The sequence below is a fragment of the Manduca sexta genome, chromosome 23 (assembly GCF_014839805.1).
Source record: "Manduca sexta isolate Smith_Timp_Sample1 chromosome 23, JHU_Msex_v1.0, whole genome shotgun sequence".
Classification (NCBI taxonomy): Eukaryota; Metazoa; Arthropoda; class Insecta; order Lepidoptera; family Sphingidae; genus Manduca; species Manduca sexta.
Window position 1 is genome coordinate 13,347,269 of NC_051137.1, and position 243,793 is coordinate 13,591,061.

Genomic DNA, 243,793 nt, shown 5'->3' on the forward strand with positions numbered 1-243,793 from the left:
TGATTTTTGGCTAATAATTTATTTTTAAATGTGGCTTAAACTAAAATTATGTCAAATTGACCAATCTGGAAGTGTAAAAGAAAATAAAAGAAAAATTTTACTAATCCGTTTACAAATTACTGAGGCTCAGATTTCCCATATTTTTTAACATTTGGTACGCTGAAGTAAAAACAATAATAATATACGTCGAAATGAGAACCTCCAAATTTGTTTAGTTTGTTAAAAGCAAGGCCGGAGTTTCTTTCTTTCTTTTTCTTCTTTATCTCAAGACGGCTTGTGAGTGGCAAAGGTGCATTGAAGTCATTTGCATAATAAATCCAAGATAGGAGGTGTAACGTCATATAAATCGAATAACTTGCTATTATTTTATATCTGCTCATCACGTACTTTGGGAGTGTGGTCTCTGGCATGAAGAGCGCAACATCATGTTAAATAGTATGCAAATAACATCTGGGGTTGTATACTACATGGACCTTGTTGAGACTAGACGGAATTTCCGTGCTTTCCGGCGTTTTTGCCATGCCTATTGTAATCAAATCTAACAGCTCATGTGATAGGACCCTTTCATTTAATTTTATCCGTGGTGCTTTATAACTAGCTTATCTAGTTGTAAACGTCCCTATCCTTGAGGTTAAATCGCCTCCTTACATCATGATTTTGTCACCCGCATTGTTCTGGAGGGAAGTGGACAATTAATATTTCCAACTCCTCCCTATTTTTCTATTTGATTGATTTCGTTGCGGGATAATGACATATTAGTTTTCCCTGAGACTCGCCGAGCTTCACTGCTCGGTGTCACAAAATGCGTGCCACTGCTGATCCTGGCTTACAGGAGTTGTAGTGGTGGGTGTGAGGGCGGGAAAGTCTCTGTATTATGTTATATTTGTTTGTTTTCTAACATTTCCTGTGCCCCATCTTGTTCTCTACGTCTCATTAGTTATTCAGACTAGTAAGTTATGTTTACGGTGCCAATAAACAGATACTCTGTCTTGTATTTCGCCGCTCCTTGGAAAATCTGAACTAACCCCATGCAATAATTTGCTTACATTAATTGAGTACTTATTTACTGTTTTCAATTATTTTTCGAGCTAATAGTATCATCCTCGTAAGTAATAAAATAATAATATCAGCCCTGTATTATATACTTGCCCACTGCTGAGCACGGGCCTCCTCTACTACTGAGAGGGATTAGGCCTTAGTCCACCACGCTGGCCTAGTGCGGATTGGTAGACTTTACACACCTTCGAAATTCCTATAGAGAACTTCTCAGATGAGCAGGTTTCCTCGTGATGTTTTTCACCGTTAAAGCGAACGATAAATTCACAAAGAATACACACATGATTTTAGAAAAGTCAGAGGTGTGTGCCCTTGGGATTTGAACCTGCGGACATTCGTCTTGCCAGTCCGTTCCACACCCAACTAGGCTATCGCCGCTAATAAAATATTCATCGTTTATTCAAATTTATCAGTACACATGTTACGCTGAGATCTGATCTTGACGCAGATATAAGAACGGATTACAATCATTCCGTCTTGCACTTGTCAAATATTGATAATGTTTGTCATAAGTTATAAACGAAGACGTGTCAACTCAGTGATTATTATGATTTTTTGGCTCCGGTGAATAACTGATTTTGATGAATTTGTATTTACGTACGCGTATATGTTTTATTTCAAGATATAAAACATATGTTAATATCTACAGTGTCACTCGTAAGATAAGGTAAGATGGTATAACTATAAATATTTAAAAAACGAACTTCGCTTTTAACATTATCTTACGAAATTATATTTTGTCCGAATTTGCCTATAAATGAATACCTGGATCAGAATATGCTCCTTTCATAGAATTTAGAATCCCCTTGTAATAAACGATTTTAGAGAGTAGTCCGAACTATACCTGTGACGATCATATCTTTTTAACATCTTTCTAAAAGTATGGTACCCTTTTTAAAGCCTTATAAAACGTTTAATTGTTATATTTAAGGAAATAAAAAATGTACATCATTAACATATGACAAAATTATGATTATTTAAGTACTTACCTACAAAATGCACCGCGACCCTGCGTTCTACAGCTCGTACGTTCGACCGCCGCGCCGGTAATTTACAATGACCACACTACCAACAGTTGAACCTATTTATACTTCTTGATAAATAATTATTGTTTACTCACACGAATTATTTATTCACTACCTTTACCTTAATGGTCCGCTTCTCATTAATTAAAGATTTTGTTAAATGCCTAATAATCGAATCACGCGAAATAATAAAGCTCTTTCACAAACAAACGACCTTGAGCAAATCATTCCATACTTAGCGACGCGCGATTAACGGCCGAAAATATGCAAGGAGATAATATGATTTTATTACTTTAAAAATAAAATTGTTTTTTTTTTTTTTGGAAATTTTAAACTTCCAAAATAGTCCACCTAATATCAAGTGTTGATTCCTAATTAAAATTATGCGTGAGTACTTAAGGAGTCGATTCACAGAATTAACAATTTTAGAGGCATTTTATTGTTTAATTAACGAAATAATATCGACATTAAAAAAGAAATTAACACCATGAATAAATATAACATACCTACTGCAGAAATATGTAACTTAGTATTATTTATTTTCAATAGATCGCTTCTAAAACTATGGTCATCGCGCCGTTTTGCTGGATGTAGGGCGTTAATTGAAAGTAAGATATCTCTTTTATCATACGACACCAGCGCCATCTAATTTAAAAATTCCCATATTTTCCTACAGTAGCAAATTACTGGGATATCTATCGTGATTTATATACTTTTATAGGTGAAAAGGCTTTTCAACCGGAGAAGCTGCGAGCAAAACCTGGTTATTAATAACGAACAATAATAAGATTCACTTTAAGTCTTACTAATATTATAAATGCGAAAGTTTGTGCGGATGGATGTATGGATGTATGTATGTATGTATAAAATTACAACAGTAATATTGTTTATACATCAGAATAATTCATAGGCTACAATTTATAATGATTTTGTGTAATTTGGTCATAATATAACGATACATATCAAGTAAGTGGGAAAAACATTGCTATCTTGGCGTACGCCGCCTAAACCGTTGTAGTTAGACAAAGATGATGTACCGAGGATTGTTTGTCTTAAATAGTTCTCAATAAAAGTCCGCGTCAGCTACTTTTTATGTGGAAGCCACTATGACCAAAATAATGAGCCATAAATATAATTAAATCGGATAATTTTTTAGCGGGACTTTTATCCCGGAAAACTCATTCACGCGGGCCAAGCCGCTAGCAAAAGCTAGTAATATAATAAATTAAAATTATAACAGTGTCTAAGCTGTTGAGATTCTGCCGCACTATCAGAGTGTAGTTTTAGTAATTAGAAATAAAAGTAATTGTTTAGTAGTACTTGTAGATTGCATTACACATAATATTTAGTTTATACAATACTTATTAAATATATTTTTAGAGCCGGCACTTAATGTAAAGAGCCAGACAAGCTATGTAAGACGAATTGAAAAGCAGATTACATTTCTCGTAATTAATTATTTATCAACCTCAAAAGAAAGAGGTTATCTAATCATTTTTATATTTTTGTTCAGAGATAACTGTCTTCCACCGGGAAGAAACATGTTTGAAGAAACAAATTTTTTGTCTAAAGAAAATCCAATATCAAAAACCATTATAATCAACAATTTTTTTTTTATCGGTTTGAAATATTAATAAGAAGTTGCATGTTGATAGAAGAGTACTTTTGAATACTGTTTATTCCGAAGATCATAATATAGAAACGGCAGTAACCAAGCGATTTGCAAGTTCTAGATATAAAATATTTTGAAACATATTAGGATTTCCATGACACTAATTGGGACCGGCATTAGGTATATAGTTAATTATATAAATTGTTATACCTTTAGTATTTTCCTCAATTACTGAGTTTACGAAATATGATTCCTGTTATTTCAGCATGATAACTGATAATGTTATTATTGTTTGTTATTGAAAATGTTTCCTCCTGCTATTTTAGGATGAAGCTCACTGCTTATCTTTAGATTTAGCTTCTATGATTATCATAATGACCATTGGGTACATACAATTTACTTTATTAACAAGAAAATTAATTAAGCAGACCGAAATTATTTTCGTTCGACCTCGAACTAGGGCCCCAAAAAGTGTGATGAGTGCTAAGATCTCGCGGAAATATTAAAGAATTAGGAGAAGACTTAGTCAATGCATCAAAATTATTAGCTCACTCACGTTCTTAGCATAGCTCATTTCATCATCGTTCATTGATCATTATTGTTGTAAGAGGATTCCTATGAAATCTCCCTAAAATTTTATGAGGAAGTCACAAAAAAAATGGCTTTTTCATACAAATATGGAACGAGGGACCCCTAGCTTCCCGTGCTTTTTACTGTAGAAAGTTGTTGTTTTAGCAAGAAATACATTTTCCTGTAAATAGAGTAAATTTTTATCTCCCAAAAGTATCCTTAAACATTTGTCGCCTTGGCGTTTGGGGGCTTCCAAAGAGCAATGCTCATCACTCATAGAGACCGTGTGTAGGTATACTATGCTTTTATATACCAAAATAACAATACATTTGGCATTTAATATTTTTTACAGTTAGGACTACAATGGTGTCCCCCAATTGAGCCTAAAATGGACATTGCTCTTTGGGAAAGAGTCTGGATAATACAGGCCACAACTTGGTAGAGCCGAAACCGACCCGAAAGGGGCCTTAATTAGCACATTAATTAATTATTTTACTAACTTAGATATAAAATTTATTATACATAGAACTATGTTGTTGCTTAAGGAAATAAAGAAGGCATTAAAAATCTTAACCTCTATAAAAGTTCTAAATTACTAAAGCAACCCAAAGGGCCATCTGCATAATGTGAACACCATGTATAAGAAAAATCATTTAAAAATATATCTTAAAATTGTCGCAATATCAACCCGAAGACTAGCATTTGTGCCCGATATGCGATGGGCTTGTCTCTTATGTCTCATATCTGTGCCGCACCACGCTGTGGAATGATTTGCCAGCATGCGCGTCCCTCGTTTCTTTAAAATGAGGCCCTTCAAACGGAGCGTGAACAAGCAATTATGCTGGCGGGCATAGATAACTGTGCTGACCGTCCGAGGATGCTAGTATCTTTTGCCGATCGGCTCTTCCTTTGGGCTTCACTTCGCGTAACATCAGGTGCAGTGAAGTGAAAAAAATCATCAGAGGACGGATCCAACTTGGCGAGAAGTGAGTGTCCTGGAGTCACCTCTGCCTACCCCTTCAAGGATAAAGGCGTTATCTGTGTGTTGTTATCAAGATCCGATTTTATTTCTCAGTGCAGGTTTATTTTATCTATTTTATTTGTCAACAACTGAGACTTTATCATGCATTTAATCCTATGAGTAACTCTTCCTCGATGTGCAAGAAATTGCGATTAAAACTGCATAAAAATAACAATAAAATAACTTATGAGGAGGTAGGTACCATCATATTTATTCTAAAAAATACACAACTTTATAACTAAGCTGTAATTGGTCGCTCCACCCAAACAACCGTATGCAAAGCCTTGTTTACACCGGACAATTTGACCGCACGGTTTTAGACGTGTTCTCGTATAAAAAACCCGCTTAATCACGTAATACCGTGTTCGTTAGCGCGGACTGATTGCGAGCACGCGCTGTAATGGAATTAATAATTTGGCTTAATATGCAAAAATGGCGGACACACGGCGCCGGAATTAACGATGGAAATCTTTGCGGGCAGTGTATTTGTACTAGAAATGTATTTGTGGGATAAAAATGGTCACTCAAAAGTATTTATTTCAGTTTGAATCTCAATACCGTCTGGCTACTAGGTACTGTATCATGCATACGTCACTCTACGTTAGTCACCTCGAGACATTAAATATTAAGAAATCTAGTCATACTGAATACACTGGCAGTCATTTCCTATGAACATTTATTTCTTGCACATTACTACTGGGTGGCGGAAATATCCAGCACGGCCGTACCTATTTAGACGGGGCATCACATAAGAGATATGTCCTACCGATAACCTGGCACCTTAACGGACATAAATTAAGATAAGTTACATAAATATTTTTAATCAAATGTTTTTATCGCGAAATAAATACCCAGTAAAAGACATCGAACATTAGGAGCATGGCACCATAATGCGAAATACCAGAACTGTTCTTCTCATCTACAATACAGGCTCGCTGTTTTTTTTTTTTTAATTCAATTGCTTCGCCGTACAAACGTAATCATTTATTTCCTATATTCCATAACATGTATCTAACAGTGATTCTTTTCTTCGGATCACTACAAAGCGACTAAAGTAGGTACGTTTGCTAGAAATTTGCTTCTCGAGAGCTTGAGTCTTGCTATTTTTGATTCAAGAAATGGAGAAGGCCTTTACGCTCAGTGATTTAACAAAACTAGAAACACATACTTATTAAGTAGTGTGATGTTAAAAAAAAGAAAATAAAAACTATCCCAAACGCTTTTATCGATGACTCCCGAAAATGGACCAGTCAGAACATTTTTTTGTTGTTGATATGTTTACCAATGTCTTATTTTAATTGATTTATCGGGATCGGATCGAGGATTAGGATTGGGATCGCTCATTGTAAACAGCCGTTAGTCGGCGAAATTACGCTGTAACACTTTTAAGATATATTCCATGCATGCAAACATAATGTTAGACAATATTTTTGTGTTGACTTATAATGATAATTTATTATTTTCAGTATATTCGGTATTTTGTGGATACAACCACTAGCCATTCAAAAAACTTCAAAAAATATATAGAACGCATAAACGGGAAGGAATAAATAGGTAAAATCTTATTATTTTACCTATTCATTCCTTCCCCTTAGAAGTCAAGCGAGAATAAAGATAGTTTTCTGGACAGTTAGTGACTGTCAGCAATGAGAATACGGCATAGATCCAGATTAAATATAACACTTAAACGTAATTATTACTGTTAATTCTAATAACTATAAGAATATACGTAGGAGGTATATAAAGTCCCGTCCGACTTTTCAGAACTACCGCGGTAATGGCGGTCGGCACCGTCGAAAAATTTCCCGCCTAAAATAAAAATAAAATAAGCCAGCTCGTTACTCCGACACACGGTAATCCAATCTACCTGATTCGCGGACCTTACACATGAGCCTTCCCGATGTATTTATTTTTCGCTAACATAATAACAACTTGTGGATTTTACAAATTTGCTCAGGATCTTCTGTAGAAATGCATTTCAAGAATCCTTTTCATAAAGTTTCTTTTCCTATTTTTCATTCCTTAGAAAAGCTCCTTTGAAATCTTTCTAATGAGCTCTTATGTGAAACTATAAATAAATACTGTGGATATTTGGATGCTATTGTTAAACATGTACAAAATACTTTACAAAAGTATGTGAAATACAAATTACGAGATACTTTCCAATGTAGCATCTTAGATGAAAGATACTTTTGGAAAAGTTATTTGAAATACTAGATGCAAACTGAGATATATTCCAGATACGTTTTTTAATTCATATATACCTTTTTGAAAAAAAAAAATTAGGTCTCATTATCATCCCCCTAAATAGAACAGTTTTTCCACAGGTTTTTTTTTGGTTACTGACCTCGCAGTCTACACCGAGGGGAAACCTACGAATGGGATACTGGAATCCCTCGGCTTAGTGACTGCTGGACCCTGGAAGAAGTTGGAGGGGATAGCTGGGAAAGGAGTGTGGGGGAAGGATAAGGAACCATCTTAGGAAGGCGGAGGGCCGGGGAATGTTCGCAAGCTCTTATAGGTCCCAATGTGAATTTGGCAACCAAGAGGTATAAATATTCCACTATGTGCCTTGGGCCGCGTCATAATGTCACTTCATGCACGGGCGTGCTTTCGGTATGGAGACCTAGCGCACAAGAATTGCCTCGGAGGGAGGGGGTGTTCCACAAGGTTGGAACTCGGGAAAGAGGTGTTATACATTACAAATATTACAGCCCCAACCCTCCAAAATACAACAAAGGTATGCGAAGGCAACGTCTGACGAGTCGGCCACTTCCCTACAATATGGTTGAGGAGGCCGATGGCTGGCACATGCGTCATACTCGTGAACGGGTGCTGCTTTTGTGGACTGTTTTGCCTATTTCACTTAAGTACTATTTCTAATTGCTCGGAGTACCTACTTACTAGAGGTAAAAATTACCAGCATAATATAATATTTCATGATTACTGAGAGGGTTGTGCACTCGTATGGAAATAATTAATTTATTACCTATTTTGCGACCATATAAATGAACTGCTCTAAACAACAATAAAACAAAACCATTTATTTTTTCTCTGTATCATGTATTGTAGTTTATACCTACCTTAAGCTGATTTTGAAAAGAACAACACCAGAATTTCTTGCCCGTTCTTCTCTGGTGAGAATTGTTTTCCGAACTGGTGGTGGAGTTAATATTGACGGAATCTAAATAATGTATAACATTTTACAGGTTCAAATAGATCATTTCATTTCATTATTTACTTTTGTATGACTTATGTTGAATTATTGGGATTACCTGAAATTGAATGAAATTTTTGCTCTGTTCCTCCCGGGTCCTAATTTGATAATGTGCCCCCCTGCTGAATTGAAACCTGTACACGCACATGATCATTTTACCTTGATAAAATAAAAAATTCAGGGTGTCTATTCTGTTTGTATGACGGGATGCCCTAGTGTAAAATACGTACGTAAATTAGTGAAAGAATTTTAGTTAATGTTGTATTCATACAATACTTAGATATTAAAAGATTGTATTTAAATATAAATGGAAATTAAAAACAAAGGATTTTAGATACCAGATGAAAATATGCTTGTTGTATCTGTATTTCATATACATATTTGTATCTCAAATAAGTCGCATTTCTGAATATTGTGCTACTTACATTTATACTCAGAAAAGAGTCTTTCGATTGCCATTGCCTAGCGTACACACTTCCTTTGGACGCAGATTTGGGGAGTTTCTTAGAGCTCACACTTATAACTCAGTATTAGGATACTGCAATCTTAAAGGCATTTCAACACGAGAAGCTAAGTTAACGATTACAAAGTGGCTATTGTCGTAAAACTACACAGAAACTGAAAATATTTTAAATATCATAAGATAATTTAACTTTAAAAGCAATTTAATGATCTCAAAATAAGTCTGATAGATATATATTAGTTTACACCTAAATTTTAAGTTTACATAAGAATAATGGCAATAATTATAATAAATTTTATGTTTCTTTTTAATATAAGGATCATAAATAATTACAATATACATTTGTTACATAATACTACATAAATTGAATAGCCTAACAGTCATAAATCAGAATAGGAGGTAAATTTTAAATAGATTTAAATTAAGTGAAATATAAAAACAAAAAAGTAAAGAACAACATTATTTAAATTATATTCATATTTTGGTCCCCAAGATACAGGCATTGCCTAGTTTGGGGCCCCCTGTCAATTGTTTTGTTTTAAATTAGTTATAAGCACTAACATTACGTACTAATAATAATTTAATTAAGTATTTATGTGTTCCTATTTGTTATATTTTGTTTGTGCAAATAAAAACATTTATTATTATTATACTAAAAAAGGAAAATAAATATGTATATAATATTGTTTAAACGTAGTAAGTTACGTAATATAAAGCTTAATTTTGTTGAATATTAAAAAATCTAAGTTTATGTATAAAATGGAACGCGCACATATTTTTAGTCTGTATTCTGTGTTAGTGACGTCACAGTTACACAGCTGACATTGACAAGTTTTTGTGATGAAATTTCGCAAACAAAATACGTAAAAACTGCATGTAAAAACAGCAATGGCTTCGAGTTATTTCACAGAAAGTGAGGCACCGAGGGATTTTAAAGTTTCTTCTACGGAGAGTGATGGCCATTATAAGAAATGCTTGCTTTGCTACACGGTCAAGAAAAATTTCTACTGCGCGGATTGCATCAAAGCTGGAAACTTCGTATACTCCTCGATGCCTTACTCAGACAGGTACTTTCTTTTTACAATACTACGCGTTATAAATTGCGTTGTATATTTTCATTGTTCAAAAATGTTCTCTATTTTTATATAACATGTATATGTATACGAACTTTTATGTTACAATACTTGAGCAATGCGGTTATAAAAACATTTCATCGTCTAAGGATTATAAATGATCAATTTAAATGCTTTGATAATAAATACGTAGCCTATTTAGAATTAGATTACGAAAGAGAGAAAATGTAGTAATATTTTCTAATTGAATTATAGATGATATAATATGACTAATATTTGTAATGATAAAGAAATGGTTCTATTCTGTTGCTTCCATACTTAACATTTTTAAAACAAACACTCTAATATAATGGGTATTGAAGAAATCTGACTACAGACATATTGTGTTGTAACAATTTTTTTTTTTTATAAATTTTACATTAGGAACATCTTGGCTAACCTACAGTCATGAAATCACAGAGACATTCAATAGATATATTATAATTTTCTATGCTACCAAAGTATCCTTCTAACCTAAATATACTAAGGCTTTGTTTCATATAAATTGCAATATGTTTATGAATGGTTAAAAATAATGCATGTAATTGATTTTCCAGATTTTCTGAAAAACAAGCTAAACTACTGAGATTAAAAGTTAACAGAAAACATGTATTAGACAGATGTGAAAGGCTACTCGCACCAAAACTAAAGAAGGACAGTTTACTGACTGAAGCCAAGCAATCCAGAGATAAACTGGGCCTACTCCGCCTAGCCATAGAGCAGAGAAAAATGAGCATAGAGGAGAAGAGAAAAGAACTAAACACACTTGTAGAGCATAACAATGAATTAAGCCTAAAGCTACCAAGGTATCAGAAACGAGTAGCAAGCTTAGGCAAGCATGCTCAGATGCAAAGGATAGAGTTACATAACAAGATGATTGAGTATAATGAGCAAGCAGATAATCTGGCCGCGCTACGAAGGGCTAGGATACGACAATTAACAAGTTATATTTTCCCAGTGTATATGAGTTATGATACAAGGTGATTATATTTTATTTATATGATTATTATCTAGAAACTTGGTGGTGTATATATAGATATATGTATGATGTGAGTTACTTTAACCTATTTATTATCCCTCAACTACCAAGCATCTGCGAGCAGTTTTTGATGGTGACTTGATTATGCATAACATAAAGTATATTTTTTGTTAACTCTTCTTTGACCATATTACACATGGGCTGATTCATTGTCCCTCAACTTCTAAATGTGCCGACAATTCATGGAAAGAGACTTTAATGGGTGTGAAATAAAGTGTAATTTTGTTCATTATTTTTGGATAGCCTGAGAATACATGTATATTTATAAATTTCTGTGTTAATTTTCCAGTGATAGTATAGAGGACATGGAATTTATTGGTGATGATGTGGAAGAGCCACCTAAGAAGTTGCATTTACACATAGTGAACCCGTCCATTAGCATAGACGGAGACTGCACACAGCTGCAGACTTGGAGTGAGTTTGTAAATATATTTATACCTAGCGCTTGTTTCACAATGTCTGAATAAACTGCTCATCATAGAATATTTTAGCGGCGTATAGGTTGACGCTGCTGTAAAAAAACAGATGGTTGCGTTCCTCTTTGGAAGGGGAAGATTTCGCGTTGCGAAAATTCTGCTAGCGTAAGTTAGTATCGTCTTGCGCCACCTGGCGTGATTGTTGTGAGTCATTATTACAATAATGTTAATACCATATCGGTTTTCTCGTAGTTCCATTGATTTTGACGAGATGGCGGTGTGTATACTAATTAAGGTGAAGAGTGAGTTATTGTTGTGTGATGTGTGCAGGCGGTGCGGGCGGTACAGGCGGGGCGGGCGAGGCGGGCGGCGCGGGGGGAGCGGCGCTCGGTCTGGCGGCGCAGCTCGTGGCGCTGCTCGCGTGGACGTTAGACGTGCGGCTACCGCTCCCCATCTCGCTCAAGTGAGCACTGCCCTTATACCTTCATATTTTTATTGCACTAAAGCGTTAATTTAAAAAAAAAGATAAATATGTTAATTGTGAGATTAAAATAAGATTTTATACACATAAGAAGATAAATTTATTAGAGGTGATTTTATTTTATAATGAAGAAATATTAGTAAATATGGTATAATATTATTTCATATTGCATTCTGTAAGAACAGGTGATGTACTAAAATAAATATCGCCACTTTCATTAAGAAGATCAAATATGTAATCTATACTATTATATAAAGCTGAAGAGTTTGTTTGTTTGTTTGTTTGTTTGTTTGTTTGTTTGTTTGTTTGTTTGTTTGAACGCGCTAATCTCAGGAACTACCGGTCCAAACTGAAAAATTCTTTTTGCGTTGGATAGCCCTTTGTTCGTGGAGTGCTATAGGCTATATATCATCACGCTATACCCAATAGGAGCGGAGCAGTAATGGCTAATCTCAGGAACTACCGGTCCAAACTGAAAAATTATTTTTGCGTTGGATAGTACTTTGTTCGTGGAGTGCTATAAGCTGTATATCATCACGCTATATCCAATAGGAGCGGAGCAGTAATGGCTAATCTCAGGAACTACCGGGCCAAACTGAAAAATTCTTTTTGCGTTGGATAGCCCTTTGTTTGTGGAGTGCTATAGGCTATATATCATCACGCTATACCCAATAGGAGCGGAGCAGTAATGGCTAATCTCAGAAACTACCGATTCGAACTGAAAATATTTTTTTGTGTTGAATAGCCCTTTGTTTGTGGAGTGCTCTAAGTTATATATCATCACGCTATACCCAATAGGAGCGGAGCAGTAATGGCTAATCTCAGGAACTACCGGTCCAAACTGAAAAATTATTTTTGCGTTGGATAGTACTTTGTTCGTGGAGTGCTATAAGCTATATATCATCACGCTATACCCAATAGGAGCGGAGCAGTAATGGCTAATCTCAGGAACTACCGGGCCAAACTGAAAAATTCTTTTTGCTTTGGATAGCCCTTTGTTTGTGGAGTGATATAGGCTATATATCATCACGCTATACCCAGATAGGAGCGGAGCAGTAATGGCTAATCTCAGGAACTACCGATTCGAACTGAAAAATTCTTTTTGTGTTGAATAGCCCTTTGTTTGTGGAGTGCTCTAAGTTATATATCATCACGCTATGACCAATAGGAGCGGAGCAGTAATGGCTAATCTCAGGAACTACCAGTTTGAACTGAAAAAATTGTTTTGTGTTGGATAGCCCTTTCTTTGTGGAGTGATATAGGCTATATAGCATCACGCTATGACCAAGCGAGGACTAGAAGAAGAACTAGGAGCGGAGCAGTAATGAAACATGTTGCAAAAACGGGGACAATTTATTAGTTTTGAGAGCTTTCGTTGCGTGCGCTGCGTAAACGGTTAAAGTTATGCAACAATGATGTATGACGCGATTGTTCCTCTTAAAAAGTTCTAAAAAATATATTATAAAACAAAGTCCCCCGATGCATCTGTCTGCCTGAACGTGTTAAACTCAAAAACTACCCAATGTATTAAGATGAAATTTGGTATGGAGACAGTTTGGGACCCTGGGAAGAACATAGGCTCCCGGGAAACTACTACTTTTATAACGGAAAACTTTAGCCTGAAAAACTTTATAACGCGAGCGGAGCCGCGGGCAAAAGCTAGTACAGATATAATATGCCGGTAAGGTAATGTGTGTGTGTTGTGTGTCAGTGAGTCGTGCGGCAGCGCGCGGCTGGCGAGCGCGTGCGCGGCGCTGTGGTGCGGCGCGGGCGTGTGGCCGGCGCGCGCGGCGCACGCGCTCGAGGCGCCGCACGCGCTCGCGCTGGCGGCCAGCGCCGACGACCCGCTGCTCGGCAGGTCGGGCGACATCATCGCACTACTTTACTCTCTACACATTAATCCATTGCTGCTCATTACCTTTATAGCGGAAATTTAATCATTTTTTACACTTCAGTTATTCCCAGTAACTCAAACACACTTAGTGACCCTCAGTGTCTCTTTTATTACTGTCAATAACTATTGTATATTCTGTGACTCAGTTACTCTCGGTAGTGTGGACAATTATAGTAACTCAGTAACGCTCGATCACTCTCAGCACAACTCATTCACTATACATCTCCAGGGAGGACGCTTGCCGCGGCGAGGACGGTGCGCGAGTGATGGAGTGGTGCAGCACGTGGGACGCATGCGCGGGGGCCGGGGCCGGCATGGGGGGTGCGGGGGTCGCGGGGGGGCTCGACGACCCACACGAACATGAGGACGCGGAACCAGAGCACTTGCACTGGCCCGAAACTGCTGAGGTATGACTTCATTATGTAGTACTTTGACAATATTCTGACTACAATAATAGAATTATTTTTATATAGTAGTTGTTACACATTCTAAGCATACAATTTGATAGAACATTGCAATAATCACTACATAGTATAAAACAAAGTCGCTTTCTCTGTCCCTATGTGTGCTTAAATCTTTAAAACTACGCAATGGATGTTGATGCGGTTTCTTAATAGATAGAGTGATTCAAGAGGAAGACTTATATGTATAATAACATCCATTAAATAGTGGAGAAATATAGCACCCGTACGAAGCCGGGGCGGGTCGCTATAAAAAATAAAACACATGAATAATTATAGTATAACGACAAAGCTTTAATATTTGAAAATATTGATGATGATTGCAAACTTTTTCCCGACAGTTGGAGGAGGTGAGCAGCAGCCCCCCCGTGCCTGCGCCGGCGCCGTCGCTGGTGACGTCGGCCGCCGCCTCCCTCGCGTCCGTGTGGCGCGGCTGGACCAAGTGACACATCCACACCCTGCTACGTGCGGTGCCAGGCTCACGGCCAATCAATTGTGAACCTTATGCGTATGTGATAGAGCCACGCGTAGTCATGGATGAACTGCGGACAGTCCACGGTGGTGCCACTCATATTTGCCGTGTTACCTTGCTGTAGCGTTTCGCACGGAAATTGCCTCATCCTCGTAGCCTCCCCCCCTCTCCCTACACATACTTCTTTCTAACCCCTGATGAAGGAATATTAATATTACGATAATCCAAAATGAATGGTGTACTTATAAATCTAGAACCATAGTGTATCAAATGTTTATTGAGCATAATGTAGCCTGAAGTTTTTGTAGTCTGTGCATTCCTGTTTACTTATAAATGGCGAAGCAATTATTGCGGGTCTATGAACTTAAGGAACATGGTAGTTATAACTGTTAAAATTTTGGCGCCATCCAGTTCTGGATTTGTAATTAGGTCGTATAGGCCGCGGTCTATGGGCGGCAGATTTCAGAGGACGCTCACTCGATTTAATTAATCATTAGTTTATTTAACTTTAGTGCCTTCGGTAATACAAATGGTAAATTATTAGGTATTTTAGAAACCTACATACATAAACCTACCTACATGGGGCGGCTGAAATAAAATGGCCTACACTCATAAAAAAAAATCTGCCACTGGCGCCATCTATTATAATGTTCGGGGAACTACTTTAAATTTTCCTATCATTCAATTATCTCATAGAGTGACTGGCTACTGTGTTAATGTTGAATTATGAATCGACAAAGCATGCTACAAATACAATGAACCTACTGTGCAGGTCTTTTGGGTAATACATCTTTGTGTCAAACAGAAAAATATCGCAATCTGAATCGCTTCGAACGTCGCCATCGACGCAAACAATATTATTTTTTTATATAGGTCGATTACCTACCACAGGTGCGTACAATTTACATATTCATATATTGCATGTGGATAACACACGTCAGTCGTCATCGCAACACATTGTTTACATTATATTCATCAGAGTAAATAATATAGAATATTGTTTGTCGGATCTATGTATCTGTCCTTTCATTTCTATTATAATATGCCACCTTTTTGTGTTAGTGTAAGCTCTGTGATCGTGCCAGCTTTAGTAAACTGACCTATAACCCCACGCGACATCTCAGTCTACCTTTTAGTCATAACAGCAGCTCAGTTCAGCCTCAACTTTGTGTTGAAAACTGAGCCTAAATTAGATCATTGTTGAATGATCTCTGAGGAACTGTTTCAGACGGCTGTATCTATAAACCAATCTCACATTAGAGAGTAGGATCTCAAGTAGGCATTTAATGTTTTAAATTCTTTTATAAATAAAGCTTAAGTTGTCCTCTAAAAGGTTGTTCTCAGCTGAGTCGGTGTTGTATCATGAATAAAATTCTAATGTGGAAATTTGTCATCTGCTATGAGCCTTAAGTTGTCATTTGAGAGGTTGTTCTCAGCTGAATCGACGTTGTTTAATAAATAAACTTAGCTGTCGAAAGTCGTCATGTGTTGTGACTTAGATGTTGACTAATATGCCATAGTCGTTGATCATCCTCTCCCAATGACGTCCTGAGCCGAGGTTCCTAACGAGTGAGTTCCCCTCAGGTCGCTTATTGTTTAAGGGTTACGACTCAAGTGCTCACCCAAAACCCCGGTGTGTTTGTATAAGCCGGCCCTTGCCAGGCAAAGGATCATGAAAAAAATTATTATTATTATTGCTTTGTATGACGAGACCAGATTGCCGTTCGCTTTATGGTAAGCGATACGACCACCCATAAACAGTAGAAACACCAGCCATTGATTTACAAAGTATTGTTTGTTATTCCACTGCGCTCGCCATCCTGAGACATGAGATGTTAAGTCTTATTATGCCCAGCAGTTATAAAAATGAAGGTAGCTCTCTTGAATGTCTATTTCTGCCGCCAAGCAACAGTGTGCATGCACTGTTGTGTGTCGGTTCGAAGAAAATTGTAAACAGTGTAATTACAGGACATTTTGAGACTTAACTCCTTATGATTTCTCAGAATGACAACCGCAGTGAAGTACCACACAGTATGTTGTAATTTAAAATTTCAGGTAGACTTGGTACTGTTTATGGGTGATGGTAAAGATGATACAAATCGAATCACAACACTGACTACACACAGCTGCTTGGCGGCAGAAATAAGCATTGCGGTGGTACCTACTCAGACAGACCCTCACATATGAGAGACTACCACCAGCATCTCAGCTGATATCGCCCTTCGGGACATAAGATCGTACACAAAGTTGAGATTAGTTCATTAACACAGCTCTAAGTATTTTAACGTTATGAGTCGGCATATTTATCTAAAGGTGGGAGGTCACTGATGTCATGTGACATTTGTTCTTGTCACTCGTCATGGTAAAATTTTCTCAAATTGTATAGATACCGTATCCTATAAGGTCTATATTCTATAAGGCTTATAGAATGTAGATAATAGTCATATTTTGTTAATCTGTGTGAGTCTACAAGCTTTGTGTATATTTTTGTTTTAATTTTTGACATGAATAAAACATTTTTGTATATATTTTTGTGTTATTTGTAGTTATAACCAATCTAATCTAACCACTCAATGCCTTTTTTCCTCGTTTACCTTACCTTAAACAAAATGAGGCTCTGGCGCCCCATATATTTAGTTATCAAACAAAGGAGTCTTCGGTCCAGAAGCCTTAGATAACTTGCAAATGTTCAATCATCTATCAAGGGAGTCTTCTGTCCAGAAGTTTTACATAATTGCAAATGTTTATGGTATGGCCTTTATACAGATTTTTCTTATATATTCATTGAAATTAATCATGTGACTTATATCAAAGATGTTTCACTCTTACTTTTTGTTTTCTTGTTTACTAACAAGAAAACAAAAGTATGAATTCATGATTGTAGAAAGGCATCTTATCAAGATTCCAGCAATAGAAAAAGGGATTGTCCGCAAATAAAACAAGTAGTAGAAACAAAACTATAATAAATTAAAACCACTACAAATAAGACTAGTAAACAATATTAAATGCTTGAAGTCTTTATCATATAAAATATCACACAACCGTCATCTCCGACTCAAGTCTTTTTATTTTTACCATAAATCGGATCAAAAAGATCCCTTAATGTTTAAGTGACAATTCATAGAACATGGTTTTTAATTAGATTTAATATTAATCTATAAAATGAGGTAAAAATCACAATTGAACTTTAACACTAATTGTCACAACCTAATAAAAATCGAGTAAAATGAACCGTATTTAACGTAATACGTATTGAGGTATTCAAATTCAACTGAATTTCAACTAAGATAAGTAAATCCTTTGTTAGTAACTACCGTCAATTTCAACAACCAATCCCAATCATTTTATTCTGTCCATCGCTGAAACGGACCAATAGAAACGTTTCTTGACATGTTTACAAATGAGTTATTTTGATTGGTTTATTCTTGGAATCAGATCGAAAATTAAGATTGGCATCGTTTTATAGACGTTAGAGCAATACCAGATTAATTCAATAATGTTAAACTAGATCAATTGTGTGCAGCGTGATTCTAACATAGTTAACTGAAGTCATCATTATTTGTGTCAGTAATCAACAACTGTCAAGTAACCTCACTGCAAATACTCTGCAATCCATCTGATAGCCCAGCACCCGTCGTTTCCAGTCCAAACTTCGCAAATTATTAATGCTTATTTTTAGGGGAGGGTCATAAAAGACCCTTATAGATGTTCTACGATCAGACAGACTACCTATTAAAGTATTAGTAGGAAACACATTTGGGTTGTATAATGTGCAACCTATTGGCTCTTTGATCCAAAGATTATCTTCAAAAATTTCAAGTCTTCAGGGCAACACTGTCTCCAAAAAGTCCCTAGGGTTCAGCAGTTCCGAACATGCGCTGGTGTGTGGTCACCGGTGCTGGAGTCGCTGCGTCCACCGACGTTGTCCGTCGGCCAGCGCCTCGGTCAGCTGTTCGACGCGGCCGAGCAGGTCGTCTGTGGGCGACAGCTCCCTCTAGAAGATGGAAGAGGTATTTTATTAAGTTATTCTGCAAGTGTTCTCAACATGGAACGCATTTCTGTACGTGAATCTTGGATTTAAGAATCTCTTATAAATGGGGACCATAGAAGAATCTAATTGTATTTGATGGGAACTATATATAAATATTTAAAAAATCGTGACAAATGATTATAAGAAATTAGACACATTACTCACCATTGCTTTTTGGATATGCAATTTTAGGAAAAACCAAGTAAAAGTGAATCAACATACCGGTATCCTATGCATGCGAATTTGTGGAGAGTCACATCTGTTGATCCGCAGTACTTGGCAGCTCGCCGCCGGGGAACTCGCCGTGGAACACGAGCACGAGCATCGCTGTACACACGGACAGGACTGGGAGATCACAGTTTTGTAAATGGGTTACATTAGCTAGATCGAATGAGGTGATACTACCCTTTTCCAGAAAACTACCAAATTCTAAAAGTTGTATAATTGTAAAATGTAATATTGTAACTTTGACTTGGCAGATGAACAACAGTCCCCCTCCGTGACCATGAAGGCTGCAGTCTTCGAAACGTCGGGAGAAAACTAAGATATCAAAACCGCGATAAAATCCGAAAAATAGTTTAATTTTAATACCAAATTCTCGTCATCATCCTATATGATTACCTTTATGATTTAAGCCCCATTTTACTGCTAAATGAAAGTCACTATTTATGACATACAAGACTTAATAAATACCTTATCTGAACAAAGCGGTGTCTTCCTCCTCGACCGTCTCGGTGGCACCGGTGCTGAGGAGCAGCTAGTCCTCTCGCTTTCGCTCGTTCCCACACACTGTTCCCGTCTCCCTCTCGCAGTCGAACTATAGCTCGGAGGGAATTCATAATCTCTCCTATCTATGTACTTGGAACATGATGGTTCCTCGCTTGCACTCATGCGGCTTGGTGTCTTCTGTCTTTCTTCGAGTCTTTTTTCCAATGAACTGATGATTGTCTCTTTCTCTTGAATTTTTTCTTCTAGCTCCCTGTAATTTAAATAGGATAAGGTTTCCGAATAAGTGCAGCAATGCTTTTCACCTGTTAACCTCGCGTATTATTATACCTAATAATTACAGACCGACCATTAAGTCGAAATTATAAAAACAGAAAACCTGATTATAGGCTGCCACAACTGTTCACAGACTAAGTCCCGTAACAAAGGCAAGCTCCCCCCCTGTGCTAGTAGGTACTGACCGCCTCTTGCGCCGGTGCGAGCGCGACCAGCGCGCCACGGCGTCGAGCGCGCCGCGCGCCGTGCCGCACAGCGCCGCGCCGCGACTCTGCGCCTCCTCCAACTGGCTGCGAAGCTCCTCCACTGCAGTTGCCTTTTGTCTACGGGTCATAAAATATACAAGTGAATTTCGATACCCAAAGAAATAGCTTTATTTTGTGATAAGTTCGAGAGATAGAAATGCATTTTCATACTTAAGGAAATAAAGAATAATTTTCAGTAATTTTAAACATTGGGCCATGAAAATTTGTCAAATAAAACTAGATGTAAGCTTGTATTAGTAATTTGTCTTTTTCATCTTCCTCGTATATAACTTGTCTCTGGATTTGTGTATGTATTAACTTTCTTTCTAGACATCCCTGCTGGTCTCATCATCTAATAACGCAGATTAGGAATGTAACAATAAACGGCACAAGTCATGAACACAAATGAGCAGTGATGTGGGTGAGCTAGGGTATGAGCAAAGTATATAATGGCTACACTGCACGCGTAAGCTAATAGGTAACGAGCATCAACTGTGGAAACAATCGCGTTTCTAACCGACCAATGGCAAGTGTGGTGAGGCTCGTGCCTCTACTAGTGCCGCCTACCTGTAGCAGACGTGCAAGTGCTCGAGCTCGGCCTCGAGGCTGCGCGCGCGACACTCGCTGGCGGCGAGGCGCGCGCGGCTCGAGCGCGCGTGTGACGTCAGGCACGACACGGAGCTGCGCATCTCGCTGTTCTGAACACAAACACACATCACACCTTTATCCACGAAGGGGTAGGGAAAGATGCAACCAAAGTACACACCTTTCGCCATGTGTGGTCCGCAATGTCACTTAGGCCGACCCGGGTTTCGAACCCGGCAGCTCAGAACGATATCGCCACTGACGCAGTTGCGTGTTCTGGGCATACAAAAATTATACTATAAGCTGATTTAAACCACTTTCGGATGGTCATTTTTTATTGGAATAACTCTTAACAATTTTACTGTGTATTTACCCATAAATATCACGTCATTTTCATGAGCATCCTTTTAACATTTAAACTTTTTTGTTAATTAATTAATATATTAGTCTGTTGGAGTATGTATTCTATAATAATCCTATATTAAAAGAAGACTACGTCTAGTAGTTCATTTTTAACCGAAACCCTACTCCAATTCTAATGCGGATTCCAAGTCTCTTACTAGGCAACATAAAAGAATGGCCGAACCCAACTCACTTCTTTATTCATCAGGTTTGCCTTCTCCAACTCCTCGTTGAGGAGTTTGATGTTGTTCTCATGCAGCTCGCACTGCTGTTGGACCTGCATCAGCTCCGACGTCTTCTCTTTCAACAACACTGGAAACATTACACATACACACTCCCATATTAACTCGTGGCGTTACGTTCTGTGAGAATAGAGAACTTCGGAATGTTTTGGCAGTATTTAGACATGCACCTAATTTCAGTTCGAGAAATAATCAGTGATGAGTGGTATTTACCATGTAGAAAAGGTAAATATGATGGTCTTATAAAGCCCATGAACATTCCACAGTTTGTATCAAATTAACTATTTTTATTATCATATAATTTCTGTTATGGTTTCTTTAGTACGTGATATAAATAAAAAAACGACATAAAATTATAGTCTAATTATAGTTGACTAGACTAGACTGCCTAGGTGGCGTAATTGTATTAGGATATGATTGCAGCGCCGAGGTTTCGGTTTTAACTCCGGATCGGGCAAAGTGAGAATTTTCTACTCAATATCAGCCCGGAGTCTGGATTGTGTGCCCGATATGGCGGTAGGCTCGCTCCTATCACATCATAGACGGAATAAACACGGCGGAAAGTATGTACACCAGCTGCGTCTATGCCTACCCTTTCGAGAATAAAAGGCCTAAGTGCATGTATCTCCATTTATGGTAACACAAATTTGAAAACTTGATCAGCGTATTCATTAACTGTGAATTAGAATAATATTGTCACAAGACAATATTATTATAATAATAGGCACAAGCCTACCCTCTGTCTGCTGTAGCCGCACTGTGAGAGCGTCACACTTGGTATTCGTCTGACTCTTGGACTCCTCCATCACAGCCAATTGCTTCCTGATGCTGTGCAACTAGAATTAACATAAAATGAAGCTTTGAAGGACATTGTAAACAGTGCAACTATGGGGAATTATGAAACTTAACATCTTGTATCTCAGGATGACGAGCACAGTGCCAACCAGTAGCTGGTATTTCAAAGTTCTACATGTAGTGATACTATGTTTTATGGAAGGTCGACTCGTTTACTATCAGGCAAGAGCCTTGCTTGTCCCGTCATTAAATTATAAAAAAAACATAAGAATGGTCCAAAGATGGCTGCTGATTTGCGGGTAGTACGATATATTTTATATCTGACCGGATACCGACTACCGCACACAAGTTAAAACTCGCCATAGTGGCCCCCAAGTGTGTCGCGTTCCAGTATCAGCCTGTGTATATCAGGCTCCAACAAGCCGGCATAATTGTATCCACTGTCGAGGGTTAATGATCTCTCGTGAGTCGACATTCCATTAGACCCCACTCCACTTATCATCAGGTGCAGTGGAGTCACCTAACCGTACTCGTATTATAAAAATATACCTAAAAATGATTACAAAAATTATATAAATGCACCTCTTTCTCCTTATCATCGATTTGCTCCTGGTAGAACAGTTCCTTATCATCCTTGCTTAGCAGAGAGGATTCCAGCTCACTGATACGTTGTCGGAGTTCACCCACTTGAAGCTGCAAGTAAAAGTAAAACTAATGCTTGAGAACTGACAGTATTGAAGAGACAGCTGTTATACTTCCATAGGTAGGTCTGGAAATCTTTAGGGGAGACTTATATTCAGGACCCATGTTCTGGGACTTCCAAAGATCCAACGATTTAAGATATGATGAAATAAAATTGTTTATTTCAACGAATCGCCTTCAAAGCGGTGGTTCTATAATTCTGGTTTCCAGGTATGCAACACTAGTAAGAATTATAATATTTTAACTTCACTGTAAGTACTTACAGTCACTTTTAAAAAAATCTCGTAAAAGCAGTTAACCTTTCTTGATACGCATTTAATGGTATTTGGAGACTACTAACCTGTAGGGTTTCATTATTCTTCCTTAACCTCGCATTTTCCTCTTCCAGACCACAAATACAATCAGTCTGTGGAACAGAATTAAACATCATAATATTACATCTAATGGTAGTTCAATTACACTTGTAATAATAGAACCTATTATGCAACATGATCAAATTTTTATAAAAACCAAATTTATTTTAGTAAAATACATTTATTTGTTACCACTATTTTTAAAAATAAACCTACTTATCAACACATGCACACTGTTCTAAACTATTAACATCGGTTATTTCATTTCCTAAGATAAACTCTTCATTCATCAATAAGGCATGCAACTTGATGGTCCCTCATGCTTCGGATTCTAGTTAAGCATGCGTCCTTTGATGCCACTTCACATACGTTTAACAATTGTCTAAGCCTTAACAAGTGGTCCATGATGTCGTGGAGGTCCTCGCCCACGCCTGACGTCACGGACATGTCACTTCGCTCCCACATACCCTGGACCAATAGACGCTTTAATAGCTTTAAACATTCTTTATACAGAAAGGTTAAGAAGGTGGGCATTTGATCGTAGCATATTAAAAATATCTTCTCCTACTGCGAAATAAGAATAATTAATCTGATATTATATAGATCTATATCATAGACGAAAAGTCGTTATAAATTATTAATAAATTTATCAGCAATTTTAGGCTCAAAGGTCATTCTTTAATGATAAAACATACCGAGTCGTTGTTAGAGCTGTTTAAGAAGTTTGTGATCTCCATTTTTAAGTTTTCCACTTCCAGTGCGATGTCCTGTAATAAAAAATCTGGCCTAAGTCATCCATATTTATTCATGTCAAGAGGATAGGCTTGTACCCAGTACAGCGTATCTTTTTTATTTATACGAACTCGGCAAGGTTGCGCCACTGCCCCTGATGGTAAGTGGAGTGAGGTCCAATAGAATATCGACTGACAAGAAATGATTACCCCTCGTCAGTCGACACAATTATGACGGCCATTTGGAACCGGATATGCACAGACTGATCCCGGAACGCGATACACTTACGTGGGCTACTGTGGCAGGTTATAACACCTTGTGTACAGCGAAAGCGGATTTTTGCCATAAATTAATTTCGTATTAGCTCTATAATATTAAGTCTTTCATTCAACCGCCATTCCCTTATTTAAATAGAACCTCTTCCTGCTTCGACATTACTAGTTGTCAAAGCCGCATATTAATACTATCTGATGATGCACATCCTGCTTTATTGGTTTTCTCTATAGTAACCCGTTAATTACCCAAGGTTCCTGTTCTATCTCACCTGACATTGATCTAGCGACCACCGCTGGTTGTCGACCACGGTCTGCAGCCGGTCTATCTGCTCATCCTTCTGTTTGTCCACAACTCGCACGTCCAAATACGACTTTCGCAGCATCTCTATCAGACATTCCTGTTTTGCTGTCTGAAAAATTGTTAAATGCTATATTCCTAGGGAATCTAGTGACAAAATTTAATTCTACTTTCAAATATATATTACCTACAGTAATATAAGTTGCGAAATTACTAAGAAAAATCTAAATTGTTGTTCGCGTTTTTAAGTGTTATGGCGGTACAAAAGTAATTAAATCAAAATATTACACAACATTACACAAGGATAACAACATTTCGTTCTAGTAAATTTTGATAATCGCTTCAAAGTTTCATAAATTATCTCTTACAAAGAACCTCAGAGACTTATAAACTTTACTCCTCTACAGCTACAATTATTATAAAATAGCACTCGAATCTTACCTCATAGAAGGACTCGCGATATAGATCTTCGATAACGGTCAAGTTGTCTTGCAAGGTGTTGATCACGTCCCGCTGTTCCTTCTCCTAGAACCACTCATTTTCAAAACTCAAATAGCTCACTTTTACTTACTTAATTTATTTTTAGATCAATATATGTCAAACATTTAGTTAACGTTTACAATTTAATTGAGAACATGAAGAGAAAACCGTGAACATTAAAAAAGATAATATTGATTATTACATCGATAACTAAGGGTTTTAAAAGATTTAACGTTTTTAAAATAAGGTATATTTCGGTACCTTGAAATAGCAATCGAACAAAAGACAGAAACGGAAACGGTTCGCCTTTATACTACGGGAATTTAACTCGTCTTCAATCTTCACGGCGCGAAGCATTACCTACCTGAGTAAGTGCTGTAATGGAGACGTCTGTCTTCTCCACCCCACGCTCCAACACAGTCTTGTGGAGAATTTGTAACTGTAAAAGAGATGTATGAGAAATTTCATGATTCCTGAGAGGGTTGTGCAGTCATATAAAAATTTAAATTAATTTATTCCTTATTTCACGAGCCTATAAATGAACTGCTCTAAACTTTTTTTTTTCTCTTTTCACTTTATCATGTACTGTAGTCTTTACCCTAAACTGATTGAAAAGAGCAACACCAGAGTTTCTTGCCCGTTCTTCTCTGGTGAAAACTGCTTTCCGAACTGGTGGTAGAGTTAATATTGACGGAATCTAAATAATGTAGAACATTTTACAGATTCAAATAAATCATTTCATTTCATTTCATTTAAAAAGGACACGGTGTTTAACTACAATTGTACACCAATTCATCTGGAATCCCCTTTTCCAAATTTACTCTTACTAATAGTATTAACCGAATGTTTGTGAAAATATTCAGATGTTAGAATACTTGGGTATTTGTTGAAAGTGAACTCGAAAGCAGATAAACATATTTGGATGATATTTGACATACGCATAGACGAGGTCCTGAATGAACTCATACTTATTAACCCGGTAATTTGTTCCAGTAGGAAATATAGGAATTTTTAAAAGTGTAGCGCTGGTGTCATTCTTAACCTTTTAAACAGGGAAGAGGTTCCCCGCAGGTGTAGCCGCAGGCAAAACCTATTGCTTCATAGAACACTTACCTCTCGATCCTTCCTCTCCACGTCCCGCCTCAGCTCTGATATCCGCGCAGTGAGCGACGTTATCCGCGCCTCCGCCACGGCTAAGCTCTCATTCTGCACCCGCACTGTCTCTTCTTTGTTTTCCAACTGAAGAAATGTCAAGAGTTAAGACTAAGGTGAGGTTTGGGTATCTTAGGAATATTATACATCTATGTTTATACTTAAAACGTCTTAAGCACAAGCCAACCTCGAAAAACTTGGATAAATAAATCCCTTAAGTACTATTCTTGTTGGTTCTAATTTTTAACTCACAATCTGCATGGTGGCGAGCAGTTTGTTGTGGTAGTACTGAGCTCTGCTGGTCTCGCAGGAGCCGCTCATGCTGTCCGCCACGCTGTCCTGTGTAACACCATCACCAACAAACAATTAAACATACTTAATAAAAGCTACTTTAACACATGACAAGTTTATCACCAGTCGCGGCATTTGGAGGCTAAGGGGGGGCAACCACTCAAGTCCTCACGCTTACACGGAGACCTCGCACGGTGGACTAGTTGCAGAACATTTTTTGCAGCATCACCCTAATAATAGTTCTTTTTCTACAATTTTTTTTATCGGGGACTTTTGTGCTCCAACTTGGACCCTGGCATTGGCTAAGGTCGCCACTGTTTATCATGGCATGGCTTTGTAATTCAAGGTATGGGATGGTGTTTCTACTAAATAGTATCCTATAAACATGGGCGATCGTATCACCTACCATCAGGCGAGCAGCAAGCTCGTCTCGTCATTCAAAGCAATAAAATATTATATATTGGTATATATACTAATATACATAACACCTACGCAATCCAGCATGTCATATCGTAATGATATACACATAAACAATGACTTCGTGACCTATATTGGCTTATTCGCGAGTCACTCGTGAATCATTGAATTTAATTCGTGAAAAATGGACATTGTAAAAATCGTCTCAACACACCGTCGTGCTATTTTAAGCTAAATGTATACAAACGTGCCATAAAATTGTAAACGATTCAAACGACCGACATTTTTGCGATACAATTTCCTGTGTCAGTTTAAAATAACGGTTAAAATAGAGACTTGAGAGTCTGTCAATTAAATAGGTTAATAAATCTCTTTCTTCTGTATTTTAAAGTATATATATGTTTTTGAGTGATTACTTATAATGAGTGTTACGTGACTACTTTTATTTAAAAAAAAAATGTAAATGTTCATCTAAATTTTATTTTATAAATGTATTATATACTTCACTGGTGTTTCGCTCTAGCTACCCGTAGAGTAGTTCCGTGCACAACATAAATTAATATAGTTCCAATTAAAATTATTCCCACTATCTACTTTAGTTAATAATATAATAACAATATCAGCCCTATATTATATTCTGTCCCACTGCTGGGCACGGGCCTCCTCTATTACTGAGAGGGATTAGGCTTTAGTACACCACACTGGCCTTGTGCGAATTGGTTGACTTCACATACCCTCAAACTCTACTTGAGTTAGCATTACATTAATTTTACAAATCAAACGTTCCCTGCTTTAAAAAGCACCATGCCTAAAAATAAAAAAATCCCCACTAATATTGTATATAATACTTGCAACTTACTTATAGCATTTTTGAATAAATAATAATCATACAACATGTATGTTGGTATCTTAGTTATTTGAGTTTACGGATACGGTTTAAAGTAAACACTAATTTATTTTAACTTATTTTAACAAAATTGTAACGCAATTTGCTCGAAACTGCTTTCTATTTAATTTTATATGTATTTTATACGTTATTTACTACCGGCTATTTTTAATAATTTTAAATTAGTGAACTAATTATTTTATCATGTACAATATCTATGTATTTACTTTAGATAAAAATAAAATTGAATACCTAAAAACATTAGAAAAATAATACAGAAAATATTTAAAAAACAAAACTATTTTGTCGTCTTTTTCATAAAACATACACACACAGAAATTTATAATATTAGACAGCTCAATACTCCATTTTCATTAAACAAAAACAAACAAAGCAATAACATTATTACCAAATCTGTTTGAAAAACAAACAAAAACACTTCAACAAACATTACCTTCGTAAAATCACTATCAGAGTCACCACACATTATAATCCCGTTGAACATCATACTTTCAGTACCACTATATCGTTACTATAACTTCACTATATCGCTGGCTAAACGTAGAGTTCGTCCGAAGACGGCGCTTGCACTCCACGCGAGGCGGTCTTGGGCGCTGCATTAGTTATTTTTAACCAAAGGGCGGAAGGATGGTGCCCCACTTGAACTGAAGGGATAGCGTCTGTTATATTTCTGTCTGTACAACTATTATGCTGTCGATACTTGAGTTTAAAGATCAGGTGCGCGTTAACTCTATATGTTCATTACGAGTGTCAAAGAGTTAATATACAGCGTTTAGTAAGGGCGAGATTTAAGGTAATTTTGACCTCAAAGGTCCAATAACTTTTTATCATTATAAGCCTTCGGAAATTCATTATTGAAAATAGGTTTCCAATCCTTCCAGACGAAACTACTAGAAGCGGCCAAAATATGTAGTTAAAATTAATTAGTATCACAGATTTTTTTCAAAATACAAAATTGTCCTAAAGGAAAACTTACATATTTATAGCTTTACCTACTTAGAATGTACAACAACTATCTTGCTCCTCAGATGGTACGAAAGACTCATCATAACAAAAACAAACATTAGAACTATTTGATACTGGTAATCAAAACATACAATTCTAACAGAATACACGCATTTTTGGACGATTTAGAGATAAACCCAAAACATTAAAGCAAACATAAACCTGTATTTATCTAGAAAGATCAAACATAGACAATAGAAAATAAAAGAACTGCAATATTTTGTTCGACTTTTGTTCTCTCAGAAATACGAAAATTGCCAACGCGCCAAGCATAATTCACTCAACAAGACGTGTAAAATGGTAGCCCGTGTTTATCTATTTTGTGCACCATTCATTAGTGAAACTAAAAAGAAGATATAAATGCGACGCGTCGGCTTCCGTCGCTACGTCCGCCTAGTTTCGTCACACCTCGCCTCTTCACTAGCCATAATGACGACGTAACAGTGAATAAAATGAAACAATTTTGTTAAATTGATTAGATTGAGTTCTAAATTCAAAATTCGAATTCAAAACGTATTACGAATTAAGAACAACAAAAAACTAACCGAATTATCATTCACGCAAGGCGCATGTTTCGTAGAGTCTTGAATTTTCCTGCAATAGATAAAAATGTAATCATGCCTTTAATAAAACATGTTAGACCCAAGCTTTCTCCACTACTGAAAAACACTAAATTAATGGTTCGGTTATCGATTCGGTTTGTGTTGTTACCACTGGGCTGTCGCAAGTTTAATACCAAATTAATGAACCGGGATAACTAAATTATTTACTAGATTAATATGCAAATAATACTTACAAAGTTGACTGTTGCCGACTTCCCGCCTGTAAAGTAATGAATTAAAAGCAAATTAATTATGAATGAGTTAAGAAACTTCTGGATTTATAGTTTGTGTTCCTTTGCGCTTTTAGTCATTAATTATAAAACTTTTGGGCAGAAGATTTGGCGTTAATGATATATCTGTCCCTTATTTTTGTTTCAGTTACAAATTGTGTAAAGATAAAATTGCATACAACATACATGCCTTTTTATAGTGGACCATTTACAAAGAAGTACATGGATAACCACGATTATCATCCATCTTCAGCCTATAGAATTCCCCTGCTGAACAAAGGCCTCCCCTAGAGATTCTAGGAAAACCTGTTAGAAGCTGCCTGCATCGAAAACGTTGCTACAATAAAATAAAACTAAATAGCATAGCATATGAATAATATTAGCAACAATGGTATTAGCTGTTCCTGTGACGTTTATCAAGTTGTCTGTCCACCTTGTAGGAGGGCGTCCAACGCTGCGCTTGCCACTACGTGGTCTCCACTAGAGAACTTTTTTGCCCCATCTGTTGTCAGTTCTATGAGGTAAGTAAATGCCAAGTGGACCATCTTGGGAATCGTTTGCCTCTCAGACGTCATTGTCATTACTTACTATATGACCCGCGATAGCAAAACTGCCATTACACGCCAAGTTACGCTAAGATTCCAACCTTAGTTACTTGGTAAAATTGTCCCATTGACTGTCTCTGCTATTTACGAAAATAATAAGTAGGTACTTAATAATTTATATCAACTATTATTCCTTACTGGTAATTGTTCTTCATAATTAAATATAAATATTTATAAATGAGGCATCTACTTACGTTTAAGCAACTCTTGGATTCAGTTTTGAGGCTGCAATCTCTGGTAAGGAAAAGTTAAAATCAGTAATTTAATGACTATTATATTAATATTAAATAATTAATTAAATTCAAAGTTGCGCTTCTACCTACCTTTTCGGAGATAAAAGGCGTGATCGCGTTTGTGTGGTCATTGTTTAATTGAGAACTACAGAATTAGTAACAAATTGGTTACCTCGCTACAGTGGTAGATTATTGAAAATCAATAGCTTGTATCTAATTTATGATCCTATATATTATATGACACTAGTGGTAAAGGGTCCATATAACCTTATTTATGCCAGTTTCCCATTAATGTAGAATTTAATTATCATCAGAGAGATTTGCAGACTGCATTCATGCATATAAGTAACTATGTTGTATTGGGTTCCCTTAGGGATAATTTCACCTTTCACCACTATAGTACATACAATCAGAGGCAATAAGGAACTTTAATTAACAAATAACTATCACCGCTTTTGTCCATTACGTTAATACTTAACTACTGAAGTAACATTGCTTTAAAATGATTATGTATCAGCCTTGTAACACTAGGTTCAACGTCTTATTTAATCGAGACGAATAAAAACCAGGTCACGCTCATCAGTTACAAAGAATCAGTTAAATTCGTTTGATATATGAAACTGCGCGTGCTACATTTTACGAGGCCTTTAACTTTCCGCATCCGTGTCAAATATATTTAGGAACATCGTTCCGAATTTTTACATCGCGATAATCTTGTTTGAATCAACAAAAAATATGTGGAGAAACACAAATACTGAATATAATATAAGCTATGTATTATTTCACCCCATTTCTGCGTTCAGGCGTCATATATGGATAATCCGCATATTAAAATGTATTTTACTTTACAATTAAAATTAACAAACGCATTATAATAAAATGTTATAGCTTGGCTTAGCCACGAGGCAGGCACTGATTCCGTGATATTCATACCCTCCTTATAGTCCTTATCCAAGGATACCTGAGATCAAACTCAGAATGTTAGGCACATATCATAAAAAAATAATTACAAAAAAAATAAACTGTCAATACGCTTGCTCCGCCAATATGGCGTCGATTCATTGACATGACGTCAAACGCCTGTAAACACTAACATGTTTCTTTAGATGGTAGCAGTTGTTAACAAACGTGTAATGTCATCGAAAATTTCACCTATTAAACCCATTTACAATCACGTGGTTCGAGCTAAAAATTAATTTATTTTATTTCACGTTTTTGGATATAAATATTTGACACATCACATTATTATTTTTTCATAAAAAATGGTACATTAATCAATAAAAGATCCCCATCCGTGGTCCATAGGTACAATCTCTAAAGCCTAAGCTATCCTAACAATCTAAATAGTACAATACTCACATCCCCACACCACTCATTCCACTAATGAACAGTTCCTGAACACCTATCTCTTTCTCTGTCTTCTCCGGCTCTTGTATCTGGACTGATCTTCTCGGACTCTTGTAGATGTCTTGGATGCAGCTGCAGTTCTTCAAGAAGATCCGCTCGAAGTCCGCTATCGAGTCGTCAGATATCACAATTGGTGATGAAGCAGGCTGCAAAGACATTGTCCAGTTTTCTAAGATTCCAGTATTTCACTATCAAACACTATGTGATCGTAAGTAATTTGGAATTAATGTGTGGTTTTTCATGAAGATACCGCAAGACTATAACTAAAAGTAACCGGAGCTAATCATACCAAATTTTTTTTCGTCCTTATGTACGGAGGTTTGTCATGTCGGAACGACTGTGTCGATCCATACGTCCGGATTGATCGTGTGCCTATTTCCACTCATACCTATATAATATTTAAAGTGTGTTGAAAGCAAGACAAACTCGAAATGTTTAGGTAATAACGCCCTTCATCCGAAAACAAAATTATACAACTCAATGAGAAGATTATTATAAAGCGATCGCGTACAATATCCTTCCAACCAGAATATTACAGTACCTGCAGATTTATATTTGGCGTAGTTCTTACCTCGACCAAGTCCTACTAATATTATAAATGCGAAAATTTGTGAAGTTGGGTGTATTTACGTTTGTTCCTCTTTCACGAAAAAACTACTGAACGGAGTTGGATGAAACTTTAGAGTAATATTGGTTATACATCAAAACAACACATAGGCTACAATTTAAAATGATTATGTGTAATTTGGTCATAATATAACGATGCATATATGTAAGTCGGAAAATGTATCCCGAAAAACTCCTTCACGTGGGCGAAGCCGCGAGCAAAACCTAGTTCTTTATATAAGAATTCTAAACAAAAATATACAGTATCTAATTAATTTCACATTACACTCACGGGCTCAATGACAGATATATCAGAGTTGCACTCTCGGTACGACTCGGACACTTCGCAACTGACATTAGGAGTTGACGTGACGACTTGACAGGAGTTTGGCGCCTAAAATGAGGAACAGCATAAGGAAAAGACAAAAATTAATCATAACATTGGTCCAAACACATTAAACACAGACTTACCCGAAAAACAACTGTGATTATTATGTGCGGTGAAGACACTATGAAAAATAAAACACCATACCAACTCAAATGCTTTTAATGCACCAAAAAACAATAATGCAATCCGCTGTATATAAACTAAAATTGCAACTACACTCCTATCCTAATCTAAAAGCTCCAAGTCTTAAGGACTTATAAAATAAATTGTAAACGCATTAAAAAGCAGAATAATTATTCGGGTGTGGTGGGTGCGTCCCAGCGGCCCTGCGGGTTAGGGTCGGAGTCCCCCGAGAACGGCGCGTGCGCGGCGAAGCGCGGCTGCACGCTCACGCACAAACCGTTCGGCTCGTTGGTGGGCGCCGTGGTCTTAGACCCCTCGTGGCTGTTCAACGCAGATTCCCTCGCCTGCATAAAGAATTATATCTGAGAAAGTACTTTAGGTATACTCAACTATTGAAAAAAAATACAATTTTATAACCCAAGAGGAAAGATTTGTCGGCTGCCTTGCTAGTTCTTACAGATGTACCTAGAGTCATCAGGTTAGTATGATTTGCGGACTGAGGATCATAACTTGAGTAAGTAGGGCGAACGTTTATGGACCCAACATATTGGAACAGCACTAAAGTGTCAGATCAAGTTTTTTGGACCCAGTGCCTGAATTGTGATGAGACCCACCGGGAAAATGGCCGTAGTGGGTGTAAATGAGAGGCCGCAAAATTAAGGGCGCCAGGCGGTTGCACTAAAAATCTTATAAAACTTACCATGCATAGCGGCCCGACAGTTAAAATACTTTATAAGTTATTTTATTTAACTTTATAACGTATATTATAGTGTTAATTAAATAATAATAAAAAAGAGCGACATGATATAATATTGCCCGAAGAGGCTAAACAGCTAGAACATATCATGCAGTAATACCATAGCCTTGGCCTGCTTGAGCTGACGACGGATGTGCTTGATGATCTCATCTTTGAACTGCCCACGTATCATGTCGTTGCGGGTCTGCTGGTCCAGGATGGAGTTCACGTGCCGCATGATCCGCATCTCCTCGGCTAGGAGGATGTTCACCTTCCGCAGAGCGTGCACGTTCGAGGTGCTGTTCTGGATTGCCAAAGGGAAAAATTGTTATCACTTAAACAGTGGTTACCTGTTACTATGAAAACTGTTACTCAATGCACTGGCGCGCTGTTGTTGGTAAAATAACTAGAGTCTAAGGTAGGTACTCAATCTTAACCCATATAGCATCGAATGTTTGCTATAAGAGCTACATGACATTACGCGTGTCAAAATGTATATAGACGTACGTAATCACATAAATACGCAACTACACTCACCTACGCAGAACGTGTGCATATCACGCACTTTTATAAGCAGTTTGGTTTCACCTATACACCTACCTATAGTCTAGTATGTATAATGTACTTTTCCAAACTCCAGATCACCAGTTATCTTATATTCCTTACTATATATGCATCCATATAGTATGGCATAGCTTTCAATAATTTACCACGGAGTAGATACCTAATATTAAAATGTGCACTAAAAATAATTAATTCATAAAAATCGCATGATTTGTTTATGTAGTTGCTACGTTTAACAAAAATGATCTTAATAAGTCAATGTTAAGGCCAGGTAAAAACGTAATCGATTTGGCCGGCTGCCAAAAATGGCGCCCAACACCCCCTTTCGCCCCTATACCCAAGAAGGGTGGCGATAAACCGGCCGTCTACTTATTTGTGTGGTAAAACGTCCCTAAAGTCTGAGCTGTGCGCATTAGCGATAATTGCTATAAAATTCGCAAATGCAAGGATTTGTACAATTTTGTAGACAACGTAGTTATCATTAAATTCATGTACCTATTGTTTAAATTAGATCACAAGAACAAGCAAGTAATTTTATTTTTATTTCACCAGCTAGCTTTTAAAAAAATTACTTATTACGAGAGCTAATTTTATTTTTGCAGTTCTGCTTCTGAATACACACTAACCAATTGTAGTTTAAGTAATATTATGGCATTACCTTCAGATTCTCCTCCATTTTCTGCAGACGCTCCTGGTACTGGCGCGTCTCTTCCTTCATAAGCTCAGTGACGTCCTTGACGGGTTCCCAGTCGCCGCACTACAACGCACCAGAGGAAATGCAACAATCAATACCTGAGATGGCCGGTGTTGCCAACGCATCTATCTGCATACAGCCTCCAAAACTCAGGGGCAATGAAGTTATTTATTGGGAGTTTATATCGAGATTTGTGACATTTTTAACGTGTTAGTAAGATAATTAATGCAATGTAATGCTTATAGCCATTTAAAAAAGATAATATTAGAACAAGTAACACGACTGGCTATTTGTATGGATAGTTGTAAAATTAAAAAGTTTTTAAGAAAAATAATAATAGTGTACGATATACAGCCTAGGATGGGATGTTTCCGCGTCCTTATTTTATTGCGTGACAGTGGAATAGAGTTTATTCAGATTTCCTCTAAAAACAAATACTAAGAAGTATCAAATCGAACAAAAACTGGTGTTTTCTTTCGCCTACTCAAATTAGTGGAAAATATTAAGTCATAAACGAAAACCGAATTATACTTATTATTCAAGTACGCAAAAACCAATATGTTCCAATAATTAAAAAATATATTGTTTTAATAATATTGGGTATATTATACGTCAAATCTATATCGCTTATTTGAAAATAAGGGATAAAGAATTGACATTTAATAGTCTGGCTTTTCAAGTTGCAATATAAAATATGCGAAGAAGGATCATTGCGCCGATTACCGACCACTTAGTTCAGTCGAGTCAAAATATATATATGTATTTTACATGTAAGATAGATGGCGAGCATATAAATTGATCCTAATTATGGTCTAGTTGTAAAACATCGCACTTCCATTAATAAATTATAAATAAATAGGGGAAACATGCGAAAAAAGCTAGTGTTAGGATCGCTTATTTCACTTGGCCATCACTAGTATGGTAAATTGCGACCACTATTTTTAACAATAAACAAATAAATTAAGTAATAAAACAATTTTTATAGAAACAAAATATTTTTATATCTTAACCGACCTTTGAAATTAAACATAATTAAATATCAAATAACATCTAATATGAATACTATTTAAATTACGTATCTGTTTCTTTTTTTTTTGTTACAAATAAAAATGATAAGTATTCCTTAGGAGTATTGTGATAGAATTCCGGATATACTTATGTAACATACTTAAGCAGCCTATTTTAGCTTGTGGTAATAATTTTTTTCGTAATAATTTTGGTGGTCACAAACTGTGATCTGCCAATGATTATACGTACTTTGTGAACTATACATATAACTTAGTGATAAATTATATTAGTGAATTAAACAAAGTTTTATAAGCATCATTAAGGCTCTTACAACTCCAAATACTAAATTGTATAACAATCAACTAAATATTAAGAAAAATCAATAAAAGAAAATAAGATTTCACGATTTAGATAACGACTAGATCGTCGTTGTAGCATATTAATAAATTAGCATTTCAGTAGCCAAGCAGCACGTTTTAGTTTAATATAAGATTAAATTTACTTAAAATCTATTAAACAATTGAAATCAATACATAATTAAACTAACTTCACTTCATACGTGTGTAAATAACGTATATTAAGTAACAAAACTTACCTTTCAACGCCGCACGCTTCGTTATTTGTTTTTTTTTTTGTTATTTTACCTAATTTCCATACACTTTTCAGTCAGTCGTAATTTGAGGGTAGTTATTTCTTTTAGGTAACACAATTAATATAACACGTAGTCAAATATAATGCTACAACCTCAGAACAAGAACAAGCATAGAAGGAATCTAAATTACCCTCATATACTTGTCCTTTTTTTTCAAATAGGCCAAAACCGTTGAAAAGAACGAGACAAATATTATGTTGCTAAGGTCGGCTTGCGTACACTTTAAAATTATCAAATGGTTACCTTTGGTCCTCTTTATGATGCCGAATTAAAAAGCAAATAAAATGTCAAATGTTCCAACTTGCCAACCTCAAAACAATGTCATAAACGCGCCCACACAATTTAGTTACGTTATACTTCGCGCGTGCTTTTCAAAAGTGGCTGCATGTTTTGTAATATTTTTGTTGTTAATTCTAATAAATACACAGTGCTGTTTAAGTATAATATAGCCCTACGAACAAGCAATGGCCTGCGTTATTATGGGGTAGTAAATCTCATTCTTGTCGTAAAGAAAATGAAACTGAAATCATCAGCTTCCATCGGTGAGTAAACAAAAAACCTAATATATTTGCTTAAACCCTGTACATAAGTGCAAAAAGTATTATTAATTAATCTTTATTATGTTGTAGTCATATTATAATCTGCTGTTGGCCATTCGATACAGTAATTATTAAGTATTTTTCATTTTTATCAATTTACGTAGTCGTGTTCAATAGTGTTGTTCTGCATATTCTGTCGATAACATAGATGTTAGTATATTGTAGTTGACTATTTTGCATAAATTGCGTTTTACTTTCAATATACGGTGGTGAAGTGGTAAAAGCCACTTGGAAACCGTGCGCGAAGGCTGGGGGTTGAGGAAACTATCTGATTTTCATAGTGTGTTTCATTGCAGATTCCCCACAGATGATGCTATGAGGCAAAAATGGATCGTTGCCATAGCTCGTCCCAATTGGCATTGGAAAAATCAGCACCGTGTTTGCTCTATGCATTTCGACAAAGTTTTATTAACTTTGAAATAAGTTATCAAACATATGTGACATGAATGATACCGCTGTGTTTTAATTTTATTGTCCCATTTTAGTAGCTTCTGTTAAATCACACCTCTTGGGTATCTTTTAATCCCTAAGAAAGTCAGAAAAGAACAGAAGGCGTACTGGCTTTCTCCTAAACGAAGTTCCGGCCGATTTCTTGTTTGTTACTTACAGCGGTTTCCATTCCTTCCGAAATTTCTAAGATTTTCTTAATTTAATAATCTAAATGCTAAACCATTTTTGTGTGAATGACGTTTCGGAAGGCATGGAAACTGCTGTAAACAGCAAATGAAAATTGGATAAAATTTAGCTCGAAGAGAGCCGGTAGTTCTATAGTTTATTGTAATTTAACAGCTTCTTAACGAGTGATTTTATATACCCAGACCTCATTTGGTACTTGAATACCAAATTAGGGTTTTGATATCTTTTTTTTTATCTTTATCTAAAATAGCATTTTGCAACGGTTTGTAGTTGACTGACCGAAAAGTGTTTATTTTAGCAGGTCTGTGAATTTACCATAGCCGATAGACAAAGCATCTATCGATATCGATAAGATGTCAGAAGAGATCGCAACACAATTAAATTTCTTGCTGTCAAAGACAGAGTACACTCACATGTCATAATGTTACTTCTATGCTTGTCATTGTTCTGAGGCTACAACTATTCAAATAATATTAAAACTAATACCTATTTCTTTTTATTTTGAAAAGAAAGATTTTCTGTAATTAAAGAGATCTATTGAGGCAAGTGATCACTAGCTCCAGTAGCTAAAAAAATAAAATAAAATACTTTATTTATCACGTAGGCGAACAAAGTTGCACTTATGATACGTCAAAACAAAGTATAAGAATAATAATTATTATTTTTCGACAACTATTAAAACTACTTATATAATTATGGACATTTTAAATTAGGGATAAAATTTATAATACAAACAAGGTACAAACCGAAGTAACCAGCTCGGGCTGGCAAGTAGCTGGTCGCGAAACTGACGCAATGACCCCATTGATTCGGAAACTTCGTGATTTCTTAATCCTACTTTATCCAATTTCTCATGAATAGTCTAGTCATAAAATAGAACTGTCGTGACGAAGTAGGGAGACAGATGGGGCGCGTGGCCCCGAAATTCTCACCCCGCAGTAGGTCACGGCCAAGGTCGCACGATAAGCAACCCTCCGGTTGTTGTTTTTCTAATAAACTTTCACCTTTCGAATTACAATAATGTTGCCAAAAAAAAAACAAAATTTAAGTATCTTGTATCAGGAGTTTGGAGTCATAAATTGCATTGATTGATTGAGTTTTTGTATTCACTTACAACAAAATATTTTTAAGGTTCGAGCATACAGAATTTTCCGAAAATGAGGTAAAATTACATAATTTTTTATATGGCTATATTAATACAAAAATAATATGTACGCGAAAAAGTATGTACTAAACTAGTGTTTGTCAAAATTCTCTTTGCGTCAGTTTTCACTTTTACAAAGGCGAACGTTTTCTATTTTCTACAGCCTAAAAATGCACTTTATGCAAATAAAAATACCGTAGTAAACAAATATCAATGTTATTCACTTCCACGTATTGCCAATTATGTGAATGGCCCCGCCGAGGCAATTCTTGTGCGCTTGATCTCCACACCAAATGCACGCCCATGCATGTACACATTTGCCGCGACCCTAGGCACATAGTTCAGTGTGTATACCTGATTGCTAAATACACATCGAGACCTATAAGGGTTTCGCGAAAATGTCCCCTCCCTCTCCCTTCCAACCATTCTAAGAAAACTCCTCCTTCCTGGATCCACTTTTGACTTCAAAATCATGTTACAAGATTCTAAATTTTAACCCTTCGAAATATTATCATACTTTTTTTAATAGTGTTTTCGCTTAGTTATAACGGGCAGTATTTATTCATGTAGATAGGTTAGTGGGGAATGGAACGGTCCTCAGAGAATAAATAACGGAGAGGATATTCAATGTGAGAGAGCCTGCAACACCTGAGCATTTCGCGGGCATGCGCTGTAGCCTACGGTGGCCTTATATACGGTATTACAAAAGTATAGGAAGCGCGTGTCTAGCTGATACTTACTACATTAAATACATGTGTTTGGACCAACGTTAACTACGTTATGTTGGGAATAAACTTTGGCGTATTTGTCAAAATATTTATGCCTTTGGGCTAAAGCAATATCGACAGCGTTCTTTATGTACGAAGTTGCTGTTTTGGTCAAATAATGCAAATATTTGCTCAAATACGTCAAATATAGTACGTGCGTTATAATAAGTGTACGCACCTCTGTCCCTGTACAGCACATGCCGGCCATCACCTCGGCGTCTTTCTTCGACACGTCTCTGGAAGATCACCAATCTCAAAAACATTGAAATAAAAATAGTTTGCTGAATTTATTATAATTTTTTATAAATATTTTCGAAGGTTTTTTGGAGAGCCTATAGTTACAGGACCGAGGTGTCGGTCGTCCGAAAAGTTAATGTTAAATTATGTAATATTAAAAACTTTGGATTAGACAATTGTTGATGCTGGCTGAATGCCGTGCAAATCAGAGTAAATGCATCTAGCTCGGGCGTTTTGCGCCTTTCTATGTAGTATTCATGACGCTCTTCCTACTGTCTTATGCTCTAGGCTCCTCACAAAGCCACCCTTACCATCATCCGATGGCCCTGTCGCCTTATTTATACATATTTTATTTATATATGTATTTTACACACAAAATAGGTACAATCAATAAATATCAATATTATAAATAAAGTCCCCAAAAGCGAATTATGTCTGTATGTGATCGATTTTCTCTAAATCTACTTAACGGATTTTTGTACGGTTTTTACTAAAAGAGAGTGCAGTTCTTGAGGAAGGTTTAGGTTCATAGTTCGTAATACATACGTAATACGGTTCTGTATAAATTTACTGAAATATAACGATTACTGTTGAAAAGGACGCGTGGTTGTAAAATATCTCCTGGGTCGGGAGTTACGCCAGAAAAAAATTGTGACAAACTGATTTCCACGCGGGCGAAGCCGCGGGCACAACTAGTAAATTCATAAAAAACCTAATAGACTTACGGTGTATGATACTTGGTGAGAGACAGCTCTCCCCTCAAGTTCAGTATCGTCTGCTCGTATTGCTGCACATCCTTGTTCAGCCGCTGTATCTCCCTGTGTAACGGAACAGCTCGTCACTAACTCGTCAGTAGATACGCTTCCACACTATTTCACTTTAATAATACAAGCCCTATACAAATACTGCCGGCTGCTGAGCCCATGCCTCTAGTACTGAGGGTTTTAGATTTATTGATAAACAATAAAGTCATCATCATCATCAGCCCTATATTATATACTGTCCCACTGTTGGGCACGGGCCTCCTCTACTACTGAGAGGGATTAGGCCTTAGTCCACCACGCTGGCCTAGTGCGGATTGATAAACTTCACACACCCTCGAAATTCTTATAAAGAACTTCTCAGGTATACAGGTTTCCTCGCGATGTTTTCACAAAGAATACATACATAATTTTTTAGAAAAGTCAGAGATGTGTGCTCTTAGGATTTGAACCTGCGAACATTCGTCTCAGCAGTCCGTTCCACTACCAACTAGGCTATCGCCGCTTAAATAAAATCATTACTTCGAAAACTAAGAAGTTTGTGGCTCAGGTTTCGAACCTACGGACATCCGTTTGGGCAGACCGTATAATTACCAACTAGTCTATCGCGCAGTATATTTCACTTTACTGCGTATTAAAATACGAAAGTCTTGGTAAAACTACGAATGATTATCAAAACCCACGACATATCAAACCCGGACTCTATAAAAAATATAGCATAGAATATTTATATAGGTCTGTACCTACTAATAGTAACTAGTTTAGAGTAAACTCAATCACCTGTCTTTAGCGATGATTTCCTTTTGCAGCGATTCGTTCATTACAGTCAACTCGTTTAAGTTTCTACAGACAGTTTTCTTCTTGGTTCTCTATACCAATGGAAGACAGGTAATTCAATTAGTCATGCTTGGGTATATAGAGAGGTATTTCAATAATATAAAATACTTACTTTAGACACTGCTGCTAAAAGATTGTATAATGTCACTTACAAATTACAATCGCAAAATATTGCAAACCAAATATGAATAAATCTGGTGCTAAACATGATAGACAGCATTTAAAAAATATATACGACGTAGATATCAATGAGATTACCGAAATACCTACATTTAATTTACTCTGAGCTATTTTAAATATGCAAACATAACAATTGGTGTATCATAAAATGGATTTTTTTTTCCTTTGTTTATTAATTTATAAATAAATGGGTCATATTAAAAAAAAGTAAGTATATTAAAAAAATATAAAGAAATACAAAAAAAAGTTCAAAAATATCTGTGTAAATGTCTGTTGGGTTTCCTCACGGGGTCCAATTTGTAATTTCTGTATTTTGAGTCGCCTTGGTCGAGCTTCCTTTGTCGCCTGTGTCCCGAAAAACATAGCTCTGTCAAGGTAGCAGTAGTAACTTAGCAGAATTAAACCAAATACATTTTAGAATTTGTTGCTAATTTGTTGCTAATTAGTTACCACTATTTCGATTTTGTTGCTCCAGCCGTTTAGAAAAAAAACCGGTCACTGCTATCATGATATCAAGCTAGCATGGACCATAACGAAACTTAAACTTATTTGATCAAACGTAATGCAGGAATTTGTTGCTAATTTGTTGCTAATTAGTTACCACTATTTCGATTTTGTTGCTCCAGCCGTTTAGAAAAAAAACCGGTCACTGCTATCATGATATCAAGCTAGCATGGACCCTAACGAAACTTAAACTTATTTGATCAAACGTAATGCAGGAATTTGTTGCTAATTTGTTGCTAATTAGTTACCACTATTTCGATTTTTTTGCTCCAGCCGTTTAGAAAAAAAACCGGTCACTGCTATCATGATATCAAGCTAGCATGGACCCTAACGAAACTTAAACTTATTTGATCAAACGTAATGCAGGAATTTGTTGCTAATTTGTTGCTAATTAGTTACCACTATTTCGATTTTTTTGCTCCAGCCGTTTAGAAAAAAAACCGGTCACTGCTATCATGATATCAAGCTAGCATGGACCCTAACGAAACTTAAACTTATTTGATCAAACGTAATGCAGGAATTTGTTGCTAATTTGTTGCTAATTAGTTACCACTATTTCGATTTTTTTGCTCCAGCCGTTTAGAAAAAAAACCGGTCACTAAAAAATATTTCACATAACAGGTATATACTGGATACGAATTTTGGAGTCGGCGCCTAATTAAAATTGCTAGTTAAACTAGATAGACCTAGACTATAAAAAATATACTGTCTCGATGGCATAGTTGTGTTTCGCTTACAATACGACTATCGAGCTGTCCGTTATGAAAGTAGTAGTTTCCCGGGACCCTATGTTCTTCCCGGGGTCTCAAACTGTCTCCATACCAAATTTCATCTTAATACGTTGGGTAGTTTTTGAGTTCAACACATTCAGGCAGACAGATGCAGCGGGGGACTTTTGTTTTATAATATATTTTTTAGAACTTTTTAAGAGGAACAATCCCCACAATAAATCATTGTTGCATAACTTTAACCGTTTACGCAGCGCACGCAACGGAAGCTCTCAACACTAATAAATTGTCCTCGTTTTTGCAAAATGTTTCATTACTGCTCCGCTCCTATTGGTCATAGCGTGATGATATATAACTAAGAGCACTCCACGAACAAAGGGCTATCCAACGCAAAAAGAATTTTTCAGTTTGGACCGGTAGTTTCTGAGATCAGCCATTACTGCTCCGCACCTATTGGGTATAGCGTGATGATATATAGCCTATAGCACTCCACGAACAAAGGACTATGCAACGCAAAAAGAATTTTTCAGTTTGGATCGGTAGTTCCTGAGATCAGCCATTACTGCTCCGCTCCTATTGGGTATAGCGTGATGATATATAGCCTATAACACTCCACGAACAAAGGGCTATCCAACGCAAAAAGAATTTTTCAGTTTGGACCGGTAGTTCCTGAGATTAGCGCGTTCAAACAAACAAACAAACAAACTCTTCAGCTTTATATAATAGTATAGATATATATGTATGTAAGAAGTAGATTTAAGCAAACCTAAAGCAAAAACACAACTGATATATTTCGATCACAGTACAGCTATCGCGCTGTGGTGTTACACCTCTGCCTACCTCTAAAAAGCGGAAAAGGTGTGATGCTATATATAAATGAATGTATGTAAGAATTAGAGTCAACTAAACCCAACACAAAAACACAACTTATAAGTTTCACACGCAGTACGACTATCGCGCTGAAATGTTACGCATCTGCCTACCACTGAAAAAGGGAATAAGGTGTTATGCTGTATGTATAAGTATGTAAGAAGTACATACTCAATGCAAAAACATAACTAAAAACGTCACAAGAAAGCAAACTTCGCGATTTCGTTTTCTTGGACGACATAATTAGTGTAGTTTTTTTAGTTTTAAAACCAAACTACTGAAGCGATTTTGAAAAAACTTTTATGAAACCAATCTGGAGGTATATTCTTTCGAATAAGAAAAGATTTTTCCAAATCGGTCCATAAATGAGCGAGTTCTGAGGTAACAAACATTAAGAAAAAAAAAACATTGACGTCGAATTGATAACCTCCTCCTTTAAATGAAGTCGGTTAAAAATGATCTCGCCTTAACAATATTTTATATGAAAATATTTTTGGTAGGATTTCACTTTTATATGTATGTAAGTTGCTCGTTATGTTTTTTGAAACCTAAAATAGAAAGAAGAAAGAAAGAAAGAAAAAGAAACTTACGTATTTTTTTTAGTTTTAATAAACTGTATGTGTACTTGTATAATTTTCAGTTCTATAGCATGAAATTAAGTTTGTGTGGGAAAACCCATACATACTTCCATCCCCTAATTTCGTAAATCGGGGTGTTTTTAGATATCAATGAAATCTAAAGAGCAGCTCTATAAGAGCTTTACCCATATCTTATTGACATCATATCCCGAGAATTTTGTTTATACGGTACCTATATTCCAAACCCAATTTATGAGGGTTCAAAAAAAAGACGTTCAAGAAAATTTTAGTAGGATCCCTGCGGTCCGCATGGCTCGTCTTAGCGAGACACTACCTTGCCCCCAAATAATGTTATAATTTGTAATTTTCAATTTAAACCACTGGAATAATAAGGTGCGAGGAGGAGGAAAAAAACTTACTTCTTAAGGTATATAACATCATAAATAACAATAGGCACATATAAAACAAAAATAAAATACTATATTTATCACGTAAACGAACAATGTTGCACTTATTACACGTTAAAATAATGATTGAGAATATTTATTATTATTCCTAAATAATAATTAAAATGACTTATATAATTATGGACATTTTAAATTAGGGATAAAATTTATAGTAAAAACAAGGTACAAACCGATGTAACCAGCTCGAGCTGGCAAGTAGGGGGAATAAAAGGATAACGCGTCGCGATCCTCACCGGTGAGGACATAAGCCCTAACCTAGCTAACCTACCAGCCTTTCACTACCTAAGTGATGATTACCCGAATAAGAAAGGCGGAAAGAAACTCCGGGCATGTTTTTTGTCATCAGTTGTTGATTACATCTTTTGTATTTTATTTCCAAGTATTTCTAGTACATAGTCACAATAGTTATATAAGCTCATGCACGCACATCACCGTTAAAATGGGATAAGATGAAATCCAATCCATTAAACCTGGACCGGCATAAAATAAATTTCAAGATAGAAAATAAAAGAGAACACGCAAATTCATAATTTAATAACGGCGTACAGAGTGCATTCGCCTACACTTACAAGCATAATTTTCAGTCAAGAGAAATACTTAACTTACTTATTTACAGTATATACTTATTTGTGTATTTCTTTTCTTTTTATACATAAGTTACAGAAGATTATATTAGACGTAAGATAGATATTATATTTTATATTAATTTTGATGTTATAGTGACAAGCTACCAGAATATGATAATAATAATAAACAGATTCAGACACTACGTGCATTCTTCCACTCAAAAGCACAGCATTCAAATCTCCATCAAGCAACAGTCCGAGCAGATAACAAACACACACCACTCATTCTGACCAATCCATCCATACAATTAAATCACACATCTCACACACAGAAACTGGATGCCTGGGCTCAAAAGTCTCTCCACGGACGGCATCTTCTCGACTTAACTAACCCCAACGTTGACAAAGTAGCGTCAAACGAGTGGTTAAAAAGAGGAGAGCTATTTCCTGAAACGGAGGGGTTTATGATCGCCATCCAGGACCAGACCATAGATACAAAAAATTACCGAAAATATATAATTTGTGACCCTGCTGCACAAAACGATGCATGCCGACACTGTCATAGTAGTTCTGAGACAATACAGCATATTACTGGAGCTTGTAAATCTATTACACAGTCGGAGTATAAACACAGGCATGACCAGGTAGCATCAATTATCCATCAGTATTTAGCTTACAAATACAAATTAATTAAAGAAAAAACTGCATATTACAAATACTCCCCTCAAACCATACTAGATTCAGATGATTACAGAATGTACTGGGACAGGACTATTATGACAGACAAAACAGTTCACTTTAACAGACCGGACATCACTTTTCATGATAAAAAGAACAGTTCAGTATACCTTATAGACATCGCCATACCAAACATCCATAATTTGCAAACTACATACACAGAAAAACTAGCCAAGTACACTGACTTGGCTATCGAACTTAAAACGCAGTGGCGAGTGGACACCGTCCGTACAATACCCATTATTATTTCATCTACAGGAGCTGTCCCCAAATCCATACACACTAGTCTCAAGACGTTACAAATTCATCCACTTACATACATCCTCATTCAGAAAGCTGTCATACTTAATACTTGCAGGCTCGTCCGGAAATTTTTATCAATAAACTCATAATAACATTAGTACTCTCATCCACCCGTCATTTCCGTTTTGGTCAAAAGCCCGCGGAATGATGTAATTTCGCCATTAAATGGTAGAAACTAGTTAAAATTTAAAATAATAATAATAATAATATCAGCCCTGTATTATATACTTGCCCACTGCTGAGCACGGGCCTCCTCTACTACTGAGAGGGATTAGGCCTTAGTCCACCACGCTGGCCTAGTGCGGATTGGTAGACTTCACACTCCTTCGAAATTCCTATAGAGAACTTCTCAGATGTGCAGGTTTCCTCACGATGTTTTCCTTCACCGTTAAAGCGAACGATAAATTCACAAAGAATACACACATGATTTTTTAGAAAAGTCAGAGGTGTGTGCCCTTGGGATTTGAACCTGCGGACATTCGTCTCGGCAGACCGTTCCAGAATATATATTTTTTTTTTTTTTTTTTTTTTTTTTTTTTTTTTTTTTTACGTAGGTAAATCGTCAGTTGACTATCTCCCGCCTTGGGATGGGCGGGAGGGCGTGTCAGACTTTTACCGACTAAGAACCTACGGTGTTCCCATCCTTTGCCTATGTGCCTAGGTCCAAGATCCGGTGGCATTGAGACCTAGGCAGGCACCGGCCCTAAAGGGCCCCGCAAATTACTCTGACACTGCTCTTCGAGGCGCGCGTGGAACACTACGCGCCGAACACACGGGCCGTTGGGGTGTTTCGGGCGACGGGCTACCCAATGCTCGTCACCCGACGGTCCGCGCCTACGGAGGCCGACGATCCTCAGCAGACGTTCGACGCCCGCGTCTTGTGCGTCTGCCGTGGCGGATGGGACGTTGGGCGCTTTGGCGCCGTATCCGCTCCGCCACCTCCTTTGCGAGCATCACGTCCTCGCAGAAGGAGGTGACTGCGTCCCATTCTCTCTCGCCCCGGAGCATGGCTTCTACCAGGCCCCGACGCGAGAGGTCTCCGCCACCGATGGCCGTTGTGAGAACACGGCGGGGCTCAGCCCAAGCTGGGCACACCTCCACCGTATGCTCCACCGTGTCCTCCGGCCGATCCGCACAGCAGAATATGATATTAACTTAAAAATAAGGAACAAAATGACAATATTAAAGTAGCAAAACATATTTTCTCGGCTTAACGTGAGCTTAGGCATAGCAAATCAGCGCTTAATATAATTAATATATGTATGTACCTAAAATTAAGGGATTCGAGCTATTCTGACATACCCGTGTGAAGTTGGCAAGTGAGTTTTAAATATCATTTTTTTAATATTGCCATACGATTGTACTACATTAGTAACAGATTGTACCGTATTTTATTTTGTTTGTACCTCATGGGGCCAAGAGATATGGTGTACTAAAACTTTGGTCAATCAACGCCTTGAGTGTACTAACATAAACTCGCGACATTTCCAAAAAAAACATCATTTTAATGATTTTATAGCTGAAATTGATGGGAGAATATGGCCAGAGATACAATCCCTCTCGAACATAGTACAATTCGAAATGAGGGAGTACAAACGACGGAAATGTACGAAATTCCTAGAAAATTATTATTTTTCAATAAAGTACGGCCATTTTCAAATGAATTATCATTGTGATGATTTTATAGCTGAATATGATGGAAGAATACGTCTCTCAGAGGTATAATCCCTTTTAACATAGAACAATCCGAAATGAGGGAGAACAAACGACGGAAAGAAATGCACGAAATTCGTAGAAAATTATTATTTTTTTCCAAGTACGGCCATTTTAGAAAAATCATCATTGTGATAATTTTATAACTGAATATGATGGACGAATACATTCCTCGGAGGTACAATCGTTCTCTAGCATAGAATAATCCGAAACGACGGAATACAAACGATGGAAATCCACGAAATTCTTAGAATATTATTATTTTTCAAAAAGGTACAGCCATTTTCAAATGAATAATCATTGTGATGATTTTATAGCTGAATGTGATGGCGGAATACGTCCCTCAGAGGCACAATCCCTCTCTAACAGAATACAATCCGAAATGAGGCAGTACAAACGACGGAAATCACGAAATTCGTAGAAAATTCACAATGATTATTCATTTGAAAATGGCTGTACCTTATTGAAAAATAATAATTTTCTAAGAATTTCGTGGATTTTCATCATTTGTACTCCCTCGTTTCGGAGTGTATTATGTTAGAGAGGGATTGTACCACTGAGAACTTATTCCTCCATCATATTCAGCTATAAAATCATTAAAATGATGGTTGGTTTGAAAATGTTGCGAGTTTATGTTACTACACTTAAGGCGTTGATTGACAAAACATTCAGTAACACCATATCTCTTGTCCCTATAAGGTACAAACCAAATAAAAAATGGAACAATCCGGTACTAACGTAGTAAAATCCTTTGGCAATATAAAAAAAATGATATTTTAAACTCACTTGCCAACTTCACACAGGTCACCTGTCAGCGGCCAAAAGTAGGTACTTGCGAGGGGCACGCGTCGCTCAATGAAATTACCTAGACCTATAACATTTAGATCGTTCATTGTCATTAAATTTGTTTGCGTCGTGAAGTACGTACTAACGAATAATTTGCTGGATTCATGTTTGGACGTTTAGTAAATAAGATTCTGTTTCGTCACAAATGAAAAGTTTTATTGCTTAGTGCACCCAAGTTTTATATACTCTTTGATCACATTTTGTAAATGTTTTGGAAAATTGTAATATTACTTCACACTCAGCAACTAGCTAACAAAATATACTTTTTTTAAACTCCTACAACTGATAAGCATAGTAAATACTGTTTTAATGTAAAATAAAAAAAAAAATTAAAAGAAAGTTTACTTTAGTAAAAATAATAAAATACGTTTCCTTTTTCATTCTTCTTTTTTAAAAAACACAACTTCGCGTTCATAATTAATGAATTGACGAGTGGAATTAAATCAATCCAATCCACATTTTCTACAGTCCGAAATTTGCAACGCTCGTCGCTCGTAGTCAAAGGAAGCCGCACGCGGCGACGCGCCCTTTGGGCCCATGGCCTGGCGCAGCGAGGCCATTGCACGCAAAAACAGCTGATCGGAGGCGCATGGTAAATTTTATCTTTTCCACATACATTTCTGTAATTATGAAAATAGTTTACTTTAGAAAATTTTCGGCATAAACGGCCGTATCTTTTGATTGGGTTGGTTCAGAAGTTTGATTTTTTCACAGCTCTAAGGGACAGTAGACCCGAGTATTTGATACAATTTTCAGCTTAATACCTCTACGCGTTCCTGAGAGAAAAGGTCTTGACAGACGGACGGACGCAAGAATCGGCGGACAACAAAGTGATCTTATAAGGGATCCGTTTTTTCTAAAATGATTGATAATTCATATGATTTTAACATAATGTTTTGATGGACATTATTTATCACAATCAATAAAGAATAAAGTCCCAAGATTGTTTTCAAAATTTTGTCAACGTTAAAATTAAAATTAAAAATTTAATTTTAATTAAAGTATGCTATAACGTTTCGTTTGGTTTAATTCTGCTAAGTTACTACTGCTATCTTGACAGAGCTATCTCTTTTTTTGGTTTCGCGGAGAAAGTGCTTATGACTACCGACCAGTCTTCGTGGGGGGCGACTGGGCGGTTATGTTAGTCACCGTGCCTTACGACTCGGCGTTGAGCAGCCCCGATTTGGTGATGACCTTCAGGCCCGCCAGGCCGAGTCGCTAACCTATATACGCATGGAAAACCAACTAAAACTCTGCGGTGGCCCCTTTCGGCGCATTAGAGGCGGCTACGGGCTTCGTCTGACGAAAGTGTCTAAGTCGTTGTTCGCAGCCGCCCCTGCGCGATGCCGCCTGGTACGGCCCGTCTCTTATGGGGGGGGGGGGCAGAAATATCATCACGCTATACCCAATAGGAGCGGAGCAGTAATGGCTGATCTCAGGAACTACCGATCCGAACTGAAAAATTCTTTTTGCGTTGGATAGTCCTTTGTTCGTGGAGTGTTATAGGCTATATATCATCACGCTATACCCAATAGGTGCGGAGCAGTAATGGCTGATCTCAGAAACTACCGGTCCAAACTGAAAAATTCTTTTTGCGTTGGATAGTCCTTGTTCGTGGAGTGCTATAGGTTATATATCACGCTATACCTAATAGGAGCGGAGCAGTAAGGGCTAATCTCGGGAACTACCGGTCCAAACTGAAAAAATATTTTTGCGTTGGATAGCCCTTTGTCTGTGGAGTGCTATAGGCTATATATCATCACGCTATACCTAATAGGAGCGGGGCAGTAATGGCTAATCTCAGAAACTACCGGTCCAAACTGAAAAAATATTTTTGCGTTGGATAGTCCTTTGTTCGTGGAGTGCTATAGGCTATATATCATCACGCTATACCCAATAGGTGCGGAGCAGTAATGGCTGATCTCAGAAACTACCGGTCCAAACTGAAAAATTCTTTTGCGTTGGATAGCCCTTTGTTCGTGGAGTGCTCTTAGTTATATATCATCACGCTATGACCAATAGGAGCGGAGCAGTAATGAAACATTTTGCAAAAACGAGGACAATTTATTAGTTTTGAGAGCTTCCGTTGCGTGCGCTGCGTAAACGGTTAAAGTTATGCAACAATGATTTATTGTGGGGATTGTTCCTCTTAAAAAGTTCTAAAAAATATATTATAAAACAAAAGTCCCCCGCTGCATCTGTCTGCCTGAATGTGTTGAACTCAAAAACTACCCAACGTATTAAGATGAAATTTGGTATGGAGACAGTTTGAGACCCCGGGAAGAACATAGGGTCCCGGGAAACTACTACTTTCATAACGGACAGCTCGATAGTCATTTTGTAAGCGAAACACAACTATGCCATCGAGACAGTATATTTTTTATAGTCTAGGTCTATCTAGTTTAACTAGCAATTTTAATTAGGCGCCGACTCCAAAATTCGTATCCAGTATATACCTGTTATGTGAAATATTTTTTGGTTTTGAGTGGTTTTTGAAGGCAGTTTAATTTTTTTAATTATTTTTATTTTCTAAACAGCTCGGGCAACAAAATCCTTATTGTGGTAACTAATTAGCAACAAATTCCTACATCACGCGTGATCACATAAGTAAAAGTTTCACCAGTATCCATGCTACCTTGATATCAAGATGGCAGTGATAGCATTTTTTCTAAACGGCTGGAGCAAAAAAATCGAAATAGTGGTAACTAATTAGCAACAAATTAGCAACAAATTCCTGCATTACGTTTGATCAAATAAGTTTAAGTTTCGTTAGGGTCCATGCTAGCTTGATATCATGATAGCAGTGACCGGTTTTTTTTCTAAACGGCTGGAGCAAAAATATCGAAATTGTGGTAACTAATTAGCAACAAATTAGCAACAAATTCCTGCATTACGTTTGATCAAATAAGTTTAAGTTTCGTTAGGGTCCATGCTAGCTTGATATCATGATAGCAGTGACCGGTTTTTTTTTCTAAACGGCTGGAGCAAAAAATCGAAATAGTGGTAACTAATTAGCAACAAATTAGCAACAAATTCCTGCATTACGTTTGATCAAATAAGTTTAAGTTTCGTTAGGGTCCATGCTAGCTTGATATCATGATAGCAGTGACCGGTTTTTTTTCTAAACGGCTGGAGCAAAATATCGAAATAGTGGTAACTAATTAGCAACAAATTAGCAACAAATTCCTGCATTACGTTTGATCAAATAAGTTTAAGTTTCGTTAGGGTCCATGCTAGCTTGATATCATGATAGCAGTGACCGGTTTTTTTTTCTAAACGGCTGGAGCAAAAAAATCGAAATAGTGGTAACTAATTAGCAACAAATTAGCAACAAATTCCTGCATTACGTTTGATCAAATAAGTTTAAGTTTCGTTATGGTCCATGCTAGCTTGATATCATGATAGCAGTGACCGGTTTTTTTTCTAAACGGCTGGAGCAACAAAATCGAAATAGTGGTAACTAATTAGCAACAAATTAGCAACAAATTCTAAAATGTATTTGGTTTAATTCTGCTAAGTTACTACTGCTACCTTGACAGAGCTGAAAAACATAGTTTTACAATAAAAAATAAAAATAGGGGCAGGAGCAGTCATTGTAGCTATTTCAAAGGTTTGAAATTGGATATTTATGCATGAACATGTTTTAGCTGACAAGATCAAACACCCTTATCTAATAGAGACAAGCTCTTGGATATCGTGGCTATAAATCGAATGGCAAGATAAATTTTGTTTCACAGTGTTAAATAAATATTCGCCAAGCTAGTGACGAAAGACAAAATTCTTAGGGCACTTTCAAATCTTTTCCATGCGGAAAATATAAGGCGCCCTTAGGTCTTTTACTTTAGCTTCGTTCGCATTGTGGCAGCTCTTACAATCTTTGGGACTTGATTAAGACAAATTAGTGTAAAGTGTTCCCTAGGACTTGCCGAGCTTCACCGCTCAGCGTCGTAAAATGTGTGCCACTGCTGATCCTGGCTTACAGGAATTGTAGTAGTGAGTGTGAGGGTGGGAAAGTCAAATCTTTGGGATTTATAAAGCAGTGCGGTTGTTACACTGCTGCCGCGCTGCCTCGTTACATCACTAATCGGCTTATTGGAAGACGTTCATGAATACAAAGATTATTTTCAACTTGCCCCGACTGCACTAACCACTCGACAGAGCCGAATATATCGGACTCGGTGACTTCAAAGAAGTGTATCCCGTCGAGCGTGCAGTAGTCGAACTCGCGCAGCCGGCGCAGTACCTCCACGAGCCCGCGCAGGTCCGAGTCCTTGCGCGCGATGCGCCTGCGCAGCGCCGCACGCTCCGCCTGCAGCTCGCTTATCATCTGACAGTACAAAAAAGTGTTTCAGAATTCTCTCCTTGATAACATAGTTCATAGGGAATGTAGAGGAGTGTAGCAAAGTTATATCCCGTAGGTAGTGTTCGAAAATATAGGTTTCCACCATTAACGTTACTAGAAAAACAGTATTTGGTACTCGTGAACGTAAACGATACACTTCTCTCAAACAAGATCTCAGTTCTCAATAAATAAATAAATATGAACTCAAAACAAAGGACTGCTCGGCCTAGGATCGAACTCATTATTATATGATTTACAGTTAGACTGTAAGTTCTGCCAATTGTCACTAACGACTCAATGGATTCTCCAACAAGTATTTATATGAACAGTGTAGCATTCTGGACAATTTAAAGAAAACAATTAAATAAAATAGCTACGTAGGTATCTACGGTTTTACTTGGAATAAATAAGTCATAATTTGCCATCTATCATGTCGAGGACACCAAGTTAATACTACAATAGGCCTAATGTTTTCATAAGGATAAATGTCTGTAAACTGTCTATTAAGAATTACATATTGCTAGTAAATTGACCATGGTACATGTGATCAAAACCCCTTCTCAAAAGACTCGTTGCAGCGTTTGCTCGCTGTCGGGTTAAAATTATAACAGACGCCTCCATTTCTTAATGCAATAAGTATTATTGCATTAAGAAATAGAGGCGTCTGTGAGAGCCACAATTTAATGTTAGAAGTTAAAAAACCCTAGTTTTTAACTGTTAATACCTACCTCACTGTTCCTTCTGCGCTCCAATAGTAGCCTGGTGGTGGCCTCCGCCTCCAACTCCTCGACAGCGCGCGCCAGTAGCGTGTTCTGCCCCACCAAGTCGCTTACCCACGACCTCAGCACGTCCACTTGCATCTACAGGACATGCTTTTAATCTATATAGACATACTCCTATTCCTATGCTACTGATTTTGTTTTTTTCATTGCTTCAAAGACGCTTTGAACCTAGACTTTACCGCCCTCTTACCCAGAACTGGCCTTGCAGACCACTTTATAAGACGCAACTCTATCTTAATCTATAGCATAACGTCGATGATGTCATTCTATACAGAGACCGCAGGGCCCACCCCAAGATCTGGAACCAGGGAGCCCGGCCCCCATCCTCAACTGTTAAAATGGTAACACTACATTAGTTATTTTTATTAATAAAACTCCTGTTTCCTACACCTCCGGTGCACGTTCCGTAACACGATGTATATACTTATGTTATCCTTGTAGAAATAAATAGTAATAAAGAAATTACCTATTGAATTTCAATTCACATTGGCCAAAATTCCACAAGAAACATTATCATCAACCAGTACAGCTCACACACACCATTGAAACTCCTATAAGCTAGGTTCGACAATAGCATTATATGACCTCGAGCAGAAAAGGTCGGCGAGCCTCTAACATGCAATCATCCTCAACACACAAAGCTGTCTAACCCGATATTCATCAAATAGGAAATCAGGGAAGGCGCTAAACACTCACTTGCAACTTATTCGACCCTCCGACCCTCTCTATGAGCTGCATCCTGTCTTCATACGCTTTCTGTATGTCCTTCAATATGTCGAGGGTCGGCCCTCCCTTACACTCGCACATGCCGGGATCCCTCTCAGCGAACTCACATTCAACTATATTTAAATCCATTACATAAAACCGGAGATGCTGTTTTTCATGTCTGTTGTGTTTCTGTCAAAACGACATTGAGAGAAAAATAGCAAAAAAAATATCTGACAGTCTATGAAAGAAGTACGAAATATGACGAAGTCTTTGTTCAGCAAAAATAAATATTCCGAAAAATTAAAGGCAAGTAAAAAAAACACATATAGTTCTAATAGTGTATATTTTTACATAAATCGTTTCACGTTAAAACTAATATAAATACATACAAACATAACCAAAAATAACAACGATCTTACTAGCTCTAAGGACAGAGGAACTGGAGATTGGCGGAAACACTACAATTGTCTATACCCATTGCACAATCGGCGTATGCGCCGGGAACCTATATACTAACTGATTGTTGCAATAAATTAAGTGTGGAGTTCGGTGCTCAGTTGGGTCATCGTGGGTGATGGACGGATGTTTCGACTGACGAACAGTTTACACCAAAATGCTTGAGCGAAAATGCTGACTCAACTTAACTATTGACGGCAACTCGAAATGAAAGTTAGTCGCAATTGAACTCAAAAACAACAAAATTCTTAGAAAATGCGTTCTATAGAATAATACGTACAATAGTTTGGCATTGAGGCTTTCAACAGATCTATTGTAAACTAAGTTATAGTCTGTGAGAAATTGATTAAAATTATTTGTACCACGTGGTGTTTCTATAGAGATATTAACGTAATGTATTTTAAATATTTCTATATAAATATTTTTTTTGGATAAGCAACGAGTAATTGTTATTTTTTTTACTCGAATTTTGTATCCTACCCTAAGAGACCTCTCTTCACCCGATAGTAAGTGCAATGCAGTGAAAGTTTTAAGTCGGCCGACGATCCAACAGTAGAGTTGTCTCGACAGTCGCTAAAATTATGCCGTACGAACAAGTCGTTTTAGACTTGAGTCATAGTAGACTTTAAAACCCTCTGACTAAAGCTGTCTATAAGCTGTCACTTGGTGACACTAATATCTTAATAAGTGCTTCTTTCCATAAATTGTCTAAATTTCTACTCACATACGAGGCGTACAAATGGTTATACTGAAATATAGGTCTTAAATTCACTAACCGAAGATCTAAAACAGTACATCAATACTTATCTATTTGGCTCACTAATAAATCTATACAAAATATAGAATACAGCCGAGTTCAATAGGCGCTATACAAGGTGTTTCAAACATTGTGGGTACTTTAAAAATATGCCATGAAATTTCCAAAGTTGTTTATATTAAAAAAAGTCGAGTAAACATATAAATAACCATAATATATTATTTTCAAAAATATAGATTTTTGGGACACCTTGTATAAAACATACACCTTTGTCTTTGTTTAAACATCATAAAAAGGGTGTTCAGATATCTCAGTATTTAGTGCCGCTGTAGGTAACGAAACACGCCAGATATTATTTTATCGAGTGTCGAAAAAATTGTTAAAATGCAGCTAATAAGGGCATACATAGTTTTGATATCGCGCTAGTCTCAATAATTAATAAAAAAAAAATAACTAAAATGTTTTTTGTGAGTGGTATTTGTTCGTTACAACAGCGGCATCAAATATAAAAGCATTTTTTTTTACAAAAATCAACAAATAGCTTACAATTGGCATTACTTAAAAGCTAACTAATATACAGTATGTAGTCTTTTTCAATAAAACTTGCAGACAATAAACAAATAGATTGAGATTTTTATTACTAATGTATTTTATTTTAAATAAAAGTAACAAAACACCAATAAAATAACATTATAAAAAACACATTGTAACTGATGTACGATAGCAAGCTGAAATAAAGAATATTGAAATAGAAAATTATTGTTACTATGATAAGTAAGAATGAGTACTAGTGGGTGAAATTGTTTCTGCCAGCGAGTTCTAATGAAAAATGCGATAATATACATTTCTATATACAGTATGCTCCATTTGGCTGTGATCTACAAAAGTGGCGAAGGGTGACATATTCTTAGAAAGAACTCGACGCAACTTATAGGCACTAAAAATACACATAAATGCTTTCTGAAAATCGTTCTATTGATGATTAAATTTTACATAAATTATGAAAAGGAAGCCGAAAGGAATCGAGTTATATGGACTTCACCATTGTTATCTCTTTTGCTTTTACTTATATTTTATAAAACATCTTTAAATACTTCTCAATGATTACCGCGTTGTAATGGAGCTCCTGCAGAACTCTACGTATCTCTATTTAGCTCCACTAGCAACCCCTTATCAAGTTATCACTCGGAAAGTCGACTTTATACAACACAGAAATAGTAAAGCGTCATTATAAAATAACTCTTATGAAACATATACTTAACGTAGTTTTTGGCAAATGTGAGTCAAGTGGGCGAAAAAAACAATACGTCAGACGCAGACATACAAAAAATAAGCAATAGTGTGCTTCGGCGGTGTAATGGCGAGAGACTTTGAATAACAAATAAACATCAACCCTATTGCATTTAACATACAGTTTATTTTAACAACACAAAAGTAACTCGAAACAGACCGCCATTTTTCAACAGGCTATCATAAAACCTATGCCAAACGATATTATGTTCAATTTTGATTGCTATCAAATTTAATCTCTCACTCATACATCGGCCATGACTATAAATAAAAAATAGATTGTAAAAGAAGACTCAGAAACATAGCAATTTGAAAAGTAAGAATGCCTATACAAGCGTAATATATTATTGATTCTCAGTATTCAAAATGGAGGGGAGGGGGTCGTGACCATGAGGGGGGAGCGAGTTACACTAACAGCTCTAACAATACTATTTTAATCTGAATTTCTAAACTGTTAAGGTACACAACACCCAAAAATACTACAAATTCAAAATGATCTGAAATATGAACATCTAAAAGTGGAGTTAATACTTGCCACTGTAAAACTAAGTTTCAAGACAGAAATGCAAATTCATCGAAAATGAAGTCAACTTTGTCGCGGCTGGTATCGACTTACCCCCTTATTCATAGACGTTATTTATCTAAGGACGGAGCATTGCTGTGATAACAAGTCTGTTTCTCAGCTTTATCTGACAGCTTGCTGTTTCTCAGCTTTGTTCATCTGACAGCCAACTAGATTCAAGTTGTATCTCAATATGAGCCAATCACAACGGCCCTATGTCTACGCACTGCGAAGGCGGCCATGCCGTCAGCACTGAGAAAAAACTTGTTATCACAGCAATGCTCCGTCCTTAGATAAATAACGTTTATGAATTAGGGGGTTAATATACAATCTTATGTTATTAGAATAAGGTTCTGAATACTTTAGCTTATAAACATCCTTTACCGTCCCATTTTGAAACAGCGAGCCCGACCGTATCGTGTAGCGGAATTACATAAAATCTACAAGTACGTACGCTATTCACTATTTCTCGGGAGTTTTTGCAATTTAGTACATATCTACTTAACTTTAGAGTACACTTTTCAGTATCTTTTTTCTTTTATTAGAAGATACAGATAACAACAAATAGAAAAGACAATTGCACTGTTAGAAGAAATAATTTCACTAAAATATTAAATAATAATTTTGCTAATAAAGTAACTTATATACAACACATTTAAGCATCGAACAACCGAATTACTACTTTATATAGTCGGTATTGTGTTTCTTTTTGCTTGAGTTTCTACATAGGCCACGCGGTGGGCGCCAGTAGCTTATTCTTAAGTTGGTTTTGTATGATTCTTGATCAACTACGAAGTATACATTAAAATCCATGTATGAATATTTTCGAATATTCCATAGTAACATGTATTATATATTTTCAAATATAGGTAAGTTTACCGTTATTATTTTGATGTCTCAACATTTTTTATTTGCGACGGCAAAACCCAAAAATAGTTTTAAGTATTTTAAAACTCCTTTCATGTAGATTAACAGCGTCGCTAACGCTGAACGTTGATTTATTTGCGATAGTACATATTACAACGCAGCATTTTATTCTTCGCCAGGATTACCAGAATTGAATACACTACTGCGAGAAAGTGGCGAGAAATATATCAATAAGTTAACAGTCAACTATAGTGTCCACTACATACTACAAGCTCGTCGGTTCCCACCTGACAATCTACATCTCACTGCTCGAACACGAATCTGAAAAAGTAAACTGCTATGAACATTGTATAATATGGTATTTGATATTTTGTGATTCGTTCTCTTTGCAAAAGAAGGTTAATTTTTAATTGTAATATTTTTTAAAATAAAATATTATATAAGTCATTTAAAATTAAAATTCTATTTCTCCATCATTTACAAGACATGAGAGTGGAATTTTATCACTAAAAATTACGCAAAGAATATAATATTCTTTAATATTTGTTTATATTAGAATTCCATCAAAACCTTTTTAAATATGTATCGCTTTTCGCCGTCACCCTGTATAGTGTACGTACCTGGTTGTGTCCCGGCGCGTGGGCGCGGCGCGTGCGCATGTCGGTGCACCTAGTACATCTGCTTGAGCTGCTCGTACGTGATGAAGAAGATGATGTTCCAGGGGCCCATGCGCAGCCACGTCGGCACGAAACCCTTGTACAGCGCCAGGAAACCTTCGTTGCGCACCGTCTGCAGGGACAGGTGCGATGGAATTATAGTTATTTGTATTCATTGTACTGACACTGTCGCGTGTTGGCTGGTGGATTAGTGTCCGATTGTTAATAACCACCACACTTACGGTGTGAAATAAAAAACCAGTAAAGCACTACGTTTGTGTTTCTTTGGCGAGTGTCTGAGACTCACTCTCACGCCTTTTATCCCCGTAGGGGTAGGTAGAGGTGAAACTCATGCACGCACTTTCCGTGTATATTCCGTCCAATGATGATAGGGGCCGAACCTATCACCATATCGAACAACAATATCATTTTTCTCAATCTGGGGGTCGAACCGGAGACTTCAGCACTGTAGTCGTACTGTAATACATCACTATATAGTGGCCTGGTAAGGCTGGTTTATCGATACGCGAGTCTTAGCACAATGCAAGGTACAGTTGTGTAGTAAACGCTTACCTGTAAGAAGCAGTCGACGGTCCCCTTGTATATCCTCTCGTTCGGTTTCGCTATGTGATCCTTCACTTTTCTTTGGTTCATTAGCCTCGTCTGAAACAAACAATCGTGTATACTGTTAGTCATTATATACCACATCGAAACCTATTTTTTTTTCGTTAAGTGTGAAAGGAGCATTGTCAACAGGCGTGGAATGAAAGTTGTCTCGTAGCGCACTGATTTATTAGTGCATCGACAGGGGCGCGTATGCAGCACGCTATACTTATACCTACGTATATAACAAAGTCAAATTTATGGTTTCAAAAAGGGGTGATAAATGGAAGTAAATTGTTGGTGTGTGTAATAATAATAATATCAGCCCTGTATTATATACTTGCCCACTGCTGAGCACGGGCCTCCTCTACTACTGAGAGGGATTAGGCCTTAGTCCACCACGCTGGCCTAGTGCGGATTGGTAGACTTCACACACCTTCGAAATTCCTATAGAGAACTTCTCAGATGTGCAGGTTTCCTCACGGTGTTTTCCTTCACCGTTAAAGCGAACGATAAATTTGCAAAGAATACACACATGATTTTAGAAAAGTCTGAGGTGTGTGTCCTTGGGATTTGAACCTGCAGACATTCGTCTTGGCAGTCCGTTCCACAACCAACTAAGCTATCGCCGCTCGCGGTGTGTGTATAGGTATTGTTCGTGGGTAGTGGCAAGTGGTACGCACCCGCACGACGTCGAGCGGCGTGCTGGCGACGGCGCTGCCGAGGCTGGCGAGCGCGCTGGAGGCGAGGTGGTTGAGCGGCGAGTCGCCCAGCGCCGGCGTCAGGCGCTTCTTGCACGCGTCGTAGGCGGGCAGCTCCACCGCCGCGATCACGGCCGCGCGCTGCGACGTGGGCCCCACGCCGCGCCACAGCCCGCGCCAGCCCTCCAGCCGCTGGATCTCCACGAAGCACCGCACCAGGTTGCGCTTCTCGTCGCCCACCTGCACCCACATCTCTCTTTACCCATTTAGCATCGGAATGTTTGCCGGCAAACATTACGCGTGTCACGGAAAAATAACCTTATTATGTAGTATGTAATAAGGTTATATTCCCGTGACACACGTAATGTCATGGAGCTGTCATGTTTGCCGGCAAACATTCCACCGGTAAATGGGTTAATATACCAACTAAAATCCTTATTTAATTGTAGATTCAGCAGAACAAACCTTGGTAGCCACTCGCCTGTCCCTCGCTTATCTAGGTTATATAACCGAATTGTAGAAAAGTCTGATTGTATTGACATATTTAATAACTCGCTTCCTATCTTCAAAAAGAAAATATTCTACTCGCTTGTTGAAACCTAAACCTTGTTTTATATTCAGTCCTATATTCAAAATTTACTGCACTTATGATGCAGCCAATTGTTTATTGTTATATATTAATATGTTCATGCTGTGACAGCTTGTAATTAAAACGGCACTGCAGCAATTACTTACTAAATTGTTGAAAAAACAACTATTTAAGGTATATGTTTTGTTGGCTGTTCAAATAAATAAATAAATAACACCTGGGAACAGTCAGTGAGATTTTTAAAGTTTAAGAATAAGATTATTTAGATCAGTGCTGATAATATTAAAATTTCCTAATTTAAATTTCTAAACTAAAATATAAATAAAACAGTATCCATTGTAACATAGAAAAACAGTCAAAATCATGAACCGTGAATGACGAACACCGAATTTAGAATAACATTGACATTAAGATAAGATAACGAAGGACAAAATAACACATTAAATTCATTCTATATTATAATTACACTGATAAAAATGTATCACCTGCATCCTGACTTTGAGCACGTCTGTTGGGTTGGCGATGGCGCTGGACAGCCCGCCAGCGAACGCCGCGCAGAACGTGTTCGTAGGGAGATGCTCCTTAGACCCGCCATCAGCGCGATGCTTCGCGAGGGCCTTCTTCAGCGAGTAGTACGTGCCGAACTTTATCGTGCCGTATGTCGCCTGACGCAGGACTGCCGGCCAGATACTGAACAAATGAGAGATTAATAAATAATACGTTTCGAAAAGTAAGAATAAAATGCATCATGAAAATTGACGCGACTGGCTGTTTTGGAATAGTAAATAAATAATATCTATACCAGCCCTGTATTATATACTGTCCCACTGCTGGGCATGGGCCTCTACTACTAAAAAGGATTAGGCCTTAGTCCACCACACTGGCCTAGTGTGTATTAGTAGACTTCACACACCCTCAAAATACCTAAAGAGAATTTCTCAGGTATGCAGGTTTCCTCACGATGTTTTCATTCACCGTCAAAGCAAGCGATAATACACAAAGAATACACATATCATTATAGAAAAGTCAGAGGTGTGTGCCCTTGGGTTTCGAATTTGCGGACATTCGTCTGAGCAGTCCGTTCCACGCCCAACCAGGCTATCACCGCTGTCAGTAATTAATTGATCAGAAATATGTGAACATAGAGTGGTAACATTATATAAGCTGTATTGCACAAACATCTTAAATAGTAATCAGGGTGTAGACAATTGTAATTTTCAAGATGGACATAAAATTAGTATTATACAAATGAAAAATAATCTGAAGGACTTATATTTTATTGAACATAGTTCTTTAAATCCATTAGCGTAATTACAACGCTTAGAGATAACACTATACTTAATGCTTAGTTCGCGTTTCATTATCATCAGTGAGTACGATGTTTCCAACCGACAGTAAATTTATTCTATTTATTTTTTCTACTCGATCCTTGAACATTGTTGGAGCAACAAATTTTATTCTTGCATTTATAATTAGCAAAGTATGTCGGAAGTTTATTAAAATTATTTTAAAAATAAGTAAAGTTAGAGTATTTACTTATTTTTTGTTTTAAGTTTTTAAGTAGGTCTTTGATATTGCAACTTAAGACTTACGAACCAATCAACATGCCCCTGTATTATATTTTAAAAGCCAATAAAAAAATATTAAGTTTATTTTTGTCCGATCAATGATTATTTTATTGTTTACTATTGAATCAAATATAGGTTGTTTGTGTATATCCGAACCTCATACTTTGCAAAAACAACAAACGTGGCCAAACGAAACAATTACGCAGTTAGCAAACATTATTCCATACGACCCCTACATGTTCAAAATAACCTAAGCGACATCGGTAAACAATAACATCATAAATACTAATAAAATACATTTATAATACTATCTATTCAAAGGTTTATTTTTTGAGATAAATAAATGTCTTTTATAAAAAAACATTGCGGATTGGCTGTATAAATTAATTTCTTTAACGTAATAAAGTTAATTAAAAAACTGTTTTCCCGCGTAATTTTACGCATGAATCACAGTTAAGCATCTTGATTGTTTGCCAACGAGTGTAACTATCTAACAACACATGGTGTTTTTAAGACAAAACCTATTTTCGTGCGATCATCCTAGTTTGTGAGACGAGCGTGCCAAGAGAAATGTTATTTTGCTAATTAAAAATTTTGATAATACTATAGCACTCTGAAGTACGATCTTTGATTACTCATAGTCAGACCTTTTTTGTCACTTCTTTTTTGGAGACACGCGAATTCTTGAAAGTTGTAAAGCCACAATTTAAGACATCCCCCCCCCCCCTCCCTTTCCTGTACTTCTTAATAGATTTTTTTTTTCGATATTTTCGAAATTTCATTTGAGGGCACTGCGTACCCCCGCGTGCCTCCACAAAAAAGTCCTACTCATAGTAATCCTCATACTTTAGTGATATACAGTGCTTTATAATTAAAAGTTCATAATTCGTTTATCACCAGACGAGCGGCTCGTTTGCGGCCATTTTCTATAAAATATAAAATAGAAACTTTTTATCCCTGTAAAGAATTTTAACGCAGGGACAGTTGCGACTTGCGGGGTAAATCTAATATTAGCAATTAAGATTGATTACTAACAAGTTAAAAACCAAAATAAAAAAGCATCTAACAATAAGATGAAATCGCGTGATATATTACATTAATCCCAATACAAACATGTTTTCACTGGCAATTGTGTTTTGTTCAGTGGCGATAAGATGATAAACATATCATTCATAAAGTGCGTGGGTGGTTGCGTAAGACGTCAATTGTTTGGGTGCAGAGGTCGATCAGCTGACGATAATGGCTGATCCGTGTGTAGACAAAACATCTTGGGGGGTGTGAGCCACAGGATGTCTTTATACCTTTTAAATACTAATAAACTATGCATGGAGTCGTTTGACGATATTATCTATATTTTTCTTTTTTTTTATTTTCAATATAAATTGTCTTTATTTATATAAGCTATTATTATGTACCTTGACTTATCATAAGTGCAACTATGTTCGCCTACGTAATGAATAAAGCAGTTTTTTTTTTTATTATTTTTGTAAGTGCGACTTACCGCCTGGCATCTACTAACTTTTTTTAGCATGAAATTACGTTTGTTAGCCTAGCAAGGGCAGGGATATACAAATACACCGAACTATTGGATGAGTGCTCTAGGCATTCGCAACCCTTGAAAATTAAACAACCATGCTGAGGGCATCCACTAACTGGTTACGAACCTCAGCTCAGGACGGTCACTAGGAGAGGATGAGACATCAACGATTATAGATGCGCGTAGTCGTAGCGAACTAACAATAATTAAGGCCGCTCTATATGCCGTCTTTTTTGAGTTTCATATAAATTCACTGCAGTAACTTAAAAGACTGGCACGTGGTTGGCGAGCCACAAGATTTATCGAAAATTATCATGAGCAGACTTTAGCACTTAAAATGAACTGGATTATCAAAAATCTACACCTTTTGATTGGTAATATTCTGATAAAGGTTACAATGAACGGGCATAATCTTTCGCGTACGTGAGAAACGATTTTTTGGACTGTATTACGGAAACTTTTCCAAACTAGACAGAAGAATCTCCATCCTAAGCGATGTTTGAAGGAGATAAAAATAGCATTACTCGTAGCCTTATTTAACGAGAAGCTGATAAGTTGTGGATTTTATCTTAAATTCCAGAAGAAATATTTTTTTATCAGACATAATTAATTATTTTGAAATTGTATTTTGTGGGATGAAAAACATGTGCAGTAGATGCTCATTGGTCCCTACAGAAGGATAGTAAGTAAGAACAATACTATATGGTTGAATGTTGAGGGCTAATATCATGTTTATTTGTTTCCCTATATGAATCAAACTGAAATTAGCTTCTCAATTTTTAGTACTTTAAAGTTTTATCATAACTGACGATCCTCACCCACAATACAGTGCCTTGACGCCCTCCTGCTGCGAGGTCTTGACGAAGCAGTCCACCATCCCCGTGTACCTGAGCTGCACATGGCGAGGGTCTATCTTCTGACCTTGGATCTGCAGACGTGTTTTCGTTGTGTCTATTGGGAATGTGCCTGTAACAATATTTTGTTAAAATATATAATTAACATATTTAAAATTCTTAACAAAAATAACATAACAATAATATAGGCGATTGTATCTAAGCAACAAATATAGAGAACAATTGGTTATGTATTTATTTGTAATTGCCAGACTTCTGTATCTTTGATCTAAGATTTTTATCTCTAGGACAATATTTACATTATTATAATAATAATGTCCGCCCTGTATTATATACTTGCCCACTGCTGAGCACGGGCATCCTCTACTACTGAGAGGGATTAGGCCTTAGTCCACCACGCTGGCCTAGTGCGGATTGGTAGACTTCACACACCTTCGAAATTGCTATAGAGAACTTCTCAGATGTGCAGGTTTCCTCACGCTGTTTACCTTCACCGTTAAAGCGAACGATAAATTCACAAAGAATACACACATGATTTTAGAAAAGTCAGAGGTGTGTGCCCTTAGAATTTGAACCTGCAGACATTCGTCTTGGCAGTCCGTTCCACACCCAACTAGGCTATCGCCGCTTACTAGGCTATCGCCGCTTTACATTATTAGACTTTTTTGCTTTTTACATTATTATACTTTATTTATAAATTGGTTTAATTATTATGAATTTTGTTATGAAAATGAAATTTTTCCATCACTTTATTTATAAGTTTACCGATTCCATAGTTGAATCATTAGAAATAGAACACACATTTGAAATTTAAACATTGAATGCCTTCCTAAGATAGGTTGTATACACTCATAAAAGTCATTCTAATCTAATTCCAATTTGTTGTAATCAGTTGTATCATGTTCACCACAATTCAGCCAATCAATATATTTAAAGAAAATCTTTAGCCAGGTGAAAATTAAAACAAAAATGAAATAAAAATGTTAAAAAGAAACCTTGAATAGGAATAATATCAGAATTAAAAGTTCTTTAGATCTAAATAAAATAATAATGCTAATATGATTGTTATAATTTTTTTGTCACAATATGTCTTTACCTATAGCTCGTACAAAAAAAAATACAGACATTCGACTTAACTCCTTTCTAATTGGGGCAAAATAATACAGACAAACAGTGTCACCGTAGCATTCATAATTACAATAAAAATCAAACGAATTATAACCATTGCTATGCAGAGGATGCCTGCCATAGGTAAATATTTATTACTTTATCAACAAATTCATTAGAAAAATATTAATGTGAATCTTATAGTTAATAATCCATGGTATCGACTCTTTAATCACAACTATAACAATGCTATTGACCCCATATATATTTTGGCCATTTGCCATTTGGAACAGGCATGAAAACTAGGTGAGTAGAACTAGAGTAAAACTGGGCTTCTAGATCATATTTTTTGTAAATAAAGTTTAATAAAGGCATAGCCTATGCAGTCAAAAGTTCTTCAAGAGAAAAATGTGTAGTAAATGTTGAAAAAGCATAAAGAGTGTGTTAATATTATATTAAAAATGTAGGGTACAATGAATCATTGTAACCTGTTGAATCAGCATACTGGCTACTTCTAAGATATCTAATGAGTAGTTTTTCTCTGTACAATATACACTACAGCTCTAGTAAGTAGTCTAGTGATGTAGGTAATGGTGATTAAATTAAAACCATTATAAAAAATATTGTAGCCTGAAATAAGAAGTCACAATATTTAATAAAGTTTTATTTGACTTCTCGCCCACAATGAACATTATAATGTCTTCATTAATTTATTTAACAATATTCCAATTTATAGGAATTTATGACGATAATGTAAATAAATATATATTTTAAATACGTAAATATATTTTCAGATTTATTTTCCGCAATGGTTAGAAATGTAAAAATCAATATAGGTTATGTCTGTTACTTAACAAAAACGAGTGTTTACTCACCGAACTCCGCCACTATCGACGCTAGGCCGCCATAAATAAACGGTCTCCAGTCACTATCTCCCATCCCACACGCAGATAACCAGGGTATCCAAGATCGAAGAACCGGTAAGTCTTAACCGACAGAACACTCTTCACGATGAACGCATGTTCCAGTCACGACACGCATGTGATGCTTATGGCGATTCACATCACTCACAGTATTTATGAAGAACCCGACACGCTCTAAATTACACTGAAATATAATTTTCGAAGACGATTTTCTGGGAAGTACTTTTCAACCGCACTTTGACGTCTTTGACCTGGATCTGATGTTGCCATATTTTAACATATCTGAATGGTTTGGTTTTGTCACCAGAATATGTATATGGCAGTTCTTTAATTTTTGGTATAATAAGTTAAACTTTTAAAGGAATTTTAGGTACAGTTTATAAGAAAATCCGGGGCTAAAATGAAATCATAAGTGGAAACAAAATTGATAACTGACAAGTACCGGCTGTAGGATACGGATCCATGGCTAAGTTAATAAAAAAACTTACAAGTGACACTGACAATTGACAGTTGACACTTTCCAAATTTCATGACAGTAATTTGTTGACTTGTTCAACTTGTTGACACATTTTAATTTTTGTGATCGTCGGAAAGAAAACATTCAAATAAGAACACTACAGGAAAAGCAAATAAAAATTAATCGAGTATTGTACATGTTTCATTTGCGGGAAACCAGGTAAATTCTCAAGACATACGACGTCTGTAAGTTCCTTATAAGTATTTTTTAACAGTTGAGATAGGATTATTTACTACAGAGGCGTAACCGGTTGGCTTTGGAGCATATTTCATTTAATTAATCCAATTAATAGTAGCAATAAACCGACAGTGGCCCTTGATCTCTAGAAACCATAACAGAGCACGTAGTTATGAATTTTGCCAGATTGGAATATGTTCGACTAAGATAATACAATCATTACCTACCACAAACTGGATTGTTGGCATGTATGTTTATCAAAAACTTTATTTATCAGTTTTAAAATATTTTTATGCATCATCATAACATTATTTTTCATACAAATATATGTCCTAAGTGCAATCAGACATATAAGAGTTTGTCTCATTGTTGCAGATTAAGTAATAATGTTTGACAACTTCCACAACAACCAGGCACCTCCACCGGAGCCTGCTGCCCCTAAGAAGGTGTTGAGGTTTGACAGAGGATATCTAAAGACATTACCAGGCATATTGCAACTTGTGCAGTTGGTGAGTAAAAAATGCTCTTATACAATATATACTATACTTATAATACCTCCAACTTAACAGAAAGAAATAAACATACTAAGATCAGTACGTTAAAGATTCTGGTATGGTTCATGGATGATTACTTGTCATAATATGACTACACTTATATTTATTTGGTCTCTTCTATAAAAGTAACTAGTTGTAAATTAGTTCTGCCAAATCTGCTTATAACCATTGACACATTTGGAAGCATCAGTTCATAAAATTTACATTTTTTTTACATTTTAAAACTATGTATTTATATATTATGGACTTCATAAAATATTATTACAAAATTTACATCTCAATAATAAAAGAATATGTATAGAATTATCTGTATGAAATTAATAATGTATTATATTTCAATTCAAATTTCGAATTACATTCCCCGCTCCTTATTTGTGTTCAAAACTATGTATACTTTCCAATTGCCCAAAGCAACGCCAGTCGTAACTTACTTCACATTCTGTAATATAATTGTATAAAGCATGTAATTGTCCACAGCTATGCAACATAATCGGCTTCATATGCATAAAAGTGTCATGGTCGTGGGTGTCAGCGATATTCTACAACCTGGTGTATTGGATTGGCAACATGGTTACTGTATTCCTCCTGCTGTCCTACACCTTCCACCTGGTTGAGAAGTATGACAGGTGGCCGTGGCCCAAGTATGAGTTCTTCTTCTGTGGAGCAATGAGCCTGGCTTACATCGTTTGCTCAATATTTGCAACTACAATTGGGGAGAGTGTTGGGTATGCTGTTGGGGTAAGTAGTTTTTTATTTTAACATTTATTCCAGCAACAGTATTAACTACAAGGTATTTAGTTTCATAGGTTCTGATTTGACAGTCATTCACATGTATAAATTATGTAAATACAGCTTGAATAGAAAATCATACAATAATTCAGTTAAGAATTGTTTTCAATTTGTCGATTTAAAATTTATCAAAGAATTACCACTGTAAAGAACTTACATCTGACCAGTTTAAATAATCTAGTTAGTAATGGTTGAGTTACAAATACAGGCTGTTCTAAAAATATTTTTTTCTTTTCAGTTTTTCGGCCTTTGCGCAATAATAGCATACGGTGCGGACGCATATTTTAAATACAAAGCGTGGAAGAGAGGTCTACCACCTCAATAAGCCTAATTTCAAATTGGGTGACAGTCTATACAAAATAATGAAGCACCTAAAAGTACTTTATACCTTTAAGTGTAGCAGAACGTTTTTATGTTTCGTTAATAAGTTCTTGACAGATCTTCCAACATGGAGTTACAGGAAACGAATATTTTAATACCTTTTTCTATTTTTAAACGGTTTTTAGAAGCGCCAAGCGCTATTTGTGACCTTTTCCATCGCTCCAAAGACGCGAATTTGAAGTTATAAAAGTGTTCCAATGTTATACATTTTCGTGGTATTGTACACTTTGGCAACTTTCCATTCGTAGGATAAATGCGTTTGCTTACATGGTTGTTAATTAAAAGATAACATTTTTATAAATCTTTACAAACTATATTCTGTAATCAAATTACATAATTCCATATGTTTGATACAAAATGATTATACAATGATGTTGCCTTACACGCATAACTTTAGTTATTAAGATAATTACAACATTTGAAATCTTATCATTATTGTGACTTTCACTATTAAACTAAATGAATGGAAGTGTAAACTGTTTACTATAAGTCTAATTAAAATTGATCATGATAATTATAAATTGATAATGGATCAAATGTTCGCATAAATAACAGTGCCTTAAAGTGCCCAAAGCATTTATTAATATTTTTATAATATTTTGTAAGTAACATTCACTCTTGTGCCAGCTTCAATTATTAGTATTAAGGATATTTTTAAATAATCACTATTATTTAATAATTAAAATATTACACTTACAATGTGTCTTGGAAATATTTTGGCAATAATGTATACTTTGTGGATTTAAGGCCTTCAAAAAATTTATGAAATATTCACCTATTCGATAATTGATTGTTTAAACTTTAAAGTCTGAGTGTAACTATTTGTAACAAGTATTCCAAGTATTTTGTAAGTACTTAAATTGTTTTGATGATTTTTTACTTACTTTCTTGTTATGTGTATAATAATGTTATATCCACACTAAATATTTGATAACACCCTGTACTATAAACTGTATTATATAATCGGTAGTTAAATCGATAAAATTTAAGATTGATTGTGTTTGCTATAATAGATAAAAACATGTCGAATTCATGAGTCAGAAGTTTGATAAAATATATTTCTTCAATTAAACTGTTTCAGTTAAGGTCAATGGCATTCGTATTTCGTATAAAATTATTTTTGGTACAATTTGACTTATGTAAGAGAGTACAGGTACTTTGACAGTAATAAATAGTATAATACACTAATGCTTTTGTCGTCAAATGCGGCTCAGTCTGGTTTAACCAGTAATGACTTCCCCAATTATTATTTACGGAGGCATACCTACATGTTCAAACTTGGCAGCTCCGTACCACAATGAATAAATAAAAAAAAAATTAAATCAATCCAAGTTTGCCCACCATGGTAGCCAAGAATTATAACATTATCTTATTATTATGTTAATAAAATCATTTTTAAGATATCTTATTTTACTGTTAGGGCTCAATAATTATTATCGATATTCTTTTAGACTCGACTCACTTCGAAATGGCGAGTGGGTTCGAGAATTTATCTAATATTTTTTATTAAGTTCACGACACGCTGCCTGTTGCTCTGTACGTTGTTACTGCCATCTCGATGCGAAATGTGTGGTGGAAAGTAGTGTTGAGGGTAATTTAGATTTATTATTAAGCTTTGGAAGATTTTTGTTTATAACACTTACACACAAACTTTTCATAGCTATTTTGTTTGTAGAGATGTTGATTTATTAATGTAAACATTTTTAAATCTGTGTATGTTCTGTCATGGGGAGTAAAAAAATATTTTTTTTATCTGTGAAATTATAACAGTGCGGATGTTATGAACGACTATCTTTAAATGATAAAAAATACAGTGCAGTTAGTGGTTGTTAAGCCATAAAAAGTTAATTTAAAAATGACATAAATTATGCACAATTATAAGTAAAGAACAAAGAGACAATTTTCAATTCATCTGTAACTTGACATTGATTTTAAAATCGCTGATCAAATAAAAAACGAGTGACGCACTGTTATGACTTCAAGGATAATAGTTCTCACAAAATGGCTATTACTCGTAAACAATGTTCTTATCATCATGGTTTTTTTTTTCGTGACTGAACTTAAGAGCATATTAGTCATACTTTAATTATAAACTACGATATCAATTAGTAAATAATGCAATAGAAAATAAACCGTACACACATTTAAATAACATTGAAAATTAAACATAAAAATCAAAGTGGAGGATTTTTTTTATCACTTATAGGTGTAAGCAGTTGACTGGATAGTCTGTAATCCCTTTGTCAATCATCCCAATCGATATTTCCGAAGAAATCAACCATAGAATAATACCATATTAAACACATCCGTCAATCGCTCTTATGTCACTATCATTAGTTTTGGTTAGTACTATTACAATTACTCCCACTACTTTATCTTCCACCAGTCTATTGTATGTACCCTGTTGTTATTAAAGATTTGTTAAATAAATAAAACACTGACAACACATTTAAAGCGTTTTATTATTACAACAAGGATATAACAATATAGTTGTAATCAACTTCTTCAATACAAAATATTAAAATTGCAAAATGTGGTATAATTTTAGTTTCAATACAACTGTTAACATCACCTTATAATCGATTGTAGACAAATTTATCGATTATAAACATATTTACCGATGTATCGATAATAATTATGAATAAAATACGTTTAAATCTTAGTGGTATGTTTGCAGCACGATATGAAATTTGACAAATATATACATTTATAATTAAAAAATATTTAAAAAATGCATTTTCTTGCTTTAATATAAAACAGACTAAAGTGAGCAAAGTGCGAGCTAATTCTGACCTACAATGTTTATGAACATGCCACTTCATTAATCAGAAATAGCCCATTTTACAATACATTTGACACAATAATGAGCAAAGCAGGGTGTTGGACGGAAAGATTTAAAAACATATAACTGTTTTCAAAGATTAAGTACTGTGGACTTAATTCATAATTGTAAAATTCTTTATTGATCATAGGTACAGGCAGCCAAATTAATGTACCTCTATGTTCAAAGAAAACCATTCCATATTAATCAATAAATAATTTTATTTGTATGTTTATATTATCTATACTATTCTATAAAGCTGAAGAGTTTGTTTGTTTGTTTGTTTGTTTGAACGCGCTAATCTCAGGAACTACCGGTCCAAACTGAAAAATTATTTTTGCGTTGGATAGCCCTTTGTTCGTGGAGTGCTATAGGCTATATATCATCACGCTATACCCAATAGGAGCGGAGCAGTAATGGCTGATCTCAGGAACTACCGGTCCAAACTGAAAAATTCTTTTTGCGTTGGATAGCCCTTTGTTCGTGGAGTGCTATAGGCTATATATCATCACGCTATACCCAATAGGAGCGGAGCAGTAATGGCTGATCTCAGGAACTACCGGTCCAAACTGAAAAATTCTTTTTGCGTTGGATATCCCTTTGTTCGTGGAGTGCTATAGGCTATATATCATCACGCTATACCCAATAGGAGCGGAGCAGTAATGGCTGATCTCAGGAACTACCGGTCCAAAATGAAAAATTCTTTTTGCGTTGGATAGCCCTTTGTTCGTGGAGTGCTATATGTATATAATAAAACAAAGTCCCCCGCTGCATCTGTCTGCCTGAACATGTTGAACTCAAAACTACCCAACGTATTAAGATGAAATTTGGTATGGAGACAGTTTGAGACCCCGGGAAGAACATAGGGTCCCGGGAAACTACTACTTTCATAAGGGAAAACTTTAGCCTGAAAAACTTTATAACGCGGGCGGAGCCGCGGGAAACGCTAGTAATTTATATGTTTGGCTTTTATTCTCATATACATTTATTTGAGATTGACTGTACCTATCTTAATATACTCATCGGCGCATCACGATCTAGCTAAGAGCTTTACCAGTGCATATAAACGTGGAAATTTTATAATCAAATTTGTTTCATTGCAATTTGTATTTTAGAAAACATATTTTCGAACATACGTGGGTGCCTTTTACGCATATATTTACAAAAATGAGAATAAAAATACTTTTATCTTAAAAATAATATCAACTCAATTAACAAAAATATTTTCGACTTTAGATTGCTAAATCTGTTTACGTTTCCTAAAACATGATGTGTAAAAAAATGGATCTCCACAAACATTGACTTATAAAGCACTGGTACAATTTCTTTTTGTTTGTCCAACATAATCAGTTGAAAAAAAAATCTAACACACACAAAATTATCAAAATATTATTGAACTTGATTTTTCCAAATTAACATAGCCTAAACACGGGCAAAATTTATTAAATTAGATTTACATAAATCGTAAAATATTGTTAAACGTTAATATTTACATAAATTAAATCTTATATACTTGTATATCACAAAAATGTTAAACACCATTTACTATAAAACATACATTTTATATTTCTTATTATTATAAACCTTATTTGGACTGCTATTAGATACAACTTTTAGAAAAAATCAATAAATAATCACAATGAATAGTCCTATGCACTATAATAATACAATTATCATTTCGGTATGAAGACTTTATGAATATTACAAACATTTGTTTGCAAGGATCAAATTAAGGAATCGTTTCACAAACTAAGACTCAAGGAATTCTAAACCTGTCCTGTGTAAGTAAAAACATTAAATATGATTTCGTTTCATTATACATGAAATATATTTACATACTATAATACAGACGGTAATGACTTAGGTAATTAAATATAAGTACACAAGTATAGGTAGAAATATTAAAACAGTGAAATCTTATAGAAAGCAAATGAGTGATATTATTCAAAAGTAAAAAAAAAAGTGAACACATCCTACTTTTCAATCACCTCTATTGTATTCGGTAAAATTGTTTAGGAACATAACATTTATTTGAAATGAAGGTTTTTTTACATTTTATTGTTAAGTCCCTGAAGATATCTTATAATAATTCATAATTAAACTGATAAGATGAAATGAGTCAATTATACACAAGGTTTAAAAACTCTTGCTCGTTTTTTTCAACATATTGTGATGTTTTATACTAAACATATTTATACGGCAATATAAATAACAACTAAAATATTAAATAACATTATTGTCTTAATGAACAAATATACTAATAATAAATATCTTTATGTAATTTTATATTATATATATTTAACACTCAGTTAGTATGTTTGTGGCACTCGTGAAAGATAAAGAAAATTAGTTTTAAAATAAAAATATTTTTTAAATCTAGTTGGAATAACTGTTAATAAAACAAAATACTATTGTTTTATTTTTAAAGAGAAGAGTTATTATAATTATGGTTTCATAAACGACTTTTTTTTATTAATATTAGAATAAAATCACTATCATTTTCACTAAAATTTAGAATATTATCAACAACTAAAATTTGTATAATGGACCTTATGGATAGGTAAGGGCAGTCCGAGCCCCTCGGACTGTTTGACATTTGAGAATAAAGTGTGAGGGCGTTAGTGATTAGTTCTACCCATGATGTGTCACTTTATACAAACTAGTCAAATATGTGAAGATATTGTAATGTAATCTCTATATCAATGGCGGTATGGTATACGGTAATTCAAATGATTATATATACATGTTAACAGGTAACACACCATTCTATTTATTTAGTAATTATGGTTACATAAGTTTTTCCCGTGTATACATTCATTTGAAGTCGACTGTACCTAAAAAAACTAACCATAGTTTAAAATGGTACTGATAAGAAATACCTTTAAGGTGACATAGTAACATAGTATATACAAGTAGGCGGAAAATAGAAAAATAAATAACTTAACTACTAAGCGTTCTGATGACTTAACATAGTTTTACTGCATTTTTATTACTTTTTCTGTACATATTTTCAAGGTAGTGTTGGATCTACATCCCTTAAGTATAACGCACTCAGTATATGCCGTCCTGCGTGCAGGAGCCTATTTTGTTGGAGCAAAAAAGGGGGTCCGCCGATTGCAAATGTGCCGCCCCTACTTTAAAATACGCCGCTCTCTAGGTGAAGACAAATCCGCGACGGATTCAAGCCCGATTTCAGCATTTTAAATGTATGAAACACGGGCATTTGAAAATTCTTTATATTCTTCAATATAAAAACGCTATTTGGCCTAAGGATAAGAGCGTAAACTAAAATTTGGATAGTCGACATTCACACTTATTTTCCTCCTGTACCAACAATAGATTTACATAGACATCTTAGGAGAAGCCTAGCGGGATTCTGGGGTGAGTCCGCAAGATCCTAGCGTGGGCCTGAGACACCCACTACGCCTTTTTCCAAAAAGGCATAAGGAGGGTAGAAAGCAAAACAATAAATTAATTGCTCGCAGTGGGACGCTTAAAACTAAAAAATGTAACACCTAGCAACTGGAGTCCATGCCAGACCATTACACTTATAAACTAATCTTTGAATCAACGTAAACTTACATTCAAAATGCACGGCTATTCAAAGTTACTTATCGTCATAGCCCCGTGAATATAATTACGATCATGTTATAGTACAATGTAATGGGAGCGTTACAATTTACTAGAAATATTTTGATTTATTTCCTTATAACTAGTAATTACTAGGTGTCCGATAAAACCAATTAAAAATAAGTTTTAATTAAACCAGTACTTCGGAGTAATATCGCTCACCTTTCATGTTAATTTTTTTTAAATTTATAAAACCCTTTCAATACGTTTTTATGGAACGTTGTATATAACGTAAAATGATGTGGCTTTCATAAATTAGGGTATGGACTCCTTAATCCTAGTCTAGATTGTAGGATATGAATCCTCAAGGATTTAGACGATTTTTAATGAAATTTTAAAGTATGAGTTCACGCGATATGTCGCAAAATTTACCTATTCGATTAAATCATGTTCGTTTGTCAATCAGGAACATTGTATAATATCGATAAGGTTTAAGTACATTGATTTATCGATTTAAGTGCGTTTAAAAGTGTTTCTATACTATTTGTTCTATAGACAATATAAACTTAAACAGTCCTTATCTTTTTGGTTATTTTTACAAGATTTACAAGACCTTACTACAAGCTACGCTTATAAATAGATCCAAAAATTGCAGCACATTTTTCCGGTTCGTAGGACCAATAAATAATTTCGTTCCGTTACAAAACTAATCAAGTTTTCCTACCACCGACCTTGGTTGTTTTATCTACCACCGCGGATGGAGGTCGTGCTATGGCATTGCTGGTGGCGTCACCACGTGCGCCTGCTTGGTGACCACCCGTTGTCCTTGGGGCAGCTCTCCTGCCTTCAACGCTTTGTATTTGAGGAACGCGTCAACTCCATAGAGCACCATGGCCAGGTAACCGAAGAACTGGAAAGAAATAATTATAAAAATCAAATCGACCTGGCGATAAAAAATATTGTGGCCGTTATAGCAACGAAACCCAGCACATTGGACGAGGGCTTCAGATGTTTCCATTCTATTTATTTATTACAATGGCGTACCTATTTAAATTATTTTTTTAATTGACTCTAATTAAACTTGGTCACTGTCTTTATACTATTAGTATGACCATAATATAGATCGTAAAATACGTAGTTGATATGCACAGAGCCTCCACGACAGGGGAACTGCATACGAAGCGCAGTATCATAATATCCCTGTCTATAATAATAATAATAATAATATCAGCCTTATATTATATACTTGCCCACTGCTGAGCACGTGCCTCCTCTACTACTGAGAGGGATTAGGCCTTAGTCCACCACGCTGGCCTAGTGCGGATTGGTAGACTTCACACACCTTCGAAATTCCTATAGAGAACTTCTCAGATGTGCAGGTTTCCTCACGATGTTTCCTTCACCGTTAAAGCGAACGATAAATTCACAAAGAATACACACATGGTTTTTAGAAAAGTCAGAGGTGTGTGCCCTTGGGATTTGAACCTGCGGACATTCGTCTTGGCAGTCTGTTCCACACCCAACTTGGCTATCGCCGCGTCTACATCCCTGTCTACTACAGCCATGTTCAGTGATACCTATATCCTTGAGGCTCGTAGATAATTTTTAGGATCGAGTCTTTAGCTAGTCAGCTGACAGATATCTTCTCAGACTCAAGACAGAAGCGAGGTGATGTGACGTGGGCAGAGATCTTTTAACTTAGCGAGCTGACACAATATGAATGAATTAACATCCCTCACCAGTCAGAAACTAAATGTCCTAGAGTTCTGGCTTCAGGGTCTCCCTTTAGCTGAAGGCTCCTAGCATTTTGCTCGTATTATTTTTACACCACTAGCCAAGTTTCCTAACGAAATTATTTAAAAACTAGCAATATTATTTTCCAAGTATGTTTATTTGTAGTTCTTTTAAACGTTCTTTCTATAATTAGCTTATCACGGTTTTATTATTTGTCACTTTATTAATAAATTGCATAGGAATAACATGTTTTCCTAAAGATATTTTACTTGCGAATACAATAAATAAGTATTACGTCACGGAAAAGGTAGAACAACAATATGGTCGCATGACGAAACTGAGATGATTCATGCGTCTTAAACTCGTTAATGGTGTGGTGATATGAATTCACCTTTATCACATGCCAGTTGTTCCTAAACCTGCAACGAATCACTCAAGCCCTTTTACTTTATGGAACCTTATAAAGTACCGACCTTAATCTATAATCACTAGGATAGACGCTCCTTTATATTAGAAATATCTGAGTGATTAATAATATCAGCCCTGTATTATATACTGTCCCACTGCTGGGCACGGGCCTCCTTTAACTAATGAGAGGAAATATGCCTAGGTCTACCACGCTGGCCTAGTGCGGATTAGTAGACTTCACATACCCTCAAAATTCCTATAGAGAATTTCTCAGATATGCAGGTTTCCTTACGATGTTTTCTTCAACGTTAAAGCAAGCGATAATTCACAAAGAAAACACACATAATTATTTTTAGAAAAATCAGAGGTGTGTACCCTTAGAATTTGAACCTGCGGACATTCATCTCGGCAGTCCGTTCCATACCCAACTAGGCTATCGCCACTTTTTTCGTGACTTTACCCACGAACGCATAGGCAGAGAGGCAACCAGAACTCACTTTTTGCCGAATGTGTTACTTTCAATGATATTCCGATAGGAGGCTTGCGTATCGCCTTATCGAACACAAATTGCAGACTACGGTTTTATACTGATCACGAAATCCCAATATGAATAATTCAGTTTCAATTTGCATCCTTTTAATTATATTTTAATATCACCATTGACAAATTGAATTACACGAATACCTAGTGACTGAACTAAATCCACTTTAAGTATTACTTGTACTATATTCAAGGAAGGAAAACGAAATAATATTATGTATTACAAAGTCAAATGACTTAATTTCTGGAAACAGATCTTTGTTAGGACTTGTTTACTATATTATATATACATTATTGTTAGTGGGTTGATCTTTATTTCTTCGTTTGCAGCATGTGGAATAATGCGACCTATGACAAGACGCCTCTAAGTATAAATTTTTGCAAGAAACTCTGTGTCCTACGATATAGATGGGTTTCAATAAAATAATTTCTTGAAAAATTTGGGTCAAAGAATTTTCGATCCCTCTGACACTATTAGCTTAGGACCGTTCTCATTAAACGATCGCAATCTTAATCTTCAATCCGATCCTGTGAATAAACCAATCAAAATACTTCATTGTGAGTATCAAAAAAGAAACTTTGTTCTGATTGGTCCATGTTCGCGATGGATTGAAAAATGTGATTTAGGATCGTTTATTGGAAACGACGGTAATAAAAAAGAAAGACGAATTAAAACGTGACGTCACTGATAACTCATGTTGTTTCTAATATTTTTTAACTCTTAATATTTTTGTCAACATAAACACATCAATAACTTTTTGCATTTCATTTGGTTCCATTCATTCCGCGCGTGTGACCAACGTGTGTGTGCCATTTTACAAAATTAGCGCTAACAAGTGTGTGACATGTGTTAAAATAGTTTGCTAAAAATTCGATCGCAATTTGACGAAAAATATATTTTAGAACAATAGATTACAAAGTCCATGGAGTGATGCAACGCCCATCAGCTTCATAAATTACACGTTAAGTATTAATTTTTAGTAAATTTGCAATTGTACCGCAATGTCTATTTCTGCCGCCAAGCAGCAGTGTCTAGTCACTGCTGGGTTTGAAGGACACTGTAGCCAGTGTAACTACTGGACATAGTTAACATCTCATGTCTCAGGATCAGCGCAGTGGAATATTAAACAATACTTTGTAATTCAAGGTGTTGGATGGTATTTCTGCTGTTTATGGGCGTTCGTATCGCTTACCATCAGGCGGACGGCGGGCTCGTCTCTTCATCCAAAGCAATAAAAAAAAGTTCTGAGCCTAGTAGAGGTTGCCCGTTCCCAGCAGCGGTCTAGAGCACTCCTTCCAAATACCGCCATAATAAGCCACTCACCCCACCAGCAGAATACGCAGCGGATCCAAACGCGACGACAATAGTAGATGCAATCATATACAGGAACACCATGACAGCGCACGCCACCATCTCCACTTGCAGCCACTTGATGTTGTGGTATTTCTCGATCAGGTGGAACAGGTAGAACAGCAGCATCGCCCCGGAGAACCAGAAGCCGAGGTTCGCCACGATGTTGAAGAACACGCCGCGTCCGTTCGACCAGAAGGCCGACGCTTGCACGCACACGAAACCTATGAAATTGAAGAGCTGCGGACAAAGCGAAGGGTTTGGGTTTGTGTGGGCCCTTGCAGACTCCGTATGGTATTTGTTTCGTACTTAACTGTACATACTGCATACATTTGTATATATGGGCCCATGACCAGTGTTTTTAAATTACTGTATGATGTGCGAGTGCTCGCCTGATGACAGTAACAGTTAGCGGCAGTGAGTCTGGGTAAAACCATCGCATTTTATGTTTCAGCAGTCAGGCAGCGGTATGTAAACACAGACGTTCTGATTTGAGATATTCATGCTACAGCTGAACAAGTCACTCACCTGACCTGAAGCGCTACGCTTGATAATTAAAATATGAAACGGTATTAATATTTTTTAAACTTTAATTAGTATCAATTGCAGTACATTTTTGTGTAAAGTTAAGAACAACAATATTCCAAGCAGAACACGCTTCCTCAGTGAGCTAAAGTATTTTATTATTCGGTCTACTATAAATTGTTCATAGCTCGTCTTGTCATTCAATTGTATGAAAAATAGATGATTATCTAAAACGTCTAGCGTGAAATAAATGTGAACCGCGGTAATATCCTTCGTGATAATAGCCTTCCAAAACATAGAGCTATTATAATAAATTACATCACGATTAAATACGACACACATGTGCCCGATAATAATTCTCTAAAACTCTGTTTAACATTGTTTTAAACATACATTAGTAACCACAATGTGTCGTGGATCTTGGCGTATTGCATAGAATTTAATTATAGATATTTAGACATCTGATTTTTTCCTTAAACTTCAATTTGGTATTTAAATATTTGTATCCGCCTAGACAGCGACCTCCGTAGTGGCACACGTAAATGTGTCGCGTTCTGGAATCAGCAGTTTTAAGCAACCATAATTGTGTCATCTGGCGAGTAATCATCTCTCGTCAGTCGATAGTCGATACTCTAGTGTCTTCACATAGCATCAGATGCAGCGGGTTCACGTTGCCGTAAAAAAATAGTTTGTTTTTTTACCAGCAGTAACTACACTGCACCTGGAGGTACTAAGGCAATCCAAAACTCAAAAGATACCACATTTAGTCTATTAGTACATTGCCATCACTGATTGACCTTGGAACAATTTTACCAACGAGTTTTTTTATAATGTGTACGGAAGTCATGAAATGCCAATTACCAACATACTTTTAGTTTTAATTAACTTTTAATTTCACAATGAACCGTAGAGCTGCCCCCTTTGGGAATGAAGATGGAACATGCTAACATGGCATATCGCATGTGATAATGTAATGTAGAACACAGGCACATAAACGAGAGAATAAAAAAAAAATAACGTTACCTACTTCTTGGAATTTGTATTGGAAATACATAACGACGGTTCTCACGTCTAGTATCGAATCTGCAAGATGCAATTTTGCAGTTTCGATACTTTACGTAGGGACCGTCGATAATTCCTTTTTCAATTAAGTTAAATCATAATAAAAATATAATTCAATCGTCTCGTTGTAACTGTCCGCACAAAATCGATAATCAATCAAATGCTTGGTAGTTTTCTTTTTATTTTTAAAACATATTATCTTGCCGTTCCTTAGTTTTACGAAAGTTCAATAAAACACTTAAGATTACTACAGTATCGAGATATAGAATATCGTTACACTAAATTACTTCCCCATGATGTGCTTAGGGGATATTATGTAGGTACTAGTATCTTTTATCGAAGGATGGATAAATCCGTGGGTAAAACCTAAGGCTAATTATCGCACCGCGTTTGGTGTTTGTGTATCGTTTGATTACTGGCAATAATTTTTATTAATTCAACATAACAACATTTTGTTCGTTTCTTTCTTTTTATATACTGAGCTGTATACTTTTAAGTCAATAAATGTTATCTTGCCGAAGGTTTAGTAAAAGCCTATACACATTTTTAAACGGGTTGAATACGTCAGTTTTCAAAACGAATTGCTGCGCACAATACCACCATCTTCCATAAAGGATCGCAATCGTTTTTTTCGATCTATCTCAAAAACGGACCAATCAGAACAAAGATTTTTTGACATGGTTACCAATGAATTATGTGATTGGTTCATTCTCGGAATCGGATTAAAGATTGAGATCGGGATCGTTTAGTGAAAACGGCTGTTAGTAAGTTTGGCCGCGTTTGAAGCAAATCGTCGGTATATTTGAAAAACGTCGTGTGCACACACCCTAAGCATCTAATTATGTATGTGTGTTACTCTTCTATTATTATAAAAAATACATTATTTCCCCAGAATATTGTGTCCAAGATCTTTACATAATAGCTACCCTACATTCTTGTGAGTTGCATTCAGCCGCGTAAATTTATGAGTAGGTGCTTACAATGCTATTAAGTGAAATCTAATGACATTAACAAAACCGAAAGTCACGATCCGTATTGATTCGGTGTAACTATGGTCAGTCTATTGTAACATTAACATTATTATGCGTGATGCCACTCCCGAGGCTATTGTTTATCGCGCGCCCCATTTACTGGCTGGAATGAAACGTCCTCGCCCAAATCCCACGCTGTCTGCCCTCACATTTAAGGCTTCTTAAAAATCTATTATTCATCGTGGTGAACTTAATTCGTATTGTTTTTTTTTTGTAAAGAGACAAGTTGCCTGCTCGTTACAAAAGCGACCTAATGTTCTTAAATTACAAAGAGGTGCAAACATGCTTTTCGTTTGTCCCCCTGTGACGTCATATTTCAGTCAGCGTTTTAAACTAATGATTCTGCTCACCGATAGAAATAGGCAAAGCAAAAATGGCTACACAGACTGCACATCATATTGTAGTCCTATAGAGGGGCTATCCTTGATCCTAGCCATGAGCATTTTCGTTAAATCACAATTGATTGACCTCGCACGCCATTTACAATCGCTTATGTGCGATCTTGAGGTCAATTAAACGTAATCGCGGTAAGCTTTGATTGAATTATCAAAGGTGGTGATCGAAATGTAAACCATAGTGTAAGAGCTCAGCTGCTAATCTGCTCGGATTTTGCGCCCATATATAGACAAATGAATATTGCCTTCTACATAAAACTGTTATTGACTCATTCACAGCGATTCGTCATTGCTTAGCATAAACATATTATAATAAATTTGAAATTTAGGAACATTCGTAACTTTGTTTTGTAGGTGTTGTTTAAGAAAGGATCTCTCGTAATTAATTATTCAAATGATAATGTGAGGAAGGACAAACCAGTGTTGAGATTTAATTAAAAAAAAAGTATAATAATAAAATGTAGGTAGATATTGTAACTGACTTTTCGTACGCCTAACACCGAGGTCCGCCCTTTGACCATGAAGGCTAGTCTTCGAAAAATGTAAATATAAAACGACATTCGCGATAACATAAGAAAATGTCAGGAAAGACCAAATTGTAAAAGTGCTCAAAATATGTGTGCAATACTTTTTTAGACTTAAAATTTTAAGAAAAACTCTATACAGAATTAATTGGGACCAACCCCAACATAGGTAGAGTTACAAGCATCATTTAGTTCATGATAGTTTAAGATGCTTACTATAATACTTTTTACATAATACTACTTGGATCAGCTATAAAAACAACAAAGATATCCATTTTTTTTTATCTCCTACATGTCAATATGTCACTCAAAGATAAAATACTTACGATGACAATACACTTGAGAATCCCCGGCAAGGTCTTCAAGTACGAGGGGTCAAACCTGACTGCGGTGATAAACATGGTGTTGGTGGAGCCCATGCTCTGCGGGGCAGGAGGGTTAGGAGGGTATGTCATGATGCAGTATCTGTAAGAGATTTATTATTGAAATGCCAGAATGGTAGTCGCCTAGGTCTTGTAAATGTTAACAGGTGTGTTTGAAGTAGACTGAAACTGCTGGATAGCTTTGGATGAAAATTAGCACATGAATGGAGCATTTGAATTGATATAAGTATAGATTTTTATACTAAAAAGACATTTTTTTATGGAAATGGCCTATATTATTATTTATTTTTTCTATTTTATTTTATGACAAAAATATAAATGATATACATTGACTAGATTAAATTGCATTCAAATTTATTTCCTCCAAAATTATATTTATGTGTGAATCACCTTTTGTTATAAAACCTTAATATGGAGTAGTAATTCTTCTTTATAAGACAAGGAACCTGCATTTAATAAAATATTTAAATTTTATCAGCAACAACTAATCTATTGATATTTATTGATATGCATGTGAAGTCTGATTTTGTGTGCAACTTTTTAGCATATTTATTTATATTCTGTAGTAAACAAGATTTTATTTATACATACATTGTGGGTAAAAAATAAGCATAAAATTAAACTACAGAATACAACTTCTTAAGCATAAAAAATACACTTAATAACAAAACAGAGGTAAGTAAAGTGCAACACAATACATTATAAGAAGAGAATGATATCACCTTTAAAACGGTTCCAGAACACTTTAAAACGTAATAAATTTCTTACTAACACATGTACAAAAAAGAAAACAAATTGTGGAAGTGAGTAAGTAAACTTTTGCGTTATAACATAAAATTCATAACTTACCAATGCACAGCCGTTGCGTAAAAATCGCGTAAATTATGAAGGAAGCCGCTCGCTGATAAGCACTGCTTCGCGCGCCTCTGCCTGCATCTCTCCTTGACACTAAACCACTAAACGATAGCCAATGTGTGCATAACACATTACTGACTCATGTTATAAATGTACTTGTGTTTGTTTACACGTCCAAGAATTGTATATGAATAATTTTCAATCGTATTCATGTACCATTGTTACCGCAGCAGGATAATACTGGAAGAATTTGTGCCGTCAATGACCAGCCAATATTACGGTTTGATTTATTTATAACAACAATATACAGAGTATTGAAATAAAACCGAAATTAATTAAATAGATATGTAGGTACCGCTCCGACTAACAAAATCTGTTTAGGTCTTAGGGTTACCACTATTTTTTTAAATACTACAGTCATGTCACATAAAATGCAAAGATTTATGATACAACCAATCACAAAGATTTGGAATTGGAAATAGATGTATATCCACAAAGAACATCCCGGTTTACGTAAGTCGGGCCTCCTCTATTACTGAAAGGGGTTAAACCTTAAACCAATACGCTGGTCTAGCGCGGATTGGCAGACTTCACATACCCTCAAAATTCTTATACAGAACTTCTCAATTATGCTGGTTTCCCAATGATTCATATCACTTAGAAACGTCAGAAGTGCGTGGCAGCGTGGTCTTGGGTTTTAAACTCACAGACATTCATCTCGGTAGTCTGTTCTACTCCAAAATAGGCTGTTGCAGCTTTAGCGAGATTGCTGTCCTCTGAATAACTTTTATAAATGTATGATTAATGGTCACATAATTATACAGTTTTGGTATAATTTTAATAAGTTGGCAGCATTGCTCAACGGGAATGTCACTGGAAATGTTTATAAAGTGTCAATTTATTTTGAAGCAATAATTCTCATTTAATACAGCCATAATAACTTATGGCTGTAATTTATAACAGAGAGCACCAGAAGTTATATACCTACTTTTGCCATTCCAGAACCATAGAGTAAGGAAAATACTACGTAAATCTATATTCTAGAACTTTGGTACATACAAATTTTAATTGACAGTAAAATATCAATGGAAACCGACCTATATTTTAAATGTACAGAATACTAATTTTCAAAAATGTAAAACGGAACGTTGATAGTGGGTGGTATTTCACGACGTTACTCGTTACGTTACTGCGGCTTGCCTAACTCGTTTCAGTTCTATTAAGCATTTTATGTTGCTGTGTCTCTATTATTCTACAGATCGTATACTTATCTATCTCTTTTTTAGTAAATTTATTGTTTGTTAACAACTTTGACAGTTGTCACACATTTATCACCTGATAAAAATTTACACCTATTTTTATTTATATTTAAAACACATCGGTTAAGATAAATAAGACAATTGAGTTGTAGAGAGATATTGTGTCCTTTGTTATAGAAAAATAGCGGTAAGTAGTACGTTTATTTTTTTTACGACTATCGTAATTGTTTATTAGGGCTCGGCATTGCCTAATAACTATTTTGGGTGGTGACAGGTGCGTATAATGTGGGAAAAAGAACGTCGAAGGTTTCATAAAAAGTTATTGTCCTACCGCGTATTAAAGTGTTTAATTATTCTTCATTATTATTTGATAAAAACATATGTTAAATGACCTCGAGTTTCCCGCTTTATTGTGGACCGAGAATAATTTGGGTTTCCGGATTTCATTTCTCAGGCGCTTTTCATGTGATATCAGAATTATACTGGGATTCTTCATGCTGACATTAAGTAACTTATCTCTTTTGATATTTATATTCTACAGTGCTGAGTATTATTATTATACGCCCTCCCACGTCGTCAGCAGGAGGGCACGGATAACTCGTTTATAATAATTAAGCTATAAACCTTTTTTCAAGTATCCTCCTTATTTTTTTTTTATAATTCACCTGAACTTCTACTCTAATGTGGTCATCACAACATTTTTGTGAAGCATATTGAAGAAAGTATTGTTTTTTTACAATGGACCACTCTCAAGAAGTCTGCTCCCTTGGAGGTCCAATTGTTGATAAATTCTGTAATAAACCCCCATATAGATTTTTAATTTGTGGCTCAGTTGTATGAGTTTGTGAATTATTTGTCTGACAAATAACTACAGTAACAATATAGAATAGATAATAACAAAAATAACCCTGATTATCACTGTTCTTGGTAAATGATATCTTATCATAGTATGAATCAGTCTGACGTGTGAAGTCTTTTGATTACACAAAATAATGCTATTGGGTCCTGAATGTAGGATTTTTTTTCAAATTTCAGTGAATAGAAGACATAGTCTTGTTTTATATTTGAATTTCTGATGAGAATGTCTAGATTGGAGGAAGCAAGGTTTGCTGGTGATAGGATATATTTTTACACAGTGGCCCGTACTATTGTGTCACATTCCAAGATCAGCCTCCGTATATCCGCTTCCAACAGGCCGGCATAATTGTGTTGACATCAACAATCAACATCAACAATCATCATCAACAATCTATTTGATCCTACACCTCTTACTATTAGGTTCAGTGGGGTCACTTTAGCATACCTTTAAAAAAAATGTGATTAAAATTATGATTAATAAAAACAATTTTATTTATAGTATAATCACTGAGTTTTCGATTTAGGCAGATTTGGTCCTACAATAAAATTAAGTATTTTTTAAAGGCTCTAAAAACTTGCAAATGTCTGTAGGCTTAAATAGTTGTTAAGAATGAGGTAGCAAAAATATTTGCTTTTCTGTTAAAAAATTATTACCTAACATAGGTCATACATTAATAACACATTGTCATTTGTGATTTAAATTCTTTTTTATCATGAACTGTGATAACAGCCGAACACATGTGATTATTAGAATTATGTGAATCATTATTTACTATCAGTTACCCAATACTTGCATGATGTTTTGGTTGACTCTGCCAGTGAAATTGTTGATTTGAAAGAATATTATGTAAATATGTTCCATTGCACTTATTATATGTGAAAAGAACATCCACTCCAAATACTGTATCAGACAATTTTGTATTTGTTGAACACACAAGATTGGAAAGTCTTTGGAAATTTTACATTCTGTATATTATAAGACTAGGTGTTGTTCGAGGATTCCTTCACATAAAGAACATGAAGACTGTCCTTATTTAATTGATACATAGCATCATCTATATGACACCAACATCATATTTTTAAAATCATCCATCAAACCATCAATAAAATCATCTAGATAAAAAGAAGTCTTTGTGTTAATGCAGGACATAAGTTACCCATATGGAAAATTTCATCTAAATCTGTTCAGCGGTTTCTGTGTTTTCTTCTAACAAACATGCAGCCATTTCAACAAACTCTAACATTTATATTAGGAAGAAAGTAAAATAAGACTTGTAAGAAGTAAGATGCTATAAACTGTAATGGTGCAGTTACAATCCATAGATGTATTCACTTTATCGTAAATGGAAGTATTTTACATACAGTAGATAGTTTTGTGTACACCATCAATGTGTTGACAAGAGTGGTACTACAGAAAACTGCATGGTGCCGAACTGCACCCACCACAGTAAGAATGAAATGTTAAAGTTACTACAAAACCATAACAAAGACAGTCAGAGGCTTAATATTAAGGTGGCCTAGGGTCTTATTATTATTATATGATCATGGCTTGTGCCAATTTCAACTGCGATTTTAGTCTACCAATTTACCTTAAAGAAAATTTCTACAGAGCAACTTACTATTGCTATAAAAAAATTGCAATTACTAATACAAGCATATTCTGCACCCAAGTTTGTTTTAATCAATATTTTTATTGCACTTATACTGTTAACAGGTAAGCGAAAATGGCAGACGGAGGGTTTCCAGGTCAGCACACCACCACCACCACAATCACCAGCAGCACAACGGTCACCACTAACTTACGCTTTGATAAGTCATACCTGGTGACACTGCCTGGCATTCTCAAAGTAGTTCAAGTAGTAAGTAAAAGAAATAAGAAAGAAATTATTTATTATCCACAGTACATTCATAATTATAAATAATATAATAAATACAGAAGATCAAGAAATAAAAAATAAATTATCAAATAAAAAAGAAATAAAAAATAAAGTCCATACTGCCACAAGTAAGTGGCCATCTTGGCGTTAAGCTATAAGTTTTGACTGAGCAATAACAAAACTATAAGCTACTTATTAAATATTTTTAAATTTGTAACTATTATGTCTTCCTCTTAAATATAACGTATTATTTTAAGAAATATAATTAAATAAAATAACATAAATGACATATCACAGAATGATCTATACTCTAGGCAAAGTCTGTCACTGGCTTCGTAAATACCCAATCTGTAATATAAAGCGTGAGTGGTTATCTAATTTTTAATATGTAGGAAGTATTATCATACATCTTTTACTTGCCCTACCTGGGAATTGAACCCACAACATCATCCCAAAATCCAGAATAAATAAAAAACAACTTTCCTGTAATAAACCTTCAGTTTATTAACGACTTCTTTCTAGCGTTCTTGTGTAGAGATCTGAAAAAAAAATCGTTAGTTAAAAAAAAATGTTAACTAAATATTAGCTTGGGCGAATATTGAAAAACCTCTAGTGAAATTCAGTCACTCAAGCAAGAACTAAATAGTAAAAGACAATAATAGCCGTGTAATAAGTTTGCTGCGTTCCAGGATCAGTCTGTATATAGATTATACCTAGTTTCGAACTAGCCACGTCAGCTAATTGTTTCGTGATCCTCAAACTCCGGACATCAGTTGACATTATTATGTCGGCCTCACGCGGATGTCACATCTCTTGCCATCAGATGCAGTGGAGTCAATTTCCCATCGACGTTTAAAAAAATACACAAGAACGTGGTTTATATCAAAAAGAAAATAATAAGTCCTTGGATCCCATCGAATCATTAGTTTGTGTTTTATCATAAAAGTTACTTTCTACAAATATTGAAATTTTATCTATACTATTATATAAAGCTGAAGAGTTTGTTTGTTTGTTTGTTTGTTTGTTTGTTTGTTTGTTTGTTTGTTTGAACGCGCTAATCTCAGGAACTACCAGTCCAAACTGAAAAATTCTTTTTGCGTTGGATAGCCCTTTGTTCGTGGAGTGCTATAGGCTATATATCATCACGCTATACCCAATAGGAGCGGAGCAGTAATGGCTAATCTCAGGAACTACCGGTCCAAACTGAAAAATTCTTTTTGCGTTGAATAGCCCTTTGTTCGTGGAGTGCTATAGGTTATATATCATCACGCTATACCCAATAGGAGCGGAGCAGTAATGGCTAATCTCAGGAACTACCGGTCCAAACTGAAAAATTCTTTTTGCGTTGGATAGCCCTTTGTTCGTGGAGTGCTATAGGCTATATATCATCACGCTATACTCATTAGGAGCGGAGCAGTAATGGCTAATCTCAGGAAATACCGGTCCAAACTGAAAAATTCTTTTTGCGTTGGATAGCCCTTTGTTCGTAGAGTGCTATATGCTATATATCATCACGCTATACCTAATAGGAGCGGAGCAGTAAGGGCTAATCTCAGGAACTACCGATTCGAACTGAAAAAATCTTTTTGTGTTGAATAGCCCTTTGTTTGTAGAGTGCTCTAAGTTTTATATCATCACGCTATGACTAATAGGAGCGGAGCAGTAATGGCTAAACTCAGGAACTACCGATTCGAACTGAAAAAATCTTTTTGTGTTGAATAGCCCTTTGTTTGTAGAGTGCTCTAAGTTATATATCATCACGCTATGACTAATAGGAGCGGAGCAGTAATGGCTAAACTCAGGAACTACCAGTTTGAACTGAAAAATTCGTTTTGTGTTGGATAGCCCTTTATTTGTGGAGTACTATAGGCTGTATATCATCACGCTATGACCAATAGGAGCGGAGCAGTAATGAAACATGTTGTAAAAACGGGGACAATTTATTAGTTTTGAGAGCTTCCGTTGCGTGCGCTGCGTAAACGGTTAGAGTTATGCAACAAGGATGTATGACGGGATTGTTCCTCTTAAAAAGTTCTAAAAAATATATTATAAAACAAAGTCCTCCGCTGCATCTGTCTGCCTGAACGTGTTAAACTCAAAAACTACCCAACGTATTAAGATGAAATTTGGTATGGAGACAGTTTGAGACCCTGGGAAGAACATAGGCTCCCGGGAAACTACTACTTTTATAACGGAAAACTTTAGCCTGAAAAACTTTATAACGCGGGCGGAGCCGCGGGCAAAAGCTAGTATAAAATAAGTATGTAGTTTCAGTAACAGATATTAATTCACACTTTTGCCTAATGCACCTACTTTTTGGCTTAAAAGCAGTTCAATTTGTAGCCAGCTACAGAATTCCCCAGACATGTTTGTTCACAAACTTATTCAGCCCTTTTATCACTTTACTGCATCTGTATAGAATTGATATATAATACTCACTTCACAAGCGCATAACATTGGTCATAGCACGCGACGTTGCGCGCGCTATGTTGCTGCTGGCTTTTACATTGCCGGTGAAGGCCATGGCGCAGGCGGCGAGGCTGCCGGCCACGATGCCAGTTGCGCTGAACCCTAGCTTCAGCAGAAACCACGTGCCCTTGCCGGTCCACAGGATTATGGACGTCAGGACGTTCACAATACCAGCTGCTATGGCGTTGCCCATATTAACTAGTTACTGGTAGAAGTTTATCCAGATTTTCGCGTATAACTAGTGAGCTTCCCGTGTAGTATTGCAGACTGTCTCGTATAAAGAATTCTTTATACCGAACATGAGTGTGGGAACCGCGACATATCGACAATCGACTGTCGATGATCTTGTTCAGTGAATGTTGTTTTATCAACAAAGAGCGATAGTTACTGATGTGAAACCCCTGATGATCAACAGAGGATTTAAGTTTCGATATTCAACAAGGATAAATGTAAAAAATATTTTTTTGGGTGTTATAGCGCAACTGGTAAACCCACTTTCGCCGAGCGTATATCGCCCCGTGATGTGATAGGCGGCGAGTCTATTGCCACATTGTGCACAATTTCCAAACTCCGGTCTGTAACTCTGTAGAGTAGTAATAAAAAAATATGTCCGAAAAAGTCTTAGGCCCACACGATGTAATACGTAACAAATATAATATATGTGAAATCTTGGAGTGCTTGTTGCGATACTACTTAATCGTTTTGGAATAAACGCGTAAACTCATATTTATAATTTTTTTTGAAGTTATTTTTATTCTCAACAATTAAAATAGCAAATGTGTTAAAATTATAAGTGAAATATTCGTAACTAGTAAATCGATTCTTTTTAATAGCATATCGATAACATTGGTAGCACATCACTCGCGCGAGTCGTGAGTGTTTTGTTGTCTATTCTCGGGGTTTTCCCCCAAAATATGCACAACAAACTAAATATAATCCGCAGAGTGTTCAGTCGCAAGTATACACTTCGGTGAATACCCGAACTGTAGACAAACATAGCATCCGCTCACATATTGTGTGCACCGTAGTGTATTTCGGGAAAGTCCCTGACACTTATTTCGTTGATTATGTTGCATTACAAAAAATATCTATTTAAATCAAAGATTTAAAAAAATACACTTGATTTTAATCGCGATTTAAAATACGGATTAAATCATTTCAACTCAGTAGCGCAAGCTGGATTATGAGCTAGGTCAATTTGTCTAATGAGACCTCCACCAGTCGTTCGCAATACCAAACAATTTAGGGTTACAATGCCGTCCTTATAGTAAAAGAATTAAGATTAGGTAAGGTAGAGGGTTGTTTGAGCCTCGGAAATTCTCAATCATTTGAAACATGAGCTCAGTAGTAGGCAAGATCCGTTCCCAGCGGTGGGGTAGTTTATAATACAAGGCTGTTTTTTTTTAAGTATTTAATTACATACGAATGCGTCAATAATCTGTCATATCTCGTCGCTTTTCTAGAAAAATAGACAACTCACTGATGGCGGACAATTCATGCTCTAGACAAACATTACTACGGCGTATCTCTGCTAGATTTGGGCAAGCGTAAATGCTTAAACTAACTTAATTCTTCTCGTTTCACAGTTATGCAGCTTCCTCGGCTTCATTTGCATCCAGTTCTCGCGTTTCAACAACCAGACAACTGGCTCGTTCTTCAGTTGGATATCGATGATAGCGTTCTGGTTCACGGGCATCCTGCTCGGCTTCTATCTCTTCCACTTGGTGGAGAAGTTCTACAAGATCCCCTGGCTGAAGATAGAATTCGTTTTCTGCGCGTTGTGGACCTTGTTCTACTTGATCGTGTCGATCATGGCCACAACAGTTCATGACAACCCTCATTCGGCTGCTGCGGTAAGTTCATTTAATGGTGGAACCCTTTTTTATTTAATCGACCAATTATTTTTTTTTATTGATTTGAATGACAAGTTCGCCTGATGGTAAGCGATACGACAGTCCATTAACAGCAGAAACACCATCAAACACCTTTAAAAACAAAATATTGTTTGGTATTCCACTGCGCTCGCTATTCTGACACATGAGATGTTAAGGTTTATATCCAGTAGTTACACTGGCTACAATGTTCTTCAAATCGGAAGACAACAGTACACATTGCTGTTTGGCGGCTGAAATAGAAATTGTGGTGGTACATACTCAGGCGGACTCTCATATATGAGAGACCTACCACCAGTACTTACCTGTTGGTAAACACCACCCCATGTACAGACCCTTGTTAACCTTCTACAAAAGTGTCTTGTCAATATGCGCTCATTCTCAGCAGTAGTATTTACAAACAGAGCCACTTGCTGTCGCGTAAAATGTGTTATATTTATAAAATATTTTCATTGTCTTATTGGGCACGTTTCCAATGGTTCAGTGAACTAGACGTAGATCTATACTAATATATAAAACTAAAGTTTGTTTGTTTGAACGCGCTAATCTCGGGAATTATTAAGCCGATTTTGATGTTTATTCACTAATAGAGAGCTACGTTACTTCTGACGACTATATGCTTCTTTTTATCCTAGGAAAGTATAGAGAGGTCCGTTTATAGGCCCGGAAAAACTAACGTGGTCGGGGCCGCGAGCAAGAGCTAAAAATATAATAATGGTATTCCTTACAGTTCTTCGGGTTCGTCGCGATGGCGGTATACGCCGTCGATTGCTTCTTGAAGTGGAAAGCGGTACGAGCTGGTGGGCTGGCGCAGGGCACCAGGGTCGTCTCCAAGCAGACCACGTCCACGGTGGAGTCCCCGCCGCCGAGGCAAGGTTACTAATACTACCACACTTTGTACAAGAGGTGCTACAACTATCAATAATCATGATATGCACTTTTGATTATAATCAAGTATTTCGTTTTTACCTGAATCAGATAATACCAAAAAAAATATAAATTAAATGGTGAAACACTACAAGCAATATTAGGAAGTACTTACATGCAGTGCGTTATATTTGACGCAGGTTTATTATGGTTTTTATTAAATTTTTTGTACTTAATCATTTTGCATAATCACTTTTTTATCATTAGTTAACGAAAATAAATAAATATGTTTTAACACAGATATATTTATAATAATAAAGATGCCTTATTTATAAGTTTGAACAAATAATTACTCAGTATGTACACTGTACAGCATTTTTTAATTCTACGATCTAAAACAGCATCGAGTATTTTTATTAATTGAATGAGTTGGACGCTATATGACAGTATATTGTGTGAATGTGTTTTATTAAATTTGAATTAATGTATTTTAGCTAACAAATAAATATTTACAAAATCATGAAGTTTTGTACGAATTTATAATCAGTTACCTTTTTCAAACTTGACTATACAATAAATCACTATTTTTTGTAATATTTTTACCAGAAATCTGTCAAGCTATTACAAAAAAAATCTGTTTGATATAGAATACCTAATTAAAAGCAGTTATTTGAAGAATTATAACTGATGAATGAAATGAGAATTAAAAATTTGTTGATGTATTAATTTCGAGAAGTTTATTATAATTGTAAAACAAAGTCAATTTATTCACCAATTGCAATGTAAAACAATACAGGGTTATAATTATTTATGAGCATAATATTACTATTGCAAATGCATGTGACCCAAATAGATAACTTATATTTGAAATTTTACCTGAGATTCATATATTGTTAAGCATATCACATTTAATTTAATTGCTAAATTGATACACTATATAGTCCTATATTTTTGCTACACAATATTTGTAAAAAAACTATGAACAAGAGAAAAACTCTAATGGGTATTATATGGTTGACCTACATGACTTATTTTATCAATATGTATAAAACGAACAAAATATAGTAATTTGTTTGTTTTATATTCCCTAAGAATTATGTAAGCACAGCTCAAATTTAACTGACCTGGTTCATATTTGACGCATTAAAAATCTATTTAGGATTATTCTAATTTTTATCAATTAAAATGAGGCTTCAGAAGAATATAGATAAGGTCGCATTTTCATCACAGCTTTACATTAGTTACCACAGAATGACAGTAAAAATGGCTCAATTTTTATTAATGATCTGAATATTAGTGCATGACAACTTTGTATAATATTGTGACAATATTGACAAAAAATGACAAATTAACGTATTTACTTAATTGATTATAAGGGAAATTACTAGGTACTATAGTATGACTAGTTATGATTTTATACATAGTTTGGCAAGCAATTGTTGAAAGTATTAACTCTAACAGAAGTTGCTTATATGCAATGTCACTAGTATAACCAACTAAGAATTACTTAGTATTTGTAAATTTCCCCGTTTTTGAGTGTTCTATTATAAATAATATGCATATCCTGAACAGAAATGGAATCGACGTTTAATATTAAAACTATTGTTGGTGTACTAAAAGTCCGTAACAAAATAATTGTTATATAAAATTGAAAAAAAAATATTAATATTATAAATAAAACCTGCTACTATTGTCCGAAATTCAAGTTTACTTAAATAGGTTAATAATACTTGTACCTGTGCACATTGTTTTGTACAGTTATATTGATTTTTATCTAGTTTTTAAGCATTTAACCACCTGCGTTTATTTTGTTACATTTAAAGTTGGCGATAGCAGTGAATTAATTAGTTGATTCGAGTAATTCTGATCTAATATCAGATCTATCATGTTTTTTATCACAAATTTAATTTTTACATTAATATTATTTAAATTCGTCATACTGATGTTTCAAGTCCCTCTTTACACACCATTCCCTTATTAAAGCATAACTGACAATTAACATGTCAAATAGTCTTTTTAATGTAACGAGAAATTCACTGATTGTTTTTAGAATTAGCAAGAACAAATAATTATTATTCACTGCTACCCCTTAAAATTAATCTTATTGTGTTAATATTACAAATATAAATCCATTTAATGTTTTATCGTAACATGTAACACTAGCTTTAAGTTTACCCTAAGTTTAAAAGGTTTAATATTGACCACTGCCCATATGACTACACTGAGCCGATACATATTTTCTTCTAGTTGCGTCACATTTAGCAATCAATGTTCCATTTTTGACCCCCTTATGTAGTGCAAGTTGACTCAAATTTGGATTTCAATATTATGTAGATTTATACCTTTACATAGATAATCTAGTACATGATTTCGGAGTCACAAATATTGCATTATATTTTCTAGCATCGTTAAATACTTAATAGATAGTAATATTACACAACTGGTAATAAATTAATTATGTAAGTTGTAATAATATTGATAAGGGGGCAGCACTCTGCACAAGTATAGATTAGAATAATATGGAGAAATGGTAATATACCATGCAAAATAAAGCATGATAATTAGGTTTAAAATTCAATAAATCTGAGCCATTATTCAAGAGCAATGAAAACCTGAAAATTATTATACAGGTCCCACACTTGAGAATTTTGTACGACTGAGCGGTTCGTAAGGTACTGCACAACGTATAATATATTTAGTGTACGATTTCTCGTTCCGATACTTCGATGCGATTTAATCGAACCGATATTTCGGAGTGAGTGAGATTTTCAGTTTGGGTAATCTTTGTTAATACCTCGTTAAGAGTATATTAACATAAATTATTGTTTTCTACGTCAAACACTTAAAAATATTTTTTTCTACGGTTTGTATTAAAGTTTTTTAAAATCAATGTATAATTGACTTTGTATTTAGTCAGTTTTAATTATTTTCAATGTATTTTTGTCGTAAGAAAACAGTGGTATCAGCACACTTTATACACCTTGTATACACAGCACATAATATTTTAGTAATATTTACTACTTAATGACACAAATGCCTTATTAATGTTACGATGTTAACTGCTATATCAAATTTTAATAAATTATATGTGTTAGTAATGTCATTTTTTATTTATTCTTATCCAAGTTTCATAAACCAAAAAGGCAAATAGATTTCGTCACTCGTGTAAAGTGGCTACAATTTAATATTATTGGACATATTGTTACTGAGGCGAGTCCCTAGCTCTATACTTATTGTACTTTCTACACCGTATTCAACCTTTTTATAGGGGCCACAAAGTTATAGTGCGTTAACGTAAATGTCCCATTTTTCGTGAATGACGCTTCGATGCCGCCATATATTTGAAAATACGGATTTAGTGTGTAATGGTATTCATTTTTACACAATAAAATTATTTTAAAAAGAAAGTTACTTAACTAATTTTATTTATTTCTTTTCCTTTAGTAAAAACGTACAATATGGTCTATATATATTTTTTTTATTGATCAATCAAAAAATATAATTGAATATGTAATTTTAAACGTCGTCAATTATTACATTAACTTTGGATCAATTTCTCCCATTTTTTATGATTCGATTTCATAAACTGGCAACCCAAAAGAGATGGCGAACTCTAATTTATTTATTTAAGGAAATGTCAACAGGCTTATCTTTCAGAAAGCGACAATAAATAATGTACGTTACCCTCGCCGGTGGTAAGTGACACTATTAGTTGTTTTAGATCGACCTATGTGGTATCTGCAGACTTTAAATATACAAACCGCAATTTTTAAATAATGTAAACAAAGAACATTGAAATTAAACTAATTTTCGGATTCTATCGCGGTGTTGAGTACTTGAGTCCCCCTCGTGACCATGAAGGCTGCAAAGTCTTCGAAACGTCGGGAGAAAATAAAATACGAACACCGCGATAGAATCCGAAAATTAGTTTAATTTCAATGTCTAACATTCGCGTAAACATAAGAAATCATTATGTAAACAAAGAATATTATAATGTAAATTTGTGTATCAGCAGGTCTGAACGCAGTAACAGCTCGAAGCGCACTGAGCAAGGGAATGGGATATAGAGTGAACAGTTCACCTTTATTTTTATTGACGCATTTGAAGCCTTTAGTATTTGTCTAATTAATTTATCTAAGGTGACAAACAGAGCCGGTGTATGCAAGAGTAGTTAAAATACATTAATTATATTCAGTAATATATTATTTATTTCTAAGTATGGTTACATAATTTATAGAATTAAATATGTGTTGTGAATGTTCAAGTGTTTTACAGCTTCAGGCGCTTGATGTCTTCTATTTTGAAGTCGGTTCTGAAAAGTAAAATTTATGTATTATATAAATTAATATATTTATGCATGCATTGTAGTAAAAAGTATTTGAATATGGTTATTATTATTAATTTTATATTTATTTAAATAAAAAGTCATTTGAGATACATTTAATGGTATATTAATGTGTGGTGTAATCTAGAGGGTGTTACGAAAAGTATAAATACTATTATAAGGTTGGTTTTATCTGCAATGTAGATCATTTTGAAAAGTCGATAGAATGTGAACGTGCGGTGTGTTGCGCGGCGGTACCTGCGCGCCAGCACGTCCTTGACGAAGGGCGCGTGCAGCGCCGCGGCCGGCAGCGCCTCGCGCGCGTGCTCGGCGCGCTCCAGCGCCAGCAGCGCGCCGCACTGCGCCAGCCGCGACACGCGCTCCCGGCCGCGCGCCGCCGCCGCGCCCGCCCACGCCGCCAGCCGCCGCGCGCGCCGCTCCACCGCCAGCCCGCCCGCCTGCGATACATCAACACTTACATAATATTCAACTATATACAGCTCAAATTACTTTCAAATCTTATATACCCTGTCATAATGATGGTGAAGAATTCTATTCTCAGCCCTGGTGACGATCTCCACTAGCATGGAGTAGAGCAGCGCGTCGGTGGCGCGCGCGGAGATGTGCACACGGGCCGCTTCCACAAATTGATCCAAAGCCATCGGCAACGCATCCGCATCGTCCTCCATTTCCTCTGAAAACATAAACCAATTCGCGAGTGTAGCGACCGACAATTTCGATTTGTTTTTCTCGCTATAATATAATTGTGAAGGCGGTTTACCAGGGTCGGAGCCGGGGTCGGCCAGCGCCTCGGCCCAGGCGAGCAGCTTGGGCTTGAGCGCGGCGAGCAGCGCGGCGCGCGCGAGGTCGTACGCGGCGCGGAAGCTCTCGGCGGCGCCGGCGAGCCCCGCGGCGCACGACGCCAGCTTGTCGCGCTCGCCCGCGCCGCGCGCCAGGCGCCCGCCCTCCTGCACCGCGTCCGTCGCCAGCCGCTCCGACCACTCCGCGCCCGCTTCCGCTTCCGACATGTGTGCCTGATGGTCATAATTATATTAATTATACGGAAATCAGCGCAGATGTGTTTCTTCCAAGATTATGAGGTGGTATGTGGTGGTGATCGTTCATCTAATTTCCTCATTAACTTTGTGTTTTTATAGATTAGAATATATATATAACTATGGTTACTAGAAACAGCAGCCGTTGCGCGTCGAGGTCCCTGTTGAGGCGTGCGGCGAGGTCTCCCGCGGCGTCGAGCAGCGCGTGCGCGTGCGCGGCGGGTCGGGGCGCGGCGAGCGGTAGCGGGTCGGGCGGCGGCGCGCGCACCCAGCGCCTCAGTGCGCCTGCGCAACGCCGCTCCAGCGACGACGACGTTTCGTTCAGCACCGCACACACGCCGTCCAGCACGCCCGTGCTGATGCTGCGTCTGAACACAGCCAAAATAACGGTCAACTTAGAAGTAGTAAAAAAAAAAAACAAAAAATAAACGTTATTTTACGAAAAAAAAACAATATAATATTATTCTAAATCTAGTTATTTAACATTAGCATTATTTACCTGATAACCTTTCTCGCGATGAAGAACACATCGTCGACTAACGTGGATGTCGTGGCGCCGGTCTGTGGCGTCGCCATCTTCAGCGCTTTGTTCACGCTTTCCTCTAAGAAAGACCTACAAACACACAATATAAAAAAAAAACATTAATTTTATTAATAATTTACCGCATCCACAATTACTTCAATTTGTTATGTTCATTAAAGGAGGTGTTTAACAATAATAGCATTTAAAACTATACAGGATGTTTAAAATGTAAAATATACCTTTCAAGTTCAAGGTAGAGTCCGAGTAGGTCTTGAGTCGTCCTGGTGAGGTCGCAATCAGCGATGATTTTTCCTACGGCATCCAAGCATTTCTTCTGAGCTGCCTCGTCAAGCGGTGCCGCATCAGCCTGTGTAACAATAATACGTATTTTTTTTTTTTATTCGTGTACCGTAAAGTTATTTAATTGCTGCTGAGCAATCTTAAAATAATGAAAAACATCTTTGGCAAGATAAGAGACAGTAACGGTGATTTGAATTAAAGATTGTCATGAATAATGCTTGTGAGTTTTGGAAACATTCATTACGTACCTGTGCCTTCCTGCGCAGGAAGTTGAAGTATAATGTGATGCGTGAGAGCGAGAGCGCCAGGTCGGCCAGCGCCGGCTCGAGTGCGAGCGCGCCGCCCCCTCCCCCCGCGGCGCCGCCTGCGCCCCCGCCCCCCGCGCCGGCCCCCCCGCGCCGCGCCGCCGCCGCCGCCGCTCGCCCTGACCGCTGCAGCCCCGCGCACACCGACGCACACGCAGCGCACACCTACAACATGTCATAATATGCTAACATTACACGCGGAATAAATACAATTACAAAGATATTAAAGAATAACTTTTTTATGCTTCGATTTTGAACCAACCTTTATAAGAAGTGCTAAGGAAAAAAGGATCATTTAAATATAGATAAAAGTATAGATGTGCAAACGACAATACCGTGGGCTGCAGCGTGGCGAGGGCGATATGCAGATGTCCGGGCGCGAAGGCGGCGAGCAGGCGCGCGCGCTCCACCGCGCCCGCCGCCGCCTCCAGCGCGCGCGTCAGCGGCGCCGCGCACGACTCCGCCGGCGCCGACGTCGCCGCACGCATCGCCGTTTCCGTCTGCGCAGAACACCATTATATGTCGTGGAGTCTCTACATCCTAAAACCTATTAGTGATGCAAACCTATATTTTTTCTAACAAATATGTGCTAACCTAACTAATTTCATAAATACTCCATACTCGTGTAAAGATAGGGAACGTTACCAATGATGACTCAGTGATAAGAAATTTGTATTAGACTAGTAAAATAAAACACTAAACAAAAGTCTCACCTTCGTAGCGAGGTACTTGGCCAGCAAATTGACGCCTTCCTCAGCGCAGCCGATCTGCGGAAACAACTTGAACAGCCGCTCCACGCTCGCCTCATCTTCCTTGCGAGCCGCTTCTTCGAACCTTCGCAATGAATAGATATGCGTTCTATCATACTAAAACATCAACAAACATGTTATTGTAAGGTTCGAAACTTAAATAAAGTTCCTACTTGCGTATGAGATGTTCTCTAAGCGTGTTAGCAGCGCGTGTCATGGCGTCACGCGGGTCGGCAGCGCCGCGGGCGCGAGCCGCCGCCACCGAGCCCGGGTCCATGCTCAGGTAACGAGACACGTGACCAGCCGCTATGGACATGTGACACATAATATATTATAATCAATGTAATTAATTGTAGTTTAATTTATATGAGCAGCTTACTGGTTATCAGATTTTTTTATGTATAAGACTAGGAACTACTGTCACCTTTAACTGAATGCACCTTTGATGTGAGAGTTAGTTGCCATGGAAAAAAGTACATAATAATTTGGAACAATAGCTTCATTATTTACTCAAATACACACATGCACACACAACTAAACATGATGTGATAGGTAGTGAACTTATAGCCATATCAGGCACAAATTCCAGACTCTAGGCTGATACTAAGCAGAGACCCCAATATCACTCTCTCTGACCCGTGAGTTGAACCCAAGACTTGATTGGTGTTGTGTTGCAAATTTGACTACATAATATTGCTAAATATGCCTCCGAGGCAGTCATATTATATTGTGTAAGTGATAAGAGATTGTTATCTATTAACAACATAGTCATATTCTCTGTTAAAAATACACTCACCTACAGGCTATGGGAAGGTCTCACATAGAGAATAAAAATCAATAGCAAATGGAAAAGCCCACTTACCAGTTTCATAGTCATGAGCCTTAATGGCAGCCTCGACTCCAGCACTGCACAGCTGAAGATCTATCAGGTCATGTACTCTCCTCTGGCATTCTGCTACCCTAGACTGAAAATTATTTTGTACAACATGCTTTATCAATTATATTAGCAATAATAATAACAAAAAACAACATAACAATTTCTTGTTGAATGTTTACACATCAAAATAAAATCTGTTTCAGATTTTATGTGATTGTTCAAAGACTATGCAGCCTTCATAGTAGCTACAAAGCTACAGACCGACATACAAGTACACAGATATTTACCTTAAACATATAATATGAATCTATGAAGAATTAAGAATATCAGTAGGATAATATAGAATCAAGATAAGTGATTTTATTGCAATAAAGAACTGACAAAAGTATAAAGAGGATTGATAGACAACAGTGCAGAATTTATGTAAATAATAATGTAGTATATTATGTGGGTAACCAAATACAAAGAAAGGGTATTCATAAGTGTAAAAATAAATAGATATTAGTGAAAGATATAGTATTCTACTGTAAAAACTCACCCTCGCGAGATCCAGTTGTCTGACTTTAGCGCTAACATCCCTGGCCAAGTCTGCAGTCTTTTCTACCATATCGGCTGCTACCTGAGCATCGGCCTTCACTTCCCCCAACCTCGTATACGCCTGGCTGGCGGTACGCAGCCTGCCCTCCAGAGAACAAGCTCGAGACAACACACCGGTAAGGGCTTCATCTACCTCCAGCTATAATATCGATTATCTATGGTAATTACCAGTACAATATCAGAAAGATGCGGCTGGTTATTGTATGGATTGCTACAACCTGGTTAGAGGGAAGATTTAACAATATAGGCCGACTAGTAAAATAACTAAGTACCTAGATTTTAAAAGGAAATTATATGTGTCGTCGTCATCAAGATAATAATAATTTCACTTACTTCTTCCTTCTCGATTTCGTTAAGTGCCTTTTGTAAACCCTCATCTGTAGACACATCATATTTCTCTAAAAGAAGGCTTAGTGACATTTTAAATCGGAATTTATTTGTATATTTCCAAATTCTTTTATTTACTAACAAATAACCTCAATTTTTAAATGTCAAGTGTCAACAATTTTTATTTTTTTTTTTTATTTTTTTTTTATCAAGTGTCAACAATTAGGTTTTTCGTTTGGAAACCACGGGTAGATAAAATACAATTACGCGGGTTAGTATTTGGCTCATGCATGTATAAGTTCATGATTACTGCTATCTATTTAAAATATTGATCATAATGATGTTTTATTAATCTTGAATAAATGTAAGACATATTTATTTTTAGTGAAAGTAAAATCTAAGGTTAATGTCTTATTTTTTGTATGCAGCAACATTATAATGACATACATATGGGTGCGTTCAGAATCGTTATATTATGTGTCAATTTGTGACAAACCTTGAAACTAATGAATTTTAAATAGTACATCTAATAATATTCATTAATTTTACACCAATTTTGTGAATTCAATTTAATATAAGTACAAGCAATGGATTTCTGTGAATTTCTATGCGTGTCCGTTTTCTTCAGTGAATGGTGATACAGCGGAATAAACATGAATATTAGATGTTCTGACCAAACATTTAGTAAAATTTACTGGTAGACAAAAGTACGATGCCTTTACAGAGACATTAGTAAACATAAAAACTTGTACAATTGAAAAATCGATGTGCCGTTAACTGTATCACATACTCCAGGGCGTTTGATATCTATTTTACGCTCCTCTGGGGACAGGTTTCGTGGTGCGGTAGATAAAAAACGTCAAAGGTGAGTTGGGGCGAGGGCAGGCAGGGCATTGCATAAATTATGCTGCATTAGGAAATATGTTTTGTGTGTTTTGTGGTATCTGGAGTGCGCGCTATGTTGGTTGCAGATTGACTCCGTGTGGGGTTGGGCTTCGCCCCCGCTGCGCTTGCAGCTGGGTAACGCGCGCGGACACAAGAGGTGAGTGCACTGTTCCATTATACTTTCGGGAAACTTGGCACCAATTTGACACACAACTGGTTGTTTTGTTATTTAGAATGGTCGTTAACCGTGATATTGTATTTAGACATTTCGTAAATGGTTGAATAGTTTAGTGTGGTGTATGGTATTGCAGTGATGTGTGGAGCCACTGTGATAAGATACTGTGTGCTAATTGCATTCGTTTTGTAGCTCATAATTCGTTTGATTATCAACATACCAATGGCTACTGTTTACATTATGTTTAAGAGTTTAATTTTCATGGTGCATAGTGTTTTAAAAGTTCACTATAGTAATTTTATAGATGTTTTATGCAGCACAATATTTATTAATTATTTTTTTTATACATAGTGACTTATAATGCTTCTATGACAGTATATTAATATGTGAAGAAAGACTTTGTAACTTTATTAAGCACATTGTGAACACAGATGAGTGTTTACACTTAAGATTTGGCAGAAGTAAATAAAATTCATATAAAAGAGTGCATAAAATAAAGTTTATCTATAATGTGTTATAAATACATATTATATTCTATTTAATGGTTGCATGTCACTAGTAACAATTAGTCTGAGTAAAATAAAATTAATAATGGTCTAACCTTGTGCCAAATTTAATCCTAATTTATTCAGCAGTATATGAATTTACTGCATAAAAACATAAAACATCCAAGTGATTTACAACCTAAGCATTAATTATATTAACTACGGTGTAACATAAAATATTATGAAACATATGATTTCTAAACAATGTTTTTTCTGTAGCTGTGGAGTACAATAACTCATTAACTAATCATTTGTTATCTGATTTTCCTGTTAGTCGTGTTTATAATAGAGTTTATTTTTGTTTATATAGCGGCGATAGCCTAGTTGGGCGTGGAACGGACTGTGAAGACGAATGTCGGCAGGTTCAAATCCCAAGGGCACACACCTCTGACTTTTCTAAAATCATGTGTGTATTCTTTGTGAATTTATCGTTCGCTTTAACGGTGAAGGAAAACATCGTGAGGAAACCTGCACATCTGAGAAGTTCTCCATAGGAATTTCGAAGGTGTGTGAAGTCTACCAATCCGCACTAGGCCAGCGTGGTGGACTAAGGCCTTAATCCCTCTCAGTAGTAGAGGAGGCCCGTGCTCAGCAGTGGGCGAGTATATAATACAGGGCTGATATTATTATTATATTATTATTATTTTTGTTTACTTTTGAATCAGGAAAATACTCAAATTGATGATAGCACAAATAACTAAGAAGGATGTTGGAATCTCAAGAGAGAAGGAGCCTGGATAAGCAGGTTTTTTAGACAGCAGCAAAACTGCCAATATATAAAAATGTCTACCAATACTTTGTCTTACAATCCTAGAAATGTAGATAGGGGCACTGTATAACACTCTATTGTGTCATTCCTAGTGGACATTATGCATTTAGTATTATCAAGTGAATTACACTAAGAATGAATAATATTGTTTAACTCAAAGGTAAATTAAAATAAAAAAATTTCAACCAGTTGTTTTTTCAGTTTCTTGTTTGCGGAATAGTAAGAAAGTGGTTTTACAGCCAATAGCTTTTGTTGGCATAGTGACAGGAATTGGTGTCATTAATAATGTAAATTCAACTAAAATCCAAACATTTGTTTTATACAGTTAATGTAAAACAAACTAATTGTAATTTAAATTATTATTTCATTGTCATTCCCATTACCTGATAAAACTAAGCAGAATTTAACAAAATTTAACTAACATATTATTTTACTAAGATTTATATGGACTGAGAGAATCTGTGTTTAAATTTATATTGAGTAACTTTTTGTCCTACCTATGACAGTAATATGAATTGTTTTAAATTATAATTAAAATGTGATTCTTCCTAAGTTTCTAGATGAACATTTTCATGTATGTCGCCATTTAAGGGGGGGGGGGGGGGCGGCAAAGTGGATATGGAGAATAAGAAAGTATGCATTGTAGGTAAAGTCGAGAGCACATGTTCCTCCGCCACTCACCGTCTTCCGCCTTAACAATAACATAAAAAAGAGCATAATTGAGCATACGAAATATTTGGTATGGAATTGGTGAATTCATTCGAGTTTTATAACCTTTGGGGGGGGGGCAGCTTCCCCTCCCTGTCCCTCCCTTGGCGACGCCCTTGGACATTTTAGTGTTGAAACCAGGTTAGAGTATATCAATAATCACATTCAAATAGGTCACAACTCAAACTAGGTGACCTGGATTGCGTACACCTGTTCCAGACACTGACATACATAGCAGTTATTGTACCATTGACTTACAGTGTCTTGTGGTGATAATATACTTTTGTACAATGATGTTGAATTTTTTTATAGGCATGATTATGGCTCTCCAATGCATTTCACAGTAAGTGTAGTGGGTTCCAGAAAGAATATTGACAGATGAGAGATGATTATTCCTCGCCAATTAAGACATTTATGCTGGCCTTGTTCGATTACAATTTATGATTTGATGATAGTCACAACTTGTAATTTTAATATCTAATGACTGCTTCGGTGGCGTAGTTGTACTGCATGCGCGGTACGGTAGCGCTCTGGGGTCTTGGGTTCGAATCCCGGGTCCGGCTAAGTTATATTCTCGCCCCCTATCACATCCTGGGACGGAACACACTCGCCGAAAAGTGGGTGCCTTGGTTGCACCTGTGCATACCCCTTTGGGGATAAATGCGTGATGATGTGTGTGTTTGTAATTTTAATGTAAGCTTATGTTAGTTCTTACCTCTTCACAATATGATGTACCAAGAGGTTTTGTACATATTGTGAACAAACATTGACTCATAATTTCATTAAGTGTTTCATTGTAGTTTAGGTATGAGTGACAGCTCTTAATGAAGGCATTATTTGAAAAGTGAGGATGTAGTTGATAACATTATCGTTTTTCACTAAATAATTTTTTTTAAGAAATATAAATGAAATGCATGGACTATGAGCTTCTGTGAGTGGGGAAGAGATTATAAACTTTTTACCTTCTCATAACTTACACTATGTTCTTAATCTTGATTTCAAACTTCACAGAAATTACCGTCTGTTAAGGCGATACCTCAAGGTCCATTTTCATACATTTTGTTTCGGCTTTAATCTGGGTAACTAAACAAGTATTGGCAAGTAAGGAATTTAAATTCACGTCTAGTTAGTGATTAGTTCTCGCAGTTGAAAGAAAAACGTAAAAATAATTCCTTACTTGCCAATACTTGTTTAGTTACCCAGATTAAAGCCGAAACAAAATGTATGAAAATGGACCTTGAGGTATCGCCTTAAACAGGAAATTTAACAGACTACTCTGGCATTAAAAATATTACAATGGATTGTGTGCATAAAAGGATTTACAAGTATTAACAATAAGTATAAATTAAATAACAAGGAAGTCACAATATTAAGTATATAATTAGCTAGTTTTTGCCTGCGGCTCCGCCCACATGATAAAGTTTTTCCGGGATAAAACGTAGCCTATAGCACCCAAGACTAATGTAGCTTCACATTAGTGAAAAGAAATCTAAATCGGTACAGTAATTTTTAAGATAAGCGCGTTCAAAGAAACAAACTCTTCAGCTTTATATATTAGTATAGATAAATTATATACATTAGGTATAGAACGAGTCACGGAGCCCAGCAGATTAGCATGCTGAAGTGGCAATGCTCAGGGCATATGGTTCGCAGAACTGACGGCAGATGGGGCAAAAGGTTTTAGAGTGGAGATCACGTACCAGCAAGCACAAAATTAAACGACCATCTGCAAGGTAGACGGATGATCTGATAAAGGTCGTAGGAAAACGCTGGATGCAGGTTACTTTTGACAGAGCCGTTTCGAAATTAGAAGAGGCCTTTGTTCAGCAGTGGATTGCATATATTCCCTAATGTGGATATTGGGCATTAGAGAGTTGACTAACATCTCAGATTAACGAATGCAGTATTTCAGTGCGTTGAAAGGGTTCTTGGTATTGCCTTTGGCGGTAGTGAGGTTTACCCTTGGGCTCGGATACTATAAAAAACTACGAAATTTTATACTATCAATCACCGTAAACATAATGATTACGTTGCCAAAATTTTGCCTCATACTTAAACAAAATGCTGCGGCACATGTTGAGAAACGTTGCGTCAAAATAGCTCCAGTTCCTGTACAATAGCAATGGAATTAATTTGAAAATTGTTAAATTAGAATGGTTACCTTCAATCAACATTGTTACATCATTTGTACAGAGTGATGTTAGAATGCTATCCTTGTGTAATATTTAACATTCGTTAATGTTTAACATTTCCTTAAAATACTTTGTTAAGTACGATTGTGATGTGAATAAAATATGATTGTTGTTATAAATTAGTGGAGGATATTAACAACCATTAGAGTTTGCACCAATTCCTGGTTTCCACAAAATATTATTAACCATGGAAGGTTGGATGTAATTTTAAGGAGATAGGATCCAAGATTGCCGCGGTATCGTCAACATCTTCATGCTTTCATTGAGCTGTGGGAAGAACTGTCACATAAGAGTTATTTTCGCATAAACTGTACAAAGCCGTATACCACAACCCTGGTGTCATAGAAGCATCTACTTAACCGTTAATATTTTTTGTTCCGCATGGAATCACATTAACACATGTCATTGAAATACAATGTATGTGTAAAATTGTGTTCGATACTAAAATAGATCTCAATTCTCGACTAAATGTAGGTCGTATCCGGTGTAGGCCACTAATAGAATACATTTTACATACTTACTTTTTATTTATGTTATGCGAATTTTTGTTTATCGAAATAACTTTTAATACGTTAAAAGTCCTGATTAAAAGTCCAATCGGTCTATTCAATATTTTTTATGTAACAATTAGTCAATAACGTAAAGCCAGAAGGTAAACGTTAGATTTATCTTTTTGCTAATATATGTTTCTGGATTTCAATTATGTGGTTGTCGAATACCACTTGGTTTTTGTTATGTAACTTGTCCGGGACTGGACTTCTTGAGGGACGTCAGACAAGTAGTCAGTTGTAAAAACTGAATTAAATCCAGGCGTGTAGCTACTGATGTACCAGCCGTATCAGTGATACGGGCCTCCCGATCCTTGGAGCTCCTCTTTGCCCATACCTACATTAAATTAAGCGGGCGCCCAAAAGATCGCACTACCCTGAAGAGCCCCCAACAAAAAATAGATATAGAGCCCTTCTCGGCAAGCTACGTTACTGATTAAATCTATTACATTGGAGTGAAAGAAAATGATCAACTATAAGAATCCATCAATCCATGATCAACAATAACCAGAACATAAGATAAATTATTGAATACCCAAAGGTTTATTCCTCGTGGGTATCGAATCGCAATCTGTCTTTTACTGCTGTCTCATTGCTCAATACGCCAGTGTGTCACCACACAATGGTTACACAACGAAGCGATAAGTGTAGGAAACCTTTGAACATGACTTATTGCATTATTGAAGTTTCTCCGACAATAGATCGCTCGTCCTTCGCACCTGCTTAAATACCAAGTGTGTTTCTATAAACAACTATGCCTCTAGCATATGGTAATAACTGTCGAGAAATGACAGCTTTATATACACCCTATAAGAGACACGATCTTGACCCCCTCTTTGTGAATATACATAAAAAGTCAATTGTCATCTGGAACTCATTAGGAAAAAAACATATACACTGTGATCCTTGTCCAAAGTATATTAGGTCTTGTAATCTCTAATGATAAAGCAGAATATCATTCTTGCATACGACTGCTTTGCGATAGGTGCCTATTTAGAGTGTCTTTAGTAAGTATCTGCTAGTATCTTCAATGATAATATCTTTACTTTTGCTTTTATCAAAATTACGTCTCTGTATTATGTCAAACCTTATAACAATTACTTTAGGTATGATGTACTTTGGCAAATTCAGACTAGGTGTCTAATTTAATAGTTGCACTAAACTTGGCGTATTTGGACCAATATTTGCGTTCAACAATCCAACATGGCAAGTAGTGATGCGTGTTTGTGTCGAGGAGTTGGCTATTAACGCGTCAGATGTTGTCGGTGCTCAGGATGGGCGAGGGCGGGTCGCCGGGCGGCGGCGGCGGCGGCGGCGGCGGCGGCGGCGGCGCGCGGCTGTCGCACACCTCCGAGAAGCATCCGCGCGCCATCCTCGGCGAGCTGTCCGCGCTGCGCCGCCACCGAGAGCTCTGCGACGTCGTGCTCAACGTCGCTAATAGGAAATTGTTTGCTCATCGGTAAGCACTTTAACACGTGGACAGTACGGTGGTAGTCACGGCTGGCTTAAACACCATTGCTTTGAGGACTAGGGGTTGACTACAGATACAGAGAGACTGTTGTGACTAACTTCATACCGGGTAAGACATAGCGATATGTAATGCATGGCCCATTAAATAGTACTAAGATTTTTTGTAAAATTCAGTTTCCTAACTCGGCCCCTCTCCTCATTTTTTTCCGTTTTCGCAGTCCCAATGTGTCCTAGCATTTGATTTCCCATTGCTCCATAAATATTAACAACGCACACATAATTCATATGTGAATTCATGGCCAGTGATCACTTATCCGGTAACATCATTTAGGCTGCTTGATTCTCCTGCGTGCCCATGCTCTAACGGGCACAAGTTATGGCGATGAGCTCTTGTATGTATAAATTAGAAAGGGTGTAGTAGTCCCATGACATAGGCAACGAGCATCCACTAAGGAACCAATCGTATCCTCGGCGTGGATGTCAAACTGGTCAATGAAGAGTGTGCTCAAGACTTGTGCCGGTTACTATACGTACTTATCAAATATGTATCTAGAACCTTCCATGACACTATGTATAATGTCCTTGTAGGGTGATCCTATCGGCATGCAGCCCGTACTTCCGTGCAATGTTCACCGGCGAGCTGGCGGAGTCGCGCGCCACCGAGGTGACCATCCGCGACGTGGACGAGCAGGCCATGGAGCAGCTCGTCGAGTTCTGCTACACAGCACACATAGTCGTCGAGGAGAGCAACGTGCAGGTATTTACCATCATATACTATGATCATCTAACCCGAAGATTAATTCTTAAGGTTTCTAGTTCGAGGCGCTGGTTTAGCAGGTCCGCTAGCCTTCTGATCTTCATGAAAAGCTGGATCCACCGGCACAACAAAGATTTTCATGTAAATTTCCCTAATTATGTTAAAAAAATCGGTTTCTGCATGTCGAAATATACTTACAAAAAATAAATATTTTCCTAATAACGTTTTTCATTGAGTCGTGAATGTCAAATGTTACGATTCCTCAAATACCTGACACACTCTGTTCATGTTGCAGGCGTTGCTGCCGGCGGCGTGCTTGCTCCAACTCCAGGAGATCCAGGACGTATGCTGCGAGTTCCTCAAGCGGCAGCTGGATTGCTCCAACTGCCTCGGCATACGCGCCTTCGCCGACACACACTCTTGCCGCGAACTGCTGAGGATCGCTGACAAATTCACACAACAGAACTTTCCAGAAGTAATATTTTCTACATGTATTTGGTAGTCTTATAACCTGCCGTCATGGCGCATATTTACCGTGGTAGGGGTATGTTTCAATACAACAGACTATCTCAACTTCATTGTGTAGTTCTGTCCATAACTATTTAGTACTGTACATGTTTTTCTGCGGGATAGTGTAGCCTGATTACTCTCGACTCCTAGCACGTGTTCAGCGTAAGCGTAGTGTTTTTTTGTATATCTTCGCGCTGCAAAATTCTTTACGTATGTGTGCTATAAACTAACATCATTACGCCATTCCAGGTGATGGAGAGCGAAGAATTCTTGCTGCTGCCGGCGGCGCAGCTGATCGACATCGTGTCCTCCGACGAGCTCAACGTACGCTCCGAGGAGCAGACCTTCCAGGCCGTCATGTCCTGGGTTAAATACAACGTGGCCGAGCGGAGGCAACACCTCGCGCAGGTACACTCTACAGTACACATTAGGTGATCATACCATATTTAGAAAGAGACTATTGTGTTTTCTGCTCATTTGTATTAAATAAAATTTGTACAGCAAAACAATGCCAAATGAGCAAGTCCCTCACATGATTATAGGTGTTCATTTTTGTCCATAAACAGCTGCTATACCAAGAGAATCAGGGTATCAATAAAAATCATAAACATTATCGGGTAGTGGGTCGTATTGGTAAACCTGTTTTTAACACTTCCAGGTGTTACAACACGTGAGACTGCCATTACTTAGCCCCAAGTTCCTGGTGGGCACAGTGTCCTCAGAGCTGCTGATTCGCTCTGACGACGCCTGCCGCGACCTGCTGGACGAGGCCAAGAACTACCTGCTGCTGCCGCAGGAGCGTCCGCTCATGCAGGGGCCCAGGACCAGGCCTAGGAAACCTACCAGACGAGGTAAGTGGGTTACGCAATAATAAACAAATAATTATGTGGGCTATATGTTTGATTCCTTCCACATAAACAAAAAATATGACACTGAACTGAACTCTAAAAGACCGGGTTTTTAGTCAAATGATATAATGTTGCATGTTAGTTTCATGTAGAAATAATGATAGACAATGTAATTATCGTAGTGCAAGGTGCATTGTGACCTCTAAATTTTACTTTCAGGTCAGCAAGAATGACCTTTAGTAAACATTGAACGAGATTTTTATATAATTGTGATTATTTTAGAGTGAATTTTTAATTGTCTGGAAGTATTGTCAGGGCCATATAGATAATATTTAAACAATAATATTATGGTTTACACGGTTGACAGGCGAGGTGCTGTTCGCGGTGGGCGGGTGGTGTTCGGGCGACGCGATCGCGTCCGTGGAGCGGTTCGACCCGCAGACGTCGGAGTGGAAGATGGTGGCGCCGATGTCGAAGCGGCGCTGCGGCGTGGGCGTGGCCGTGCTGCACGACCTGCTGTACGCCGTGGGCGGCCACGACGGCCAGAGCTACCTCAACAGCATCGAGCGCTACGACCCGCAGACCAACCAGTGGTGCGGCGCCGTCGCGCCCACCTCCTCCTGCCGCACGTCCGTGGGCGTGGCCGTGCTCGACGGCGCGCTCTACGCCGTCGGCGGCCAGGACGGCGTGCAGTGCCTCAACCACGTCGAGCGCTACGACCCCAAGGAGAACCGCTGGACCAAGGTGGCCGCCATGACCACGCGCCGCCTCGGCGTCGCCGTGGCCGTCGTGGGCGGCCAGCTCTACGCCGTGGGCGGCTCGGACGGCCAGGCGCCGCTCAACACCGTGGAGCGGTACGACCCGCGCGCCAACAAGTGGACGCCGGTCGCCTCCATGTCCACGCGGCGCAAGCACCTCGGCTGCGCCGTGTACGACGGACAGATCTACGCCGTCGGAGGGCGCGACGACTGCACAGAACTCTCCTCCGCAGAGAGGTTCGACGCTCAAATACTTCATTTGTTAACCTAGCACTGATGTTTTGATAGTATATATGCCTAGATGTATATAAGTAACTTGCCTATAATTATTATCCTGTTGCAATAATAATATACATTAAAGTATTCGATGCAAAATTAAATTACGTCAGATACCCACACAACAAAATTTATCCCAATATTATGAAAATATCGAAATTAATGAAACGCTATAATCATACAGTCCAATCCTGCTCGAAGGACCGAAACATAATTTTTATCTGTCCGTAGGTACGAGCCGAGCACGGACACGTGGTGCCCGGTGGTGGCGATGACGTCACGACGGAGCGGCGTGGGGCTCGCCGTCGTCAACGGACAGCTGTATGCCGTCGGAGGGTTTGACGGCACCGCGTATCTCAAATCGATAGAGGTAACTATTATATCTGTAGTAACGTGTTTGAATAGTAATCTGGAACGACAATGAAAGACTATTGTGTCCGGTTAAGTACAAAAAGGATTTGAGAATGCTTACACCATCGAATTTCCTCGTGTGATGAATATTAGAATTTTTTTATTTATGCCTTTCCTGTGTTAGCGATGATTCTGTCTTAATATGCTTGAGCCTTCTGGTGCCTTTGGTGTTTTTAATCCTCGTGTTGTAACGAGAGTATAAGAGTGTGAATGTGTGGCAGGTATTCGACCCGGAGTCGAACCAGTGGCGCCTGTGTGGCGCGATGAACTACCGGCGGCTCGGCGGCGGCGTCGGCGTCATGCGCGCGCCGCACCACGACAACCACTACATCTGGTGAGAACACAACCACTAGCGCCCCTGATGCATATATAGCTCACGAACGAGAGATGGTTATCTCTCGCCAACCGTCACAATTATGCCGGCCTGTTTGACACCAGATGTACACAGGGTGATCCCGGAACGTGACACTAACTAACTATGACGGGTTTCAACATCGTGTGCACAGTGGTCGCTATCCGAGCGGATATAGATACATAGTTTTAGGAGTATTATTATTTAGATGTGTTTGTTGCAGGAATCGAAAAGACTCCGTGGTGTAGGGCCGCTCCCCTGCCACCGCCTCGCCTCCCCTGCCCCGCTCTGTAAAATATTCCCCCTGAAGTCGTATCACTTTTAAGTCGTTACTCATTTTACATTATTTTATTGTTAATAAATACTATATTAAATGAATATTTATAAATAAATGAAAATACAAATTTTAGAATATAAAATATGTTTTATTTAAATAAAAATAGTGTAATTATGTACTTTGTATTGAGATCATTGTTTTCCTTACAATAAAGGGTATTAACAGTGCTTTAACGATTACGGTTACTTTTTCCTTACACTAACCCCCTTATTCATAAACGTTTTTTATCTAAGGACGGAGTAAAGCTGTGATAACAAGCTTGTTTCTCAATGCCCAACGGCACTGAGAAATAGACATAGGGCCGTTGTGATTGGTTATTATTGTTGTATTTCAATATTAGCCAATCACAACGGTCCTACGTCTACGCACTGCGAAGACTGCCATGCCGTCAGCACTGAGAAACGGACTTGTTATCACAGCCTTACTCGGTCGTTAGATAAAAAACGTCTATGAATAATGGGGTAAGGCTATAGGCGTTAAAGAATTTCCTTTTTTATTTACTACACTTTGAAAATAACTGGACTCTTCAAATGACGTCACACAAGTTGATATTTTCTAAATTGTGGAATTTGTAATTATGTACACTAAAATAAAACTTGAAGATAGGATCGTAGAGCTCAAGTAAGAGAGAAGACAATATGTACCTGTGAGATGACAATATGTACCGATAGATTACAACGGTGAAACTAAAGCTCCAGTAGTTTTAGCGAGTATTCACGTATATCTCGATCTAAAACAATTCGAAAAGACCAACTTGGCACTCGAAACTGGAACTTCACTGTCAACGAACCAGAACAGGTACTCTACTACCAGATCAATAAAGCGACTACACAATTTTACGAATCTAATGTGGCGTCGGCGGCGGTGGAGACGTGGCTTTATCCAACGCGTGCTGTTCATCCGCATCCTCCCCTTCGGCTTCCTCTCCGTCCGCATCGCCTTCTCCCTCCGCGTCTCCGTCCGCGTCTGCTTCTCCGTCGCCCTCTGGTTCTTCTCCGCCAGCCTCATTGGTTTCCACGCTCTCTGTGCTCTGTACTGCGTCAGGATTGGCTTCATCCGAGACATCTTCTTTGTTCTCTTGACGTTTGGCCTGAAGCGAAAATGCAACAAAACTTTATTAGCATTTCAACGAAATATTCTTTATTGACAGGAGTTTTAATAAATGTGGCAATTGTTAGATTTCATCATTTCAGCCGGGAATCGTCCACTGCTGGACATAGGCTTCCCCCATTGAGCGTCATAGGAACCGGTCCTGGGCCGCCCTCATCCATCGGAATCCGGCGACCCTCACGAGGTCGTCGGTCCATCTCGTGGGGGGCTTGTCTACGCTGCGTCTTCCGGTTCGTGGTGGCTACTCCAGAACTTTCCGCCCCAACGGCCATTAGTTTCACGCGCTATGTGTTCTGCTCACTGCCACTTGATTTCCGCAACTCTAAGGGCGATGTCGGTTACTTTGGTTCTCCTGCAATTCTCCTCATTTCATTGTTAGATTTGGGATATGCAAACTTTTAACAGGTGTAATGTCTAATTCTGCAACCAGTGACAACATTACGTTCCGAAATCTCCTCTATAAAGCTCGGCCCACACAATTTCTTTCTCTGTGTTGCGTAAATGTGACCCATATCTGATACAATAAATTCTTCTATAAATACCTTCTTTTTCTTCTTAGATTTCGGCTTAGGCTTAGGCTCCGGCTCGCTGTAACCAGGCGGGAAGAACCTTCCACACTCTTCACTGCCCACCACAGCATCCTCGCTAACGTGGAGAGGGCCAAGCGCCATCAGCTCTTCAGGGGGGCCCTCTGTGGGGATGTCATTAGGGTCCGCGAGGGCTGGCTCGGCGTGTCCAACAGCAATCATCATGACTATGGTCTCGCAACTGGGAACAATGTTTAGGAACTAATTACGGGTTCTATGTTGGTGTCTCCATTTTTGTGTCATCAATATTGAGCTTGGTGTCACTTTTATCATAAAATATGTTATTGCATTTTATATGAGTACATAATCATATCAGGGCCATACAAAATTCTTTTCGATTGGAACCCTATAGCTTGTCTCATTGCTTCTAAAAACAAGCATTAAGGCATCCCTTTACTTACTAATCCTTCTCTGGCCTCAGCTCGTACTGGTCAATGTTCTTGCATAGCAGTCTCGGCTCTTGGACGTTGTCGTCCGCATAGAATCCGTAGCGCAGCATCCTCGTCTTCAGATTGGCTGCCACGTTGAGCACCGCACATCGCTGCCAGGCCCCGAACATCATGGCGATGTGGGGCGGCTCCGCTGGGGTCGGAGGCTCTATGAGGGACGCTATCATCTAATAAAAAAAGATCAAGTAAAACAATAAAATGCATGATTTTCACCTTCTAGATATTCTAAGTTTTCTCCAGATTTTTTTCATTGAATTTAGATAATTTTTGGTTTTGTTTTTAAACTTTCTAGTGTTTAGTTTGGACTAGCAAGATCTTGCAGTAATATATTGCGTAAGAACTTCTGCATGTGTGACACCAACGTCAATGTATCAAAAGTTCTATACACATGTGATTTGCTACAAGTCTTGCAAATTTCAAAGCTTGCAGAAGTCAGGTTACCGTGATCGTCGTCACGTAGTGTCATTGATATGGCTGTTTTAAATTCTGCCGATCGGTAAACACGTGGTTCACTATGCGTTCTATTGCATGCAATAGAACGCATAATGCAATAGATACATTGTTAGACCCGAAAATAGCTTAAATTGGGGTTATTGATGTGATTTTCCGCCATTTTCAATAAATGGTCTATCTCAAAAATTGACATCAGAACAAAGTTAAAACATTGACCAATGTTCTATCTTACAAATGACTTATTTTGATTTGTTTATTCGCGGAATCGGATTGAGGATTAAGATCGCGATCATTTATTGAGCATGTCTGTTAGTGAATGAAGTTTGTGTGGTGTGTGTTAAGTGCGTGCTGACTGCTCAGTGGTGTCTCGTTCGGGGCCACGATTACAGCTTCAATGTCGATGCAGAATCATCAAGGTGACATGTGTATTCCTTCTTGTCCTATCCGTAAACGCTAGCGACCTAACAACCCCGCGAGCTAGTCTCGAATATGAATACTACAGACCGTTATGCGTAAATCCACTGATTGATCTAACGTAAGTTGTTTTAGAGCTTAATATAGATACTCCCCAAATATTTAGTTCATATGTTGTCTTTTAATTAAATATTTAAATCTAGTTTTTAGAAACCTCAATACCTTAGGGAACAATAAGTCCAGTACTGCAGCCCTCTGATGTCTGTCGGCCGGCACGTACACTCCCGGCACGGAGTCGGCGCGCAGTTCTTCTGCCGGCACCTTCTTGGGCGGAGCACCGTCTTCCGTCTCGATACCGTCGCCGCAGAGAGCTCGGCGGCATAACTCTGCATATCGTTATTATTATGGTTAATTCTTAATACGCAACGTAAAAAGAGGGTTGTTATTAGGTGTTTTATATTAAGTAAGTAAGTACTGAAGTTTGTTTGTCATAACTTTTTATGTACAATCGACATTACCTAAAAGAAAACATATCAAAGCTATTGTGTCCACGCGTATTCCCTCGTAATTTTTATTGCATATTGGTGGCTATGAGCCTCGGTTGTTGTACTGTGTGCGGTACGACGACCACTGCTCTGAGTTCACGGGGTCGAATCACTGGCCGGGAAAGTGAAATTAGGTTTTCTACACAGTATCAGCTCGGAGTGTGAATTTATGCACGATATGACAATAGGCTCGACCCCTATCACATCATGGTGTGAAACACACAAGGCGAAAAGTGGGTATCCTGGTTGAATCTGTGCCTACTCCTTCAGAGATAAATGGATGTGTTGTTTTTGTTGATTTTAATTAGAGGAAGGGGTGTGATTGGGGCTCAAGAATCTCAACCGTATGTTCTTTCATGTTAATGGTCAAGTGATCCGAAGCCGTAATAATTTACCGATCACATCTCCTTCTTTGTCTGGTAATTTCTTCAGCAACAGAGCGAGCGACGGTCGTTCAGCGATCGCTGCTGTAGTCGCCTCGTTGCCTAGCTCTGGTTCTTCCACCGCCAGGATCCTGGCACCGTCCTTACCAAGCAGGGTTGGACATTTATCTGCTACAATCACGCCTGGAATGAAAATTTTTATCATCTTAGATTGACGATTAGGTCCTTCACCAGTTATTATTTTTAAAGCACACGTTCTGTTTGTGAATGTGTGTTTAATAAGTGGTTATCTGTTTAGGAATATTATCGTTTCTTTCGTTGTGCGGTCAAATATTGTTTGTATTGGTTGACGTTTTATCATGCGGAGGCGTACTCAGTTCAAAGATTTTTGTGTCTGGCATACCCGTCTTACATCGCTTGATTCATTCATTCATTTTATCGCCTATTGGACGTACCTACCACTCATTGTGTACTAGTTCTAAACGTAAACTAACCGTGAGGCTCAAGAGCGTCTGAAATCTTCCTCAAATGTTTCTGCGCATGCGGCATGACCAACGCAGGGCACACGTCTGCGAAGTGAGTCTCCAGCCTCTTCGCCCGCGCCTCCCTGCGCGCGAGTCGAGCTGCCTCCACCGCCGCGACTTCCCGCTCCTTTCTTTCACGCTGCAACTTTTCTTGAGCGTCCGCTACTTCCTATAAATTAAATTTATAGAAGTTGGGTACACCGTAGAGGAGCAATTTGTGTGATTTATGAATATGATCTTAGATACCTATGTTTAAAGGCCTATACATGAATATATTAACATTTGTCTCCATATAATGATTTTTTAAGTTTACGCGAATGTTAGACATTTAAATTAAACTATTTTACGAATTTTATCATGGTTTTAATATTTTACTTGTCTCCCGACGTTTCGAAGACTTTGCAGCCTTCATGATAACGTCAGGAGAAAAGTAAAATATTAAAACCGCGATAAAATTCGTAAAATAGTTTAATTTCAATATTTGTCTCCATACATTTAGGCTGGTGTAAAAATACCTGTTCTGGTGGAGTGAGTTCATGCGGAGCTCTCTTCGGCCTCTCCCGCTCGCCTTTCTTGGCCAACTCCTCATTCTTCAGCTCTTGTTCTATGGTGCGAGCGAGTCTCGGCGCGTCGGCTCCGAAAACCACGTTAAGTAGCTGACCTGCCTGGAGAATCAAGTTATGTTTGTTTAGGACTCGAACTACTATCGGGCGAGCGATTCGTACGTCTTGTCTTTCAATAGTAATGACTAGCTTGTACTCGTGGGTCTGCTCGTGTGAAACCTTCTACCTATATAGCCTGAATGTTATAGCCCACGAGATTTGTATTTACACTTTTGTTATTGACATTGGTTGTGGTCTTTCTTTCTCGCATTTACCACGTAATACCCGCTGTGAATAGCTATTGGGTACACTACCTTATAGCGTAAATTTTTAATTTTATTGTACTTTTGAACGAAGTATATTTAATTGACGATCTTAAATCTATTTTTATGCATTAATAAAATGCATAAAAGTTTCCGTGTTCCTTCAACTTCTACCATACATATTTTAGTGACCTCTAAATTTGTCGATACATGTCAATGTCGGGCGCTATCCTCAGGGTGGTAGTAGGTAGAGGTAGTACATATGGTTTTATCGCAGTTTACGTGTGCGAAGTAGGTTTTTCGCCAACAGTTTGATCGATAGACCGTTCACACCCGTGCCACTCCACGGATATCCGCACATATGGTAATTTTCACATACGTGTAAGATTTTTCTATGTCCTCGTTGTTGGGCAAAGGTCTTTCTTATAGACTAAATATTAACTGTGTTACAATTCATATTAGTAAAGCAATTTTACGACTGCCGAGGGCACATAAAATATAATCTTATCTTACTAATATTATAAATTAGCTTTTGTTCGCGGCTTCGCCCGTGTGAATGAGTTTCGGGATTAAAGTCCCGATTTATATTTTCCCGGGATAGAAAGTAGCCTATAACCTTCTCAGGGTCTTAAACTATCTGCATACCAAATTTCATAAAAATCCGTTCAGTAGATTTTGATAAATGAATAAGGGGACTTTGTTTTATAATATGTGTATAAAGATACATACGAGTTTGTGAAAATATTTAGAAGTTTTCCAAAAGTAAACGCAGAAATCGTTAAATAGATTCAAAACTTAATATATAGGCTACTCTTACCTATATCTACAACATGAATCTAAATATAGGCAGTATTTCCGTGCTTTCCGGCGATTTTCCCATACATTTGTTCAAAACGATACCATTTCGCTCATCCCGTTGATAAAGTTTCTATAATTAAGTCTAAAAAATTACTTTTATTCTCCATAATTTTGACTCCGGCTCTGCAATGAAGTAGAAAATATATCTCCAACTCTTCTTTATCTTCCTATTTAATTAATTTAATTGCGAGTTAAGACTAATTAATGTTCCCTGAGACTTAACGACCTGTATGCTGGGTTTCATGAAATAGGTTCGTGCCACTGCTGATCCTGTCTTACAGTAGTAGTAATGGTGGATTTAAAGGAGATAAATTCGTTAAATATGGTAACAGTTTTATTATAGTACGGATTACGTGTGACAACCCTAGCCTAAATTTCTTTTCAATGTACCTTCTACACTATATTCAACTGTAGTTAATTATATTAGTTAAAAACCTACTTTGAGAGCGCAGCTTTTGATTTCTCGTTTTATAATTGACGTTATCAGTGCAATAAATAACATGGATAACATGGATTTTTATTTTCCTGAGCAGGTAATTATATTTATTATTTTTCGAATATGTATCTAATTAAAAAAAAACTCACCGCTATAAACATCCAGGTAGGCTCGCTTCGTTTCCGAAAACGCTTTAGACATTCTATAGTGTCCGATTTAGCCTGTAAAAAAGTCATAATCTCTTTGCTATCGAATTTCATGACTGTCGTGTTCTTGGTAAAAAGTTATATTTCGAGGTATGCTAGTGTAATATATTTTGTAACAAACTGATCAAAAATCGTATGTACACTAATGAAAAAGTTAGCATTGCCCTTCCAATGAGTAGCATAAAGAAGTATTTAGTAAATATCGAAAGAAAGAAAGACACGGGTTCATACCAAAAAGTTCAACAACTTTAAATTGATTTCTTACCACCGCCAAATGCAGATTGTCGCCTCCCAGTTCCACCTTGAGCTTCTTCAGGTTGCCCACCATTCCGATGCATGGGCCGCACCATTCCGAATACACGTCCACTACTACAATTTACAACCGATGATTTGCAACATAGTTATATCAATTTAATTAAATTGTTCTGATACATATTTAATATTTTATTGAAATTGGTCAACTAATTTGCTGGTAGAGCACATTGATGTTCTATAAGGTAGGTAGATATGAACTCAGTTGACTTGTATGGTTGTCCCTAAAAAGTAGTTTTTATTTAACGAAATACAATAAAGATAACACTTATTTAGTTGATACTTAATTGAGAATTAACAAGGCCCTACAAGGTTAACTTTCATTTATAATATCACTACATTCAACAGCACACAAAATAAAACACCAGAAGCAAATTGTTCACAAAACAACATTAACAGAATACCTTAAAAAAGGCAAATAAACATCTTTAGATATCTTTCAAACTCACCCAACAGTCCATCTCTGGTGAGGAACTTGTTCCACTCATCGTCAGTGTTGAGTTCAGCCTGGAGCTGGACCTGGGCCGCTTTTTTGCCTGCACCGGCGGCGGCCGCAGCGGCGGCAGCGTTTGCGACCGCGCTCGTCAGTGCCATCGGGGTTTGTGAGCATTGCGAATACTAGGAGTGCGAGCGGCGTGACGTGTTCTCGAAGGGGCAGCAAGGTGCAACTAAAGTGCTATGTACGAATGATTCCTTATGTTTAGGCGAATTGGCATCGAAATAACACTAGTTTTCGGATTTTATCGCGGTTCTTTAGTTTTATTTTCAGTTCGCCCAGGAACATGTAGGCTACAAAATCTTAGAAAGGGCGGGAATACAATAAAGGTAAAAACCGTGATAAAATGCCATGTCTAGTTTTATATAGATATGTAGGCTAGTACATACGAGGGGTATCTATATACCTATAAATAATTAAATCAATGTTTGTTCAAAGAAGTTAATGTTTTATGAATGTGGCAATTGGTGAGGCACACGTCAATTTCTAGGGTAAATGTTTTTCCTTTTTTTATTGCACATAATAAATTAGGTATTTATTGCATTGTGTAACTTAAAAAATCGAAACCCATTCGACGTTACACGATTTTTACCTTTGAGACTTTCCCCAATGCAGCATCAGCGATCAACGCAGCGAAGAACAAGTCCAGCCCATTCAGTTTGCTGATTAACGGGTAATTAATTATATCGTTGGTAGATCTTCGGTTCGAGATCATATCTATCAGAGAAACTTCACGCATTGGCTGATTTATAGCTTTTGACGATGCATCCTAGTGTCACAAAACATGGGTTTTAGACAAGATTTAGTTAGTTGATTTTTAGACTTAATGCTTATACATTTAGGTCGTAAATAAAGTAAAGTTGTATAAGTATAAAGTACGGAATCTATGTCCAGACAAGATCGATTTAAAAACTCATCGCAGGTCTTGTGGAAAGTGGGTATTGCTTAGTGTAACGTCTATATGACTTCGCTATGCCATATAAAATGTAGTTCCATGTACCTTCCTATTATTATTCTTTTCAAGTATATTTTTAATAGGTACGATAAAATAAAAAAAAATCCTATCCATTTTTGTTTTGAAACTTATGTTTATTATAATAATGATGATATCTTAAAAAGTTTTGTGCTAACTTATAAACGTTAAAAAGTTTTGTGCTAACTTATAAGCAGACTATTTAGAATAATTGGGTCATAAGGGGTCACTCGGGTAGGTAAGCTTTCGTATTTATGTCTAAAAAGGTACATATAAATTCTTTCCGACACAGTTTCAACCATTGACGTATATTCTACCGATATAATATTATATCGATGGTTTCAAACGGAAAATATTGTAAGTAGTACTTTCCTTCCCACAATATGAATAATTGAAATTAAACAAATTTTCCGGATTCTATCGCGGTTTTTTGGATTTTATTTTTCTCCCCTGACCCCCTAAGAAAAATAAATAAAAAAAAAGAAAAATCCAAAAAACCGCGATAGAATCCGGAAAATTAGTTTAATTTCAATGTCTAACATTCGCGTAAACATAAGAAATCAATATGAATAATGATAAGACATTTGCTAACAAAAAAAAATCTATTATCGCAGTGTAAAATTATATTAAATAGTAGACAATAGGTCAAAATATTTCCCATGAATAAAATAAAAATGGATGTAAAGTGTCAAGCAATGCCATCTGTAATAAGTGAAAAGCGGTAGAATAAAAACAAAGCGCCACCTACAAAAAACTCAATAACCAACAGTGTTGTCTTCTCGTTGCTAGATGGCGTAAGAAGCTCATCGTTGTGATGTCTTTGTGTCATTTATCAATAGATGGCGCTATGGGTTCATATAATAGACATTATAGTTATTTTAATAAGAGAGCGAAAATTATTAATATGTTATTATATTCTGTATACAAGGTTAAATTATATAATCAAGAATTATTGACATAAATAGATAATTTGAGGATACGTTTACTAATAAAATGACAATTTAATTAATATGTATACTTTTAGAGGCTGTTTGGCTGACCGATTCAAATTTATTATTTATTAATTGTCACGATAAAAAAAAAACAATACCAAAATGCAAAAAAACGGTTGAATTGTGCAACTCCTCAAAACTTAAGTTTTACAGCCAAAATGATTAAATAGATAATTTTAAAACGAATTATTAATTATTAGCCTAGTTCAAAATTTCATACAGAAAGTATTCGTAAATATCCGCTGCCGTAACTTGTGCGCCGTCAATGAAAATAACGCTGGAAGGAGGCTCTATTTAAATTTAATTAAAATTTCGGGTCGAATCGAATAAATGTTATTGCTTCTCATCTTAATTTTCTAGAATTTTTAATAATATTAACGTCACTGCTTATTAATTTTAAAAATAGTTTATTATATCTGCTATTAAGAGAAGGTAGCATACATCAGCTAAGCTAACTTGGAAGGCTCAAAAATTACATTTTTTGTTTGATTAATATTTAATTTTGATCGATATGACGGTTATTGAAATTAGAATAAAACACCACGTTAATGTCCATTTGTATTGAAAAAATAACAAAAACAACAATACCGAACAGCGTAAGAAAATGCGCAAAAACTGAAAACATAATGGAGTGAATGAATATTTACCAATGGGTCGATATGGAATATTTTTTTGAGACCCAACTAGATAACAACCGTTCCACACATGGTGACAATTCACTCTAGCGGGTCGCTTTAAAAACCACGTCCTAGGGTTTCTATAATACATACATGCATGAAGTACTTATTAAAATCATGGCAGGTTTTATTCTGGTACCCAACGAAGGCGGCTCACTATTATTATAATTAGACTCGGTATATTGTACTTACAATCAAGATCCCTATAGTCATATTTTCTGACATAAAAGTACATGATATTTCATTTTGTATACAATTAAATATTCAATATAAAAATGTGGTTTTGGTCATCAATGATAGATTTTTTTTAACTGCATTGAATCCGGGAATCGGTAATGGTTTACTAGTGGTAGGTCTCTCATATGTGAAAGTCCGTCTGGGTAGATACCACCGCAATGTCTACTTCTGCCGCCAAGCAGCAGCGTGTAGTCACTGTTGTGTTCCGGTTTGAAGGACATTGCCAGTGTAACTACTGGATATAACAAGACTTAACATCTCATGTTTCAGGATGGCGAGCGCAGTGGAATACCAAACAATACTTTGTAATTCAGGGTGTTGGATGGTGTTTCTTCTGTTTATGGGCGGTCGTATCGCTTACCATCAGGCGAACGGCAAGCTCGTCTCGTCATTCAAAGCAATAAAAAAAAATGTCGAATCAGAAAAAAGTGGCTTTTGTATGTTCAGATTAACATACGGCATACATTCCTTTGCAGCTGTAGCCGCGCATTTTTGTATTTTAATAAGCGCCCGCCCTCGTCCGTTTTTGTTTGAATAATTTATTCAGGGATTAAATTAAAAGACTTTTCCGCGTGCGATTTGCATTTGTATTATCTTAGCACTCGATTATGTTTATTTTTGTACACAATTCGTTAATTAATATAGTGTGGTGTGTTTTAGGATGCAATTTTTTATACAATTTAGTAAAAAAATACGAGTGGATCACTTGCTAAGACTTTTTCATGCTATAAACTTTGGATTTGTTAATATAGTTGGGGAAGTTGGTAAACGAGAAAATAGTACGCAATGTAAAATAATTGTCGCTACAGATTAACACCAAAAGTATAATAGATGCGTTGGCTGCCTTCACGAAAAATAATACTAATCCTCGTGTACTACCTACTGATAACTCGGACCTCCTCTACTACTTAGAGGGTTTTAGGCCTTAGTCCACCACTTAGCTTTGTGCGGGTTGGTAGACCGCAAAACCTTCCATTTATTGTGGAGAATTCTCACGTGTAGGTTTTACTCACGATGTTTTAAACCACCAAAGCGAGTGATATTTGATAAACAATACCTACACAGCTTCGGGAAGTCCGAGGTTTGAAGAGAACATTCGTATCGACAGGTCGTTCCATGACCAACTAGACTATCACGCACCGGGAAATACACAAGGATCAGGATATGCTAATGGTTTCTGTCGCTCCGGAAATTTAATAAGTTTAATCATACAAAACTACACTTGTTGGATCTTATAGGACACTGGTACTTCCCATTCATGCGTACTGTGTGGCTTTACAAATATGAAAATTTAAAGAGAATTAATAAACTCGCTCGTTATTAGCCTCGTTGTTCTTAGTTGACTTTAGATGTAATTATTGTAATTGTTTTTACCCGCGTATTTACGTCACGCATACGAAATCCTTCGTATTAATTATGTTTATAATAACGACGAATGAGTGCTTAAGATAATGTTTTAAAGTGTACCCAATAGCACGTATGGTTTGAAAAATATTACCAAAATATGTTTAAAAATTAATGACGAAACAAGCAAACAGTTTGCCTGATGATAAGCGGCCATAAACAGTAGCAACACTACTCAAACTTCGAATTACAAAATGCTATATAGAATTGTACTACGGGCATCACCCCGAATTTGAGTGTTAAATCTCATGAGGTTCATTAATTACACTGATTACCATATTCTTTAAACTGGAACACAACAGTGCTTACTGCTTGTATAATGTTGTTTGGAGAGAAATACGAGAGACCTACCACCAGTTTGAAGGATCCCATGAAATAATATCTATGAGGAGCTCCTCGCCCTTGGTAAAATAATTTATTAGTATTTATTTATTTGTAATAAGGTACACCGACAGCACTACATATTACATCATTTAATACAAAAATAATCACACATCATCTGATATGTGTGCTACTAATAGGTGAACACAGCATTTACGACTGACAAGATATTGAATTAAAATATAAAACATAATAATGAGGTGGTAGAAGATAAAATTATGAAGTACTAAAAATATGAAATCAATGAGTAACGATTATATACTTACTAAATCATTGATCACCTGTTACGTTTCTAGTATATCAGGCTGCCATAATAAGGTAGTTGACTACTTTTTTTTGAAAATAACCTCATCCAAAATGTAACGAAATAACAACATACAAAAGAGCTATAGTAATAGCTTTTTGTCATTCAAAAAGTGACAGATACCCCTGCTCCACATCACATCTTCCCCACCTGAGCCAGTGAAAGTCTCACGCGAAAATCAGCAAAAATAAAAAGTTTCCGCCATTATAATTCATAGTATAAGCTTGTAGCCGACGGAGCCGCCGTCCCTTCGACTCGTAAAGGACATTTTATTACGTAACTTGGTGAATTAATGACTTTGCCGTAATGTGAGTGAATAATTTCGCCAGTTCGCCTTTATTTTTGGGACATTACAGTTCGGTAGATGGTACAAGAATACCTAGGGAAACTCGACTCGATTTTAAATCGCTTGGAAGTATTTTTATAGCTGTATGAAAAGCTATAACTGGCGTTTTTAAAATTGGAATGTGTGATTATTCATTTGTTTATGGAATGAGGATTGAGGACATTAACCAACCGCTTGCGAAACTATTTTTTTTTTGTATCTTGACCCTACGTTTGTTAGCCTGGCAATGGTCGGTTTTTACAATCACACCGGACTTTTTGGTGAGCGTTTTAGGGTGACTTGAAAATTTATCGATCATGCTTATGGCAAATCACTAACGGGTTACGAACTTCGGCTCAGGATGGTCACATCAAAGCTGCATGACACTTAAATACGCTCGTCATACAGAGACGGTGGCTAGACGTCCATAATGATTTCTTACTTTAATGCAAATATGAGTCATCTAAATAAAAAGTTGAGAGAAAATTCAAACATTAAAAATTGCAATAGAATCCGAAAACTAGTTTTTGTTTGTTTGTTTAGACTACATCAGCTCCAGTGTTTTTACTTGTCGTGATAAAAGAAAACTTCTACAATGAAACAAATTACTATTCATTTTCGAGTAGCCAATAGTAAGGTCGGCAAAGTTATTACAAAACGTAGGATAGTTAATTTATGCAAATATTAGCTTTTGGTTCTGAGAGAGACACGCGACGCCGCGCGCGGGCTTCGTCTTTATTTACCTATGCGATGTGCCACGTGTAATTACTGTCTATGGAGCTCGTAAAATTAGGGTACAACCAAGCAAATATCTACTGTGGTTCCTGGGCAATGGATTCTACTGGGGCTCAACTTATTAGGACTTCTAATAAGTAGAGTCTGTCTTAAGTCTCGAAAGTAGAGTCTGTAGGGAGATATTCCGTACATTAAATAAGAGGTTCGTACACAATTACAGTACGTATATATTGAATAACAACATAATTTAAAAATAAATTTGTTTCCCTTTGACCAGCTAGCACTCTATAAAAACAGAACGCTGCCTCAGAGTATAACCAACCTACTCTCCATAAGTAGTAACTAGAGGCCTAATTATCAGACTCCCATAACCATCGGTGGTGTTTTCCACATTAGAGGCGTAAGAATTGGTCTATTGCGTTCAGTAGATTTTAAAAGGATACCAACAAATCGATTTGCTTGAAGATATGGATTGCAGATTTCAATCAATTGCTTCTAGCCTTATTTTCTTAAAACATATAAGTGGAGTAAGTGTTGCAACTTACTCTGGGTAAGTCGGGAGTCGGGACGTCTCTGTCCCGTGGGAATATAGCACATGCAGTAAACTAGGGCATCGCTTATGCGCTCAAAGAAATTGCAACATTTGGTGTTTAGTTGCGTTTAACGGAAAACCCACTTTACTGGCTTCTAACTATTTTACATAATGATTTCGTATGTTTACACGAATGTTAGACATTAAATATTAAACTATTTTTCGGATTTATCTCGGTTTTAATGTTTCAGTTTTCTCCCGACGTTTCGAAGACTGAGGTGTTTGTTGTCCATCTGCAAAGACAAGGTTTGCAAAGTCTTCGAAACGTCGGGAGAAAACTAAAACATTAAAACCGCGAAAAAATCCGAAAAATAGTTTAATATTTAATGTCTAACATTCGTGTAAACATACGAAATCATTATGTAAAATAGCTAATGTAGACAGTACTCATTTTATTACCTTTTATTAATTGGGAGTATAGATTAGAGTGTGGCTTTCGTATTTGGTCGGCCTATACATTTTATGTGATGTGTAACTTACTCAGAAGCTGTGGAACAGGACCCAAGAGACTTAAACTTGTCACAGAGTATGAGCGCAATTTAAAATTGTTCTGGAATCAATGAAAATAGATAATTTTGAAAGCTTAATTGGTTTGTATACGATTACCAATTTCAAGGAAATGTTTGCAGGAAATTATTCCATTACAAGTTGGTAAATTTTAGCTAATATTATGAGATTTTGTGGCAATGATATCAATTAATTAACGGAAATAATTTAGCACATTGCACGCCAACTAGCGAACGAATTACCGCGATTTTCAATAAACGTTCGTAATCTCTTTTTCGATCAATCTCAAAATTGGAACAATCAGAACAAAAAGATTTTTGCTTTTTTACAAATGAGTTATTTTGATTGGTTCGTTCCCGGATTGAAGATTGATATTCAGATCATTTATTGAAAACGGCTGTAAATATTAAATAAATAATAATGATTTTTGTATCACACTTATTTCCACACGGGCAAAGCCGCGGGCACAGCTATAAATAATCACATTTTGTAGATGTAGGTTTTTTTTACAATTATAAGAGTATTTATTTAACTTGTAATAAGTATCAATTTTAATTGTATGGGTTGTTACTATCAATTTTAAAATGTATACATTATTTGTTTTACGGACAAATAATGTATACTTAAATGTAAAATATAGATATTGTAACTGACTTGTGGACGACCAAGACCTCAGTCCGCTTCGTAACCAAGAAGGCAGAGGGTCTACTTCGAAAAACGAAATCCGTAGTTTCGGATGACGGATCGCACATTTTGGTACTACGAAGTGTTACGGATCCGACGACGGATCCGATCGGTTCATCGCAATATTTAAGACATGGAATTTGTAAGAACTTATACCATCCCTTTTTAAAACCATCTGCGAGAATGAAGTTCCACTGCTTTCTCCAAAAAAAAATATACGGAATATTGATCCTACCACTAAGGTAAGCTACAGAACTGTGACGGATCCGAAGTAATTTGGTAGTAGAGTTAAATCCGAAGTTCGTCGTTTCTTCGTTTCGGACTGACGTTTCGACGTTCGTTTTTCGAAGTAGACCCCCTGCAGTCTTCGAAACGTACAGAGGAAATTAAAATAAGTTTTATTTTAAGACTACTAAGCCCTTTAAGTAATGAAACCTAACCATACGCGAATATCGTCTGAAGCCTAGTTTGGCTTTACCGACCGAAACACGCGAACAGCCTGACTATCAACTCTAAACGGTTTCACTGAAACCAATTTCCCAGCTTCTTGAAGGTTCGTGAGGTGTCAAGTTCTGATTTGAGTTTTACTAAACATGTTTTAATTAGCATAGAATATAAAATACGCGGGAGTCCACGCAGGAAGCTTGAACAAATACCACGCGCACCACGCGGAGCCTTTGAAAATTTTAAATTAGGGTAAACGTACCTTTAGTTGGGTAGGTTTGTCGTTTCCAAAGGGTAATTTTGTACATTATTTAGTAACAGTAAGTAATATGGGAGGAATTAGGCGGTGAGTTATAGTTGTTTCAATGAACAAAAGCCGCTGACTACAGGGCCCTTATTCTGTATGATAGTGTAAACGCGTAACGCGGCCGTGTCATGTTATCTTCGAGAAATGTGCGTGGAATGGTATTCTGTAAGACAAATTTCTATAGTCCTAAACATGATGCGTTGGGTTACGTGCTTGTTACGCACTGTTAAAATAACGTGCGGGATAGAGAATAAGGCCCGAGCACGGTTTACGTATTATAATGATTTTTTTTATTTATTTATTTTTTAGTATTTCTATAATACCTTCACACGTAAGCCTTCGAAGCCACGAAGCGGCGATAGAATAGTTGGGTGTGGGACGTACTGCCGAGACGAATATCCGCAGGTTCAAATACCAAGTGCACAAACCTCTGACTTTTTTAAAAATTATGTGTGTATTCTTTGTGAATTATCGCTTGCTTTAACGGCGAAGGAAAACATCATGAGGAAGCCTGCATACCTGAGAAGTTCTCAATAGGAATTTTGAGGGTGTGTGAAGTCTACCAATCCGCACCAGGCCAACGTGGTGGACTAAGGCCTAATCCCTCTGAGTAGTAGAGGAGGCCTGTGCCTAGCAGTAGGATAGTATATAATGCAGGGCTGATAATGACGTAAGCCTTCGATAATAGCAATCAAAAATTACTTACATTTTTTTATTTCTCTTGTATTAATGTAGTTTTAATTTGTTCTTTTATAATATTAGGTTACTAAAACCAAATAAAATATTTCCTTCTTCTTTATTACTTAACTAATGTGTTTAAACTTTTTATGAGACATCTAGTTTATAATAGAAAATGCTGGTAGAATTATGCCGGTTAAATTCTCTGTATTACTGTACTCGACAGTTTGGACCGTACTCATGGCGAAAAACATCATTCACGTTTTTAATTTTAAATTTCACGAGTATGCACAGGTCTCAGAAAAAAACATTTCATCTTAATGTTATATTTAAACTAGAATATATTTTTTATTAAATTGTATATGTTTTTACACGTATAAGTCCGAAAGATATTTTGCTTGTGGTAGGACATATTTTATGTCGACTGTCGGGGGATAAACATCACTTGTCGACATTCTATTGGACCCCTCTCCACTTATCATCAGGTGCAGTGGGAACACTTTGCGGTGCCCATATAAAAAATATTTTCACATTATATAATATTCCGAGATGGTAATGAATAAGCGCCGCCACCCTACACAAAATTACACCCGCGGCTTTGTGGCCGACAAAAAAGGATCCGCGCCGCTACCAGTACATTATCATATTAATGTCCGCACATCCAGGACTGGCCGAGCCGGGGTACTGGACCGGGTGAATAATTAAAACCCCTCATTAGCCCCTCCCCTGGGTTGGTGCTGAAAAGGCCCCCGGGAGACTCGCTTTGTGCCTCGGCTTTGGTTAATCAAATATTGAAGCGTAGTTACAATATGTTTTGTATTTAACTGTGCTTAAAATCTTTATTGTTTTGTCTAGCGGTGTACCGATCGAACAGTATATCGATTATCAAACTGGGTAATTAAAATTAGTGTTTTAGTAACTAATCTGTCGCAAGGATTGGAATGTGAATTTGTGGTTTTTAAGGTAATAGGCCTTTTTATGATATTGTGGGATTGGAAACGGTCCGTGATATTTGGTTCCAAGAGTTGTGTCTCTTACTCCCGAGGCTAAAAGGGTTACGTAAATTACTGATTTTATCGTCAAAATAGATTTTTTTTTCTAATTTTTGTCGTGAAGAAAATCCGAAAAATAGTTTCATTTCGATGTCTAACATTCGTGTAAACATAACAAATCATAATAATTTTATCATCAAGAGATTTCGAACTTTTACCTTGCCTGTATGGAGAATACCTGTAAGCAAGTGAGTCGCGTAGTGGTGAGCATTATGATTGCTTGTAAATAGTATAGACAATAATATGGCACAGGGGCCTTATTCTATATATGACACGTAATACTGACGCGTCGCGTTTAAGACGATAAAAATTGGCTAATTTCATGAAGATAACGTAACACGGCTGTGTTAACTGTCATAGAGAAAAGCCCTTGCTGGAAGACGTATATTATGTTTAACGGAGTGTGCTGAGTGACTCTCATTCTTTGGATTTCAATGTCAATCAATTAATAGTTATTTCTCGATTCACATGACAGAACGGGTTAGGGTTTAATTAAAAAAAATATTTTGAGATCGTGGAAAGTGAGCGAATACCGGTTAAAGCGAACGTACGGAACGACATGGATAAATTATGCCTAAGTTCCTTAAATCATTTACTGGTGGTAGGTCTCTCTTATGTGAGAGTTCGTCTGGGTAAGTACCACCGCAATGTCCTTTCTGCCGCCAAGCACCAGTGTGTAATCACTGTTGTCTCCCGGTTTGAAGGACAACTTAGCCAGTGTGACTTCTGGACATAATAAGACTTAAGATATGTCTCAGGATAGCGAGCGCAGTGGAATACCAAACAATACTTTGTAATTAGAGGTATTGGATGGTGGTTCTACTGTTTGTGGGCGGTCGTATCGCTTACCATCAGGCGAACGGCAAGCTCGTCTCGTCATTCAAAGCAATTAAAAAAATAAATAAACATTAAAAAAGACACTACTGGCACCCTCGTGCCTCTCTTCTCATCACTTTAGTTTCATAATGCTTCTTCAAAGTTCAAACAAAGAGAAAAATAAGTAACAATCCGAGACTATAATAACGAGACACATTTGTCTTAAAATAATAAATAATGACACACAAACCTACATTACTCTGTTTTATGTACACGAGTTAAATTATTTCTAAGTATTTTTCCGCTCTCAAGCTCATAATCTTGGGTAAATATTTCATTTCGCTGTACGGCGGGTGTTTTAAGAGAATTTCACTAAGTTGTTTATTACAATTTATGTTCAAATAAGATTCTTTTAGCTTGAAATTTTGTGTTTTAAAGAAAGGACTGAGAAGGCGTAACCTTTTATTGGCAAGGCAAAGATTCATAGAACATACAGCCTCCTCATGTGTAAATTTTCTTCCGTCTTTTTTTTTTATGGTCGACATAACACACTACACTCACATACAGAATGCCAAGTGTGCACGAACGCGCTTATGCATATTTGTTTTTGGTTGACGTTATTTTAAGATTTAGATGAAAATCTGCGCCAAGCATTTTCTGTTTGGCATATGCTGATCTAGATCTTATTGGCACTGATATGGTGAGATGTATACCATTTACACTGGGTGATTATCTGGGTAGGTACGTACGTTTCTAAATATCCACCTTTCTATAAAAAAGTACTTTTTCCCCTACCTCAAGCACCTAGCAATTTATTGTAAGTTATGTTTTTCACTAACAAATCAGCCTATAAATGTTTTTCTTTCTAGAAAGGAGAGGGTTTTAAAGTCATTAACGTGTAAAAGGTTGGCTTTTTTTGATGTTACAGAATCTCATTGACTATGGAGACAACTATAGTAAAATGAAATGGAATTGTTTGTTACAGCAAAACACATAAAACATGACAAAATAAACCTTAAAACAGTAGAACAATGTTTTTGCGGATCACAATGTATCTCCGAACTATTTCCTTCGATTTCCTCACTAGGGAAGCCTATATCGATGTAATGTAGCTACTCTAGATATTCTGGGAGAGTGCGTAAGTAATTAGGAGAAATGAGGATTAAAAGAGATCTTCGTGGAAGCCTCAAGATTTATACAAGTAGGTTATTTAAAAAGCCTCCACAGAAAATTACTATATCTACAGTCGCAAAATGGCCGCCTTTAAAAGTATAAGGATGATATCACACTTGTATTATATATTGCCCAATGCCGAGCACGGGTTTCCTCTACTACTGAGAGAATTTTGTCCTTGGTACATCACGCTGCCCTAGTGCAGATTGACAGACTTGACATACCCTCAAAATTCTTATAGAGAACTTCATAGGCATGTGGGTTTCCTTGTGATGCTTTAACACATCGATACAGCGAACGATAATATACGTATTTTTATTAAAATCATTGTTAAGGAGATAATATTTATGTTCAAATGTTTATTCTTATTAGTGTTGATTAAATGAATGATTTTCTTTTTTATTTTCGCCACCTGCCAGCCCAAGCTTGCCCTAATTTAAAATATCCGTAATTATATAAGTAAGTGATCTTAAATGTTAGTAAGAAATAGTAATAATTATTGTTATAAATTCTTTTGACGTATCATAAGCGCAACTTAGTTCGCCTACGTGATAAATAAAGTATTTTATTTATAATATTTATTTATTTCATTGTAGTCTGCTGGAAAAGTATTGAAAGAAAACAGCGAAATGAGCGTGCAGGAATATAAACTTTTCTTGATGTTTCGTTGACTGTTCATGATCTATGGTGATTACGGCGAACCAAACTGCCAACGATGGCATGCACATTAATTTTACTTTTTTACTATAATAAGACTTGTATTGATTTTAATGTTTCGCTTATACCTTGAACTGTGGTTTTAACTCTTTTGGATTCTTAGCAATCTGTTCTAGCAGAGCCAAGAAACAGTCAAAGCAGTGGTTTTAATTGAAATGATTAAGTATTGGTTATTTACTTTGTATTACTTATAAGTGGAGACTTCGTTGGATTTGTTATACTTTGTATTTAAATATTTAAATAAAATTATATATAGTCTGGTTGTTCCCTAAATATAAACCTCAAATATTTGGACATATAAGTTAATTCATGATATATTTTTTTAGTTAAATGGTATCTTAGAGTAATAAAGTGTAGAAATAAAATAACAGGTAACAGCAGCTAATTTACCTCGTTTTCGATCTCCGCAACTTCTATTACTATTACAAATTATCAAAAGCTATACAATATTATTGTTATATCTTTTTCTGTAATTGCTACCAGCTATATTATTTCACTGAGAAAGTGCCTAAAGGATATCGCGTACCACGATATATTTCTGCGCGATATTTTAAAGCTATATTTCTATGCTACCACGAATTATAGCTTATGTATATAGGTATTTATAACTATATGGTAAGTCGATGGTAAAGTCCGAAGTAAAAGTCAACTTCAATGTAAAAAAAATATTACAAATATAGGTACAGTCGAAGTATCGCGCCATATATGAAGTGTGTAATATAGAGCTATGTATAGTATAGGTGTATATTCTATAACAAGCTAAATAGCGTAGCATTTAGTTTACCTTTTCTGGCACTGCTAAGTAATTACATGGCACCTGATGTTAATACTAGAATCTGCGTGGTCCAAATTTTTATCAATGAGAGACTCTGTACTTCTATGATTCATTAATTCTTCCTACATTATATACGTACTAATATAAAAACAGGTGGGCAGAAGTGCAACCAGGACACACTTCTCATCATGTTTCCTCCCATGATGTTATAGGAGGCGATCGTGTACATGGGCCATAAATTCCAGACTATGGTCTAATACTGAGCAGAAATCCCCATCAGTTGCCTGACCCAGAATTCGAATCAGGGACCTTAAAGCGGCGGACTGCGCACGCCACACAACTACACTTCTTAAACAGTCAGTTCGTAATAATATACCAAACATTAGTTATAACTTTGCAGTGCCAAGATAAAGCAGTGTGCGCTCTCCCTAACAAAGCATTAGAAGCTATAAAGTGCAAATTCGGTAACGGACGGGACAGCCTCATCCCGCAAGAGGGCGCGCGGGTCTCATGCGCTCTGCAAGTATTTACACAGCATTATGGATAATGGCCTCCTTTGAAATACGTTTCTGGCCGGATTCAATTACATTCATGCTCTTACTAAGGATTATTTTTAAATTAATATTTCATTGATATATACAGCTTTGAGAGTATTAAGGGAGTTGATACGTTTTTTTTTATTGGCAATGTGCAATTGCATCTGATGGTAACTGGAGTGGGTCTAATAGAATGTCGTCTGACGAGAGATGATTAGCCCTCGGCAGTCGACACAATTATGTCGGCCTGTCACCGGATATACGCAAGCTGATCCCGGAACGCGACGCACTTACGTGGGCCACTATGACGGGTTTTAACAGCTGCCTTCGGGCAGATGTAAAATATATCCTACCACCAGCAATAACCAGCAGCAGTTTTAACTGATTGTTATATTAAAAAACCCGCCATATTGTTCTTTGGGAGATTTTTTATATGTAGTAGAGTTCGATAGTTTTTTATTCGTTGGGATTTCATTACTCTAACCATGTAGAGTTTTGTTGTGCAAAGATAAAAATAAACAGACACAGGATGTCATAACCACTACATATTTTAAAAGAATACAAGAAATATCTCAATTATCAAATATCCAATTTGAGGTCATTTAACTCAGCATCTAAATAAGTAATACTAATTTTATACTACCTACTCCAATTAGTGCATCCATGTATTTATTAAATTATTTGAAGTAATAATTCTGCGACAGGAATGACAAGTTTGTTATTAAAAAATGCGATTTATATTGCTGTTACCAATGCTCGTTATTAGTAACTATAAATAGTTGACTTTAATCACTTATTTCCGTTCAGTTATTTAATTTATGTATACATTTTTATTTACTCACAAAAAATATGATATTCAATAAAACAAATGCTTTTAAACGACATTCGCAAATATCTGTTACTCATATTAATAACTTTAAAAATAGTTTGTCATACGAGATACATTCACTAATCAAATACATATACATCCAGTCAGAGAAACACAATTTAAAACTACGAACTTACGTTAACTGAGTAAGTGGTAAAGGATGGTTGCGCGCCGGTCGCGATCGCTGCCGAGGTTGCACTGCCGCCGACACAGGCCGGCATTGCGGGCGCAATTAGCGGCTCACGCGATGCCACACGATCCGACCAACTTTCATTACCTTTAAGATTTGATTTTTATATGTCTAGATGCAATGTATGTGACGAATCAACAAGCTATGCGTCTAGATGGAGAGTTATGGAGACATAAGTTTAGTGCATACTATCTCTATTTCTTGATGTCTTTTTACCGTATTCAACCCGGGAATGTTATATGTTTTCTTGTTTCTCGTGCTAGTATTTAATTAGGATGTAGAACATACGTGCATAACAAACTACTTATGTAAATATTAGCTCAGTCAATACATTCATAAATTATAATGAGACTGTATTTATTGTACAACAAAGGTATTTTTGAAAACGAATTTCTGAGCTCAATCCTGTGCACTGTAGAAACAAAATATCTCAACCCTCCTGAAATCTAACAACTATGGGCCAAATGCTACACTTTTTAAAGAACTTCAAAGGACGACTCAATTCGCCCTAATATTTTTTTTTGTTCAGCGATAATTTTTAACGCATGACTTATTTTAAATTTTATTTGTCACCTTAAATATACAAAAACAATGTTCAATTTAAATTAGCCACCGACTCCAAAAAGTATTCAAAAAACAAATTAAAACGAATACTACATTGCTAAGGTTTTAATAAATCTTATTTACTAGGATATAAAGTATTTTTCCGTCTGTAGCGGGTATTAAGGCCATTTCATTTTTATAACCGTCCTTCTAGACGTATATAAAGCTGTAGCGGTGCGTTACGTCCCCCGATTGTCTGATCTAATGTAGATAAAGTTTTGTTCAGACTGGGGTCGTAGGCATGATCAATGGTTGTCATAATGGCATAGTTTTCCCATAGTTCAAGCGGCACGCAACTTCCTTTGTAGTGATGTAGGTTTAAATGCGTCAAGAGGGGGAAATATGAACATTCCATTATCAGGCCCAACACAATTCAATATAAAAACACTGAAATCATCATCTCTCTCTCTTCAGTCGGCCCCTCATTACTGAGGATCGTGATCTCATCCCGAAATAGTCATAGGAAACAAATATTCGCAATAGGGTACCGGACTCATTTTTGTTCTTTACTATTATCAAATATTTACATAATAAAAATTATAACACAGAAGGAATTATTGAAATCCGGTAAAAAATCAACAAGTTATAAATCTTTGAATTTCGGTGGAAGGGGTAATTAACAAGAAACAGAAAAGAGACGAAATACCCACATGTGACGTCATCGGGAATTACGACGCGTGCAAAAGAAAGAGACGAAGCGATATCCCCACATCGCGCCCACTTCTGCACATTACAATATTTTAAATATGAATTACTCGCTCATTTTTAACCAATATTTATGTAGTTCTCGCAGGAGTGCTTCTTTTTCGTATTATTAACCATTACATATAGAATAATGTACAAAATCAAGCATAGGTCCCCTATTCCGTTTACTTAGACAACATAAATACGTAGTAGAGGCGGCCCGTGCCCAGCAGTGGGACAGCATATAATACAGGGCTGATATTATTATATTACCAGAGAGCTAAACGGTTTTAAATCACAGTAAAGTATTTTTTGGCTTTTATACAGTCTTATTGACCTCAATAATTGCAAAATATCACATAATTCCTCCATGGTATTACCTCGGACGATCCATTAAAATAGTTGTAAAATTGGCTGCAGCTCTCCAGTCTCCAGCGTTTATCTTAAATCTCGGCATAGCCACGTTGTAAGTATTGCAGCGAGGAGCGAGTACGGTGGCCACGCGTCACTCTGTCACCGGCAGAGATTACAAGACGTGCCCCGGGGGTAGGGTGACCATGATACCAACACTTCATTGGTAAAAGTTTAGGTACTAGTTAACCAATAGAATGGGACCACGTATTGTTATATTTATTGATTGCTTAATCAATTAGCCAGTTTGCGCTACATTTTATAAAACAAGGTCCTCTGTCGAATCTATCAGTCTATCTGAACGCAATAAATTTAAAAATTAGCCTAATTCTATACTGCCTCACTGTTGCGGATGGGTCTCTTTTACAACTGAGGGAGATTAGGCCTTAGTCCACCACGCTGGCCTAGTGCGTCTTGGCAGTCTTCATATATCTTCGAAATTCTTATCGAAAACTAGTCAAGTGTCTAAGTTACCTTATGATGTTTCCTTCACCGTTAAAGCAAGCGATAATTCATAAAACAAAACAATTTCTAGAAAAGTCAAAGGTGCGTACGGGTTTTGAACCTTCAGACCTTTGTCTTGCGGTCATACTCCCAAATAGCCAATCGCCGCTCATATCTCAACCTCATCTTAATGCAACAAGCTCTAAATTCTAATACCCAACGTAATAGCAGACAGTAATACAATTTCGATAAGGAAACAATAACAATTCAGTGTTATTGCGGTCGTAAGGAAATTTCCTAATGACAGTGAACGTGTGGCGGCACTAGCAATTTAGTTCGCTCGACCCACTCCGTCGCTAGTCTGTTCATTTGGGCTGGGGTGTCCAGCTTATTCGGAACGAGGTATTTTTATTATATACTTTTTTTCTTCTTTGTATGACGAGACGAGCTTGCCGTTCGCCTGATGGTAAGCGATACGACCGCCCATAAACAGTAGAAATACCATCCAACACCATGAATTACAAAGTATTGTTTAGTATTCCACTGTACTCGCCATTCTAAGACATGAGATGTTAAATCTCAGTTTGTCCAGTTGTTACACTAGCTACAATGTCCTTCAAACCGGAACACAACAGTGAGTACCTACACTGCTGCTTGGCGGCATAAATAGACATTGCGGTGGTACCTACCCAGGGGGACTCTCAAAAATACTGAATTTCAAAAGTCTTTATTGATGGTTTGTTGATTTATTTATATTGTAATGGTGAAGTCTATGGCCGTATTTTTGTTGTGGAATTACGAGTACAAAATCGAACTCTGAATACAGTATATCGATATCATACTTAAAAGACGACTTCAGTCGGTTTCCATAATTATCACTGCATAGTATAATCGCTTTCTCTGTCCCTATGTCCCTTTGTATGCTTAAATCTTTAAAACTACGCAACGGATTTTGATGCGGTTCTTTTAATAGATAGAATGATACAAGAGGAAGGTTTATATGTATAATAACGTCCATTAAATAGTGGAGAAATACTGTTATTTTGTTATGTTATACCCGTGCGAAGCCAGAGCGGGCCGCTATGTTTTTATATACAACGTTCACAGTTTTTTTGTTGTGTATTTAGTATCAGCATTGCACCCGTGCGAAGCCGGGGCGGGTCGCTAGTATTATATATACGCCATTTTTATCCACAGTTATTAAAATGTTTACCTAGGAGCAGTCTCCACAACTTCCCCGATTTCCGGCAAAATATCCCCAAACCTGGCAACCCTGTCGGCCAGCACATTAATCACGCGTGCTTGTCAGAAAACAGAATCACTGGATGCAACATCGCCGCGCCGCTTCACTCAATCAATACGGACTTGAACCCTGAGCATCGGGCTCAGCGAACATACCCTCGATCTTACACTGACTGATACGGATTTTGATAATCTATATTATAAAACAAAGTCCCCTTTTCTGTCTGTATGTTATCGATTTTCTCAAAAACTACTGCACGGATTGTTATGAAATTTGGTATGAAGATAGTTAATAAGGGAGTTAGTATTTACCCGGGATATAACGCCTATAACCTTCCCAGAGTCTTAGACATTATTTATATAAGGACTGAGCATTGCTGTGATAACAAGTCTGTTTTTCAGCTTTGTTTATATTGTATTTCAATAATAGCCAATCACAACGGCCTACGTACTGCGAAGGCTGCCATGCCGTCAGCACTGAGAAACAGCTTTGTTATGACAGTAATGCTCCGTCTTTAGATAAATAACGTCTCTGAATAAGGGGGTAAATATATAGCGGGACTTTTATCCCAGAAAACTCTTTCACGCGGGCAAAGTCGCGAGCATAAGCTAGTACACTATAAGAATCACAGATACAATGCCGACATTACAGGAAAAATATTAGGACCGGAGTAATGATGTCTTATGTTTACGCGAATTTTAGACATTAAAATTAAACTATTTTTCGGATTTTATCGCGGTTTTAATATTTTGGTTTTCTCCCGATGTTTCAAAGACTTGGCAGCCAGCGTGGTCATGCGGGGCCCACCACATTACAGGAGTAATTTGTAGGTAAAGATCAGTAAACAGTACAGCACTCGAACACAATACCTGAATTATTAATGAGTTACCAGTTTAAAAAAAAAAGGGTAAATATTGGGAAAAGAAAGGGGTAGATATTTTTCTCAAACTATTAGAAGAATAAGCGTTGCTAGAAAGGAAAGAAATTAGGAAGGGATTAATAGTGTTTGGCTCTTCTGAAATATGTTCCGGTATTCTAGCAATAGACGGACATATAGGAGACAGCATCTCCTCCGTGGATGTTAAGCAGTAGTGATAATTAGCGTTTAGGAGAGACTTAGCCGCTTACCTCTTCTATTAAAAGAAATAACCAGTCAATAATTTAGGTTCTTCTGCTCAATATCAGCCTAGAATTTGGAGTTGTGCTTGATACAGTACAACGTCAGATATATTATAGTACAGTACTCGATGTATGCTGATGGTAGTATATATTTTATATCCGGACAGCGACCACTACACACAAGGTGTTTAAACTCGCCATAGTTGCCCACGTAAGTGTGTCGTGTTCCGGGATCAGTCTGTGTATATCCGGTTCCAAAGGTCGGCATAATTGTGTCGACTGCCGAGGGATAATTGTCTCTCGTCAGTCGAAATACAAGTGAACCCCCCTCTCCTTACGATCAGGAGCAGTAGGGTCACATTGTCGTGCAGGTTTAAAAAAAATATAGTGCTCTCCGCTTTACTAGGTACTAACGAATTGCGGGATACATTTCTGTCTACCCGTAAAGGAAATAAAGTAATGTTAATAAATATAAAGACAATTGGTGAATACGACGCATGAGTAATGCCATATCAGGTTGCGTCTCGCTGTAATCCTCGGGCACAATATGTTACTTTCACGCATCAGCTGCAAAATTGCGGTCAACTTACATTTTATTGAAACAATAGTTATAATAGCACACAAAATATTAAAGGTCTAATTCTACCACATCGTTTTTGGGAATCGTATGTTATCTGTTTGAATATTTGTGAATGGTATTATTTTTTTTATTATTGTTTACATAAAAATACAATAATTGTACAATAATATCATCTATCAAACCACAGACGTTTATACTAGAGCTTATAAGAGTGTACAACAGTTACGATATGTACCTATAGCTACTTAGTATAATATACAGAAACTGTAATACTTATTTCCTAATGACCAGGAAAAACTGTTTATAAAGATTTTATATTTATTTATTTATTAAGATACAATACTTCAACCACATACATATGCTTAAGTCTAGAAAACATTATAAATAAACAATAGGGGAGTTTCCTATTTGATTTTGTTTATTATTTATTTTGAATATGGTAGTAAATAATACACATAACTTCCCATCAATTTGTTTAATGATTCAAATATTTGATCGAAGTAAAGTTAGCACTAACCATCGTAGATTCAGTCTCAGAGATCAACATCAGTAGTTCTTAATATTACATTACACCTATAGATCAAAAACGGTTAAAACTCAAATAGTGTGAATAGGGATAATGTATTTCATAGCCTGAACAGGAAAATAAAAACTCTGCTAAGACACTTGTGCTTTTTCGTGTTATCATTAAAAAAATGTTACATATTTTAGGACATCGCGAGTTTTTTATTTTCTTGATCAGACTATAATAATACATAAATAAATTCACTTTACTATTATTTAATTTAAACAAATTTTTAATAATTTTAAATTTGTAAAAGGCCGTTTCTACCCTATTCACTCCATTTGACCATAAAATATATAAATAAAAAAGTTACTACGTCTAACACACGGAAAAATTGGGGCGCTTTGCCTTAGTCCCCGTCCGCCATTTTTGACAGTCGCGTCATTCAAATTGCGAACGTATGCGTCGGATTATAAAAATGCATTTGGCGCAGCTTAATCTGGTCGCGCCGAGCGCCTAAGGCAACTAAGGAAACGCAAACACTATGAACGTGTTGACAGTGGTGGCGCCGCGCCGCGCCGTAGGCTGATGATGTGTTGAGAATTAAGTCTCCCAAGGTAGGGGACGTTGGGTGAAATGGACATGAAATTATTTTTCTTAGAATACTCAGCGCCATAGACAAGTTAATATCAATATAGGGTTTTAAGCTTCAATATTTATTAAAATGTTCAAAATTACTTGTCTTCGTAATGTTGCAGTTACATATGCAACTAAGTAGAATTGTTTAGATTCTTGATGTTCTAGTTGGTTCTAGCTAGTTGCATCTCTAGTTCATGCCTCTCTTACTTGGTTGTCTACGGCGTTGATACAGGATTATAAGTGTAAATTCTATACAATGAGATCTAAAAATGAGAAAAGTATTGATCTCGATAAAATGAAACAGGCATCGCACACATCTTGGATGCAAGTGACATAATATATATTTATTTCACATGAAAACCTAAGAATCAGCTACACATTAGTCTTACTTTTAAAATCGTCTCATGTTTTAATCAATTGCTTTGCCACCGATTAACAAAAAAATACTTACAAAGTTTAACGTTTAGAGGTGGATTTTGACAGCTATTTAAGTCATTGCTTAAATAGCTGTCAAAATTAAACATCACCGGTGATTAGAAGTTTAAGAGCAGAGTAGTGAATACGTAACTAAGCATATCTTTTCGATATTTTTATAAGTAAGACTGATATAGTATTCACGCAATCCCACGTGTATTCAGATGCATAGGTAGCTTTTTATTCTCAGGTTTTCATTTAAAACTAACGCCCGTATTCATAGACGTTTTTTTATCTAAGGATGGAGTAAAGCTGTGATAACAGGTCTGTTTCTCAGTGCCCAACGCCACTGGGAATCAGACATAGAGCCGTTGTGATTGGCTAATATTGAGATACAACAAAATTAGACAATCACAACGGCCCTATCTCTACGCACTGCGAAGGCTGCCATGCCGTCAGCACTGAGAAACAGACTTGTTATCACAGCTTTACTCCGTCCTTAGACAAAAAACGTCTATGAATAAGGGGGTAAATGTATAAGTGTCGTTCATTACGTTGCATACATGACTTACGCGGGACAAAATTGTCCTCATCTATATCATTCTAAAAGCAACTCTGAGGGCCGTAATAACAAATCAATCTCAGCTTTGAGTAGGATCTAAAGTAGTCATTTAAAGTCTTGAACTATTAATAAACAACGCTTCAGCTGTTATTTAAGCGCATGTTAGGTGAGACAGTGCTGTTTATTAACAAGAGTCAATTATCAAAATCCGTGAGTGTATTGTCACTTATTGTAACTTAAGATATTACATAAATGTGTGTTCATTAAATAAATACTTCAAGATACCGCGTCTCAGCTGAACCGCACTTGAGAGCGAGCTTGCATCTATTATGGCCCTGAGAGGTGATTTTATTAACAAATTGTTTATCTGTGAGCGCGTACATTGGTGTCTCCATCTATATTTGTCAACAGCTTAAGATAAACGCCGATGCATGCATTAAAATATTATATACTAATGACTGTTATAATCTCATTAAAATAGTCATACATGTGTAAACAAGATTAATTAGTTCGTAATCACAATATATTTAGTTCATTATAATTGATAATTACAATTTTAAAAGTTTGGAATAAATATACTAATGATTTCTTTATTAATATTCATGTTTAAAACATACGATAAGATATCTAGCTCTTTAAAAACAATTGCTAATCCCTGTTTGTAATTTATTTTCGTCCTTACGTTAAATAACTTGAAAATCAAAAAGATAAAACATACAATTAATTTGGCATCATATTTACATAATTTTAACATAGACATTCATTTTCTAATTAATTGATCTTGAGTAGTTAATTTTATGTGTAACACTAGCAAAGTAACAATTCCTTTGGTATTTTGGGTATAATGGTGATTTACCTTCAGGTGACCATGTTCCCCGCTTATCAGTTGGATAATGCTAGTATGAGTATACATATTATATGAAGTAAATAAGTGTCTGTTAAGTATAGGAACGGAATCAAAAATCAACTACGTTTTACATATGAGAGGGTTGTGCACTCGTATGGAAATTTAAAATTAATTTATCACTTATTTTACGAGCATATAAATGAACTGCTCTGAATAAAGATTAAAAAGAATTTGTATTTTTTTTCTTCTCTATATTATGTATTGTAGTTTATACCTTAAACTGATTTTTGAAAAGAGCAACACCAGAGTTTCTTGCCCGATCTTCTCTGATGAGAATTGCTTTCCGAACTGGTGGTAGAGTTAATATTGACGGAATCTAAATAATGTATAACATTTTACAGGTTTCTTTCATAATTCCGTTACCTAACAATTACTTTGAAAACTATAGAATTAAAAATATTTAATGATCGTTTTGTTTCCGAATATAACATAGGGAATTTATAACATCGCAAGTATGATTTGCAATTGTTATGCGTTACGTATGTCCGTAACATGAGTCGCGATCGCTTTGTTGGTGTGTACGGTTGTAGGCGATATGCCGTCTCGGCTGACAGGGCTCGAGGTCACGGACTCCGGTGTCTCACTGTAACAAACGTAATAATTGAATTTTAGTGATTTAATATAGGTTATTTTATCAAAAATCTGTCAGAAATTGTTGTGTAAAATCAGAAATAATTAAACTTTTTTTTTACAAGAACTTGAAATAACAATAACTATGTCAAATGATAAAAAAAAATCTCTTAGTGACGTCACTGCGATTGACTATCGTGCGTGTGACGGGGATAGCGAGATAGGATTTTACGTCACGCCATTATTGAAAACTTAAATTGTTAACATACAAAAATATTAATATAAGCCTTGTATACTGTCCCTATATTGGGCACGGGTGTCCCCTATTACTGAGAGAGATAAGGCCTTAGTCCGCCACGCTGGCCCAGTGCGGATTGGCATACATCACATACCCTAAAAATTGTATTTAGAAAAAGGCATGATTTTTTGGTGGTTGTGAAATAATTTGTGACGTTGAATACAGTAAATATTATAAATCGTCTTTCTTCTAAATTCTAATTTCGGCGGTTGGTTAATTTTACATGAATATAAACATTATCACTGGGTACTAGTAAGTTAGTCACGTACAGTGGAGTTTTTATATTAGCTATAAGTTCAACAATTTGCGAACTTATAGCTAGTATAAAAACTTAATTCTAACACATTCTACATAGTATAATTATGGTACAATGTTGAGCAACATTCGAGACAAAACTACGCTTGTTTTTGTCGTAATTACAAGGATAACCACATAAGTTTAGCGGTTAACGTTCGCCGCCACACAACATGAACTTCGATTAGGATTTCCTGTTTAATAACTTTATACATGTCAATTTAAAAATCTTTGTCACAAGGTCTATGTCTTAGTACTGAATGGTACATTTTATTCACAATAATTTCAATGTCCCGTTGAAATACTGGTCATTATAGTCCATTTTAAATTTTAAAATAAGAATTCGACTAAAAAGCCGTATTTCATCATTCTTATTTTGAAATTTTAAAATGATATTACGGTGGACATATTGTCCGGCAGCACGATTTAATAGAATACACGCTCGATCGAGTAGTTATTGAGTTCGCAATTAATAATTAATGCAAATTTATGAATAGAGATGTCGCTATTGCAAAAAAAATATTTTAATAAAACCGAATGAGGTGACGCGTGGCCTACTAGTCGCATGCTGAAATTCGACAAAAAAAACTAAAATATTTGAAATAGGAATATATAATATTGGGTCTTCCTAAAGCATTAAATGTAAAGTATCACAATAACTCCGTCTATATTTAGAATGCCTCTTAGCAATGGGATAGTATTTACATTATAGAGGTCAAATGTTATTTTACTATATATAACCGATATTAATACATTATATATAATCCTTTCTTGTAATAGATTCGTACAGCGACATAGGCTAATTTTCATTCCGAAAAAATACGAAATTTAATTTATGTAATTTAAAAAGTTGTTAAATCTAATAAAAGCAATATAAAATATTATTAGCAACACGTTTGTTGCGTAGAAATTTCAACAAAATGACGTGCGGTTAATTTAATTTTCTGTCAAAATTAATTACTCACAGCCGGCTTTCACGTTCGCCAGAATCGGCACATCACTAATTATAAACAATAGCCGGAATCAACTCTAATGATTATGTATGCAAAATGATGGCTACGGTAACATGATTTCGTTGATGCGGGTGGTCGATTTATAAGCCTCAAAACCTCGGTTTTAAAACACGGTTCTAGCAAACTTTTTTTATTCGAGTATAACAGTGACTAAGTTTAGAGTAGAACATGCGACGCAACCTAATAGTTGCTAAAATTATGCCGGCCTCATTATTTTATCATTTCATAAGGTCCTAATATTTTTAAGAAGGTGAAACATTGAGAAATTGTTCTAACTGAAAACGGTAAAAATCTTGTCTTTTATTTAGATTATTCATTCCCTAAGTTTAGGTTTACCCCCAGGCATCCACGGGAGACATGACGGGGGTCCACGAAAATTTATCTAGTTTGATAGTAAATTATTATTAAAATGTTAGCTTGACTTCACCTAAGTATCAATGTAGGCAGATAATATTAATAGGGGTCGTAAGAGGCATAGTGAACCCAACATAACTGTCCAGACGCCCCTCTTAAAAGGGCTCTATGAGATCAAAAAGTTTGGGAACCTCTGTTTTAGATGGACACCAAGTTTGGGAAAGATATACTATCAATTTAAAAAACTGAATTTGTGTCCAGTGGAATAAAGTCTTTAATTGCATAACCGCGTTAATAAATTCGCGGATCGATCGACGGATTGTTGCATTCGTTATGTTTTCGCCATAATTGTTTTGGAATGTTGTGAAATGCGGTTTTGCATAATGTGGGATTATAGTCCTTAATTGCGGATTCCGTTGTGATTTTAAATCGAAATTTAAATTGACGTATAATTTGAACTCGTTGGTATAGCTGCATTGTGTGCGTGATTTGACTATCGCTCTGAGGTATTGGTTTTGAATCCCGGTTCGGGTAAAGTGTTTTTTTTTTAGGTATTTGTGCTTGATATAGCTGGTGGTAGGTATCTCATAATATGTAAGAGTTCGTATGGATAGGTACCACCATAATGTCTCTTTCTGCTCCCAAGTAGTAATGTGTAGTGTTGTGTTCCGGTTTGAAGAACATTGCCAGTGTAACTACTGGACATAATAAGACTTAACACCTCACGTCTCAGGACGGCGATCACAGTGAAATACCAAACAATTCTTTGTAATTCAAGGTGTTGTGGTGTTAGTACTTTTTATGAGCGGTCGCGTCGCTTACCATCAGGCGAACGGCAGGCTCGTCTCGTCATTCAAAGAAATAAAAAAAGGGGTACGAGTCTATCACATCATGGGACCGAATACACACGGCAATAACGTGTGTATTACTCGCGTTTGTGTTTTGTCTTTCAAACGTCAATAAAGTGTGCCTTATTCCTTAAATTAACCACCAACTGAAGTTTCTAGAATCAAAACAAAATTTTAATTTACGTTACCTTGTCTAGTAAAGTTTTTGTTCCAACTTTGGTAATTTGAGTTTCTCGTGTGATAATTTTATCTGTTTTTACTTGTGTAGAAAAAGTTTTAACTGCGTCTCGATTACTTTGATCACCGCACGATGTTATGTATTACTAGTTATAACATCTGACCACAGGAGCTAGAGTTGATAGAAAGATCGGATTGAGCAAGAAGAGCAATATCAATGTTCACTTATGCCGGATATATATCGTATCTTCGGTGAAACAAGGGCACAATTGTTAAAGATTCTTAAAATGACTTAAGTATGCCAATGCGCCCTAAAAACATGCTTTTATTTGGAGGAAGAATATCACCCATCAAGTTCAGTCTTATTTCGCCATACCATACTGCCACTGTCATATTAGTGTTTTTTTAATTATTTTGGCACGACTTAATTTTATTGGTACGGTATTGCCCGCGCGCATTCAATTATGCCCTTGTCCACACCGAAGGTACAATATGTTGGTGGAGCTAAGGTCAACACGAGCGAAGGCAAAATGATAGCTCATTATTTCAAGGTCTTATAGATAATAATATCAGCCCTGTATTATATGTTCTACTGCTGGACACAGGCCTCCTCTACTACTGAGAGGGTTTAGGCCTTAGTCCACCACGTTGGCCAAGTGCGAATTGACTTCACACACTCTTAAAATTTCTATAGAGAATTTATTAGGTATGCTGTTTCCTCATGATTATTTAACCGTTAAAGCAAGCGATAATTCACAAAGAATACACACATAATTTTTATAAAGTCAGAGGTGCGTGCCATTGGTTTTTGAACCTGCGGACATTCGTCTCGGTAGTCCGTTCCACACCCAACTAGACTATAGCGGTTTTAAAAATTCTTATGTAAACTATTCATAGATCACCCTTTTTTTAGGTTTTCCAGCAGATTTACCACTACGATTACAATAATTAAAATATTATAACTTACAGCTATAATGTAAGCTCATGTTTTGAAGATTTTTATTAAGAACCTGACTCCTAAGGTGTTTAGGTTTCGTCAGGAATTTGACTTCACCGCTAAAACGAACAATTATAATTAACAATGGGACCAAATTCGCCGTAGAATAAATAACCTAACAACGTACGTATTTTCTGTACACATACCTGCATTGATCTATAACTTAACAAACGTTTTTTGTAATAAACTTGTTATTTTTTTCACAGTAGGCGACGTGAGGTATTTTAAATATTTTTTTTGCATAAAACCAATTTTGTAGTCGCAAAAACTATATCGATAAATATGAGATCGTGGCTATCTGCTGTTACATTCTATAAATTATACCTACTTTGATACGTGTCTTAGTTAATTCTAAAAATAGATATAGAAGTCTATTTAGTTTTTTTTTGTAATATAATACTGTTTGTAATGGTTACGTTTAAAGATGCTTTAAGGGCACAAATGTAGCCCAACAAGAAGGAACCGAAGTATCAAATAGTATCCATCCCAACTCAATGAACCTCTTACTAAGAAATATTGTGGTGTTTTTTAATTAATATATTTACAATGAAGGAAAATATCACGAAAAAACCTGAGAGTCCCTGATCCTTAAAGGTTTTATAACAACTTTGAAATATAAATAAGGCTCTACGCAGACGTTATCTCGTCGCCGAGATATACTATAATTAGAAACTCATGGAGCGGTGATAGTCTAGTTGAGCGTGGAACCGCCTGTCGAGACGAATGTCCGCAGGTTCAAATACATAGAGCACACACCTATGCCTTTTCTAAAATTATGTGTGTATTTTTTGTGAATTATCACTTGCCTTCGGTGAAGGAAAATATCGTTCGGAAACCTGCATATCTAAGAAGTTCTCTATAGGAATTTTAAGGGTGTGTGAAGTCTACTAATCCGCGTTAGGCCAGTGTGGTGGACTAAGGCCTAATCCTTCATAGTAATAGAGAAGGCCCGTGTCCCACAGTATAATCGTATATAATACAGGGCTGATATTATTATTTTATTATAAAATTCAGTTGTTCAGCAACTTAAATCGTGAACAAGTAAATAATGGGTTTAATGTTGCATCTCTACATATGACTCCGCGGCACAGGTGTGAAGTTATTAATTATACCAAGTGATAATCGTTACAGTAATGGCAGCCATCAATAATAAATAATGAGTTAATAGGGATTACAGAACCGCCAAAATGTCGTGGTAACAACATTCAGGGCCGGTCTTAGGTTACTGCCGGGGGCTGATATATGATATTAAAGATAGCTTTGCCTAGTTTGGGTATCCCTGGAAATTCTAGTATTAAGAATATCATATTTTTATATAAATTTATTTTAAGTAGAAATAAAAATATATAAGTAGAAAAAGCAGAGATTCTCAAACTTCTTTTCTCATAGACCACTTTCAAAATTTAGCTGTTTATGATGGACCTCCTGCAGCTAAATTTCTACCATAACCGAGAATATTAAAGTTTTTACATACAACAGTCGCTGAGCTGCTTAAAATATTATCTGCCAACATTCATAGATGAAGACAAGCCAACATTTTAGTTCTTTACTATTAAAACCAGATAAATTTTCGTTGACCGCTGCTAACGAATCTTGAACCCAGATTATTTGGTCATGCCACATAGACCCCCGTTGAGTCTACCGTGGAGTCTCCCGTGGACCTTCACAAGCGATTTTTAACGTGTTAATATTCATAGGAAGCTGACTTCTGCTTTTGAACCTTGAAGGACTTGCGCAAGTTTCACGTGTATAGAACTATTGATATATTGACGCTACTGTAACATATTTAGAAGTTTTTGCGCAATATATTGTTGCAAGAACTTGCTACTCTAAATTTACCATAGAAATAAAATTCATTATCCACATTTTCATTAAGTTATGAATACAAGAAAAAACCATTTAGCTTTATTGTTTTATGTGTGTTATTTATGTATTTCGAAGAACTATATAATTCATTTTTTTAAGAGAAACAAACATTAATATTTAGACCTTCGAATAATTATATTTTATACTTGTCAACTTACATAGTCACAGATTTTAGACCATGAACCCGATTTTAACCTTTTAACTGTTTTAGGACAAATATTAATTCGCATACTTTACGAACAAACTATGCGAATCAACAAAAACATAGTAGTCAAACCTGTTCGTTACATAATATCATATATCATTATGTTATATCTTAAGGCATATAATTACTTCCACGCTCAGGAAACAGGTCGTGTACTCGTCAAAATAATATATTACAATGAATTAGTCTGTCAGAAAAAAATGTTGATGATTACATTCTTAATATTTTGTATATGTTATTAAATGTATGCTAAGTATCAGGTATATGAAAAGGCTTGTTTTACTTATAATTATGAATAAATTACAAACAGATTACTGTTTATAATGTAATTACTGAACAATAAGTCCGCCATGGATATTCATCACTAACGGTGTTTGGCAAAAAGATTAGTCTATAAGACGATTTTTATAATAAAGGGGATATTAATCGAAATAGTATAGAGTTTTGACAATAATTGAGAACATAATATTTCTAACAACACATTCGTTACTAAATAATAAATGAGAGCCAATATAGCGTCTCGTTCCTGTTAATTTTTTTTACATAATATTTATACTATAGTATTTGGAATAAACTATAGCTAGCTGTATAGTCCAAATGTAATGTTTTTTATATCTTACCGTATTACAGACTTCGTACTAACAAACTTTACACATCCATATTATTATATTCTGTATCTATATATACAAGACTTAAAAAATGGCAATTTATGACATAAAAGTAAGCCCGATTTTTTTTCTGCTCGGTTCTTTGGGTAGTCATTACTTATAGCTACTGAAAGATTGATAGGTTTCTTAGGTTAGTGCTCATATCCGCCTCACCGGTGAGGATCGCGATGCGTTATCTTTTTATTTTTTCTTACCTGTCAGCTCGAGCTAGCTTCTTTGCCCTTGTGCTTTTTTTATAAATTTTATCCTTAATTCAAATTATCCTCAGTTCAATTTAAATGTAATTTAGCAATAATAACTATTCTCATAACTTGTTTTGACGTATCACAAGTGCAAAGTTCGCCTACGTGATAAATAAAGTATTATTTTTTATATTGGGTTCGCGAACCCTATCTTAAAGTCTAAATACATCCCTGCGGCTTGAAACTCAGTCCCGGGCCGTACCGGCACCGTTGCGTCACGACAATTAGCAATACGGCTCGCTGTCACGGGCTGAACTTTAATCAAATTATAAGTTCGAGTGGCTCACGTCAGAAGACAAAATGTTTTGCAGATACTTTGCGGTAGATGCGGGGGAAGTGATGATGGATTATGGAATGTACTCGAAAGGTGCACTTGATTTCATGAATTTATAGTTGTACATGTATGTATGTACAAAGCCTTATGAGTATAATGATAACGTATTGGCGTTGGGAATTGTTCGTGGATTGATCTATTTAAGATAATTAAATTTCGTATGAGCTTTTTCGTACTTAAAACATACCTAAGTAAGATAAACTGAAAGTCACAATTCCATTCGATTTTAAAGTTTTTAATGGATCTACCGATCTGGTGTGTACCTGCCATTACCCAAAGAGTTTCCTATGCCGAGTGACAGCCTTGGCACTGTCTAAATGTATCCTAACAAACTCACCTATCATATAATATAGTTGCGGCCGGGCTGTCGCCTGCCGATGGCGAAAGGCCAGGCCCTGACGCGCGCGGCGGCCGCGACATCTCCCCGCAGCAGCGCCACCACGTCGTCCAGGTAGCGCAGCGCTTGCGACTCGTCGACCAGCGCCCGCGCAGCTGCCGCGCACCGGCATGCTCGCACCGACTCCGCCTACAAACAAATAAGGTGTTTAGTTGTTTGAGGCGGTTGTGGATAACAGCTATATATCTTCAGTGAGAGAAACCCCGTTGCCGTCCCTAATGCGCCGAAGATGGCTATCATAGACTTTTAATTGGTATTGACATATTGCCATGAAATTGAGAGTTACTGAAGTTGATGGAGCAAGCGACGCGACGTCTTGGACAATGTTTGTGACATTAAAACATATATGTAATACTTTACATTATTGCGTTATCTTGTTCTACTTATTTTAAAATTGCAACTATGTTACTTCCTCTAAGAGATATGTAACAAAAATTTGGTCACATAAAAGATTATACAATGATGACAATTTACTAGGTAATCTAATAAGTGGTGTTAAGTATCATGCAATGTCTATCCCAGTGGTTACTAGCGTGAAGTATATACAAAATTTATCTTCATGCCACAATGCGGCAAAAGAATAAAAAGATGGCTGGGTGTTTGTCAAAAATTCCAACACAAAATAAACAAAAAAAAAAATAGTCACGTACGCAGTAATTGCATTTATGACATGGCAATAATAATAATTAAGACTTACGTTATAACTACGGACATTTACACACATTTAGTGCTAGAGATAAAATCAAAAAGCAAAGCATAATCTATACTATTATATAAAGCTGAAGAGTTTGTTTGTTTGTTTGTTTGTTTGTTTGTTTGTTTGTTTGTTTGTTTGTTTGTTTGTTTGAACGCGCTAATCTCAGGAACTACCCGTCCAAACTGAAAAATTCTTTTTGCGTTGGATAGCCCTATGTTCGTGGAGTGCTATAGGCTATATATCATGTAACTATAAAAACCCAGCTCGGACTAGGCGGAAAATATATATCAATATTTTAATTAAATAATGACATGCGTCGCGATCCTCACCGGTGAGGATAAATAGGCCCGAACCTAGCTGTACCCAGAGCTAAATATGTATTGTTATTTGAGTGTCGTTGAGAACAAGGCAGAAATACATAATTGTGTCATGTGGCGGTATGTCACGTACGACTGTATTGCGTTTTAATCCAACCACCATCCTATCATGTTGATCTTGGTCACCTCCATTAGATGATCATGGACCTAGGCCAGGAGTATACGCAAGTTGTCTACTGTCTATTATTTTTTTTTGAAAATGTACTGTATATTGTTTTGCGGAGATAAAACGCGTTTTCGCAACCACCATTTCGAACTCAGAACAAGAACAAGCAATTTCGAAGGAAGGAGCTGTTATGTTGGTTGTACGGTTTTACGGATCAATGTCGACACTCGGGAATATACAATCATCTGAACGAGCATTGGATGAGTCCCTAACCCATTTATAGTTATACCCACACCGACATACCAACCTAAATCCGCGGAGGCCTTCTCTGGCGAATACGGAACAGTCCCGGGGTATCTTGTTGCATTAAGATAGCCGTTGGGAACTGTCCATGGACCTCACTGCACCAGATGGTAAGTGGAGTGGGTTCCAATAGAACGTCGAATGACGAGAGATGATTATCCCTTGGTAGTCGATACAATTATGCCGGCGTTTTGGAACTGGATATAATCAGGCTGATCTCGGAATGTGACGCACTTATTTAGGCCGCTATAGCGGGTTTTTAACACCTCGTGTACGTTGGTCGCTATCAGGGCGGATATGAGCTATATCCAACCACCAGCAAATCTTTGTTTGCCTCCCACATTCATATAATTTCGCGGGTAATGATACTTGTAGTATTTAATCAACATCGATGCAAGCTATTATGAAGTAATGTTTTTACACAACACAGTTTAGTATTGCTTTCTGTTGTGAAACCATTCATAAACGTTGTGATTTGGTGCGAATGAACCGGTTTTTAAATACAGCGCTATTTCTAAACATGACATGTTTAACCGTTTGAATACTTGATATTTGATTATGTTTATTTATTTTGTTGTATTTCTAGGCGTGGGCTAGAGGACAACCTGACTTGTTTATTCGTCATCATCTTGCAAGTTTCACTACATTGTAGACTGGTTGTTGTTTCAGAATCTTTAGTAATTTGTAAGTACAATCAGCCACTAAAATAGTTAACAAATTCAAAACTTTAAAATGATGTACATTGATTTCAACAGAAAAAAAAAACATTTTCTAAAACAAAGTAAATCCTTTAAAAAATGAATTAAATGATGTATCAGATACTAATAGTTCTTCTGACTAGGGTCCAAGTGACACACTTAAAGACGGTAATTGCTAAATTGAAAAATTTTCGGAGTCCGAATTATCTCTCAACAGTTTGTTTGGTTAAAACATATCGAAATATCTTGATAAGCTTTCACATATATCACATCAGTTAGATTAAGTGGAATATTATGCAAAACAAATTTCGGGAGAAAACTAAAACATTAAAACCGCGATAAAATCCGAAAAATAGTTTAATTTTTATGCAAAACAATTTTGTAAGCACCAAACGTAGATGTTAATAAAATATTTTGAAAAGTATTTAATGATTTATAGGTAACTGCCCGGTATTTTGTAATTAAAGAATTTATGTTAAGGCGATACCTCAAGGTCCATTTTCATACATTTTGTTTCGGCTTTAATCTGGGTAACTAAACAAGTATTGGCAAGTAAAGAATTTAAATTCACGTCTAGTTAGTGATTAGTTCTCGCAGTTGAAAGAAAAATGTAAAAATAATTAATAATCATGGATATTTCGGCCTTTAAAATTTAATACTTGTTTAGTTACCCAGATTAAAGCCGAAACAAAATGTATGAAAATGGACCTTGAGGTATCGCCTTAATGACTATCGTGTAATGTCATATCTTTCCTAGAATGTAAATCATCAGTTAATATTTTGCTTAATTAGGTGTAACTTAGAACAGAACATATCAGCAATTTTTGTCTCCAATGTTTTAGCTTGCTGTGGAGAAACCTGGGGCGATAAAGGTGTAGTTTTTTATAACATCAAATGTCTGGCTGAACATCCTCTTTCTTTGCTTGAACAAGTTTCTAGAGGTTTTAAGTATATGAATATATTTGGACGTTTGTTAAGCAATCAATCATAAACCGCTTATTTATTTAGATATTTGGGATGGATCACGATAGATCTAATTAAGCAAAAGCAATTTTGGTAGGTATGAACATTTTTTAACGAAAAAATGCGCAGTAAAGCTTAGAATTCAAGGCGTTTTTCACTTAAAAATTATTTCAAAATTATTCCGTCGTTCACATAAATGAAATCGCGGATATAACTAGTTAAAGTATTGCAATTAAATACCTATTTGAAAACCAAAAAAGGTAATTTGGGAGGATTTACGAATCCAACTAATTAAGTTCCTTTGCCACATACACTATCGCGCCAGGATGAAAAAAACCTTCACGCACGCATTCAACACGCGAACACGCTAATTACCAACAAACATAATTGGTATGAACTTTCCAATAATAAATTGGTGTAAACTGTGCATTCGAGTGGAAACAGTGAAAGTAGAATCCAGCGTGCGGTGAGCAACGACCTCTGTTATCAGTGGTGTGGTATGGGTCATGCGCATCGACATAAGGGTACTTGGATTACGTAATATGGCTTATTATTATAGCCGGCAAACAAGTTGAGCACAGAATCGCTTAGTGGTGTCTCTACGTAAGCGTAGCTTCACTGCGTGCAAAAAAAGTATGCGGCATTTGCGAAAGATAGAATTTGCCGGTAAGGAACCCGATACAACATATAAGTTACTAATATGCATTAATAACTTCTGTAAATTGTTCTAATGATAATTAGAATCCAAATAATTTCTAGATAAACGGAAGCTCACAGGAATTGGGTTATATGGACCCATCGCCACTGATACGCGGTGGTGTGCTCAAGTTTTTTGCTGGCTATAATACAACGGAAATTATATATTTTATCCGACAGCGGATAAGAAAAAATATTTGTAGATTTAAGTCGTATTGCATGGCCAGTAATGTTGTCTTTGAAGCTCATATAATTATGATAACATTCTGTCCTTTGTTAGTTTATATTATGTGTAGATTGCAGTGTACTTACAATTAGTTCCAGGATAGAAAAGTGGGTCAATGCCAATGGTAATTGGAACTATTTATGAACACTCCCAAATCCAATAAAAACTTTTGCTAATGTCAAAAATGTTTTTGTTTAACTTAAGCCACTGGAAATTTGACTATCCTATTCATTCTATAAACATAACTGAGAAGGTCTAACACTAAACCCTTATGCCAATGCGCGTGTTTGCCGTGTTGGTGCGTGGCTAAGCGTGCAGGTCCGAAGCTGCAGCAACGGTACCAACGCGTCAGGGGTCGCGGCGCGCCGTGCGCCGGGCCAGCACCTGCAGGTCTTCTTGGATCCCCGCCAGCTCTTCGTGCAGGTCGCGCGACTCCGCCAGTAGCGCGTCTATTCTTCTGGCCGCTGCCGATAGACCGCTCTCTTCGTCGCCTTCGTCGTCTTCTACTGATAGCGCCAGTTTTCCCATGCGTTCCCTTTCCACAGCATCGCGGATCCCGCCACCGCGTTTTCTAAACTCCCTCAATAACTCCCTTCGAATGTGTCCACCGGCGCGTTCGTCTTCCTCCGCCTCTCTCAGTTCGTCTGCTAGAGATCTCTCGCCGTCTGGATTTTGCTTTGGCGTTGAGGTCACTGGTTGAGGTATTTTTTCTATAGGTTCTGGAGGTCGCACTTGAGGTTCTGGTGTGGAGGGATTCGATACGTATTGTGCTGGAGATTGTAACGCTCTCTGTAGGAATCTTCGTGTGTCTTCATCAAGCGGTCGGGTAAGTCCACGGCGTGGAATGGGCCTCACAATCGCCTCTAGCGCGTCGTGTCCAGGGTCTTCAGGCCTTAGTAACTCTAGTATTTTAGCTCGCGGTGGCGAAATCGGTGTGCACAAGTCGAACTTAGGCGGTAGTTTACAAGGAGATCCATTAATATCGGTAGCCTGTGAGTACGCAAGGAGATTGTCGTTGAGATGCCGGAGCCTGGAGTCAGCTGAGTCGCAGGCTGGCTCCACGATTTCTATCAAATGCGTGGGCTGGGCGGGCTCGTCGCGGCCCGTGAAGCGGTGCATGCCGCGCTGCGCCTGCGCACGCACGCGCTTGCGCCCGTGATCACCGTGCGATAACAACACTCGATACGAACGCGACGCGCGCCGGTCGCCGCGAGACTGCGCACACAACACTACTATATTTAACTATCGCTTATTATTTGTTTTGCACCATTAACTAAGTGATTCTTTTATTAACAACTTTAATTGCCTTCCACACCATAATGTATATTTAATTGGAAAAAGTTGTCGTCCAAAATAGTAATGATCACATCATTTTAGTTGATTATTATTTACCATGTATTTCTTGTATGCGATTGTGTCTATTTGTAAGCGTTTTGTCTATTTCTGGCGTCAAGCAGTTTTGTGCACGCGAAGCACAGTTATGGTTTGATTTGAAGGACATTATAGAAATTGTAGCCGTTTAATATTAATTCCAACTATTATTATTAATGCGTATATTTGTGATGTTTAAATATATTCAAATGTTTTTTTCAGACGTAACCAAATGTAGATTGGATTGCAAATCGTTGATTGCATTGTGGTAGTTATTAAATGCCATTAAATAACTAAAAAATAAGCAGTTTTTGCACTGGTAGTATATATGTACAACAGAACGGGTCAGAATAACATTAAGAGATTTACTACGGCGCGCTGACCTATCTGTTGGATATCTGGGTGGATATATAATATATCCTACCTCCAACAAATTATTAAATTAGAGGGAATTTTACTTCAGAAACGGAGATCTTAGATGGATTTGCGAGCTGTGACCAAATCTAATAGTCAATAAAGTTCATTTTGCAGGCGACGCTGATAAATGCAGCCAAATTTAAAAAGAATCTGGCACGTTTATTATATATATATCTTTGCAGTTTCCTGATACATTGATACTGTAATCTTTTAAACCGAGTGACACAGATATTGAAATTAAATAATTATAATCCACGTGTTATCAAATTTGTGGTAATCCTATTCATATTTCCTATGTGATATCGTTTATTTCTGTTTGTACTGGATATGTTAATGATAAATCAATTGTAAATCAACAAAACACACGACAGGAGTTGGTGCTACGCGTGGAATTACAATAATTCGGGCATAGATTTCCCAAGCGAAAAGTAGCCTAGAGAGTAACCCCTTTTTCTCTTCAAACAGCAGTTTTCTTTTCATAATCAACTTCTATGGCGGTCAGACGCTATTCAAATCGCGCTAACTTCAACCCGTTCCATGTCCTTCTTTTTTGGGTGTTGCCAACACAATATTTATACATTAATAATAACATTGACTTTACAAACAACCAGGATATCTAAAGATATAAAGTATTCCTCATACTTATAATTCCCATAATATTTGTATGCCGGCAGGGAAAGGTAGCCCTACTGCACCTGAAGACAGAGTAGGTACAAAGGCGGTTGGAAAGTTCGCAAGCATGCCGCTCACCCGATGGTCGAATTCTAGCCCTTCGAAATGAAATGAAATGATTTACATCAAATCTTCAGAGCTCTTATCACCCTGAGACAAGATGTTAAGTCCTATAATGTTCAGTTATTACGTTGCTACAATGTTCTTCTCCTCCTGGAAGGAATAAATCGTGGCTGAGATCCATCGGGGAGTGGACCGGTGTCTCCTCCGTTGAACAGCTGTTCCACCTGGCTAATGACAAGGAGGAATACAAGAAGCTGATGGCTAACCTTCAACAATGAAGAGGCACTTGAAGAAGAATGACCTCTGGAACATAACAGTGAGAGCACTGCTGCTTAGCGGTAGAAATATAAATTACGGGGGTACCTGCCCTGACGCATAAGAGACCTACCAGCAGTAGAATTTTCCAATAACACTCAAAACGAAATGCAAGAGCAAGTTTGGCTTTCTTCGGTAGTAAGTACTCCGAGCTAACACGTAGCCAATATACAGCTGTTATAACAGTTTGTTGAGCTATGAAGGAAATATAATATCGGGCCGAGCGTATAGTTGCGTCTTGCCACGAGCGAGTGCGCGCCACGCTCTGCTAGGCGCTATTAACGTGTTTACTGAAAAATCAGATGAACGCAATTATTGCTTGTAATGTGGGCTTGTTTTAGAATTGATTTGTAATCGATTGTAGGTTGGTTGAAGAGTGAAAGGTTCTGGGTTTGAATTTGAAGAGGTATATTGTGTGTGCAATTTCCTAACAATTAGAAATGATATTAGACAGAGTAAACTTAAGCTGAAATAAAAATTCACATAAATTATAATTGTAGATTATTAAAATCCATGACCTTGGGTTTCACTAGGTCGCCACTAGACCTACGGTTCCGTACTATCCCCAAATGCGTCCCACCTAAGTCTCCACAGACTCACAACAGACAAACATGTTTATTCTTTGATAACATAATGAGGCGTCATTAAGTCGATTGTAAATAAAAATTCTATTTGCGGGCAACGATAATTACACATAATTACACATAGTAATAGACAATTGTATTACGGATTATATAATCTAACTGCGTTTGTTTCGATTCTCACTTCCTTTAATAAGGTCGACCTATTATTACTCAGTAATTTACAACGAAGGTAAGAATATTCCAAAAATATTTTTTAAACCGACTCTAATTGTATATTTGATAAGACAAGCAAGTAATTGATGGTAATTGTCACAGCTCATAAAAAGTAATAACAGTAACTCCAACATCAAGTTGGACGATAGTGTAGGTGGTGGAACACGAGAATCTCTGTTGAGTCTTCTTTCCCCTAACTCCTCTCTAACCTATGGAGATGGGCCATAAAGTGGGTCAGGGATGGTTGCAGACATTATTGGGCTGCTTATTTCAAAGAATGTCCTTAATGCAGTGAGGAGGACTGTGCAGGGTTTTTGTTGGTATTTCTCGGTAAGGTTTACACAGTGTTGGACCTCGAGTGAATCTAGAATAAATATCCAGTCGCTCAGAAGCTGGGTGATAGTACCACGTACGCCTTCATTTATGTCAATAGCAGATATTTCTTATCGCGACAATAATTACTCGAAAGGCGCTTGTAATTTGTAATCACATTAACACGTAGCTCAATAGGATCCACAATGAGCACGTGCGAGTAACTTGGGCGTGCGAGCATCGCAGATATAATGCAGGAGTAGGCTGCAATGGTATGGACTTGTGAAGAGGACCTGTCTGATTAAACAGGAAATTTAGAGCTGCAATTATCCATCCCTGTCCAAAGATCCCGAGGCAGGCCAAAGACAAGGTGGAAAGATGTAGGGCTGGGGATATGAGAGAAAGTCAAGTTTTCGAAGCTATCTTAGATAGAGCAAAGTGGAGAAGAATAACGAGGCAAGCAGACACCCCCACCATAGCTTAGAGACAGATTAACAAACGGGTGTTATGGAGGGAAGCTACCTGATGATATCTCTTTATCCGACTTGGTAGCAACCATCGCTCATCAGGGGAAAAAGCATTCCAGTAGAGAAATCGTTATTCTTGGCTTACAATATATCTGATTCCGCATCCACCCAGTGACCTAGCTTGGGTTTTTGGTACCCAAGGCCCACCAAAAATTTGCGTCCCTCTACTTTAGTGCCAGATTTAGCCAATGCGCGGCTTTGGGAGAGACAGAAAAAAAATACTCATGAAAAAATCTTGCTTAACGTGCCACCCCTTTTTATGTGCAGCCTGGAGCCATAACCTATCCGATCTTACCCTCACTACTACCACTGTCCTCTTCAACAAAAACTCTTGTAGAGATCTCTTCTTTCTAAGTTCACAAGATTATTTTACCATTCTTAAAACCCAAAGCCATGTTTTGATATTTATATCTTTTCTCTTATCTGTTTCAAATTCCAAAATGGCTGAACCGAATTATCTAGATTTTGGGTAAGCGAAAACTTTTTGACCATAATGTTACCTTTTATTCCAGAAAAGGTTTTTTATTCTGACGGGCTGAGAGCTAAATCTAGTATAGCATACATCGATATTATTATATGTTGCTATAATAGAAATCTATGAAGCAAACAAGAAATAGTGAACCTCGTTGATTCGTTTCAATTAACGCCGTCGTCAGGGCAAAAGCAATTTCAGTTACAGCGTGTTGCTGATACTGTGGATAGTCGGGAATTATGCGTAATGTCTGGTTACTACGTGGCCTTGTGACGGTCAATTTTTTTTTAACGGGTGCGGTAATGTTATCCTATTGCACGTGATGATAAGTGGTGATTTATTTTTATTTTTTTTTATTCGGGTATGATAAAGTGTATTGCACGTGATGGTAAGTGGTGTGGGGTCTAATAGAATGTCGATTGAAGAGAGATGATTACCCCTCAGCAGTTGACACAATTATGCCGGCCTGTTGCAGCCGGATATACACAGGCTGATTCCGGAACACGACTTACTTACGTGAACCACTATGGCGGGTTTTAACACCTTATGTACGATGGTGATTATTGAAGCAGATACAAATATTCTACCACCAGCAAACCATATATTTTACTTAGTTTTGAATGCGACTGTAGATTGCATTTTGTTTCTTCTTCTTTTGCTCTGAAATGGTAGGGTCGTGTTGAGAATACTTGTGGCACAGCAAGGCGAACAGAAGCATGAATAGAAAATTTCCAGACAGGTGAGGCTTGGTGGTGTACATCAACGCTCAAAGGCGTACATTGTCAGAAGACGTGTGTGCTTGACGATCTTTGTTTATAAGGAATACGAATTGGTAAGAGACTTATGAAGTTGCTATTTTGTATCGGTATTCTGTGAGACATTCATAACACTCTGGTCGTGATTCATTAAAAAAAAAAAAAAAACAACATTATCTTCTTTATTCCTGAAAGGGTGGGTTGGCATTACTGCATAATAACCCCATAATATTATAGGAGGCGAGTCTATCACCATATCGGGCACAATTTCCAGACCGCGTTAAGCAGAAAGACTCAAATCACTTTACCAGACCCGAGATTCCAACCCTGGACTTCAGAGTACTTTTCAGACCGCAGTCGTGCTACGCAAGAAGTACGACTACGCTACCGAAATCCTCTTTTCATGATCCTAGCAATGTCGTATCTTAATTATATATTGTACCATCCCATCAAAAGAAAAAATCTCATGTACTATATCCAGCGGCTATAAATAGTCTTTTCAACGTTATCCGAGTTTCCTACATTACTCGTAACGTATACAGGGCGTTCCCTCGGAAATGAAACGTGGCAGTTTCTTGCGCGGCCCTCTACACTACAGTCTCTATGGATATGTGAACACACGCTGTATAGTTCAGCTGAAAGTACGTCTGGCTATGAATTTATGAGGCAAACTCAACTATAAGCAGTTGTATATAATAGCGAAATAAAAACTTCGGTTTGTAAATGACGCCTGCACAAGGAACTAAATTTATACCCCCTTATTCATAGACGTTTTTTATCTAAGTATTGTTGTATCTCAATATTAGCCAATCACAACGGCCATATGTCTACGCACTGCGAAGACAGCCATGCCGTCAGCACTGAGAAACAGACTTGTAAGCACAGCTTTACGCTGTCCTTAGATAAAAAACGTCTATGAATAAGGGGGATAGAGTATAGTAAAACAAGCACGACTGGAAGGTTCGTAATGTTTAATTATAACAATTGTGATTGGTGGAGAGACGAACGCATGAGTCACATGATAGTCTCTCGACCAATCACAAAAAACGACATGGACTCCTCTTGTTGTATTTTCATCACGTTCTACAGGGATAAGACTCGAGAGAAGACTTCAGTTCAGGGTCCATCAGTTACGGTTTGTCTTTATTTTCTACCCTCCACTTCAATGTGGGCTCGTCGCAACAAGCATGGTGCACAAGCGTTTTAGCTTACTTTTATTACCGGTTGACCTGTCTGACGTCAAACCTTCTGGACCAAATCCCAAGAGTAAGGATCAAACTGATGACCTCAAAGTTTATGTTGTGCACTTTATAGTAAACATGTATTTAAGCACTTTATAATAAACACTAACTAAGTGCTAACTAATAATTTTAATCATTTAAACTATAACGCTACGTAACGTCTTATAATGAAGTTCACAGAGTAGAGTGAGGAAGCAACAATTGAATTCTACACACAGACTAAGACAGCAGAGTATAGAAGGCTTGAATTTCATTTACAACAGTTTAATGCAGGAATGATGAGGAAACGACTACACTGAAGTCTCAAAACGACACTGAGTAGATACATTACCGACAGTGTGCAGGATGATTAAAACATTCAGCAAAAATTAAAAATGCAGGGTGACCGATATACGCAGGCGAAGAAAACAAGAGAGAGGGAAACATCTTCCGTCTCGACCACACACACACGGAGCGAGAGAGAAACATCTTCCGTCTCGCTCACACACGCCGCCTACGTGAAGGCGCCGCCCGCGCGCTCTGATTGGCCGAGCCGCGCCCACGCATGCAGCGCTCCGACTCCGAGGTGCGGGACTCAAGAGCTCGATATAAATGAGCGAATTCACCCCGACCAGCGCAGTTAGTTCGAGATCGCCGACAAGACAACAAGTTCAGAAAAGGAAAAGGAAAACTCAAGAAAGTGAACAATTCAAGATAGTGAAGAATTCAAGATAGTGTCAACGCCGCCGCGTTATTCGAGTTTTACTTTGTAAACTTGGCTTATTCAATAAAGCTTTGATATTTAAATCTAATCACTGGTTTATATTTTCACGCAATCCAGCGCACTAATGTTAGACACCTCGGTGCCTAACATTCTGGTCCTTCGAGCCGGATCATCGTGATTAGAATGCCAGTGACTAGATCAGTAGGTCGCCAGGCCGCTTCGGCAGTCGCGACTGGTACGCCGGCTACGACGACCGACACTACCAGCGCAACGGGGACAACGACGGAGGCCACGCAGACGTCCGTGACTGAAATCACGGAAGGATCATCGCAGCCGACCGTCGCCGGTGTCGCCGTGGAGGAGCAGCAAGCCGCCACAGCGAAGCCCCCGCAACCGCCGACCGGAAGCAAGCCAGCTTCCACAACGAAGCGATCTTCCAAAGCTCATCGTGTCGCCCAAGCCAAGACTGAACTCGCCCGGCTGAGATTGGAGCTCGCCGCCGCAAAGCTGGCTGAAATTGCAGCCGCCGACAGCGACGAAGACGACGTCGACTCTGTCATCAGCGTTGCGGAGGCCGAGCAATCTCGGCGTGTCGACAGTTGGCTTCGAGAGAGCCAACACCAACCGCCGCCTGAAGAGAACGTGCCAGCGACCGCAGCCGTGTCCTGGCGCGCCTCGGCGCCTACACCGGCGGGAGTCACTGCCGCACACCCGCCGTCTCAGCGCCCCGGAGCTACGCAGCCGTTGCCGGCGACCGCCGCCGTGTCCCGGCAACCCGCCACCGCTGCGCCAGCCTTCGTGCCAGCGACCGCCGCCGCGTCCTGGCAGCCAGCCGCCGCTGCGCAAGCCTTCGAGCCAGTGACCGCCGCCGCGCCCTGGCAACAGTTGCAGCCAACGATCGCTGCCGCACCGTGGCAGCCTCGCAACTACTTCGCACAGGCGCCGCCAGTGATCGCCGCCTGGCACAACAGCAAGGAGGTGTCGAGACAGTTTCCTGCCAACACCGACGTCTCAAAACCGAACGTGAGCTGCGTGAAGGAGCCCGCAGTCAACTCAGCAAACACTCAACAAGGAGCAGTGAAAACGGAGCTGCAGGAGTTAGCTTCGGCGATTACGCAGGCAGTGCAGGCCGCAAATTATAAGCAACCACTGAGGTATGTCGAGTTACCCATATTTAATGGTGCACATCAAGAGTGGTTAACCTTTCGTGCCGCGTATTGTGAGACGTCCCATCACTTCACGGAGGTCGAGAATATGTCCCGACTACGCCGCAGCCTCCGTGGGATAGCGAAGGACGCAGTGCAAGGCCTATTGATCACGAATGCAGACCCGGCCGGGGTCATGAAGACACTAGAGACTCGCTTCGGTCGACCCGAGTCCATTGCCATGGCGGAGATGGACAGATTGCGCGCGCTGCCGAGACTCACCGAGTCACCGCGCGACTTATGCACCTTCGCCACTAGAATACAGAATATCGTCGGGACTTTACAAGCGCTCAATTGCACCTTTTATATGTACAATCCAGAGTTGACTAAAGGTTTAACAGAGAAGCTCACGCCTACGCTCAAGAGGCAATGGTACGAGTACGCCGCATCGCAACTAGCCGGACTACCGGACCTCGTGAAGTTCAACAACTTCGTGATGCGGGAGGCCGAGTTCTGCAGTCCGTTCGCCGCCGCCGAGACGATCGTCGACCGCACTCCGAGCAAGAACAGTGACGGAATGCAGCGACGACAACAGCGGGTACACGCCGCTACCGAAAGAACGGACGAAGCAATGTGCAGTCTGTGTGCGCGACAGGGCCACACAATCGCCGACTGCACAAGATTCGCCAACGCCGACGTCAACACTAGATGGGATGAAGCAAAGAAGCGCAACCTGTGCTTCCGATGCCTGAGACGTCGGAACAAGCAGCACAGGTGCAAATCGAAGCAATGTGACATCGACGGGTGCGAGCGCTATCATCATCGCATGCTTCACTCGACACACAAGCCTGTCGAGTCGAAAAGTGAAGAGCAGCACAACAACGAGCAAGTCAACTCTGCGTGGGTGCCGCGAGTGTCCTTCCTCAAGATAGCTCCCGTACGCATCTTCGGCCCGAGAAAAGCAGTCGACACCTTTGCGCTCCTCGACGACGGATCCACAGTCTCCCTGGTAGACGACGACCTCGCGAAGAGCATCGGGATCGACGGACCGGAGGAGCCGCTGCACATATGCACGTACGACGGGACGACCAGGAACAACGCCGGATCACGCCGAGTGTCGTTCAAAATCAGAGGACAAGGTGAGAACCTCCGCACCCAACAGATCGACGCACACACCGTGAACGACTTGAAGCTCGCCACACAGAAGATATCCCGAGAAGCTGTTCGAGACTGCCGACACCTGGACGAATTCGTCGCGCATCTCGACCCTCGGGAAGTTCGCCCTCGCATCCTCATCGGGCAAGACAACTGGCATCTGCTGTTGGCAACAAGAACCAAGAAGGGTAAGAGAAACCAACCCGTAGCATCATTAACTCCGTTGGGTTGGGTAGTGCATGGCAGCCGTTCAAGAGCCCTCGAAAATCGGGTGAATTTCATCAATTACACCGCAGCCGCAGATGAACACATGCAGAAGTTGGTTGAAGAATATATCACAACGGACAACATGTACATTCAACCCAAGATGCCACAGAACACCATGGAAGAGAAGGCGTTGAAAATATTGGAAGGAAAAACAACGCGAATGCCCGATGGAAGATACCAGACCGGCCTACTGTGGAAGTCTGAAGAAGTCAACATGCCGTGCAACTACCAGAACACATTGAAGCGATTGCACAACGTTGAGCGCAAACTCGACAAGGACCCGCAGCTTAGATGCAGATACTCGGAGCAGATGGAGGCGCTAATTCGCAAGGGATATGCAGAGCCAGCAGTCCCGACGACGTCGATGAAGAAGTGGTACCTCCCGCACTTCGCGGTGATCAACGCGAAGAAACCCGACAAGCTGCGAGTGGTGCACGACGCGGCTGCAAAGACCAGAGGTGTGTCTTTAAATGACTATTTATACACAGGTCCTGACTTATTGCAGCCGCTTCCCGGGATACTTATGCGTTTCCGGGAACACCCGTTCGCGATCACAGCGGACATTTCGGAGATGTTTCTCCAAATACAACTCCGAGAAGAGGACCGGGACGCCTTGCGCTATCTCTGGCGAGGCACCCGACGAGACGACAAGCCTCCGCAAGAATACAGAATGAAGACGCTCATCTTTGGTGCTTCGAGTTCGCCCTCAACGGCGATATTCGTAATGAACCTCAACGCCGAGAGGTTCAAAGAAGAGTGTCCGGAGGCGGTCGCAGCCATAAGAAGCAAACACTATATGGACGACTACATAGACAGCTTCGAGACATTAGAAAAGGCTAAGGAAATCGCCAAGCAAGTCCGAAGAATCCACAGCGAAGCCCACTTCGAACTCAAGAAATGGGCCTCGAACTCGCCCGAACTATTGAAGGCCCTGGGCGAGAAGTCAAGCAGCGAAACAGTCAACATTCAAGACAAGCACGAGAGAGTCCTCGGGTTAATCTGGCGTCCAAAAGAAGATCAACTGGCCTTCGATCTGCGCCTCGTCGACGTCCCACCGAGCCTGCTGCAAGACGAAGTTCCTACGAAACGTCAAGCTTTAAAGATTGTTATGTCAGTTTTTGATCCCTTAGGACTTCTCTCTCCGCTGACAATCAAGCCGAAGCAGCTGCTGCAGGAAGTCTGGAGACGCGGAACGCCGTGGGACGACCGACTCGACGCAGACATAGCCGCCAGTTGGAGCAGATGGCTGACACAATTGAAGGCTGCCAGCAACATCGCAGTGCCGCGGTGTTACCTGAGCTACAGCACCGCATCTCGCCTCGAGCTTCACGTCTTCACAGACGCCAGTGAATCGGCGTATGCAGCGGTCCTGTACTGGCGCACCGTGGACAGCGACGGGACAACCGCGGTGACACTACTCACTGCTAAGGCGAAAGTGGCACCTCTCAAGCTGCTTTCGATCCCGCGAATGGAGCTGCAAGCTGCGGTTCTCGGGACACGGATGGCGATAGCAGTGAAAAATGAACACCAACACAAGCCGGACTCGACCACGTTCTGGACGGACAGCCGAACAACTCTGTGCTGGATCCGCACGGGTGCTCGAGCCTTCAAGCCATACGTCGCGCACCGCATCGCAGCCATTGAAGAGGGCAGCAGAGTTCCAGAGTGGAGATGGGTGCCTACGAAGTGGAACGTGGCCGACGACGCAACACGCGGCACGCCAGCGGACTTCGGCGCCGAGCATCGCTGGTTCCACGGTCCAGATTTCCTGCGAGAAAAACCCGAAGCCTGGCCAATAGAAAAGGACCCTCAGCCCGCACACACTACGGGCGAGGAAAGGAGCCACGCCGTATTCGCCATCGCTCAAAAACAACACTTGAGCGATGCCATACCGGACGTGCAACGCTTCTCATCGTGGCTACGTTATCTGCGAGCGACAGCAAGAGTTCTAAAAGCCATCCAGATACTACGCCAGCGGACGCAGAGAATACACTACAAAAGAACGAAGAAACGTCCCAGCCAAGATCCGGATTGGAAAAACAACAAGGCGAGCGACGCAAAGCAACCCAAGCCCGCGGTGAGCAAGAGGAGCGACTTCGTGATATTGCCCGCCGAGCTACAGCATCGCGCCGAAACGCTAATCATAAGAGCGTCGCAAGAAGAAGCCTTCGAAGCCGAGTTGCGTGCACTAACAAACGGCACGCAACTACCCCGAGACAGCCGGCTCTATCCCCTCAGCACTCACATATCTGAGGGGATCATAAGGCTCAAGAGTCGAATCACCGCCGCCATCGGAGTCTCAGAGAATATGAAGAATCCGCCGATAGTGGACGGCGGACACCTCGCAACTAAGCTGTGGATAAAACACATTCACGAGCTATTGCATCACGCCGGCACCGAAAGTACGGTAAATCAATGCCGACAATACCGTTGGGTTATACGACTGCGACCCACGGTGAAAGAAATCATCTCAAGATGCCTGAAGTGCCGAATGAAGATGGTCAACCCGCCGCAGCCGATCACCGGAGACCTGCCGCCCTGCAGATTGGCACACCACCAGAGACCGTTCACTTACACCGGTCTCGACTACTTCGGCCCGCTGACAATAACCGTCGGCAGGGCGCACCAGAAAGCGATACGTGACGCTCTTCACGTGCCTCACCGTTCGAGCAGTGCATTTGGAGATCGTGCATTCTCTGAGCACGGACTCCGCCATCATGGCGTTGAGACGAATGATCGCACGCCGCGGATGCCCCGCGGAGATATGGAGTGACAACGCGACGAACTTCCACGGCGCAGAAAAGGAGCTGCGACACATGCTGCAGGACGGCGCGGAACGAGAGGCGTCAAGAAGAGCCATACGGTGGCGCTTCATCCCTCCAGGAGCGCCATTCATGGGAGGCGCCTGGGAGAGACTGGTACGATCCGTAAAGACTGCACTCACCGTGGTCTTACGAGAAAAGCACCCAAGAGAAGAAACACTCAGCACACTGCTCGCCGAGGTCGAGAACACCGTGAACAGCCGCCCGCTGACACACGTCTCGGTCAGCCCTGAAGACCCGGAAGCTCTGACACCCAACCACTTCTTGTTGGGCTGCCAGGGACCGATCGTCACACCGGGATTCTCCGAGGACTACGGCTACGGATCAAACATCAATCTACGCGCAGCACAACAGTTAGCCAACGAATTCTGGGCGCGATGGCTAAGAGAATATTTACCGGAGCTGCGAAACCGGCGGGAGCCGCATGGAAGAGGACCGACGCTTCACACAGGCGACCTGGTGCGGATCGTCGACGGCAACTTACCAAGGAACGCGTGGGTACGAGGCAAGATCATCGCGACTCACCCGGGACCGGACGGCATCGTGCGCACCGTGGACATCGCAACGAGAGGCGGAGTCCTACGAAGACCGACGAAAAAGGTCATAGTAATCCTGCCGGCCTGCGAAACAGCGACCTGCACCCGTCAAGGAGATGTATCGCCCCCAGCAGGCGATACACGGCGGGAGGATGTGCAGGATGATTAAAACATTCAGCAAAAATTAAAAATGCAGGGTGACCGATATACGCAGGCGAAGAAAACAAGAGAGAGGGAAACATCTTCCGTCTCGACCACACACACACGGAGCGAGAGAGAAACATCTTCCGTCTCGCTCACACACGCCGCCTACGTAAAGGCGCCGCCCGCGCGCTCTGATTGGCCGAGCCGCGCCGACGCATGCAGCGCTCCGACTCCGAGGTGCGGGACTCAAGAGCTCGATATAAATGAGCGAATTCACCCCGACCAGCGCAGTTAGTTCGAGATCGCCGACAAGACAACAAGTTCAGAAAAGGAAAAGGAAAACTCAAGAAAGTGAACAATTCAAGATAGTGAAGAATTCAAGATAGTGAAGAATTCAAGATAGTGTCAACGCCGCCGCGTTATTCGAGTTTTACTTTGTAAACTTGGCTTATTCAATAAAGCTTTGATATTTAAATCTAATCACTGGTTTATATTTTCACGCAATCCAGCGCACTAATGTTAGACACCTCGGTGCCTAACAGACAGGAATACAAGGACTAAAGCCAACAGACATTGCTACAATCTTTGACGCTAGCGTTGCATATGAGTATGATATATCCTAACGATTAACTTATCGATAGGATGTCATTTCCATACACTCTTTCTATTTTCTATCAGCAAAGTAACAGCAAAGTAGCAGGTCATGATCGTAGAAAGGTATATTGGCAGTCCTAGGATGCCTTGGGACTATTTCAAGTGAAGATCAGTACCTTTTCAGTATGCCGTGGTAGGGAATTTAGGTGAAGGGTCCATACACGCGTACCTCTGATACTGTTGCCTTAATTAATTTAGGGATTTGTTATATAAGCAAGGCGACTGTCTCGCCACACCGTTTTGCACAAAACAATTAACGAGCGATATCACCGGCCCCGCGTATTATCATTGATAAGGTGATAACGGCGAACAATGCCAGATACGCACAAACAGACGACAATTTCGGCAGGACGATACCATCAGCGGTGGTCTGGGGTACCCGGGGTCGAGCCCACCATTTGCTGGGTTGTACGGTATTCGAGACCTCTGCTGATCCTGGATGGGGTGCCTTTTTATCTCGGATTTTTTTTTGTTTCGCAATCATGATTGATTTTGGTAATTAATCGATCGGCTGTCGATTATCGTGTGATTGTGGATATTTTTTACGTTATTTTAGATGGTTAAATTTGGGTTAATGCAAAAATAAAGAACAATAAGGAAAGTAAAGTATTTTTTTAGAATATATTTTATTTTTTAGATTGTAAAGTATTTAATTAATCTAAATAAACTTGAAGATTTGTTATATCAACAGAAAGACTGGACAACTAAACAAGTCACTTGGCATTGGATACTGCACGAAATGTAATTAGTAACCTTTTTTATCGCCTCAATTATGAATAACAAACCATAGTAACTACACTGTGCTCGCCACTCTGACACAATTTGATTTTTTAACATTCTCCAGTAACCCACACTGGCTAGTAAACCTTTAATACCTTAACGCTTTTCGCTCACTTGTTTCGGGCAGAAATTAACAAGGCGTTGGCAATCCCAGAGGAAGTTGCGCATCAGAAATATGAACATACTTCTTTCTAGGGATATTATAATAAAAAAGTGACATAATTGTGTTGACTGACTAGAGGTAATTACCCCTCGTCGGTCTATACTTTATTTGGATCCTACTATATTTATCTTCAGGTGCAGAGAGAAAGGAAGAATAAGTACGGTGTAGTCCAGGTTAGAGCCGTATTCGCAGTAATGCACGTGTCAATTTGCCTAAGCAAGGACGTTTTTATACCGGCATGCAACCTCGGCTTATCAATTGCATGGACAATCGTATTTATTTTTATCATCATCATTAGCCCGTTGCAGTCTACTGCTGGACATAGGCCTCTCCCAAGGTATGCCACAGAGCTCGATCTGCCGCTTTATGCATCCAGTCGCTGCCGGCTCTCTTGTGTAAGTCGTCCCGCCGTCTGGTCGGAGGGCGTCCCACGTCTTCATATAATAATATAATAATAATATCATCCCTGTATTATATACTCGCCCACTGCTGAGCACGGGCCTCCTCCACTACTGAGAGGGATTAAGGCCTTGGTCCACCACGCTGGCCTAGTGCGGATTGGTAGACTTCACACACCTTCGAAATTCCTATAGAGAACTTCTCAGATGTGCAGGTTTCCTCACGATGTTTTCCTTCACCGTTAAAGCGAACGATAAATTCACAAAGAATACACACATGATTTTAGAAAAGTCAGAGGTGTGTGCCCTTGGGATTTGAACCTGCGGACATTCGTCTTCACAGTCCGTTCCACACCTAACTAGGCTATCGCCGCTTTTTGTCTTCATATATTTCACAAAGGAATATTTACATGTTTCAGATTATTGTTTTAGTTTTACTTAATCTAGTTATAATTTAAGTGATATTATGTTTCTGAGAAATAAATTATTTTATCACCAAATATAAATTTTGCTCGCAAGTTTGCTTTAGCTAATGTCTCTGGACTAAATAAATAAAATTATATTTAGCTTGTCATTCAGAGATATTGTCATTTTCTATTAGTTAATATTTTTAATAGGTTCATTAGTTCCAGACTCTTAGTATGGAAACAACTTCTAGAAATGGTTCGATAGTACCAGATTATTACAAACAAACAAACCTTACCATTTTATAATTATACACATTTATTAATTGCTGCAATAATGTTAAATACTTCATATCATATCTATTATCACTTGGGCATTTGTATTGCTTCCACTTCCTACATTTTTATACGATATATTGGAGTCAAACGATGTCATTGATTACTTACTAAGAACCAAACCAATAGTGGGTGCATTATATTTCTTTGAAAAGGAAGGGAATTTAGGGGAAGGAGAAATTAATGATCTAAACAAAACTGATGCTTCAAATCTTTATAAGTGATACAGTAGGAGTGTTTTCGAGTGTAGTGCAGCCTAGAAAGATTTTACTACTTTAAAAATAGGACACAATATCCAAGATCGCAAGAGAAGACATATCATTCATAAAACAGGATCAATTGAAGCCCATAACCTCATTTTTGACCTACTTCTAAGGATTTGTGGGTATCAGCTTACAAAGGTACTTTAAGTAAAGGGCTCTTGAAATTGTCGAGTGCGTTGAAGTGGTGGGGGCGCGAGGGGGGGCATTGATACGCAAGGGTACGGTGCTAAAGTCATCTTGAGAAGTCGACGTCGGTCGGGGGCCTTTGGAACGACTGTGGAGTCGCAGGTTCGAGACTGACACCGACTTTAGGAGTCATCAGCTGTCTTATCTATTGACAACACTTTTCTAATTTTTACTAATTGATTAGTTGTGGTCTTGGATCATTTGGAAAGGTTTGGATAATTGAGTATATGTGGTAACCATTATTTCTTGAGATAGACAATTTCACGTGAGGGTAATGAAAGATAGGGTTTTGAAAAGAAGCTGCAATTGGTAGTGGTGGATTTTATAAGTGGCGTTAGTGTTAAATAAGTTTGGGTTGTGATTTCAAGTTAGATTCAATTACAGGTAGGCGAAACTGTTGGCAGAAGTTAGTAAATAACTCGAAGTCTCAGGGTTACGAGTACTAGTATCATATATATGAAGACTATAGTCTAAAAGAAGTATGCGACTGCTTAGATTTCTCTTTCAGTGGAAAATCTGCAATGCTATTGTTCTTTGGAAGTTTTAGTTTTCAGTGGACTACTTTAGCTATGGGAAATGTGGATTAGATGTCAGTTGGCAGTTAAGGTGCTTACTTTATGATCCGAGGGTGGTCGTACCATTTATGATGGACTTAATAATTAAGATTGCATTTGGTTGTACAAAAAGTTCCATATTTCAACGACCTGCGGTTTAGTCAGGTCGCAAATAAAATGTTGTTTAAAATCAAGTTTGTTAACTACGATAACCTTTAGGTGTAAGGTAAAATATTAATGTATCAGGGTGAAGTAAACATAATTCCCTCGTAAACATTATAACCCACGCGCACGACAATCTCGAGATAATCCATCTCAAAATGAATCTGATATCCCACCTGTGTGTCAGAATATAAATCCATTCAGAATTGTGTGTGTTTGGCTTACAAACATTGTTAACAAAATTTCATATTTATTAGGACAGCAACAGAAAAAAATGTATAGTCATTCTATAAGTCTGTAAGCTTCCTTCAAATTAATAAATAAAAAAAATGGCACATTTGTAAGAATGAAAATAATAGATTGTTTAGAAATATAGCTGAAAGGACACTGCGAAATGACACCAAAGTCAACCAGTGAAGAGTTGGGAAGACATATTCTTGAAGATAGCACGACTGGACTGGAACCCAAGACACAGTAAGCTGTGGAAGTTGATGGAGGAGGTTTACACCGAGGTTACTATGTGAAGGCATGTATAAAGAGTCATACTATAAAGGGTATTTATTGGCCAGCTCGGCCAGGACCAATGGCAATATAGTAGTTTTGATGTAGAGTTATATAAGGTAAAGATAATTCGACTAAAATTCTTCAAACGCCATTTCAGACATTGTCGTATTATGTACTATAAAGTTCTTAATTGAAATATTACATCAGTATTTTAGAAAACACAAACAGTAATCCATGACCAATGGCAATATAGTAACGAATGTTACAACTATAAAAAAATATCTCAAGACGATTGCAGATTTGTGCCATACTGACCTTACTAAAAAAAAGTATGGTTGGTATATTTGTGGCATCTTTAGCGCTTACCATAGATAAAAATTAACAATAGCGGATCCCACAAGCATTTGTCTTTGAAAGACAGGCTTCGCACGAAGTCGTTTTACAAAATCGCATACACGACTCCGTGCATCTTACATGGAGTTCAACGCCCCAGCTCTCAGCCGCGAATAGTCTCGTAGTCTAAAATAAAAAGCTACCCGTTCATTCACTCTGAACGAGTGAGTCATCGAGCGGGTCGCTCGTACGGTTGTAGTACGAGCCGTCTCAGTATACGTTTCCGGGAATTTTACCGGACTATGAGTGGTAATCAGTTTATGACATTGACTTATGGATGATTATTTATATTTATGACATTTTATACGTCGCATTCTTTGAATCTCTATATTTTAAATTCGCTTTAAAAGTATACATTTGAATGTAATATTATAACACTAAAGTTAATTATAATTAGATTAGAAATAAGTTTATAAAAAAAACAAAGTCATTTAAATTATCAAAAATTGAAAGTAGTTACCCGAAATAGAGTGGTGTAAAGTATTAACCACACAATATTAATCAATAAACTAAAAACAAGATACGCGTTAATATGAAACGTACTCCATTCAAAGCATATCTTAGGGTCTGTGCACACGCGATACTGGTAGCTTTGCCGACTGGCGATTTGCGTATAATCGCGGTGTCAATATGGTTACTGATTGCATAGTCTCAAAGCACAGTTCACAGTTATTATATGCCTAGGCGTTTATCATTTTGTTTTTAAAAATAATGATAAACTCTGACCATTTGAAAATAATTCGTTTGCAAACCACATGGAAACGGCAAACGAGATTTAGCCATACGTTAAGAAAATTTTGCTATTTAGTTTAAAAAACTTCCGTTGAATAGTTTTTATTAAAGCGGTGTAATAATTTGTTTACATTTTTATCCATTTGGCGGCCGCGATATTATCACACATTTAAAACCTAAACTGTTAGAAGTAGTGTTTTTTGAACTGAAGACATTTTTATCCCAGTCGCAAAAAAAACGCTGTTGCTTCGCTGCCGTGTGATACGGCTCTTAGTCGGCAAGCCAGTAGTAGCGTAGCGTGGTTCGGCGCATGCGGGCTGGGTGGTGTTGGGTCGATAGGGCGGGCGGCAGTGCGCGCCGCGCCGCGCCCCAGGGAGCTCGCGCGCCTCGCCATGTGGGCGAGCGTGCTGCTCGCCATCTTCGCGATCCTCACCGTGCCCAGCTATGTCGCCGCCGAGAAGAGCAAGTTCTGTGAGTCTATATACTATTTTTATATTATTCTAGATTTTTTGGCGCCACCTGTTTTCACAGCATTTTTGAAAAATGGCTTCGGGTCAGAGTGTAAGTCATGTTGTATATCCCTGTTTCGTCGAACAGTATGTCTAAAACTTACAAGACAAATTTTGTAAGGTTTTTCGTTATTTAATTAACGCGTCACACTGTGGAGCGTTTTGGCGGGCACATTGCCTCATCAAAATGCTAAACTTTTCTCATGCTAAATTAAGTACCCTAAAAGGGCATTATTTGGCGCCATCTTGCGGAGTTTTCCATTTTTAACCAGTTTGGCGTGTACTTACAAGTAATTTGTCTTTATTAAAAAATCTGTAACAAGTATTAAAATCCGACGCTTCCTTGAATATAGGTCGCGTAGACAATAAAGTGAGGGAGGGAGGGGAGCCCCTCCTTAGAACTCATTACCCCCCCGGACCCCTGTAACGACATTACCCTCCATGCAGGACGAATTGTCATACTGTAATACGTTTTAAATTATTATTGGCCGGTTATTACGGCTTATCGTGTATCTCTTGTATAGTTTTGTTTGTTTAATTTGTGTTTTATGGGAAAAGTTGATTTATAATTATAAGGAAATAAAATCTATATTTGGGTAAACTACGTTTTGTTAAATAGGCAATTATTATTTTAATTTTTTTATCTCGACAAAGATTACGTTAAAATAAATTATGAAGTATAGTGCGAGCTATAACTTACTACAACAAGAGACATAACATTTCTCTATAGTTGTCACAATTATGTCGGCCTTTTTTTCTTAAGCAGCGCAACTTGGCGGAACGAATCGCTATGGCGGGTTTTTCATCGTGTCGTTATATTTTTTACTACAAAAACAGGCACCTTTCTGCAAAAATACATAACCCAACTTTTAAATTTTTAGAGAATTTTTTTTTTCATTCAAAACACGTATTTTTTTATAAAGTTAAGATTAAATGGGGATTAACGAGGTTTTTAAGTAATGAGAGTCCCTAAAAGTATTTGGAATCTTTTCAATTCTGATAAATATTTGCGAAGAAGAAGTAAAAGTCTTTCCACGTTTCTTTACATTCAAGTAAAAGGTTTTTCCTGTTTCCCATCCGTTTGGGTTCACGCCTGCCTGCATTTTGATCTTTTTATAACATCTACCGACCGATACTTTTCTAAAGGGACTTAAAAGATTTTTATGGATTTACTTAATTACTTTTTAATTATATTTATCTTCTTAATTATAGTTCTCGTTTCTACATAATTTTCAATGTTTTTAGGGCTCAATATGTATTGGTTCATAGTAAGATTTTTTTCAATAAATCTTTTATAATATATCGGAACCAAACACATTTTTCTTTACTCTATATTGTGTTCATAACTTCGTATCTAATTTATTGCTTCATTAATTATTATATAATTCAAATTAAAAAATCATCAATAATATCTGTAATTGTAACTACTTTTAAAATTTGACTCTATCACGAAACACTTTATAACAAAAAAAGAATTATATGGATAATTCTAACAACAAAAATAAAATACTAAAAGTTCTAATAAAAATATTAATAAAGAACAACAAAACACAAAAAAAAAAGAATTATGATATGGATAGTAAAAATTCTAAAAACAAAAATAAAATAATAAAAGTTGTAATAAAAATATTAATAAAGGACAAAATCGCAGCTGGAATATCCTCAGTTTATTAACCGGACGTAGGCTCGAGAGTCCAAGTTCAATTTAAGCTCCAGATGGTTTTATATTACAGACATAACTCTTGGGTAATAGAGTTCACGTTTGCATCGAAAATATTTTCCACTACAAGTCACTTGGATATTTATTTATATTTTGTATTATCCACATTATTCTAATAAAAAAACATGAAATGTTCTAAATCCTGCGTTGCTATTTAAACCGGCAACTGTTTCTAGAAAACACATAATTTCAGCTTATAATATGAAAAAAAATATTTATACCTTTTTTTATTAACTTACTAATTATTAATGTCATTATGTTCATCATGATATGATTAATTATGGAATTTTGATTATATAGCAGAAAGAAACATCTATTTTACGATATTCTTTTAATCCATAATTTTAACAAAAAATACTTGATTTCCAGGGAAATTCGCTTTCATCAACATTTCATAAATAAATGTTGCTAAGAAATTTGAACGATATCTAGCTTAAGTAACTCAAATTCACTTATAGCAGATTATGTACTTATAATTTTCATATGTGAAGTTACCGCACATAAGCTAGAGTCTAATTCAAGCATTTCACTCTCTGCCAGACTTCAAGACACTTTGAGCTCATTCTGCGTAGAATGGACCACCAACAGTAAAAAATTACAGTTTTGTATAATTGTAAAATGTAGGTAGATATTGTAACTTTGACTTACGGACGACCAACACCTCAGTCCGCCCCGTGACTATGAAGGCTGCTAAGTGTTCGGAACTTCGAGAGAAAATAATAATATAAATAACCGTAATAAAATACGTAAATACTTTCATTTCAATGACTTACATTCGCGTAAACATAAGAAATCATCTCACTCAAGTTTTAACCCGCTGTGCTATTAACTCGCTAACAAGAAATTGTATGTGCAAATATATTATCACTTCGGTTAACATAACATTCGTCATAACAACATTGAACTACGATAACCTTAAAAAAGTGTAATAAACTAACAAGAGATAATGCATCGGTCTATATTCTATACCATATGCAGAGAAAGAAAAACTCAACGAATATAAATCCATATCTCTTCTCAATGCCTGACATATTCAGTGACCTGAGTAAAAAGTTTACCTGAAAAAACATATTTCACATTATGTTTTTCTACACACATACTCACGCTTTTTATCTGCCAAAAGGGTAGGCAGAAGCGTAACAGGTACATCCACTTTCCGCTGTGTGTATTCCGTTCTATGATGCAATAGAGAAGAGCCCATCGCCATAACGGGCACAAATTTCACACTCTGGGCTGATACTGAGTAGAAAAACCCAATATCACTTTTCCCGGCTCGGGGATTAAATCCTAGACTTCAGCACTGCATTCATGCCGTAATAATATGTCGAAGAGGCAGTTCATGTTTATTTTCCTTCCCAGACTATGGTAAAAAATCTAAATCGTTTTTTCACTATCCTTGAAAGAGAGCTGCTACTGAAGTAGTTTCTTTGTTTTTAATCGGAGTTTGAGACATAATAAAAATCAAGTTTAAATTAAATTATAATTTTAATAATAATATTAAAAAAAACAACTCAACGAATTTTTGAAACATTTTCCCAAAATTCAATAAGTAGATAATTTTCAACGTAGAGTCTTAACTCCCAAAATATTTGTTCAGTTTCTGCCAGCCTTCCGTTATTTTTGTCGCAATCTTATCTACGGGGCCGGGTCCACCGCAATGCCTTGGTCCTCCTGCAAAGAGCACTGCCTCTCCAGGTCCTAGTTTTAATGACTTGTCTATAGCAATATGAGAGCCTGTAGAATACCTAGAGCCAGCAGAACTGATGACCACGGTCATTTCAGCTGGAAGACCTGGTATTCTGGACAGCTGGACGTCAGTAATGTCTCGAGCAAGATTAGCAACAGTTAGCAGAGATCCAGAGCCCCCCCATCTTAGTACAGCCAGGGCTCCACTGAGACGTTTAATCTGAAAACACACATAAATACAAAATGGCAAAAGGCGTTTTTTTATGAAAGGGAACCCGACACAATATATAGATACTAATATCAATGAATGCGGTCTGCAAAATGTTCTAATGATAATTAGATTCGACCTAAAGGGAAGCCAGCAGAAATCGGGTTATATGGACCCTTCGTCACTAGTAGACCTCAAGCCAGTTTGTGATTAAAAGAAGAAAGGCATTCAGTTTCTTATAGATGTCAGAATTTTGACAATTATTTCTGACATGTATGCGGAGCTAAAAAATAAGTAAATTATGGAAGAGATAAAAATATTTTTAACGTAGCTCTACCGGTTATAAGACTTACCATTTTTTATGACCCGAGTCAGAATGTAACATATAGAGTATTTAAAAATTGAATGTTACCTCAGCATGAGGTCCCATTGCTGGACTCTTCCTCATAGCAGCCGCGACTTTTACCACACTGGCATGACTGAAGTCATTTTTAAACTCAGTTTTTGCATTGGCATATCTATAGTTAGGTGCCAGGGGCAGCCAGGGCTCTCCAGCTGTGAAACCTCCATTAACAGTGTCATCCCAAGGGAATGGCGAGGCCGATGTCACTCCTGGATGTGGCCAGCAGTTGTTATTAGTGGCCCATTCAAGTATCGTGTCTGCGGCTCCCAACTCGTCACCTTGTTGGATGATGGCAGCTCCTGGTAGTGTCAAGGCCAGGAGGTTCACGGCATCTACCAGCTCGCTACCATAGCGAGATGTGGTGCGACTCTCGCCGCTTGCACTGGTCTGGAAAGATAGAATTTAGAACATTGAAACATAGATAAAAAGAAGTGTTGTTATGAAATGTCAGGATAATAACTTTTTCCGTAAATAATAATATTGAAAACATCTTTTGAAACTTACAATCCAAGTAGGTAAAGCATCCGGAGGAGCTATCAGCATTGCAGCATGAGCCGCTATTCCGAGGGAAGCTGCCGAGGGTCTGGTCGGCATCGCTAGAGCAGTGCTAATGATACTATTGGCTCCTGCTCCATTCTCTCCGTAATACATTATTGCAGTCTCGGGATGAAGAGATGATTCTACCAATATAACTCTATGAAAAGATGAAATAATCCTTAGATCATTGGTTTCTTATTATTTCTTTATTTATAAAAAAACCTGTAATATAATAAATTACTACACTTCTCGTACTATGTAATATTTTTATTCATTAGCTCACTATTGTGTCTCTTTTTTTGCATATAGAGTATCCAAATTTTAGTGATTTTAAGGTCTATGACGTAAGTTATAAAGTTACGAATCTACCGCTATATTACATCCAAATTTTAATCCTGAACAGTATTTTTTTTTCTAAACAACTAAGATTGTCATCGCTCTATATGAAAATTGAGGACTCAGTTCCACAGATTAAGAAATCACATTTCATAATAATTACAATAATTTTATGTTAGAGCTATTATGGGTTATTCCAAAAAAAAGATTTATGCCGTAAGAGTAGGTAGGAAAAAGGTTCGACAAATAGCTTTACCACTATTGGCAGAGATATTATGGAAACAACAAGAAATAAACAGTAGGTAAAAAAGGAAATACATAGAATCAATGCAAAAACAGCTTACGGGATATCCATCCCAGCTCCTCGAGCACAACTGACAGCTTCCGACGACAATCTCTTTAGTAAATTCTCTCCACATTTCTGATCTAGGAAATCTGGATTAAGGAGCAGGCCGTTGACTCCTCGCCTGATCCAAGCACACTGAGCGGCTGATAAGGCACCGGCTATAGCCTCAGAACAGAGATCTAAGAGGGCTTCTCCATTAACAAACTTCCAGTAAGCGCTACGCGGTTCATGCCACACCCATTTGATAGAGTCACTTTCATTCTAAAAAAACATGAAATGATACCTTTCTAGAATTTATTTTCACATACGCTTTATAAATAAAATGAAGCGCTAAATATATTAGAAATACTTTCACGCAAAGCTGGAATTAATTCGTGAAAAAATTTAACATCACGCACACTGCAGAGAATTCGATGACATACTAGCACGCTAAAAAACAAAACAATACTCAACAGTAAATATAACATTTCTTACTATAGAGACGTATATACTCGGCAAGGCAAATCATGTTTTAGTTTAGAAAGAGATAGATAGTTGCGTCTTCGGAGAGAATCGTCTCTCTTTCACGCATAAATGTGTTGCTGTATTGTCGAATTTCCTGTTTGAATTATTTTGAATAATTGCTGCCAACTTAGGGCATCACACTTGTTTTAATGCAATTTGGCATTCATATTTGAATGAATGAGGAAAGACAAATACTGTAGACGTATTTTACTTACTGGTGGAGGATCATCAGCACTGCCTTCGAGCCACACAATCCTATCTTCAAAGCCGGGGACGCGGTCGGCGCTGGACGAGAACCATTCCGAATCACAGCTCACAGTTCGCAGTGGTAGGGTTGCTACTACCTTCAGATCTGTTAAATGGTACTTATAGTATTTATGAGTACTAACTAAGAGTTACGCGGAAGACAGCCTACAAAATGAGTTTCGACTAGGACGGTAGCCAAGATACCTTTGTATCATTAACTGTAATAGCAAACAGAAAAATGTATGGATACGACATATCCTATAGATAAGTCTATTGCTAGGATGTGTCGTTCTCTTCTATAACGTTAGCGTCTCTCACAGAAATGGTGAAATACTTCGTTCTTTTCATATCGCTTAAATATATTAGTTGTCATAAGCAATTAATAGTTTGACTCGTGTTTTTAATAAAATCTTTTTCCATGTGGCCTTATTCTCTCTTCCAATTAAGATCAGCGTGACGTAATTTTTGAGCATTTTTTAAAAACTTTTTGTTTACTTGACATCAACACCCTTTGGGGGATAAAGCCCTGGACATGCTATGTTAGAAAAATAATAAAATCAATAATTAAACCCTCAAAATGTGTTACCAATTTTCTTAGCTTTTTCCATAAAAATATTGAAAGTATCAATGTCTCCAAATCGCTCGTCGATGGCAGCAAAGTCAATGACGCCAGGTTTGGAGCAATCTTTACTTCTAGAAGATAAGGATGAGAGGATCACTGCGTCCGCTCCTACTGCCCGCACGTAGCTTAGTTGTTTTATTGCACCTAGAAATAGTTTAGGTAATACTTGAAGTAGTCTATGATTCTCAAATCTTTTAGAAAAATGTTACTTAAGGTCCACAATTTTTTTAAAATTTTCATAAAATTTTACTAAAATACAAAAAAATTATATAGTGATTTTAATTTTTTTTAATAATTTTCAGCAGATCTGTTACCTTTATTAATTTTATTTGAATGATGAGACGAGCGTATTGTTCACCTAATGATAAGTGGTACGACCTAGTCACCGATCTTTTACAGAAAATTACAATAAAATAGTTATATTTAAATCGTACTCTATATAAATTCCTTGGAACACTGCATATATTCACACATAAAAATTCTGTGCTAACTGCCGCTAAAAACTTAATACAAAACACCTACCTTTTAAATCCCCTAGACCATCACCATCGCCATCCTTAAAGGAATCCACCAGGATCCTGTAGTAAACTGTATTGCTCCACCATGGCGCTTGACAAAACCCATGGGAAAGGGCAGAGAGAAACACAAGCGCGAGATGCCACATCCTATAGCGTATTAATCAGATTATGGTGGATAAAATTACTGTAACCTTGATTTCGGTAATTATGGTAGTGCTGTCATTGTATGTTGAATATTGCTGAAGTTTTTTTGTGGGACTGTAGTGACACCAGATTTGGATTTTTTTTTATTTCAATTGAATGATGAGAGAGTGTCCTTCGTTTGGTGTAAGCGATAGGACCATATCAATCAACATCGTAGAGACCTTTTTAATTATAAAGTAGTTACTGCCTGGCACTTCATTGCTTGTTGCTTCACACTTGCACAATTAGACCAGCTTGGCGGACTGGTTTCCTCGAAGCGATTGATCCCCAAAAGATGTTAAGTCTCATAATACTTAGTATGCTGGCTACATTGTCCTTTAAGTACATTCGTTCTTATATAATGTCAACCAATCATACGCAGTTTTTTTGCCAGAATTACGTTTTACTGGCAATGTTGTAAGTTTGGACTCGCGACATAATCGTTTAAATATGTACCCAGTACAAGTTATTATGCAAAATCGTTGTGTTTGTAAAAAGATATTAAAAAAGGAGGTTCTGTATTTTTATGGCCAACATTTTTTCAAAACTTTTAATCAGATTTTTACTTACCCAAAAGTTAATTTATATGACAGAATACTTGCGAAGCAAACTAAATTTCGTATCCAACAGTAATTCTAATCCGAAATTAATTAACCAAATGAAATACGCTTCCAGCACTATTCAGCGGATGTGACGTCGTATATTATAGTGGAAACTAAATACCAGCTGTCCGTCCGTACGTAAATTACAGTGCAGCTCACGTAACAGAGGCGGGGCTGTACAACATATTGTTTTGTAGTCATTAATATGTCTAATTCTTATGAGCGTGAATTTAAAAGTATTTTACATAACATATCTTACTTCTAGTGCTCTTAGAAATGGGAATGTAATGGGAAAAAATAAAAACAAAAAAACAATCATAAATCACGCATCACAGGGTAAGCAGAGGTGCAGACTACTTTTTGCCGTATACGTTCCGTCTCATGGGGCAAGCCTATAGCCATTTCGGACCCAAGTTTGAAATTTAAGGCTGATATAAATAAACCCAATAAAAGCAATTAATTGTGAATAAATTATTTTTATTACTTAAACACAATATTTGTATAATCTACTATGCTGATGGAGATCGTAGTACTAAAGCTTCGCCAGGCTGCAGCGTCACTTCTCCCAGGGGCACCGTATCTCTGAAATCATGTTATCAATTTCTTTATAATCCATCCACACTTTCCTATATTTTATAAAAGGTTTTGATAGACCTCAGTTATTCAATTTGAATATATCTTGAGTGTTTGATATTTCTATTTCGTCGAACTCTAACCTTCCCCTTCAGATATGTGAAGAAGCATATTTATGTAATTGTAATCATTCCCAATTCTAATATGGATAATTTTATAGGTTATACTTCTCATTAGTTGACGGTGGTAATATTTACATTTGCTCGGATAGCGACCACCGTACAAAAGATGTTAAAACCCGCCATGGTGGCCCACGTAAGTGTGTCGCGTAACGGAATTAGCCTGTATACATTCAGTTTCAAACATGCCATCATTATTGTGTCGACTGACGAGAAATAATCATTTATCATCAATCGACACTATTAACCCCACTCTGATTATCATCAGGGTTAGAAGGGTTACATTGCCACGTCCGTATAAGAAAAAAATCTTACCCATTCACTCTCCTAGAATGGATACTAGAAGTATACACGCTGAGTGGTTCTTGGAGTAACGAGATCTTGGCGAGATCCACGGTATCCGCTTCAGTACCCACGTTGAACACTAAGGAGTAGGTGTCGTAGGTCACCAGATGGCGCACTAAGACGAGAACGTTCTGATTGAGTGCTTCGACGTGGTAGCTTCCGTGGGAGAGGGTTGCTGTACTTCGAAGGCGGGTCAGGAGTTGGTAGACCTTGAAAATTATATTTGTTAGGTATTCCTGGTTGCTAGATATGGGCATAATTTGGAGTTGTACTGATTTTAGGATCAGTTGCATTTTGTAAGACACATCTTGCAAAATGCAACTGATTTAAACCTCACAAGGTTTAGTGCGAAAGACGTGATAGGAAGGAGGGTTTGAACTCTCGATTTTCGTCTTAACAATGCGGTCTGCTCTGCACTAAGCATAGGATCGCAGATTTAGTTTCGAATTTTCGTGAGCTATGTAACTAATTTTCATTTTTTAGCAATTTGTACGAGGTAATGACCAAGCATATAGAATAAAGTCAATACAAATGATAAATATGTACGAATATTGGTTTTAATTTTAATGCTAACAGTCTATTTAAATTTGTACCTATTGCTTTAAAGAACACTTAAGGTAACTTGAAGTTTTAAAAGAAGACATTTCGTATACCTATACATTGTTGTTATTTGTTCATTATCCGTTGGACCATAGATGTATTATCAATAGACCTTCCTACCTTGTAATGACTTCGATCTACTAGCTTCTGAGCTCGAAGATTGATGGTTGTATAATCCTCAGCCACTGGCAACCAGGTTTTAGGGTTTGTCGAGAAACCAGCACTGGTAGAACTGTCCCAATGGTAAGGCGTTCGTGCTGGGTCTCGTGAATACTGAAGGTAGTTGGAAGCATTACCCTGGTTTAGGGCTTGGACGTCAACAGTGTCTTCCCAGCTGACATAGCCGTCTCGCATCCCGATTTCCTCACCCTGGTAGGTGATAGCTACTCCTGGGAGAAGCATATTGAGGGCATTAAGCCCGTCTACCATGTCAGTGCGGAATCTTGATGGCATCCTGTTGTTGTCGTGGTTTCCAAACTGAACATAAAAATCTTTATTAATCACAGCCATACTTAGTTCTTTTATACCTGGTACGGCAAGGGGACTGTACTGCAAGTGATGGTAAGCGCTATGCAGTCCAGATAAAGTATCAACTGGCAACAGACGGCTCTTTCATGATATTAACCAAAAAGCTGAGGCTTCGCATGCCAGTACGCATGATTCTGCTGAGGAAATATACATAGAAGAGGCATATAGCTTTAGGATAACATTAAAACAAAAAGAGAATAAAAAATAGTACCAACTCTTGAACAGTTATTTAAATGATCTAGAAAATAAACCTGGAGCCTCTATGATCCAAAAGGATACTAAAGAGCACTATACTTACCACCCAGTTAGCCACATTCCCACTAGGCATGTAAGTCATCCACCGGCGTATGACGTAAGCGAAATCTCTAGCATTAGACCCCGCTGATAGACTGGTGATGAAGTCGAAGTTGAAAGGGAAATGAGCGCCCACACGACTCCTCTCATCTCCGTAGTACAGCATCGTCATGGAGATATTAGCATACGCTTCTGCTAAGAGTATTCTGTTCAAACCATATTAATAGAAGTTAAAGAAGACTTAAAAACTAAATAATACGTTAATAAGAGTCATCGAAGACTTAAGTTTTTAAAATAAGCTATGGGGAAACAGGCTGGCTAGAACAGTATTTGTAATTTTTACAGTCGTATGCAATTCAATACTCTGATATCATCCTATATACATGTAATTGTATTAATTATACTTATTATAATCTTCAAAATGACCAACTTTTTGAAATTAGTTATTGTAAATCTTTGCATTTTCCGGTAACTCGTTGCCGTAAATTGTGTGTGTGGAATGAATGCTCAAGGCTGATTCGTCGTGGAAGGGCTTTAATTATTTATATGTATTTGTATAATCTCATACGTGAAAACTTTATGTTAGAACTTAAATCAATTAAATAGTTAATCATTTTATTATTTACTTGTAAGCTTTCTTAAATTAAAAAATAATAATAATGCAAAAACGAAAAATCCATCGCAAACCAGGAAACACCGAAATAGTCGTTACATTTTTGTTCATTGCACCGTATGGCATGTCGAAGTGGTCCAAATTATAAACAATTTTTTAAATCTACCAACGCCTAATTATAATACTCAATATACTATACGTCTTACTTACTTGGTATCAGCTCCATTTTGTTTAACCCAAGAATCGGCAAAATCTCTCCATTCATAAACAACGTCGTACAATTCAATTAAATCTCTGATGTACAACTGCGTAGTGTAACCGATTTGGTCAGGGTTCAACCACATATTGCCACTCAGAGGCTCGTCAGGGTATACACCACCGTGATCGTCCGGGTTGGCTTCGAAGAGATGAGGAAGCGCATCTAGACGGAAACCGTCGACTCCTTTTTCGAACCAGAATCTCATGATCTTAAGCATCTCCTGCCTGACTGCAGGCTCTCTGAAGTTGAAGTCTGCTTGCTCTATGGCGAACTGATGGAGGTAATACTGTTGGCGTATCTCGCTCCATTCCCACACGGTTCCGCCGAATTGGCTTAGCTGAAACATAATACGCATGTTATGAATTATTTCATATAATTAAGCTTCATTGTATTGTACTTTGTACTGAAGTGGGCCAAGAACTAGTAAACGAACTATCAACTGTACTTGAGGACACTGGATTTGAAATCAATATTTGCCGCAACAGCCCCCGTATAAATTTTGCTATGAACTCTGTACTCAATGAAGATTTCTTCAAGCGCAATAATTACCCAGTTAGAAGGCACCTGCCTGATGCTCTGATTGTTACCGTCAGGCAGCACAGGATCTGCCCATACGAAGTAGTTCTCGTACCCTGGCTCCCTCGCCTCCGACTTGATGAAGTATTCAGACTCCGTGCTCGCGTGGTTGGGCACGTAGTCAAGCAGTACTCTTATGCCTGGTGAAATTTAAAAGCAATGTTTCGTTGGTTAAATTTTGCTTGCTATGTATTTAACTTTTACATTGTGTTATAATTATAGGTTTATAAATTTTTCTTATCAAATTTTGTGCTGAACGTTTACACTATTATTTTCCAAATTCCAATAATGATTAAAGGATAGTATCCGAATCAGAATTGGATATTTCTGTTTTTGGACTTTTAGGAATCTTACCGACTGTGCTTGACGAAACAGAACTACCCCAAATTGGTTTTTATTGATGTAATGGCATCATCAGGGTCATCTATGCTATGGGTATTTAGTAAGACATGTTGTATCAGTACCGGATCCTGTTGTTAGGTATTGTTTGATAAAAATATATGTTTAGCAAACAACATTAATCAGTTTAGTCATAGTTATGACTGTATCGGTTGCATAAATGATATCTAATCTTGATGGAGTTGTAAACCTCGATTACTTCTGGAAAATTCACTGTTAATATCTAATTGATATAATTTATTCCTTCCGAGTATCTTATCATAAATAACAAAGTAAATACATACATACCAACACAACGGACACAACTATATTTTAGCAATTACGTAAAATTGGTATGGATGACCCTACGGTCATCTTCTAGCACATCATTCTATATGCTTAAAAGATTACAACAATTAGCTAATAAGGAATATGAGGTAAAGTAAATAAAGATATTTTTATTTAATGATTATTATAAAATATTTAATGAATATATTACTGGCATTTTTATAGTTTTCCACATACATAGAAAGTGCTAAAACTCAATTAATAAATTTTACAGGCGTTGATAAGGATCAATTTTGGATTCATATTTAATTGTTATGAGATTAGCCATCAACCTTTAGAAATGTTTTTTTATATGTTGCAAGGCAAAGTGACCCCACTTCACTCGATGGTAAGTGGAATGGGTTCCAATATAATGTCGACTGATGAGAGATGATTAACCCGGCAGTCGACACAATTATGCCGGCCTGTTGGAACCTGATATACTGATCCTGGAACGCGACACACTTACGTGGGCCACTATGGCGGGTTTTAGCATCTTGGGACAGTGGTCGCTAACCGAACGGATATAAAATATATCCTACTACCAACATATGACTATTGTCCGCCGTTTTATGACAGCACTTGTATCTCCTATCCATCATCGTTAACATAAATCAAAATGATCGGTAGACCGTACCATTTTGATGAGCTCTTTCCACCAGCTCCTCAAAGTCCGCCATGGTTCCGTACTCATGATGAATGTCGTAGAAATCGCTGATGTCGTATCCGAAGTCCACCATAGGAGACGGGAAGATGGGAGAACATCCAAATAGCTCCCACGCCAGACTCCACGAAGTGTTCTATTTCACTGGTGATGCCTGGTAAAGAATAATCGAAATATACTTGTAAACACACATCACGTCTTTATCCCCATAGGAGTAGCAGGTCCACTATTGCATCAAATTTTTGCCTGTGTTCCGTCCCATCACGTGATAGGAGGCGAGCCTATCACCATGTGGGGACACATCGCAGGCACTGTCTGATACTGAGTAGAAAAATACAATATCACTTTTCCCGACACGGGGATCAATGCCATTTCAGCACTGCAGTCGTAGAGTAACACAACTACATTACAAAGGCAGTCACTGATACCCTGACAAATTTATTTGATCATAAAGAATATCTGAAGCAGGGCACAATTTCACAGAATGGTCTAGATGAGCTATAGCAGACCAGTTTAGGAGCGTTATTACTTAATATCAGGCAGCTACTATAAGATCCTATTTTACCACAGAATTGATTTCTCAACAGATATAGGAAGTTGTGAAAAGCCGACACGGGTTTTGGATATTTTCCTTACCGTATGATATGCATAGTTATTTTCTTCCGTTTCTTATTAGACTATTGAGAGGTAATTCCTTGTCGTTCCATTTGTGCTGTACATAAATAAAACTGCAGAAGTTGTTAGTTCAAAATAGATATAAAAACCTTCTATTTTGATCCCATTTTAATAAGATTACTAATGCAATTGCTAGAAGTTATGTGATTTAAAAAGTAATATCTCAGAGTGACGAGCTCAGTGCAGGACCATAAGATACATTAACTGCTGAGTTAATTAATGAAACCCACCCGTCAGAAGGATCTCAAATAGACATTTAATGTATTGAATAAGCCAAGCTTAAGTTGTAATTTCAGAACTTGTTCTAAGCTAAGTCGCCGATTTTAAATAAACATAACCAAGCTGTCAAAATCCGTCACATGCTGTCTTAAGATTTTATTTGAGATGTTAATATCAGTTTATTAAATACGACGATCTTAAGCTGCTGACTTTAACATGACAGCGTCAGCTAATATCGCACTTGAGAGCGAGATTTTTTGACACCCATTAATACGACCCTTAATGTTTCTGTGCCTATTATATGTAAGTGTTTCGTAATATATATTTGAGGGACATATTATGTCATCAATTAACGTAATTAAAACCTCAGATTGGCAAAGCCTTCTTATGTAATTAAGAAAGAAGTAGCGGTTACGGCCTAGTGGATGGACGAGCTTCACTGGAACTTAGTAATTAGTGCGAAGTTTGCAAACCACTTGAATCGTTAATGAAGTATCAATCCAAAATCGAATTGACAAATGGAAAAGTTTCATTGGTTTTAGTTTTCGATACTTTACTGGAATTCCAATATTGGAAATGTTATTAAAGATAATTGCTGCGTCGACTGAAATCAATAACATTTCAGAGCTAGCAGACATTTATATTTTTATTTGTAGAAAATGATTTTGTGTATGGTACTGTTTTAGATTTTTTATAAATTGTAATCTAATGAATGGATTCAGTATGAGTCTTTAATGCAACTGTTTTTTTTTACAACATGGTTCGCCCCCTTCACATAACGGGACAGAACACATGTCGAAAAAAGAGTGACCTGGTTGAATCGTTGCCTACCCTTTCGGAGATGAAGGCGTGATGTGGGCTTAGGAGATCCACTGATTATAATTATAGTCCTAGAATTTTAGTTTCATTTCATCTAATGATAAGTACCAACCTTTCAAATCTCCGACTCCATCGCCGTCGCTGTCTTTAAAAGACCTGGGATATATCTGATAGATGACGGTGTTCTCCCACCAGTCCAGCTCTCGCAGCTCTGGGGCCGAGGGTCCCCGGCTGGCCAGGACAGCCCATGTGATACTCCCTACAACCACCCCCACTACAACCAGCACACCCACGGTAATACCACCAACTTTCCACAACGAAGCCATGTTGACTGACTGCTGGAGGTTCGTTTATCACATCTAGGTCGTAAAGGTCTATCATAATCCAATTTATGATGTTGTGGAGAATTCTCTCGAAAGTATTAAAGCTGTTTATGGCGTTTATCTTTATTGATTTAGTGTGTTAATGTTGGTCATTGGAAGACTTGCTTTCTTTATTATAGACCTTATAGTTCTATAACTACAAGGTCTTGTTGGTGATTATATGTGAAAAATATTTCCCGATATAAAAGTTCCACTTTGCATTTTTCTTGGATAAAAGCGACACTAGTTTATAACACTCATAAGGTATTTTCATAAGCATAGCAATAGTTCCAATCTATTAAAAAGTAATTATTTATATTTATTGTTAAACTAGATGATACTTGCGGCGTCGCCCAGGTTTAGATAAGGTCTTTGCCATCAGCATAACCATTGCTACGTTTATTTAAAAACCTGATAAAAAATAAATATATTCTACAGGAGCAGATGTCAACTGACGAGAGATTATCTATCGCAAGTCGACATAATTATGCAGGGCTGCTCAATTTCCCAATCAAACATGTGGATACAAGTTCCCGCAATATTGTTCAAGTAACATATAACGGGAAACATTAATTTCTCCCTAGGTTACATAATTATTCCCACGGGAATCTAGAGCGTGGAATAGTACGAGCAAAGTTACCTCTGTGGGCGAGTTAGTGTAACTAGGTTAGGATTCCGCGAATGAAAGAGAATTACATTGTACATTACTTCGAAATAAGAGTTTCTACACAATTGTTTCTGAAAAAAATGCATTCTATTACACGAGAAGTATATTTAAAAATCTATATTATATTTGCTACATATACGTTAAATGATATATTTAATTACTAGATCTATTTAGAACGATTTTCGCATATTTCGCGGGTAAGTTAGGCTACACAACACACAACAAGATACCGGTGGTCCCGTCAAGTGAGTTACTAATCCTTAAACGAAACTAACTAGGTTTTACACAATTAAAAATACAAAATTGGCGTCTTCATTCGCCATTCTGAAATGTACACTCTCACTTCCACGCACATATCTGTGAACTGCACAATGCATGATATAGCGATTACAAACAGGAATGTATGAGTTACGTGTTTAAAAAAAGCGGTTTTAAAAGATAACTTATATTATAATACACGTACAATGTTGAGTTTTTTGTTTTTATTAATTTTATACCTGTTTATTTCATTGTGAATTATCGCTTGCTTTAATGGTGAAGGAAAACATCGTAAGGAAATCTGAGAAATTCTCTATAGTGATTTTAAGAATATGTGAAGTCTACCAATCCGCACTAGGCCAGCGTGGTAGACTAAGGCCTCTCTGTAGGAGAGGAGTCCCATATAATACATGGCTGATGTCATTTTTATATTATTTGTAATTTATATATTTATATCATTAAAGTATAACCACATCACATATATTTAAAACATTATATACATACAATTTCTTCTAGTTTACTTCTAGTTCTGATATATATCACACTTAATAGAGCACATTTCATTAAACAGAATAAATGTTAGTAGTTTAAAATATTTTGATGATTGTGATGAACTAAATCCTAGCTTTTGCTCTCGATTCGGCCCGCGTGAATTTAGGTAAAAACTGCAGTTTATCTTCAATATTTATAATGTAGAGACATATCGGCCTGTTAAAAGTTTATTATATGTAAAGATTAATAGGGCGAATATTATGTTTTAAGATTAATTAATAGGTTCCAATAGGTCGACCTGGAAATCTTTCAGTTAGTCTAGTTTTCTAAAATTGTATTCTATAAAGCCTAAATGTATTAGATAGCAGAGCATTGACCGCTGGACGTGAATCCTATCACAAATCTAGACTAGACATCATAACTGGCGCAACAGCGGTTGGCATTGCCTCGCCGCGGTCAGCCGCCGGCGGCGCGTGCCAAATTCTGCCAGTCCGTGCCAAATTGACGGTTATCAGTGCTTTAATGTTGTAATAACTTAGGCCTTTTATCTGGTCCGTTTAGTTTCTTTACGTGTTGTGTGATTGTTAATTAACTTAAAATAAACAGCCACCAGACTGCCTCAGTGGCGTAGTTGTACTGCATGCGCGGCACGGCAGTGCTTTGAGGTCCTGGGTTCGAATCCCGGGTCGGGCTAAGTGATATTTGGGTTTTTCTGCTCAGTATCAGACCGGAGTCTGGAATTTGTGTCCGATATGGCGATAGGCTCGCCCCCTATCACATCATGGGACACAACACATTTGGTGAAAAGTGGGTGCCCTGGTTGCGCTTCTGCATACCCCTTCGAGGATGTATACGTGATGTGTGTCTTTGTTTCGTTTCTAAACAGCCACAAAGTTATGTCTGTTGCATATAAGAGCCTGTCTAGGTATTACAATGTCAATCTTGCCAAGCATTGAACACTGTTAAATTAAAACGAGAGTTTATTTTTAAATAAAATAATTTATTATCCACTATTCATAAATAAAAATATTTACAATTAAACTATTTACAATTGATTATACAATTTTACGTAGGTTGCGCTTTTAGTACTAAAGCTTCTCCCGCGGAGAGAGTTAATCGGCTCTCTGCAATCACAGACCTGAAAAAAGCATTACGGAGTTAGTCGAACATGGTTATGTATTGTACAGAAGTTTGTTACGACTGCCGGAACGAAAGTCCGCAGATTTATTTATTTATTATTAACGGACTGCTAACGGAGTTTACAATTCAATTTAAATCCACACATGTATATAGTAACAGTCTCTTATGTACTTGTAACTCTAGTTACAAGCAGTCACAGCATGACTCACAATAAATATTTTCAACGTAAAACAATAATTTAAAACCCAAGACACACTCCTCTGACTTAGTCACGTGTGGATTGTTTATGAATTATCGTTAGGTTTTATGGTGAAGGAAAACATCGTGAGGAAACCTACATACCAGAATTCTACACAAGCATTTCAAAGGTATGTGAAGCCTGCCAATTCGTACAGGCGAGTGTGGAGGACAAACGTCTAAATCCTTAATTATAGAGGAGAACTGTATGCAGTATGCAGTCACTGTCTCACTTAGCAGTTACTGTTAGTTTTGTCATATAAAGAAGCAGACGTCGAGCTCTACACTATAAAAATAATTATAGTTTGTGTAGCAACTATTAGAAGTATATTATTCAGCAACATGCCGGCCGCGTCTGCGCAGCGCCTTAAAGAACTCAGAAACGACATGACTGTTACATTTGGACTTTAAACATACTCACCCAGCCAACCTCGCAGAATGAATACTCGACACCATTACAGTAGCGGTGAGGGTGAGATGAGGAACTCTTCCCAAATCAATGGTATCAGGCCCCTCGCTGACGTTAAACAGGAGGACGTACGTGTCGTGGGTCCTCAAGTATCTGACCAGGTAGAAGGTTCTGTCTGAGAGGGCTCTGATGTCGTACTCGCCATGGGAGAGGGTTTTTCCTTCCTCAGGGGTAGTGAGGGGCTTGGTAGTTCTAGAAAAAGGTGAAATTATTGAGAACTAGGTTAAAATAACTGGGATAAAACTAATTCCTCTTTAAAAATTAAGTATGAAGTGTCAACCCAGTGGAAAATTGAAGGTAGAATAAATATTTTGTTGTTGACAGACCTAAATATTTCGATGCTCAAAATATTCGAAAACACACAACCTACAATATTTTAAATCTTCTCTGCAATCTACTCATATCATCATCGAACAGAACCAATGTTTTCTCTGATAAGGTTAAGATTGAGGTTTTTAATGAGTTTTAGCGTACAGATCTCCACGCATAGTTCTAATAATCTTCGAGATTAGATTATCCTTCTTATAATTTGTAAAAGAAAATCTTTACCTTGAAATGGCTCCGAGCATCTTTCATCTGCTTAGCAAGATTAATTTCCTTATAATCATCAGCGACTGGCAACCAAGTTCTGTTACCAGTTGTGAAGCCGGCCATGTTTGAGTCATCCCAATGGTATGGTGTCCTTGCAGGATCTCTGGAGTATAGATGGTAGGTGTCAGGATCTCCTCGGTTGCACGCTTCCACGTCGACGGTGTCTTCCCAGCTAACATAGCCGTCCCTCATGCCGATCTCCTCGCCTTGGTAGGTGACTGCGACTCCTGGGAGAAGCATGTTGATGGAGTTCAGGCCGTCCACCATGTCGTGACGGAATCGGGTTGGCATTCTGTTGTTGTCGTGGTTCCCAAACTGCAAAGTGAAAAATAAATTAAGCAATTGTTCGAAAAGCGAAAGAACTGGTGGTTATTTATAAGAAAGCCGGAAAGCGAAGATAACCTGTTTAGCTTATTTTCGTATATCACTAATTATTGTTCGCGGTTTTACTCGCGTGAATAGCCCTTCCCACTATAATACTCCCTAAAACATGGTGAAATCTCGTTATGCAGAACCTTCGCCACCGGTGAGTATGTTATTTACATTTAAAAATAGTGTTTCAACCCTTTTAAATCTTTGCAGACGCAAACCTTCTACCGATTCCAATTATATTGGTCATTTAATCTTTAATTTATCCCCCACGGTTCAAGGCATACTGGGGTTTAATTAATTCAGAATATATATTGAATATGATTTCGCAGTAAAAGCATTGTGGTTAGCTCGATCCGTTTGGTGAATTTGTTGGTGCGGTTGTGTTTACTCACAATTATTTAAATGGTAAAGGTACATACTTTTGATTTTGTTTCAAATGTTTTTATGATCTTTCTACACTCATGGTCGAATTTAGAGGAACACAGGGAAAATTTGCTCAAATATTTTTGACATTTAATGAGAATCGTGTGAAGTAAATCGTTAATGCTAACACTTCTGCATTTAAGAAAATCCATTAAAAAAAAATAAAATTGAAAGATCTCAAAATTTATAGAAAAGTCGTAATACGATTGTTTAGCATTCTGCAAATAATTAATCTTACTTTCCTAACCAATGCTTCTTGTGAGATTGCTTGTTAAGATTCCTACACTCGCCAGTCCCATATTATGGAATAATCATTGCGAAAAAGTCACGATTGGAAATTCATGTTTGAGCCACCCAATTGAAAGTGAAAAGTTTTAATTAAAACTCATCTACTGATCTTATAGCTACCCTGAGATCCACTATTATAACCTCAATTTATGAAGTCATATTAACGTAACACGGGGACAATATTATATTTCTGATGGTAAAATTGGAAATGAAACAAAAAAAAAGCGCAAATTATCATACTTAAAATTCATTACGAAATAATTACTAGAAATAAATAATTAGAAATAACAAAACTTACCACCCAGTTTGGAACACCACCGTGCGGCATGTAAGTCAGCCACCTTAAGATGATATAGACGAAATCTCTGGCGTTGGAGCCGGCGGACAGGTCCGTAATGAAGTCGAAGTTGAAGGGGAAGTGGGCCCCAATAGCCCCCTCTTCGTTACCGTAGTACAACATCGTCATGGTCACGTTGGCGTAGCCTTCAGAGAACAGCACCCTGAAACGAAAATATAAATAATAAGCTTTATTCTTGAAGGGGTTAAGTGAAAGTATTACATTCGGTTTTTAGTAACTTTGTGCCAGTACTAACAACTTTACTTCAGAAATCTATATATGAAAATATTTGCTTCAAATGTAGGTTTAGAATACTTGAATCGCAATGAGGTTTCCCTTAATGGGTATATTTACCTGGTATCGTTTCCATTCTTCTTATTATAATTGTCAATATACTCTCTCCACTCGTACACGATATCATACAACTCAATCAGATCTTTAGTATACAACGGTATTGTATATCCCAACTGGTGAGGCTCAAAATGGATAATACCACTGAGCGGATCGTCAGGATATGTTCCATTATGATCAGCTGGATCAGCTTCAATCATGTAAGGCAAGGCGTCCAGCCTGAAGCCATCAGCACCCTTATCAAGCCAAAACTTCATGATGTTGAACATCTCTTCCTGGACTGCTGGGTTGCGGAAATTGAAGTCCGCTTGCTGGATCGCGAATTGATGGAGGTAGTATTGCTGACGAATTTCACTCCATTCCCATGCTGAGCCCCCAAATTGACTAACCTTGAAAATAGTTACATAACTGTTACTAATGGTTCAATTGCCACAAAATTGAGTGGGCAGTCATACGTTTATGTCTAGGAGCTCAAATCGGACAATTTAAAAATTTGGTATAACCATCGATATATATGCGCTACGTACTAGATTTGGCGTTCCGAACATTCACTGTGTTCAACTGAATTGAACAGCAATCCAATCAAACTGACTTTAGAATGGTATCAATATTGACAGCTATTTAAAGCGCTTTAGCACTGCATGTTTTAAAAATTTGGTTAGATGACGTCTAATTTTTTAGCGCTGCAGCGAACTTTAGTTCTAACTCCATATTTTGAACAAAAAGTTTATATGGACGTTCGTATCTATAGTATATACGTCAATGGGTATAACAGTTTCAAGTATCTGAATCATTTTGAACAATTGGAATTATATTTTATTTAGTTAGTATTTACTTACCCAGTTAGATGGTGGTCGTCTAACACTCGAGTTGTCAGGGTTAGGCAGAGGATCAGCCCAGACAAAGAAGTCTTCGTAGAACGGATCCCTGGCTTCGGATTTGATGAAGTATTCAGACTCGTTGCTGGCATGGTTGGGCACAAAGTCCAGAAGAACTTTCAATCCTGAATATTGGATTTTATGTGATTAAGAGCCTTTTGCAAAATGTTCAAATAGAAGTATTAGCGTTCAGTAATCGTCAAGCAGGTCCTAAGTATCATGTGGTGGAATGTCGACTGGTTCATTCATGTCCAGAGTGGTACCACAACCTCAATAATATTAGCATGCTTGTGTCTCTTGCCATTAGTGGTATTCTGTTGATGATATGTTAGTATGTACTTGAAGGGGTTTAAACATTTGTGATTCTTACTATCAGATGGCCTACTGCATTTTTTACCCTGGGTAATGTCTTTATTAATAATTAGGACATTGAGTTGTTGTTTCATTATAACTAGCTCCAATTATATGCAACAATAAACATATAATATGTACAATATTCTAAGGTGTTATAGAATTAATTAAACTAACATCAGTAATAATGTTAAATATATATATAAACCAATAATATGTATTTTGACGAAATAAAATTAGCAACTACATTAAACCTACATTACAATCAAGAAAAGGAGTATGAGAATCTAATGATGTTAAAAATATGGAGCAAAATACTTATAAAAAATCGAATAACGTGCAATATGACCTATCTTTTGGCGCAATCGTACCTAACCGTTTTGTAAGCCTTGAAAAACGTCCTATTATTTGATAATAACAATAATTTGATTCAATGTTACTGCAAAATATAATCAGATGCCTCGAAACCTAATTAGATGTTAATATACTGATTGGTTTGCTGTCGTTTAGACGTAATACGTTTTTTAGATTTTATCAATTTCTTTATCAATACCCCTAGGCTATTAACTTACTTAATTTATTATGACAAAACAACAAACTGTTTAAAATCAGCTTCTGCTATATTTGATAATGTTATTTTTGTTTGATAACTTATGAAATAATACGAGTTATTTTGAAAGGTATCTGGATTCATTATTTATTATTTTCATTTCCTATGTAAACCAACTTGGGAAATAGTTGCATTGTCTACGAGATACATAATATAAAAAATTAGGATATATGTTATATATTTTTTTATACGTACACGGTAAAGTAAGCCCACTGCATCTGATGGTAAGTGAAGTGGGGTCGAATAGAAGGTTGACTAACAAGAAATGATTACCCCTCAACAGTTGACACAATTATGCCGGCCTATTGGAACTGGATATACTCAGGCTGATCCCGGAACACGACACTACTTAGGCCGCTATGGCGGGTTTTAACACCTTGTGTATTGTCACTATCCGGGCTGATATAAAATACATCGTACCACCAGCAAATATTATGTAAATATTTTAATCTTTATCAATTTTACCAATTTCTGTCATGCCTAGTGCTGTGTTTACTACTAAATTACTGATTAAAATTATATTATCAAAGATTGTTATAAATACGCAATGATGTTGCAGACTTAACTACTAATCCTAGTTGTTATATTATAGAATTCAAAACGATCTCTACTACAGTACTGGCAAGATATATTGAATTGCTTTCTGATACGGAATATCCTTACCCAACTCGTGTGCCTTCTCGAGCAACTCTTCAAAGTCTTCCATGGTTCCGTACTCATAGTGGATCTCGTAGAAGTTGCTGATGTCGTACCCAAAGTCCACCATGGGAGACTCGAAGATAGGAGACATCCATATCGCGTCCACTCCCGCGTTCACGAAGTGTTCTAGTTCGCTGATGATTCCTGGAAGAGGGGAATGATGTTAAATGTATTTTTATATAACACTTTAATGGAGAAGCATTTTTTGTAATCATCATCATCAGCCGCAAGATTTCCACTGATGAATCTTTTCCTTTCTCATAGATTTTCAGATCGACCTGTTGGAAACGTTGGATCTCCTGCGACTTTTATAAGATTATAATTTATGTAATCCTTTGAATTGTCAACTGGTGAAGAGGCTTTTGTATGCGAGGGCCGTCTGGGTGGGTGTCAAAATGTTCAGTTTTAGGTTTTGTCTGCTATTATAGTTTCATTCATCACTTTTTAGACTCGAAAGGTATTTAAGATAACATAATAATTATTGGACTTATTAGTTACTGGAATAAATTAATAGAATATACAGATAAATGATGACAGTATTAATTTTCCGAGAGATTTCCTTTAAACACCTTGATGTTAGAAATACATTGAATTAAAGCGTCTCAAATATTTTAAATCTAAAATGATATATACATCCATATTCTAATGTACTGTTAGTTCTTTTTCTGTTCAAATAATTATGTTTTTATATAACTGACGTGATTACGAATATTGTGATTACAGGAAATGTTGCATGATTGTGTTTTAAATACATAATGCTAGTCGTTATGTCGATATTATGTAGATTTCAATGCTTAGCAGTCATTTTGTAAATACAGAGCCTTATAAAACATATTTAAATTGTGACCAAGTTAATGATTGTTCTATTGGTCATTCCATAAAATTTGGCTAGAACGAGCTAAGCAGAGATTATCCACGACTAATGTTACAATAGTTTAAATTTTAAAGTATTCGTAAAAGAAACAAATGGGTACTCATTATGAATAAATTTGCGTAAAATTTCTTCCCTGGACGAAACTAATCAACACTTGAGATAATGTTACTTCCTACTATTGCAACAATATCCAGATTCGAATAGTCCAGGAATTAGTGCATAAACAAACACTTGAGCTCTAATACTATGGATTATTATATAGATAACTAAACCCACAATAAAACTCAAGGCCGCGTTTGCTGACAATGACCACTACAATATAGTTACTGTCCGTCGGCAACATTACAATGGTCTGTGTGACCTGATAGCATATGACAAGTATATTGGGTGCATTCAGAGCTGAACTTAACATGTATACTCTTGTAAATATTCAACCGAACGTAACCGTTATTTCTTGCTTTTGTATCAAATCGGCTTTTTTATCAATGTACATATCTAGACAAAATTCACTTGTAGTTCCTAATACTCTCGATAACAAAATAGTATATTAATGTTTGGTTAAGAGATCGTCAGTAATTTATTTATTAACGATGTGATTAAAACTTTTGGTGGATAGATTTGCAATTAAATTATGTGAGGTACTCATGCATTTAATTTTATTCCTCTAAAGTGATTGTCTCTCAGACAGTTTTGAAATAATATTTCATAGTTTTTTTGTAATAAAATTATATCTTTACAAACCTTGCAAGTCGCCGATCCCATCGCCGTCGCTGTCCTTGAAGGATCGAGGGTAGATCTGGTAGAGGACGCAGTGTTCCCACCAGTCCAGAGGTTTCACTTCTGGAGGGGGTAGTGGGTCTGGTGCCTGGTTGGACAGCACCGCCCAGGTTATGAACCCTGAAAGCCGACGAATCATAAATATTTCTCTCACACACAAAAATGAAGTTGAGTAAATATGAATTCTCGCAAGACAGAGACGAGAACAAATTTCTCGTTTCCTAGATCACATGATTCTTTTCTTTAATTATTTTTTTATTATATTAATCAGAACTACGTGAATGGCAGAACCATGATTCAGCTGATTTACTTTGAAGTATTAATGAGTCGACTTTACTGTGTTAATTCCATTGCCTCACCAAGTTGAAGTAGTAGAAGTATATCGCTTCGGGATTGCACAATTTCATATAATTAAATGGGAAATTCGATTACGATATTTCGCAAACGAGAATTTTCTGTATTCTCGTTTCTATGTTGCGAGAAAATTATTGTGCTAATTAAATTTTAAAGTGACTGAGTGCTCTAAATAGAAGTAAAGGCTGATCAGAAAAATAAAAACCCTGCTTTGTGGGCGCCACTTTTGCCCTTTCGTCTTTTAACTTAATGTGACAACATTAACAAGAAATGTTACTACAACGTGGCGAGGTTTTTTATTTTCCTGGTCAGCCTATAATAAAGAAGGTGATTTGTGCCAAAGTGTTTTTTAACTGAATATAAAAGTGATAGCAGTGTAATATCCAATTAAAGTGGTGACGTACCAACTACTTTTTATTATTTATAAAACGAATTTACCTTATCACTTACCAACGCGGGTGGCTTTAGCTGGTTTATCTATTGTAAAAGAAAATATCTATGATTGGATAATAATTTGTATAGTTAATTATTACATGACATATTTATGGCCGCCGTATATAACACCGGCCGAATATTTTAATCTTTTTTTATTTATGTAGTTCTAAAATATTCATTTTTTTTATCTGAAGACTGACTAAAGTGTAGGATTATAGGGATTTATATGCGCTAATTTAATTATTTATAAAAATCCAGTAGAGAATTAGCGTCACCGAAACCAAGTGCGATTTCACGCTTGTGTCGCTTAGTTGTATGTGGAGTAGGTGTATCTACAAATGCACAATTCACAAAAGAGTCCCATCCAAACATCCAACATTAGAAAAAAAAAACTCATACCAATGCTCGGCTACAGAATCAAACAAAGAGCTTCACAATCACCAAACGCCACAGTAACGTTATAAATAATAAAAATCTACAAAATATGTACACTTCAAAATCAAAATAAAATCAAGTATTTAATCCATAACCTAGTATGTATCTCACACTATGTGCTCTCTTCTAAATTCAAAATAACCAGTGGCGAAACGGTAATTTTTCCAAAAAGGAACCCGACTCTCTACAAATCGTTCTAATAATAATTAGATTCTACATAACGGGAAGCCGGCAGGAATGAGGTTATACAGACCCTTCGCTACTAATAACCAACCAATATATCAAAATAATTTACCTGCCACCAGCCCTAGGACAGCGACACTACCCACCGCCACAAGCACCACAGTCAGGGTCTTCATATTGAATGCTGGTCCGACCGCACCTCTATCACACAATAACCGCTATCATTATACCTGACTACCGATTCGCGAGCAATGGAAGTCTTAATTATGATTATATCAGGGATTAGTGTTTATTTATAACGTTGAAAATAAAGGTCGCGGTACCTTTGAGAGTATGGGGTTCGGTTCGGTTTCGGAGAAGTTATTTCCTTCACACAATATTTTTTTTTCCTTTTTGTAAGAACCAGGTTCTTAGCAGAAAATTACAATTTAGTCTATAAGACTAATAAGCAATACAATTCTAACATAATTTTCTAGGTATAAGTTTACTACAACTAAGAATAATGTTCTAGGCACTTCCTTACAGTCTGGTAACATAAAAAAAAACACTTTGTTCGTGTGTTATATATACTTATCACTGACACTATTATTTGTTCGTTGTAATTATGCACTATACTTACACTAGTTCGAAAGGTTTAGTTCTTTTTAGTCTTCGCACAAGGTTCGTGTTATCGAGTAGCTATACAATAAATGGGAACGTTTGTGTTGTCCTCCTTAACACTCGCCCTTGAAGATGACCTTAATAGGTTGAAACTGGTCTGAGATTCCGACTACGTAGACGTGAGAAAAACCGTGTTGCTTTCGTCTAATGTTTGTTTGTTTGTTAGAATTAAAAGTAGCAACCAGGTAACCAGGTAGAAAAGTCAGAGGTGCGTGTCCTTGGATTTTGAATCTGCGGACTTTCGTCTCGGCAGCCCATTCAACTGCCAACTAGGCTATCGCCACTTAGTAGCATGTAAACAGTCTTACTTATAAATGTTTCGCAAAACTATGCTTGCTTTAAATACAAATTTACTCGATCAGCTGTAAGTTAAAACCCGCCATATTGCCTCTTAATAAGGTTTAAACTAGGAACCGGTGATGTTTTTGACAACTATTTAAGCAATTCTTAACCACTTCTTAAAGCTAAAACAAGTTTATAAGTAAGACTGTATACTTTAAGTAATTCCTATAAACTCTTATCAACTGAGAGATCTACCCTTTTATCAAAAGCGGACAATCAACAGTGTAACTTGACAATATGTTTTTTTTGTAATATTAATACGATGACTTAGTATAAGTTAGTTATGAGCACTATTAATTAAATTAATCCCAAATGGCAATCTAGTATTAATTAATCAGAATTAATTCTCTAATCTCCGTACTGCTGAACAATGCTAAATCTTTAGATTGTGGTTGCGGAATTATGTTTTTACAATATTGTTAATTTGTTGTATCACGTTACTGCAGTACTAAGGTCTTGGGTTCGATCCCGGGTTGGCAACGTGATATTGGGTTTTCTACTCAATATCAGTCCGGTATTAACATGTATCTATTTTGTATACATGTTTTGTATAAAATATAATTATCAAACAGCCTATTGTGTACCGGGTCGAAAATGTATTATAAAGCAATAAATTATGATACCTTTATCTTTGTAATTAACTTAATACACACACACACACACACACACGCCTTTTATCTCCGAAGAGGTAGACAGTGTCGCAATTGGTACACTTACTTTCCGCCGCGTGTACTTTCTCCCATGATATGATAGGGCGCGAGCTTAACTGATACCGAGTATAATGATTTCTTATGTTTACGCGAATGTTAGACATTAAAATTAAACTATTACCAAATATCACTGCCCGGCCCAGGGATCGATCACGAGACATCAGAACCACAGTCGTAATACCACCACGCTACCGAGGCGGTACACATATTCACATGTTATTAAGTACGCTATTAACTTACTATTTAATATTTATACACTTTATTAAAATACATTTTTTTATTCACTTCACTGTGTACTTCCAATGCGTAAATATCTACTCTGTACTGTAGTGTAGACAAAATATATAATGTTGACTAAACTAGTGACCTTCTACGGTCCTAAGAATGATGTTGACATCAATTCGTTATTATTGTTTTCCTTGTTTCTTTTGCGTTTGAGTAATTTATATGACTAGTTAGTGGGAAACCGCGTCACCGCTCGCTTCAATGATATTTCTCTGCTTCACTTAATTAAGGACATGGTCTATCTGTGCACAGAATACCGTCCAAATACGTTCATCAGTTACTGCGGCTACTTCTGACAAAAATCCAAACATTTTTATAGACTTTTGTATCTATATTGATTTACTTACCTTGGACGTAAGTGAGATACTGACTGGACTAAATATTTGAGGTTAAGGCGTCCAAGACCCAGTAAACTCAAAATAGTAATTTACACTTATCGGCAGAGACGAAAAAAATATTTAAATTTCGAACATACCGACATAATTCTGTCAACTGCTTAGGAATAATTTTCATTAATTGATATTCTATGACACCACACTACTTAACCTGAAATGAGGTTATTTTACCACACTTATATAAAAACATAATCATATACGTCAATGTAAAACAGCTTCAAACGAGCATCTATCAACCGCCAGTTTAATTATTTTTATCTGCCGCGTTGTTTTTCGGCAAAATTGATTTGGGTTTATTTTTTCAGCGTTACGTATTATCCACTGCCACCCTTCGTTAATTAATCACAGGAGGGGAACTGTCGATACCACTCCAGCCCACGCCCTACAACAAAAAATAGTTTCAAATTAGTTTGAAGACGGATTTGTGCTCATTTATGGCGGTTTTAATAAAGCCGTCCGCGTGATGACTTTCCTAGTATGGTTTAAGATATTTATTTATCAAAAAGAATTATATTCACTTACATGAGGAGTTATTTTTAACTAATATGCTAAAACTTCATTTTTGGTGTTAAAACCGGACATATTAACAGAGTGAGGTTAGGTTTGTATTGTAAAGAAATTATTCTCATTACATTGGATATGGTACTGCATAGAAAACTGTGTAGTTATTAAGATAAAAAGAAGCCTGTCTCCTTAAAACGTAGCAAGAAAAACGATACGAGAGTCCGTATCGTTTTATTGTGATTGGTCGATGGAGTAACACGTGGCTACCACGTGGTGGGTTGGGAACTCGACCAATCACATACATGACAATAAATGTCACGGACCTTCGTATCATGTTCGTTTTGCTTCATTATAGAGGACCTAGAATGCATATGTTAATCTAGGATAAGGCCTCTTGCGCATGCCTGTGTGTTTTTACTAAAAGTAATCATAGCAAAGTAAAATATACTACATTTTTCCTACTTTGATTTCTATTAGTGTAAGATTTTTCAGAAACTGTTTAATGTCTTTAGAGATTTGGTACCTAAAAACAAAACTACAAAGCACACTTTACCTTAAATATTAGTATTGATAACATATTGTGTTATCAGAAACGTAATACATCAAGAAGCCGATTTCCAGCACAAAACATACCAGATTTTCTGGGCTACATACAATGCTATCAATTAGGTTCTGCTTTCTTGTTCGTAAATGCAGTGACAGCCTAGTTGGTAGTGTAACGGACTGCCGAAATGAATGTCCGTAGGTTCAAAACAATAGAAAGATAGAAATTTAATTTCTCCCGGCAAGCAGTATAAAAGCACAGTTATATTGCTATCAGCAATGTAGTCAGTATTAGGAAACTTAATATCTTAACACCTGAACGGTAAGTATTTAATTCCATAGTGCTGTGTATTTTTTTTGCAGGCACGGCACTGTTCCCACTGCATCTGATGATAAATAAAATAGGGTCTAAATAGAGTGTCGCGGCGATAGCCTAGTTGATTGTGGAACGTACTGCCGAAACGAATGTCCGCAGGTTCAAATCCCAAGGGCACACACCTCTGATTTTTCTAAAAAATTATGTGTGTATTCTTTGTGAATTATCGCTTGCTTTAAGGGTGAAGGAAAACATCGTGAGGAAACCTGCACATCTGAGAAGTTCTCTATAGGAATTTCGAGGGTGTGCGAAGTCTACCAATCCGCACTAGGCCAGCGTGGTGGACTAAGGCCTAATCCCTCTCAGTAGTAGAGGCCCGTGCTCAGCAGTGGGCAAGTATATATTACAGGGCTGATATTATTAAATAGAGTGTCGATTGACGAAAGATAATTCTTCGCCAGTTAACACAATTATGCCGGCCTGTTTTAAACGAGATACGCAGAATACATATATGCTACCAACAGTATTAACACAAGTATATTTATTTTATGTCCAATATAAAATGCAATGATAAAATGTCTTGAGTTATATAAGGGACCTAAGTATTAATTAAATATTTTCACGTACCTTGACTTATCATAAGCGCAACTATGTTTGCCTACGTGATGAATAAAGTATTTTATTTTTATTTTATTTCGAAGTACTCTAATGGTATTGGTCAATCGTTGCGGCTATGGACATTATTGAGTTGTAACACACTGCCAATACCAACTAGTACGATGCAAAGAAATTAGTGGAGATCAATTCATAATCGAAAATTGAGCCCCGCTCCCAATCCGCAGAGTACGTGAGGGACATAAATTGAGGTCGTATGACGTGACCTCATCGCCTCGTGTTTAAGAGGGACGCTTACACGCACTTTATATGGACCTTTGATTAGGTTAGGGCGAGTGCACACGAGTTCTCTGCGAATTTCTCGTATACCGACACGCACACACTCGAAGTATACACAAGCCCTTCCATGTCGTGTAAGCGGACTTATGCACATGTACATCCAATGAGACATTATATTGTAGATATTTTGTTGCTAAAACTTTGAACTTGTGCATGTTATGCCTTTAAATAATTGTTACATTTACTCAAAATAATTGTGTTTTTTTTACATTTAGATAAAATACTCTAGGTTTTTGTGTAAAAAATTAGGTAGCGAATAAATTAAAAAGAATAACTTAGTAAACAATTTTAAAACCTAATTTTTGTAATAGTCTTTTAAGTAGGTAACAGTGGCGAAACGTCCATACAACCTGATTCCTACCGGCTTCCCTTGTAGGTTTATTTCCGTTTACCTTAGTTTTTGTTTTCTGTTAAATTTGCCACGATATGTTAGCTAAAGCAATCTTTTTTGCGTCGAGTGACCTTTTGAAAAATGTCATCCTTCGCTACTGGTATAAAAAGGGTATAACTATGACATACTTACAGCCGTTTTTATAAACGATCCCTATCTCAATCTTCAATCCGATTCCACAAATGAACCAATCAAAATAGCTCTATTTGTAGCATGTCAAAAATACTTCGTTCTGGGCCCTTATTCTGTATGATAGTGTAAACCTGTAAGGCGGCTGTGTCATGTTATCTTCGAGAAATGTGCGTATTCTGTAAGACAAATTTCTATAGTCCTAAACATGATGCGTTGTGTTACGTGCTTGTTACGCACTGTTAAAATAACGTGCGGGATAGAGAATAAGGCCCCTGATTGGTCAATTTTTGAGATAGATCGAAAAAAGCGATTGGGATCGTTTATTGAAAATGGCGGTTATACAGCGTTTTTTAATAGAGCTCTGTAAATAAATTGAGTAGAGTAAATAAATTGTTTTTATCCTTGTCCATTACTTATTCGAATTATTTTTTAAACAATTACGGAATCAATCTTATTGGTGATAGGTATCTCATATGTGGGAGTCTTCCTGGGTAGGTACCACCACAATGTCTATTCCTGCCGCCAAGTAGTAGTGTGTAGTCACTGTTGTGTTCCGGTTTGAAGCACATTGTAGCCAATGTAACCACTGGACATAATAAGACTTAACATCTCATGTCTCAGGATGGTGAGCGCGGTGGAATACCAAAAAAGCTTTGTAAATGGTGTTGGATAATGTTTCTACTGTTTATGTGCTCGCTTACCATCAGGCGAACGGCAAGCTCGTCTTGTCATTCACAAAAATAAAAAAAAAACAAATATATAATAAATAAGCTAACCAAATAATATAACGTGAAATCTTTAGAGTTGAGATTAACACAGACCAGACCCCGCTGCGGGTCCTAACGCAATCCATTTGCGTTCCGAAATAGCTGCTAAACATTTATATCCTCGCAAATATATATAAAAATTTTACAGACACCCTTATAACTATAGGAATAAAGTCGGTTTTCCTGTGCAACTGTTTAGTAAATTTATACGGTAGTGAGATGTTTAATATAATTTGTGTCTTAAAATAAAGCAGTGCATGTGAAGCAGCGATAGATTAGTGCGTGTGGAACTACCGAGATGGAAGTGTTACGTTCGATTCCCGGGAACCTGTTTACACGTTTAGACTGTTCTTGCTACAGAAAGGACAAATTAAGATCTAAGAGTTTAAAATGTATATTTATGTTTTCTACCCTGCGTATATCTAGCATGGTTGATGCGAGGTATATACATGCTCGTTAGTGGGGGAAATAGTAATATCGCAATTTAATATAAGGCTAATATTAAATCATACCTACATACCTATATAAGAACGCGCATATCCCTCCAACCCTTCAACATTCCAATTCCAATAGCGATATCTTTCCGCTACAATAAATAAAACCATTTTATTGAAAACCGCTTTTTTATCGCGCAAAAGCGTCGAGTAAAGGCTCTAATATCTACATTGTTCGTGGTAAAGTAAATAAGATACCGATATACCGGCTATTTCTTCCTTATTTCGGGGCTACGAGTTACGGCGCTACGGCGCTACGGAGCTACAGAGCTACGCGGGGCGCGGGGTGAACGACCGCGCGGTAATGGCGGGTCGATAGCCTCGCGCCCGCTTCCCCTCTGGCCTCGTCCCGCGCCCCCACACCGCCCTCTGGCCCCTACAGGGTGCGCTTACTTCGTTTAGGATGAGTGGAAGGCAGACGTTATGCGATAGTCTCCGTAAAAGCTTTTTTAATGGTGCTGGTAAATATTTTGTACTCAGTGCAAGCTTTCGCTGATGGTCGAATTTACTTTGCGTACTTACGTAATTTTTCTTCTAAATAGTTGAGGTTTTTAAAAGTTTTTAAGATGACCTGTGGAATGTTTTTTTTTTATAACGAGATAAGAATTTTACTTGTTCTCAAGCGGTACCATGGTCCAGTAATTGGCTCACTTTACAATGTGCGACACTCCCAAGAATTGATTAGGCGAATATCGTGTGAACAAAACTATAAATAATTAGTTTATCATTATTAAAAAAAATCGTATTTGTAAATTTTCGCCATCCATGACCACAACTTCTCAATATCAATACACTGTCAGGCTTAAGGAAGACAAAAATAATAAGGGAGAGTAATCGAGTGTTTAGACTCATATATCAATAATCAGGGGGGAGTATCCGGTTTCAAACAGGCCGGCATAATTGTGTCGACTGACAAGGGGTAATCTTCTCTCGTCGACATTAATTCCACTTACTGTCGAGTGTAGTGGGGTAGCTTTCCGTGAACTAAAAAAGACTTCCGAAAATCTCTTGCACTATGCAAAACACAACAGAAAGTTTTTCACGACAGTTTTATTTAAAACTGAGGCTCTACCCCGGTCGAGCCAGGCCGTTTTATATAGAAAGAAAGACAATAACTTTATTTTAGAATAATCTAACTTGAGAAATCCCATCATGGACCGAAACATTGGATTCCCAAAATGGCACAAAATAATAAACGTTTACTGCCAATAAACTTCGCTATTAAAAATTCAATTACATAAATTGAACTTTATTGTCATGATTATTTTGAGTTCGTTTTTCATTGCGTTGATGAATTGTTCTGTCGGTTTCCGTTTTTTGCGTGATTGTCTCTGAATCTGTTGTACATTTTTTGTAAGTCAGTTAATTATTTGATGGTAAGTGGTCACTGTGATACCATAATTAGTCTTAGAGCACAATCTGGCCATGACTAAGTGCGTCATTTGATGCATTCCATCGTCTTAAGGCATTTAAATTCCTACCGATTTCGGTATCTATTTAGATATGCATGCAAACAGGCCGGCCATAATTGTGTCGACTGGCGAGGGACAACCATCTCACGTCAGTCGACATTATACTCTATTCTACTTATCATCAGATGCAGAGGGATCACTTTGCCGTGAAGGCATATTAAAATGTGATGCTGCTAATTAAGGAAGACAATAAGGATTAGGATGGGAAGGGAATATTCGGGACTCCAGACATTTATGCAAAATAAGTTCCGGAATAAATTAGCTTTGTATGAAATTTTATTTAATCAACATTGCTAATATACTCTTCTCAAAGCCTTCGTATACACAATACAAATATTGTTTAAAATCCTACTAATAAATATTGTGAAAGTTTGTGAGGATGGATGTATGTTCGTTCCTCTTTCACGAAAAAACTACTGAATGGATTTCGATGAAACTTTACAGTAATATTGGTTATACATCAGAATAACATAGGCTACAATTTATTATGATTTTGTGTAATTTGGTCATAATATAACGATACATATCAAGTACGTCGAAAAAAAAAATATCTCGGAGAACTCCTACAGGCGGGCGAAGCCGCGAGCAAAAGCTCCTATTTCATAAATTTAGTCATAAAATCAGCCTTTCATATAGGTCATGTTCCGAAAAAATCCTTTTTTCAGACGGAATCATATCCCAAATGGGGTTCAGAGCTTCGGTTGCTGATGGCGTGGGTGTAATGTCTGCAAAAAATATTTCCAAACGCCCGAGGTTTTAGGGTTCTGTAAGTACAGAAATGATGGTAATCTGAATACATGACATCTAGTTTTTGTTCGCGGCTTTGTTCGCGTGGAAATCCTTTTACAGAATTACTTTTTTGGAGTTAAACAGTTTCTGTTTTTTTGGGTATTTGATCGTCGTGCTAATTTAAGCACCTATTGATTTGAGGTATTTTCTCTCAGTCCACGTAAAAAAATTAGCTTATAAATGTTATTTTAGCAAAGTTTGCGGGCAAAAATTATTATTATTATTTTCTTGCTTTGAATGACGAGAGGAGCTTGCCGTTTGCCTGATGCCGGATGCCTGTAAGCGATACGACAGCCTATAAACAGTACAAACACCATCCGACACCTTTAAGTATAAAGCTTGTTTGGTATTCTATTGCGCACGCCATCCTAATTTATGAGATATTAAGTCTTATTATGTCCACTTGTTACATTGGCTACAATATCCTTCAAGCTGGAACACAACAGTGTTGCTTGGCGGCAGAAAGAGACATTGCGGTGGTACCTACCCAGGCGGACTCTCACATATGAGACACCTACAAATTATTTGTAAAGTTACTATATCAAATTTAATTTTTACATTATAATGCTCTATTTTTATTTGATTAATTTTATTTTAAAACAACATTTTCAAACTAGTATTTTTCATCATGTTCCGTAAAATCATTTTGTTACTTTTACTACGAATTTCGCGCAGTGTCCAAATAACAATAAAGAGGTGTGCAAACAACAATGGGGTACACAATTTAAAAAGGAATATATTTACGTAATGTATGCCTCCCCACGGGTGGGTAGGGGGAATCAGGCCAGTGTGTCAGTATTGTATGGTCAGTGCGCACCGTATATACAGGGTGGGTAGTTTTTATTTATCTTTATTTTATTTATTAGGTTTTCTAGCAGACTTAACAGTATGATTACAATAATTTAAATAAAACTTATAGCTATAATGTAAGCCCAAATTAGGAAAACTCAACATGTATATATATAATCTAAAAGTTTACCAGTCCAACTCTTTAATCCATACTCATAAATACGAAAGCCACTATGTTACGCTATCACGGCTGAACCATTGGACTGATTTCGATGAATTTTAGTATAAAGGTAGTTTTAAACCTTACATGGCACAAGAGACTTTTTATCGCGGATAAATATTTGTTAGGACATTTCCCGGCATTTCCTTTCACGCGAGTGGAGCCACGATCAAAAGCTAGTTATTATAATATCTACGATAATTATATAAGCAGATTATGCTAGGCTTTTAAATTACGAAAATATTTTTTTTCCTTATTTCATTCATATAAGACCTATAAAATCCACCACCACGTAAGTGTGTTGCGTTCTGGGATCAGCCTGTGTATATACGGTTCCAATAGGCCGGCATAACTGTCGACTGCGGAGGGGTAATGATCTCTCGTCAGTCGACATCTTATTGGACCCCACTCCACTTACCATCAGGTGCAGTGGAGTCACTTTGCCGTGCAAGTATGAAAAATATCCGCAAGTTACATAATAATATATTAACGATATTAGACTTGTAATATATTAAATTGGCCTATTTCTGAAAGTAATAATAATAATATCAGCCCTGTATTATATACTTGCCCACTGCTGAGCACGGTCCTCCTCTATTACTAAGAGGGATTAGGCCTTAGTCTACCACGCTGGCCTAGTGCGGATTGGTAGACTTCACACACCCTTGAAATTCCTATAGAGAACTTCTCAGGTATGCAGGTTTCCTCACGATGTTTTCCTTCATCGCTAAAGCAAGCGATAATTCACAAAGAATACATTTTAGAATAGTCAGAGGTGTGTGCCCTTGGCTTTTGAACCTGCCGACAGTCGTCTCGGCAGTTCATTTTAAAACCAATTGAACTATCGCCGCTATCTATTGTAAATATTAAATTGGCCTATGTCTGAAAGTAATACCATCTATATTATATAACCTCGCTGTTGGGCACGGGCCTGTGCTTGCCGGATTTAGTTCTTAGAACTCCACGCCAACCTAATACAACTTCTATCGGTATTATCTACATGTTCTACAGCACAATAATTGCAATAACCTCAAAACTTTAACAAGGCAGGTTCCCCTAATGCATGGGCAATTTACAATGAGACAGCAGATATACCCGTCCTACTCACTTCATTTTCCTCGTCTGTTTCTGACACTGAGATTACGGATTTGCCCGCAGTTTGATGCATTACATCTTTATGATGTAGGTTTTGTATTTTACTCTGGTATTGGAAAGTAATTATCAAAATAATAATAGCTAATCATTGACGTATATTCTATAGACACGAACGTCCATATATATTTAAACTATTTGTTCAAAATCTGAACTAAAACAGCAACCAAAACGTCACTGTTATAACCTATTTATTCACTTGAACAACAAATAATTTTACTTATTTGACTAATATGTTTTATTCACATCTAGGTTTACACTTAGACGCGAGTTATATCATGAGCGTCACTCCGTACACAACAAGCTATCAATATTGACCATACTAAGGTCAGTTTGAATGGATTGCAGTTAATTTCAGTTGAACACAGTGAATGTTCGGAACGCCAAATCTAGTACGTAGTACATATATCGATGTAGCTAATACTATGCATGGCAGTGGCGAAGAGTAAAATTTTCCGAAAGGAAAGCCTACACAAAATGTCGGCAATAATACTAATAACTATAATCAAATTTTAAACCATTATGCTGTTAATATTAATTATTTATCAGCAAATGATATCAGTCATTTTAATAGTTTGCTTTAATATATAATAAAAGGGAAGCCGGTAGGAATTCGCTTGTATGGACTCTTCGACACTGATGCATGGTTCGATGGCCCACTATGGGCCGTAGACCTGTATTATTAAGAGTTATTACACGGACGCGGCAATACGACCCCACTGCACCTAAGCGGATTAAACAGATAAAGAGTTTACTGAGATGATTATCCCTCGGTAGTCGACAGAATTATGCCGGCTTGTTAGAACCGGATATTTACAGGCTGATCTCGGAACGCGATACTTACGTGGGCTACTATAGCGGGTTTTAACACTTTGTGTACGGTGGTCGCTATCCGAGCGAATATAAAATATATCCTACCACCAGCAAAAGCTATCGAGCTTCAAAATTTGCGGAAATCAGCTTGCACCGATTGTTTCGACGGTAAAAATTACTTGCGGAATCGACTTCTGTAAGTTTTCTTGCTATTTTAAACCTCACTTAAAATTTTTTGCAGAGAGTATAATTTGTTTCTGACAAACAAGGATAATTGCTAGTATATAATATATTTTTGACGTATTGTATACGCCCAGATAGCGATCACCGTACACAAGTGGTCCTCGTTAATGTGTCGCGTTCCGGGATCAGTCTCTGTATATCTGGTTTCAAACAGGTTGACGTAAGTGTGTGCTCGCGAGAGATAATTCTCTGTCATTAGTCGAACTGAACCCAACTCCACTTATCATCAGGTGATGGCATAAATAAAATAAAAAATGCAAACCAAAGTTACTGGTGGTAGGTGGTCATATGTGAGAGTCCGCCTGGGTAGGGGCCACCGCAATGTCTATTTCTGCCGCCAAGCAGTAGTGTGTAGTCTCTGGTCTGTTTCGGTTTGAAGGACATTGTAGCCAGTGTAACTACTGGACATAATAAGACTTAACATCTCATGTCTTAGGATGGCGAGCGCAGTGGAATATCGAACAATACTTTGTAATTCAAGGTATTGGATGGTGTTTCTACTGTTTATGGGCGGCCGTATCGCTTATCATCAGACGAACGGCAAGCTCGTCTCGTCATTCAAAACAATAAAATTAAAAAGAAAAAAGTATTTTCGATGTTAAATTTCGTGATGTCCAGCTATACTAGTAGACTTAATTGGGCAAATCACGCTAAAAATGTTTACGGAATCCGAAGAAAATGGGAATAAAATCGACTTCATATAGGATACATAGCTGTTCATGTCTCATATCTGTAAGAGGCCCCACCCCGATCGGAGTGACCCACTTCCAACTCAAAGCTATCTGAAATGTAGCTCTTTCACTATAAATAACACACAAATAAATATTACAAAGAAAATGATATACCTACTTAGAGTATTAATCTAATGTTTTTTATTACATTTTATTTACAAAGTAGAGATTTGCATTTGACAAATGTGATATTCCGTAAAAAACGTCGCGTTGTCGCGTTTTAGAGTAAAATGTAGCTTAGATTTTGATCTAGGACTTGGCCTATGTGTAGGTTTAATATATGTTTTTTTATACGGGCAATGCTCAGTGATCTTATAGTAGCTGATGGTAAGTGATGTGGCTTCCAGATAGAACGTAGACAACAATCCTCTCTCGCCAGTTGACACTTGATGGTTGAGGTTTTTAATTCGACGTGTATTTATTTTCTTTTGCTAGTCTAAATCCATTTAAAGGTTTTGTTTTAACTTATACAAACATACGGACTTACACATATGTAATCACTGTCTAGAATAACAAAAACGAAAACGCAAGAACTTAACACATTTATTAAAAATATAAAAAGAAAAGAACACTTATTCTAACAATTAATGTTACAATAAATAACGTATTAATATTAAAAATATAAGTAATAATTAAATATAGGCTGCGAGTATAGGCAAATGTAATCGTAAGCGCAGTTACTTCGATGAACGATAGTAAATAATTATTTCTCATGTTTACGCAAATGTTAGACATTAAAAAAAAACTATTTTACAGATTTATCGTGGTTTTTATATTATAATTTCCTCAGATAATTTCCTCCTGACGTTTCTTTCACATAACTTTGACTTTTTTCGAACGAAGTCTCAGTCCCCCCGGTGACCATAAAGGCTGCAAAGTCTTCGAAACGTCAGAAGAAAATTATAATATAAAAAACCGTGATAACATCCGTAAAATACTTTTATTTAAATATGCTTTAAATAATAAAAATTCTTGTATACAATACAGCAATCCTATTTTTCATATCATGAATTCTACATCATGATAAGGAGGATTTTAGATTGACAAATAGTTTAATTGTTACTTACGTCAGAAACTTATATGAGTAAACTACAATAACTCCTATTGATGACTAATTTATAACATGAGGTATACATTTCCAAACATAGACAAGCTCTATGTGACGTTTTACCGCCATTTTCAATTAACCATCCCAATTGAATTTTTCGATCTATTTCAAATACCAATTAGATCGAAGTTTTATTGACATGCTTATAAAGACTTATTTTACTTGGTTCGTTCTTGGAATCGGATTGAAAATTGAGATTTCGATTGAGATTGAGATCGTCTATTGAAAACGGCTGTTAGGGATAACACTTATGATAATTTAGATACACGAGAGTATACGTATGACGTATTCCCCTGTTCCTGAGTATGAAATGAAATCTGCATTGCCGAAAACATTTTGAATGTAAAATGAGAGCAGCAGAACTACTTAATGATTAAGGTACTTGTCCCACCGTGTGCGAGAATCGCCTGGATATTACTTTCTCATTGAGCTGCGATACGTTCGAGTAAAAGAGATACGCATATATATATACACATATACCTTCTATCCGTGAAGGGGTAGACAGCATTACACATATATACCTTTTATTCCCGATAGGCTAGACAGAGACGCACCTAGTGCATCCACTTTTCGCCATCCGTCCCATATGTTATAGGGAGTGAGATACGTTTTTTAGAAATTCATATTTAAAGGTACTGTCGCTGCGATGGAGAACTGTACCTCCACATATAAACAGAATGGTTTGGCGTCGCTTGTATGATAGTCACAACCCAGAACACTCAGTGAGACACTTGTTTCATATGAGTAATAGATCATCGCGTTGCGTTTTCTCATTTGTTTATAGCTTAAAGATAACACTTTGTATCTATCAGTGGCGAAGCGTTCATATAACTCGATTCCTACCGGCTTCCCTTTCTTATATTATGTTAAGTTTAATTATTATTGGAACGACGTACCTATATGTCCGGGTTCCCTTTTGGAAAATGTCGTCCTTTGTCGCTGGTATCTATATTATACGTACGTATCGCTTTGGCGGTGAGACAGGTGTCTAAAGCCTTGTATTACAAAGATTAATGAAGTCGAGGCAATGGGTGACGCTTAACATGATTGGCAATGTTGTTAGATCGCACGAGATTGCCCGATGATATCAATCGTGTTTTGTTTTTACCCCAATGTACTGACTTTGTTAAATAAAGGTCACGCGTCATAGATTAACACGTTTGGCAACCTGCGCGGTGATAATACCTTGATACATGGCTTAATAAATAAATGAATCATGAAATCATTATGTTAAATTGAAAATTACGACTGAACTACACTACAATTTCATTATGAGTAACTATTAAAATATTTTCTCTATGTAGAGAGCCTTAATATACATATTACATATCCTAATAAAATATGAAACCTTAAATAAAAGAAAAATATTTACACAGTGCTAGTGCGAGTAGGTTGCCTAGCTAGGTAAAATATATAAAGACATTGAATCCCATGAAATCATTTCTTGTTTGAAAACATCTAGATCTTGGAATGTGACGTGAGACATAATCCACTATGCGGATTTTTAAAAATTTTCTTGGTTAATGAATTCATTGGCACATTCATTTGGAGGCACATCTTATAAGTTGCTATTCTTGGATGCCCCGTGTTTAATCCACAGCTCGGCCAATAAAACATTACCTTTCGATCCGAATATTTGAATTTTGAATGTATCATCAACTTTTCACCTTTGATTATATCATGAAACGAAATACAACCTCGGTAAACAGTAGAAACACTGATCTTCTGCTTATCATACAATGTTATTTAAATAATGCTCCATCTACTACAAAATACTGGTACACCATGCACGTAAATTTTACCTCCATCTTGAAGCGTCAACTCCTTATCTAAATAGATTCTAGAAAGTAATTGTTCATTTATATAGTCCACTCGTTAGTTAGTAAACACTTCTATATTCCCATTACTGTCCGTATGCACGTTGATTACAAGCTGGAGTGCTCCAGTACCAACCCCAGTCCCCGCTAGCACACTCAAAGGCACCTCCAGGCCTGTGGTGATGCCTGACACCAACGTGTTCAAGATCCGAGGAGTCGGTGCTGTGGAGCTCGCGGTGATGAGCACGATCAGTGTGATCAGGAAGCCGTAGCTGCTCCTGGAATTCATTTTATGCTGGTTAAGGAGAGAACATTTTAAGATGAAGTAGTACGAAGAAAGAGAATGAGATATGTTTAAAGCATAATAAAATGTTAAATTTCTTAAGAAACTTATTAAAAACAATGAAATAATCAAAACAACTCCAAAGGCTCTGAATTGATCGTTGGGTCAAAAGCCAGATGCAGAAGACAGTACTGCTGGACACGGCACGCATTGTGAGGAGATTCTTCTCTTTGAATCACTTACCACCCATGGTTTAGGTCTTAAGCCTCACCAGCGGAAGGTGATTCATTTATCTTTAAATATTTATATATGCGTTAATGTTTTTAAGATATATATAAAAAATAAAATGAAATCAAAATAAAGACAATATACGGAAAAAAATATTTCGCCTCTTTGTTGAGATAAAAAGACATATGTAGAAGCATTGAAAATATTCATGTAATTATAATATTTATTTATTATTTTATATACTTAGATAGTTCCATTGAGTATTCTCAAATCGATGCACTTTAGAATAGTAGAAGAGCAATAAGGCTACGTGATTCTAAAGAGGGCAATATACTTGATGGACGGATGACACACTTCCAAAAATACTTAACATTCTCTAATTCCTGGATGACAAGCACTGTACAACCTAAACACTACTTAAACGACACATTAATCGCACAAACTAAACTCCAAACACACATAATATAAAAAAAACTCACATTTTAAAAAGACCAAACCACAATCACTCTGAGACGCCCGGGAACTGTGTCCAATCCGAGATCACTGATAACCTATCAACAGCAAACGATACGAAGATCTCGCTCTCCAATAGATTACAATCATAGCACAGACGCGTGTGAAAGTGACATGATAACAAATTCCTTTCGTAATGCCCTGATAGTGGTTTAGTGATGTTAAACGGAAGAAAATATTTGAGAACGATATGTAGGGTGAAATGTAATTATGTTAAACTTTATTGCTTTAAATGACGAGACGAGATTGCCGTTCGCCTGATGGTGAGCGATTCGACCGCTCATAAACAGTAGAAACACCATTCAACAATTTGGATTACAAAGTGTTATTTGGTATTCCACTGCGCTCGCCATTCTGAGACATGAGATGTTAAGTCTTATTATATTCAGTAGTTACACTGGCTACAGTGTCCTTCAAACCGGAATACAACAGTGTCTACGCACTGCTGTTTGGCGGCAGAAATAGACATTACGGTAGTTCCTACCCAGGCGGACTCTCACATATGAGAGATCTACCACCCGTAAACCACCATTTATCAAGTTTATTACTATGAATATCGACGAGGCAAAAACAACAAATCATTAAGGCGCACAAGAAACTAACGTATTTAGCCTCTGATTTTTTCATATTTAATTATTGTTTACCTTCAGTTTGATTTAGACTATCCATTCGTTGCTGCAAGTCATATTACTGGAATCGCTATCTTAAAAAAACAATAACCAATGCCCTTGTCCCCAGATTATATGGAATCACTATGCAAGGACCACTTCCTACAGCGCCAGTATCGCAAGCTGGACGGCGGTGTGCTCTGGTCCAGGAACGAGCGCAACCTGGACTGCACTGTCACCTTCCAGACTCACAGCATCCTGCAGCGCTTCATGCTGCACTTCGACCTGCTGCAGCTCGACTGCAACGACCACCTGTATGTCTACGATGGGGCTCACGCCACCGCCCCGCCAAAGGTCAGTTACTTATTATGTTTTTTTATACGGCTACCATATTGTGACCCTACTACATCTGATGGTAAATGGAGTGGGGCCCAGATTTAATTTTGACTGATTAGAGATGATTTTTCTTCGCCAGTTCAAACAATAAGGCTAGTATTTGAAACCAGATATACCTACACAGGCTGATCAGGGAATGCGATACACTTACCAAATATGACGGATTTTACGCCTTGTGTACGGTGGTCGCTATTTGGGCGGATAGAAATTTCTGACAACCAGCTTCTGTGTTTATAATTTAGAAAGGTTCTTGAGAAAATGTACTAACTCTAGACAGGGCAGTACCCTAGCTATCAAACAAAGTTGAAAAAGAGGTATTTTGAAGGAATCACAATAAAAGTAATTTTTTTTCCCTAGCATTTATAGGGAAATTACTTAAAATTATTAAACCACTTCTGATCAAGATATCTCAATACTTTAATCGCGTTGTCAATGTTACAAGAGATTTCCGAATAAAATATCTAATGAATTACAAAGGCTTCATAAATAATTACAAGCGAAAACAATCCAAGGCATTTCATTTAAAAACGGATTCACCAAAGATAACCAACTTCAGAAGCAAAGTTAGTATTCTCTAAAAACAAATGTCATTAAATTCGTGTTCCTTTTAGAGCTAGACTGTGAAACTCGTTGCCACTTATCTCTACTAGCATTAATATCATATTTAATTTGGGCGAGCTCCAAGTTCCGGAGCAAAATTATTCCGGAATTTTCCGTCTTCCCATTGTTCCCGGCAGAGGCATTCCTTGTAGAAATTACCCGCTCCTTCCATTATTGACAGACTGCTGTCTGGAAATGCATCTGGTTAAATACTTTTGAGAAATACGTTTTATTTTAAACGTCTTTATATTCATTGTCTTTTAGCTATTGTCTTTTATTTATAAAATATATAATTGTATGAGAGGCAAATTGATTACTTCATGGTAAACACCCATCTATACAAAAACTACACCAATCAGAAATATGAACTATCTGGTGGCTCTATTTCGCACACGTTAACTCAACAAACATTACCAGCCTTACTACTTTAAATATTCTTGATATGGAGAATTTACAATGGTTGTATACTGCTCTTTGGCAGTAGAAATAAATAAATCGATGATACATTTTGAGACTTACAATTTAATAAAGCATCATTTATTGTCTCTTCACTATTATCCTGCATTTTACCTTCCACATCTCTTGTTTATTATTTATCTTGAAAGGTCTAAAGTAATAATAATAACTTTTGATCTTAGGTCTTGAGCTTCGCCATCGGAGGATCATTCATTTTTTATATTTTTATATGCATGTTTTTTTTTTTAAGAATATATAGGTATGTAAAAATGAAAACAAAAACCTCTAAAATAAAGAGAATGAACAATCACTTTCTATACAGCATATCAAGAATACAAAATGATTTTAATACAGTCTAATTAACAAAAGGCCATAAAACATCAGAAATAAGCAAAAAAGTTTCCCTGCTGTGTTATAACCGTTGCAATTCATTAAAGACGCTGATACTAATGGCTGCCAGGAGTACACAATTCAACGTTAATCCATTTGGATAATCGGACACCTCGCAACGAAAGAAATTAGATAAATGAACGCGAAATCAATTAATTTCAAATGACGTCACTAAACAAGATGTCGGGTGAATTCATTTGATTAATTGAAACGTACTATTTACTTAGTTATAAAATAGAATTTTGCAATTAAATATATTTTGACGCTTAAAACATAATTTAATAAATATTCGTGTCTAAACAATTTAGAACGTACGGATCATTCGCGTCTTCAAAAATCTAAGATTAATTAAAGCATTTATGGCAGATAGAAATGACAACTTAAACACATGCCTCGTGCAATCATATGACATAGAAATGATGGTTGAAAAATTCAACCGTATCATTTCATTGCTCTTTTGGACGATATTTATTTCTCCTTATCTGCAATAATTTACATGTTTATTATAATTTTATTTTAAGTCGTTACAAAAGCAGTTCAAGTTTTAAAGAAAAACGACGACACCAAAGTCTCAAAAACAATGCCGTCAACAACCAGTGCAGTACATCAAACAAAAGCAACAACAATTAATCGCACGCTCCTCGTTGTTTTCATAATTTACATTTAAATTGCTTTTGACGTGACTTGTGCAGCTTCTTGCATACGCATGAAGTAAGGAGACAGAAAGTATTAGGATAATGAATAAGCAATATTCTACTCATCCTGCTTACATCTTAAAGTTCTTAAAGATATTTATTAACCACTAACGCTTAAATGGTTTGAATACTGGTGGTAGGTCTCTCATATGTGAGAATCCGCCTGGGTAGGTACCACCGCAATGTCTTTTTCTGCCGCCAAGCACCAGTGTGTAGTCACTGTTGTGTTCCGGTTTGAAGGACATTGTAGCCAGTGTAACTACTGGAGATAATAAGACTTAACATCTTATGTCTCTGGATAGCAAGCGCAGTGGAATACCAAAAAATACTTTGTAATTCAAAATGTTGGATGGTGTTTCTATTGTTTATGGGGGGTCGTTTCGCTTACTATCCAGCGAACGGCGAGCTCATCATCATTCCAAGCAAAAATAAAAAATTTGGTTGAAATATAATACAGATTTCACCCAAATTGAGAAGGAACTAAAAATCTATTTTTAAAATAAGCGGAAACAGTGCAAGCGAACGCAACTGTCATAAAAGCTTTTAAAATAACATTATTCATTGTGTTCTACGTTCGTCTGCTGTGAAATCAAGCTGTGGCAGAATATGAAAATGATAGTAGCAATTTCTATTAAAAAGTAAACTTTTTGTAGATCCAAAGCCAAAACAATATTCTTTGCTATAAATTTTCGAAATTCCCAAATTTTTTAATAAAAATACGAGTTTGCGAAAAGAAATCTTGTTATTATATACTAATGATTCAATATTTAAATATACGCGACTGGTAACTAAAGTTAAAAATAATCAAAAGATTAAATCAAACGAGTCCGCAGAAGTTTTTGATGTCAGGTGTCAACTGAACAATTAACGAAGAAGTTTCGTGAATTTTAAATTCAAATTGAAGTTGCGACGTTTGTTGCGAAGACGCGGAGTTCCGGCAGTCGGAGTGAGTTTGCGACCCGTCGTGTTTGCGCTGTTTGTTCCACGGTATAATCTCGTTGCATTCGTAATGTCGCCATGGATTCAGATTTAATTAAGAACGATAGGGCTGGATTTGTCTATTTCTTTTCTGCATATTGTAAGGAAGGAATATAAGGTACAGAGAGTGCTTGTGTATTGAGCACACACTTGTGCACTATACGTCCTGCGTACTTGGCTAATCTCCGTTGAGATTGGCCGCCGTGGTCGAAATTCGGTTAGGAAGGAAATTCGGTCAGCTAATGCATTTGTAACTTCCACGTTCCGCTCGAGAATATTTTAATTGCCATCCGTACTATTCAGTTTGAAATTGCGTCTTGGTAATTTCGTATATCTGAATGATAATCAACAGTAAAACAATGTCACACCGATAACATTTTCGTATGCACATTAGTAGATAACACCCGGGAATTCCCGAAGTGTCGAGTATTACGAGGCATTTTGCCTTCTTGAAATGTATTTTATTCTTCAATGTTATTTTTTCTTTATATTTTCTGTTACAACGAAACAAAAATTCTTTAGTATGGTGGTTATTATGGCTTATGTTGGGAAACTTATGAAGGCTGTTTTACTCTCTATCTAGAGTTATTCGCGAACTTTCTCTCATGTAATCTCACATAAGCCGACATTACTTTTATTGCCAAAATTTTTGCAAACATTGCTGTTACGTGACTTTTGCGTATAATAATCTGAAAATTGTTATTATTTTCTTTTATACCTTCATGCTTATTTCTGAGGAAGGCAGGCGATCATTTTAATGTTAGATGGTTTGCTATACATTTTTTAATACATCTTACAATCGTACTAAATTTTATATGTATATTCATAAGTGTTTTATTTCCTATATATCTACTAAAAATCGTACTTAATTGTATATGTTGAGTATATATAAGTATTTTATTTTCTATGTATCTACTACGAAGGTTTTAATTAATACATTTTAATTACAAAAAAGATCTAACTCCTCTTTTCTTTTCGTAATTATTGAAAATCGAAAGGAATATAACTATTCGAAAGGCACAATGAAAACATTTTAATAGTTCATGATCGTACGAATATTTTCGCCTTCTTTGTGAAAAATTGGTTGAATTTAAAGCAATTGAACACTAAAACAAACCATTTTAACCATAAACCATTAAGGTTTATATTAAACGGTTGGCTGACGATAAATAATTTTTCCATTGTCCTGAAATAAATATATCAGACCACAATGGACGAAACAATTGCCAAGTTAAATTGAATTCTGTCGCATACAAAGGGGAAGTTTGCGGCCACCTGTATAGTTTGGTTCCGGCTCGTAACGTTATGTTTAAAGCATTCCCTTGCGAGCTAGATTTAACTTGAGGAATCTAAAGCTGACTAATGCTGAATCTTCGTTCACTGACATAGTATTTGATTTATTATTTTGCCATGACAGTTACTGCATTAAACCTTTTAAGAAAGTTTTATTTTCTTCTCTTAATGAAGTTAGTACAGCGTGTATTTTTGCAAAAGTTTTTTGGCTTCGAAGGATTGGTCGCTTGGTGCTATTAACTTTCTTGGTAGCTTCCAATCCCCACAATGTAAAATCACGCTCAACTTGCTGGTCGACCTAGGGATCGGAATCAAACCTCAAACTTTAAGCACACTGGCATTAGATAGAGGAAGTAATGACCAACTGTTAGATACAGAGTACAGTACGAATGTTCTACCGACGAGAAACAGCTACCAGAATTATTTATTTATTCAACATACAGTTATTACAGAATATATCTAATTGGAACTGGCGGGACATACACCTAAAACTAAGTATGTAAAACTATTTATAAATAAATTATCTAACATAAATTAAACGAAGTAATATTTGCGAGCTCACTCCAGTATATTATTAAATCCTTTACCTTGATTATTTATGGATGGGTTTCCACCAAAACTACGCTAGCTACCTGATCGAGTACTAAATATAACCCGCCCAAACTACAAAGTATTGATTGGTACACTGCACTATGCGCGATGCTTTCTAGATATGAAAAGATATTCAGTAGTATTTACTTTAGTCAGTATTTAGTTTAACGTACCAAAGAGTAGAGGGAATTACGTATCACATAATGGAACCTCCCCCCCCCTCTAACTTATTGACGCACAAGACGTGATATTGTTCAACTGCTTTCCGAAAATAAAAATATCATTTGACGAATCATTTGGCAATAAAAAAAACGTACCAGAGTTAAAAACTTAACGTGTCAAAGTTAATGCATTGAAAATTGGGTCTTAACACAACAGAATAGAATGGATCTGGATTTGATTTTGTGGCGGTACAATTAGTGCATATAACGCCCTCTTGTCAAATCGCCAGAACTGCAAATAATTATAGTTCCACCACAATTTGCTGGTCTAGGAACACAAAATTTCGTATGGATTTTATAAGATTTGTCTACTTCTGGACTCCGTAAAGGAGCTGTTGAGATCGATAGTACAAACTGGCAAAACGTTTTGCATCATGAGTGAAATTTTTAACGTCGACTGCACATTAGAAGACGGTAGAGACTTCATTACGTTTGAAATAACCTCAATAGTTATATCCTTAGTGGCTCGGTGTCGTAGATGTGTTACGAAAGTACTGCAAAGCTGATTTTTTGGGTTCGAATCCCGGGGTGAGCAGTGATATTGGATTTTTATTCTCAGTATCATCCTGGAGTTTGGTATTTGTGCCCGATATGATGACAGGCTCGCCCTTATCACATCATGCGACGGAAAACTTATGGCGAAAACTGGAATCTGTGTCCGATATGCTTATAGGCTCGTCTGCTAGTACATTATGGAACGGAACATTCATGGCAAAAAGCAGGTGGCTCTGGTTTCATCCCCTGTCTACCCCTTCGGGGATGAAGCAGTGATGTATATGCTTGTTATATATATTATACGATACATAATCAAGTAAACTGTATGTAAGTTACCTCCGTCTCGCGGTTTTATGAAACTTCTAACGGACTCGGGATGTTTGCGAGCTCTTTGTAAGGACCCTCTTTGTTGTTTGTTCGGGTTGTCTTTGCGTGTGGTCGCTATGGACATGTCTTGAAATCTCTGCTCCAAACTTCGCTTGAGGTTAGATGTTGTACGGAAGTTTAAAATTAAAGAGACGGCTAAGTATTAATGCTTTTTAACTTGTAACAAATATCCAAACCTCAAAATGTCTTATAGAACTATATTGCGGTTTTTATATTATAATTTTCTCCTGAAGTATCGAAGACACGCAGTCCGCCCCGTGACCACGAAGGCTGCAAAGTCTTCGAAACGTCGTGAGAAAATTATAATATAAAAACTGCGGTATAATTCAAAAGTAGTTTATTTCAATGTCTAGCATTCGCGTTAACTTAAGAAATCATGCTTTTTGTAATTGTCATGTTAGATCACCTAGTAAATGCGATCACTTCCGTAGCCAATAGATATTTTAATTTTAAAATTGGCATTTATGTTAATAAATAATTAATAAAAATAAATTAGACAATGTACATTAATATTATATTAGTGGCAGGAAAATACACTCTATTGATTGGCATCAAGAAAAAACAAAACTAGGCATATCGAAACATACTACACGAAAATAATATATAAATTATAATATCTGCCGTGTATTATATACTGTCCTACTGCTGGGCACGGGCTTCCTCTAGTACTGAGAGGGATTAGGCCTTAGTCCGCCACGCTGTTCTAGAGGGAATTGGTAGACTTCACACGCCCTCAAAATTCTTATAGACAACTTCTAAGGTGTGCAGATTTCCTCACGATGTGTTTCTTCACCGTTAAAGCAAGTGATAATTCACAAAGAATACACACATAATTTTAGAAAAGTCAGAGGTGTACCCTTGGGTTTTGAACCTGCGAACATTCGTTTCGGCAGTCCATTCCACAACCAACTAGGCTATCTCCACATTACATTACTACACAAGGGTCATCTAGTAATTCCGTTGAATTTAAATCTAAGTTCTTAGTGGTCGCAACGGAAATTTAGACCCAAAACTATTCGTTATTTGTTGGATGCACCAGATTTATTACTACAACTGAGATTGCGTTTCCTACTGCAGCAGGAACGTCAGGCAATAAATTACGTCTAAATTGTAGCGTTGACGTTCTATTTCTAGATATACCTTCTTTACAGTATCTTATTGCTGGTGGTAGGTTATATTTTATATCCGCCCTGATAGCGACCACTGTACACAAAGTGTTAAAACTCGCCATAGTCAAGTCGTGTTACAGAATCAGTATGTGTTTATCAGGTTCCAACAGGCCGACATAATTGTGTCGACTGTCGAGGGGTAATCATCTTTCGTCAGTCGCGATTCTATTGGACCCATTCCATTTACCATTAGGGTTCACTTTGCCGTACCTCTATTAAAACATTAAATTAATCAGTGATTATATTTCTGTATTACAAAGATCTATTATTTTCAAACCGTTACTCCTTAGTCGAAATTTATAACTACTAAACAAAATACCTCATTTTCTAACACAAAAAGAACGTAATCATGAAGACGTAAGTTTGAAATATGAGTATTGGACGTCTGAAGAAATAAACAAGACTTATCGATTCGATGGAGCTACTGAATGCTCTGATATTACAGGGAGCACAAAAGAAATGAATAGAAGTCAATATTGCGTTTTAATCTTTCATATTTTTATTTATCTTCGACGTTTTGAAGATCACGTTATTACGATAGAGAAATATCTATACTATTATATAAAGCTGAAGAGTTTGTTTGTTTGTTTGTTTGTTTGTTTGTTTGTTTGTTTGAACGCGCTAATCTCAGGAACTACCGGTCCAAACCGAAAAATTCTTTTTACGTTGGATAGCCCTTTGTTCGTGGAGTGCTATAGGCTATATATCATCACGCTATACCCAATAGGAGCGGGGCAGTAATGGCTAATCTCAGGAACTACCGGTCCAAACTGAAAAATTCTTTTTGCGTTGGATAGCCCTTTGTTCGTGGAGTGCTATAGGCTATATATCATCACGCTATACCCAATAGGAGCGGGGCAGTAATGGCTAATCTCAGGAACTACCGGTCCAAACTGAAAAATTCTTTTGCGTTGGATAGCCCTTTGTTCGTGGAGTGCTATAGGCTATATATCATCACGCTATACCCAATAGGAGCGGAGCAGTAATGGCTAATCTCAGGAACTACCGATTCGAACTGAAAACATATTTTTGTGTTGAATAGTCCTTTGTTTGTGGAGTGCTCAAAGTTATATATCATCACGCTATGACCAATAGGAGCGGAGCAGTAATGGCTAATCTTAGGAACTACCGGTTTCAACCAAAAATTCGTTTTGTGTTGGATAGCCCTTTATTTGTGGACCGCTATAAGCTATATATCATCACGCTATGACCAATAGGAGCGGAGCAGTAATGGCTAATCTCAGGAACTACCGGTTTGAACTGAAAAAATCTTTTTGTGTTGGATAGCCCTTTGTTCCTGGAGTGCTATAGGCTATATATCATCACGCTATGACCAATAGGAGCGGAGAAGTAATGAAACATGTTGCAAAAACGGGGAAAATTATGAGTTTTGAGAGCTTCCGTTGCCTGCGCTGCGTAAACGGTTAAAGTTATGCAACAATGATGTATGACGGGATTGTTTCACTTAAAAGTTCTAAATAATAAAACAAAGTCCCCCGCTGCATCTGTCTGTTACGTGTTAAACTCAAAAACTACCCAACGAATTAAGATGAAATTTGGTATGGAGACAGTTTGAGACCCTGGGAAGAACATAGGCTCCCGGGAAACTACTATTTTTATAACGGAAAACTTTAGCTTGAAAAACTTTATAACGCGGGCGGAGCCGCGAGCAAATTTATTATAAGAATTCGGACGTTTGTGTAACTCTAGACTCCATTAGAGATGAAATATTTTTGACTTTAATTAGATATAATATGTATACTTATTTGATTCATATTTAATTTGGTTTAAAGGAACATTTAATATTGCGCTTTTTAAATGCCATTCTTGTGTAAAAACTATATTCTGGTTTGGAAAGAAAGCATTTATCTTCGTGGAAACTGTGCACAACAACAACGAAGCAGTAACAACAAATTATCAAGAATAATAGTTAAGAAATGGTTCTTGTTATATAAACTGTTTCGTTGCCAATAGTATACGGAATTCCTTCAATTAGTTTGATTTCCAGCAAAATTCCAAACTTAACACATCCAGTACTCTGAACTGAACTGAAAATTTAATTTAGAACACAACTAAAACAATAAACACAAAACGTTTCCTCACTATACCAAACTATCTCAGTCAAACAGCCGGCATCTATGCCAATGAAATTGAAACACAAATCACAACACTTTACGGTTTAATTTCGGTGTTTAATTAAATTCATATTTCAAGAGGCGGGTTAAACGTTTAATTTCTTCGTAATCTCTAATACTGGAGAATTTTTAATATCAACTGGGGGCTTTATTAAAACAGCGAGTGTAGTATCTTAAAGTCCAGTAAAAATTCAGGATAGGAAGGGAAGACAGGCACGTACTTAGGCTCTACGCCGGGACCTATTTTGCATTTTAAAGCGTTTTTATGATGATGAATAGTTGGATCTGAGACGGCACGTGCTGTGCTTTATCGTCTAATCAGAACATTATTCAAGGATTTTCTAGTGTCTGCTTCATTCTGTCCTTTTATTAAGGCGCTATCGATGGACCAGACTCTAATAATGAATACCGGTAAGGAATATTGATTTTTTATCTCCTTTCCGTTATATTGTGATTTATATTTCAGACTAATGAATAGTTCGTGTTCACCTTTAATATTAGTTTTTTCACGTCTTTGTAATGTAATACTAGCCTTATAGGGTGAAAGACATTAACGTTTCTTAATTGTTTAATTATTAAGATTGTTATCGTCATAGCATATTTTTTTATGAGTTATTTACGTAAGACATTCTTAAAGAGACTTAGAAGTTAATTATTTTTTGGAATTAAAAACATCGATTACTTTTTAGAATTTTTAATTAGACTTAACTCACAGTCAATTATAATTTATTATATAGAGATGAAATAAACCTGATGATTTCATTGAAACATTCAAGTAATGCCTAATAATTATACAGTTGTCAGACATCTTGAATGACATTATCATAATTCTGATTAGAATAACGAAAATGCAATAAACACATTTTTTTAATTCAATCGCATTTTCGTAATAACCATTGCGTATAGTTTTTAAATAATCTAATTGGTGGGTCATACCCCCGCTGTCCCCCAATTACACCCTTAGTTCGGTCCTGTAGGGTGGTGTAGGACCCGCGTCACGTCCTCCCGATCGTTCTCACTGAGTTATGAAGGGGATAAAGCGAGCATCGTTCACTAAGCCCCGCTCGATGACGTAAATATTGCTCAGGCCTGACCGATCAGTGTGATATACTTTTGAAATGGATTCCGTTTTCGATTTCATATAAATCTTAATAACATTCTGATCTTTATGCTGTCATTTGTTTTAAGCTGTGCGTGCTATCCGCATTTGCGTGTTTCTTCTTTTTTTATATAAAAGAAAAGGCATAGCACAGAACACGATAATTATTAACAATACTTAAGGACTAAATTACATTAAGACTAGATTTTCTTCCTTAAACTTATGCCTTAATTGAAAATAAACTACGGAAACGACTCTACAAGTAACAATTAACTACATTAACATCTGCTTATAATTAAGTGGGTTATTTAAACAAAAAATTATAATTATAATCTAAATCTTTTATAATTATTCGAAAAGTAGTGCTTACTTTACCATTGTAGTTCTAGTTTTAAGAAAACCTAGAAACTGGTAAATTTTTTTTTCTATTTCTCAAACGCCTGGTTCAACTAGTCTCGGTAGCTTAATCCACTCTGTTTTAATCATTAGGGTTTAGTCAATGTCTTCCTCTATGACTTATAATAGGTTCAAGATATATGTACCTCTTCCTAACATAAGCATCGTTTCAGGCCGACCTGTCATGCCGGAACACCAAGCAGCAGGTGGGCGCGCTGTTCACGCGATCCAACTTCGTGACGCTGAAGTACGTCACCGACAATTGGGGCACTGACGCCAACGGGTTCAAGCTCGTCATCACCGCTGTCAAGGACCCCAGTGAGTAGCTGAACCAGACACCCACTGCACATTTCATACACCATCACATCATCGGGGTCAATTAGGGCAAAAGTTAATGTCATTCGATATATTCACGAACGTTACTTTGCCTCGTATTCATGAGCGTCACTTTGCCTCGTATTCATGAATGTTACTTTCGCTCGTATTCACAAACGTTACTTAGCAAAGTATCAAGCCATGTTGCGATAATAAGTCTGTTTCCCAATCATTTCGACATAAGTCTTTGAACCACGAAGGCCCAGCGACGTTGTGATTGGCTTATATTAACATAGAACTTTACTACAGTTGAATATCAGATAAATAAGGACAAACGAAACTATGAAATTGCCGCCACTGCGTTCGGGCACATAGTATTATTTGTGAATATGAGTGTTATTTAAGTACAGAGCAATGCTATGATAAGGTCGTTCGGGAAGAAAACTTTCGCCGTGCGTAGGATTACGATAAAACGCTGTGCTGTGATTGGTTTATATTAACATATGACTTTACTTCAGTCAGCTGTTAGATTGTTTAGATGGCAACCAACTGAATTGAAGCCAAAGAAAACGATTGCGTTTGTGCGCACTGTGAACCCTCACAGTATTGTTTGTGAATAGGGTGTAAGTATCTTCATAAACACCTCAAATACCCGTTCTAAATGCGCCGTAAATCTTAAAGAAAAGAGGCCAGAGAACGGTCTTGTTTAGATCTCTAAATGATCTCAAAGGCAGTCTTAGACTTTTAATCATAAACGAGATCTACTATGGATTTTAGTTAGTAGTACATCAGTGTGTGTAGTTTACTAGTAGCCTCATCATACTAATCATGAGTCGTTGCGGGGCCGTAGTCATTTTTCTGTCAGAAAGTGGAGTGTAAATTGGCTTCATATTTGTTGCTAGTGTAGTCTTCACTAAGGCAAATGTCTCAGACATCAATGTTGCAATTGCTGTTAAGTTTCGGCCAATTGGATAGATTCCACGGCAGTAAACATACTTCAAACAACCTATCATTCTCATAGACACCACATCGACAATAGTATGGTGGTAAATCTGGTGATTTTCTTTCATGTTAGCTCACTTCTTACAAAAGTACATCATATCTCATTTAAAATCAAAAAAATACATAAATATTCCTTAAAAACTGATAAACGGATTACCTGAATCGGTTACGATATTGTATCAGATTGTGTTTAATAAGTCGACATTTATCTTTAAATATTATGAAACAAAGTCCCCCCAAGTCTATTTGTTTGAGCGCGATAATCTCAAAAACTACTCAACGGTATTCGATAAAATTTGGTATGGAGATAGTTTCAGATCCTGGGAAGGACATAGGTTACTTTTTATTTCGGAAAAAAAAATCATACTCTTGAAGCCGTAAGCAAAAACGAGTATATAAAAATAGATATTATAATACAAAGTCCCCCCGCCGCGTTTGTCTGTCTGAACGCGATTAACTCAAAAAATACTGATGAAATTTGGTTTAGAGACAATTTGAGGCCCTGGAAAAAATATAGGCTACTACTTATTATCCTGACAAAATATATAAGGAAAATTTTATCCCGGATAAACTCTTTCACGCGGGTAAAGGCTCTCACTTAGATTTCTAAATTAATAAAAAAACCATATTAATAGGTGTTTTAACATAACCACATACCACGCAGTCAACGCTCTTGCCTAAAAGATAAAATTGCTAAAGAAATATTCCACAGTAATGTCTCTCGACACGTCTGCACGATGCCTTAGGTCACTCCAAACACCCAAACATCCAATAAAGAGCGTTAGAGAATTAAACGTTCGCCCACGTTTAATTTGTCCGCTGTTTATTCGCGAGTCGACAAGGCCTTTCGTTTACGCATTCCGCTCGCGTTTTATATGTTTTATTGGCCGCGAACGCGAACACCCTCACGCCTGATTCATTGTAACCTGTTGCTGACTTATTGGTTTTGTTTTCTGTCTGTAAAGTGAAATTGAGTGAGATTATGTACTAGAATGTAACAATATTTGTTTGAGGCTGATTTTTAAAAATGTGTTGTGTTGAATAACTTTAAGTTTTTCCTTCGATTAAGATCGATGTTTGTAATATTGGTGGTAAGATATATTTTGTATCTGCCCTAGTAGCGATCACCGTATACAAGGTTTGAAAACCCGCTATAATGACCCACGTAAGTGTGTCCGGGATCAATCTGGTTATAGTCTAGTGAGATGCTTATTCACGCTACGGCGGAAGGACCCTGGAAATTAATTCACTATAAAATTAAGTAAAAATATAAACACATTGCAACCTATTTCTCTTCACACATCAGGAAAATTTAATTACATTTCAAAATAAGGCACAAAGAGAGCAATTACACGCGACACAAAGCAGCACATTCGCGCCACCAAACCGTTCCGGCTCGATGGGTGCGATATATTTCTATTTTAACTCCAAAGTAACTCTGCTATTCTAGATATTTTCTTTGTGAACGATGGTAGAATATTATAAGGCGTCGCGCAGACGCTGCCTTGTTGAAGAAACATATACTACCAAGGACCGCATTCAAACATGAAACTCAGTTTCGCTCTGAAGTGCGATATCAGAGACGCTATCAAATCAATCAGCATCTTAAGATAGGCAATATTTAATATACCCATTTTAACGTAAACTCAACAAATAAGTCACAATACGTGATAGATTTTGACTGCTGAGTATTGTTTATTTGACAGGGTCGACTCAGCTGCGAACACGCTCTTAAATTATAGCTTAATCCTTGTATAAATAGTTCAATACAGTCTTACTTATAAAAAAAATCGCAAAGCTATGCTTAGTTATAACACAAATTTACTCGATCAGCTGTAAGTCAAAATCCGCCATCTTGCCTCTTAATAAGGTTTAAACTAGGAACCGGTGATGTTTTTGACAGCTATTTAAACAATTCTAAACCACCTCTTAACGCTAAAACAAGTTTATAAGTAAGACTGTAAATATCTACTTGAGATACTCAAAGATGAGATTAATATTAATACAGCCCTAAGAAACTGAAATTTGCTTAAGTTGATACGATACCGCGATAACTTCACAACGGCATTCATGGTACGCAATTCAATTGATATTGAAAATTCATTTAACGCCTTAATCATTGTAAGGAGTTAACATTTACATTTGGGGGAGGCCGCTGTTCAGCAGTGGACTTCCTGTGACTGAGATGATGATGATGATTTACATAGTGTGGCTCCTTAATAAAACCGGGATAATTCTGGATAGACTACCAATAAATCTCGTAACTATTATTACTGTCAAGTCTAACGTCACTACGTGGCAGAGTGAAAATATAGCCATAAACGTTTTAATGTGAGAACTTCAAGGGACAGGGTGAAGTCAGCGTTTCCTTTATGGGTATTGAGTGGCAGTTACCGTAGCAGTAAAGATCAGACCTCGTTATAGGAGCTATAATAATTTACAGCTTCGCATTAAAATAAGCTTTGTAGCTCATACTTTAAGGTACTATTTTCTAGAAAATTTAATACAGTATTAAGTGAGTTACAGAGATAAACTTAATAGATGTGATAGTGGTCTCTTGATGTGAAGTTATTTCGTCCATAAACACTGGCAGATACCTCTGCCATTTGAATTATATCTTATTTTGGCTTGTTACCGGATATACACAGGCTGATCCCGGAACGCCACACAAGAAGGCCACTATGGCGGGTTTTAACACCTTGTTTACGGTGGGCGCTATTATGGCAGGTACAAATATACTACCACCAACAAAAGCGTCTTTAAAAATAGTAACTTTAGGGGCTAGCATCATTACAATGAAGTCGTAAGGCCATCTGTCCAATCCATGTTCACAGCTATTAAGACTGTTAAAGTTGGGTGCATACACAATGAAGTGGGGTGCAACTTTGTCCATTAAAGCGCAGTTAAGACCAAGTGGCCGGCGCGTGCTGTTTGCGTACTTTCTCGACTTCTTGGCATGTTGTTTTGGAGATTTGCTCTTTGGATTTCGTTAGGCGATTTACGTTTGATTGAATTCTTGTTATGGATTTTCATTATTTATCCTTTGTACTTAAAAATGGTGGCGATAATGATTAGTAGACTGTATTTTAACTAATTTGAAATGGATTAAATATTAATTGTGTTACAAGACGATTAAAACATCGCCTGTCAAAGAAAAATAGCAACCGCATCCACAACTTTGAAATTATAATATAACACTGCAACCATATCTTGACTTTCTAAAAAATATTTGACGTTAGAAGGATACTGAATAAATACACTATTAATATTTTTTCTGAGGGATTTTAATTACTAACGTTTTAATTCTTTAAGGATATAAAGGTCAATTTCGACGAAATTTGTTAAAGAAATGAGACATCAAAAATACAAAGTACAAATCAAACAAGCATGAACAGTTTCGAAAGAGATTTAAATGAATAAACCATACGTGTTCTTATTAAACCATTTAAAAACCCAAGTGCGGTAATTCTTAATATTCTAAGACCGTACGAAGCTGCTGAGTTCGCTAAGCGACGCCGACTCTCAGAGGAATTCTCTCCGCGTCCTCAGCTCCGATATTAAATCTTAGCGCTAATGGACCTGCCATTAGGCACTTTAGCAAATCTGTCCCCACTTTAGCCATAAATTAGGCACTAAGAGCTACCACTAAACTGTTAATATTAACGTTTAAAAATTTAGGGTTTAAATGCCCGCGTACATTATAAGCACTGGTTTTAGAGAAGTTCCTTGTATTTGTTCTCTCATTTGTCTAATATGTGCGTGCTTGCACCTGGCGAGTTTGTGAGTTTGATCTAATATCAGGCTATATTTTTGAAAACACACTTGATTCTGTCGAAAATCTAGGCTAAGGGTGGATTTTTCTCAAAGGGAACCCAACACAACATATAAGTACTAATATGCATAAATGTGGTGTACAAATTATTGTAATGATAATTAGAATTTACATAAATTACGACAGTAAAGCCAGTAAGAATCGAGTTATACGGACCCTTCTAGACTAGTGACAAAAAAGTATCTTAAATACATTCCTGAAGAGTGCTAAATTCCATCACACATACTTTTTAAATAAAGCTATATTATTTCAAAAGCTAAAACGAATCCGAGCGTCAAACTACAAACAACCCTTCCAAAACCAACGCTTGATATCAAAGACATTATGCAGAAATTCCCTTTTGAACAATGTTTTACAAGCGCCGATGTTGCTAATTTAAAAAATTCCCCGCGCGGGTAGACGCATTGTGCTGTGGTATGAAACTCGAACAATGCGTCGCTGCGGTGTGAGCGCTATTCATGTGCTGTTGATGATATGGGCTTTATTGTATCGTGGAAATTCAGGAAAAATGGATGGGACTTAACGTAGGGTTGATCTGTCTGGAGGTAATGTTTTTGGTGACGGTCGTCTAGTTGTCTATGTAAATTAGACCATAGTGTATACAGGGTCATTTTGATATTGCGTTACTAAATGAAACCATATACTCGTCTTCACCTTTGCTGACATTGTGCCACAAATCATCTATTAATAATGAATGTTTTCACCAAAAATCTTTATAATAGTTTTTTTTATTTTTTGATCATTTGGTAGTATAATGCGGTTATGGCGTGTGCGTGATTATATTTCTAACTGAAAGTATGAAGTAGCCGCTGCGACGAATTCTCTTACAGTAGTAATAGCATTAGGGTGCGTAAAATTAAAAATACTTTTTATTTGTTCGAAAGTTACACTTTTTTATTTTATCTCCACGGCTCAAGTAACTCATTGTAAAGTGTTATTTCCAAGTAGATAAATATGTGATTTAATTTAGTAACGCAATGTCAAAATTACCCTGTTTAAATAACCAACATTTCTTTCAATACTTCAAAGAGATCACAGTATGATTTAAATAATATAATATGAAATCTTATATAAATCATATGATAATTTACTAACTAATTACATTTAGCTAAAACATATTTCGTGTCATTACCACACGTCAGCTGTTAACATCAAATGAAACTAACTCCTCGCATCCATCAATATACTTTCGACACTGAGTAGTGCGATGAAAAATGCAATTTCAAAATTACTAATAAACGCAGTAGTTGACACAGTTGCTACGTGTTGTGATGAGAGGCCAATTTCGCCGCCGCCGAGTCAGCAGTTTTAACAACTATCATTTCGCCGGTCCTCTGTGAGATGTTTTGGCTCTTTCATTTTGATCAGTTTATTTTCAGTTAGGTGACTTAACAGAGTACTTTTGTACATTTTTTTGGGTATCTTATGTGATTATCTGTTTGGTTATTTTACAAGAGTACATATGATTAGGTTTGACAGTGGGACGAATGTTTTTAAAACCTCTTCTTTCCATAAGTCATATAGAGACTTATAGAGACTTTCCCGCTTTCACACCCACCACTACAACTCCTGTAAGCCAGGATCAGCAGTTGCACGCATTTTATGATACCGAGCTTTGAAGCTCGGAGAATCTCAGAGAAAACTAATATGTCATATGAAAACATTCCAAAAACTGCAATGACGTCAAAGTTCTTCAAATGCCAGCAATTGCAAGTTACTGATCCCCCATTACCGAAGGCAGGTCGATACATCAAGTTGATCTTCTAATGACATTATCGGGGGACATACTCCACATCTCATCCACACTCCACATAAGTTGTCGATCTCATGCTACGAGAGCGGGACAGTGGTCGTACCTGACGAGATTCGCGCGCGGTTCCAGAACACGGGTGCAAGGAGTTCAGATGCAAGCAGCGGGAGTTCTGCGTGAGTGCAGACCTCATGTGCGACGGGGTCGACCACTGCGCTGACGGCTCCGATGAAGACACAGCCGCGCTATGCCCTGGTGAGATATTTCTATTGCTATTGCTATTCTATTTGCTATATTGCTTTGAATGACGAGCTTGTCGTTTGCCTGGTGGTGAGCGATACGACCGCCCATAACAGTAGGAACACCATCCAACACCTTGAATTATCAAGTATTGTTTGGTATTCCACTGTTCTCGCCTTCCTGAGACATTAGATGTTAAGTCTTATTATGTCCAGTAGTTACACAAGGTACAATGTTCTTCAAATCGGAACACAACTGTGACTACACATTGTTGCTTGGCGACAGAAAAAGATATTGCGGTGGTACGATCAGCAACAAAAGTCGATGAACAGATACTAATTTACAAAACACCTGAACATTGAAACGGACCATAAATCACTTACCAAAGAAGAGTACAGATTAAGGTTATCATTTCAATATGGCTACCAAAGTAAAGGATTGGCTGAAAAAAATATGAAAAAGAAACTGACGTTTACGTTGAATCCTTCGAAGAGATTCTCCTGCCAGAATAATTTTGAATTTACACATTTGTTCCTTAAGGCGATACCTCAAGGTCCATTTTCATACATTTTGTTTCACCTTTAATCTGGGTAACTAAGCAAGTATTGGCAAGTAAAGAATTTAAATTCACGTCTAGTTAGTGATTTTATTAACAAAATGTATGAAAATGGACCTTGAGGTATCGCCTTAAACCGGCCAGTGCTCTATAAAATAGGATGTTTAAAATGTAACTAACCTATTCCTATTAATGTTATAATATTACTTACTAAAATATTATGATGTTTTGTCCAAACTTAAAAATGTATAATTCTGGTTATTAACTTCAATATATATGTTATATAAACCTGAAGAGTTTGTTTGTTTGAATACGCTAAACTCAGGAACAGCTTAAACGATTTTGAAAAAAATTCACTAATAGGAAGCTACATTCTCTTAAGCGCTATACGCTACTTTCTACCCCGGGTAAATATAAAGCAAGACTTTAGTCCTTGAAAAACTTTTTCACGCAGGCGGAGTAGCGAGCCAAAGCTAGTATGTTATAAAATAACAATTTAATTGATATTCTGGACTGTTGGAAAAATAGCTTGTATATAAAACAAAGAATTTGCTAATTTCAGCCACATTTGTATTTATTACAGATCATAAAAAATTGCTAGTAATGTTTAGCAGTGAATGGTTTGACGGCGTTCAGCTACTTTTGTAGGTCAATTATGACAAGTTGTTTTGTATTTAAATTAATCAGCAACTTATGGTAAATGATAATGATTAGGAAATATTGGAAACAAATTATGTTCAACGACTTCTGTTGCTGACTGTACCTACCCCGGGGCATTCTCACATATGAGAGACTTACCAGTAACAAATAATATTGTAAATGTAAAAGTTAGTGGATATGTTTGCATGTTTGTTAGCTAATGCGTAAAGGGTTGATTTGATGTTTCGCACATTGACAGACATGTCTTGTATATTATCATCTCTGTGTCTGTGGGATAATTATAGTGTGAATTTCAACATATACATTTGTCGTTTCGATGCATAGCATTAGGTCGCGCTATATTTTCAGTTGAAGTTAAAAAGTTTATTGATAATTCCAAAGTTCTATAGTATGTATATCTTCATATAACTTTGTACCTATTTATTAACAAAGATTATTCAATGTTGTATGTTACTTGATTGTAAACTAATACTGAAGGATTCTAGGCAAAATTCAATACGTGTGTAGGTGCTATTCGTAGTTTTTCTATTGCATGGCTGCGATACGAGCAATAAGACTCTATCCTTAGTGCCGAGTTCCTTTGCCTCGCGGCGCTTTCGTTTTGTTGGTACTCCAACACCAGTCAAAGGACGTTTATTGGAAGTCGAGCTTTATTTACTACGAGCCAGACTTTATTGAGTTTGTCGTGTGACATAAACACGTAATAAAGTTGCACCAGAAAAGTAATAGCGTTTAGTAAGTTGTGTGTGTAATGTTTGTTCATGTTGTGACGGCAGAGAGCGGTGGTAGCGGCGCGACGAGCGCGTGGGTGGTGGCGGGCGGCGCGGGCGCGTCGCTGGCGCTGGTGGTGGCCGCCGCTGCCGCGTGCTGCCTCTGTCGCCGCTCGCGAGCGCACCGCACGCATCTACACTGTGAGTGTCTCGCCGGCCTGGCACGCAAGTGTCGCGACAGGCTCCACCGCCTGTGTGGCTGCCGCACCAGCACGCACCTCATGTGCGAATACAAACCTGAGATAGACGAATACTCTCAGGCTTGAACAAACAATATATTTTTATAATGTAACAGTTTTATCTGAATGTTGTGATAACTATGTAACGTTTCGAATTTCGACCTCTGAATAGTCTTATTAGCTAGACATTATAAAAGATTCCTGTTTCCCTTCGCGGTCGGTTGGCATGAGTGAGTTCGGTGGAGTGACCGGGCGCGGTGTGGTTGCAGTGCAACAGATGGCCAGCAGCAACGGCGCCGGCGCGGCTGGCACGGCCGGCGCAGGCGTGGGCGCTGGCGCCTCGCTAGCCGGCGACGGCGGCGAGCCGGCGGGCGGCACGCGGCTGCCGGGAAACTTGGCGCTCCCTGCGGGCCCGCGCGGGTACACTTGGGCGCGCCCGGGCCGCTTCCGGGCGCGGGCGGCGCGCTGAGCGCTCTCGCGCACAAGGACGAGTGGTTCGTGTGAGAGAGAGCACCGACCACCGGCCGCGGCCCGGCCGGGCCCGCAGGGGGGGGCGCCGTACCGGCCCCCAAGCCGCCGGCGATCTATCCGACGCCGCTCTATCTATGTATGTCCTACCTGATTTAGCGATCGTTTTTTTAGGTGAATTTTTACTCGTTTAGTGGAGGCGCATGCGCGTCCTGGGTGTCCAGTTTTTGGTGTTAACGATTAACGCAATGTAAATTTATCGATATGACATTAAACATTTTTGGCTTATTGTTCGTATTATTGCGTTGTTATTTCGCATCTCCACCACTCCCTACCTATATCCTTTTGTACTACGGAGTTCATCATAATATAGATATCATATTAATACATCAGCATCTATAAGAGAGTCTAGTCAATATAATACACCTACAGCGGTGTAAAACATCTCATTGTAATACGCACTAATTTATTATTCTCTATCCAAAAAAATCTGATTCTATCAGGAATACTTCTTAAATTCTAATAAGTACATACTCTGTTAGTGACAACGAAGTTCAAAGAACATTTCTATAATATCTAAGATTCAAAACAACAGACATTTAAGTGGAATGCCTCACGGGAGGTACAAAGTAATCAACGAACAAAAGGTCTAAACAATAACAGAAATGAAAACACTTGGACGAATTAAAACGTCTTTTGATTCAAATTTGACAGAAACAAATAAATTTTACCTTCAGGGAGTCGGGGACTTGCCATTGTTCTCCTAAACAAACGGAGAAATTAATAAATTAATTACAAAATTGAAAAAGCAATAGCTGCAATAGCCTATCGGCAACGGATTGCTAGCGGGAAAATGGCGATTGACATTTGAGTATAGGCAAACTCGTATAATGATAATATCCCTGTAT

General features: G+C 37.2%; 18 protein-coding genes, 1 long non-coding RNA gene and 1 pseudogene across 27 annotated transcripts in view; 6 read left to right on the forward strand and 14 right to left on the reverse strand.

Moving 5' to 3' along the window:
- Nucleotides 1-2,073, reverse strand: part of LOC115446737 (microvitellogenin-like) — a 45,645-nt gene extending 43,572 nt beyond the window's left edge. The window contains exon 1 of the mRNA XM_037441911.1: nucleotides 2,050-2,073. The gene's annotated coding sequence lies outside the window, so the exon portion shown is untranslated. The remainder of the gene's footprint in view (nucleotides 1-2,049) is intronic.
- Nucleotides 1-2,160, reverse strand: part of LOC115446736 (microvitellogenin-like) — a 59,992-nt gene extending 57,832 nt beyond the window's left edge. Inside the window, exon 1 of one of the 4 annotated variants that reach the window (XM_037441910.1) lies at nucleotides 2,046-2,111. The gene's annotated coding sequence lies outside the window, so the exon portion shown is untranslated. Of the gene's footprint in view, nucleotides 1-2,045 lie in introns of all 4 variants that reach the window. The other 3 variants (XM_037441909.1, XM_030173510.2, XM_030173508.2) reach the window with 3 other exon arrangements.
- A 7,474-nt stretch (nucleotides 2,161-9,634) lies between these two features.
- LOC115446745 (beclin 1-associated autophagy-related key regulator) lies at nucleotides 9,635-17,367 on the forward strand. 2 transcript variants are annotated; one of them, XM_030173520.2, is made up of 7 exons: nucleotides 9,635-10,031; nucleotides 10,634-11,056; nucleotides 11,405-11,529; nucleotides 11,862-11,994; nucleotides 13,724-13,870; nucleotides 14,136-14,313; nucleotides 14,709-17,367. In XM_030173520.2, the coding sequence occupies exons 1-7, from the start codon at nucleotides 9,853-9,855 to the stop codon at nucleotides 14,811-14,813; spliced, it is 1,290 nt and encodes a 429-aa protein (XP_030029380.1). In that variant the 5' UTR covers nucleotides 9,635-9,852; the 3' UTR covers nucleotides 14,814-17,367. The 2 variants fall into 2 exon arrangements, with proteins under 2 accessions (XP_030029380.1, XP_030029382.1); XM_030173522.2 differs by lacking the exon at nucleotides 13,724-13,870 and having other exon boundaries at nucleotides 9,639-10,031.
- Nucleotides 17,368-17,821: 454 nt separating this feature from the next.
- On the reverse strand, nucleotides 17,822-28,374 carry LOC115446746 (myosin-11). The gene is made up of 17 exons (XM_030173523.2): nucleotides 28,181-28,374; nucleotides 26,385-26,471; nucleotides 26,094-26,219; nucleotides 25,345-25,419; nucleotides 24,942-25,025; nucleotides 24,472-24,612; nucleotides 23,891-23,962; nucleotides 23,565-23,663; nucleotides 23,183-23,248; nucleotides 22,723-22,833; nucleotides 22,082-22,181; nucleotides 21,297-21,415; nucleotides 20,684-20,814; nucleotides 20,057-20,194; nucleotides 19,563-19,848; nucleotides 19,092-19,196; nucleotides 17,822-18,833 (listed from the first exon to the last, which is right to left on the reverse strand). Exons 1-17 carry the CDS (start codon nucleotides 28,232-28,234, stop codon nucleotides 18,729-18,731), a joined length of 1,899 nt encoding a protein of 632 aa, XP_030029383.1. The 5' UTR covers nucleotides 28,235-28,374; the 3' UTR covers nucleotides 17,822-18,728.
- A 4,592-nt stretch (nucleotides 28,375-32,966) lies between these two features.
- Nucleotides 32,967-36,658, reverse strand: LOC115446747. Its single transcript, XM_037441880.1, has 4 exons — nucleotides 36,544-36,658; nucleotides 34,905-35,003; nucleotides 33,804-33,986; nucleotides 32,967-33,290 (listed from the first exon to the last, which is right to left on the reverse strand). The coding sequence occupies exons 2-4, from the start codon at nucleotides 34,962-34,964 to the stop codon at nucleotides 33,117-33,119; spliced, it is 417 nt and encodes a 138-aa protein (XP_037297777.1). The 5' UTR covers nucleotides 34,965-35,003; nucleotides 36,544-36,658; the 3' UTR covers nucleotides 32,967-33,116.
- Nucleotides 36,659-41,947: 5,289 nt separating this feature from the next.
- LOC115445349 lies at nucleotides 41,948-55,109 on the reverse strand. 2 transcript variants are annotated; one of them, XM_037441882.1, is made up of 4 exons: nucleotides 54,895-55,109; nucleotides 54,145-54,276; nucleotides 53,223-53,401; nucleotides 41,948-42,106 (listed from the first exon to the last, which is right to left on the reverse strand). In XM_037441882.1, the coding sequence occupies exons 1-4, from the start codon at nucleotides 55,051-55,053 to the stop codon at nucleotides 42,010-42,012; spliced, it is 567 nt and encodes a 188-aa protein (XP_037297779.1). In that variant the 5' UTR covers nucleotides 55,054-55,109; the 3' UTR covers nucleotides 41,948-42,009. The 2 variants fall into 2 exon arrangements, with proteins under 2 accessions (XP_037297779.1, XP_037297778.1); XM_037441881.1 differs by having other exon boundaries at nucleotides 53,208-53,401.
- A 3,484-nt stretch (nucleotides 55,110-58,593) lies between these two features.
- LOC115445357 (mitochondrial uncoupling protein Bmcp) lies at nucleotides 58,594-67,624 on the reverse strand. The gene is made up of 7 exons (XM_030171592.2): nucleotides 67,329-67,624; nucleotides 65,311-65,458; nucleotides 61,873-62,077; nucleotides 60,781-61,038; nucleotides 60,068-60,157; nucleotides 59,459-59,627; nucleotides 58,594-59,159 (listed from the first exon to the last, which is right to left on the reverse strand). Exons 1-6 carry the CDS (start codon nucleotides 67,390-67,392, stop codon nucleotides 59,508-59,510), a joined length of 885 nt encoding a protein of 294 aa, XP_030027452.1. The 5' UTR covers nucleotides 67,393-67,624; the 3' UTR covers nucleotides 58,594-59,159; nucleotides 59,459-59,507.
- A 268-nt stretch (nucleotides 67,625-67,892) lies between these two features.
- LOC115445335 (CKLF-like MARVEL transmembrane domain-containing protein 5) lies at nucleotides 67,893-72,242 on the forward strand. 2 transcript variants are annotated; one of them, XM_030171564.2, is made up of 4 exons: nucleotides 67,893-68,078; nucleotides 68,446-68,579; nucleotides 69,102-69,362; nucleotides 69,652-72,242. In XM_030171564.2, exons 2-4 carry the CDS (start codon nucleotides 68,457-68,459, stop codon nucleotides 69,736-69,738), a joined length of 471 nt encoding a protein of 156 aa, XP_030027424.1. In that variant the 5' UTR covers nucleotides 67,893-68,078; nucleotides 68,446-68,456; the 3' UTR covers nucleotides 69,739-72,242. The 2 variants fall into 2 exon arrangements, with proteins under 2 accessions (XP_030027424.1, XP_030027425.1); XM_030171565.2 differs by having other exon boundaries at nucleotides 67,894-68,052.
- A 3,247-nt stretch (nucleotides 72,243-75,489) lies between these two features.
- LOC115445333 (CKLF-like MARVEL transmembrane domain-containing protein 4) lies at nucleotides 75,490-85,590 on the reverse strand. Its single transcript, XM_030171560.2, has 4 exons — nucleotides 84,988-85,590; nucleotides 84,082-84,220; nucleotides 80,192-80,458; nucleotides 75,490-77,095 (listed from the first exon to the last, which is right to left on the reverse strand). The coding sequence occupies exons 2-4, from the start codon at nucleotides 84,208-84,210 to the stop codon at nucleotides 76,955-76,957; spliced, it is 537 nt and encodes a 178-aa protein (XP_030027420.1). The 5' UTR covers nucleotides 84,211-84,220; nucleotides 84,988-85,590; the 3' UTR covers nucleotides 75,490-76,954.
- Nucleotides 85,591-86,165: 575 nt separating this feature from the next.
- Nucleotides 86,166-97,313, forward strand: LOC115445329 (CKLF-like MARVEL transmembrane domain-containing protein 4). The gene is made up of 4 exons (XM_030171557.2): nucleotides 86,166-86,439; nucleotides 88,825-88,969; nucleotides 93,043-93,309; nucleotides 94,079-97,313. The coding sequence occupies exons 2-4, from the start codon at nucleotides 88,835-88,837 to the stop codon at nucleotides 94,229-94,231; spliced, it is 555 nt and encodes a 184-aa protein (XP_030027417.1). The 5' UTR covers nucleotides 86,166-86,439; nucleotides 88,825-88,834; the 3' UTR covers nucleotides 94,232-97,313.
- LOC115445330 lies at nucleotides 89,467-91,724 on the reverse strand. Its single transcript, XR_003938815.2, has 2 exons — nucleotides 91,427-91,724; nucleotides 89,467-89,526 (listed from the first exon to the last, which is right to left on the reverse strand). It is a non-coding gene; the product is annotated as an uncharacterized LOC115445330 (long non-coding RNA).
- Nucleotides 97,314-98,400: 1,087 nt separating the features above from the next.
- On the reverse strand, nucleotides 98,401-103,447 carry LOC115445338 (conserved oligomeric Golgi complex subunit 4). The gene is made up of 14 exons (XM_037442102.1): nucleotides 103,279-103,447; nucleotides 102,887-103,084; nucleotides 102,334-102,436; nucleotides 101,645-101,777; nucleotides 101,436-101,556; nucleotides 101,058-101,222; nucleotides 100,666-100,887; nucleotides 100,357-100,484; nucleotides 100,094-100,207; nucleotides 99,725-99,962; nucleotides 99,321-99,573; nucleotides 99,067-99,233; nucleotides 98,798-98,997; nucleotides 98,401-98,527 (listed from the first exon to the last, which is right to left on the reverse strand). Exons 1-14 carry the CDS (start codon nucleotides 103,363-103,365, stop codon nucleotides 98,485-98,487), a joined length of 2,172 nt encoding a protein of 723 aa, XP_037297999.1. The 5' UTR covers nucleotides 103,366-103,447; the 3' UTR covers nucleotides 98,401-98,484.
- Nucleotides 103,448-103,779: 332 nt separating this feature from the next.
- LOC115445340 (kelch-like protein diablo) lies at nucleotides 103,780-114,895 on the forward strand. 2 transcript variants are annotated; one of them, XM_030171570.2, is made up of 11 exons: nucleotides 103,780-104,137; nucleotides 104,244-104,314; nucleotides 110,351-110,553; nucleotides 111,153-111,321; nucleotides 111,617-111,796; nucleotides 112,081-112,239; nucleotides 112,490-112,682; nucleotides 113,047-113,674; nucleotides 113,945-114,083; nucleotides 114,346-114,458; nucleotides 114,700-114,895. In XM_030171570.2, the coding sequence occupies exons 3-11, from the start codon at nucleotides 110,351-110,353 to the stop codon at nucleotides 114,722-114,724; spliced, it is 1,809 nt and encodes a 602-aa protein (XP_030027430.1). In that variant the 5' UTR covers nucleotides 103,780-104,137; nucleotides 104,244-104,314; the 3' UTR covers nucleotides 114,725-114,895. The 2 variants fall into 2 exon arrangements, with proteins under 2 accessions (XP_030027430.1, XP_030027431.1); XM_030171571.2 differs by having other exon boundaries at nucleotides 103,781-104,137; nucleotides 110,368-110,553.
- Nucleotides 114,896-115,228: 333 nt separating this feature from the next.
- Nucleotides 115,229-137,851, reverse strand: LOC115445363 (thioredoxin domain-containing protein 3 homolog). Of its 2 annotated transcripts, XM_030171599.2 has the most exons (11): nucleotides 137,766-137,851; nucleotides 122,405-122,631; nucleotides 121,909-122,012; nucleotides 121,587-121,658; nucleotides 119,794-119,943; nucleotides 119,249-119,447; nucleotides 118,767-118,937; nucleotides 118,049-118,212; nucleotides 116,912-117,126; nucleotides 116,466-116,691; nucleotides 115,229-115,903 (listed from the first exon to the last, which is right to left on the reverse strand). In XM_030171599.2, the coding sequence occupies exons 2-11, from the start codon at nucleotides 122,547-122,549 to the stop codon at nucleotides 115,658-115,660; spliced, it is 1,692 nt and encodes a 563-aa protein (XP_030027459.1). In that variant the 5' UTR covers nucleotides 122,550-122,631; nucleotides 137,766-137,851; the 3' UTR covers nucleotides 115,229-115,657. The 2 variants fall into 2 exon arrangements, with proteins under 2 accessions (XP_030027459.1, XP_030027460.1); XM_030171600.2 differs by lacking the exon at nucleotides 137,766-137,851 and having other exon boundaries at nucleotides 122,405-122,968.
- Nucleotides 137,852-143,362: 5,511 nt separating this feature from the next.
- LOC115445347 lies at nucleotides 143,363-159,480 on the reverse strand. Its single transcript, XM_030171581.2, has 3 exons — nucleotides 158,643-159,480; nucleotides 154,133-154,321; nucleotides 143,363-146,512 (listed from the first exon to the last, which is right to left on the reverse strand). The coding sequence occupies exons 1-2, from the start codon at nucleotides 159,375-159,377 to the stop codon at nucleotides 154,136-154,138; spliced, it is 921 nt and encodes a 306-aa protein (XP_030027441.2). The 5' UTR covers nucleotides 159,378-159,480; the 3' UTR covers nucleotides 143,363-146,512; nucleotides 154,133-154,135.
- Nucleotides 159,481-166,086: 6,606 nt separating this feature from the next.
- LOC115453172 lies at nucleotides 166,087-172,130 on the forward strand. Its single transcript, XM_037441750.1, is given in 2 exon segments — nucleotides 166,087-171,099; nucleotides 171,101-172,130. Coding segments are annotated over 2 exon segments (5,910 nt in total). The 3' UTR covers nucleotides 171,998-172,130.
- Nucleotides 172,131-176,266: 4,136 nt separating this feature from the next.
- On the forward strand, nucleotides 176,267-243,182 carry LOC115445345. Its single transcript, XM_030171579.2, has 7 exons — nucleotides 176,267-176,346; nucleotides 177,728-177,972; nucleotides 221,943-222,166; nucleotides 233,287-233,431; nucleotides 240,145-240,267; nucleotides 242,245-242,379; nucleotides 242,687-243,182. Exons 1-7 carry the CDS (start codon nucleotides 176,267-176,269, stop codon nucleotides 242,884-242,886), a joined length of 1,152 nt encoding a protein of 383 aa, XP_030027439.2. The 3' UTR covers nucleotides 242,887-243,182.
- LOC115445328 (maltase 1) lies at nucleotides 181,203-185,574 on the reverse strand. The gene is made up of 7 exons (XM_030171556.2): nucleotides 185,141-185,574; nucleotides 184,583-184,762; nucleotides 183,966-184,102; nucleotides 183,245-183,507; nucleotides 182,532-182,721; nucleotides 182,037-182,414; nucleotides 181,203-181,636 (listed from the first exon to the last, which is right to left on the reverse strand). The coding sequence occupies exons 1-7, from the start codon at nucleotides 185,280-185,282 to the stop codon at nucleotides 181,304-181,306; spliced, it is 1,623 nt and encodes a 540-aa protein (XP_030027416.1). The 5' UTR covers nucleotides 185,283-185,574; the 3' UTR covers nucleotides 181,203-181,303.
- Nucleotides 186,401-193,322, reverse strand: LOC115445346 (maltase A1). The gene is given in 9 exon segments (XM_030171580.2): nucleotides 186,401-186,503; nucleotides 186,989-187,227; nucleotides 187,739-188,095; nucleotides 188,445-188,646; nucleotides 189,264-189,649; nucleotides 189,862-190,028; nucleotides 191,231-191,354; nucleotides 191,356-191,411; nucleotides 193,083-193,322. Coding segments are annotated over 9 exon segments (1,818 nt in total). The 5' UTR covers nucleotides 193,297-193,322; the 3' UTR covers nucleotides 186,401-186,430.
- On the reverse strand, nucleotides 195,768-204,820 carry LOC119190290 (annotated as a pseudogene).
- Nucleotides 243,183-243,793: the final 611 nt, after the last annotated feature.

What these genes read in the sequence shown, in the direction of transcription:
- LOC115446745 (XM_030173520.2), top strand. Translation starts at nt 9,853, where the DNA reads ATGGCTTCGAGTTATTTCACAGAAAGTGAGGCACCGAGGGATTTTAAA. An exon ending in CACACAGCTGCAGACTTGGA is followed by an intron (nt 11,530 to 11,861) that starts GTGAGTTTGTAA and finishes TGATGTGTGCAG; the next exon opens with GCGGTGCGGGCGGTACAGGC. An exon ending in GACGACCCGCTGCTCGGCAG is followed by an intron (nt 13,871 to 14,135) that starts GTCGGGCGACAT and finishes ATACATCTCCAG; the next exon opens with GGAGGACGCTTGCCGCGGCG.
- LOC115446746 (XM_030173523.2), bottom strand. Translation starts at nt 28,234, where the DNA reads ATGATGTTCAACGGGATTATAATGTGTGGTGACTCTGATAGTGATTTT. An exon ending in GGTCGCTAGATCAATGTCAG is followed by an intron (nt 23,963 to 24,471) that starts GTGAGATAGAAC and finishes TTTTTATTACAG; the next exon opens with GACATCGCACTGGAAGTGGA. An exon ending in CAAACCTGATGAATAAAGAA is followed by an intron (nt 20,815 to 21,296) that starts GTGAGTTGGGTT and finishes GTTTGTGTTCAG; the next exon opens with AACAGCGAGATGCGCAGCTC.
- LOC115446747 (XM_037441880.1), bottom strand. Translation starts at nt 34,964, where the DNA reads ATGAAGGAAGAGACGCGCCAGTACCAGGAGCGTCTGCAGAAAATGGAG. An exon ending in AAATGGAGGAGAATCTGAAG is followed by an intron (nt 33,987 to 34,904) that starts GTAATGCCATAA and finishes TTGGCAATCCAG; the next exon opens with AACAGCACCTCGAACGTGCA. An exon ending in TCAAGCAGGCCAAGGCTATG is followed by an intron (nt 33,291 to 33,803) that starts GTATTACTGCAT and finishes TTCTTTATGCAG; the next exon opens with GCGAGGGAATCTGCGTTGAA.
- LOC115445349 (XM_037441881.1), bottom strand. Translation starts at nt 55,053, where the DNA reads ATGGATTTAAATATAGTTGAATGTGAGTTCGCTGAGAGGGATCCCGGC. An exon ending in GAGGGTCGAATAAGTTGCAA is followed by an intron (nt 54,277 to 54,894) that starts GTGAGTGTTTAG and finishes CATGTCCTGTAG; the next exon opens with ATGCAAGTGGACGTGCTGAG. An exon ending in GAGTGGTTAGTGCAGTCGGG is followed by an intron (nt 42,107 to 53,207) that starts GCAAGTTGAAAA and finishes TTCGGGACACAG; the next exon opens with GCGACAAAGGAAGCTCGACC.
- LOC115445357 (XM_030171592.2), bottom strand. Translation starts at nt 67,392, where the DNA reads ATGGGAGATAGTGACTGGAGACCGTTTATTTATGGCGGCCTAGCGTCG. An exon ending in CGCCGCTCGACGTCGTGCGG is followed by an intron (nt 60,158 to 60,780) that starts GTGCGTACCACT and finishes TGTTTGTTTCAG; the next exon opens with ACGAGGCTAATGAACCAAAG. An exon ending in CCGTCGACTGCTTCTTACAG is followed by an intron (nt 59,628 to 60,067) that starts GTAAGCGTTTAC and finishes CTGTCCCTGCAG; the next exon opens with ACGGTGCGCAACGAAGGTTT.
- LOC115445335 (XM_030171564.2), top strand. Translation starts at nt 68,457, where the DNA reads ATGTTTGACAACTTCCACAACAACCAGGCACCTCCACCGGAGCCTGCT. An exon ending in TATTGCAACTTGTGCAGTTG is followed by an intron (nt 68,580 to 69,101) that starts GTGAGTAAAAAA and finishes AATTGTCCACAG; the next exon opens with CTATGCAACATAATCGGCTT. An exon ending in GTGTTGGGTATGCTGTTGGG is followed by an intron (nt 69,363 to 69,651) that starts GTAAGTAGTTTT and finishes TTTTCTTTTCAG; the next exon opens with TTTTTCGGCCTTTGCGCAAT.
- LOC115445333 (XM_030171560.2), bottom strand. Translation starts at nt 84,210, where the DNA reads ATGACATACCCTCCTAACCCTCCTGCCCCGCAGAGCATGGGCTCCACC. An exon ending in TTCTCAAGTGTATTGTCATC is followed by an intron (nt 80,459 to 84,081) that starts GTAAGTATTTTA and finishes CTTTGTCCGCAG; the next exon opens with CTCTTCAATTTCATAGGTTT. An exon ending in CTGCGTATTCTGCTGGTGGG is followed by an intron (nt 77,096 to 80,191) that starts GTGAGTGGCTTA and finishes ATTTCTTTCCAG; the next exon opens with TTCTTCGGTTACCTGGCCAT.
- LOC115445329 (XM_030171557.2), top strand. Translation starts at nt 88,835, where the DNA reads ATGGCAGACGGAGGGTTTCCAGGTCAGCACACCACCACCACCACAATC. An exon ending in TTCTCAAAGTAGTTCAAGTA is followed by an intron (nt 88,970 to 93,042) that starts GTAAGTAAAAGA and finishes CTCGTTTCACAG; the next exon opens with TTATGCAGCTTCCTCGGCTT. An exon ending in ACCCTCATTCGGCTGCTGCG is followed by an intron (nt 93,310 to 94,078) that starts GTAAGTTCATTT and finishes TATTCCTTACAG; the next exon opens with TTCTTCGGGTTCGTCGCGAT.
- LOC115445338 (XM_037442102.1), bottom strand. Translation starts at nt 103,365, where the DNA reads ATGTCACTAAGCCTTCTTTTAGAGAAATATGATGTGTCTACAGATGAG. An exon ending in TCGCCACGCTGCAGCCCACG is followed by an intron (nt 100,888 to 101,057) that starts GTATTGTCGTTT and finishes GACATGTTGTAG; the next exon opens with GTGTGCGCTGCGTGTGCGTC. An exon ending in CTCTACCTTGAACTTGAAAG is followed by an intron (nt 100,208 to 100,356) that starts GTATATTTTACA and finishes GTGTGTTTGTAG; the next exon opens with GTCTTTCTTAGAGGAAAGCG.
- LOC115445340 (XM_030171570.2), top strand. Translation starts at nt 110,351, where the DNA reads ATGTTGTCGGTGCTCAGGATGGGCGAGGGCGGGTCGCCGGGCGGCGGC. An exon ending in TCGAGGAGAGCAACGTGCAG is followed by an intron (nt 111,322 to 111,616) that starts GTATTTACCATC and finishes TTCATGTTGCAG; the next exon opens with GCGTTGCTGCCGGCGGCGTG. An exon ending in GGAGGCAACACCTCGCGCAG is followed by an intron (nt 112,240 to 112,489) that starts GTACACTCTACA and finishes TAACACTTCCAG; the next exon opens with GTGTTACAACACGTGAGACT.
- LOC115445363 (XM_030171599.2), bottom strand. Translation starts at nt 122,549, where the DNA reads ATGGCACTGACGAGCGCGGTCGCAAACGCTGCCGCCGCTGCGGCCGCC. An exon ending in ACAATCTGCATTTGGCGGTG is followed by an intron (nt 121,659 to 121,908) that starts GTAAGAAATCAA and finishes ACTTTTTTACAG; the next exon opens with GCTAAATCGGACACTATAGA. An exon ending in AATCTAAGAAGAAAAAGAAG is followed by an intron (nt 115,904 to 116,465) that starts GTATTTATAGAA and finishes TTTTCGCTTCAG; the next exon opens with GCCAAACGTCAAGAGAACAA.
- LOC115445347 (XM_030171581.2), bottom strand. Translation starts at nt 159,377, where the DNA reads ATGCACCGCTTCACGGGCCGCGACGAGCCCGCCCAGCCCACGCATTTG. An exon ending in GGATCCAAGAAGACCTGCAG is followed by an intron (nt 154,322 to 158,642) that starts GTGCTGGCCCGG and finishes ATTTGTTTGTAG; the next exon opens with GCGGAGTCGGTGCGAGCATG.
- LOC115445345 (XM_030171579.2), top strand. Translation starts at nt 176,267, where the DNA reads ATGACACCAAAGTCAACCAGTGAAGAGTTGGGAAGACATATTCTTGAA. An exon ending in ACGCCACCGCCCCGCCAAAG is followed by an intron (nt 222,167 to 233,286) that starts GTCAGTTACTTA and finishes GCATCGTTTCAG; the next exon opens with GCCGACCTGTCATGCCGGAA. An exon ending in CACAGCCGCGCTATGCCCTG is followed by an intron (nt 240,268 to 242,244) that starts GTGAGATATTTC and finishes TTGTGACGGCAG; the next exon opens with AGAGCGGTGGTAGCGGCGCG.
- LOC115445328 (XM_030171556.2), bottom strand. Translation starts at nt 185,282, where the DNA reads ATGTGGCATCTCGCGCTTGTGTTTCTCTCTGCCCTTTCCCATGGGTTT. An exon ending in GGAGCTGGGATGGATATCCC is followed by an intron (nt 182,722 to 183,244) that starts GTAAGCTGTTTT and finishes ATCTTTTCATAG; the next exon opens with AGTTATATTGGTAGAATCAT. An exon ending in ATGCTTTACCTACTTGGATT is followed by an intron (nt 182,415 to 182,531) that starts GTAAGTTTCAAA and finishes CTATCTTTCCAG; the next exon opens with ACCAGTGCAAGCGGCGAGAG.